Source organism: Protomyctophum parallelum, assembly GCF_964188405.1.
Source record: "Protomyctophum parallelum genome assembly, chromosome: 19".
NCBI lineage: Eukaryota > Metazoa > Chordata > Actinopteri > Myctophiformes > Myctophidae > Protomyctophum > Protomyctophum parallelum.
The window spans coordinates 11,186,275-11,421,877 of record NC_139717.1 but is presented as its reverse complement, the minus strand read 5'-3'; the positions used below and the strand labels follow the sequence as shown (position 1 = coordinate 11,421,877).

At 42.5% G+C, this 235,603-nt stretch overlaps 7 protein-coding genes and 1 pseudogene across 9 annotated transcripts; 1 reads left to right on the top strand and 7 right to left on the bottom strand.

Moving 5' to 3' along the window:
• Positions 1-4,504: 4,504 nt before the first annotated feature.
• On the bottom strand, positions 4,505-18,155 carry rsph3 (radial spoke head 3). Its single transcript, XM_083790221.1, has 8 exons — positions 17,900-18,155; positions 16,936-17,023; positions 15,742-15,886; positions 14,376-14,521; positions 11,744-11,947; positions 6,943-7,105; positions 5,784-5,870; positions 4,505-4,965 (listed from the first exon to the last, which is right to left on the bottom strand). Exons 1-8 carry the CDS (start codon positions 18,019-18,021, stop codon positions 4,895-4,897), a joined length of 1,026 nt encoding a protein of 341 aa, XP_083646347.1. The 5' UTR covers positions 18,022-18,155; the 3' UTR covers positions 4,505-4,894.
• Positions 18,156-26,726: 8,571 nt separating this feature from the next.
• tagapb (T cell activation RhoGTPase activating protein b) lies at positions 26,727-34,944 on the bottom strand. The gene is made up of 9 exons (XM_083790264.1): positions 34,813-34,944; positions 34,269-34,350; positions 33,939-33,992; positions 33,421-33,493; positions 33,090-33,226; positions 30,870-31,031; positions 30,203-30,312; positions 29,315-29,504; positions 26,727-28,396 (listed from the first exon to the last, which is right to left on the bottom strand). Exons 2-9 carry the CDS (start codon positions 34,293-34,295, stop codon positions 27,149-27,151), a joined length of 2,001 nt encoding a protein of 666 aa, XP_083646390.1. The 5' UTR covers positions 34,296-34,350; positions 34,813-34,944; the 3' UTR covers positions 26,727-27,148.
• Positions 34,945-64,883: 29,939 nt separating this feature from the next.
• Positions 64,884-76,126, bottom strand: opn8c (opsin 8, group member c; the record flags this gene model as incomplete). The annotated part of the gene is made up of 4 exons (XM_083790432.1): positions 64,884-65,396; positions 66,572-66,903; positions 74,057-74,350; positions 75,991-76,126. 4 exons carry the CDS (start codon positions 76,124-76,126, stop codon positions 64,884-64,886), a joined length of 1,275 nt encoding a protein of 424 aa, XP_083646558.1.
• Positions 76,127-77,206: 1,080 nt separating this feature from the next.
• Positions 77,207-162,277, bottom strand: ppp2r5a (protein phosphatase 2, regulatory subunit B', alpha isoform). Its single transcript, XM_083790159.1, has 14 exons — positions 161,305-162,277; positions 124,392-124,588; positions 102,068-102,169; positions 101,617-101,709; positions 92,083-92,213; positions 89,410-89,469; positions 86,983-87,091; positions 86,319-86,372; positions 85,943-85,993; positions 85,050-85,169; positions 83,083-83,210; positions 81,550-81,651; positions 78,628-80,646; positions 77,207-78,567 (listed from the first exon to the last, which is right to left on the bottom strand). Exons 1-13 carry the CDS (start codon positions 161,450-161,452, stop codon positions 80,343-80,345), a joined length of 1,599 nt encoding a protein of 532 aa, XP_083646285.1. The 5' UTR covers positions 161,453-162,277; the 3' UTR covers positions 77,207-78,567; positions 78,628-80,342.
• A 1,193-nt stretch (positions 162,278-163,470) lies between these two features.
• On the bottom strand, positions 163,471-173,173 carry dtl (denticleless E3 ubiquitin protein ligase homolog). Of its 2 annotated transcripts, none has more exons than XM_083790231.1 (15): positions 173,024-173,173; positions 171,769-171,897; positions 171,523-171,615; positions 171,004-171,065; positions 170,284-170,404; positions 170,004-170,069; positions 169,072-169,190; positions 168,908-168,981; positions 168,506-168,609; positions 167,957-168,061; positions 166,735-166,847; positions 166,339-166,428; positions 165,527-165,656; positions 164,608-165,338; positions 163,471-164,037 (listed from the first exon to the last, which is right to left on the bottom strand). In XM_083790231.1, exons 1-15 carry the CDS (start codon positions 173,073-173,075, stop codon positions 163,972-163,974), a joined length of 2,055 nt encoding a protein of 684 aa, XP_083646357.1. In that variant the 5' UTR covers positions 173,076-173,173; the 3' UTR covers positions 163,471-163,971. The 2 variants fall into 2 exon arrangements, with proteins under 2 accessions (XP_083646357.1, XP_083646358.1); XM_083790232.1 differs by having other exon boundaries at positions 171,769-171,894.
• A 10,312-nt stretch (positions 173,174-183,485) lies between these two features.
• On the bottom strand, positions 183,486-184,666 carry LOC310876777 (peptide chain release factor 1-like, mitochondrial; annotated as a pseudogene). The gene has a single exon. The product of its transcript is annotated as a peptide chain release factor 1-like, mitochondrial (transcript).
• A 408-nt stretch (positions 184,667-185,074) lies between these two features.
• On the bottom strand, positions 185,075-185,275 carry LOC310876572 (cytochrome c oxidase copper chaperone-like; the record flags this gene model as incomplete). The annotated part of the gene is made up of 1 exon (XM_083790140.1): positions 185,075-185,275. The coding sequence occupies one exon, from the start codon at positions 185,273-185,275 to the stop codon at positions 185,075-185,077; it is 201 nt and encodes a 66-aa protein (XP_083646266.1).
• Positions 185,276-213,549: 28,274 nt separating this feature from the next.
• dusp10 (dual specificity phosphatase 10) lies at positions 213,550-234,263 on the top strand. Its single transcript, XM_083790881.1, has 4 exons — positions 213,550-213,693; positions 215,197-216,136; positions 230,327-230,701; positions 233,509-234,263. The coding sequence occupies exons 2-4, from the start codon at positions 215,245-215,247 to the stop codon at positions 233,772-233,774; spliced, it is 1,533 nt and encodes a 510-aa protein (XP_083647007.1). The 5' UTR covers positions 213,550-213,693; positions 215,197-215,244; the 3' UTR covers positions 233,775-234,263.
• Positions 234,264-235,603: the final 1,340 nt, after the last annotated feature.

Here is a 235,603-nt window from a genome sequence, read left to right as displayed (position 1 = left end):
AACTTATTTCTAACCTTATTCTCAGTAAAACAAAATAAATAGGCTACAAGAAGAACCGCCGCACCGAGCTGTCATCATTCAAGCCATTAGTTAATAAGCAATCACACCACACAGCCTCTACTCTGAGGCTTTGATTTAAAGCAAAAGTATTCTCTTAATAAGAGAATACGTTTTAGGGGGAGAGAAAAAGGTTAGGCTTTCATTAAAAAAAACCTTATTACCTTCCAGTCTCCCTTCAGAGTTAATTAGTCTGCAAGCTTTCATTTTAATATGTCTGGCAAATTGGGTGTGATCAATTGGGACCGTAAAATCCTCAGTGTTCATTTATCCATGTCTGGGAGACAGTGGAGGGTAGGATACAATATGCAACAAATTGACACAGGAACACCACGATTTCACTGGGTTCACACTTTTCCATAGCATTGCCCTGTGTGTAATGCTATGTAAAAGTGTGAACACTGTCTGTAAATACACAGCCAGTAAGTGATTACATTTACAGTTTTGCACCATCATCTCTCGCTGTCGTTTATTTCCATCTCAGTCGGGGAAGTTACACTCGTGCACACGCCCACAGCGCACACGCCCACTGAGTGTGTGCACGTACACGCCCCCTGACTGTGGAGTTCCAACGTAGAGCTGCGAAACCCAGTGGGGAGGTGTCATAAGTACCGCTGGCCAATAGTTTGACAGGACTAAAATAGAGTCATATATATCGGAGGTAGGACGTGCAGTTTACCTTCAGTGCTCGCTCGCTGTCTCTGTAGTAGTGTAGTCTGCATGTGTGCAGTGTACACACTACAGTCAAGTGAGTCAGCCTCAGCCTGGCCCTGGACACACCTAGCAACCACTTCCTCACCCTGCCCTACAAGTCTATAGACTATAGCTTACCTCTCTAAGCATTAGTCCACAAACCTTTCAGCCTAAAGACCCCTTAAGCTGATAGAGAAATGAAGCCCCCCCCCATATACTGTATGAAGATTTATGTATGCATCTCTATGTGTCACTTTATTCCTATATATGGAGTTCTGTGTCAGGCATGCCCAAATATGAGTGTTGTGATGTCAGAACAGGCCAGCTCCATATTGGACCATGGGCAGGGGCCCTGTCCAGAGCCCGGGCCTTTTTGGGGTGGTTCTGGACAACTGGGGCTGTGGGTCCGACCGACTCGACACCGGGCACTGCACCCACTGCGGGGGTGTGAAACGTGTGTGTCGAATTTGAAGTTGGTGGGGGGCGAAAAGTTCCAGAGTTACGTGGATTACACACGGACAGACGTACAGACAGAGACTTTGGTGCATTTAGTAAAAGTATCAATACTGCAATGTAGAAATACTCTGTTACAAGTAGAAGTCCAGAATTCAAAATGTACTTGAGTAAAAGTACAAATGGCCAAAGGACTGAAGTGGTTAATGTATGAATTGTTAATAGTCAACATCTAAAAAGTAACTAGTAACTAAAGCTTTCAAATAAATTAAGTGAAGTAAAAGTACAATATTTGGATCCAAGATGTAGAAGTAAAAGTATTGGAAGTGAAGAGGGGTCCCATCGGGAAGGCACACCATCGAGCAAGCATAGATTAAAAAGCCTTTATTAACTAGACAGGGCTATACATAAACAAACAAATGTGAAAAAATATTAAAAGTATTGGAAATTGGCTAAATGAAATTAGAGCAGTGATCACACTGAATAACCTGCAAGACACGTTGCTTTGAATTTGCTTACTAGGGCAACCAGATAAACAGCTCCCAAACAATAAACAGTAAAAAGAAAAAAGAAAAAAACTGTTGAGCAATTTGAATACAACCAAGACACATCAGAAATGCTGCATAATAACCGAGAATATTCCTATGTCTACTAATTTCGAATACATATTATTTTCAATGGGGTGGCTACTGGCTGCTACCATTTAGTAGCGAATTAAATGTACAGATGGGCAGGAAAATGTAGTCAAACACTAACTAGAGTGACCCAGAATAGGGATGCTATAGGCCCGGGTTCATTTGGTTAAGACAGACCTCTTTAAGACTGTTTTCGAGAACTATCTCAAAGCTCACCTGAGATTAGTGGAAGGCAGCGCCGGAAGTTCTGTCTTGTAGCATTTGGATGATGCACACCTTTATAGGTTGTTGACAACGCTGAGGAAGGCCCATCAGTCCGAAACGCGTCCGTTGTCCATCAGAGGTAAATAAACCATGTGAAAAGGACATTTCTTGTGTGTTGGCTATTTATTCATTCCTTCAAACGTTGTTGCCTTGTTTATTTTGCTCTCATAGGGAGATACTGTAGTTATTAAAGTTAATTTTCTTCTGATTTACACTGACCAGTTGCATTCTATGATTCTTTATTTTAGATATGAAATATTAAATATTGTCTGGCTCTGGTTAATTTAAGGGACTACTTACCACAACAGAAGATAACTAGAACTGCACTCTGTCGAGTGCCTACTTGCTTGTTGCACATGTGCGCAAGCAGAGCGCGCTAGTACTGTCGACCGCTACAAACTGTCAAATCTCAGCTTCTCTGTGAAGGAACGTTTGAAATGTTGAATTATTAGGTTTAGCTATTTGCTACCTACCTACTTTATGCATGTAAAAAAGTAGTATTATGAAGTATGGTACAAGTTTCCATCTATAAAAGAAATACAGTTTTATCGATTCAGAATTATTCTGGATCCCTTTTTAGTTTCTCAAAGAAAAGTAAATCATCTATCTGATGAAAAAAAAAGGTAAAAAATATGTTATCACGTATACAGTATAATTATTTATTTTAAATTTGTCAATTGCTTTAAATTTACTTAATCTTGGACTATAGTGATATTAATACTAAATGCCTCTGTGTATATGTAATTTGTAAGTTGATTAGCGGTATACTGTGGTTACTTTACGCCACTTTTTATGCGTATGCACCATCCCAGCATATGACGTCAGGGTATAACTGGTATAACTAGCTCTCAATGATGACGTAATAAAGATGTGGATTAAAGGACCCCATTACCATCACAATAATAGTACGACAGTGGTGGGAAAATTGCTCAATTGTTTTACTTAAGTAAAAGTACCAATACTGCATATACATTGATGCATGCTAGATGTAAGCAAGATAAGTGTCATGGCCGCCCCAATGCATTTCCAATGGAAGTCACATGGTTTGATACAACATTTTGGACTACAAGCTGTTGTATGGCTTTCGGCTGTGTTTTCGACTGCCCCCCTCCCCCTCATACAACACAAATGTTGTGTCAAGTGACTCTCATTGGAAATGCATTGGGGCAAGATGTATCACACTCTTTGTATACAACAAGCATACATCAGTCTGTTGCGAAGGTGTGAGTGAGGCCTTACAAGTAAAAGTACGGAATTGAAAATGTATAAAAGTATCGGCATCAAAATGTACTTAAAGTACTAAAAGCAGAAGTACTCATATTGCAGAATGTCATATTGCAGAATGTCCCAAGTTCAAACTGTGTACTAGATTTAAATGACTATGTAAAAATGGAGATATGTTTTGCCAAAGGGACTTTTGTTGTGGCAGATTTTAATTCTCAAGCTTGAGAAAGAAAACAGAGTACTCTGTATAAATCTGAGTTGTAATATAATTAATTATGTAATGTAAACATGCTGTAAATGCATGAATTATGTAATGTAAACATGCTGTAAATGCAATTGTGAAATGGTGTCTTATAAACCCATGAGGGTTGGGCACATTGTGTGCAGGACACGAAAATAAATAAACAATCAATCAAAATCAAATATTTTGAAAATAGCAGTTCTACAAGCTCAAAATGCGTCACGTTGCTATGCATTGTGAGCTTGTAGATCGGCTATTTTCAAATGGCCGAAATGTATAGGGTTGAAGTGGTTAATGTATGTTTTCTAATCCAAATTAAAATCGCCAAAGTAACTAAAGTTTTCAAATAGTTGTAAAAGTAAAAAACTTGGCTGTGAGATGTAGACGTAAAAGTACTGGAAATTGGAAATACTCAAGTAAAGTACAAATACATCAAAATTGTACTTAAGTACAGAACTTAAGTAAAAATACTTTGTTACTTTCCACCACTGGTTATAACTATACATAAAATAATAATGACAACAACAACAACAACGGTCACTTACAGCAGTGGTTCTCAAACCTTTTCATGCCAAGGACCCTCCAATTAATGTATGCATTATAACAACTCAGTCTTCATATTAAGTGATTTCCTCCTGTTGTTATCGTTAAATAAGTGTTCAAACGATACACACTTTAATACACATAGATTGTGATTTATTGAATAGCAACTGTAAAACAGACCACATTTTGTCATTAGGATTTTTCATTATGTTGGCAAGGCTCCAACAATGAAACACCCTCCCAACACATGTATCTATATCTACGTAAGTCTGTGTTATTTTACCAAATGAACAACACGAGGGAGTTTATGCAACTAAGAACCGTTCATTTATTGTTCATACTATTTCCGTGGCCTTGACGTTTCTCTTTTTTTTATGGAGGCCAGGGACAGACAGTAGGCAGACAGGACACGGGGAGAGAGATGGGGTGATGACATGCAGTGAGGGGGCCGTCGGGATCGGGAGTCGAGCCCGCAGCACGCTGCCAGACTGGATTACCAGCCAAGGTGCCTGGACCGCTAAGCCACGGCCCAGGCCAACTTGTAAAGTCTTTTCATAAATTAATGTTGACAAATGTAGCAAAAAATAGCCAGCCAATCTATTGAACATTTGTGAAATTGGTTAAATGTATCTGTTAAGTGCTGTTGTAACTTAATAACTACATTGAACACTTTGGAACACAGGTTAAATTGTTTTGCCATCTCCTGAAAAGTAGTGGTTTTGGGACTTACTAGGTTTCCTCCCGACAGTGACGAAATTATCACTAATATTATTATACCCCACAGTCATTTGGGTGGGTTTGGCTCCAGCTGCCAGTAGGCCTCCAGCTGCCTCTGTGTGACATCAAGGATAAGCACTGTAACAGAGGAGAGCAGTATCATTGAAGTGTCAATCTGAGAACCCATCATAAAAAAATAAAGGAAAAACAGCGCCCTCTTCTCCTTAGTCAACAATCTGTCTTGAGACTACTGAAGTGTAGACAGAATGTGCTTGATGTGAGATTTAACCCATTGAGACCTGAGACCAGCTTCTACAAACGTCTTCTAAATCATGACAGTTTTCTGAAAATGTTAAGTTTCTCTATGTCAGTGATGCTCAAACATTTTCATGTCAAGGACCCCCAAAATGATATGTATTTGGCCATAGACCCCATCTCATAATATTTTCCCAGGCAAATTTCTCGTTTGGGTTTGGGAACCACTGGACTACAGCAATCTGTAATGCTAAAACATGAACACTAGATGGAGATGTAATAACATTATAAATTGTCATCCCTAGAGGCACGCCACCAGTAAAGTGTGCTTAAAGTTTAAGGCAGCTAAATTGATACATCATCATACAACAAAGTCACACACTGATCTAGCTTTGTTCGCTTGTAGATCTGCTGGTTTCATTTAGCAACCAGGGGTTAGGCTAAAATGTGTATGCCTATTTGTCTCACCCTGCTTGTTGAAAAAGATGTGTACAAATTGGTGGATAGAAAACTATCTACAAACTACTATATTTGCTTCAGTAGAACTGTAGAAATGTACTGAAAGTATATTTTGATGCCAATACCTGAAAGTTTGAATTCAGCACATTCAGACAGGATACTTTAAGGAGTATTCCTACTTTGTTGTGTATTATTACTACATTTACTTATGCAAGAAAATCTGTGTGCGTGTATTCTCTTACAGTCCAATTGTTGTCTAGCGATGCATCTCTTCTCCAGATTGTTGCCAACTTCAGTCATCAGCCACGGGAAGAAATCACTCTCGATGTCTAGAGGTCAAAACAACAGACACACATAAGTGTTCTGTTTGTTGATTCAATGATGACCAAGTACTTTGACTCCAAGGCTTCTTTATTCAATCAAACAGGTATACAAATGTTTGTCCTTGACATGAACTCTATCTCCTCTGACTTCCTGTCTCTATGTGCCCTTATATGGATTTCACTACTGACACAGACACTACAGACACTGACACCTTGTGGTTAAAGATAATAGATAATGATCATGATCATCACAATAAGGTTATGTAGCCCTACAGTATCTATAGGCCATATATCAGTGATGTCAAACCTTTTCAAGGACCCCCAAAGTGATATGTATTTTGGCTGCAGACACCCATCTCAAAGATATTTTTTGCCAAGGACCCCTGGGCGTCTGAGGACCCCCAGGGGTCCTTGTGGGCGTTCCAGGGGGGTCCCCAGCTAAATTGTCTAATACAGCATCAAAATCTGTTTAACCACTTAGTCTTCAACCCTATTTCATACATAAGCAGCTATTGGACAATAGCTGATCTACAAGCTCACAACATGTGTTGTGAGCTTTAAATGAGAATAATGTGGAATGTTTTAGAAATATTTTAACAACACAAATCCTGTATACTAGCGTTCCTTCCTGGTGTTATAACCAAGTTATGACTCTGAGGTGAATGCCATAAGAATGCGTTGCGTTGCCTTGCCTTGCTTTGACCTGCTTTGCGCTGCGTTGCCTATTTTATGGTTGGAGGTCGTTGACCTTCTTGTGTCAGGGACTACGTTGACTGAGGTTATATGAAATAATCGATTTAACCGACAATTACGGTAATTAATCGAAAATGAAACCAACAGAATAAAATTAATTTATATAGTAAGTTGGTAACAAATAAATGTGCAAATGTTCCCAAATGGAAACCAAAGGCAGAAACCTTATGGCAGTGGTACTCGTATTCAAACTTTATTTTTTATCAAACTCAGATTTTAAATCTGAGTGTACATAATATGGAACCAGACCATTTAGAATCCCCTCAGAGGGTCCCCCTGGACCTCACTTTAAGAACCACTGGCTCAATGGTAAAGAAGGGCAGACCTTTCTCCACGGGGTCATAGAAGTAGCCCTGGTTCCTCAGGGTGTTGTAGACCGATGGCAGGAGTTCAGACAGGTAGTGTTGGGCAAACGCCCGCGCAGCGATCTTCTCCGCAGTCTCCATGTCCTTCTGCAGCATCCTTTGCTCCTCTGCAAGTCTAGCATCCTGGGCTCAGAGAGAGAGAGAGAGAGAGAGAGAGAGAACACAGTTCTAACATTTTCATGTCAAGGACTCCAAAAGATTGACATAAGATTGACATTGAAATAAAATCTAAATTCCACTTTTTCGTATTTCAATTTTTCAATATTTACTTTCTCTACAAGCTTGCAAACAGCCAAAGTATAAAATAGTATTTCCCAAACTTTATACTGTAGGCTTTCTACGGACTCCCAATCCTTAAATAAAGGCAAGGCAAGCACATTTCAGAAACAAGGCTAATGTTCAATGTGAACCGAGTGCCTCGCTATGAAGGTCTTCTATTTTTGAAAAATCGTAAAAATGTGGCGCAAATCTTTGAATATATTTTCTTTCAGAGTGAACGTTTTTAACTAAAGTCTTTGCTTCTGGGGGCATCCCTGGAACGACATATTTTCAGATGGGGATCGGCGGCCAAATAAATATAATTTCTGGGGTTCTTGACATGTAGAGAAAAAGAATCCCGCACACTGTCTTCACTTTGTTAGATGTATTGAGCAACGTTTCGGTCGTCAGACCTTCATCAGGCATAATCATCAGGCTGCTGATGCGTGAGCAGCACACCACTCAGTGTCTCTATTCTATACGATTACTTTCATTAGGTTGAAGATGCATTGTCAGTAGCCTATCTACCACCACAATGGTGATCTGAAGAAAAGATAATAGGCAGCATTTTACTGTGTTCACTCCCATGAAATTCCTCATGAAATGCCTGGAGAAATTGGTTATCTCTTATATCAAGAGCATCATTCCTGCTAGTATTGATCCTTTACAGTTTGCTTAATGTTCAAATAGATCTGTGGACGACGCAATCTCTCTTGCTTTACACACTGCCCTGGTACATCTTGAAAAGAAAAGCTCTTATGTCAGACTACTGTTCATAGACTATAGTTCCGCATTCAACACTATTGTACCATCTAAATTAGTGTTGAAACTCAGTGGCCTTGGTGTGGGCAGCTCCATCTGTAATTGGCTATTTGGTTTTCTGACAGGCAGGCCCCAGTGTGTACGCATAGGAGAGAGATGCTCATCCACAATTCTCACCAGAACCGGTGCGCCCCAAGGCTGCTGGCTCAGTCCTCTGTTGTACAGTTTGTTTACGTTTGATTGTGTCGCCAGATATGGGAATAACAGCATAATTAAATTTGCGGATGATACCACAGTGATCGGAATAATAACCAACGGTGATGAGAGGGCCTATAGGAGGGAGATAGAAGATCTAACTCTATGGTGCGATAACAACAACCTCTCACTTAACACCAATAAGACCAAAGAAATCATTGTAGACTTTAGGAAGTCCAAAGGTATCCACACCCCCATTTCCATCAAAGGGTCATCTGTCGACATAGTTGATAACTTTAAATTCCTGGGCATACACATCACAGACACATTCAAGTACAAAAGTGAACTTTTATCGCGGTATAATTGAAAGTGTCTTAACTGGCTGCATCACAGTGTGGTACGGTAACACGACCGCTCAGGACTGCAACAGGTTGCAAAGGACCGTTAAAACAGCAGCTAAAATCATCGGCAGCACAGAATTACCCAGTCTCCATAACATCTACACCACTCGTTGTATGAAAAAAGCCCACAACATCATGGAAGACATCAGCCATCCCGCAAATACCCACTCCCTTCCAAAAAACGCTACCAGAGCATCAAATCTCGCACCACCCGTCTCAGTAACAGTTTCTACCTCCAGGCAGTCAGGCTGCTAAACAGCTGACCTTGAACTGTATTGCACTGTTTTGTCACTTCACTTTTTTCTTGCACTATAGATGTTTGTTTATGTCCTGTGTATGTAAGACTGAGAGTGCTCTGAGCTAAATAATTTTCATTGTATTTATACACTGTATCTATACACATGACAAATAAACCTGAACCTGAATGTAATGTATGGGCTGTGCATGGGACACATTCTGCCAGTTGCGTTGTGACAAGAAAGAGTCTATCCCCTTTTCAATGCGCAAGTGTAATAATGCCCGAGATTCGAACCCGCGTGGAAAGCTAACATCTTATCCACTAGCCTAAAAGGGGATTCCACTTTGGCAAGGGGAGATATTAGCAGGGTTCGTACACATTTTTACCAATACATTTTCATAACTTTTTCAAAACATTTCTTTAACCCCAAATATTTAACCCCAGTTCCAGGCCTATAGCAATCATATTGTGCAATATAGAGGGTATGCGCATGCATAGACGTTCCTGCACAACTTCCGGGTAAAATAACAGATCTATACAACATATCACGGTGCAACATGTTGTTTGTTTCTGCCGGGTTTCAGTGTGTGTTGCTGTTGTGTATGTTCTCAGTGTATGCTTGTGTTAACCTTGTTTAAGTTCAGTACAGTCTGTGTAAACTGTCCTCCTAGGTTTCCTGTGTGTACTCTGAATTTTGAGATTCTGCATATGGGTCCAAACACACCCGGGGTCCTGACAGTGTTTATGTCCTTTCAGACGGGGAGCAGGGGCCTGTTTCACGAAACTTGGATTCGAGATTAAGCCGGGATTTAACACATATCCTGGTTTAATATATCCTGGATCAGCGATTAACCGGTTTCGTGAAAGCTGGTTAATCTTGCCAGATTAATTTAACCAGTTAACCTGGATATGTTGAGGCTTGATTCGGTTTCATGAAAGTGATGCTACATTAGCTACCATGGAAACGAATGCTTTGGACTTAGCCTGCTCCGGACCAGGCTAACAGCCAGGTTTAACCTAATCCTGATGTCTTTACTGTTCATTAAGCAGTCAAACTGATCACAAACCAATGATGTTTTTCAGACTTATTCAATTATTATGGGTTTATGTTGCCTTATTTGTATCGGTCTGCATTAAAGGACTAATTTAACTAAATTTCACTATATAAAATCAAATAACCAAAATATATAGGCTGCACAACATCGTGACAGCTTATGAGCTTATAGATCATCTTTTGGTGAATGTTCCCCAGAATAGGTTTGCTGTCGTGCAAGTGCTTTCGTGGAACGGAATAAACCAGGCTGTAAAGACCAGGATTGAAAAAGCCTGGTTTTGGCCTAAATCCTGGATTAGTTAATCCAAGTTTCGTGAAACAGGCCCCAGGTGACGCTGGCGTTGTTGCCTGGATCAATGACAGGTCTCCAGATCTGCTCATGAGGGACACGTAGTGTTAAAAATAGCTAAACATATAAAATAAAAAATAAAAATAGCTGTGAAACGTTACAATGGTAATATGTTGTAAAACAATGATTAATGGTAATATTTAGTGGTTTTCACTTTTACAAAACAATATATATAATATAATATAATATAATATAATATAATATAATATAATATAATATAATATAATATAATATAATATAATATAATACTTCTTCTTAACCGTGCACTTGCACGTCATCAAACCTATTCTGGGGAACATTCACCAAAAGCAGCTGATCTACAAGCTCACAAGCTGTCATGATGTTGTGCAGCCTATATATTTTGGTTATTTGATTTTATATAGTGCTTAAATTAGTCCTTTAATGCCAACCGATACAAATAAGGCAACATAAACCCATAATAATTGAATAAGTCTGGAAAACATCATTGGTTTGTGATCAGTTTGACTGCTTAAGTTAAATAACTCAGAAACTACAAAACATTTCAAAGTAAAAAGTTCCAGCATCTGTCTCCACAGTAAACTGAATTTTACAAAGTGTGAATGGAGTTTCTAGGTGAAAGTAATTTTTCGACATGCCACTATCTGCCTATAAATGTCTCAAATTTGAAAGCACTATATTTCTAAAACTATGAAACATTTCAAAGATTCCTTTTCAGGCAAACATGTCCACCGTAAGATGAACCTAAATACGTTTGAATGGGGTTTCTAGGTGTAAGTATGTAGGACTAGTAGCATGCCAAATTTGTGCTATTGCCATTGAGAATGCATTGGGCATTTAATGAACAGTAAAGACATCAGGATTAGTTTAAACCTGGCTGTTAGCCTGGTCCGGAGCAGGCTAAATCCAAAGCATTAGTTTCCATGGTAACTAATGTAGCATCACTTTCATGAAACCGAATCAAGCCTCAAGTCAACATATCTAGGTTAACTGGTTAAATTAATCTGGCAAGATTAACCAGTTTTCATGAAACCTGTTAATCGCTGATTCAGGATATATTAAGCCAGGATATGTGTTAAATCCCGGCTTAATCTCTAATCCAAGTTTCGTGAAACAGGCCCTGGTCTAGTCAGCCGCGGGCGCGTGCACGAGTGCGTGCGTGAGTGACAATTTCATGGGGCCGCGCCCACCAAAAAACGCTTGCATTGTCGCCCCTCAACTTCTCTGCGTGTCCAAAATGAACGCATGCCTCTCATTGAAAATTAATTACTAGGCGTGTCAGGTCACTGTCCATCTGAAAGGACCTCTAGATGTATGTTTTGGGCATGTTTTTTTTTTCTTTTTTGGGGGCAGGCTTTATTACTCCCTTTCAAAACACAAATGTCCAAAGAAAATCCACTTCTCGAGTATTCAATTTATCCGCAAATCTGAAAGATGATGGATAGAATAATCACCAAGACCAAGCAATAATAATGGATAGTTGCAACTGATCTGTTTTGTGCGTATATAGTATTATGTAGGCTACCTTCTCCTGGCGCTTGCGTCTCTCCTGCTCCTCCAGACGCTGCACCTCCACCAGCTCTCCGTTCCTCAGCTCCTCGAAGGCCCTCTGCTGGGCACGCAGCACCGCCAGCTCCTCCTCCTCCATCACCTCCAGCAGAGACTGCTCCACCGTCTTCCCCACCAGAACCTCCAGTGTGGCCTGCACCTCCCGGTCAAAGTCAAACAGCTGCCGTGGGGTGTTGGGGACGGGGAAAAACACAGGACAGAAGGGTTCTGAGCTGAACACAAGACAGAGACAGGACAGACCAGAACCCTACTGCCTGGCCTACACAGGACAGAAGGGTTCTGAGCTGAACACAGGACAGAGACAGGACAGACCAGAACCTTACTCTCCTGGGTCACTGGCTTAGCGGTCCAGCCACCTTGGCTGACAGTGCGCTGCGGGTTTTTGAGTCGTGATCCCGACGACCTTCGCTGCGTGTTACACTCACTCCCGTGAAGTTTTCAAATAAATGCAGTGAAGTACAAAATTTGGATCCGACATATAAGCAGAAGTAAAAGAACTGAAAATTGGAAATACTCCAGTGAAGTAAATGTACCACAAAATGTTACTTAAGTACATTTAAGTAAATTTACTTTTTGGACGGTTTTGGAGATTACCTTCCACCCGACATGCACATGCACACTATTTGATTGTAAGGTTAAATGTGTTTTAAGGCACATGTGTTTGGGTTCACATACCGTAGCTACACCATAGATCTTTTAACTCCATAAGAGACACTGCTGCAGGCTTTGGACTGACCAAGAAAAGGTCAGGCTAGCTTCTGAGTCACTCATGAAAAGCCCTTTGAATAGATTTGCGATGTACAGGCTTATGTAAGCTCAGTGCTGTATAGCAGGGGTTTTCAACAGGTGGTCCGTGGACCACTGGTGATCCGTGGAGGTATTGCATGTGGTCCCTGAACATGCATTTAGCAATGTAGCAAAGTGAAGATTTTGTATTTTCGTGCACTGTTCCGTGGAAGTGCGTCAATGTTATCAGAATTACTGGGAAGTCTGAGATTAATAAATTCCACAGAAAAGGCAGTTAGAATCTGAAGTAGGGTGAAGTGTACCAGCTTGCCTGATTGAGTCATCATTATTAGGAAATGTTAATGTGCCCATATAATCACGTGCTATATCTTGCACGTATTTGCCATTTTTACTATATATTATATATAATTACTATTACTATTATTACTATTATTACTATTATTAAAATAGTTCAAATAGCCGATAATAGCCATAATGTATGGATGTAGATCTGCTAGTTGAACTATTTTAAAATATTTTTCAAGATACTGTAGTAAAATATGGAAAAAAAAAAGTTTAGGGATAAATGTTAAGGCATGCCCAAGATAGGGCCACATGTGTCCGTACTGTATATCAGTTAAGTCCGTGGACCATCGTTTGAGAAACAGTATAAGACATGCATGCAAGATGCATTCCATAGCAAGTGTTACGAAAGCACTAATCTTATCCCATATCCCATTACAACACTACATTCTTGATTCTTAGTCAAGGTGGTGGTCCCTGGTTCACAATCAGTTGAAAACCCCTGCTGTATAGTGGTGAAAACATTTTTGCATGAAAAGCCCTTTGAATAGATTTGCGATGTACAGGCTTATGTAAACTCAGTGCTGTATAGTGCTGAAAACATGTTGGTAATACCAATAGGTGACCTATATACTGATGCATAGTCCTAGGTGCAGAAGGCCAGGTTAGATCTCAAGTCATCTTTAGTGGGTTGCTGTCAGCTGAAAACCTTTCATGTCCCAAACAGCTCCTTTTTTATTATTTGAAAAACATATATAGCCAATTTACGAGTATATCTGCTTTTTCACAATATTCGTGCGCCATTCTTTTAGTAGTAAAAAACATTACAAAATATCTATTATTATGGAGAGACAAGGGGCCGTACCCCTAATCCTAATTTTTTTAACAAGCTCACAACGTGTCGATGTAGATCGGCTACTTTAGCTCATTTTGAATTTGAATCCAAAGAAGTTTTGAACAGATGATGTTTACATACTCAACACATGCTCCATATTATGGCCAGTACAGAATTCATTCCATATGTTGATCTGACCCCCCCCCCCCCCCCCCCCCCCCCCCATGCCACAACACCAGCGCTCACCCAGCAGCCTGCCGCCTGCCGTCACCCAGGCGGATGCGTGCATGCAACTGCCCTCAGGGCGTCTTACTGGTTTTAACACTTTCTGTACACTCTTTAAAAAAAATCTTCCTCCTAGTATAATAGTACCTGATGATCATGTGTTTGGTAGCCATAAACGTCTAGACGTCTAATTGCCAATTAAGTACCGGATGCCACGGACGACAAGACGTCTTCCCTTGGGATTTTCTTTTATTTCTTTTTTTAATATTCTTAAATCTTTTTTTTTCTTTTTTTTTATCCATATTTTGAAAATCCCTTTAATCTGGTGTACAGGTGATGACATGCACATTACATGCATAATAGAATTACAAATTCTTTCTTTCTTTATAATGGGAGAATTGGCACTCAAAGCCTAAACTGGTGACCACCAGGTGGCGCTGAAAGTTAAGGGGAGGGGGAAATCACAGTACTGTGCCTTGACCCACAGTGGACCACCTACCTCGCCATGCTCTATCTGCGTGGCCACGTCTCTGCCAGATTTGGCCGGGATGAAGAGCGGAGTCGCTGGTTTGTCCAGAAAAGCGTCCGTCTGGCACTGGACATCAGTCACCTCAATGCGATCGCTCAGTTCCTCAAGATAGAGCTCTGAGAAGAAAGGGCGTTACTGTTTGAGTCAAAATGCAGACATTTTATCAAGCACGTATAGCCATATATACTTTGAGGTACGATAAACAACAGCCAATCTTTTTGTGACACATTTAAAGTGACAGGTGGTTCACATACAATTAACCCATTTAGACCTGAGGCCGATTCTAAAAACGCCTTCTAAATCCTGACCTAAGTTTTCTGAAAACCTTCAAATTCGTATTCAAAAAGTCTAACTAATGTTGATTATGTGATATAAAACAAACGGTGCCAACACAAACATTAAATGCCATTAACAATAAAGAGACAATATGACGTAATGAGGTAGCCTGGTTAATAAACCAGACCGAATCAGCCGTTGGCAAAAATAATATTTGCCTGCCGGCGGATTACGGTCTGGAGAGGCTCAATTGTACGCCCATTTCCTACACCAGAGAAATGGGGCGGCCAATCGGGACACGATATGCAATATGGGCGGGCTTTGGTACAGTGACTTTCAATGCTTGAGACCTTTGACTGACAGTAGCTCTGACCAATTGCGTCAAAGAGAAAATGTTTCAACCCGCCCCCCCTGGAAATGAAATCCAAGCTGAGCCTCCCAAGACTAATATCCCGCGGTCCGTGCGATATTAGTCTGGTTTATTAACCAGGCTAGTAATGAGGGTCAATATGACATATATTTTCCCTTCATTGTCAATGGCGTTTTTAAAACAAACATTGAACTAAAAACAAACATTAAACCTGTATATAGGAGGGCCCCTCAAAAGTTTAAAGAAATGAGACAGAGGTAGCTCCCGGATTGAAACGTATAGGGTATACTTACAACTACAACAAAAACTGGTTAATAAAAACAAACAAATACAACCACAGTCAGAGTATGGTGGCAACCTCAGGAACTGTCTATAACAGGGGTAAGGCAACCTTAGTGCTCCAATGTCCTCTCCTTCTCAGAGGTTTGATTATTATTATTTTTTTTAATGGACCATTATGTTTCCATGGAGACTGCCACATGCAGAACAGTACAGAGATCAAACATATCTCCACCGGTCATACAAATGAAAGACCAGAGAGGGGGATAACAAAAGCAGGTTTCAGTCAGACATTTTCAGCAAGCTATCTGCTATCTTTCAATGGCTAAAGTTTAAAATAATGGTTAATTAACGTGGTTAAAAGCTAAGGTGACACAGACACGTTCCAGGTCTTAATGGGTGATGATGTACCCGTTTGTACGTCGATGTGCTGTCTGCCCTGCAGGGCCTCGGGGGTCCTGGGTCTGTACTGCTCTCTGGTGCGTTTACGAGCCAGCACTCTCCTTCTGGTCTCCGTCTGTTTCTGGATCTCTGCTGCTGGCTCTAGCTGAGCTGTCTGTCACACACAAACATACATACTGTAGATTATATTGTACATGCACGTTTTTAAGATTCAGCCTCTTGGCGTTCGGGGTAGCGCAGTGGTAAAGTGTGCAGAGGTTGTGGGTTCTAATCCACCGCCGTGCATCCGACTTTGTCGAGTGTCTATGCAATTGGTCCCATTGAACACGGGACCAATTGTGTTTGGGGAGTGAAGCCGGGTGGGGAGGGTGATATTTGTCACTGCATGTATTCCTACGAGCCTGGGGCGGCAGCTGTCAGCGGGGAATGTCTGACAAAGGCTCTACAACATCATCCCAGTGGTGGCTCCTCACTGGCAGGTAAGTCGGTAAGATACGACAGCAGTGACAACAACACAAACATTTATGTGGGGAGGAAATAATTGCCATTAATAGTGACTCATAGGAATAGACTACATGACAACCAGGAATAGTCTGGTGACCACCGGAGAGATGGATGACAGCCGGAATGTAGACGGCACCCGGGAGCAGTTTGGGTTGGCGCCCCAGGCTGTCTCTTCCGTGATGAGGAAGCCCAACAAACCCACGGTGAGGCCTTTATGAGGCAAGCTTAGCCTGCAGCACCACCATGCAGAGCCATTGCGGCTCGAGAATCCACCACTACTGAATGACGTGCCTGGTGCAACGCACAGGTCCTGGACCTGGTGAGAGCAGGAATGGACCTGGTGAGACGTAGGAGGGGCCCGGACAGTAGGCAACCCACAGAGCCTAGTCCGTCCACGTGCCAGTTCCTCTCACTCCCAGTTCCGGCAGAGTAGTTCCGGAGCATCGGATTGTGTGGCCCTGTCTTTCCCTAATGGGACTGATCGAGGGTAGCTACTCGTACGTCGGGACTTGATCACCCCCGGCTGGGTCACCTGAGTGAGGGGTATGATGATGAGAGACCCGAAACCCCGAAATCACAGGCAGCCATCTTTGAATATATATATATATATATATATTATTTATTTAAAGCAAGGCTTCTGGAACACAATATTTGTGGCTCAGGTCTTAATGGGTCAAAGCAAGGCATTGTTATACTCACAAGTGGCATGATGTGCTGGGCATAAGTGTTTCCTCTGACAACACGGCGGTCATACATAATGTTTCCATATTGACTGGCTGTGTCATCCCTGTGATGTCAGGGAAAAGAGAAATTGTGCAATTATCAACACTTTCAAAGCGCAATTCACAATAACTTGTGTGAATTATTCTATAGCATAAACATATACTGTAGGACATTCTGTCAATATGCTTAAATAAACAGACTCAATGTTTGCTGAACAAAAACTCATTACAGCAGCCATAGTCCTAAAGTTTAGGTGTGTGTGTGTGCGTGTGCGTGTGTGTGTGTGTGTGTGTGTGTGTGTGTGTGTGTGTGTGTGTGTGTGTGTGTGTGTGTGTGTGTGTGTGTGTGTGTGTGTGAGTGATGCCCCTCAAGCATTAGAAGGACATTTTAATGTGTGAGGAGGCCGTGAAAACTCCACATTTCTATGTGATTGTTATTGTAATAATATAATATTTAAGGTTATTTGTTTGAAAGTGAAATATACCTTTAAGGTATACTCTATATGCCTGTCTCTATTCATGCTACATAGGCTATGTTATATCATTTTACCACTTTGGATTCTTGGTGGATGGTGTGGAGACAGCAATGTCAATCTATAGATCTAGTAATTAAGTGCAACTTCCAATCATCATATTCCTGGATATGGAATGGAGTGGTTTTATAAGAACTGAGAAGGCAAGCCACCGTACCGTGACCCTGGGCCTTTGATCACAATTAAAATGACACTTCAACAATGACACTTACGGTAAGTGCACCTTCCGACTCCCGAGTGATGAGATCAATGCTTTGTGAGCGAGCGAGCGCGCACTCGCGCGCACACGTTTATTTGAATAGCCCACGCCTACCGTGTCCGTGATATATATATGCTGTCTGTGCATGAGGGTTTATGTCAGTGAACTTGAAGTAAACTGCTTTAATGACTTAATGTTCTCAAACTCACTGTTGTTCGGAGACAGGTTCCCTGTATTTGGAGCGGTTCTGTGCGGGTCTGGGTCGACTTGAGAACGTGTAGGTGCTGTTGGTGGACTCCTTCTGAGTTTGAGGCTTCAGAACCGACGTCATTGTCTTCTCATGGAAATTATAAAACGATCAGTTGTAGTTATATCACTGACAACTTTGACTAGCAACGCTTGGAGGTTTACTACCCCGTTGGATCAAATAGATTGGCCTGTTAATGCCAACTAAGCTGCTGGATGTTTGAGCGAGACAGAGGGGTTGAAACGGTGTTGATGTTTATCAAGGCAACGCAACGGTATCCAGGAAACGCGTCGTTCATTACATCACTTCCTCTTTCAGAAATGTGAAGTGTAATTTGAAGATGTTCAATAAAGTTTAATTTCATGTAAACTTTTTATGTGACTGTGACCTTAATTTTGATTCGAATTACATGGAAACAAAATCTATACTCCATACTCCTGGGATCTTTGATCAAAACTCACAAAAATGTCTAGACATTGATTGATTGATTGATTGATTAACAGTTTGCAGAATTACAGTACATTGATTGATTGATTGAAATCTTTATTAACAGTTTGTAGAATTTACAGTACATTTTAAGCACAAACTCAATACAAAGACTGTTAACTGTGTGGGGGTCCCCGGGGGGTCCTCAGAAGTTCCAGAAACATAGGAACGCGGCCAGCGTGCCGGCCCAGTTTCGGCGAGCCACCCCGCGTCTGAAACGGTCGAGAAAGGACAGAGAACATCCAGACCCCCAGGAACGCGCCCATGGGGCCGGCCTGGGTCCTGGTTCCGGCTGAGCTACCCCGCATCCGAAATGGTTGAGAAATGACAGAGTTACCGTGGGGTCCCCAGGGGCCCCTCTACTGTACTGTAGCCCCCTACTCTGTGTGTGTGTGTGTGTGTGTGTGTGTGTGTGTGTGTGTGTGTGTGTGTGTGTGTGCGCGTGTGCGTGTGCGTGCGCGGGCTGACGGCATTGTGTCCTCTCTCCACTGTCTTTCTGTGAGTCCCCGATGCACTATATAATTTGAAAATGATCAGTGATCATGATCAACTCGGGACGGTTGGATCTTTGAACACTCACAGGGGGATCATCAATCATCACTGCATGCTGCAGCCTGCTCCACGTTTTTTGGGGGGGATTTCGGAGCTGCAAAATGCAAGAAATAACGCACTCTATGTGCAAACTCCTCGGTGCGCCTTGGATATGAGCGCCTTGGAGTTGGAGCGCAATGGAAATGAGCATGCTCAGAAAGACCAGAATGAACTTACATCCGAAGCAGCGTATACATGAGTCCAATTTTCTTTCAATCGCAATGAACATCGGAGTAATCCGGCCAGTGACATCGGAATGGTTTTTAGATCGCATCGAGCGTTTTCATTCGGATGTAAGTTTCTGTAGGTGTTTACATAACAACGTTTAATAGGATTGAACTTCTATTCGGAATGAAAAGGGGATTTAACTGCTCATGTAAACGTAGCCATTCACACACACATTCATACACCGATGGCAGCGGAAACCATGCAAGGCACCAACTAGCACATCGGGAGCAATTAGGGGTTCAGTGTCTTGCTCAAGAACACTTCGACAGTAACTCTGGGGGAGCCCGGGTTCGAACTGGCAACCTTACGGTTACCATCCAGGCACTCTACCCCTGAGCCACCGCCGCCCCGCCGCACTCATGACCTTGTGGTTCAAAGGTGAGAGCTCTACTGACTGAGCCCCTATAGAAAAGTAAAGCAAAGCAAAGTTACCATGTTTACCCAGGGTAACTGGACTGGACTAAGCTCAAGAACTTGTTTACAGCCAGGCCCTGCTCATAGAACATTTCATGGTAGGGGTTCAATGCCTTGCTCAAGGGCACTTCAGCGGTGGTAATTTTAATGTGCCCGTCCGGGGATACGAATTAGCGACCTTCGGGCGGACAGACAGACAGACAGACAGACAGAAATAAGTAGGTTAAAGCACAATCTATCACCAGTTAATACAATGCATGATGAATGTACAGTAGGCCTACATCTGTTGCCAATGGATATAAGATATATAATTATACAAGTGAACAGTGAATTTGACCAATACGAGAATTAGGCCAATACGAGACGGCTCGTCCCTTTGCCAACTCGCCCCAAGCGGCGAAGATCGGTCGCCCCAACGGGAAGACCGATCTTCCCGTTGGGGAGTGCAACTCGATCATGAACCACAACTCCACAAGGTCATGAGTTGCACTCTTTATTCTATTCTATCCCTTTGTTTGCTGTGTTTTGCTGTTATCTATGCTGTTGCATTGTCTGAAGGAAGCCAAACAACTTTAACCTGCTGGCCTATACACAAGATGTAACAATAAAGTAGGCTACAACCTTGGCGAGTTGGCAAAGGGGCGAGATGACCTGTTACCGTTGGCTACGGTGTCATTATATGGATCATTGGGTAACACTTGCTCATAATGAGCAGGTGTATAACCAGACATTATATAAGGCTACTGCTGTGATTCTTGGAAATGATAATATAAATATTTATATTATGTCTCAATTGTTGTGTTGTTGTCACGTCATTGGGATCCAGCTCTATTTCCTGTGTGTGTAATAAACTTTGTGAACCTTTAGCGTGATACTGTCTTGTGTCCCGTTATTTATTCTCCCGGGCCCACCGCCGCAGTCGTCGTACCAAAGGAATAATTCAACTGGATTGTCACACACCACTCATTCTTGAGATGAGGGACAAAAGTGGAAAAAACATGTCCCACACATAAGAGCCTTATTATTGTTAAAAATAAATTAATTTAATAAAAATAAAAGCACTTGCAAAGTTACATGTAATACAGTTGTGCATTATTATGCCATTCATTTCATTATAATTGTTTTCATATGCCATCTGAATTAGTTAAAAGCAGGCACTGTACCCAAAAACGCCTGTATTTAGCCTGTCCCCAGCAAGTGGTCATAATTTCAAACTGCTAAAAAAGTGTCTAATACTGTCACAATCACATAAATATACATACTAAATTAAAGTAGATTGTCAACAACATAGCAAACAATATACACAATAATTTTAATTTATTTTTTCCATTAGTTATCTCATATCAAATGTGTGTCCCACGTCTCCCGTCAACTCCGTCAGGTTTTTTAAAAGTCTTAAATTAATCAGAAAATATTGTCGACAGATTTAGCCTGAAGACTCCTTTTCCAAGTCCCGTTTGTATTTGTTGCAACAGTGGAGCACCTGGTCTGACAAGCATTCAATTGTTTGATATTTTAAACAAACAATGTTGATATCAGGGTGGTCACAGCTTTTACATGTCAACTCCGTCAGGACATTATTATGATCTTTGTTAAGAATTCCAAAATAATGTTTATTATTTTAGTTTAGGGTTAGGTTTAGCTAACAAATGAAGCAAAAACAAAATGGCTACATTGTACTACAGAGGGTTAAGATGAAAACAAATGACATTTTGTCAACTCCGGCAGACGTCAACTCCGTCAGGTTTTGTGTCTGACGGAGTTGACATGTATCTGACGGAGTTGACAAAAGTGTTCCTAAAACAATAAAGTTATAGTTTTTGAATAATGGGACGTATTCTAATTTGGCACACAGTTAGAGCATGCCTTAAGGAACATTTTTGGCTATAGGGCCATCGCAGATTTGTCTCGTGGTGACCATGGCAGCCATTTTCCAAAATTGCCGCCACCTGATGTTATTTTACAATAACTCAAGTTCTACACCACCTAGGATCTTGATTCTGGTGACTAAGACTACATTTTCAAGGATGAGGGATACAGTGGTACAATTTAGATTTTCCCTGTGACCATGGCAGCCATTTTTCAAAATGGCCGCCACCTGCTGTTATTTTACAATAACTCAAGTTCTACACCATCTAGGATCTTGATTCTGGTGACTAATCATACATTTTCAAGGATGTGGGATACATTGGTACTATTTAGATTTGTCCTGTGACCATGGCAGCCATTGTTTTTCAAAATGGCCGCCACCTGCTGTTATTTTACAATAACTCAAGTTTTAGACCACCTAGGATGTTGATTCTGGCGACTAATAATACATTTTTAAAAGATGAGGAATACAGTGGTACTATTTAGATTTGTCCTGTGACCATGGAGGCCATTGTTTTTCAAAATGACCACCAACCTGCTGTTATTTTACCAATAACTCAAGTTTTAGACCACCAAGGATCTTGATTCTGGTGACTAATCATTACATTTTCAAGGATGAACTTTCTCTGGGAGGGGTCAGGGCTTATTTCAGCTGCAGGTTGAGTTGCTACTGACAGGACATTAAAAGGAGGTGGGCTTTCTGGCCTTTGACTTGTCCCTTTCAGGTACACAAGACGCACAGTTTGACTTCACTGGCCACTGCAGTGTGGCGTTGTATCTTGGTGGCCTCCTGCCAGTGTTTCTCCATCCTTCTCATGAGCTCTGTGTTCTGGGGCTCTGTTATAGTCAACTTACATTGTCTTGGCTGGAGATTGCTTTCCTGCAGGGTCTAGCAGTCTTGTGCAGATGGCTGCTGGCCCACCTGGAGGCCCCAACCTCACTTGTTCGGTTGGTGTGATTAGGTGGGGTGGTCTTCCCCAATCAGGATGAAGGGTTTGACCCTTTCAAACGGCAGTCTGGCCAAGTGTCTGTATTTAGTTGTGAGGCTAGATACAGGATACGATTGCTCACCCAGCCCCAGGTGACTTGACGTGAAGGCTCCTTTGATTTGGTAACATTGCTTTGGTTGACATGCTGGGGACACAGAACGACACTGATGCCTTCAGTGTCTGCACATCCTGCCTGATAGTCCTGAAGGCAGATCTTCTGTCTTCAGTCTTTCGCTCACTGTTCACTGCTCACTGTTCACCTCAAGCAGGTCTTCAAGGTGTTTGCCTTTGCACAGGCTATATGGCTAGGACTCGTGCTTCAACCACTCAGAGAACTCCAACATGGTGTTGGTTGCTCCTGGGCCGCAGAGCATTGTGCGGCAGAATTCAGCTCTCATCTCTGGTGGCAGCTTTTTGAGGAGTCGTGCAACATTTGAGCCGCATCAAAGTTCTGTGTCTCCCTCTGGGCCTAGGGTAGACACTTGCTATTTTCCGTAACACTAATTGGTGGGGCTGTCCAAACTTGTTGTTTAGGTGTCAATCGGGTCTCTGTTGGTGAAGTCGGATCTAGGTGGTCTAGAAGATGAGTTAGTCAGGGGATTATTAATACAATCTGGTAATAAATTCCTTATCAAGAATTTTCTTCACCAATGTGTTTGGAAGGGTGTCTACTAACATATCCGCTGAAAGTTGGGGTACCATCAACAACCTATATAAGGCAAAATGTTCATTATGCTTTAAGTAGCATGTGACATGTCAAACTAGGGAGTTTGCATGATTCTGAATGCATTCCAAGCATTAGCTATGCACGAAGAACACTCCTTGGGCTGAAAACGGCCATAGCCGTCATCACAAAATGAGGTCAGCACATTTGGGCCAGTGGATATATGGCCGAATTTAGCCGAAGGGGTTTGACCCCTAGTTTGGCCATAGACTCCCTAGTTTGGCCATAGCCACTTGGTATGGTACCCAACTTTCAGCAGCTGTCAAAAATGCCCCTAGGGTGGTTCAATAGAAACCAATGTGGGATATGTTAGTAGACACCTTTACAAACACATTGGTGAAAAAATTCTTGGTAAGAAATGTAATCACAGATTTGACATTATTCTGATAATATTCCCTGACTAAATTGGTAAAATAATAGCAGGTCCACCATTTTTGAAAATGGCTGCAATTGTCACAGGATAAATCTAAATAGTACAACTGTATTCCTCCTCCTTGAAAATGTAGCATTAGTCACCAGAATCAAGATCCTAGGTGGTGTAGAACTTGAGTTATTGGGAAATAACAAAAAGTTGGCGGCCATTTTTAAAAATGTCTACCATGGTCACAGGACAAATCTAAATAGTACCAATGTATCCCACATCCTTGAAAATGTATGATTAGTCACCAGCATCAAGATCCTAGGTGGTGTAGAACTTGAGTTATTGTAAAATAACAGCAGGTGGCGGCCATTTTGAAAATGGCTGCCATGGTCACAGGGCCAATATAAATAGTACCACTGTATTCCTCATCCTTGAAAATGTGGGATTAGTCACCAGAATCAAGATCCTAGGTGGTCTAGAACCTAAATCAGTTAAACTTGTCAACTCCGTCAGATGTTCGTCAACTCCGTCAGACGTTCGTCCCGTGATGTTTTTGTTAATTTCCAAAGAAATAGAAAATTCGATGTTAAATATTTTGTGCATATGTATTGAAACACCAACTGAAATGATACGTAATGATGATTTTTTTTTTTTTTTACATGGTTTTCATGTTATAATATTGAAAATAGAGGTTGAAATGACGGATTTGAGAAATTGGATATTTCATAATAGTGTGATATTGGAAAAAAACAATATTAAAATAATTGTATTACTTAACTTGATTACTGAAAGCCAGTATAAGATAACTGAGGACTTTATATTATTGTTGAAATTATCAAATTCAATTAAAAAATATTTTAGTGTGTCTGACGGAGTTGACATGAATCAGGTATTAAGTGCATAAATGTCCCATTTTAGAAAGAAATGTTACGCGAAAAACCTGTTCCTTCTCAATATTGGTAGTTGAGACCTGTGTCTACAAATACATCCATTTGATTTGAATGTATCTTAAAAAAAAAAAAAATCCAGTTTGAAAAAAGTTTTGTCCCTTATCTCAAGAATGGGTGACCAGCCAGCCTGCACACACTACCGGTCTGCCAGAACCAGACGAGGGTCCAATTAGAGTTTACAACAGTCATCCAAATTATAAACGTTACAATCTATTTTCATATTGCCTATACTGTCGGTTAAGCCGGTGGATGGTTCCCAGACTTTTTAGGTCAAGGCCCAAAATATAAATTAGACGTTTGGCCAGTTTGACGTTTTGCCATCCCTGCTTTAAGTGGCCATGTCAAAGATCTACTTCTTCCATCACTTGTGAAGTCTCATCGGTTTCCTGCTGGGGGCGCTGTCCACATGCTAGCGTCCAAGAGAGGTGCGTTACATTCTGTGTTATTTTAATTGGCTGTGTTTGGCACTGCAACAATGTGCTAGCTGTTCTATCCCCATGGTGTATTCAGTACAAAGTAAGCACAATTTTGAAGCTCTTGTTGTGCAGAACAGAACAGTTATGTCTGTTGTAGCCTGCTCTGTATGTGCACTCAATGCAATTGTTTTGTAATAATTGTTCAAATTAATAAGTGGGCACAGAGTGCCACAGACCCGCCAATCTGAAAATATTTGTGTCACAGACCCCCCCATACAATATTTATGTTATTACATTGTCTTTTTTACTCAAATGTTTGAACCTGGCGTATATATATTTTACACCTTTGACATTATTTACACATTATTATTAATATTATTATTTTTAAATATATGTTTTGGCCTATTTGCCTTTATTGACAGATTCACAGCGGTTTGACAGGAAAGGGGGGAGAGAGATGTGGGGGAAGACATGCAGCAGCGACATACCAAGCCTACACGGGCTGTGTCGACGCGCTGTGATTGGCCAGTCGCTGTGATTGACAGCCTAAACCTAACCATATAACCCTAACCTCAGTAAAACTATACCTAACCCTAACCTTAACCTCAAGAAAACTATACCTAAACCTAACCCTAACCTTAACCTCAGTAAACTTAACTTGGTTATAAACACAACCCGTGTAGGAATTAGTATGTAGCGACGCAGCAAAGGTCGTCGGGATAGGGACTCAAACCCGCAACACACTGTCAGGCTGGATTACCTGGAACGCTCGCCCAAACCCATCAGACACATTCTTAAACATTTGACAGTGTGTACTGTGTATACAGAATAGTAACTGCTCATAGCAGTTCCGTTTGAACCAGCACTATTAATGCATTTTGGGTTATACAATTGAGGAAGGAAAAGTGTGAAACCAAAATGCTCAGAGAGGAAGAGGAAGAAGACCTGCCATCAGCTCATCAAGCAGCCAAAGATGGCAGGCAAGACAATTCAGAGAAAAACCAAATCCGTTCATGTGACATGTCTGGTTTCCCGCCTAGCTCATCGATAAGTGTGCCAGAAAGAACATGTTGTTCTTTAAGATCTGTTACTCAACACCATGCTAAAGGAGAAGTGAGGCCAATTAAGCTTTCTGTGCACTCTGTTTAACCAGGCTGATTGAATGAATGGTCCATATGTTCTCACCAGGGGATGGCCTATACTGTACATGGTTATCCCTAACAGAATAATATCAATATTGAGATTTTTGTTGCATTGTCATCCTCCTCACATTGTTTCAATCAAATCTTTTGATCAAAATTCTACAAGTCACAAGCGTGTGGATCGGTTATTTTTGGTTCGGCAACATAAGGAAAAAAGGAGCAGCCCAAGTATAGTTTTGGGTGGACCAACATGGTCAACTATAGAATTTGAACTTACAGGTATATGGCTAAAATTATGTTGCATTGCAGTGCATTGGCACTGCTTACGATTACTACTTATGATTCACCAGGTAGTGATTCGATTTGATTCTACAATGCATCGTGTTGCATCACTTTTCTATATTACTGCACAACTTGGCACAGATATACTGAACAACAAATTCTAATTTGAATTATATTATACAGTAGCCTATTATATTTACATATAATTTTTTTAGGCTTCGATTATGTCATGATGCTGCATCGATGCAGAATCATGCATGGCTGAATCGCGGTGCATTGCTGAATCGATTATTTTTTACACCACCAGATAAAATGAGGACAAAGTATGACTTATCATCACAAAGGTGCTTTAATGTAGTGAAAGTAACCAGGTTAGTATTTACAAAAGATTATAAAATGTGCGCTCAGATACTAGTTCATACAGTGGGACTATACAAAACAAAACAAAACACAAACTTGAACACAGATACAGATACATTTTTAAGTTCAGCATACTTTTCTCCATGATATTCTGTATTTATTTACATAGCTTTTTTGCCATCGACTAGATATCTACCCTACACCATAAATATCCACGAAATGATGTACTCTAAACGGTACTACTGAAAACGCCTCATTTACTTTGTCATACGCTGGTGTCGCGTGCCAAAAGCCAGCAGTTTCAGGCATGCAACACCGACATATGATAGCATAAATTAAGCATAATGGTTGCGCACAGTCAACATACTGTACATTCAAAGTGAAAGAGTGAAAGTCCATTCAAACGTAAGACTCCTTGGCGTAAGAGAAGTCTTCAAATGGCAGCTGCTGGCCGCAGCACAGCGACACAGACTCGGACATGGCCCTCGGGCGGCGGTACGGCGGTATGACTCCCACCGCTGTGGCCGCTGGCGTTAGCGTGAGGCAGTCCGCAGCGGCGTACCGGATCGCGGGACAGCTCGCAGTGAAATCGCCATGCACGGAGGAGGGGCGGGACCTCCTGCCCAGCTCTCGGGCGACCTGCACGGTCATCATGGTCCGGTACTGCGGAGGAGGCGCTGGCAGGGCGGTGCTGAGCACGGCGTGCGCGTAGGGCGGAGGCCTGCAGGGCAGCTTGGCGTCCACATGCCGGAACACCTCGATGGCCGACAGGGGCCGGCGCTGTTTGATCAGCTTGTCCGCCGCTGGCGTTTCAGGCCCCCCCTCGCTCTGGGAGTCCTCCTGGAGGGTCCCGCAGGTGGTGAAGGGCCTCTCTCTCTGGTGGTGCCCGCCTTTCTTCAGACTGCCCCTGGAGAAGGAGAAGCCGCCCAGGCTCTTGGTCCTGAGAGGGACCTTGGCGCCGTCGAGCCTCATGGAATGGGAGCGTCTCTTCACCTCCACCACGTCCTTTCCTTCCTTCATGCCGCCAGAGGACGTGGCCGGCTGGCGGGTGGAGTTGGCCCTGCGGACGCAGACGGGAGACCCCGGAGGAGGAGAGCTGGCGAAAACGGAGCCCTCCGACTGGTTGCTCTCCAGGGAGCAGGACGAGGAGCGCGAGCCCTCCTTGGACAGGTTGCAGGCGACATACAGCAGCGCCGGTTCCACGTTCCACGGCGCCAGCGCCTCCGCGGCCCAGGCTCCTCCCCCCCGCCCTCTGAGCAAGAAGGAATCGTCCGAGACGGGTTTCTTCAGGGGCTGCTCTCTCTCGCGGGTGCAGTCCTCCTGGCTCCTGGAGCCCACGCCACGCAGGCTCCTCACCGCAGACATGTGCGAGATGAAGGGTTCGGAGCGGCGTCGGTTGGAGGCGGCGGGCCTGGTTGTCGCTGGGAAGAAGACAGCGTCATCGTGCGGACAGTTGGACGAACCGCCCGCCGCCTCTCCCTGGACGGAGCCCGCCTCTCCGTCGGGGCCGGGGCTGTCGTATGCCGAGTCGTGCTGCTGGGAGGACAGGGAGTCCTCGTCGAAGTCTCCCAGGAGGTCCGAGACGTTTCCCCCCAGGATGTCGCAGGCGCAGCAGTTCTCCATGAGGAACCGCGTCAGCTCCGTCACCTGCAAGGGAACCAGGACAGGAGAGCTGGATGAGCCAACATGATTCGCCATCCAAAGTGACTGAACATCGCTCAACATACCTTACATATTATGAAAGGACATTTTATATCAACTGTCAATGTCACTGGCAGGTTTCTGAACTGTCCACACGACTCCACAGCCAGGAGGACCAATTATTCAACATAAGGTTGAAAATGGACGAAGTTCTCCTTTAATGTTTCATAATTCAGCTTTTTATTCTAACTATTTTGTGATGTGCATTTCTCCTTTTACTTTTTTAAGTGTATCCTCACATGCATGAATGGAGATGTTTATGAACAATATATTAAGTAGATGTAAATGCGAGTAGGCTAGTCTGTACGATTTTAAGTACGATTGTTTGCTTGACTAAACAAAAGTTGTAAACATTTGACATTCTGTTGCGTTGTACAGCTGCCAATTCTCAACTATTGTTGACATCAATACAGGACTGCGCTTTATTTGTCTGAACATCAACAGTTCCTTCAGTACTGCTCTGTGAAACGAAACCCATGGAGTTGCTTCAGAACACCACGGCTGCTTCAGAACACCACGGCTGCTTCAGAACACCACGGCTGCTTCAGAACAGCACGGCTGCTGCTGCAGCCTAAACTCTTGTGAAACTCGTTTGTGGTTTTCACCGCAGAGCTTCAAAGAGCCCTGCAGGGAGGCGAGTGGCATCTAGAACTTTCACCTTATTAGTGTTGATTTTGACAGAGCAAATTTTGACATAGTTTTAGTCATTTTGTCTTTTGAATAAAAACCCATTCAGTTTTAGACACATTTTAGTCATCTGAAATGTTTTAGTTTTAGTTTATATCTAGTTTTCGTCGGTTTAAGAAAAACGTGGTCGACGGTCATTTCTCGTCATAGTTTAGGTCGACAGCATCAACACTGCACCTTGTTCAGCTTGGCCATCTGCTCCGCCATGGGCGTGGCGGCCTCCAGCTGCAGCAGCGTGGGCGCGATGCACACCGCCAGATTGGCGGCGTCCATCTTGTTGGTGTTGGCGCTCTCGAGGACGCGGCAGAGCACGCACAGGAGGTACCGCAGGAGCAACCTGTTGGGCCCCGGAAGCATGTCTACCACCCTGAAAGAGGAAGAGGATGTATGTCAGTTGAGCGCGCCCCCTTTCTTTATGTAATATACTTCTCTTTTTTCAAAACTGACATGTAGGCCAAGTGAGGAAAAGGGGAAGTGTTTAACTTTTATGTAATGTGTGAAAAACTAAAAACACACGTTACATAAAACGACCTCAGCTCACACTCTGAAAGTCTGTATTCAGAAAACTTGGACCAAACAACTACTTTCAATGAATAAAACATTACTTTTAACCAATCTGTATGTATACGTTATACAATATATAATATATACAATATAACTATAGCTCAGTATAGTAATACACAATAAATCAGACACGTCTGAAGCTGAACTGAGCGGTGCAGGCAGTGTGTGTGTGTGTGTGTGTGTTAGGCTACTCAACAGTGCCACTTTAGGTCACCCAGCGGTATTGCCATACTCAAGCGGACATACATGGAGACATACATACATACGGACACACATAGCCGTTCATTGGAGCGGTTAGGCACCGCTCAATAACTATCACATGTGCAGTCGGTGGTCTCCCTACTCTAGGCATCTAGACCCTGCGGTGTCGTTAGGACACCTGCTGACAATATCACTAAAGGTATTTGAAGCAGCGCATGAGGGAGTGAGCCACAGAATGTTGCGCGGATCGTGGCTTTAAAATAGATCAAAGCTAGGTGGCTCTAAAGCCGGGGAACTGACCTCTTGACCCGTGCAGCTCTCTGCTGTACGTCCTCTGTGTCCAGAGCCTCCATCCACACGTCGTACAGGTCAGACACCAGCAGGCTGCCGGGCAGCTCCTTCAGAAAGCTCTGCATGTGGTCAACAGGAGACACACCGTATCACACCACCATCCCTCCTGCAATCAACCATCTTAAGCCCTATATACTTCATTAGATGACGAATAGCTCACTAGAATAGCTCACTTTTAATAATGTATTTTTTACTGTGATCTTTGCATTAGGTAGCGGTCCTCAGTCTCTGTATCTGTCACTATTAGGGATGGGAAATATATACATTACCAGTATACTGATATCCTAATATGTGGCTATAGATATGGTCTGGGATAATGGATATCACGATAGGGTCCTAATTGTTGGCATCATAATGGCGCGTCAAAAGAAAATCTAAACGTTTGCCACGGATGAGACCAAAGCCTTTGCCACGGACACGTTGATGAGCCCCGCTGCGACGCACCTTGAGGAGGCCCACCAGGTTGATGAGCCCTAATGCGACGCACCTTGAGGAGGCCCACCAGGTTGATGAGCCCTAATGCGACGCACCTTGAGGAGGCCCACCAGGTTGATGAGCCCTAATGCGACGCACCTTGAGGAGGCCCACCAGGTTGATGAGCCCTAATGCGACGCACCTTGAGGAGGCCCACCAGGTTGGCCACGTTCATGTCTCCCATGTCCACGTGGTGTCCTCCGTCCAGCTGCTCCCGGGCCAGCCTCATGGCCTTGTTGTTGCACGGCTTCCTGAAGACGCCCTCCGTGGACGGAGCCTTCTTCCACAGCAACGCCAGCAGGACCTGGTGGGAGGGAGGGAGGGAGGGAGCGAGGGACAGAGGGAGGGAGGGAGCGAGGGAGGGAGCGAGGGACAGAGGGAGGGAGGGGACGGATCAGATTACCAGTGGTGGAAAGTAACTGTTTTGAGGTATTTTCTACTTTACATGAGTATGTCCGATTTCCAATGCTTTTACTTCTACGCCACTACATCTCAGATCCAAATATTGTACACTTTACTTACCAGTGGTGGCAAGTACTATACTTAAATACAAGTTTTAGGTGTTTCTTCTATACTTGAGTATTTAATTTGCAATACTTTTACTTCTACTACACTAGGGATTCGAAACCGGTATTGTACTTTTTACTCCACGATTTGAAAACATTTGTTACTAGTTTCTTTGTCGTTTAGTATTACAAAACATACATTAACCACTTAGCTTGCCCTATACATTTCGGCCATTTGAAAATAGTCGATCTACAAGCTCACAATGCGTCGCATTGTAGATCTGCCATTTTCAAAAGGTTTCTGATGCATTTGAAAACTTGAAATGGGACATTCTGCGTCACGAGCAATTTTACGTTTGGTTCTTTAACCTTCTAAATCCTTCTAAAGTCTAAAGTCAAATATTTATACAAAAATGTTACATTGTAACCGTACAGCAACAAGAACCCACACATGGGTTCCCGTCTTGGAAGGGTAAAAACCCCAAAGGGGGTTCGCATCCTAAATGGGTTAAGTATACAAGCCAATACTTCTGTACTTCTACTTAGAAAAAATAAGAGTACTTTTGTCCACCACTTCAGATTACGGTCGGTGGCACAACAGTATAGTCATGCGTGTGTGCATGAATAAGTCAGCGGTCCATGGGGGATCATTACGTGGAAGTGTGTGCATGTTTAAGTGGAGGCTGAGAGTGTTACATGGCCACCGCCTGCCACAGTATAGACACATTCAGAGACGGGTCCCCTGGTCGCAGGGGACCCGGATTTCCTGTAGGCGGAGACAAGATATCTATTCTGCGGGGTACATATGTATGGGCAGCTCTTCTACTACATTGAATGGGAAAGTGACTGTTAGTATGCTCAAACGTTGCTCTTTTACCTGCTTTTTACTAACTACTACCTTTACAAAGATGCCCAGAACATCGGGATGAACCTGTGTAGTTTATGGCTGCTCCAACACTAGTAGCAAAATTCAACTTTGTGTCACTGTCAAGTAGTGTAACTAATTACGGCAGCGCTCAGCCACCGCGGGCCGTTGAACCGTCTCTGAATGCGTCTATAGGTACCAGGGATGGACAGCCAACCTATACAGCAGTCATTTTATTCTCCACCTTTTGACTTTCAAGGTGATAAGCGCTAGGCCATGGACGCCCCCATTTGGACCCCAATCCTGCCTTCATTTATTATGTTCGGCGAAGAGATTTGCCATAGAGGGAGAAAAGGAGGGGACCACATACAGAGCCCTGGATTAAGAAAGGTACAGTAAAGTAATAATTCACTCTGACACCTGCAGCTGATTCACAAGAGACGGATCAATGATGGTGGATCGTTCGTGCGAGACGAGTCAGACGACCACAGGGGTCCTGTTCACATTGTTCGTGGTGTCACCTCAGAATGATGCCGCCACACCACACTATGCAGCGTGCACGCTTCAAGGTACACCTCGCACACTTGCAATATGATATCTATAATTGGGCCACCTCACTAGTAACAGCCATTATAAGATGACACCCTTTCTTGCTGACACTCTTCAGTCAGAAAGCATGCCTATACTGTACCAATGACAGGGTGATCGTGGCCAAAAATAGCCGATCGACAGGCTCCACGGCACATTGCATTGTGCAGCTTGTAGATACTGTTATGTTCCAACAAGGTTTTGAGCATTAAGACCTGAGGCCGATTTATCAGGTGGAAACCTCCAAAACTGTTACTTTTCAGGATTAAAATCCAAAAACAGCAAAAGCTGCAGATCTATAAGCTCAATCCGTTATTAGAGTAATTAACTCCATAGACACATACAAAACAGAAAAAGTACAAAAAGCACGGCACGGCACTTTAAAACAAGAGGAACAACATACTGCGATTGGTTTGGGCAGAAGGCCGTCATCGGGGCAGATGCTCGTCAGCGGCTGTCCAAACAGCTGCGTTCTGGACTCGGACTGATGGGCCTTCCTCCCAAGAACGCTCTTCAGGATGTTCCACTTGCTGCCGTTCTCTGATGGGAGTGGGACGGAGGAGGACAAAATACTAAGCGTTTGGATCAGTCACCATTATGATGACAGGCAGCAGTGCAAAACAACCAGGAGGAGTGTAGAGGTGCTCTCATTCACTTGTACATTTGAGTACTTTCACCAGTGCTGCGGCCCCATGCAAGCTGACATCTGGGGTTGTGGTTTCATTCAAACTCACCAATAGGCTGCTGAGCCAGCCTGTCGTCTTGGCTATGTGAGGCCTTGGGCAGGGCGGAGATCTTTGCATCGCCCTGACAACGAAACAAACATGAGTAAAGACATGACGAGGATGAGGGAAGGTGTGTCATTGGCAGAGGGGAGGGGGCTGTCTTTAACAGTCCTAAAACACGCTATTATACACACACACCTCCACAGCCACAAGCACATGCGATCCGTGACACACACACACACACACACACACACACACACACACACACACACACACACACACACACACACACACACACACACACACACACACACACACACACACACACACACACACACACACACACACACACACACACTCTTCATGACTACTTCCGTCTGAATGACACAGAGTGAAACAAGACCCACGAGATCAACCCGACCTCAACACCGTCCCACTCCAAAATTGCCCATATTTTCAACAAACATGAACATGTCTTAATATCACACTGTAATTCACTCTTCAAAGCAGAATGGGAATTGGCTCACCTCAAGTGGAAACCCAATGCAAGGCTCCATTCCACCTCCGGTTAGACTTTTAGTCTAGAAAGCAGAGAGACGGAGAGTGAGGCACACAGTGGATGTATGTGTAATAGGCCTACACATAATTATACCATATTTTAATCATATTTGAACTGGGGACCACCCAAAAGAATATTTGAACTTGGGACCCCCCACCCTGACAAGCACTTGGAATGTAGGAGTTCATTGAGGCATATTATATTCAGTTTGACTCGGTTCCACTGTCAAATATTGTGAAAATAGCGATGTGTGCTATATTATGTGTGGCCAACTGTGTTGCATCAGGGGGTAACTTACAGCGACACTGCCACTCAACACCTTCATGAGTAGGCTTGGAGGAGAAGTACAACCGTTCCTCTCTTTTGCTTCCTTAATCTTCCTGTGATGAGGAAACGCGTAAAAGAGAAATAATGTTGACTTTGTTTCGATTTTATGGTTTGCATTTGGTCAGTCTGTGCAGCGCTGATTATCACACAGACTGGCGATTTGCTCCTCACGCTGCAAGTCACATATCATCTAAATCTAAAGTCCATACATATATTATGAGCCTCTTAAAAGGAGAGATTCATATATAAAAATAATTCATATAATAAACACATAAAACAATACAAAATAAATATAATAATAATAATATAATATAATAATATTTTAAATGTGTTATCATTAGTCATCAAAGTTATTCATTATTGGTAATAAAAACTCCCAAACTGTGCAAATGGACCCAAACTCTTAGAGATGCAACACCTATACAATCACAAATGAAGTAATTGTCTTTTAATCTCAAGTGCTCATTTGCCTCACGTGATTAACAATGTAGTGTGAGAAAGTCATGGATGCGTACCTGTGCAGAGTACCCAACCAGCGGTCTTTGAGCTCAGGCGAGCTGGAGGCAGATTATAACAGCATGGCACGAGTTACCAATGACAATGACCAATCCACACAGACAGAGAGAGAGAGACACAGACACACACACACACACACACACACGAGAGTGAGAGTCAGTGGGGGGACTGAAAACAACAGCGGCTACGCCTGCCTCTTTTAACCCATTCTGACCCGAGATCAGATTCTAAAAATGTCAACATCCTGACAGTTTTCTGAAAAAGCTATGTTTCAATGTCAGTCAAAAATAGCAGACCTACAAGCTCGTAGCGTGCCACTCGGTGGCGCGCTATGAGCTTGTAGATCTGCTATTTTTCAATAGCTAAAGCATAGCATAATGCCAACACCAAAAGGGGTTCCCGCCCAAAACGGCTTAATGTGTCTGGTGGAAAGACCATAGTCTTTTGGAAACTCTAACTCAGTCATGGGGACAGGAAGTATAGCGTCACGGCGGCCTGACACCACCTTCTTCTTCCACTTCCTGATGTGCTGCCGCTGTGCCTTGATGTCGTCCACCATTGGATACACACTGCAGTGTGACGGAGAGACTGTCACTGTCACACAGTCCATTTGTACGGACAACTCCCATTCCCTCAGCTCTGAGTTCAAGCTGCTTCCCTCTGGCATTCGCCTAAAAGTTCCAGGGGCCAAAAGCAACAGGTATAAGTTCTCCTTCGGGCCTGTAGCTATCCAGGCTCTAAATGCCGATAGGAGGAGGTAACTTGTCACCTGACTCACTTGTATTAATTATTTATACAACTGTTCTGAAAATGTTATGAATTATAATGTTACACTGATACCTTGAACTGCCATCCTGTTTTATTGTTCTATGTGTACTATGTGCCTTTTTCTTTTTTTTTTTAAGATATTTTTTTGCGGCTTACGCCTTTTATTGATTTTTTAAGGGACAGATAGTAGGCTGACAGGAAACGGGAGAGAAATGGGGGGATGACATGCGGTAAAGGCCGTGTCGGGTTCGGGAGTCGAACCCGCGGCACACCGCGACTGGATCACCAGTCCGGTGCCCAGACCGTTACGCTACGGCATGGGCCTACTATGTGCCTTTTTACTGTGTTTTTGTGTTTCATGTTACCTGCCTGTGTTATGCCTTGCTGTAAACCAAATCGCCCCACGGGGACAAACAAATAAATGAACCTGAACCTGAACACCTGACAAGCACCACTGGGGGGTGGGGGGGTCGCCCTAGACTTTAGGTTTATTCATACTGCAGTTTTAGGTGGTGATATTGATTAAGATTAAGATTGTTATGGATGTGGTTGCCTGGCATCTCCGGACGCAAATATTTGAGTACAATGTTCAATTTAAAAATATATTTGCACAAATGTTCACCATGTTTGAATTAAGTATAAAATATGTTTAACGTGGTTAAAATGATTGTGATGCTATTAACTAATTTCGCTAGGGACACCCTGGTACAACCCTGTATACTTATATAACGGACCCAAGTTAACTGTAGGCCTACTTTTTATCCCTCTTTACAACAACTCTCTACGCCAAAAATAGCCAATCTGCAAGCTCACAAGTTCTGCTATTTTTGGCAAACGTTTCCCTCAGAATAGGGATGCTGGGGTTCAAGTGTTTAACGGTTGCAAAACACTGTGCATTTCTCAAAAACAATTTCTGCAAACACAACACCACACAATGTATAACCTGCAAAGTGAATGCTCTATATAACCTGCAAAGGCCCATCGCTGATCTCTCCGAAGTAAATAGGTCAGTGCCATCAGAATGACACATCATTCTTTACAGACCAGACAGTCAGAAAACGGTATATGTTCTCATGAAAATGTCAATTATTGATTAATGCTCAGAGCTGTACCTTTTCTGTATATGATAAAGCAATTTCAAACAGAACAAAATAACACATTAGTGACATTACAGTTCTGTTCTGTTCTGTGATTGATTGAGACGATTCCCTTTAATGCTTGTATGGTATTTAAATGTCATTGCGATACAGAGAAGAAAAAGGCAAGACTGCTTTACAGTACTGCATAGCACAAAAAAAAACTAAAACTAAAAACATGTCATCTCTGTCGGGTGGAAACCTCAATGTCCAAAACGTAGGCTATACTTTTCACGATTCAAATTCCAAAATAGCAAAAGTAGGCTTAGGCAGAACTGTACTGTATGTGGAAGTACAGTGCTGTCTATCTGTCTCCTGACGGCCAGGACAACAGATACTCATCCATATCACGATTGACTGACTGATTGATTGATTGATTGATTGATTGATTGATTGATTGATTGATTGATTGATTGATTCACTGCACCATCAGAGTACTGAGAATATTATTATTGTTATTTATTGTTATTGTTATTATTATTATTGATGTGCACAAGTGACTATATGTCATTGGAACTTAAGTGGAACAAGTAATTTAGAGAATTTCAATTCTGAACTTCAGACATGTACCAAAGCGACAGAGGAAAAACTGCAACAACATTTCGACCTTTTTTGTTTTGGAATGCATGGATGGCCTCGTGTCATCACATGATCACACACACACGTGGCCTCGTCGTCATTGCCATCATCGATTCGTCATCAATCTCCACCCACGGAAAAAGAGCAAACCACAACCATGTTCTGTTAACAGTAAAAGACGTTGTTTCAGATGTTTCAGGACTATAGCAGGAGGACCTGTTGACTCCCAGCTTATTGGAATGATAGCTAAACAGTTTAAACTCTTATGTTAGTTCAAAACAGATGCACAAAAGGTGCAGGAACCCGGTTACACAAAAAGTGCAGGAACCCGGTTACACAAAAAGTGCAGGTACCCGGATACATGTAACCTTGACCTTCAGGTCAACATTTTCGTCAAAGCATTGAGAGGATCGTGTCAAAATGTCATGTCTCACCTAGACAGGATGGAAAAATCTCAATAGAAGAGCAACGAGAAAAATACGACCACCCCAATTATATTTAGGTATTATAGTGTATTAACATGCTCTGTCTACCGTACAGATTGGACACATTTTGTTAACCCATTTTGGGCGGGAACCCCTTTTGGTGTTTTAAACATTATGTTATAATTTAGCTGTTGGAAAATAGCAGACCTACATGTTCATAGCGCGCCACTCGGTGGCGCGCTATGAACATGTAGGTCTGCTACATTTCATTAAAATGTGCCTCAAATCTTTCAGAAAATTGTCATGATTTCGATTATTTTATTTATTTATTTCGACGTCAGAATCAGGCCTAAAAAAACGTTACACAGTGCCGCTTTAAATGATCCATTTCATAACTACAGTCAGTGTTACAGAAACGTCTCCGTGGCCACAGTCTATTAGTCAACTCAATATCTGATGTTCTCTTTTGTTTTTATTGTAAAGGCCTGCGTTTCCAAACGATGAGGTCCTCTGGTACAGAAATCCCCAGAGTCATGTGATCGATCTGTCAGATGACCCCAACTTCCTATTAGAATAAACCGAATAAACCGAGAATAAACTCTCTACTTCCCTTTATTTTTTCAATGAATTGAAACGGGCTATGTTCACGGAGTTAGTGGGGCATTCCAGGACACCATTACTACGTGTCACTGGTCACTGGTCACATAAACACACTAGATTAGAGAAACAGAAAGAGAGGGACAGAAACAGAAACTTTTTCTGCCTCACAAGTTACAACAACAAGACAATCGCCCTATCTTGCACGGAGCCTATAAGCCCTTATCCCTATAATTGACCTAAACGTATTAGTCTTTTTGCTTTGTTTTTACTATTTAAAACATTTTAAAATAGTTATCGTGCCCATGCCATGTAGCACATGCAACACACTGCAGGGGGCATTACGTAGGCATGAAAGAATGTGGATATGATACATCACATCCACTTTCATGTCTTCACGGCTTTCATCTATTGTGAAATGTCACGCCATGTTTTGCTAATCTTTTAATACATATATATATATATATATATATATATATATTAAAAGCGAACTCAAATCTTTGCTTGAAAACTCAGAAAACTGGTAGGATTTAGAAGACATTAAAGAATCGGCCTCAGGTCCTAATAGGCTAGACGTTAGAATGATTGTTAAGGTACACAGGGTCTGCTGTTGCAGATGTTATGTACCTTGCGCGCGCACGTGTGTGTGTGTGTGTGTGTGTGTGTGTGTGTGTGTCTCACCGGAACGACACCAGGGAGAAACTGAGAGCCCAGGCCAACATGAATGTAATCCTGAGATCAATATCTCCCCTTTGATCTTCCTCATCCTCTGGGTCTTCTTCATCATCAAAGCTGTACAGCCACACGTCCTGTAGACTCACCCTGTGCTTCAGACGATAGCTGGCACTGGATCTGCACACACACACACACACACACACACACACACACACACACACACACACACACACACAGTCTCAAGGTCATGCTCCCACCGAATGACACTGTTAAGCTGTAGTTAAGCTACAAAGCTTCATTGGTCCATACTGAGCCCCACTGTTCTAGAGTCTGATACTGAATTTCGGAAGCTTTTTATAACGTTTGAATAATATTATGCAAGTGTAATTATCGTATTGTGAGGTATGTAATACCGCAATGTTGTAAAAATACAGGGGTACATTTTATGAGCAGGCAACTTCGTAGATAATTAAGTAGCCTATACCTGGTGATCACAGCAATCCGAGGAGGGTTCATTCAACTCCATTTGTATACACTCTCAGAGTTACAGCCCTGAAATGTCCATTTGGTTCCTAACTATCAGTCATTAACTGGGGACTCCCTGCAAACCCCTCAAGGACCCATCGCGGTCCCCCGCACCCCATTTTGAGAAGCACTGCTGCAGTAGAACACCTACTTGTTGCTGATGGCACATGGCTGGTCACTAACGAGCTCAGACTTGCATTGCAGTGTGTGCAGTGCAGATGCTGCAGATTAATCAAGAACCCTTCCACACGTCCCATGTTTCTGGGAAGCTCTTCCAACGACGCCAATCATATATTATTGACCGCTTGGGAACCAGTTCGATGCCGGGCTCCCCCAGGGTTAGTGTTGAATAGAGCCAGACTCTGAACCCCTAATTGCATCCGATGAGCCTTGCGTGTTTACCTCCACCATCGGTGTATGAATGTGTGTGTGAATGGGTGAATGTCATGCACAGTCTAAGTAAAGCACCTTAGCATAAAGGCGCTATATAAATGCACCCTTGACCATATAATGCCCAATTTATATTCCGTTGTATGACGTCATAGCTTCTAAAGGTCGCTGTTCCATCTGTCCATGCTTGTAAGCATAAGACGTTTTGTTTTGGTATGCAACAGGAGACAATGAAATCGCATAATGTGTCTGTCGGGTGTGATGATTGCTACGCTGGGCTCCTTGGAGCAACCAGGTCTATGAAAACAATCTACCAGCTCACAACACGTTGCGATGCTTGATGCACCTGTATATCTGCAACCAGCATCACACAAAAGCAGCAGATCTACAATAGAGATCTTTGCTATTTTTGAATTTGAATCCTGAAAAGTAAAATAATGAGGTTTGCAGCCAACAGAGACAATATATTATAGACTGCACACCACAGCATTGTTTTATAACTTTATTTATAAGATTTTCAATTTTGTAGACAAACAACCCCACATATACCCCACCCTCCCCGGTTCCATCACAAAACAAGACAACAAGAACAACAACAAAAAACTAAAACTAAACTAAAATAAAATAAACAGGTAGTAAAGGATATAAATAATAAATGAAATAAATAAATACAATAAAATAAAATTAGCCTTTTACTAGATTAAGGGGCTACACAGTGAACCAAATTACATGTAGGAAAAACACTTAGGACACATCATCAAAAGACAGTGAGTCGGAAGACAGTGAAAGGGTGAATTCAAGGAAAGGGGACCAAGCCTTTACAAATTTCTGGCGAGATTTGAACCTGTTGTATCTGAGCTTCTCCAATGGTATAAAGGATAGAACATCCTTGACCCAACTTGTAAATGTTGGAGGTTTATCAGATTTCCAATTGCGGAGAATAAGTCTCCTCGCTATGAGTGAAGCAAAAGCTATGAAATTGGCTTGGGGAGAGGTAATTGGTGCATCGTCGTTGGGAACTCCAAATATAGCAGTTATCGGGTTGGGCGCAATTGGCATATGACAGATGGTTGAGAAAGCATCAAAAATACTATTCCAAAATGGGTTCAAGGAAGTGCATCCCCAGAACATATGTCCAATAGAGGCTGGCTCCAGATGACATCTTATACAAGTAGAGTCAATGTCAGGATAAACTTTAGATAGTTTTTCTCTCGAGAAATGCAAACGATGTACTATTTTGAATTGAATTAGGCAATGTCTAAGACATAAAGAGGTAGTATGAATACGCCTCAAAGAGAGTTCCCACGTCTCTTCCTCCAGCTCTAAATTCAGGTCCTGTTCCCAGGCTGATTTTGTTTTATCCAAGAGAGGAGGGCCAATCTCCTGTAAAGCCTTATATATATTAGATATGCTACCTTTGGTGTATGGGTCCCAGTCTAGTATGGTGTCTACTATACTCTTATCTGGCATAGCTGGAAATGGAAAGTGTTCCTTAGCAAAACTTCGAACTTGGAGGTATCTGAAAAAGTGAGAATTTGGTAGCTCATGGTCATCTTGGAGGTTTTTAAAGGATGCAAATGTGCCATCTATGAATAAGTCGCTAAAGAAAATCAAGCCATTGACGTGCCATGTTTTAAAAGCTGAGTCCTCTCGCGAGGGAGGAAAAAGATGATTGTTGGTCAAGGGCATATGGCCACACGTATTATTAAAATCAAAGTGTTTTCTGAATTGGCGCCAGATTCTGAGAGAGCTATTTATTACTGGATTGCTAGAGCGTATGGAATTATCATTTGGCAGTGAGGAGCACAACATGGCCACTAGAGAGATCCCAGGATCAGTTGAGTTTCCATACTGGCCCAAATTGGACCATGTTTGTATTCATGGACTGCAACCCAATAACTCACCTTTTTAATATTTGCCGACCAGTAATAAAACATAAAATTAGGCAACCCCAGGCCTCCTGATGGTCTTGGTAATTCCAAAAGAGCTTTTTTGGCACACGGACTGGCTTTATTCCAAATAAAAGTAGAAATACAACTATTAAGATCCCGGAAGAAGGTTTTAGTTAAGAACAAAGGAATCATTTGGAATAGATACAAAAAACGGGGCAAGACAGTCATTTTAATTGTGTTAACTCTGCCTGCTAACGAAACGGGCAACGAAGCCCATCTCACGAGATCCAATTTTGTGCGGTCTAGAAGCTTTTTAAAGTTGTGTTCATACAGATCCTTATAGGAACGAGTACACTACAGCATTGTTGATAGTTGGATTTGTTTTCTCTTTTTTCATTCCCACTATATACAGTTAATTGTTTGAAGAGTGAAGAGTCTGTGCGCTGTGTGTTCCTACAAACACACATACACACCCATACACGCAACAGACAGTCTGCAGTATGTGGCGTTTTTGTCGGTTCGACTCATTCCATCCAAAGTCAATAAAACGACTGATACTAATAATAAAAATATCTGGGATTTGTCTTGATAAGGCTTGGGATTTGTATTGATAAGGCTTGGGATTTGTCTTGATAAGGCTCATCTTCAATGCAGGCAAAAGAACTACGTACTTGAAAATGTAGCTTGCATGTTTACTTTACAGCTTCTTCTCATAGCTTCTGGTAAACCAGCCATGTCCACTCAGGTGCATGCATTTTCCAATTAACCAGGCCTACATATGCCCTGGAGAGGAGTGCCCACAAATAATAATTTAATAAACCAATAATCCATCAAACACAACTTATTAACAAGGCCAAACAATAACAACAATCATGATAAATGATTTAAAAAATAAAAACAAACAAACAGTGAAATAGCTTCTACACAGTCAAAATAAGAAACTATTTGACTAAAAACAAACATGCTGCTTTACGGTATTGAAGCCCCCACACACTGAAATGAGTCACAGCACACTGAATGGAACCAAACAGAGACTAATACACTAATACATAAATGCATACTGTCCACATGTCGAAGTGTCCTTGGGCGAGACACTGAACCTTACATTGCCTCCAATGAGTCAGTCGGTGAGGCGCACGTCACGACAACTCGCCAAACGTCATGGCCACCCGTCGAGGTCGAAAATGGATCTCGCTGTCTCTCAGCTCGCCACCATTGGTGTGTGAATGTGGGAAGTGAGGACGCTGGCGTCGACTGTTCGCCGCTTCACCTCCCAATGTATGAATGAATGAACCATTGTAAGCGCTTTGAGTAGGCACGTACAGTAGTGCATAGAAAAGCGCCGTAAAAATGCAATTCATTATTAATACACTCAATACTCTACATGTGACTGTAATAAGCTCAAGGACATTTTCTTTTGTGGCTTTCGCCTTTATATAGACAGTAGACTGACAGGAAATGGGGGGTGACAGCAGTAAAGGGATCAGGAGTCGAACCCGCGGCACTGCCAGACTGGATTACCAGTCAAGGACTTTCAATCCTCCGACATTCAATTTCTATTTACCCTTGACAGAATAGCTGCAGATCACTGATAGGCTCTTTGAATGTTATTCTCAAAGGTTTTTCTTCAAAGCCTGTATCAGCCTAAGCTTAATAATAATATTAATTAATAGAACAAAACATGAATGTATCATTCATTCTTCTATACAGTCTGCGGCAGCTACTGGAAAAGTGGGCAGTTGGTCTACAACGACAGTGAAAGGAAAGATGTTTGTGGTAAAGTGAGTGGGACAGACGACCTACTCTTCAGCTAAAAGCTATAAACAGTTTGAGCCTCTGCTTAGTAACACATTGTTACGCCTGTAATTTACACTGCTGGATGACAGTGTTGCTCGCAGATAATAGAGCTCAATGAGCTGTAGATATTATGTGCTATTTTGGCAAGTGACACGAGGCGTTGTGAGCTTGTGGTTAGGCTATTTTCACAACGTTTGCCCCTCTCTTACGTAATATCTTACAATTTGGTATTAAAAATAGTCTTAAGTTGTGCCGCGGGTACAACAGAGTAGTACTTGCCATGTATATCTTACTGCTTTTTACAGGATCAAGAAGATTCAATTTCTCCATCCTTGTGGCTATTTTTTTTTACATTTTTGAAATGTTTGAAATGTTTGAGGAAAAAGTTTGAGAAGGTTTAGAAGGCATTTGTAGAACCGACCTAAAGGTCAATAATGGAGATTTTGGGCCTTCCTGATCCTCCGTTAAAATTATTCAACCAAGATATACCAAATTCTGTACACATTTCGATCACTGGAGTTATGACAAGTTAATAATTTGTAAATAGTTAAATCTTATATTCAGTCTAAAGATATTTCTGAAAATAATTCAAGCTGATCGCGAAACCTTCATCTGATGGAATCTAAAGTATGCTTAAGTGGGAATCCCCATGTTTTCTACTATGTATGTGGAGACACTCTCTACACAAACAGATGCCAGGAGAATCCCTGACAGTCATTGTGTTCAGCAACACGTTTTTTTCTCACTTCCCCCATTGCACTGATTGGTAGATGTTATATCACATGTAGATGTGTCAGGGCTTGTAGCACATGTAGTACATGTAACATTATACATATTTGACATGTTTTTATCAAAGTTCCTCCTGGTGGATTAAATAGCTTTTTTTATGTCATGTTATGTTAAAGAGTGGCTATTACTGTGTGTGGTTTATACACAGAGAGAGTCCATTGAGAAATTCCCTTTGATTTGTGTGTTGACTCTTGAAATCCTCATTGTGTCAACACTACAGAGTGCAGCAAATGTGGAACGTGGTTTGGTTTGCTTGCTCTGTTGCACTTCAACTTTAAACCGATCAGCACCAAAACTTGTTGTGCACAGAGTGCCGTTATTAAAGTCACATATCAATGATATGCCAGAGATGACTGACATCATAGAGGACTGGAATCAAAGGTTGGATACATGACGTCTGAGATCAACATTGGCCCCACAATGTGCCCATGTGTATCCCTATCCCAAGATTCAAGATTAATCATGATTCCATTTGTATCATAATATCTTATACGAGCACATGAGAGTATAAAGGTATTTGGTTTTGGTTCCCAAACATTGTAGGTTGTGACGGTTCAGTTTCGCAAATAGTGATAAGAATAGAGAATGGAGAAAGGGAAACAGTTAATTGTCATGTCTCGTTTAATCTGTAGCTACACACACCGCTTCATCGTTTGTGTCCATCGTCTTACTTGAGCTTGGCGAAGATGATGACGTCACTGAAGAGGAAGAGGTGTCTGTCCCTGGTCTTTGTGCCCTCGGTCACCTGGACGCACTCGTCCAATAGGAGCTCTCCGTTCTCGCTGCATAGACCGAGGACAAAGGGACACTGGTCCAAGGTGACCCAGCATGAAGACTCCTCCCTAGACCGGTGACAACAACACACAACAGCCATTTAAACTCTTAAATTAGTAGTTCCTGAGACACTCATTTGATGACGGGTCATCGATCAACCTGGAGACTCCGCCAGTCATCAAGTTATTGGCTTAGGAATGTGACAAAAACTAAACAAAAATCGCCATGAATTCAAGGCTCCATGGGGTGTGTGATAGATAGCGCTACTGAATACTGAGTACAACACATATGGAAAATACAGTCTGTGGACCTGCTATTATCTTAGCGATCTGCTAAAAAGAAACATTTTTGAAACCCATCGTGACTTGCCCAAAATAAGAGGTGCGGCAGGTTGAAAGTAAGGGTCAATCAATGCACCTGGTAGATCAAAAAGAAGTGATTGAGAGGTTATACAGTAGTAGTATGCAACTTATAGTGTAGAACTGATGGTCAAACTGGGGACCCAAAAACTAAAAGAAAGTAAGTGCAATTGTAACAAGCAATTGTAAAAAGACTGATATGTGTTCATATCAGTCTTTATCCACTTCTTAAACCCTATCACCTACTGTACATTTTGCTGACGAGGGTCCCTCAGAGGCCCTTTCTGCCCGTCTCGTCTATAACAAATTTCATGGGCTGAAAATAACAGATCTACAAACAAGCTCACAATACGTTGCATTACAACAGATTGCAAGCTTATAAGATGTCCACTTTTCACAGAATGTCCACCACAGTAGATATAATAACTGGAACCGGAATTAATATGGTATTAATGGTATGGTATGGTATTTCTGAAGAAATCTAGGCTACAGGCAGCACTGCAAATAGTTAGTATACTACAACAGCACAGCAGTGTATGTTTACCATAAGTATGTTCGCATTTCCTGACATGTTCAGAATCTGAATGGAATGCTATAGGGTTCGTGTGGTAAAAATAGTAATAAACCATCTTATTCATAGACACACTTCAGGACAAAGCTGAGCCCAGCCTTTGCCTGGAAAAGCAGCCCATATTGGTTGTTAGCAATCAATAGCATGCAGTCCTGAAATCCCCAATCAAATGTCATTCAATGACACCATTGATTACCTGTTCTTCCCACAATGACAGTCATTGTGCGAAAGTAATATTCACAGTTTTGAGAATAAATGTCAGAGCCACCAGCGGCCTGCAATAATCAGATCAATAGAAGCTGCAGTAGGCCTACCTGGAGAATAATTATCAGACCACATAGGAGACCATGCAGTAGGATGTGTGTACCATTCACCGGATGGCATATCTTTAATAATAACAGAATGTCTTTGACTGACTTTATTGGTACACCGCGGTGTTATAGCAGCAACACAGCTGCGCAGTTAATCAAATTAATAACGTGTGTTACTTAGATTTATAGGTGTGTCAATGTGCAATTATTAATTGTGCATTAGCCTCAGAGACCGCAGGCGTTTTGTAATTGATTGACAATACTGTTGACTACTGTATGCTTGCACACCCGGCTCGGGACACACCTGAATCCAACACATATAGGCCCATTTATTTGATTAGCTGCAGCTACATTGTTTACTGTAGTTTTAATCTGTAGTTTTTAACCTGAACTAAAAAACAAACAAACAAACAAAAACTATAGGCTACATTTAAATTAACTTTAAATGAACGCTGAATTGTGCAGCTGAGTATAGTAGTAATAGTAATAGTAATAATAAATAATAATAAAACATTGAAAGTTGAAGCGGGGGTGTGTGGGGGGTTTTCGGTTGGGTGTAGCCTATTTAATATTCAAATGACATCAACACAATACTTTCCCTTCTAAACCACAGCTACTGGGTATGAATTGGATAAACCAAAAGGTTAGCTCTGAAATCCAATAGGTGTGAGAACATAAATCATTGGATAATTGGAGCCCAGCTAGCAGCCCGACAGCGGCAAGGTGCAGCAGGTGATAACCATTATAGCAGCATTGCCTATAGGAACAGAAAATGTAATCTATTTCACGGTTACTGTACAAACTATACAAAGGTGCTTTGTCCTCTGCTACTTTAGATGCAAGATAAATATCTCCAGTGCACAGTATTGTATGTGCATGGCACAACGAAAGGCCATCGCGATATGTAGATAGCTTTGTTTATATGAATGCTTTGATTATTCTTTTTCTCGATATGCTTTTGTGTGACGCTGTAGTATGATCGGTTACTAGAACGCTCGCCCCAAAACACCGTCACCCTGAGGGGCGACGTGAGGTCAGTGGAAAAAAGTGGAAAAAAAACTCAAACATTAAAAATATGGAGTAGCAACACTACTGTAGGCTACTTTAGTTGACTGAACGCATATATGCGTTGTGAGCTTGTCGATGGTTCATGTGGTTAGATCATAGATGCCTGTCGTGATCTAGACTAGATCAAAGAGACATGGTCGCCCACCGCTGGTCTCGATAGCAGCTTCTACATGTCATTGACGCCCACACGGAATATTGTGTGGAATGTATGCAGCATTGAAGGGTGAATATGATAAATCCCCCTGTCTGCAGCTCTGGCGGTCTGCGAGGACGGTGTTTTAATGAGTCAAGTGGGATAGTAGAGAGTGACTCATAATATAATATAGTAGGCTATGGTATGGTGGGTTTCAACGTGGGCTATAGAGGCCACCATGGGGGGGCAATAGGAAATAAATTAATTTAATTCTCAAGATTGTTGACATCTATCCAATCCTCCATCCATCCATCCATCATTCAGATTTTGAATGGACTATTGTCACAATGACAACATTCTCGGACTAAACATGTCCAATGTTTACGAAACAGAACTCAACTAGATAAAGTGCCAATCGGCACAGGTCTCCACCAGGATTCTTCCTCAGCCTAGTGGGAATATGCGTGCACAGTTTCATCGCAATCGGACGCTGCGTTGACTCGTGAGGAGTTGTGGCCATTTGCTACTCCTGAAAACTGTAGGAGCCAATCGTGGCCAATCAGGATGGAATATGAGAAATCAAACAAACCTGTGTTGATCACATGACTATGGAGATCATGTGTACCGATGTGCGTGAAATTTGGATAAAATCTGAAGGAGTAATAATAGAAAATGTGTTTTACATATGTGGGCCTCCTGGTGGCGCTATAAAGAGCAGATGTTAAAAATTCCAGACAAAGGTTTTTCCTTGACCTCTAGGGAGTTGGCATACAAAGTGATCCACAGATTCGTGCAGTTAGAGGTAAAAACACTTTTCGGCCAGTTATAGCGCCACCTTGAGGCTGAGTTGAAATTGTTCATGTGGCATTTCGTCCTCGGCCTAGTGGGAATGTGGGTGCACAATTTCAAGGAAATCATGCGATGTGTTCATGATTTGCAGCATTTTGTTTGAAACTGAGCACTCCTGTGAACTTTGGAAGCCAATCTTAACCAATCAGGATGGAGTCTGAGAAATCTGAAAGACCCGTTTCGTTGAATGGCTCTAGAGAGACTGTGTACCAATTTGCGTGATATTTGGACAAAATCTGTAGGTGTACTGTGCAAAAACTTGTTTTGCACAAAGCGGCCTCCTGGTGGCGCTATAACAGGCCGTTCTGGAAAGTTTGGGGCAGAGGTTCATCGTTGGCATCCAGGGAGTGTGTGTGCAAAATTTGGCATCGACCGGGTTAACGGTGGCTGAGATTAGCTGCTAACGGACGGACGGACACACGGACACACGGACGGACACACGGACGGACGGAGTGCAAAACATACTCTCCCCACATGCCTTCGGCCTGGTGGAGACAATTAGAGAGAAAGGAAAATGAAACAGTGATGAATTATATATAAACATTTTAATTTAAATTCCAATAAAAGTCATAACATTGTTGGCGCGTGCACACACACACACACACACGCACGCACACACACGCACGCACACACGCACGGTAATTCCAGTTTTAAAAGGACCGTTTTGTCCAATGTTTACAAAGCAGAAATCAATATCAAAACAGTGACCTGAGTGCTACTGTATGCCTGAGAGTCACGCGATGGGTAGGCTATGAGTATGGAGGCGGTTGCACTCTGTTCATTTATCTACAAGCTATCGGAAACCCCCATACACACGTCACACACACACACACACACACACACACACACACACACACACACACACACACACACACACAGCTGGGCGCTGAACAGAGTGAGGGACTAAAGCTCACATGGTGACATAGAGAAACCAACACAACGCTATTAAACAGGTGCTGAATTGACATTTAAAGTGTGTGACATTGGGTGAGGGGACATGTTTTTTCAATTACTTTTTATTCCTACAGTAGACCTAGGCCTATATGTTTATTTTATTTGAAAGTGGAATATTGCTATAACTCTGTGGGTGTACAATTGTAAAAATGGACCATTGTATTTGTACACCCAAAGAGTTACAGACCCATAAGGTACCATTTGTTTCAAATTGTACCCTCTCAAGAGTTAGAAATGGATACATTTACATAGTATTTTACTGTGTAGACTCATACTCTGCCATGTTTCCAGCTCCCCCTGTAGGCTTTGAAGTGCAGTGAGGAGTGAGAATGAAGTTAGATGAATTAACAAAGATACAGTAGGTGACATCCTATAAAACAAGATCCATCCTAACAACGGGGCTCCACCGGGCGCGTCAGCGTCGCGTCTCTGTCACCGCCAGGGAATGTTCCCTTTTTAATCAATGAAGGGTGGCTCCACTGCCCGCGTTGCGTTGCGTGACTGCATTGAAATTGCCCTGGTTCGTTTTTTGACGCACACGACGAAGACGCAACGCGCCCGGTGGAGCCCCGCCGTAATTAAAGAATACCAACTGGGAAATTAGAAGCAAGAACAGAACAGTGTTGCTCGCTGTACTGGGCTTTTCCCAGCTGTGAGGGAGTGTGCAGAATGATTATGCTTGCTCTTCAATCATTCTGTTGAAGTGTTACAGGGACACTTCACCCCTTTTACAACCAGATCTTATTTGAATGATGTTTGGGAGACAAGAAACACTTTCCTGGGGGTTTTATGTGGGTACTGTGTTTTTAGATATTTCAGTATCTCAAAGTGTCCATGGACTCCATGATGTCATGGATACGGGGCTCACTTCCTTCCTGGACTACAATTCCCATAATGCTTTGGTCCACTGCTCCTCCTTGTGGATAGGGGGAGGGCTGTCTTACTGAGACAACATGTAGTCCAGGAAGTAAGTGAGCCCAGTGTCCATGACATCATGGAGCCCATAGACACTTTGAAATACTGAAGTACCTAAAAACACACTTTACCTACATGAGAACCCCAAGAAAGTGTTTGTCTCCCAAACATAATTAAAATAAGATCTGGTTGCAAAAGGGGTGAAGTGGCCCTTTAAGAGAGGACAAAAAAGAGGTTCCACACACCTGATGGGAGAGCAAGGAATCCCCAACGCCTTCCCGAAAGCCAGCGACGGAGCCGAGCGTCGCCTCTGAGCCAAGCTACGGAGCTGCCGCTGGAAGACACCAGAAAGGTTTGAAGATGGTAAATTACGGGTTCCATTTTAAAAACTAAACATGGTGTGAGCTTGTAGATCTGCAATTTCGTTGACGAAGTTTGACACATTAAGATTTTCCCAAAGTACAGACTAGACGCTATAGGCGACTAGATCGCTTGACTCAAGCGATTTAGTTATTATAATAATGTAATTATAGACCGATTCTGAACATTAAAATGACCAGCAGAAAGGATTCAGAGACCAGGAGAAATGCAAGGCTTTTGTCGAATGTTATGCCATATTATGGCTCTGAAATAGGCTAGCTGTCTATGAGAGTGCGTGTGTAGCCTACAGTGTGTGTGCGCACGTGCACGACTGCACGTGTGCGTACGTACGTACGTGCGTGCGTGTGTGTGTGCGTGTGTGTGTGTCCGGAGCTAATCTCGTAAACTGCTGGACCAATTATTGCCAAACTTTGTATGCACACTGCCAGTAGGCCACAGAAGTAGCTTCACACAAATAGATTTTTCCTCATATATTTATACTTTTGAATTACTTGCATTTTTTCATGAAAGTCAATAAAGAGCTTGGATCTGGCTGAAACCTTGTCAAAATGTGGAGTCAGTGGTGGAAAAAGTGCTCACATTTTACTTAATAAAAGTATCAATGCTGCAATATAGAAATACTCTGTATTTCTGTAACTTTGTTACGAGTAAAAGTCCAGTGCTTCTTGATTACTGGATGAATCCATAGTTGCAAGCAGCCCTGGGCAATAAGCATTCCACTGTCCAGCACTGTATGATGAGTTACTGACTGGAAGTAAACTTCTTATTCACCAAACAACACAAAGCATCTCTTTCTGGTCTGTGTCATATCCTGTCACCCAAACGGTGCCCCATTTAAACGGCTGAGGCAGATGGTACAGGACAGACTGCCTGGCACACAGCAGGACAGACAGACTGGGGGGGGGGGGGGGGGGGGGGGGGCATGGTGGTGCACTCTGTACCGATGTGGGCACTGGGCGTGTGTTCTCTCCCCGTACCCTATAGGTGGGGTTGGCGAAAGGGCCTTTCTGTGTGGAGTTTGCATGTTCTCCCCATGTCCCCTATAGGGTAGGTATACCATAGAGTTATACAGGGGCGCAATAGCCACAGGGACGCAGGGGACGAATCCCCTGCCAGCCTCACATTGGTCCCCCCCAGATGAGTTAGGGGGTCCCCCCTGGCTGGGGGGGTCCCCCCCTGGCTCCAAAGTTATCTTAGGAGTAATACTTTTGAAATCCTGCGTTCATAAACGCGATATATTTTGAAGCATATATTTGATCCACCCCTGTTTAAATCCCAAAATGGTTTGGCCCGTTCTCTCAACTTTCGGAAGTTGGGAGTTGTTACACCGCAATCAGTGACCCAATGTGCTTTGCACTCTGTAATGATTCTAATAATACAGGAACAGAATTCAATAGGACACCACTTTTGGTGTCACGCACCACTTTGGCACCGTCAGACGATAATTAAAACTGAATGGATTTACTTTATCCTTTTCATGTCAAGGACCCCCAAATGGACACGTATTAGCCTGCGGACCCCCCCATTTGAAGAGAAGAGAAGGACCCCCATAAGAAAAGATTTATACAGCTCGGACGGACCCTATTTTAACCATTTCTAGCGGTGGGACTCCAATTGATAATCAATGTTAATTAAAAAAACTGAGAGCGTCCACATGACATGCCACAAACTATCATGTAGTTGTACCTCTGGGGGTCCCCGGACCCCACTTTGGGAATTATATTATTATTTTGGGGGATTTGGGGAAAGGAGGAGATCGACGCTGCTATTAACTGTCAAGACCAGGTAAGGCGCTGCAGGTTTTTCTTTCCTCTCGAGTTGCATGGGTTTAACACTAACTACATTAAAACATCCTCTCCTGAAAACCTCCCAGGTGTTGTACATTTTATAGGATAGGCTAACTTACAGATCAGATGGTCAGTGAGTTTTGACCTGTTCGAGGCGCTGCTGATAATGTGGTTAAACTTTTACGTTTTGAGACAAATGGGGAGGAGGAGGAATCACAGCCAGGTAATTCATAATAATAATAATAACTGTGCCAAAACGCAGTTTTGTATGTACATTGAGTCACTGGAACAACCTCTCTGTAGTTCGACCCCAAACCCTAACCATAACCCCACGTTTTTGTGGAGGAGGAGGAGGAATCACAGCCAGGTAATTCATAATAATAATAATAACTGTGCCAAAACTCAGTTTTGTATGTACATTGAGTCACTGAAACAACCTCTCTGTAGTCCGACTCCAAACCCTAACCATAACCCCACGTTTGTGGTTAGACCCCCCCATCCCCCCCTCTCCTAGGGTGGTGGGGGGGGACGGGGGGGACGGATTTTTCGGCGCCGCCGCTTTGCGGCGCCGCTATATGTCCCCCCCTAGCGTTCGGTCCGTGTTGCGCCGCTGGAGTTATATATAAAATAGAGGGCGGACCCCCACTATTCATTTCAAAGGAAGTTGCTCAGTGGTCCCAAGAACGCACTACTTCAGTATTTTCTCGACTTCTGCATAAATGCGGAAGCACTAACGCGAGCGATCCATTAAACCCCAGCTGCAAAAAACCATCCGCGTGCAGTTCCAACTTTGGCCAGTAGAGTGGAGCGGCTTCAACGTTGGCCAGCTGCTCTGGGGGCGGCTTGTACTCTCACAAAAAACATGCAGTAATCCTGGTCTCTATACTGCCTCTCCCTGGTCAGCCTGATGGGGAAACTCCCTGTGAGGGCCACATAATGATGGCCACACAAAGTTGGTAAAACACAACTTATTTTTTGTTATTTTATATTTATTTTCAGCACTACTACATCTACATGCATAAAGGACTACACACAACACAACCGGTTGAATGACACACAGTTTATTACAATTGTGGTGATAAAGTTACAGACTGGAGTGCGCATCCATATGTTATATTTTGTCAAATGCAAAGTTGTTTTATCAGGAGTTATTTAATGTTTTTGTTATGAGTACTGGAGTTTAAATGGCTGGTCACAGAAAGAAGGGCCAGCTGCTTCAGATTGGCTTATAAGGAGCTGGGTCTTTGGACTGCACCATGTCCCCTTTGCATTGGGGTTGGGCAGGGATTTATGTTTGAATTTATAATGATTTTGAAGAAATGCATTTGATTGCATTTGATATTTCAGTTTAATTATGTTTCTTTTGTTTATGATTTAGTGACGTGTTGTAGTGGATTATGTTGACTTGATTATGACTCAGGGGAATCCATATCACAGTACAGTACAACAACACAATAGATAAAAAGAATAATAAAAAATAGAAAGAAATATACAATAAAAAGAGTTCAATCATATTCAGTTTCGAACATACAGACAAGTTCGCCAATGGTTCCATAGTCTGGAGGAGAACCTGACAGAACTACGTATAGTGTTAGTCATGACATTAATGATGTCATTTACTGACTCAGATACCCTACACATGAATTTGTACATAAGATTTCGTAGCACAGCAGAGCAGGTGGGAACCCCAACACTGACAAACATTTGGCTTGCACTGGAGCTTCTTGGAGCTCTCAGAAGCAGCCTCATACAGTCATTGTATGCCACTGTCAATCGTCTTATACTGGCCTGCTTGTAGCGGCACCACAGGTGGGCGGTGTACAGGGGTGTACAGAAGGATTTAAAAAGTGAGGTCTTCACTGGTACTGAGCACATGCTAAATTTTCTACACAGCATGTTTCCTTGCGCATACAACATCCGCTGTCTAAATATATCCTTGTCATCAGAGAGGTCATCCGAGATGATGTGGCCCAAATATTTAATCTCACTGCAGACACTAAGGATAGAGCCAGAGAGATAGAAGTCAGGAAAGGTTAAATGTCTGTCTTCCCTGCTACGGACAATCATAATATTGCTCTTTTTTGCATTATATTTGATATCAAAGTCAGCACCGTATTGTGAGCATGCACTCAGCAGCTGTTGAAGGCCAGCACTATAAGGACTAAAGATGACCAAATCATCAGCGTACATGAGGTGATTAATTAGCAGGTTTCCAACCCTACACCCTGTACCACAGGCATTTAATTCCGTGGATAAATCATCCATAAAGACATTGAAGAGAAAAGGAGATAAAATCCCGCCCTGCCTGACGCCATTGTTTACCCCAAAAGGAGCAGAGGTTGACCTCCCCCATTTAACCCTCATCGTCTGGTGAGCATACCAGAATACTAGGATTCTGACTAGGAAGTTAGGGACCCCTCTTTGCGATAATTTATAAAAAAGTTTCTCATGATTAATGCGATCAAAAGCTCTCGATGCATCAATAAAACACATAAACATAGTGGAATTGTGTCCATTATATTTATCTAAAATTTCTTTAAGTGCAAAAATACACATGTCTGTGCCATGCTTACATTTAAATCCAAATTGGTTATCTGTAGACACAATGTATTTCTCAAGTCTACTAAGAATAACTGTTTCCAAAACTTTGGACAAGACGCTGGCCAGGGCAATGGGCCTATAGTTATCTGAGCTGTTCAGCTTGCCTACTTTGTCTTTGATGACTGGCACTAACACCACAGAAAGCATAGATTTAGGTAAAATCCTGTGAACAAAGAAGCCTGTAAAGCACATTGCAATTATAGGACACAGTTTCTCACTGGCACATTTAAGATGTTCAGCTGTTAGATTGTCAGGGCCACAGGCCTTGTTGTCACCTAGCTTCAGAACAGTTTCATAAATCTCCCCAGGAGTGACAATGACATCATCATTCAACTCTGCATTATCCACTACAAACTGATTACTTTTCACACAGTTGAACAGTTCTGAATATTGTTTGCTGGTAACAGTATCTTACTAGATAAAATCAAACCACTGTCTGAACAGAAGTCCATTAAATGATTGCCAAATAAAGATTTTGCATCAGTTACGTCAGCATTCAGGTCACCAACCACGTAGATGGAGGTGGAAGGATTATCCTGAATAAAAGACATAATGAAGAATGCCATTCTACCGAGATACTCATCCTCATTTTGATTGCACTCATACGGAGTGTAGACATTCACAATAATCAGCTTTTTACCATTACAGCACAGCTCTATCCCAACAGCCCAGTCCACTCCCAGCCTAATGACATTAACCAACTGGTCATATTTTTTATTCCACAGAGTTGCAACAATATGTTCCCCTCATGTCGCAGTTTGGTTAGCTCAGTCTTGATGTAAATTCAGTTTGTCTTTATTTTGGGCCTAGAATTAATGACACTCCCCCCGTCAGGTGACAGGAAGCGGCCTGCTCATTCCTTATGCATTGAAGGAAGCATGAGCTCAGTTCGGGGATCTCCCCAGGTTGGCAGTGGGAGTATAGCGCCCGGGATTACGGTTTACTGATCTTAGGCAATTGGCACCGCGTGAAAAATGGGTTACAAAATCGTGGGATAGGAATTTAGGTTTAAGGACAGAGTACAGACTGGCACACAGGATGGTACAGGACAGACTGGCTGGCTGGCTGGCATTACTGTACAAAAGAGAGATTTCACTCGTGAAAACAGCAGATCTACAAGCTCACAACGTGTCGCTTCACCACTTCATAAACTTGTTACACATGTATTCATAGAAATGATTAGATTTTATTTATGAAATACTTTTGAAAAATGTTGGAGTTGTTTTTAATTGAACAACACACACACACACACACACACACACACACACACACACACACACACACACACACACACACACACACACACACACACACACACACACACACACACACACACACACACCCCATCGATGATGTCACTGGTACCATGAGCATTAGTGAGGAGGACCAATTATATAAAACTAGGTTGATTATGGGTGAAGTGGTCCTTTAGGTCCCCTATGCACAAATAAAACATTGTCAGGTTACGTAATGGCTCTCGAGTCTTCCTCCGTAATCGTTTGTTGTGATGTTGCTGCAGGGACACACAGGGTTCCTTGAGCGTATTCCAGGCAGTCCACGGCTAAATTAATTAATATAGCAACTATCCTGTTTTTAATTCCTTATACTTCGGCTAATTGAAAATAGCCAATGTACGAAAAAAATCTAAAACAACTATTTCAGAACCATTTTACACATATTTTTCCGTCAAATGGGGGTCCACGGCCAAGTACGTCAATGTGGTGGTCGTTGACATGGAGATGTTTGAGAACCACTGCTCTAGAATTAAGGTCATCACCTCATCAACAGTGTCTTCAACATCTTTGCAGTGGGTGTTGTGTATGTATATGGATGGATGGATGGATGGATGGATGCTCACCGTGCATAGTGAGGCCGCGGCCTCATCGTAGCTTCCCCTCCTTATCGCTGCCGCTCCGTCACGTCGCTTGCAGCCACTTTCGGTCGCATCCATGCCTGTGTGTAGCGTCTCAAAGACGTGTCTCTGGTTCTTCTCCGGAGCTTTCCGCACGTCTGTGTGAGATTGTTCCGCAGTCACAGTCACAGAGTGGGCTGCTGGGTCCTCGTTCAGCTGGTCCTAATGAGGGTTACAACAATGAAGGGCCGGCAGACAATAGAGGAGATGGGGTCGCGCTTGACCCTGGCTGTGGCCTCCCACAGAACCCCACCTCTCCATCCCACAGCCTGTTCCGTTAATGAGATCAACAGGCATGGCTACAGAGGCCCCGCCGCCCCGCCCCCGCTATCCAGGCTAACGAGGTTGAGATGCCATGCCGTACGTGCAACAGTCCAGGAAACATAACCACCCTGAATCCAACACACACACACACACACACACACACACACACACACACACACACACACCCTCTTCATGTCTACTTCCGTCTGAATGACACAGAGTGAAACAAGACCAACGAGATCAACCTGACCTCAACACCGTCCTTAATAGGCCAGTTTGTTGAGTGTGGTGGGAGGTGACATCACAGAGTGTGTTCAGTGTGCCATATTTACGAACGACCACAGCTGTGACGCATTCACACCGGACGACCCCAGCTTCAGGGTAGGGTCGCTCAGTGCACACCCGGTGCGCAGCGCACTGGATTTCAGTGTTGGGCAGTAGCTAGCTACAAGTAGCGAAGCTACATAGCTTAACTACATTTATCAGTAGCTTGATGGTAGCTTCACTCCTTTTGAACCAAGTAGCGTTTTTTGTAGTGTAGCTATTTTTAGACCCAAGTAGTGACGTAGCTTTCAACAAAAGCTATACGTTACAAATTGACTGTTAAATAAAGTTTTGTGGGGGATTTTTTTTTTAATTCCAGCGTGTGTAACCTACATTATTGTCTAAGTGAAAGTTTTCATATTGAAAAATGTGATCGCTAACGTGGTTTAGCGACTATAGTACTTTGACAGCTCATTCATCGTAGCTTGTTTACGTCTTGTTTACGTTACGAAGTCAAACGGACTTCTTGTGCAGAAACTGCCCCATCAAAATAAGAGCCACTTGTATTGATTAGTCAACACTAGTTTTATTTCTAAGTCTACCTACAGGACATTAACATCTCATTTAAGTGCCTGTCAGCATTCTCTCAATCTGAGTATCCCATCCTCAAATATTCGGTAAAACAGTGCCTATCGAGGCAACAGTCTGTCTTGAGAGACTAGCATTCTCTAGTCTAAATTATGTCTCTCAGCTGGTGTGCAAATGGCTAGGCTGTGGCAATAATAATAATTTAAAAATAAATAACAAAAAATAACTAAAATCGTTCCTTTTTTGGAACCATGAACTTTTGTTCAAAATGTTGAATTATGAACTGAATTAGTTCCTTTAAAACATTTTAACTGTGAACTGAACTATAGTTAATAAAAAAAAGAACTTTCCCAACACTGAACACATGAATCAGCCGGCTCCTGACACCGCAAGGTACATTAATACAAGTAAATGTGAAAAAGTTGACACCAAAAGCCAGACAGAGGGCTTGTTTCCTGTTTGTTTTTTAATAAACAATCAAACTCAGCATTTTTGCCTGCCTATAGGCTATTTGTTCGGTGGAAACTTGATCATTAAGTTGATAAAAAAAAAAAAAAATTAAAGTAGTGTCCATGTAGCTAGCTACTTTTGCCATGTAGCTTATAGTGTAGCTTGCTACAATTATCTGGGGATAGCTTCGTTGTAGTTGAGCTATATTTAATAGAGAGTAACTGGTAGTGTAGCTTACTACATTTTCCAAGTAGCTTGCCCATCACTGCTGGATTTTCGAACGACATCGCACCGAGTGCACTGAATAAACAAACGACAAGAGAGCACACCAGTGCGTTCAGGGCGTATTTCCGAACGCACCCCTAGTGTGAGGAAGTGCAGAACAAACAGGCAGAGTCCAGGATTGAAAAGAAACAACAATATTTAATATTCCCACAGATAGTCAACTCAGGATAGGCCAACATGAGGGCAATTCACATAACATCTTTAAAAGGGTCTAAATAATGTCCCAATGTTTCTACTTCCATTTCTATGTCCATCTCCGTCCAGTCATCCTCTCTGACCACCTGGCTTTGTTTGTTCTGCCTCAATTATGCCTCAAGTACCTACACCTGTCTGTGTGTCGAGGAGTTGTAGTTGTCGCCATTTTGTGTGTGGGAATGTAGCACCCATCTAGCACCTTTTTTGATGAAAAGCTAGTAAATACCACTGCATCTCAAGCTAATTTAAAGCCTCTGCATTCAGATTTTCAACCCTTACACAGAAATGAACAGATTAAGGAATCCAATAACTTCCTCGAAAATCAAACAAACCACAATACCGTTGTTGTTGCCTATTGGGCAGAAAAAACCTGCATCTCTATATTTGGTAAATGTATGCCCTGCTTCATCATACAAGAGTGTCGCACACAAGTTTTGAATATAAGACACATTATCAATTGTGACACATTTAGAAAATTCACACAAAATAGGGCTGCCACATTAATTCTATTAACATGCTTTTTTTTATTGGATCGTTAAATGATATTAACAAACACATATGTCAAAACATATCAGACAGTCTTCAAAAGGAAATGCATGTATTTAATTTAGTCCAGTGTTGATTTTGACAGCCAATTTCTTTCTGGTTTTATAGTCATGTCTTTTGAATAAAACTCAATTTAGTTTTGTCATTGGAAAGGTTTTAGTTATAGTCTAGTTTTAGTCAACTAAATACCATATGATCTTCGTCGACTAAATCTACAGTTGATTTTGTTGACCGAAATGTATGTTGGCAGGCCTTGATGGTGTCGTAATGCCAGATTTTACACTTGGTTTCATGCTGAGAATAGCCAATCTACAAGCTCACGTGTCGCAAGACTCACAACCAAAAATAAAAATGACTTTTCTTTTAGTTCTACTGGATCTCTCCTCCATTAGTCACTCCCTTACATATAGGCATGAACTTTTTCCACTACAGGAAAAAGTTAGGTTTTATTTTGTAAATGAATGCCCTACTACTGCTACTACTTGATCATAAATATGTCGCCACACAAAGCATCAAAAGTTGCTGATCTACAAGCTCGACACGTAGTGCTATACTTTTGCTATTCTTGAATTTGGACATATGAGGTTTCCACCCCACAGAGATGATATACATGTTGTCCTGTTTCTTTGTGTACTGTATATAGACTAGGTTGACCTAGGTGCACCCAATGTACCTACTGTAATATCTCCCCAGGGAACATTGATAATTAATGTGCCCACTGCATGGGCCTTCAATTATGAGAAGATGGGAACTAAAGCAGGGAAATGGAAGCAATGGAGACACATTACCGCAATTACCGCATCGGCATTTACCATTCCCGCAAAACCTTGAACTTGAATGTGTGCCAGGATAAAAATCACGTCAGATCGGGAGCTGTCGTAGGCTTTGTCCTTGTTGTTTTCTGTCGTACACAAGCGGAGCAGCATTGTCTGAACTTCTGTCATGCTGTCACAGGCATCTAAACATTCTTTTTTGTAAAGGCATGTAATATGAAATTAATTGTGCAAGCAATTAAAATCACGCAATTAAAAACAATGTTGCAAGTTAGATGCTTAAGCCAAATAAACAGTGTTTTGCATGAGCGCATACCGGTAGCCCCCCCTCCTGGAATAGTTAACTTCCATGACATGGATCGAGAGGCATTTGCAGTGCTGCAGCTATAGTCAAGTCTACCAACCAACATGTTACGTGTAGGCTACTGTAATCTACAGCCATGTCTCCTCCTTTTAATTAAGGATAAACCCGACGCGCTCGAATGCCAATAAATGTGACTGCCGAGCCAGCGCAAGTGGCTTTTTCCATCATGTAACCATGGTTTCCATACGTTGTGTGGTCGTATTGCAGTGCTGACCTTATCATAAACACAGCTGTGAGAAATGAGGATGACATGTACAGTACGTATGCTTGGTTGGTATCAAGGTCCTGTATATATACCTATAGCAAAGATAATAGAGCATGCACCTCTTCAGGAATCATTCCTGAAGAAGATCCCAGTGATCGAAACGTTGAATCAATAAACCAGTGGAGCTGAGTTTTTCATACCAGTGTTGCGGACTAAATTTTTTCCCCCAGTAAGTAATATATATATATATAGAGGTATATATAATGTATATATACCTCCAAAGCTCACGTGTATACGCCCCAAAACGACCACAATACTTGCGCGCTCTGCTTGCTGCTACATACTTTCAAATCTCAGCCTCTCTGTAAAACATTGGAATTAAATACTAAAGTAGGGTTATAACTGGCCGTCAATGGTGACGCAATTACGATACGTTTAAATATTGGTTAGCTAACGTAGGTAGGTAACGTATACATGTATTATGTAAGTTGTAAGTTGAAAAGTAGTATATTGTGGTCACTTGGGTTGTTTTATGCATATGTGTGGTATATATACTGATTTTGAGTGTGACATAATGAAGATATGTATCAATGACGGGATATAACCGGCTTTCGATGGTGACGTAATAAAGGTAGGTTTCAGATTACATACATGTATACATAGAGGCATTACCTTTAATCCACCCAACGCTGAAACATATCTTTATTACGTCACCATGGAGAGCCAGTTATACCCCCGGCATGATACATTATGTACCACGGCATACGCATCAAAGTGCCAGATAAACCACCTTACTTGCACGCTCTGCTTGCGCAAGGAAATATGGCCATAATAATATAGCCAAGGCTATGGTGACATTCTTTCCCCATTAAAACTGGGAAAGAATCTGTGTCATTGTAGATTTGTGCTACCGGTATATAGTAGGCTACGGTTGGTTATTAAAAATATATAGTTTGTAGATCTGCTATTTTTGAAAAATCTTGAAGATTTGTACAAATCTTTAAATATGTAGATCTTTTAGTCAGAATTTTGCTCCTGGGGGTCCGTGGAAGAAAATATTTTTAGATGGGGGTCGACGGCCAAATACATAATGATTTTGGGGGTCCTTGACTTGAAAAGGTTTGAGCACCACTGATATACTGTAGCAGTTTTTCAGAAAACTGTTGACATTTTTAGAATCGGCCTCAGGTCTTAAATTAGTTTGGTTATCAAACAGGTTTTATGAATTGTGATTTCATGTATTTAATTCAGTCTGACCAGGACCACAGATAAAACATGTATCGCCATACAAATAAATTGCCAGAGGGGGATATCAAAAGCAGAGGTATGGATTTACCCCCCTCCCCCTCAGCAAATCCAACCCTAATCAATGGAGTGTACCGTGGATCTTTAAGCTCCATGGGACATGATGATGAATTCATGCCACTGATTCAGACGTATAATGCCTATTAAGAAGACGTGCTGAACATCTGACGCAGCATGAGAACAGCAGGGAGATATTCATCTCGTTCATCTCTCCATCACATCCTCTGATGAGACCATCAAGATCGTCAGGAATAATCATTATGTCAAGAGCCCAGCGTGGAGTACATTTGGAATGTGCCATGTCTTGACTTGCAGTAGGCCTATTATCACAGTAGCCTAATGTATGAAGGAGCACATTCCAGCAAATGGACTTGGATCAATAACATAATAGCTAGTTGCTTATACTGTGCACATAATGTCTTCATTTAGGATGGCCCTACTGTGTGGCCGTAGTGGTGTCAAAAATAATTGATTCTGCAATCGCGATTCGGCCGTGCAGCAATGTCACATAATCGATGAATTATAAAATATAATTATAATACGGTATATTATATCCATAATTCTAAATAAAATGTGTAGTTCAGTATATGTGACTGCTTGTATTGACTGATGAAAGTTTTGCCATGTTGTGCAGTGATATAGAAAAGTGTGACTGTGAGGCATTGCAATGCATCGTAGAATCGAATCTTTACCTGGTGAATCGTAATATAGTTGAATCGTGAGGGCAGTGCCAATCCACACCTCTGTGGGCACGGTGGCGTTGCCACCTAGTCGGTAGCGCTGTCGCCTCACAGCTAGTGGGTCCATGGTTCGATTCCCACTGGGGACGCTGTGGGCGTGTTCTCTCCTCCTCCAACTGCCACTGCTTGTCCGGAGTAGCACAGTTCCAGGAAGGGCTACTCCATTACACTCTGACCTGTCTTCATATAGATCAGTTTGCATGTCAGAGGCCGGAATAGGGTCTAAGCCTTGGAAATGTGTTCTGAACTTGACATAAACATTTCACAAAACATTGTGACAAAGTCCCATGTACTGAATAAAAATCATCTAAATCTGCTCTGGGTCAGGGTCAATTATGAAAGTGTATGACTAATAGGAAATGAATTCAGAAGATGTAAGGGTGAAAATCTGCTGTCTTAACCCAACGCTGGTTTGACGTCAACCTCTGATTGTTGATTGACAGTTGACTGATGGAATTGTGCATTTCCCGTCAGTGTATCACTCAAATCCCCATAATGGGGGAAGCCCCATATATGGTGCCCACATCTCGTGACATCATCAGGAATGGAGATCCCTGATGTCATAGTAAATGTGACCTGATGTTGCAATTAAGCCCATATACTTTATAGAGATCCCAGATGTCATCAATATATGGATATATGTCAGAACCTGTTCTGACATTCCATGTGTTGATCCTTCCACTTCGATGTCTCCCTCTTGACTGATACCTGTCCATTTAAACTCTAGACGGGCCTGCCCCAAAGTTATTTTTGCAGCCGCACCTGGCAGCTGGCGAAATCTAGAGTTCTCAACAGGCCCGAAAATGAAGGCCCGACCCTACCTGGGCCCTCATCAAACCCTGATGTACACTCAAGACACTGCCCCCGCTGCCACCGTTAGATCTCCATATATGGAGTTGACCTGTTCTGACATTTCTGACATCAAACCCTGTACACTCAAGAATCGTAAGAGATACACTCCATACATGGACATATATGGCCAAAAAAGTCAAAAAGACTGAATGAGAAACAACACTGAGAAACCTTATTTAACAAAATGTAGATACAATCAGTTAAAATTAAAATGTAATTATAGACTTGATCAATCAAACGTACTATAAAAGAACAATTGACGAAGATCTCCAGCAATGGCGCTAAGCGCAGTATTTATTAATTGCCAAAGATCTCCAGCAATGGTGTTAAATGTGATATAGGGTAATCTATTTTTTTGTGATTTTTCTATTAAAATCATTTCATTTTACTCTCCTTTCCAATTTTGCCTCTCTGGTCGCCCCCTAGCCGGTCATCACCCACACTTTGAAAAGTAGGGGCGGACTTAGGAATCTGGAGGCCCGTTTCAAGACCAAATATGAGGACCCCATATATACTTATGACATACCGTAATGATTCTGTTGATACAGGTGTATTGATACAAATAGTTTTTTGAATGTTCAATATAGAGCGCAGACGTCACTCTCAATAATCACGCAGCAACACCACCACCTCTCCTCATCCTGTCGTCCCTTCACAATAAAGTGTCTCCCCTTTACCTCCAAATGCCCACATTTTACCCAGGTTATTAACAGGAAATAGGTGTAACCTATTTTGGTGGGTTGACTGACGCCTGGCGGTCAGTCGTAGCTCGGAGCCCCCCCCCCCCCCCCCCCCCCGAGGGTGGAGGCCCATTTCAATTGAAACTGGTGAAACATAGAAAGGCCTCCTATGTTGAAAAGCACTATGCTGTGGTACAGCTCTGCACCGGCTGTATCCAGTTCAGCAGTCTGCAGAAACCCAGCTTAGACCCATGATGCACAGGGGCAGTGACCGCCTCAGTAAGGGCATAGCTCCAAACTTCATTCTTTACCCGGAAAATTAATTCAGCAGACGCGACAAGAAGGTATAGATTGCTCCTATTTGTCACATGTCACATAGAGACGGGCAGGAACTCTCTGACAGCTTGGTGGCTCACGGAGGACGGCATGACCTTCAGCTTGGAGCCCCAGCACTGGTAGACGACGGCACCGCCGGAGACGTAACTGCCCGCCAGACGCTTGGCCCTGCTGCTGCTGCTGCTCCGGCTCTTATTATTCTGTGGCGGGTCGGCGCCACGGCCGGAGGGAGGACGCTCCTGGAGCTCAATCTGGATGGGGTGGGGGGCCTGGTGGAGCGCGGTGGAGCGGGCGCCCACACGGTTGCCCAGCGCGCCGGGACACAGCGAGCGGAGAATGCAGCGCACCTCCTGCTGGAAGGTCCTGTTGAAGTAGAAGTAGATGAGCGGGTTGTAGACGTGGGAGCTCTTGGCAAAGAGCGCCGGGAGGACGAAGACCCCGGGGCTCATGCTCCCGTCATTGTCGTCCTCCTGGAAGATGGACAGCAAGGAGACCACGGTGTAGGGCGCCCACGCCACCACGAAGCCCAGGCTGATGAAGAAGAACATCTGGAGAAGCAGAGAAACAACACGGACGCAGTATTCTTTTACACTTTTGTCGTAGGGTACAACCAGAGGTTGAATGTAGCTACGTATAGTATATTTAGTATTAAGTGCCGTACTTCTATGGAGTTAACATTACTCTAAATAGCCCCCTCAGGTGTGGTTAGAATATTGAAATATGTCTTCCCTGTGTATTTTTGGTATTTTTTGCAAGCCTTTGAGTCAAAAGGCCCAATTGAAATACACCACATTTTGTGACATCATAACCCTAATCCCTCCCCTTATCATACACAAAAACAGCTGTGGGCGAGGCTTCAGTTCAGCTAAGGTGAAAACCAGGTATACTTAAGGAACTGGTGGGTATCGCCACATAAACACTAACCACAAAAAATATCTTCCTCCAATAATCATAGTACCTGATCATAATCATATTTTAGGGGGGGAATCACGCAAGCACTTTTTACTGCACTAAAATGATTTGATATGATTTGTTCATTTTAGTTTCAAGTTATATCACGTGGCATGTAACTGTCAAGCTACTTCCTAAACGTCAACGTCGTCCACAATCAAATCACTTGCAGCGCAGATTCGGCTCAAACAAGGAGTTAAATTCATTTACGATCCTAGGCCACAAAAATGTGGAAAGTCCTGGCAACAGCCGTTACAGCTGTAAAGTAATGTGAATCCCTATTCTCCTTCAAAACCGCTGCAATTCGAAAGTAAAAAAAAAAAGAAAAGTCAATGTGCTGAGAGAAGAGGGTTCACCTGGTTCATTCAGAGAGGCTAACATATAGGCTAAGACATGATAATTATAGTCGCTGTCAAACAGTCGACGCCAGCGCCCTCACTTCCCACATTCACACACCAATGGTGGCGAGCTACCATGTGAGGCACCGACTGACTCATTGGAGGCAATGTGGGGTTCAGTGTCTTGCCCAAAGACACTTCGACATGTAGACAGGAGAGCCGGAGGTTTCGAACGGCCGACCCACAGATCATTGGACGACCTGCTCTACCTTCTGAACCACAGCCGCCCGATAATAAAAACAATCATTTACAAAAAGGACACGCAAGAAGATCTAATCTAATCTAATCAAAATGACAGTTCAACATTTTAAAATGTCTAAAACTAAATAAAGAATTCCTGTAAAATAATCAACACTGCTCAGCTTTCCGCTCACCATGGAGAGGCGTTTCTCGGCGTGCCGCAGGTTGTTGTGGATGCCGCGGGCGGAGAGAGCGTGGGAGAAGCGGTAGATGGTGCGCAGGATGTGCCACTGGGACGCGACGATGAGGAGCATGGGCACCGCTGTGAAGCAGGCGAACGAGCACACCACGTACACCGCGTCCTTCACAGAGGCGTGGTAGGCGCGCCAGGCCACGGTGCACGACAGGCCGTACGGCTCAGGGACGTACGCGCCCCAGCCCAGCAGCGGGAAGCACGACCACGTGGCCGCCACCGCCCAGGTGCCGGCGCACACCAGCCCGAAGTTGGTGCCCTCCAGCCGCACGGCTGCAAAGCAGAGGGTATACGGATAAACAATGTACACAATTGTTTTACTGAAGTAAAAGTATATTAATACTGCAAACGCAGAGGCACTCCATCTGTTACGAGGAAAAGTCCGGAATTCAAAATGTGCTTGAGTAAAACTGCCCAAAGTATTGGCATCAAAAGTGTAGGTATGTCCGTATTATGACAATGGATATGCTCTAAAATGTGAAAAACATATTTTCCACTTCACCACGCTCCTACACTTAACTCCTTTGTCTTCCCCTTTAATAAACACGCCTACAGGCTTTCCCCCCCCTCTCTCCTGTGTATCTCAGTCGCATTGTGGCCTCTCTAATCTCAACACACTGAATACAGTAACTGCTGTTGAAAAGAACACATCATAAAAAGCCTGTAGGCGTGTTTATTAAAGGAGAAGACAAAGGGGTTAAGTGTAGGAGCGTGGTGAAGTGGCTCAGTCAGGGCGGCTTGTGCATGTTGCTCCATGGTAGGGTTAGCTAGCTATGGTAGCTGGGGTATAACAGGCAGCCAGAGGTGGGTGTTAATTAGCACAGGGGTGGACAACTTTGACGATGGAGAGGGCCATGGTGTTATTACTGTTGTCGCAAAAATAGACGATTTACATATATATTTTTGCTATATTTGAATTGAAATCGCACCTGCGCACACACACACACACACACACACGCGCGGATGATACGACAATTCTGATAGGGGCACATTATGTGCAGAAAGAATAACATAGAATCAAAACACGTTTACAGTTCAGATTAAAAGCAGTGTTACGGGGGTTAGGGTGCCATTCAGAGCAGTGGTTCCCAACCTTTTTAGCCCGTGACCCGAAAGAGGAATTAGATATCTCCCCGGGACCCCAAAAATAGCTCATCTACAAGCTCAAAACCTGTCGCTTTGCCCCATGTTGTGAGCTTGTCGATCTGCTATTTTCACGAATCCTACATTCTTTTTTCATGAAACGCAGAAAGAGGAGAGCCGCTGGTGCAGAGGAACGGCGAGGGATGTCACAGCCCAGCGGGTCATAAAAGCCACAGGTCAAACCAACAGCTACTGATGATTATGGAGAGCCCGGCAGACCTGGTTTCCGACACAGGCAGGCCCGGTGGAGCTAATCATTGGAGCCAGTGCATGTGCAGTGCTCTTCGCAGAGGGTACAAGAGATGTGGAGACCAGCAGAGGTGGCCAATTGGGTGGCAGCTAGCTAGTCACAGCCGGGCTCGCAGTGGACGCAGCGGGAGTGGAGCCTTGGACGGATAGGATGTTAGGTTCTTAGCTTGCTTATGATCCTTGATGACTATTTCTATGTATTTGATGTATTACCATGTGTTGTTCTTGCTTACTGTAAATCGCTCTGGATTAAGAGCGTCTGCTAAATGCCTAAATTGTAAATTGTAACTCTTGAGAGCGTGCACATTTTGTCCACTCTCAAGAGTTACAGGCCTGTATGACCTGTATGTCCCCTGCTTAATAATAAGGCACACAGGCCTGTAAGTCTGAGAGCTTAAGGTATCCATTTGGACCCCTGGTGGTCCCTGGAGGCTGGACCCCATGTTGAGAACCACTGGTTGTCTCCACCAGCCGAAGGCATGGGGAGAGTATGTTTTGCACTCCGTCCGTCCGTCCGTGTGTCCGTGTGTCCGTGTGTCCGTGTGTCCGTCCGTCCGTCCGTGACCAGCTAATCTCAGCCACCGTTAACCCGGTCGATGCCAAATTTTGCACACACACTCCCTGGATGCCAACCATGAACCTCTGCCCCAAACTTTCCAGAACGGCCTGTTATAGCGCCACCAGGAGGCCGCTTTGTGCAAAACAGGTTTTTGCACAGCACACCTACAGATTTTGTCCAAACATCACGCAAATTGGTACACAGTCTCTCTAGAGCCATTCAACCAAACCGGTCTTTCATATTTCTCACACTCCATCCTGATTGGTTAAGATTGGCTTCCAAAGTTCACAGGAGTGCTCAGTTTCAAACAAAATGCTGCAAATCATGAACACATCGCGTGATTTCCGTGAAATTGTGCACCCACATTCCCACTAGGCCGAGGACAAAATGCCACATGAACAATTTCAACTCAGCCTCAAGGTGGCGCTGTAACTGGCCGAAAAGTGTTTTTACCTCTAACTGCACGGATCTGTGGATAACCTGGTGGAGACCTGTGCCCAGAAGGGCACTTTTTCTAGTCTGACTCTGAAGTCTGAGGGCACGAATAACCTTTCACCCGCCTCCTCCTGCTGTGCACAAAGCCTCTCACATAGGGGGTTATGTAAAGATGACATCATCTCCTTTGCCAGTTTTCTTCCTGTGTTTGAACCAGGACCATCACAGGGGATGACGATGCGCATATATAGCATGCATATAGCGAGTGGCAAAGTGAGTTTAACGCTGTTTAATCAAAGTCGTACGATTAGTCACACAGACATTTGTTCTCCGCATTTGACCCATCTCTTGGAGCGGTGAGCCGCAGCGTGCGCCACGCTCGGGAATCATTCGTTGATTTGACCCCCAATTCAACCCATTGATGCTGAGTGCCAAGCAGGGAGGCAGGTAGGGTCTTTGGTAAGACCTGGCCGGGGATCGAACCCCCGACCTCCCAGTTTCAGGGCGGACACTCTAACCACAAGGCCACTGTCTGTTTGGAAACAGGGCTGTCAAGGGCAGAAAGTACTGTTTTTGCCACTCAGTAGGCGTTCCTGCATACAGTAACTTCCAGGTATGATGATGATGTCACGTGCATAGCCTCCATTTCTGAAATAGGGCTTATGCGGCTACACCTAATATAGTATTTTTGGTTATTATTTATTTTGCCCTAAAGATAATTTGCCTTGAACTTGGTTTGCCCATGAACTTGAGGTACCGGAAGTGCCAATTTGGTCATTCTTGCCGGAACGCCATATGGCGAGGTGACAGTGGGACAGAGCAAGTGTGTGTCGAACTTCCGCTCACTGACCAAGCGTTTGTTAGCGTGACGGGGACGTGACAAGATACTTTCTTTGCTATTCTAAAATGTGAATATTTATGCTACTATCATGTCTTCTTTATACGTTGATTGATGTATTGCAAGTTGTATGTTGCTGTCTGTAGACAGTCTGTTCCTGGGCGGACTCCCTCATCCTCATTCCCTTTGGGTTATACATGTGCAGCCAGCGAAGTCGGTTTATATTTTCTTTTGTTGTACAAAGTTTATGTTTTATGTTCTATTATGTTTTATGTGCCATTATTTATGTCTGTGTTCATTTATGCTTTAAGCATACGAAAAAGGCTGATGCACACCTTGAAAGGTTGCATAAAACCAAAAGGGGAACTCTGAATGACAAGGAATAGGACCCGCACACTGGCAGGAACAAACAAATGTTACTCTTTATTCAGCGTTTCGGTCGTTAGACCTTCATTCTTTGTCATTCAGAGATCGTTGTTTTGTTGTCTATGTTGTCTAATAAATCCACCAGTATGAGAAAGAACAAGCTGTCTGCGTTATTTGGACCACTCTCATTCTGTCTATTTCTGTTCTGAAACGAATTGTGATTTGAGCACAGATTGTCCATTCTTGTGCAGTCAGTGGGGGGCTGTAGCGCTAGGTGCTTTTTCCATCACAATTTTTTTTAAATAGAAAGCGAGTATGTAAGTAAGTAATTTGAAAAAAGAAAAGCTTATTGTTCCTGTTCCCAACCACTGATAAAATGCGCTTCTTCAAGATTCAAGGTTAGCTTTATTGTCCCTTGCGGGGAAATGATTTGCAGCCAGATAATAGTAAAAGAATAAACACAACAAACAACATTCAAAACAAGACTAAGTTCTAAGAACAGGGCACTAGAGACTTGCAGGTCGATTATCCAGTTCCAATAATATTACATATCATATTACAGTTTTTAGAGCTGGGGGCGTGTAGAATGTCATATTGCAATTTTGGGCATGTTAAGAAGCGCTTTCGACACCCCGTGTATTGCGCAAAACGGCCTTGAATTAGTCATGGGAGTGTTTAAGGAGTGTTTGAGACGTACCCAATCAACATGTCCGTACTATTCTCTTTACCAGTCAGCTGATGTCACATACGGAATGCGCACTTTGGGGATCGTGGTATTACATTTCTTCATGCTGGCACCATAGAAGACATGACATGACTTTGTCACATTTGGGTTAATTATTCCTATTGCACTGCATGCTGTCACCTTTATGCCTAAATATAATTTGTTTCTATTGAAAAACACCAGTAAAATAACGTTTATTATATTTTATTTCATTCAAGTCACGATGAAGGAATGAGTTGAATGGGTGCTGCTTAATGCTGTGCCTGTGGCCCCGATGGTATATGGTCTTCGCTCGTAGCATTTTATTGAAGAAGACTTGAATTGGGTGTGATACAGCGTATGAAAGCAAACTTCCCAAGGATTATGGAGATGTTTTTATTTTTTTTAAAGGTTGAGAAATGAAAGAATTATGGCCGTTTCTAATCTCAACATTTTACAAATAAAAGACGCAAAAAGAGCGCTGTTGCCATGTCTCATAGAAACAAGTAAATAGGTCTATAAAAATAATCCCAAAAGAAGCGCATATAACAGGGGTCTGTATATTTTAAATGAAGTGCCATGTTTTTATTTTCTAGATAGTGAGTCTGCCATATATCCAGATACATTTTAATGACACCACATTAAAATAAAACATATTTTGATTGTCCACAAATATAAAGTTCTTCCTTCTTTTTAAATATGTTCTTGCACATTGTTATAATGATCATTATATATCCCCCTGCAGTCAGAGTACATAGTTTTAATGAATGAATGTGATGCATTGTGAGCTGGTAGATCTGCTATTTTCAAAAGTAATCTTGGAAATTTTTAATTTTATTTTTGGATTAGCCGTCCTTAGTTGGGCAAATGCATTCATCTGGGGATCCTTGACATGGGAATGTGCTGTGTGAGGATCACTGGTTTAAACAACATTAGGAGAAAAGCCCAAATAACCACTTTAGAAACAAGAAAAGCAACCACAACTAGTACTACCAATATTTATACAAGCAACTTTACAGAAAAAGAAGCCGCTTATAATAAACAGACATGGCAACACTCCAGCAGAGTTCAGAGCCGCTCAAGTGTAAAATCAAACAGTGCTTTTTGCATTTATGAGGTGGTCAGACCCACGTCTAGTCGTTATGCGCTGAGTGTTTTTAGGTCAAGGGGCTTAATAGCAAATTGCGCAAAGCGAAAATAATTAACATATGGACACTCCCACAATGCTAAAATATTCAGGAATGCCGTATGCCATATGTGTGTGTGTGTGTTCAACACGGGCCGATATGCCTTTCATAATACGATTGTACGCAGAGCGAGGGCAATTTATGTATTAACCCATTGTAAAACGGACCTTTAAAATCCAGCCCAGAGAGTTCATGACATTCAATCAATAGTAGCAAAGTCAGCAATTAGTTGGCAATATGTGCAAAGAGGCAAGAATAAAGTGCTATCTGCTGTTCAGCAGCTGAATAGCAGCCGGGACAAAGGATAGTTTGAACCGATTAGTCTTTGTAGTCACTGCTGGTGGTGACAGTTCAAACTCAGACCTAAGTGGGTGATCCGAGACCTCCAGGAGGGAGGAGGCTCTCTTAAGCATCAGCCTCTTGTACAGGTCTTGGAGGATACAACATTAAATAAGTTCATGAAATAAGCAGTAGCACACACACACACACACACACACACACACACACACACACACACACACACACACACACACACACACACACTTCTTACCACTGTACATTGTGTCAGAAGTTCAGAACTGATCTATAAGCTGACAACATGTCTCATCGGGCACTTGGTCTTGTACGTCGTATGTTATCTGCACGACACCATCATGCGACAAAAAGTAATGCTTATACAGGCTTGAACTTGCATTAATATTCTGGACGCATGTACAGTAGGCTACCGGGGGGTAAATTGGTTGTTTATATTGATTGCACAGTGCACTATCATTGCAGCTGGTACAGTGTACGTCTCTCATCAATGCAAACGGCAAAGCCGTTCGTTGTTTCATCACAGTTGCTTGCAATGCAAGGAATAGCCTAGATATGGAATGGCCAGGTAACTTATCTCTACGTCGTCCTCAGAGTGGGCGGCGGTGGCTCAGGGGTAGAGTGCCTGGATGGTAACCGTAAGGTTGCCAGTTCGAACCTGGGCTCCCCCAGAGTTACTGTCGAAGTGTCCTTGAGCAAGACACTGAACCCCTAATTGCTCCCGATGTGCTAGTTGGTGCCTTGCATGGTTTCTGCTGCCATCGGTGTATGAATGGGTGAATGTAATGCACAATCTCTGTAAAGCGCCTTGGATAAAGGCGCTATATAAATGCACCATTTATATAAATGCACCATTTACCTCCATCGGCGTCTCCAGTCATCTCGGTTCTCCATACATCTTGCCAGCTCCTTATACCACTAACCACTTATACCAGCTTAAAATTGGCGGTGATACATTCAATATGGACATTATAGCAATAATAGCGTATTCCTTTTCCAACTGTAGAAAAGCGATATAATGCGAGTTCAATGCGTTATAATTAGAAATCCTTTCCAAGTGTTTCCATAGCCCCTTTGTGCATCTCGTAACCAGCTTTTAGCTATTTAACCGGATGCAGCCTAGAGGGGACATTTGCATTGAATTGAGATGTACCCGAGAATGGTGGTGAAAAAGTCATTCTATTTTTTCTCTCTGTAACATCTTTCAACCATTTTAGCTCGAGCCCCAAAAGAGAAATTAGATGTTTGCCCGGGATAGTGAAAATAGCTAATCTTCTCTGTTAAGGGTTCCTGGCACAAAACATTTTCAGATGGGGGTCCACGGCCAAATACATAATTAATCTGCGGGTCCTTGACATGAAAAAGTTTGAGAACCACTGCGGTAGACCCCCCTCCCGTGACCAGAAAACTGTTCTGGTATAAAGCCCCCTTCACCATACACATGTTCCGGTAAAAAAAAAACACCCCTCACCATAGAAGCCCCTCCCCTCACCATAGACTATATTCACACGGTGGCCATGTTGGCATTTTGCATTGAAAAAGCAGGGCGGCATTTCATCAACGTACCGGCAAGATGGCCGCCGTGTGAATATGGTCCATATATACTCTAGAAGAAGCCCCCTGGGACGCCTCACCGTAGAGCAGGCTGTAGCAGGTCTTCAGGTAGCGGGTGACGCTGATGGCGGCGACGGTGAACATGCCGCACAGGCCGAAGATGAAGCAGCCCAGGCCGTAGTAGACGCAGGTGGGGCCGTGGCCCAGCCAGGCGTGGTTGAAGGACGACAGGATGGACAGCGGGTAGAAGAACACGCAGCTGAGGAAGTCCACCACTGCCAGGTTGACGCACAGCAGCTCTGAGCCCACCATCTTCTTCCTCCTGCGGTAGGAGATGAGCAGCACCAGGCCGTTGCCCGTGAGGGAGAGGACAACTGAGGACGGGGGAAGGAAGCCAAGTACTCATTATGCAGAATGTCCTGTTTCAAGCTTTTCAAATGTATAAAAGTATTTTTTGGAAATAGCAGATCTACAAGCTCACTAGCTCTGGTCCATAGCTAGCCTTCTACTGCTTCTACGATTCTGCCCTGCAGTATGAGGTTATGGGACTTCTAGCCTCGGTACCAGGCTTTCATTTTTGTTGGTGCAAAAATTGAAAGCCTGGAGGAACGCATTGGCCACTCTGGTCTAAAAGTGGGAGTCAACCCTTCCGGGTGGGCGTCGCTGCAAATGATGTGACGTAGCGCTGCACTAGGGGGGAGAGGAGGGGCCGGGGGTGACGGACAGATCGATGAGATCCAATCAGGGCGTGCGCAAATCTCAGCCGTGACCCGCCCCTCTAGACCAGAAACCTAACACGTTAGCTCAGGCTATGGGACTTCAGACCAGCCTCTCCTCTTTAGCGTAAATAAAAATTAAGTTTTTGCTACTCACCAATTTCACTGATTCGATGGAATGTCAGAACAGGTGAGCTCCATACAGTAAATATAGATCTAAGGGTGGTAGTGGCGTGGGGCCATTATCTTGAGTGTACAAGGTTTGACGAGGGCCCAGGTAGGGCCAGGCCTTAATTTGCTGTAGGCCTACTAATAACTTTGGGTCAGGCACGTGACACGTCTAGAGTTTGAAATTTGAATGGACAGGTATATTAAAGTCAAAAGGGAGACATCAGAAGAGGTTCTGACATCTATCCCTCCTCTTACGAAACAAAACACCTATCAGCTATCAGAGCTATTAAAGCTTATTTTAACCAAATGAAATCACTTACGCTACCCATGGTGTGGAAACAAAACATTTTAATTAGGCTACGATTCTGCCATCTAGTGGCTGTTTTGTTAACTGCAGCGTACACGCTTCACGTCAAACAACTAACAACGTGTGACATTCCAACCCTTTCTTTCTTTCTTTCTTTCTTTCTTTCCATTGATTTATATGTGACACTGGTCACTGTCACACTGCTTCTAAGCTCAACGGCTACATTAGCCTACGCAAATAATGTTTAGCCGCAAGATAGGTCTATATGGCTCCATGGATCAGTGTAAAAGGTTTATTTCGGTCATGATTTAACAATAGCCTAACAGTTCAATACAAACTGAACAATAAATATGGCGCAAGATAACTAATGTAGGATATATGGTTATCCAGTCTCTAAAAAGAACCAAGATATAGAGCTATTCTATAGTGCACTGCTACTGCTAGTCTATAAAACTAGAAAGATGCACGCGGGAGAAACACATAAAACAGACCTAACTTTTTCTTCAATAAGGTAGGCCTATATTATTTTCTAAAAATTATAGTAGCCCAAAATAGCCTATACTACTCAGTAGTAGGCTTGGCTATTTGGAAATATACTTTATTTCTGTCTAGTTACTCTAGTATGGCTTAATAGCTACTAGACAGTAAAACAAAAGTATATTTCCAAGTTAAAATAAATAAATTAAACGGCTATTAAAGATAAATATATATGCATATAGTGTAACAAAAATACATAGGTATTCATCAACACACAAGCATATTAATAGCCTAATATATTCACAAACAAAGACAGACATGAAGTTGTTGTTTTTTTACTCACCAACAGAAAGGATGGCTAGTCCTACGCATATATCAGCACCAGGTGCGAGTTTGGACTCGTAGACAGAGAGGGTTTGGTTGTGATGATTATGATGCTGATCAGAGTCCTCGTGTGGAGCGGACCGGTTGAGAGGCATAATCACAGCCTAAAATGCATCATGATGCATGCAGACTCCTTCATCCTTGACCTTCTACCTCTATACCAGACTGTACTACACACAGTAGCCTGCACACACCACCAGCAGCGAATCACATCTGCTCTCCTCTTCAATTAACTTACATAATCATTTAGGCTATGTAGTCCGCCGTATGATGGTGTCGCTTGACGAAAACAGATATTCATTCAAGCCCAATGCCCATGTCATAAAGAACTTGTGCGAATCCCTACTACCATTATTTGAAGCCGTTCTAAAAGAGCACTTCTAGGTTATTGCTTCATTCCCGTTCCAAAGCCTCCAGCTGTGATTTCCTGTTTTTGGCTATAGCCTATAGAAGAGTATATTTGTACGTCTCGAAATGTTGGTGGACGGTGGACCCCATTGTAAACAAGTTTAATACTTTATGGTGTCGTCCACAGTTAACAGTTTTGTATTGTAGTGCTTGAAATGTAGCCTACTGTAATTATCCAATTTGTTTATACATCTTTCAATCAATCAATCAATCGGAACTGGCCTCTGTAAAAAAGTCCAGTCTATCACTAGTATAAATGATAACAATAAAGTTAGACAAATATAGAAAACGTTTACACAAATCTGTAATCATTTAGAAAAAAATGTAATCCTCTTAGCAGACCTTGTATTGAACTGTACTTTCCTGTGCTTTTTTCTGCAAACTATAAAGTAATCAATCAAAAAACAAACACGTTTTCATATGGGCGTCTATGCACAACATCATTACAGTTTCAGATGGGGATACTGTATCAATGAGGGCCCAGGGGCCCTTCACATGCCAATGTTTGCGCACCACTGGGACCACAATGGAAACAAGTCCCCTGGACCTTTGTTTTATCCTTTTAGCGGCAGCCCAATGTCTGACTGTACCTCGCGTGCCGTTTACTTTTCTGTGTAATGAAGTATTCAATCAATTATCACTCAATCATGCTGTAGCAGGTGGCAGGAAAGTTGAAGCACGTTCATCTGGCGCCATCTGTTGACACCCAAAGCACACTACAAGTCCACACGCAGCCATACTGTACATAAAAGACATTGGATGTTACGTTTGGAGTAGAAAGGTAAGGTAGACTTTATTTGATGGCGTTTCAGAGCCTACACATAAAGGTCTGCCGTTACAAAACACAGGTTCCCCACACAGTCATATATGTCACAGAGATTGGAATGGTGTGTAGCGTACTGACAGAAAGACATCAGCATCATCATCATCACACAGCAGACCTAAAGTACAGGGGGGGGGGGGGGGCAGTCCAGTTTAACCACTTGAAGCCTGGCCTTCCCTATGTTAGGCAAAAGGTTTTTGTCTTGGGGGGAGGTTATCAAAACCTTTCAAAAGAATTCCAATCACAATGTCAACAATAGCTGATCTACAAACTCACAATGTGTTGCTGCATCACATGCTATGAGATTGTAGATTGGCTGTTTTTGCTATAAGTCATACAGCAAAATATATAGGCCATAAGTTGTTAAAACCCATATACTATGTCGGCCGGGGGTTCCCCAGGTGTCTATATGGTACAGACCCCCTGCCCCCACCCCCCCCACACCCCCCCCAAAAATAGCATATCTATTCTTATATACATACTCCCGTTTCTCCCTCTACACCACATCGCTAGGCTGAAAATACAGCATACAATCTACAATACAATCTGGCAAAGTAAGCTTGTAGGTCAGGGTCTTCATGTGGTTAAAGAGGGAACACGGCTCAATTAAAGACTTCCTGTGGGGCCAGTCCAATCAATATGACGTTGTCGTCAGGTGGAAACCTTGTCATGTCCAAAAACTTTTACTTTTCAGGAAATGAAAAAACAAAAAACAAAACAAAACCTGTGTTCCCATGGAATGCAGTAATTATTCAGTTAAGCTCTTGTTAATACTTGGTAATATTTATAAAACCCACAGACCACAGGGAGGGACCACTTTCAATTTAACTAAAAAGAAATGGCAATAATAGCTTACTAGTCATTATTTTTTTTACAACTTTTGCCAGGGCATTAATTTACGGAAAATAAACCTCAAAAGCCGAAATACGGAGATACAAGGTTTCTGCCCGACAGCGACAACTTGTGGACATGGACGAGTCAAATATCCGCTCAGCTCTATGACGTCCTCGGACAAAGACCTGGAGGTCTGTCAGCTCTATGACGTCCTCGGACAAAGACCTGGAGGTCTGTCAGCTCTATGACGTCCTCAGAACAAAGACCTGGAGGTCTGTCAGCTCTATGACGTCCTGGGACAAAGACCTGGAGGTCTGTCAGCTCTATGACGTCCTCAGACAAAGACCTGGAGGTCTGAACGCACAAGTAAAGACAAAGGCCATTGTTATCTTTGCTTGACGACATCACAAACGTCATCCACTACAGGAATAACATTCATGCTTACATTGACTGATGGTTGCCTTCAAGATGCTATAGACACACACACAGTCACACACACACACACACACACACACAGTCACACACAGTCACACACACACACACACACACACACACACACACAGTCACACACACACAATTAACCAACACACCACACCCAGCCATATTTAAATTTCACACCTGCACCGTTATTGTCGCTTAAAAAATGTTTGCCATGACAATACTCTTGGGGTGGGGGCCGGGGGAAAAAAATATATGGCTCATTTCTTTGTGTCTGCTTTTATTAATTCTATTCAGCCTGGAAAAATACAATGTATAATATATTTATATAATATATCTGTGCCCATCTCGTCATTAATTTCTCTCTAAACTAAGATAATTTCAATACCTTACTGTAAATAAGTCTTATGGCTGCAAGGTCATGGTTTGTGTTAAAACTAGTCAAGCTTTGTGTCCATCCAGATAAAAAAAAAGAAAGAAAGAAGAAATCGAATAAACCTAAACACCCGAAAGGCTGAAAAATATGTCATGAATATTGACATTCTCTAAAGGAGACTTCCAACCGAGTTTAACCTGCGTCAGAGTCACTAATAAGAATTAAGCCTTATTAATGCTTCATTGCACAGTGGCGTCACACGTAAAAAATAGCCGACATACAGGCTTGTAGGTCGGCTATTTTTAACGTACGATACCGTCAATCCCGCTTTGTCCGTCCATGATTCAGAGCTTCCAATGTCCCGTTCAAGGGGAGAGGGCTGTCAAGCTGAATTTATGCTTTATCGGATGTACGACAGCGTTCGCTCGCCGGAAACAGCCAATCTCACAAGCCTCACAAGTGATGGATGTTTGGCAACAGACAAATTATGAATCAGCCTTTATATACCTCACACCCCCTGCCTATATACAGTACATCATCAATAGACGCGTGTCTATCAAAACGGTCTGGTCCCAGCCACCCGCCCTGTCCTCCAAAAGCTTGCAACCCCCCGCCCCTCTCCCCAAAAAGGTTTGCTTGCACCCGTGTGTTGGCAGCAGTGAGGAGAAAAAAAAAACACATACAAAATAGACATCTTTAAAATAGCAATATAGGTTTCTCTAAGTGCAGCGACAATCAGAAACATAAATTTCAAGTCATTATACCCCCCTCCCCTCGTCTCATATATCACAAAATGAATCAATTCTCAGTTAAGAAACTAAATGTGAAAGGATAAACTTTGATCAGACAAAAACAAAACAAAAAAAGATCAATACACTGCAGCCAGGCTGTACGGTAACATCCAAAAATATATACTTACGTTGAAATATGCTTTCTGCCAAAGAACTGCCGGCATTTTAGTCACTCTAAATAGGTTTATTCTTTTTTTAATATACTGATGAGGTTTAACTTGTGTATTTAACCACCTCCTTAAAGCTACAGTCCGGGACTTATTTTAATGAATGAAACGGTTGATTTTAAACGATCTGTATGGTAGAGTATGTTAACACAATAGAACTAGCACATCTGCAGTGGGTGGAGGTGGTCTCCCTACTCTTCCATTGAGACATGAATAACCCTTGTGTCGGGGTTAGGAACACCGACTGGTCGACAACGTCAATAAAGTTATTTCGAAGCAGACGCCACAAACCGGATTGGACACTAGTTCGGACATCGTTTACAATTACAGTACCTCTCTCTGTCGGGAGAGGTAAAACAGAAAAACCTTGCGGATTGTAGCTCTAAAACGTTGTCCGCTTACGGACAGTTCTTTTTTTGTTTTTGTTTTTTTTCTACTGCGGTGTTTAGGGAATAGAAAAATTCAAGTCCTGTGTCATTTGGCACACGGAGGTTCGCTCTCGCCGGAAGGCGCGGCGGTGGCGTCGGCCTCTGGGTTGTCGTGTTCCACTGCGGCCTCAGGGATGTTGTCGCGGTCCGCGGTGGCCTCACCACCGTCCTGGTCGTGGCTGTGATTGTTGCTACTGGCGGCGGTGGTGGTGTTGTTGTTGTTGTTGTTGTTGTTCTGGGCGTTCTGTAGCAGCCCGTGGCTGTTGTTCTGGATCAGCTCAGCGCTGCCCAGTCGCAGCTCCTCCAGCTTTCTCCACAGCTCCTCCCTCTCCTGCTCCTTCTTCTTCTCCCTAACCAGGAAAAACACACACACACACACGCGCAAAGTTGTGAGCTTGTAGATCAGCAATTTGTTTTGCGGGTCCATTTATTACGCTCTCAGAGTTATGTGGAGTCCTTAGTATTGAACGGTTTAATAGGGGATTCACACTATGGTCCCGGGTGCGCACTCGGGACCACTTGGCAGATGTTGTGGTAGTGTGAATGATGCGTACCGTTCCCGGGAGCGGATCGCCCAACCGTCCCCGGGACCGCATGGGGGGAGGGTCTCTGGACCGTTGAAGTGTATTCAGATACGGATCGTTCCAATGTGAATGCATGCAGTCGACGAGCCAAGCGTCAACAAAAAAAAACACAGCCTCTGCACGATGCGTAACACCAGCGCATTTCTCAACGCCGCCCTTCTCCTGTTGAATCTGCTTATACGCGCAGCACCGCGCTGATCTTATTCTGCGGACTACACGTGGCTCTTGGGCTTTGCTTGGCACAGTTTCCAAAGTAAAACAAAATAATAATAATGCTAAAGTAGAATCCATAGCAAACTAATACACTGGAGCACAGAACTGACTGACACAGTGAATAGCAGGCAGGCTGACAGTGAAGTAGTATAACGGCAAAAAAGCCAAAGAGGCAATGCAATGCAGTGTGTCTGGATTTATTTGAGACAATGTCGCACAGTTGATGGTCAGTGTCCGTGCGCGCTAGCCATCAAGCACACCGTCATCAGGAGGATTAAAGTGTGTTATGCAAGTGTACCCGTGCGCTGTTGAATCTCGGGCAATGTGAATCATGGCCATCGGGGACCAGGCAACCGTATTCGGAAACGGTTCCAATGAAACGGATTCAGTCCGTCTCAGTGTGAATCCCCTATTAGAAGCACTGCTCTAGTGCACGACTGGTCGACATGGACTCACCGTTGCCTGTCTGCTTTGTAAGAGGCGGTGAGCTCGTCAAATAGAGTGCTGTTCATCTCCATCAGTGTCTTCAGCACATTGTAGACCAGTGCGACGATGGTCCTGCAACAACACCACAGACAACATACTTCGACAAACTCAAGGGACCCTTTTTAAACCATTTAGACCTGAGGCCCATTTTGAAAAGGCCTTCTAAAACCTGAGGCAGTTTTAAATGAAAGACACCCTAAAACCCGAAGTCTTTCTGACAAACTTCACAATCGAATTGAATTCAGAATAGTACCGAAAAAGACTACATGGAGACGTGCTTCAGAGATAAAGTCATGCTGCCGCAGCCGTCGGTCTAACCTCTTTCCCTCCCAAACACGAGTTATGTTTTCTATATTTAATTCACCGTATTTGATCACTTTTAAGACAAGGTTTTCCTCAGACACTCTAGGATACGTCACATGTTTGGTTCACGTGACCGGAAAAAATATATCACTGAGGCTGGCTTCTCAGGGCTTCTGGGTAATTGAGGGGCAATGCAAAGTCTATGGAGCGTAATGGCGGCATCCATGTCGCTCTGTTCCCCGTTGTTGTTGTTTTGGACTGTGGAATATTTTTGGACAAACTTTTATGAAAAACCATCACACTATTTTAAGGGGGATTTTCGTGAAATGGAACTACGTTCGCGGCCGGGTGATTCTTCAAAGGTTAGTAAAAAAACTCCAGCAGTGGGCCACCACAATGCTTTTCCAATGGGAGTCACATGGTTTGATCAGACATTTGTGTTTGATTGCTGATTGCTGATGGTGTTCTGCCCCTCCCCCCTCATCAAACAAAAATGATTGGTCAAACCATGCGACTCCCATTGAAAATGAGAGCAGCAATCAAACAGCAATCAGAAATCGCACACGGACTGAACATTTGTACGAAGCCACAGAATGAAAGGTTTTAACAAACTAAAAATCAATGCTGCTGCCAGGAAAGTCCATGATTCACAAGTCAAATCAATGGTTTGCCAGGAAGATCGACTGACAACCACATAATGGTCCACAGTAGCTCTCAAGCTATGATTGCCCGTGTAACTGTCATTGAGACTGCACAACCTAAACACCATTCACTTTCCTTTGCTGTCGGGCTGAAACCTTGTATCTCTCGATGTTTCTTTTTTTCTTAAAAAAAAAAAAGAAGGTAAATTAATGCTATACTTCGTTATACTAACTACAGCTCCCTCCAAGGAACAGCAATGTCTGTGTTCACCTATTAACCTATGTATCTATGTGTCCGCCTATGTGTTAATGAGCACGAGTATGACTATTAGTTTCTCCCAACCTGCACCACATCTATTCACTGAAAATAGCCGATCTCCAACGTTAAGCTGGTAAGAACGACCTACTGTAGGTTTGCGGAATCTTTACCTATGAAGGCAAACCCAGAATAGTTAAGTTGCGCCAGGAGCTTCATGTGATTAAGAATTATCAGCTCAGTTGTGAGTTGTGACACATCATTGTGGCTTGAACTGAAAAGCACCCGGAACGGAATACATACGGATTCCAGTGTTCTTTGGAGATCCTGTAGAGGCTGCCAAACATGATTGGTAGGACCTTGTCGATGTTCTCCTCGATCAGGCTGAGAATATACTCGTTGTTCCAGAAATACAGCGCTCGCTCAGCCACCTGCAGGGTAGGAGAGGTAACAGAATCTTTCTTTATTTCTTTTTCCTTTATTTATTCAGGGAAGACCATTGAGAGCAAGCTCTCACGCTCTGATCGCAGCGTATAAAACACAATGCCGATAATGAAAAACAATAACAAACATTTGAACTACCGGTACAAATGCAAATAAATAAAGTGTTACATGAAACACTATTGTGTCCTCAAGATCAAGAAGCACCGGGGCCTCATTTATCAATGTGATTTACACCCAAACATGGGGGTACGGCGAGATCACAGCAATCTTCGGCATTTATCATTCCAGCGTGACTTTGAACTTTGACGTACGCCACGCCAAAACTCACGTCTGGTCGGTAGCTGTCGTAGGCTTTGTCTGCACCCGTGGCTACACGTCGTAGACACATTGTCTGACCAGTGACGGGCATCTAAACATAATGTATTCACTCCTAAAATGTACTATAAAAACTATAAAACTAAATACATGTGAAAAATATATATGTTGGTAGAGGCATGTCATTTTAAATTGGTAGGATATCTCCAAGTGTACAAGCAATTAAAATTGTGCAATTAAAAACAATATTTACAATGTTACAAGTTAGATGCTTAAGCCATTTAAACAGTGCTTTGCATGAGCGCATAGGAGAGGATTTGGCGAGCGCTGCCTGTGCTGGAATATCTTCATATTCGGAGATCGGTAACACAACCAGCCCACCACACACCATGCCTCCATCATTGTTTAGGCTACGCATATAATCAGTCACTCCATAAACGTTCATATAATTGACAGCCCCAGTCACTGCAGCCATGGCTATCTATCGTGATGTGCACGGACATGACAGGCAACGATGCGAGCGGAGGAAACTCTTGTTTATTGGCTTTCCATCATATAACTCTAAGCTTTCCATACGTTGTTTGGTCGTATTGCGTTTATTCGTGTCGTAAAATCAGGGCATTTTGAGGAGTATTTAAGGCCGTGTTATTTAAATAACGGTCGGTCGCTCAGACCTAATTCACGCTAGGATTGGCATTATAGGATCACTTGATAAATGCCATGTTGAGTTTGTTGACGTGGGCATACGCCAAAACCCACGCTCGAATTTAAGGCAGAGTATACACTATATGTCTCTATGGAGACCAATCACAAAGTCCTGAAGTTTGTACCATTTTGTGTGGAGAAAAATGAATGAAAGCAGTCTTTCCTTTTTCACTGTTCTCACGTGGTATGGTATATCTAATGCGAGTCTGTGAATGTGTTCTATGTCCAGTAACCGTTGGTTCTAAAAGCGACTAAGCCAGGATAGGTACAAAGGAAGCTTACCAAACAAGGCCTTATGAAGAAATAAAATAAACGTTGCTCTCTACGAACTGCGAGAGATTTTTATTTATTTATTTATTTGACAGGGACAGCACTCATTAATCAACATGTCAGTTTTCACATCAATGTAAATGGGCCAGAGTTAGCCAAAGCTAAATTTCATCTGTAGTCCCTGGGCAGGCTCTTAAAAAGTAAAGATAAATGGCCAAAATGGATAGATGGCCAACCCACTTGTCATATGACATATAATACAATGATGGGTGCGATAACGACCATCCCCAGTATACAAGTCTATATAGTCTGCTATTTTCTTTTATGACATGCTAAGAATAGGGACAATTTAGGGTTCATATGGTTAATATGAGTACACATCAGATCAACCCAGCTGAAAACTGAGATTCATTCATAATTTCACCACGTAAATATACAATGACAAAATAGTTGTACTCTTACAGTACACAAGATGCAAGTGTGTGTGTGTCTGTGTGTGTGTGTGTGTGTGTGATGTGTGCAAGCTCCAAGCATACCTGGAAGTGGGGATTGGCCACGCATCTAGAGATTTGCTTGAACAACGGCTCCTCAATTTTCTTGAACTGTGTGGGCTCAATGACGTCCAAAATCTCCTCTATTTCCCCCAGATACATCACCTGGACAAGAGACCGACCGTGTGAAAACCAGTGGTTCTCAAACCCGTTTCATTTCAAGGTCCCCCTCATTACCCAGAGAGTGGAACAAAAGGATTGGTTGGTCCATTTGTTCCACTCTCAAGAGTTGCAGACCCTTAAGGGTCCATTTGGAACCCCGTCAACGAACCCTGAGGGTCCCTGGACCCCACTTTGAAAACTAAAAATAACAACAGAGCGATGACAGTAATCATTCTAATTACATTCTATTGGAAAAGGGCAGGCATTGGTAGGGATATCCCTCACATAGCATTTGTTCAGGTGTTCTTATCGATTATGAGAAGAATAACATCTGTTAATGCTACAATCTATCTGTTTTTATCTCCTCTCCCGACAGAGAGAGGTAACAGCTACAATGACCGAACAACAACAAAGATGGCGGCGCGTCTAGTGTCGAATTGGATACGCCATGTACTTCAAATAACATTATTGATATTGTCAACCAGTAGGTGCACTACGTGATACCAGTGTCTAGATGTCTCAATGGAAGGGTAGAGAGACCACCTCTACGCACTTCAGATGTGCTAGTTGTATTGAATTAACATACCATACAGATGTATTTTATATTGTATTAACATACTCTACTATACAGATGAACTTTATATTGTATCAACATACTCTACCATACAAATTAACTTCCTATTGTACTAACTACTCAACCATAGAGACAATAATAACATTTGATTCATTTAAAATGACCAGATTGTAGATTTCATATCATAGTGACAATACTGTACCTCCTTCTGGCTGCAGGTTTTAGGCCAAAACTTCAACAGTCCACGGATTACCTGCAGATAACAGAGAGGAACATAATAAATATAATAAATAACAATCATCATATTATGGCTTTTTTTTGGTCTTCTTTTGAAACCAAAACGCCTGGGTCCACGAGGCTACTTCTCCACTAGTGTAGTGTAGTTTTTTTTTTTTTTTGACGGAATTGTCAATATATTTATTCTTAGTTTTAGTCATCAAAGCTTAGTTTTTGTCAGTGAAAAGAAAGGTAGTAAGCGAACATTTTTCATCACAGTTTTTAGTCTATGAAATCAACACTGTATCGCATGCATTCCATCACCAATAATAGGCATTCTAAGAAGAACAAACAAGACGAACCGGTTCAGTGAGTGTGGGGTCCTTCTCCAGGAACTGGACAACACAGTAGGCCAGCTGAACAACAGAAAACAAAGTTAGAACCTGTATGAACAGTATGAAGGTCGTTTCACTTCACCGCCACTAGATGTCACTGTAGCAGTATAGTACAAAACATGGCTTATTATGTTATGTGCTTAAATCAGAAAAATCGATTCTGTCAATTATAAAGATTCAACTATAACCTTTTCACATCAATTTGTTAATTTCCCGAAAAAAACATACTTCTTATTTATTCGATTAATCTGTAGCAAGTAAAGTAATCGACAGAATAAATGCGATTAACAATTGAATGTTTTCTTTTCCAGTTGACTTTTAGACCTACAGACAAACAGAAACTGCACGGGATAGATATTAGATACACGCCAAATAACTTCAATATACAAATAAATGTATTCCAATAATCAAAACAAATAATGTACTATGGCCAAAATAGGCCATATTTAATCATTTTACAGTATATTCACAATTTGCTCAAAACAAAAATGACAAACTAGAGGAAACAAAAAAAGAGTGAATGAACATTTTTCAACACGGAAACAACTGTGTCAATTATGCAACACAATGAGTGATTATCTGTAATACTTGTGATTTAAGGTGATCATGTAGTGATGTTGCCAGGTCCTACCTGAGCATGGAACAGGGACAGTCCTTTAGCAGTGTGCATGGGGATGAGCACCTTCATCAGGAACTGCTTGTGCTCCGCCTTCAGGGGCAACGCGAAGCCATTGATGATACTGTGGTGCACACAGACACAATGACACCATGTTATTACATGTTATGAAGCCATTGATGATACTGTGGCGCACACAGAGACAATGACACCATGTTATTACATGTTATGAAGCCATTGATGATACTGTGGTGCACACAGACACAATGACACCATGTTATTACATGTTATGAAGCCATTGATGATACTGTGGTGCACACAGACACAATGACACCATGTTATTACATGTTATGAAGCCATTGATGATACTGTGGTGCACACAGACACAATGACACCATGTTATTACATGTTATGAAGCCATTGATGATACTGTGGTGCACACAGACACAATGACACCATGTTATTACATGTTATGAAGCCATTGATGATACTGTGGCGCACACAGACACAATGACACCATGTTATTACATGTTATGAAGCCATTGATGATACTGTGGCGCACACAGACACAATGACACCATGTTATTACATGTTATGAAGCCATTGATGATACTGTGGCGCACACAGACACAATGACACCATGTTATTACATGTTATGAAGCCATTGATGATACTGTGGCGCACACAGACACAATGACACCATGTTATTACATGTTATGAAGCCATTGATGATACTGTGGCGCACACAGACACAATGACACCATGTTATTACATGTTATGAAGCCATTGATGATACTGTGGTGCACACAGACCAGTGTTGTTTTTGGCAGCAAATTTCGATTTTAGTTTAGTCATAGTCTTTGGACTGAAACTTCATTTAGTTTTGGTCACATTTTAGTCACCTGGAAATGTCTTAGTGTTAAGTCTAGTTTTAGTCGACTAAATGTCATAAGATTTTAGTCGACTAAATCTACAGGTGATTTAGTCGACTAAAATGTGTTTTGGTGGGCCTTGATGCCGTCGTAATGAGTGTTTTGACACTTGCTGAAAATAGCTGATCTACAAGCTTGTAGATCAGCTATTTTCAGCATGCAACCAAGAGTAAAATGACTTATAGTGGATCTCTTGTCCACTAGTCCCTTCCTAACATTTTAGTCTAGTTTTTATTTGTCGACGAAATTGTCAGTATATTTAGTCTTAGTTTTAGTCATCATAGCTTAGTTTTCATTTAGTTTCCATTCGTTTTTGTCAGTGGAAAAAGGTAGTCGACGAACATTTTTCATCTTAGTTTTAGTCGACGAAAACAACACTGACAATGACACAATGACACCATGTTATTACCGTATGCAGCTTGACTTGAATTTAGATGGGACAAATTAACATTATTGAGGCCGATTCTACAAATGCCTTCAAAAATCAGTAGTCACAGATTGGAGATTTTTCCACTTAAAAAAAAGAAGAAAATAAATAGCAGATATACCAGCTCTCTTTTCCCAGATTGCCTTTTTAGCTTTATTCATTCAACGGCCCATAACTTAAGAACCGATGATTGCGGTTACAACATTTCCACGTGAAAGAAAAGACGTCCATCCGTCACAACACGCGTATTTAAAAAGAACAAACTTAAATACATCATTTAAAGTCAAAGTCCTATAGGGTCCAAATGTACCCTTACAGGTCTGTGACTCTGAAAGTGTAAAAATTGAACTAAATGGACCCTTATGGGTCCACTTGGTTCCATTAATACACATTTAAGCGTTATGGGAGTCTGTTTGAGACTTTATACCAGCGGGTATGAAAGGCTTGTGAACTAGGTTTATGCTGCGTGACTGGACGTGGTCAGGTGACCGACGTGGTTGTGCTCACGTGACCATGTTTTCCCTGCGGCTCCTCTCCACTGCTCCTACATTACATTACCACTCTGTGTAGCCTTTTTGGGACATGCTTTGTGATCGGGGTACTGATATTGATGTTTGTGTAATGGGATTATGTTGTCCATACCGTAAACACCTGATGAGAGAATGCGAATGAGTTTGACCGGTTTCAATGTTTATTCTGACACTATGGGTGACTCATTTCATTGATTGCTACTGGTTTATTGAGAATTGTTGATTTCAAATGCTTTTTTTAATTGGCTCATCATCATGCCCCAGGTGTGTTCTATGTTTGCGGTCTTTGTCAAGTATCTCACATCACCTACAATGTCGAAACGTTGTTCAATCTTTTCCTGCTGCTGAATAAAAACACTTTTCATTGTACAGTAGATGATGCGAGTCCTGCCCACTTTTTCCTATATGACATCTCCAATGATATGCCCATTTTCTTTGTACCTCGTGTAGGTGGAAACGATGCGAGTTGCGTCTAATAAGGTTTGGGAGCGGTATGAAGACGGCGTGCAGATATATATATATGTTTCTCTACTATACATGTTAGTGCACTGACCTTCCCAGGATCTCCAGCAGCTCAGCCACACCGTTGAAGTGATCCGTCTCATAGATGAACCTGCAAGACCCCACACACACACACACACACACACACACACACACACACACACACACACACACACACACACACACACACACACACACACACACACACACACACACACACACACACACACACACACACACACACACACACACACACACACACGAGATGGGGTTATGTCTTGGCATGACACAGTTTGAGAACCACTGTTCTATGAGCCACCCATGTTCAACTGGCCGGGTGGTACAGTAGGTCGGTACCCATTGGAAGCAGCAGCGCTTGGCAACTGTGGCACTATTTTTAACCCCCGACAGCAGATGGCCAAAGTGGAAACATCCGTTCGGTGCCACTTTGCCTGTTGGACGCGACGTCGAGTGCCCCCTGTTATTTGCGCCAGCCAGCGTTGAATCCTGCTGTATCACAGCAACCAGGGTGACAACGATCAAACACGTCCCCGTCGATGATGTGAGGAGGACCGGAGTGTTTGCTCTTGAGTTACGTTGCGTCTGTTGTTGCAGCTTTAGGGTCGTCTGTCTGTACAGAGAGGAATGAGTTCTCTGGCTCAACTCATCTCAGACCTCCTCCCTCCCATGGTTCATGGGAGGGAAGCAAATAAGCAATGTCTGTCACGGCACTATAGAGCAATGGTTCAATGTCTGTCACGGCACTATAGAGCAATGGTTCAATGTCTGTCACGGCACTATAGAGCAATGGTTCAATGTCTGTCACGGCACTATAGAGCAATGGTTCAATGTCTGTCACGGCACTATAGAGCAATGGTTCAATGTCTGTCACGGCACTATAGAGCAATGGTTCAATGTCTGTCACGGCACTATAGAGCAATGGTTCAATGTCTGTCACGGCACTATAGAGCAATGGTTCAATGTCTGTCACAGCACTATAGAGCAATGGTTCAATGTCTGTCACGGCACTATAGAGCAATGGTTCAATGTCTGTCACGGCACTATAGAGCAATGATTCAATGTCTGTCACGGCACTATAGAGCAATGGTTCAATGTCTGTCACGGCACTATAGAGCAATGGTTCAATGTCTGTCACGGCACTATAGAGCAATGGTTCAATGTCTGTCACGGCACTATAGAGCAATGGTTCAATGTCTGTCACGGCACTATAGAGCAATGGTTCAATGTCTGTCACGGCACTATAGAGCAATGATGCAATGTCTGTCACTGCACTATAGAGCAATGGTTCAATGTCTGTCACGGCACTATAGAGCAATGGTTCAATGTCTGTCACGGCACTATAGAGCAATGGTTCAATGTCTGTCACGGCACTATAGAGCAATGGTTCAATGTCTGTCACGGCACTATAGAGCAATGGTTCAATGTCTGTCACGGCACTATAGAGCAATGGTTCAATGTCTGTCACGGCACTATAGAGCAATGGTTCAATGTCTGTCACGGCACTATAGAGCAATGGTTCAATGTCTGTCACGGCACTATAGAGCAATGGTTCAATGTCTGTCACGGCACTATAGAGCAATGGTTCAATGTCTGTCACGGCACTATAGAGCAATGGTTCAATGTCTGTCACGGCACTATAGAGCAATGATTCAATGTCTGTCACGGCACTATAGAGCAATGGTTCAATGTCTGTCACGGCACTATAGAGCAATGGTTCAATGTCTGTCACGGCACTATAGAGCAATGGTTCAATGTCTGTCACGGCACTATAGAGCAATGATTCAATGTCTGTCACGGCACTATAGAGCAATGGTTCAATGTCTGTCACGGCTCTATAGAGCAATGGTTCAATGTCTGTCACGGCACTATAGAGCAATGGTTCAATGTCTGTCACGGCACTATAGAGCAATGATTCAATGTCTGTCACGGCACTATAGAGCAATGGTTCAATGTCTGTCACGGCACTATAGAGCAATGATTCAATGTCTGTCACGGCACTATAGAGCAATGGTTCGCAAAGCTTTTCATGTCGAGGACCCCTGAATTGATATGCATTTGGCCGCAGACCCATCTGACAAGGTTGGGCCAGGGAAACCCAGGAAGAGAAGATTTATGTAATAAGCATTATCAATATTATAAAACAATTTCCAAACATGTTTTTTATATTTTTCAAAAAGAATAATACATAAAAAATATGTTCCACCGTAGAAGTGAGCTTGTTTCACGGTGGAAGTGAGCTCGTTTCCTTCAGGGTTCCTTAAAGGGTTAGTTCAGACTTTTGGTATTAAAGCTGTAGGAAATTCTTGCCATTAATATAGTGGTTGTAAAGGTATTCATTGATTGCCTGAGTCCCGTGGTGGGAGTTCTGGTCTGGTTTTGGTGAATATTAAGTAGTTTGGTGGGGTGCACTGTGGGCCACTCGTTAAAAATAAATGAATCCACAAAACTACCGTCATTGTCTCCACCAGGCCGAAGGCATGGGGAGATAGTATGTTTTGCACTCCGTTTGTGTGTGTGGGTCCGTCCGTCCGCCCGTTGTATTGTTGACCTATTTGTACCAAATAGAGCAACTTTCGTTCAACTTTGACCCCTCTGTCACATGGAACTATGGTTTTATGGCGTAGTGATACTGGACAGGGAGGAGGACTTCTATGGAATCCAAATGACTGAAATCATGCAAACCCCATGCATTTATCTCTCTCACCGCAAGAAGATGTTGTTGATCTGCTTCCGGATGAAGGCTCGCAGACCCAGGAACTTCCCGTAGATCCGATGCAAGATGGTCTTGAGGAAGTCCCTCTCCCTGGGGTCCTCGCTGTCGAACAGCTCCAGCAGCTGAAAGACACACATCACAGAACATCCACAGACAACCATTATTACACACCCATCACAGAACATCCACAGGTCTTCAATTACATCCGCACACAGCGCGCGCAGCTATCCGATCAGACGCACCGCAAGAATCGCTCACAGTTACACAACAAATGTTTTCCACATACAAAACTAAACTACTGTCCCTACTGTCGAAAATGTGGTCCTACGTGCATTAACGTTGGTCCGGCTGGCATCGTTTTGTCCAGCGCGAAACAATGTGGCTGTGCCCGTACCAAAATAAATGTGATGCAAAATGTACTTTTGCATCGCGTATGGAAAGCGACTGAAAAAGACCACGGATATAATTAAACTAAGCCATGGTTCCCCTGTGCACAGCAGATATAACACACTTACTCCAGGTACAAACTAAAAATAGACTGAAGCTTTTCTAAACCACGCCCCGTTTTCATGGCTATGTAGGCTATTATTGCATTTTCTATGAATTAACTATATTCTACAGTTTAACCCAGTGATTCTCAACATCAAAAAATATTCCTTTTGTCAACACAGGACTCTAGCTGGACCCCAAAGTAATTCAACTACATCTCGGCCTGGGGCCCATGACCCATATTTTTGCTACCCATTTTGATGGCTCCGGGTAGAAGACAGAGTGAAGCAATTTAAATTGGTATTGACATCTAAAATTGTAAATGCAGCTTTGCCCTCTATGCCCCCTGTACCTGCATACCTAAAAAGTGACACCCACAGCCACAATACTAGAGGAAGTGAGAACAACGATCTGGTACCACCCACTTTTAAAACAAACATGGGTAGATACTGCTTCTACAGGACTGCCACCCTGACCCCTACCCTCAAAGAAATGCCTTTAAAACAGGCCTGGAAATCCACCTTTCAGCAGGCCAAAGGTCATAGTCAAGTGTGACCTCTTCATGAACCAATTCCTTTTTTCTCCGTACCTGTACCAGTCTTTTAAAGAAAAAACATTGTGATGATTCGAATTTTGTCGTAAATCTTCACGTCATGACTATGAATACCCAGGACCTGAATGGAAACAAGACCGCAAGGACTTTTTCAGTGATATCCTATTAGACTAAGTGTTTGACTGTACGGTTTACATTTCTGAATTATAAAGTATTCAGTCAATCAATCAATGCAACTGTTACTTATTCTGTAATTAGATTTGAATAAGCCATAACTTGACATAAGCGTAATGTACACAGTGCACTCATTATGCTGCTCAAGAGTTGTTCAAGTTGCGCTCGGAAGTTTGGAGTGTTTGTTCAGACCGATTAAAATGTTGAGGAAACATTGTCTGGAACAAAACAAAACAAAAAAATAGTATCTATTGGTATAAATAGACCCCCCTGAAGACAGCAACCAGCTCGCCTCGCTGCATGGTTGTCATCTGAACAAATTGGCATAAATAAATAACAGCACCACATCTTACCAGCAGCAGGCAGGCCCACGTTATGTAACTGACTCATCGCGTAAAGCCTAAAGGCAGCGTATCGTATATAGATTTATACCCGTGGCATAGGAATGGCTATTTTCAGCTGTGTGTGATGAGTCATTAGTGCATGGTTGCTTAGCGCAGCCCGAGCGGTTGAGGAAAGACTGTCACTGACACACATCTGCTATCTGTGAGGCAGCTTGGCCTTCTCCGCAGGCTTCACAGTCAGCGCACAGAGCCCTGCGGCGCCTTCAGTGGTGGATAAAGGTACTCAGAATTATTTACTTAACCCATTCTGACCTGAGATCAGATTCTAAAAATGTCTATTACATCCTGACAGTTTAATTATTAACCCATTCTGACCTGAGATCAGATTCTAAGTGTCTTCGATTTTTCAAAAATAGCAGACCTACAAGCTCGTATCGCGCCACTCGGTGGCGCGATATGAGCTTGTAGATCTGCTATTTTTCAATAGATAAAGCATAACATGATGCCGACACCAAAATGGGTGCCCGGTCAGAATGGGTTAACCCATTTTGACCTGAGATCAGATTCTAAAAATGTCTTATACATCCCGACAGTTTTCTGAAAAAGCTATGTTTCTATGTCGTTCTTCGACTTTTCAAAAATAGCAGACCTACAAGCTCGTAGCGCGCCACTCGGTGGCGCACTACGAGCTTGTAGATCTGCTATTTTTCAATAGCTAGAGCATAACATAATGCTAACACCAAAAAGGGTTCCCGCCCAGAAGTAAGAGTATCAATTCAATACTGCAATACTAGAAATATTCTGGCATACATCTGATGAAAATCTAACCATCCTACTGTATCTCAAAATATTCGAATATTTTATTAGACCACTAAAAGACATATTTATAATACAGAAATGTCAACCATCCGAAAAGTATGTTAATTTACAGTATGCACTAGATACGTGGTCTGGCCTACTATTAACCCATTCTGACCGGGCACCCATTTTGGTGTTGGCATCATGTTATGCTTTAGCTATTGAAAAATAGCAGATCTACAAGCTCATATCGCGCCACCGAGTGGCGCGATACGAGCTTGTAGGTCTGCTATTTTTGAAAAATCGAAGACACTTTTAGAATCTGATCTCAGGTCAGAATGGGTTAATAATGAAACTGTCAGGATGTAATAGACATTTTTAGAATCTGATCTCAGGTCAGAATGGGTTAATCAATGCGGCGTGGCATGGAGGTGATAAGCCTGTGGTGTTGTTGAGGTGTTATGGAAGCCCAGATTTGCTTTGATAGCAGCTTTAAACTAATTTGTATTGTTGAATCTACAGTATAGTGTCTCACACCTTCCTCTTGACAATAAAACATACATTCTCTGTAGGGTTCAGGTCAGGCCAGTTGACTGGTCTGTTACTTAAGTAATACCATGGTATTGGTCAGTACACCAATTACTAGTAGTTTTGGCACTGTGGGCAGGTGCCAACTGCTGCTAGAAAAGGAAATCAGTATATCCATAAAGCTTGTCAACATACGGAAGCACACACGACACACACCGTGCTGTAAAATATCCTAATAGATGGTTGTGTTGACTCTGCACTTGATAAATGACAGTGATGATTTGTTACTATGTTATCTGCATGGTGTTGGCCCACTGACAGTGAAAACCTCACACTGGAGTCGCCACAGTTGATATATTAGCCGTTATATGATTTAAATCTTGGTTTTGGGGGTCCACTTGAAATACTGTAAAATAGTTTAACTGAACAAGCATGCACATTAGAAACTATGTTTGATGACATAATCAGTCACACCTGGCTATGAAGAAGCACTCTGTCAGAGTTATTGAATTCGAATGCTTGAAGTAAGGATCAATATTTAATCACAGCATCCCTCTGTGCTGGGAAATTACAGACCAATTTCTGACCTTTCTGGGCACGGTCCTAGAAAAGAACATCTTTCATCAGTCGGATGCGATTCTACAGAACAATAAGGTGCATAACCAATTCCAATCTGGCTTCAAGAAAGGTCACAGCACTGAATCTGTCCGTTCTCCTAATCCTTGATTTAATGACTGCATTCGAGACAATTGATCATTCAGTACTGGATAGGTTTGTCAAGCACGGCCTTGTTTTGGTTTTCCTCCTACCTAACAGGCAGAAGCTACTTTGTCAATGTAGCACGACATCTGCTCTGGTATTCCACATGGCTCAACTCTTGGTCCTTTATTGTTCTGCCGCTGGGAGATTTCCATTTTATGTTGACAATACGTTATATCTTTCCGTAGCTCCAGACAATCCCTGTGCTCTTTACCTGTTGTTGACCCGTCTCTCCAGCATCAAATGGTGGATGAGTGAGAAGAGAACCTTCTCAAACTAGATGAGGATAAGACAGAGGTTCTCATAATTGGCTCTAGTGAACAGAGAATCAATAATAAATACTTGGTAACCTGACTCTGTAGATGGTAACACTATAGTTGGATTTCAATTGACGAGATATCTCATCAATGGCAGTGGATGCGTTAAAATGACCTGGATTACTGTACATCAACACCACAGCACTAATTGGGAGACAAGAGCTCAGTCTGAACATGGATTCTCTTCTCAAGCCAAACAGCCTGCTATTTCTAAACCCTCCCGACGCCCACTGTGACTGCGGTGTCCTGGGAAACATCAGGTTTTGTTTTTAAAGGCTCATCTTTTGCTGCAACCAAAAGACAAGCCTGGTAGTTGACCCATTTTAACTACTTAAAGCCGTTGCTGTTGGGCACGCTTATCTCCATATTCAATTTATTTTGTGTGTTATTTTGTTACAAATGAGGTTTCCACCCGACAGACAATATACTCTGTTGACTGGGGTCCCCCAGGGGTCTGTCTTTTTCCCCCTTACACACCAAAAATAGCCATGCTAACGTAGATCGTCTATTTTTGTCAAATGCGTGGCTGATGTCATGACATGCCCTGAAAAGGGATGCTAGGATTCATGGGTTGATACTAGATCAGATGAGAGCCAAGAATACATTTACATTCATTAAGATTTCCTACAAAAACACCTGACATTATGAACTATGATGACACACCTACACAACTAGAGTGATTTTACATAAGTGTGTGTGTGTGTGTGTGTTTCATTGGTCCGTCTCAATCTGTGATGTGAGAATCAAGGTGAACAGAGTCCTCCACATTTAGCACAAGATGCAGAATCATGTTTGTGTGTGTGTGTGTGTGTATGTATGTGTGTAAACGTATGTTTTCTCATGCCAATAAAGCCCTTTGAATCAAAGTGTGAGTGTGTGTGTGTGTGTGTATGACGTGCGTGCAACTGTGCATGTGTCACTGTCATATCATGTGCATTTTCTGTGTGTAGCCGACACCACTGGCTGACACATGGACCTATAATGGCGGTATGCTGATTGACAAGCCTTAGGGAGGAATGACTATACTGCACCAGCAAGGTAAACAGGCTGTGCAATGCACCAGGATGTCACTCACCACCTCTGGCACTTCCTCTAACCCCCCCCCCCCCCACCACCACACCCAGGACCCCCCACCAAGGTGCTAACAACCTCATCTATGCTCTTCCTTTCACAGTGCCGTTTATGAATAAAGCCCTGCAATAGAGAGACATCGACATTCATGTCCACAATTGTCCACTTATGACTATAAGTATATGTTCGTCGACTACCATTTTTTCTCCCTCCACTGACAAAAACCAAATTAAACTAGATGAAAACGAATGACTAAAACTATGACTAAATAAATATTGCATTTTTTTTACCACAAAAGTCTTAAAAAAGTTAATTATTTGGAATATTGTTGAAACATTTTAACAACAAAACTCTTGTATGGGGTAGGTCCCTGCCACAACATATTTTCAGATTGGTGTCTGCAAAAGTATAATAACTGCACAGGGTTAAATCTCAATAACAAAAAGGACAGTAATTAAATGATGATGAAGTAATCAAGTTATGACAGGAGATAGGAGCCGCAAACCGGTTTCAGACAAAGGATTTGCTTTATTTATTATTTCAGCTTAGCGACAATGTTTTCATCTCAACAGATCTTCATCAGGTCAGTATAGTCAGTATAAATATATCACTATACTGACCCGATTAAGATCCGTTGAGATCGAAACGTTGTCGCTAAGCTGAAATAAAGGAAATCCTTTGCCTGAAACCGGTGTGCGGGTCTCCTTTCCTATATTGCCTTATTGGCCTAGCACCCACCGTTGTATAAATAGGTATGCTCTGAAGTAATCAAGTTAACCATGTTGTTAACAATGTAGTGGTAAACTACCCAGCAGCACAACATCTGAATGAAAACGTGTCCAGCGGACATTCTGCTTGCAGAAGCCGGAGCTTGAGCGCTGTCACAATCACAGCATTTTAGTTGACGCTCAAAGCCTAAAACACACTCGTGCCATTTGCCAAACTAAAAGTGAGAGTAGAAAGCTGCAGTTCCGCTCCGTGCCTCTGTCCTGTCCTCCTCCATCGCCCCCCCCCCGTCCTCCAGGAGAGTAAATAATAAGGAGCTATGTTAAAGCTCTTCCTCCACCTGCCACCAAGACGCAATCACATCATGGAAAGTCACGCAGTGGTGGAAAAAGTACTGGCATGTTTTACTTAGGAAAAAAGTATCAATATGGGAATTAATTACTCCGTTCAGAGTAAAAGACCTGGATTAAAAATGTAAGTAAAAAAAATAATTAAATAAATATCCCACAATTTTTTGCAACCCGTTCTTTCTTTCTTTCACCCAGGGCCAATTATCTAATGTAATCCTGGGCACTACACTCCCTCACGTCATCCCATTGCCCTCCATAAGGCGCCCTGGCTGGCCAGGGGGAGTAAGTATAGAGACCAGGATTACTGCATGTTTTTTGTGAGGGTACCTACCTACCCTAGGGGACACGGGGAGAACATGCAAACTCCACACAGAAAGGCCATTTTGCCAACCTCAACTAGGGTATGGGCACTGATGACACGGAGGGAAAAAAACGATTACCGGTACATATTTACTTGAGTAAAAGTACAAAAGTGTAGTTATCAAAATCAAAAGTAAAGTACAAAAAGTAGAAAGCACTCATTATGCAGAATGTCCCATTTCACACGTTTAAAAATCTTTTGTAGCCTGAAGAACATTATGCTTTTCTGGGCATAGAGGGCGGGACAAAGCGCTGGAACAGACAACGACTTCCTATTGGTTTACCAACCTATAAGCCCGCCTCACTTTAGGTGTTGCAGCTGGCCGTGCTCAGACAGACACAGACACACATACATTACATGCATAGAGACACACATAGCTGCGTAATGGAGCGGAGGCACCGCTCGAAAACTCAAAACCGTACTCAAGTACAGTACTTGAGTAAATGTACTTAGTTCACCTCGGATGTGGGCCAGTCGGCATTCCACTGCTGCCCACACGTTACCATGTCTCTACGTTCAGTCTGTGGCTTTGACACGACCAGGTGAAAAGTCAAGCTCTCCTGTGATTCTAAAACAAGGAGAGGTGGGACGTAGCAGCTAGCATGTGGCTGGACCGCATACTGCCATACTGTATGGGGTCACGTGTGAAATTGCAGGAAACTTGCTAAAAGGGGATTGTCAGGTAGTGTTTTTATATAATGTGAAATCAGGACAGTCACAATGATAATAATAATAACTTCATTTATATAGCACCTGACATACTGTATGTGCTTGATCAAAAGTATTTGAATAATTTTGAATTTTTTTAGAATCTGATCTCAGGTCAGAATGGGTTAATCAGACCAGTGTGTGTCCAGCGGAAACCTCGTATGAATCTGATCTCGGGTCAGAATGGGTTAATAATGTTCACCGTTCAACCGCTCAGTACTTCTGGTTCCGCCCTCCTCACGTACTTTAGTCCAATGACGAAAGAGCAACGTCTCTCTTCAGCCAGTCAACATTCTGCCGCTGACTGACTGAACCTCGCGTCAGCAGGCTTTCAACACAGAGGAAACTGAACGACTCGAGGAACGCTAATAATGTCTAAGGAATTCGTTCCCGTTCGCGCAAAAGACCAAATCACTTAGAACGAATCAGTGGACACTCTGTTGGAGAACCACTGACCTACTGTAGTGTGTCCAGAAAACATTGGTGCAGTGGATCTATCGCTACCTGCTGTGATGTCCTCCACTCTAGCACTGACTGAGCTGTGCTCCCATTTCAATTCCTATTCCCTTCCCTCTACCACTCGCCCTTGCTCGGAGGCACAGAAGGCCTTTACCTTAAAACTATAGATGGCTCACGTACTGTAAAGGAAACCGGGAAGAGTACAGGAACGTGAAAGACACAAACAGACAACAGCCTAGTGCTCTGTCCGCCTGCTGTAGCAGGCGCCAGTTACAGAGGGAATGATGTATCATGTAACAAACAGGAATATTAACCACATGCACCATAGCAACAATATACCATATTCTGGGCATGATGTCACCATAATTCAGCAAAATTAGACGTTCTACAAGCTCACAAGGCACTGAAGATTGAGGTCAAGGCGACATTTCTGTTGATTTAGCAAATTTCATGAACCAACGGTTCTCAAAGTGGGGTCCCGGGGGACTCTGCTAAACTAATTACTATAACAAAAATTGTAACCACTTTTTCCGTTTATGTTCTACGGCCAGCCTTTGCTGCGTGTCACTCTCTCCCCGTTCCCTGTCTAACTTCACTTCACCATCAATAAAGGCATAAAAAGCCCCAAAAATAAATCTTCACAAAACCTTTCAGATGTCCGTGGCCAAATACATGTCAATCGGGGGTACTTGACTTGAAAAGGTTTGAGAACCACTAGGGTGAATGACTCACACCTCACAACGACACTGCAGGTTCTACAACCAATTTCTCAGCCACAGCCATTTAGGTCCAAACAATCGACCCAACGCTGTGACTTCACTCAGTCATCACAGTCAATAGTCAGTCTATAGTGCTGCTGACCTCACTGGTCTGGCCAAAAATAAAATAACTCTGCTCTCTCTCTCTCTTTCTCTCGTCCCCTGGGTGGGCTGTCGTGAAATGCCAAGCCAGGCACAGCCCCCCAGCTCCACTTAAATACGCTCATCGAATCGTGTCCGTCCGTGTTCTATTTTGTTTTTTGTTTTTCTGTCCATTGTGACTGTCACAGGACTTCAAATCTGAATAACAGCAGCCACTGAGAAACTCATTCAAGACTGCTGTTTTAATCATACAGGCGACAGGTGCATATGAGACGGTACGGTGCCCGACAATGAAAAGGGAACAAACACCCGCACATTGTCTTCAAATGCAGTGAACCAACTTTAATAGGGAAACAGCAACGTTTCGGCCATAAAGATAGCCCGATGAAGGCTGCATAGGCCGAAACATTGCTGTTTCCCTATTAAAGTTGGTTCACTGCATTTGAAGATAGTGTGTGGTTGTTTGTTCCTTAATCATAAGAACCCTATAGCATCCCTGTCATAAAATCTACAAGTCCACAATGTGTCGCAACACAACACGTTGTGAGCTTGTAGATCAGTTAGTTTCAGCAAAGAGATTTGGTGTAGAGGGGAAAAGGAGGGCACCAAGTATAGACCCCTGGGGTAGATAGCAGATCTACAAGCTCATAGTGCGCCACCGAGTGGTGCGCTACAAGCTTGTAGGTCTGCTATTTTTGAAAAATGACTGACGACTGACATGTAGAAACATAGCTTTTTCAGAAAACCGTCAGGATGTAGAAGACATTTTTAGAATCTGATCTCAGGTCAAAATGGGTTAAGTGGTTAATGTTCTGGTTTGCTTACGCATGATCAAAATTAATAATAATAATCCACTCATATTGCAAAGGTGAAGCTGAAGCCTGAAAATGGTCTGTACTGATGGAAGAGGAATGACTTGCTAATGCAAGCTATTTGGCACGACGACAACTCAACTCCAGAGTCCAGACGGCGCCATGTTAATCACTCTGGGTCAGCGGAAAAAGGCTTAATGCAATGAAGACACTTACCTGAAGCACAAACCTCTGATCAATGTAGCGCTTCGCCATGCTCGGCTGGAAATCTGGGTTCTCCAAGAAGCGCAGGAGAAATTCATAGACGAGCTGTGTGTGGATAGAAGCAGATGAAAAAGGTGGTAGGAAAAAAATACATCCTACCACAACTAAACCAGAAAGTTATGAAAGCTCATTTAGACTTTGTCGCACGGGTGATTGTGTGTAATGAATGGACCCGTGAATTTTACTTTGCGAAACCCGACTAATTCCGAGATTCTTTTCAATTGATGCACCCGGGTGGACCCGGTGAACTGGGTCTACTCTCGGTCTCTGGTCCTGTTGGGCATTTTTTCTGGATCGGGAGACGCTGTGAAGTTGAACTGTCAACTCCTTTTTCAGTGGGACATTTTTGACAAGCCTGTGTGCAACAAAGAATAAATAAGAATTAAGAGCGTTACAGTCTTACTTGTATGTGAGGCCATGAAGCCTCCAGCGTTGGCTCATCCTCCTCTGGGTCAAAATCAGGGTTGTCACTTGGTGGAAGAGTGCGGAATATATTGGTGCAGATCTGGAGACGAGAGGAAGGAGACAGAAATATGTTCATGAGACATCAGGACCAACGGGTGGTGCTGTGTAGGATTGGCTATTTTCGTGGCTGTTCTGGTTAACCCATTAAGAGTTAAGACCTGAGGCCGATTAAAAAATATGTCTTCTAAATCGTCTACGTTTTCTGAAAAGCTTATGTTGCTATATTATAGTGGTGCTCAAACCTTTCCATGTTATGGAACCCCATCTCACAATATTTTATTCCAGGGACTCCCAGAAGCAAAGATTTTTTTTTTTTTACATTAGATAGATTGTATATATCTGCTATTTTTGAATGACCAAATAAATAAATAAAATTGGGTGCAAAATTAATGAATAAAAAAAAGAGAATGAATGAAAATTTTCTGAACGATATAACCCACAGCTCTAGTTACTTCAACAGATCCTGACCATATGACTGGAACTAAATCTATGTTTCTAATACTCAATAGTGCCAGAGAGTTTACATGGACAGATATATTGCACTTGTATTCAGAATGACTGCTGATTAAGAATACAAATGCTCATGTAAACACCTCAATTGGAATAGACCATTCCATTCCGGTCTGAACCGAATTAATTTTCATTTGTATTCGGATGGGTGGTATATACTGTAGTACCGTCTGAATCGGGATATATTTAACATAAAAAACACTTTGTTCCAAACACGCCTGAGAGTTTGGAATACATGCATTATTTTGCACATGTAATGTCTGCCCTTAGTATAGTAGTAGCATTCTGAATGAATCCTTTGGTCATGTAAACAAATGAGGACAGAGGAATATGTTTATTTAGGTTCAGGTTCCAACAGTCGGATATGACTCTCTATTCTGAATGAATTCATTCTGAATGAATTCATTCTGAATGAAGACATATTGTCCATGTAAACAGTCGGATATGACTCTCTATTCAGAATGAATTCATTCTGAATGAATACATACTGTAATGTCCATGTAAACAGTAGGATATGACTATTTGGAATGAATTAATTCTGAATGAATACATATTGTCCATGTAAACAGTCAGATATGACTCTCTATTTGGAATGAATTCATTCTGAATGAATACATATTGTCCATGTAAACAGAATGAATTCATTCTGAATGAATACATATTGTCCATGTAAACGCAGTCGCTTCAACTGAATTGTGATGCCACAGCTCTCACTGAAAGCAACGTTTGTGATTATGTCAACAGGTTCCCAGAATAGTGGAACACTGTCGCTGGCGTACAGGAACATATTAATACTATTCTCCAGTGTTGTGAAGAGCTGTCAGAGCACACACCCGGCAGGGCTTGTGCACAATGTAACAAAGTGCACACTGGATGAAGTTGTTAAGCAGAGGTAACACTTTAGAATAACTATCCGTTATAACTAGTTAAAAAAATCATTCATAAACTGTTAGTTAATGAGTTATTAATGACTTGTTAAGCATTTGATAACTATGCCCTATAACTAGTTATCATTCATAAACTGTTAGTTAATTAGTTTAGCAGAATAGCAGACAGTGAGTGAATGGATATTCAGCAAGCTTCAAAACCACACATAGCTGTCTAACGTTAACATTAGCTCTAAACCAACCCTTGCTTGGCTGGAATCTCTGGGTCCAACATTGGCTTACATAACGTTAGCACCGTCTCTACAACAAAAACAACAACCACAGCTAGCTTAAAAATGACATTTGACTGATTGCTAAAACCACACATAGCTGTCTAACGTTAACCTTAGTTCTAAGCCAACCTTTGCATGGCTGGAATCTATCTATCTATACATTATATTATAATATTACTTCAAATATTATTCTAATTGTTATTATTGTAATTTACAAGCTGCGTTCGCTTAGTCTTACTCATTATTTAATGATTATGAACAACATTAGTAGATCACTTACTAATGGCTAGTTAAGCATTTGTTAATAGTTAATATATGTTACTGTTAACAAATATTTAACAAGACATTAATAACTCTTTATCTTAAAACCCATTTTGGGCGGGAACCCCTTTTGGTGTTAGCATTATGTTATGCTTTAGCTATTGAAAAATAGCAGATCTACAAGCTCATAGCGCGCCTATGAGCTTGTAGGTCTGCTATTTTTGAAAAATCGAAGAACATAGCTTTTTCAGAAAACTGTCAGGCTGTAGAATACATTTTTAGAATCTGATCTCAGGTCAAAATGGGTTAATATAATCTCTTTATAAGCAGAACACTAAATTAACTGGTGGGCCAACAGAACCAGTCCATCTTTATAGTGGTTCTCAAAGTGGGGCCCAGCACAGTTTAACTAATTTAACCTACTAGTCCTTACCCGTTCTGAATATATGAACAGCAAATTATGTTCAGTGTGGGGAATTGTTTCAGATGCCTGCCTGGGGGCGGTGTGAAAAAGGGTAGGTGCGTTGGAGCAGTGTTTCTCAACCTTTTTTGTCTCAGGGCACACTTTTCATAGCCTAAAAATCTCGGGGCACACCTAGATATACGGTGTGTGTGTATTATACTGTATATATACCGGTGTATATATATATATATATAGTAAATATATATATATTATATATAAATAATATATATATATATATAGAATATTAGTGGTCCATGACATGAAAATGTTTGAGAACCACTGCTCTAAAACAACATTGGACAAGGATGTTTGACAGTCAGCAATATTGTTTCTTATTCTAGATTGATTTATTATTGTCTCCACCAGGCCGAAGGCATGTGGGGAGAGTATGTTTTGCACTCCGTCCGTCCGTGTGTCCGTCCGTGTGTCCGTCCGTCCGTGTGTCCGTCCGTGTGTCCGTGAGCAGCTAATCTCGGCCACCGTTAACCCGGTCGATGCCACATTTTGCACACACACTCCCTGGATGCCAACGATGAACCTCTGCCCCAAACTTTCCAGAACGGCCTGTTATAGCGCCACCAGGAGGCCGCTTTGTGCAAAACAAGTTTTTGCACAGTACACCTACAGATTTTGTCCAAACATCACGCAAATTGGTACACAGTCTCTCTAGAGCCATTCAACAAAACCGCTCTTTCAGATTTCTCACACTCCATCCTGATTGGTTAAGATTGGCTTCCAAAGTTCACAGGAGTGCTCAGTTTCAAACAAAATGCTGCAAATCATGAACACATCGCGTGATTTCCGTGAAATTGTGCACCCACATTCCCACTAGGCCGAGGACAAAATGCCACATGAACAATTTCAACTCAGACTCAAGGTGGCGCTATAACTGGCCGAAAAGTGTTTTTACCTCTAACTGCACGGATCTGTGGATAACTTTGTATGCCAACTCCCTAGAGGCCAAGGAAAAACCTTTGCCTGGAATTTTTCCACATCTGCTCTTTATAGCGCCACCAGGAGGCCGACATATGTAAAACACATTTTCTATTATTACTCCTTCACATTTTATCCAAATTTCACGCAAATCGGTATACACTATCTCCATAGTCATGTGATCAACACGGAGCGCCACCATTTCCCATCTTCCATCCTGATTGGCTAAGATTGGCTTCCAAAGCTCACACGATTCGTCCATTTCGAAAAAAGGCCACAAATCACAAACACAGTGTGCAATTTCCGTTAAATTATACACGCACATTTTCACTAGGCCGAGGACGACATGCCACAATTTTTCCCTCAAAATCAGCCTCACGGTGGCGCTATAACAGGCCAATTCCTGTTTTTAGCTATAACTGCATCGATCTGTATATGTATGCACACATGGAAAAACATTGTACCTGCATCCCTCCAACACGAACCTCCGGCCCAAATCTTCCTCAACAGCCTGTTATAGCGCCACCATGAGGCCACAACCTGACCTGCCCTGGTGGAGACCTGTGCCGATTGGCACTTTGTCTAGTTATTATTATTTTCTGATTTTCTGACTTGATCTGGCCTGTTAACATTTTCATAGACCTGGTTGCTTGTTTCCCTCTCAGTCAATGTGGCAACCCTGGTCAATGCCGTGTTGACTGTTGTGGTCCTGTATGATGTGATTTATCTTAGCACACAACAGCTAGGAGGATGCAGCAGGCTGATGCCGTCATGTTTAACAGTATTTTGCGCAATTTATGTCCCCGAATTTATGGATATGGAATTATGGCTCCATCGCTGCCTCTTTCTTTAGTAGAAGTAGAAATTTAACGTGTTGCTGACTGTTTATCGTCCCTCTCACACACGTGCGCACACACACACACACACAATATCCCGGTCACTGTGAAGGCTGTAGTACTGTAAATATGACATGAATATGAATGCAAAGTAGTGGTTGATGTGTGGACAGGCAAGCTGTTGCTGCAGTGCATGGTGAGATGTGTGCAAACGGTGTAATTTGGTAGGAGAAGACGGCCAAAGGATGCAACACACACACACACAGTCAGCGGCGCCAAATTTTATAGGGCACTATTTGTTGTGTTGCGGCGGTAGCTAGAGGAAGCATGGCAGTGGGGTAACGGTGAGAACGGTGGCCTGTGATGCAGGTGTCGCCAAGGGGCGGAGGTGTGTGAGGTTGCGAGGTTAATTCACTAATAAATTCATTATTAATCATTAATGTGTCAAATCGAAAAAAGGGCTCCGTTAAGACCTCCATATTATGGTCAATGCCTGTGTGAAAAGTGGGAGCGATTGGTGCAGGCAATGAGGAGATACGCCGGTGTTTCTGACATTCATTCTTTCATTCATTGTTAGAATTATGGTATGATGTTTTAAAAACAATAGCCGATCTACAAGCTCACAGTGTGTCTCATCGCGCAATGGCACAATATAATTCCAGATGGGGGTCAGCGGCCCAACATTCATATACAAACATTCAGTATATTCATTTGGGGGTCCTCAACATGAAAAAGTGTGAGAACCAGTGGTGTAGGGAAATATAGTGGTGGGAAAAGTACTCAAGTAAAGGTATCAATACTGCAATGTAGACATTACAACTAAAAGTCCGGAATTCAAAACCAACTTGAGTAAAAGTATGTAAGTAAAAGTGTTGGTATCAAAATGTACTTGTAATGTACAGAATATCCCATTTCAAATGTATACAAATCATTTGAAAATAGCAAATCTAAAAGCTCACAATGCGTTGCATCGCGGTGCATTGTGAGCTTATAATAGATGTGCTATTTTACAATGGTCGAAATGTATACTTTAGGGCTGAAGTGGAGTGGAGTAAAAGTACAATATTTGGATCTGAGATGTAGTGGAGTAGAAGTAAAACTATTGGAAATTGGAAATACAAGCTGGTGACTAAGAATGTTCGAGCAGAGCTAGACATGGACAGACAACAACAGTAACCATACGGACGCCATTATGGATTCTGTACGAGCCACAAGTCCCCATTAAAATTCTGTGCTCAACACGATGATTGTAGACGGGTCATATCCTCCACTACTGCAGCCCGGTAGTATTTTTAGCAAGGAAGAATTGGAGAGAGTCACGCACAGCAGAAAAGTCTGCCTTCACTGTGTGTGTGTGTGTGTGTGTGTGTGTGCTAATTATCACTATACTGTACCTGCGAGGGCCAACTGTCCAGACAAATAGTAAAATGTGTTATATATTTATTATATATTTATATTTGAGGATATAGACATTGCGAGGACAATTGATTAAAAAAAACCCAGTAATTTAACTTTGAGAGTGTAACCAAATGGACCCACTCGTTCAACCAAGATGGCTCGGTTCATAATTCCTGCTACTCATGAGTAGCAAAATTAGTTCCTTTGTCTTTGCAAAGGGTTTGTATATTGTTTTTTCAACCGTTGTAGAGTCCCGGCGGTCAGTTCAGTTGGAACTGGATGAATAATATCAAACAGACAAAACATTTCCGGAGTTCTGGACAAGATCGATGCCGATTGGCTGCCAGCATGCGATGCATGGAGTTGCGGGGACGCGAAGGTTGCTTCAGATGGATTTTTCCAGCCGGGGCGAAGATACAAGGTAGCCGTTTGCTTCGTTTGCGCGACTTCTTATCTTTGCCATGACTTTGTATGTAATTACACAGCTCTAACTATTCAAGTCTGAATGCAGCTTTAGGCTTACAATTAGGAAAAAAAGTCAGGTTGGTGGTGTCGGGGGTTAGTTATTAGAGGTTAGGTTTAGGGGTTATATAGTTATTTAAACATGGTTGAAATGGTTACATGGATTTATATGGTTTATACTTTGCTCGGGCGGGAAACATTGTGAGATTACATATCTGTTGTGTGAGTGTGACACCGTCACAACTAATTGTAAGTCAGATAACAATGAAATTGCTATCCTAAAATGCTGATGTCCTTACAAGTATAGTAATACAAACATGTATGTGTGTGTGTGTGTGTGTGTGTGTGTGTGTGTGCACACGCGTGCATGTATTTGACTGACAAAGATAACATCCAATTAACGATTGACAACTGGACGATTGACAGCAAGGACAGAACATTTTAAGCTGACAGTAAGGCCCAACTTTTGACAAGCTTTCAGCAAAACTTTGGTATAGAGACAGACCATTAATTTTCCAGCCGGTGAGAAGCCATTGGTAGCTTTGTATACTGTAGGACTGCCAATGACGTCACGTCTGCTCACCTTCGCGCTTCATCATCAGATCACTGGCCTCAACAAAGGATATGATGTTATTACCCAAAGACCCATAGAGACCTGAGACCAGGTCTATCAGTATCAGTGGTTCTCAAACAATTTCATGTCAAGGATTATCTGTATTTGGCTATTAAAGAAAAGCAAACTATATAGTTGTCTAGATATATGGGCTACTATCATGTCAACATTATAAGTCATCTATTGCCCTTTAACACAGTCGTTTTAGTTTTCTGCGCTTTTTAATTCAAAATATGAATAATTAATCTGTAGTACTCTACTGAAATATAATACAAATAAAAACAACCAAGGCCGTGCTGCTACTGTGTGATCTTTCTTGGCGCTGGTGGTGTGCTGCGATCGTAGCTGGAGGCAGACAGTGACAGCATGGCACAGAACAGCTCTTCCCTCTGGTGTATTAAAATCTACATTCATTATGATCTGCTCTTTGAACAGAACACCTTTCATCCTCGCACATCAATAAACACAACGGCATCACTCAGTGAGGGAGGGACTCTATCAAAGATGTCCTTGTCTCGTCCTTGCCAGTCCAGACAAAAAAAGGACTCCAGGGGGCTGGAGTCTTATTATTATTATCTAACATCATGCAGGCATGATAATAGATCAATAGGAAAGAAGAAGTAGCCGGCACACAAGGAATGTCCTTTTCACATGATTTATTTACTGTACTGTACATTACTACCTCTGATAGACAGACAAAGGTCTGTCTATAGGTAAATAACTGTACCTTACTACCTCTGATAGACAGACAACGGTCTGTCTACTGTACCTTACTACCTCTGATAGACACACAACGGTCTGTCTACTCTAGAGGTAAATAAATCATGTGAAAAGGACATCCATTGTGTTGCCGGCTACTTCTTCATTCTTGCATTTTTGAGCCTAATAAAGGCCCAGACCACACCAGCTGCAACTCCTTGCAACAAAACAAACCACACCAATGCAACTCCTTGCAACTGCCATTGGGAATAATGGTTGCAACTTAGTTGCATGTTGCAAGGAGTTGCATAGCGACCCTCTGGTGTGGTTAGGGCCTTACACCTATACAACTATCTAATCTGTCGCACTGCAGGTTATTTCCGCTTTTGCAGAAATAAGTTATTTTCTCTTAATGATAATAGGACCATTTTTGTGTTTCTTCTAATACGTTAGATATAAGTCACCGAAGAGCCTTGGCATCAACGTAAAGCGACGTGTGCAATTAATCACGCGTCGCTGTTATGTCACCGCCTTGGCAGAAGTGCTAGCGGACATGTCACGGGTACAGGCTTTAGTTTGGGAGCTGAAGACCGGTTAAGCCTAGAGACGGGCAGAGTTGTACATTTACAACCAACCGACCTCGGCTACGTTGCTGCATGTGGAAAACAAAGGCAGAAAGAGCGTGTCCAATCAGGACAGGGGGGGGGGGGGGGGGGGGAGTCAGAGCGGACAGCGTGGAAAATGGAGAGAGTGCAGGCGAAGAGGATTTAATTTGATTTATTTATTAGATCCCCATTAGCTTACTGTGAAACACAGCAGCTATTCTTCCTGGGGTCATTTTGACCTGAGATCAGATTGTAAAAATGTCTTCTACATCCTGACAGTTTTCTGAAAAAGCTATGTTTCTATGTCAGTCGTTCTTTGATTTTTTTAAAATAGCAGATCTACAAGCTCATAGCGTGCCGCGCTATGAGCTTGTAGATCTGCTATTTTTCAATAGCTAAAGCATAACATAATGCTAAACACCAAAAGGGGTTCCCGCACAAAATGGGTTAAACATATCATCATTACAACATTTCTTCCATATTATATAGTTATATATTACTATTATATTCCATATTTACATAGAACATTCATCCAACACAACAATACAACACAAAACAACTCATGATCCATCTACTACATTTGATAGCTAGCTCCACAGTACAATTAAATAATAATTAAATCTTCAACATTGATAATAAAGTAAATATACATTATAATGGGATATATAGCTCATATGCATCTCCTTCACATCTCTTGAGTGAACAAAAACAACTTCAGCTTCTTCTTAAAACTCATATAGTTTTCCTCATAAACAAAAAACATAGGTAAAGAGTTCCATGTCACCATTGCTCTGTAATGGACTGTTCTTTGTTTAACATTTGTTCTACATGAAGGCAGCATAAAACGACCCTCTGATGACCGCCGAGTAAAATAATGATGTGTATCTGAGAACAATGATACATTATTATTACTAGTCCTTACCCGTTGTGAGATATTTGCCCCCCCCCCCTTGTGGCCGTGAAGGGTACTGCGCCCGGGTGCGTTTGTAATTGACTAATAAATAAATTAATAATCATTAATGTGTCAAATCGAAAAAAGGGCTTCGTTACGCCCTCCACATGCATATGGTCAATGCATGTGTGAAAAGTGGGAGTGATTGGTGCAGGCAGTAAGGGGTTACGGCACTGTTTCTGACACACACACACACACACACACACACACACACACACACACACACACACACACACACACACACACACACACACACACACACACACACACACACACACACACACACACACACACACACACACACACACACACAAATTGTTAGAATTATAGTATGATGATGATGATGATAGTATGATGATGATGATGATAGTATGATTATAGTATGATGATGATGATGATGATTATTATAAACTATTGCTGGGGTTTTAGTTGTGATGATGTTTTTCACAAAACACAGTAATAAATAATCCAACCTACTTTTTACACTTAGCCACACTAGATCATTGCTCATTGTACTTACGTACTCTTGTTCGATATGGGCATTGAAGCACTATACGAGCTGCTTTGTTTTGGGCCACCTGTAATCTGTTCAAGTTACTTCCTTACTGTCACCTTGATGCTGACTCAGAGTGAGTCTCTCTCTGGTGTCACACACGTGGATTGACGGCCCACCCACCCACGCCCCTGCACACTGACTGAGCAACAGACGGCCCACCCACCCACGCCCCTACACACTGACTGAGCAACAGACGGCCCACCCACCCACGCCCCTGCACACTGACTGAGCAACAGACGGCCCACCCACCCACGCCCCTGCACACTGACTGAGCAACAGACGGCCCACCCACCCACGCCCCTGCACACTGACTGAGCAACAGACAGCCCACCCACCCACGCCCCTGCACACTGACTGAGCAACAGACGGCCCACCCACCCACGCCCCTACACACTGACTGAGCAACAGACGGCCCACCCACCCACCCACGCCCCTGCACACTGACTGAGCAACAGACGGCCCACCCACCCACCCACGCCCCTGCACACTGACTGAGCAACAGACGGCCCACCCACCCACCCACGCCCCTACACACTGACTGAGCAACAGACGGCCCACCCACCCACGCCCCTGCACACTGACTGAGCAACAGAAGGAGCTAGAATGCAGTCAGGGGGATCGACGGTGCTCCCAGTCTGTCTACCGTCAGCCTTTTCACGTCTAACCGCCGTGACAGCGAAGCAGAGAGGCTCTAAAAAAAAAAAAAGAAAGAAGAACGGTTGCCAGGTGCGCCTTGCAAAGCCACACATCATCAATGCCATCTACAGTATACACAACTTCACATCATCAATGCCATCTACAGTATACACAACTTCACACAAAGTTATGATTTTCTTTTTACTAGATCTGTACTTTGTGCAAACTAATTTCCCAATGCAAGCCAATTATAGCCTCTTGAAATACAGTAGGTGAGAATTAAATTTATTCATAAGGGGGGAAAAAAAAACACATTTTTGAAAATAGAACAAATTTGTTGCAAATCAAGAGTGCAAGACTGCTTGTCAAGAATCAAGTGTAACTCCAATCCCAAAGACCTGAGAGGAAAACTATCATGATTTGGCAATATCGATGGGAAATCCAATCCTTGTATAAGTCTTTGGGATCCTCCATATTTTAACTATTTGGTATTTCTTCGTAAATGAACATCCTACTATGTGATCATATATACTGTAGTTAGTATGTAATAGCACCACACAAAAGCATCATAGGTAGGCGATCCACAAGCTCTGAACGCGCCAAAAAGCAACACGTTTTGAGCTCGTTGATCTGCTACTTTTGAATTTGAGAAGTAACAGTTTGGATATAATGAGGTTTCCACCCAACATAGTCGTCATGCAAATGCAGTGCGATGACTCAAATGATTTCAATCAGGCAATTATGGGTGCAATCAATCTGTGAATGTGAAAACGACAACCCTTTTCTCCCTGGTTTTAGCCGCTGCCAGTACCCTCACTGTCTCGTGACATTGTCCTTTGTCCCACTGTGTTTATGGCAAAACAGCCATCTTTGACTTCAGCAAATATATGAATGGAGGGTGATGACAGCCGTAGACAGGCTGACGACAGCCACAGACCGCATAGATGTACCAGGCCGCTGCGTGCATGTGTAACAGAGAGTAAACTAACTCTCACCGGCTAAATATATCCTATGGCCAGGGGGGGGGATTTTCCCAAAGAACCAGGTTCAAAATCCTGGGGTGTTACACCTGCAGGAATGCATAAATGGAATGTCATGTATGCTGAGAATGAGAGAGAACCGAATTAGAGCTGAACTGAAGAAGCTACAGTCGTGTGTGTGTGTGTGGTGGTGCTTTGGGCAGAGACTCATAACGGTAGGGCAGTGTCCCTCTAGGAACTGAAGGAGCAGTGCTACGTGTGGTCAAAGTTGATCGTATCTCAGGCACCAGCCACAAGCTGTTCACACCCCTAATACTATCAGTGGTGGACAAAGTACTCACATAAAAGTATCAATACTGTCGTGTAGAAATACTCTGTTACAAGTAAAGTCCAGAATTCTAAATGTACTTGTGTAAAAGTACTAAAGTATAAAAAACTACAAAAAGCAGATCTACAAGCTCAAAATGCAAGTAGCTATTTTAAAATGTCCGAAATGTATATAATGCTGAAGTGGTTAATGTATGTTTTGTAATTGTTAAAATCTACAAAGTACAAACCAATGCAATGATTTTTTTTTCCCCAGTAATTTCATGAGGATAATAAAAGAAAAATCAAAGAAATTCCATGCATTAGAAAACAAATGTTTAAGAAGTAGTGAAAATAGCCGACCCGCAAGCTAACAACGCAATGCGAAGTGACACATTGTGAGCTTGTAGATCTGCTAAAAAAGTACATAGATATCTAGATTTTTGTTGTAAAAGATGAGCTATAGCCTCAAATTGTATCAGCTCTTTCATTTATTTTAAATGTTTTGTTCCACAATTTCTGCTACGTTCCATAAATGGAAGAGTCATTCGTCTCATTGTTGCCGGTAAGCAGTTCCCTGTGCGTTTCATTAAGACAGTTTGGTTCAACAATACTCTCATTTGTGACACAGCAACAACAACGTAGGCTGACCATGTACAGTACAGTGATGGGAAAAGTACTCAAATGTTTTACTTTAACGGTTAACCCATTAAGACCCGAGACCAGATTCTATAGATGTCTTCTAAATCATGAAAAACCTACTGTATGTTTCTATGTCAGTGGTTCCCACACTTGTTCATGTCAAGCCTGGACCTGTACTGTATGTATTTGGCTGCCGGGAATTCAAAATGTACTAAGTACAAATGTATTATCTCCAAAATGTACTCATTATGCATTATGTCCCGTTTCACAAGTTTCCAAAACAATGACAGCACCAAAGAAGTCCTTGCGGTCTTGTTACCATTCGGGTCCTATATGTATTCAATTCATAAACGTGACAAATGACAAAACCACAAAATATAAAACACTATATATATATATTATGTACACTATGTACAGTTTGGAAGAAAAATAAATGGTACCGGTAATTCTATTGAACCAAACAGGGGAACACAAATAAACATGCCATTAAAAACAATGCACGTGGTCGACCCGTCTGCCCAGACGGGTGAGACTTTGGAGTGGGCCCTGATCCAGACAGAAGGTTGAGAAAGAACCAGTAGGCTTGTTGTTGTGGTGCGTCGTCGCTGCTGCTGTGTTGAACACAGCACAAGCCAGCCTCCCCACCGGTCCACAGTAAATTGCTTCACAGCATCCCGTTGGCAGAGGTCGAAGACAGATTCTCGGCGGCATATTGCTTCTCTTTCCCCCGGTGTGAAGCACCTCATTGGGGACAAGGGTGGAGAGGCCTGTGCTATACTCTATCTCAGGGGTTTTCAACTTATTGTGAACCAGGGACCACCACCCTGACTAAGAATCAAGCTAGGGGCCACTGTTGAGTTGGGAGGGTATGGGCTAAGCTTAGCGCATTCATAACACTTGCTAATGCTATGCAATATAACATACCACTGTTTCTTAACAGATGGTCCACAAACTACTAGTGGTCCATGGCATAATAGGCCTGCAGGTGGTTCATGGGAAAATGTTATATAAACAAAAGGTATTTGTTAGATGATGTATTAAAATATGTTTAAATAATACAGTATTTCAAAAGTCCATCAAATGTAAGAAAATGTTTTAATCGATAGCTAATAAAAGGCTTGATAGCATTCATTGCACGATACTATGTGCAACAAATTGTATCAAGCCAAGGCATTATTTAACTGAAATATACGAGTGGTCCAGAGCCAAAACATATATCTTTTGAGAACCACTGATCTATTCCTATCCCACGGTTACACTTCTCTTACTTTATCCATCCTCCCATTACACTCAGGTTAACTGATACAGTACTGATAGAGCAGACAAATGGGCACATTTCCTAATAATGATGACTCAATCAGGTAAGCTGGTAGACTGCACCCTTCTTGAGAACTCCCTTTTCTGTGGAATTTCTTAACCTCAGACTTCCCACCAAAAGTAGTGCATTGTTCCGTGGAAGAAAATACAAAATCTTCACTTTGCTACAACGCTAAATGCATGGTCAGGGACCACATGCAATACCTTCACGGACCACCAGTGGTCCACGGACCACCTGTTGAAACTCCCTGCTCTGTGTGAAGCACCTCATTGGGACAAGGGTGGGTGAGGCCTGTGCTATACTCTATGTGAAGCACCTCATTGGGACAAGGGTGGTGAGGCCTGTGCTATACTCTATGTGAAGCACCTCATTGGGACAAGGGTGGGTGAGGCCTGTGCTATACTCTATGTGAAGCACCTCATTGGGACAAGGGTGGTGAGGCCTGTGCTATACTCTATGTGAAGCACCTCATTGGGACAAGGGTGGGTGAGGCCTGTGCTATACTCTGTGTGAAGCACCTCATTGGGACAAGGGTGGGTGAGGCCTGTGCTATACTCTATGTGAAGCACCTCATTGGGACAAGGCCGGTGAGGCCTGTGCTATACTCTATGTGAAGCACCTCATTGGGACAAGGGTGGTGAGGCCTGTGCTATACTCTATGTGACGCACCTCATTGGGACAAGGGTGGGTGAGGCCTGTGCTATACTCTATGTGAAGCACCTCATTGGGACAAGGGTGGTGAGGCCTGTAATATACTCCTCGCCGCCACGGGTAGCCAAGCTGGGCATTATGCCCGTGACGATGCCTATCGTTGCCAACAGAGAGCCACTGTGACGTCTGGTGCAACCTATACGTTGTTCTACCTTTGATGCTGGCACGCTCTCTGTGTCTTTGAAGGTTTTCAGAAACCTTAGGTCAGGCCCTAGAAGGCGTTCCCCCAGATACAGCCTCAGGCATCAATGGAGGCTCACGCTCGACACACATGCTATGCATCTAGTCTGACGAACTACTTGACCTGGTCACGACCTTAATGCAGAGGGGACTCACTCCGTCCCAGAGACTTCTACATGTGCGTGGTTTTGAGGTTATTATTCTGTGAGGTTAGGGTTACATTTAGGTTTAGGGTTAGCCATAGTTTGTGAGGTTTAGGTTAGCGTTAGGCATATAACCATACCCAAAAGCTCTGGGAAAGTGGTAGTCCCTAATGCAGAGTCTTTACACCTCTGTCGTATGCATTTCCCAGATTTGTAAAGCCTCAGTGGCATTACATTTCCTTGGGCGGTACTACTCTCAAAGTCTTTTGGCTCAGGCCACCCCTGTAAAAAACCTTTCATCCATGGCACCCCTGAATTACATTGTTAATTCTTAGAACCTTCGTCATGTTACGGTACTTAAATATGTGAATTTGACATGGGACACATCCACCAAAAATAGCCGATCTACAAGCTTACAACGCGTCACGTTGTGACGCGTGGAGAGCATGTAGAAGATGGCTGTTTTTGGCAAAGAGATTTGGGGCCCGATCTTGCATGCCACCTAATGCAGATGCAGAGCTACAGTCTACCATTCATTGTCAATGGAATCCAGCGACAAAGATGCATCCTACATTTGTAGCTGCTGCAAGCTACAAATACACTGTGTAGCTTTGCATCTTTGACATCTGCCCGTGTGAATTCAGCATTACCTTTATACCTAAACGTATTAGCCATTTTCTACCATTTTTAAAAACATTTTAAAATAGTTCAACTAGCTGATCTACATCGACATGTTGTGAGCTTGTAGATCTCGGGTCTTGCCCAGCTTGCATAAAGCCTGACATTAGTAGTTGTGACAATGGATGTTTTAAAATAGTAAAGATGACATATTTTAGGACAAACCAACCTAGTCACAAAGAACTGCATCTGCCTAGAACAATGGTCAGTGTTGGTCTTCTAGGTCTCTTGACATGCATTGTCCAAAACAATGGGTTAGGTAATTCTCACACACACACACGCTGAAAGATGGACAGAACGGGGCAGAAACACAGCGCTTATTGGTTCCTTCCGACTGTCACGAACCTTTTGAGGTGTGCATCAGCCTTATCTACTGTATATCCCTATATCTGAATCCCTTCAGTCTGTAAAAGAATGCAACAAGAATTACACATGCAACTACTATGCCCTAATATAGAAGCATTAATGTGGTGTGGACATTGTGAAACTAGCCGTTGCCTTGAGACTTCATCCTATTACTGCGTGGCCCCTAGGGGGCGAGCTATCTACAGTGAGGGGGAGGGGGGGGAGGGGGAGAGAGAGAGAGAGAGAAAGGGAATAATGGATCAAGCATCCTCCAACCATTCCCCCCCTCCAGCCCTTGCACTCATGTCCCTGTCACACATGAAAGGGCCAATTAATTCAATCAAAAACGGTTTGAGAAGCCATTTCTTTTAATAGAACAGGTCACTAATAACAACAGCATGGGGGCCAATAATGGAACCGGTGGTTCCATTATAGATGAGAAACCTGTCTTGTTTATATAATCTCAACAGCCTCAGTGATCAAAGCATAGCTGGCCCAGCCAGCATCATAATGAACCGGCCATCTCTTCATTATCATTACCATGTGATGTCCACAGTGGAGAGAGAGAGAGTCTCCACCTGGCCATGTCTGTGCAGTGGTGCAAAGAATGTAGTCACATTATTTACTAAGTAAAGGTATCAATACAGCAATAGAAATAAATGCTCTGTTACAAGTACAAGTTGGGAATTCAACATTTACTTGAATATTAGTACAAAAGTATGGGCTTCAAAATGTAGAAAGTAGAAAGTGCTCATTATGCAGAATGTCCCATTTCAAGTTTTCAAATTATATATACTGTAGTCTGCTCTTTTTTCCTATCAATACCAGTTAAAAACATTCACTTTGAAAGAATATATATTCAAAGATTTGCGCCACATTTGTACGATGTACACGTAATAATAATAAAATAAAAAAGCATCTACCTGACCATCTCATTTGACTCTCAGCCAAATGTCCATTTGCAAACAGTATAGATGCTGTGAACATTGCTGTTCAATATGCAAACTACCGGCTGGTGGTTAAACTGTACAAGATCTAGAGAACCACACACAAACACACACACACACACACACACACACACACACACACACACACACACACACACACACACACACACACACACACACACACACACACACACACACACACACACACACACACACACACACACACACACACACACACACACACACACACACACACACACACACACACACACACACACACACACACACACACACACACACACGTTGCCTGTTTTCCCTACGGTAAGTCAATGATGGAAGTTATGAGGTTGCCTGTTCTCCCAAGTCAATGATGTAAGGTACGACATGGATTATTATTACGTCTGAGCCGTCGGCTAATCTGAGGTCTCGACTCAGCAGAGCACACAGACGACCAGACAGACAGAGAGAGAGAGACACACACACACACACACACACACACACACACACACACACACACACTTTTCTGTTCACCCGCATGTAATCTGCCTGACGTGCTGAATCATGGGCAGCAGTACTGTGGCTGTCACACTGCGACCCTAAACACTGCATGAGTCACCGCTGGCCTTCGAGGAACAGGCTAATCCATGCCTGCTGGCCTGCAAGGAAAGCGTGCAACAGGCCAGGGCGGTCCGCCTGGCTGTTCACCGTTCTCCTGTGCGTGTGTGCTCTGTAGGGCGAGTGGGCCATGAGTCTGTTCCGACCGCCTCCGGTGTGATGCATGGATTTGCGGGCGTGTTCACGTATACGTCTCAGAGGGACAAGTGAGGAATGAGGATTCTTAATTATACTGACTGCGTATCATTTGGTAACCGCAGTGCTTTCTGGCCTGACGCGTACTTCATGTTGGGCATCAAAAATAGCCAGTCTACAATGCATTGTGAGCTTGTAGATCCTCTGTTTTCGATGTCTGACACTGGCACTCAAATTAGTATGAATCAGGTTTAAGGTCGCAGGAGGCACGTCAACGGCACATTAAACTAGGAAATTACGTAAACGCAATCCGCGTAAACACTCAATTTGCCAACCTAAGCCCCCCCCAAACCCCCCCCCCCCCCGCCAAACACAAACACACCAAAATGCATGTCTCAACATGTCAACCGCTGTGCGAGGCTCAATGCACTTAACTTACCCTGCCAAGTAGGTTAAACCTAATTGAAGAGGGAGAGGTCACGTTTGTTTTCACTGTGACTGCGTGCGTTCCAGCAGGGTGGATGAAGTAGTATAATGTGATGAAGTACTGTATGCCATACAAACAAAAATATAAATCGTCACTGCCAGGTGGAAACCTTGTATGTAGAAAACTGTTACTTTTCAGGAAATGGATCCAATGTAGTGATTACCCAAAGACACACTTGACCACATTCAACGTGGTGTGCTAATTTGGGGCATGTCATCAAGGCAAACATGTTAGAATTTGCCCCACGCCCTAAAAGAAAAGTTGAACAATTGCAGACTTTGCATTACACGGTCATATGATGAATTATGAAATAGGGAAAACAAACAAATAAATAAATAAATATGGTGTTAGGAGGTTTACACACGCTTATACATCCTGTTAGACCCTGCAATTTCTGTTCTTTTTTTAATATAGTTCAATGTCCAAAATAGGGCCATGGGTTGGTGGTTAATCTCATGCAACAGTCACACAGCACACTCGAAATACACTCCTTAATAGAGTGATTTGCTGACAGTTCACAGTTTTGATCAACCACCCCCTCCATGCATGATGAGAGGGGGGGGGGGGAAGCCTGTTCCCAGCAGTGTTCTTCTGAGAGCCATTTGGATTCACAAAGGTTCCCCGGAGCGTGGAGCACACATGATGCAGAAATGATTGTCCGTGACAGATATGTCGGTTATAGACCATGATGCCACGCCTACCACTCTTTATCTCAAAAGGTCCTCCTGTCCCAAGTTACGTCAGAAAAATCACAGACTCGGGACAGATCGTCTAAAATAACAATAATAAAAAGGTCAACACAGCCAACAGCTATTTTCACCATTAAAAAAAAAAAACACACACTTGTCATTTAGTGCCCTAAACAAACATGACCAGCGTGATTTACTGGCAGCATGGGTTCTGCTGCTACTTAAAATATCACACTGCAATATGCATGAATCACACTTAAAGACACCAGTAGTTGATCACACGATGCACCTTCTATACATCTATAATTACCACATTTTAATTGTGTTTGTGTAGACGTGTACGGGCACATGTCATGATCCCTAGTGAACAAACAAAAGGGTAAATGATCACGTATAACCAACAAAGTGCTGCAAAGAAACTAGTCCAGAGCAGGATACCAGGTAAATAACAAAATATGTGAATTTGTGAAGTACTAACCAAACTAATATATCATCTCTATCGGGTGGAAACCGAATATGTCCAAAACTGTTACTTTTCAGGATTCAAATAAAGAAAAAAATGTAAAAAAGGAGATGAGATGTTTCTGCCTGACAGCAACGATATACGAGTAGCGTAGCACTTATGTAACAAGTGCTACGAGAGGAGAGTGACTTGAATTAAAATGTTTTCTAAAAGTTACTGCATCAAAGTTGGTGAGGGAGGTAGTGTTGGATATTGCGTGCAATCTCACGATAGATATGTATCACGATACAGAGGCCACAATACGATATATATCTCGATATATCTCGATTAAACGTTTATTCAAAATAATGACCATGTTGCACAAATACAATAAAGCACTATCAGGCCCACAGAGATCTTTAACAAAGGGTCTGGGAAGGGAGTGCATTGCAACTTGCAAGGGGGGCTTTGATAACGTTAAACAGAGGTATGTTTAGCACCCAGATAATTCATGCCGTTTATTGCTGTATCGATACAGTAGCCTCTCGATCGCTTCACCCATCGTCTGGATTGTCGATCGATATATTGCCATATCGATTAATTGAATGCACCACTAGAGGGAGGTGGGTCAGGGTGGCATTGACCGCTTCCACAGCCTGCTGACCTTAACCAGTGACAAAAAAATAGTAGTGAACAGCTGTCACTTAAAACAGATTATTATTAAAAAAGCTTTTGTGCCTTTATTGATAGTTACAGTGAAGATGGACAGGAAAGAGGGAGAGTGAGAAGGGAAGAGACATGCAGCAAAGGTCGTCATGAACGGGACTCGAACACGCGACACAGGCCAGAACCTATATGTGGCATGGGCCTGGACCACTAGGCCAGAACCTATATGTGGCATGGGTCTGGACCACTATAGGCCAGAACCTATATGTGGCATGGACCACTAGGCCAGAACCTATATGTGGCATGGGCCTGGACCACTAGGCCAGAACCTATATGTGGCATGGGCCTGGACCACTATAGGCCAGAACCTATATGTGGCATGGGTCTGGACCACTAGGCCAGAACCTATATGTGGCATGGGCCTGGACCACTATAGGCCAGAACCTATATGTGGCATGGGCCTGGACCACTATAGGCCAGAACCTATATGTGGCATGGGCCTGGACCACTAGGCCAGAACCTATATGTGGCATGGGCCTGGACCACTATAGGCCAGAACCTATATGTGGCATGGGTCTGGACCACTAGGCCAGAACCTATATGTGGCATGGGCCTGGACCACTATAGGCCAGAACCTATATGTGGCATGGGTCTGGACCACTATAGGCCAGAACCTATATGTGGCATGGGCCTGGACCACTAGGCCAGAACCTATATGTGGCATGGGTCTGGACCACTATAGGCCAGAACCTATATGTGGCATGGGCCTGGACCACTATAGGCCAGAACCTATATGTGGCATGGGCCTGGACCACTAGGCCAGAACCTATATGTGGCATGGGCCTGGACCACTATAGGCCAGAACCTATATGTGGCATGGGCCTGGACCACTAGGCCAGCAGGCGCCTCTTAACCCATTTTGACCTGAGATCAGATTCTAAAATTGTCTTCTAAATCCTGACAGTTTTCTGAAAAAGCTATGTTTCTATGGCAGTCGTTCTTCGATTTTTAGCTAAAGCATAACATAATGCTAACACCAAAAGGGGTTCCCGCCCAAAATTGGTTAAAACAGATTATTAACCTGGTATGACATCCACAGCAGGCTAAGTTCAGACGAGGGCAAAAGGATGAACGTGATTAAAAGCGGCCGTGTGCGGGAAAGCTTTATCAAGCCTTGTGTCAGCCCTTTTTCGTCTAAGTGTGTGCTTGTTTCAGATACAACGGAGCCATATACACTGTGTAGGCCGATCTTTAAACCAGCCGATGTACGTGTGTAGAGACGATTTCCTATATTGGTAGGCAGCTGTCAAAGGGCTGGTGTAAGCTTGTGGGAGGGAGTCTTGAGCCCAAGTGTATTGATTTGGGTACCTCTTTTTATTATATTATATTAATTATATTATATTATATTATTGACCTTCTTACTAAACTGGCACACTTCGTCGGTCTTCCCCTGACACTGGTACACTTAGTTAGTCTCTTAGATCTGGCGCTTCTGAGTTAATCTCTCTGGAACACTTCTGAGGAACTCGCTCTGGAACACTTCTGAGGAACTCACGCACTTAGTCTGTCTGAGCCATACTTTATAGGGTGACGTGACGTTGTGCCCTGACGTCACGCCACCGACCGTTTCCGTGGCAACAACGTGTAAACTATGTTTTTTTCCCCCTCCGTCCTATAGCCTTCTTAGTACAAGAATGGGTGGACATTTATTGCTGTGTAACTAGCTGTGAATCATGGCCGTTACTAAATCTCTCATCAAGCTGAAGCTGTTGATCTCAATCAGCAGTTTTTCACCAGCTGATTGAGATCTGATTTCAGAACTTCCGCCTGATGTCGGTAGAGCTCACAAAGCTCTGGGTTGTCTGCCTTTGGATGAACTTCCAGCTCTCACGGAATAAAGCAAAATAAAATCTCATGACTGAAAATGTTATGATTAATATATAGGTATTATCATGATGCTAAACCTATGTTGCTGCTGTTCCACATACAGCCAACCAGTTGAAGACATCACAGATTTCTGAGATCATTCATGTCTATTCTTCAGAACATTCTATTGCTAGTTTGACCACATCAAATGCTCTTTAATCTTAAAAAATAACCTATAGCCAATCTACAAGCTCACAACACGTCGCAGTGTGACGTGTTGGAACCATTGAATAACCGTTTTAGGTTTTGGAGCATCATCCATTGTGCGAATGTGTGGAGACTGCGGACCTTATCTTTCTTTTTCATTATGCTAATCTCGGCCCGGCACCTGCTTTTCACTGAGTGGATGTGCATGCTTTATTACAGTGATTCCCAAACTTTTCAGGTTGAGACCCAAAGGAGAGATTAGACGTTTGCCCGGGACCCAAACTAGTGAAAATAGCACATCTACAACTCACTTCGCGCTAAAAATAAGGGCGCCAGACAAAATGTGTCCCAACCAGTGTTTGGGGAAACAGTGCTTTATTGTGCTTCTCTGTTCACTCATCATGTTGGTGATCTCGGGGTAGGTTTAGGGTTCATACTTCCTCCCTCACTCACCATGTTGGTGATCTCGGGTAGGGTTATGGTTCATAGTTCCTCCCTCACTCACCATGTTGGTGATCTCGGGTAGGGTTATGGTTCATAGTTCCTCCCTCACTCACCATGTTGGTGATCTCGGGTAGGGTTATGGTTCATAGCTCCTCCCTCACTCACTCACCATGTTGGTGATCTCGGGTAGGGTTATGGTTCATAGTTCCTCCCTCACTCACCATGTTGGTGATCTCGGGTAGGGTTATGGTTCATAGTTCCTCCCTCACTCACCATGTTGGTGATCTCAGGTAGGGTTATGGTTCATAGTTCCTCTCTCACTCACCATGTTGGTGATCTCGGGGTAGGGTTAGGGTTCATAGTTCCTCTCTCACTCACCATGTTGGTGATCTCCGGGTAGGCGGACTCCACCAGCACGCCCCGGTTGGTGGAGACGTAGTCCACCAGCTCGTTGAGCACGGCCCTCTTGATCTCCTTGCTCTTCAGGTCGGTGACGGAGTCCATGAAGTCAAACAGCATGCAGCACTGCTGGAGCTTCTGGTTGAACAGCTCCTGCTGCTCCGTGGACGGAGCGTCTGCACGGGGAGAAGAACAGAGGAGGACACGGCCGTTATGCGTCAGTGCTACAGCTGTCGAGGTTGTGACATTTTAGCCAAAATACCATAATCATCCCACCCTGACAAGCAATTCTAGTAGTTGAGGCATTACATTTAGTTTGACACGATTCCACAGATTTTTTTTTAATAGAAAATAGCTGCAAGCGCTGCGAGAAACTATTTCGATTTTATTTCTTTTTTTGCCTCTTTCTCAGGTAATATTTCACAATTTGGCCAATGTTTGACCATTTTCTATTGTATAGCTTGTTGATTACTTTCGACGCAGTGATGGTCTTGTTCTTTTAGGTCTTCCTAAATTCCTTAAATGGTCACTTTAGAAATGAAACGTGCAGACACCCTGTATGTCTTGTCGGTTCGTTTAGAGAAAACAATGTTGCACATTAAGTTAAATCGACCCGCAGGTTGAGAAGAACCGCTGGACTAGACAGCCAGGGTTATTAGAGCTGTCAAACTTGACCTCGACTGAGTGGGTCCGTCTATAAACAGCATCTGGCAGTCGTCCAGGGTCCAGACATGCAATTGACACACACTGTGCAGCGTTGTTGTGCAGCCATGTTCTGCTGCAGAGCGTCGTGTGTGTGTGTGTGTGTGTGTGTGTGTGTGTGTGTGTGTGTGTGTGTGCGTGCGTGCGTGCGTGTGTGTGTGTGTGGTGATACAGCTTGGTGAAGCAACACAGTCTGATTTATAGCCACCGTTCAAGAACATAACACCTGGAGGTGTGCAGAGGTTATGCAAACACTGCCACCAACCACCGAAAGCCATGTTGACTCTGTGTGGCTCAATGGCTTCATGAGTCAGCACTGTGGTTGGTCCCCGAATGTTTTAAAACGTTTTTTTTTCCCCCCATCTCATTAGCAAAGTTAAGAATGTGAAATACGGCAGCTTTATCCCCTGAAATCAGCCCCCCGGAGATCTGGGGTTCAGAACCACTTAATCAATTTATACCATTTGTCCATTAAAAAGAAATAGAAGATCTACAAGCATGTAGATCTGATCTGTTATTTTTGAACATTTAAAAATACAATCTTGAAAGTATTGGGACATTTTGATCCCTGGCACAAAACATTTTCCGATGGGGGTCTGCGGGCAAATACATTGGATTGGGGGAGGGGTCCTCCTTGAGATGAAATAACGTAAGAACTACTGCTATACTACTGAACCAAAGCGTCTCTCATCAGGAGGGGACCGTGTATCCGTCAACAAAGTATTTAGGCTTAAAGCCTCACTATGTAACTTTTTTAATGAATAAAATGTAATTGTGTCCAATCTGTATGGTAGAGCATGTTAACAATATAACTGAATTGGGGTGGTAGTATTTTGTTGTTAGATCATGTCAAAGGTCATGTCTCACCTAGACACTAGACCTTTTCGGGTTTATGATCCGGTCTGTAGCAGATGATGTCGCTACGTCATGTTGTAGTCATTGTTTTGTAGTCATCAGGCAGGAACCATCAATCTGGAACTTCCTTTTTCCCTCAAACCGAATTTTCTCAATAAAAGCAGCAGGCTTTCGAGAGCTTTTATTGTTATTCTTCCGGTTTGAGGGAAAGGAAGTTCCAGATGATGGATCCTGCCTGATGACTACAAAACAATGACCACACCATGACGTAACGATATCATCCGCTCCAGACCGGTTCACATTCACACAGCAATTTTGTAACAAGGACCAGGCTTTCCTCCGGAGGTGGAAAGCCTGGTGACGTGAGGTTACCTAGACACAGGATCTGACACGGATTTTGACCTGATGGTTAAGATTTAATGTCTCTCCTGAGCAAGCAGGCAGGCTCTATTAGCTCAATGCTCAAAAATAATATTTATATTAGAGGGATGCTAATGAAGTGCTGACATTATGTTAAAACGTAAAGCTGCTTTCATAACACGACTGTACAGAGGTCAAATCAACATTTTTCAAGTGATGATGAATTTTGCATTTGTCAGGTTTGTTCTGTGGGAGTGGGTGACATTATCCATATTCCATAATGACTCAGAGAGAGCCTGAGAAGCCCTACCCTGGATTCCTGTGTAAGCCATTAGCTGCACAGGGGATAATAGACCAATCAATTCAATGTATCCGTTTGGCGGATATATCTGCCATAATTTTACTTTTTTACAGAATATCGGCAATTATGCAGCCGAGCTCTCCCGAAGCTGATAAGTTGACCGTTCTCAAATGGAACTTTAGGCAAATCTCTAAGTCCTTCCAATTGATTTCAAGATGTCGCACTGCTTTCAGTTGCACTGCATAGCGGTCAAAACATTGGTATAAATATAAATTTAAAACGAGAGATTTATTCGTCAGCCGTAAAAATAGGCTCGCAACCCAAGATTTGGTCCCAGCCCACTGTTTGGGAAACGCTGTGTCCTAGCTGAAACAGCATTGATTTACACACCCTGCGCGCACACACACACACACACACACACACACACACACACACACACACACACACACACACACACACACACACACACACACACAGAGGTGACATCAAAGGCATGGGAGTGCAGTATAGTGCAAAGTTTCATTTCGTATTGAGACGTGACAGATTTCTCCATTATGCAACCAGTCAGGCATATCCCCAGAAAAGAACATGGCACGGGGGAGACAGGCACTGCCAAAGAATCCTCACCAAGTTTCACACCTAATGAAAATGTTCCAGTGGTGCCTGAAGGCGGCAGAGAGTGCCGAGGTACTGTAACTGGATCCTAACAGGTCGGACGGCCGCTTGTTGCTCTGCCGAGGAAAATCACCCGACTGTGTAACAAGACCTTAGTCTGCCAATAAACGTATAATGCACGTTTCCTATAATGCCACCCTTCAAGGACTGAGTGCCAAAGGACTTTGTCCATAAAGCCAAATGCGAGCTGGGAAGGTAAAAAGATAAATTGACAGACACTCGGGCCACAATACCTCTCTGTCCAAGAGTGTATTGTGGGTTAGCGTCGTGACACATAGTTAACATTCCTCCCCTGTAAGCGCAGAAATAGGCATGCTGTAAGCTTGTCTAGGGCTGGAGGACTCAATAGTCGTTGCTTTGGGAAGGCGTGCTGCTGCTGGATTTGAATTTTGAATCTTAAAGAAGTGGGACGGCCGGTTTTAGTCTAGTCTAGGGTTAGACGTTGTTGTGCAACTGGTTCAGATATGGAACGTCGAGGCAAAGTATACAAGTGATTTAGAGTAACACACTGTCTGAACCCAGAGGCTGTGAAGTGTGTATAGCTGCTTTTTTAAGAGCTTATTTTCCTGTCCTGTCCTTTCATGGAAACAAAGAGAGGCTACATTTAGGCCAGGTCGAGCCCAAAAAACCCAACAACAACAATTGTTGCAAACTATTTACTTTTTAGGCAAGTGGGCATGACCTTTGGGCAAGTAGAACATGACCTGTAGTTGCCTGACGCAGTGACAGGCAAGTGTCTCCTAGACCTTAGTGTCAACCCCTCAGTGACAGTAATACATACCAGCTCACCAACAGAGTGCACACAGTATTTTTGTACAATATGTTGCAAAAGCTCCTTGCACAAATTGCAAGTTTTTGGATTGTTTTTGGATTTTCGGATTGCTCACAATTGTTAGTTCACCAAATAACACCGACTGCTATTTAAATACTCACCTGCTAATTTATTTCTTGTCCTGGTGCATGAATGAATGCATATTATGTATGTCTGTTTTTCACTACACAAATGGTTCTACCTCGGGTGGGGGTACCTCGAAAACTAAAGCACGTTTGTCACTGCCCTGTGAGGCTCCAATGTGTCCTGTGGGGAGCAGAGATGGCTCGGCCTGTGGATACAGTCGGACATGTAGATTCTTTCCCCAATGCAAAGCTATTTTTACCACTCAGAAACGGATCGTCATAGCGTACACATTCCAAAAGGGTGCTTTGGAGAGAGAATGGAAATATTTCCATGAGCAAATCTGAAAATGGTGTTCCAATGGAGATGAAGAGGGTGTTTAATGTTTACGAGCATACAAGATGATCATCACAGCTGCCCATTTCTTTCTACGATTAGATTTTTTACCTCATTTTATTTCATCATTAAATTAAGTGTTTAATCAATGTGTACCAATGTCAACCAAGTTCTGAAAGCAATTCCATTTTCATCCATAGGGGGCGCCGCAAATGCGAGAAATGTAACCGTTTGTCGCAAAACATGAATTTGGGGGGTTAAATCCCCTCCAATTAACAATTTACAATTTAGGCATTTAGCAGACGCTCTTAATCCAGAGCGACTTACAATAAGCAAGAACAAAAGCATGGGAATACATCACAAAAAAGCATTTATCATAAAACATGCGTAAGCTAAGAAAGTAACAGTGGAATATCTATATTATGAGACTATACATATAAACTATATATATATACTAGGGCTGACCCAAAAAAATCGATTAATCGATGTTCAATCGATACGCACGGGAATCGATTTTTAAATTTTGAATCGAATAGTCATTAAAAAAAAAAGCGGCCGCTTTTGGTCCGCGAGACGGCCCCGTTTGGTCCGCGAGCCATGCTCGCGCCTCGCAGCACCGCAACGCCTCCTCCCCTCTCGTCTCACTCGTGGTGGTAACAACAAGGAAGTCAACACACACACACACACACACACACAGCAGCCTGCACTCATGCCGCCACAAAAGAAATCTAAAGTGTGGTTGCATTTTAGAATATGCAAGGAGAACAAAGAACACATATGGGATGGCCCAAGTGGGGCGAAAAATCCGCGGCGAAAAATCTGCGGCGAATCACGCATGGGACAGGGGAAACACCAAAAAAAGCACCAGTCCTGGAGCTCCAGGCGCGCTAATTTGAGCCGCGGTCATCCACACTTTTCTACCCCAAGAAAGAGCCTCGTCGGAAGGGTCTGAGAGCGGCGTAGACCGCGGCGCAAATTAGCGCGCCTGGAGCTCCAGGACTGGTGCTTTTTTTGGTGTTTTCACATCTGAGTTTCAATCGGAAGAGAAGCTTTGATTATAGGCTATATATTTTTTTTTTTTGAGAGGTAATGCCTGCGTCAGGCAGTTGACTTGTTTTATTATGCCTAATTATTTGTGCGTCACTGCTTTCATGAAGGCTTATCGTTTAAAATAAATGATACCAATCCAAGCATGACTTTCTCTCCGCTATAACGTTGTTTAAACCAAAGAGTCACTGCTCGCATCGCGTCGCGCCGCGCATCGCGCACGCACGCACCCCCCCCCCCCCCCCCCACCCCCCCGTTGGGTTTCGAAGCGTCGAAGTTCGATACAAATTAATATCGATTAATCGATCATTAAAAACGTAATCGAAGGTCAGCCCTAATATATACTACTATGCTATACATATGTACTATGGCGTGCTATGACTATATACAATGCAATTATAGTGCTGTCTACATAACATGCTATAAGTCTGTATCAGATGCTATCTAAGTCTACAGAAATGCTATCTAAGGGGGTAGGGTAAGCGCTATGGGCCATGATGGAGTCTAAAAAGGTGGGTTTTCAGACTACGGCGGAAGATTGGGAGTGATGCTGCAGTTCTGACTGCAATGGGAAGTGCATTCCACAGTGCATTCCACAGTTTTGGAAAGCCCGAATTACTTACACATGATCTAAGCCTTAGATCATGTGTAAGTAATTTCAAAGTCACACCTTAGATTCTAAGGTGTGAAATTGTAATTGGCTGGCAATATTAGTGGAAAGGGCATATGTAAGCCACTGCGGCAACCACACTCAATTTTCTAGTTATTATTATATTCTGGGGGTCCCTGACACAAAACATTTTCACATGGACAGCCAAATAAATATCAACTTGTGGTTCTTTGACATGACAAAGTTTGAGAATCACTGTAGAAATTCAACAGACAGGGGTCAAAGGTCCTATACTCAAACGGACAGACAAACGGACGGACAGTCACAGACAGGCACACCGGTCCAGCTGTGTATTGGAGACGGTGTGAAATGTCATTTCATGTAGGTTGGGATTCATCTTAAATATTGGTGAATTAGGGGCACACTGCCGGTATGTTGGATAGCAGCTCAGCGACCATAACGGACGCAATGTCTCCGGATTGGCGTCGGGCCTGTGCCATGTGTCGCACATCTTTCCCTTTTTTCCTGTACACTTAAACGTCCTTCCTCTCTGCACGCTCCTGTCTAAATAAAGCAACGATTGCCCGAAACAATAAATAAATAAATTGGCAAAGATCCCCTTTGATCATATGGAGGAAACAGGAAACTCTCTCTCCCATGTGAGTTTATTTATTTATGTGGGTTCACTGCGTTGCTAACCTTCATCATGGCATGACGTATAAAAAGATGGCCCGGAATAATGACAAAGCTATTTTTTCCCACACTGAAGCTTTTGTACGGATGATGAGGTTACAAAACAAAAAAAACATTAATTTCATCCAAGCTGAACTTTTTTTTATTTAACAGCCTCGCACCTGAAAAAGCACAACAAGCATGACGTATGTGATTAAACTCTGGGGAATAGGCTCTTCGTACAGCAGCAGGAAAGAAATTGGGCCTTTTCCTTCACAGGTCTTACCAATGCTACTAATTAAGACTGTTGAATTTATTGTAGCACAGTGCTTCTCAAACTTTTACATTTCAAGGCTTCATAAACTCTGAGAGTATACACCCGTTACAGGTACATTTGGTTCCATGTGTAGTACACTCTCAAGACTTACACACCCGCAACAGGCCATGTCAGGATTAGCACGAGACCCAGAAATATGGCATTGGCCAGGCTGTAGTTACAGCAGTACTGATCTCTGAAGGAGTTTAACAAGTAGGGCACAACAAACCACATGGTATGCAACGATGCATTATTAAACCCTTGAGGTAAAGCTCTGATGTTAAACACTTACAATGAGTGACTGTGACTGCTCTGGAAAGAATTGCCGTGGCATCACAACCGCACAAGCCATACATAGCATTACAGTGGCTACTAAGTCCTTTGAAATGTATTACGTCAACGAGGCACACAGCTGGAATCGCTCTCTTGGAACACAACTGATGACAAAAGCTGAAAACACAGAACTTAATTCAATGAGCGTGAACTCAACCACTTAAACCCTACATCATTGGATCTATCAATGTTGGGCAAAAACCTCTTATATCCATATATTAACTTTTAACTAAACATTTTTCATAAATGAATGCCCTACTTGATCATACTACACTGTAGTATGAAACGCAGAATGTGACATCGTGAAAAAATAATCTTCTTCCCACTCTGCATGGAAGTGATATGTTTTAGGCTTCTTTGCCGCGCGCATCTTGCTATATGAACAATGATGGATAGATATCCTTTTAATTTGTTTGTTTAACAACAGAACAGACCCGACGTTCCCCACACTTTAAAACAAGGCACTGCATTGTGGGGGGTTTTAAAGCCGCCGCCGCCTGCCCGATGCGAGGATTTTTTTCATGGCAGGGCCAAGCGGTCTACCTGCGCAGTGCTTGTGATCGACTGGTCGACCGCGATCGACGTAATGGGCACCCCTGTACTACAGTGTCACAAAAAAGCATCATACGTAGCAGATCTACAAGCTTGAAATAAAGGTAAAAACAACAACATGCAGAACAAAGTGTGGTTACTTTAATAAACATACTTTTTTGCAGGTATGACAACTATTTTCCCCTTCCATTATGGAAGTAGTGTGCAACTGTGCAGGGCTCCAGCGTGCACATATGCGAGTAATTAAGTTAAGGTGCGACCTAAACTTTAACGAGGTCGCGGCGGTGATACTTGCAGAAGTTGCAGGAGGATGCGTGAAAAAAGAAAGAAACGATTTTTCTTTTACTCCCCGCCTCAACACTGAGGCACTGGTGGCTATGTTAGTGGAATAACAAAATATTACTTTTTGGCTCAATCGCCTAGTCCCATCTCTCCTCCTCTCTCTCTCTGCCTTCCTGAGTGCCTATCAAGAGCTAGTATCTGGCCGCAGAACACACACGCACACACACACACTTTTAGCGACTCAATAGTAAATCCATGTCGTCATCTGGTTACAATATGAATGCTTTTAGGGACCCTTAACCCATTTAGACCGTAGCATTTTCATTGATATCAAACAAGAGAAAAATATTCTGAATTTCTCTCTCTTTTTTTTTGTTGGCCTCTCCTTCGGCACCATACTCCTTGCTCTTTCCCGCATGCGCGTTGTGTCAGTTATACCCTGGCATTGGTACACATCTTCATTATTTTATTACTGATTTATTAGAAAATGCCTCAAATCATCCAATTGCCATTCAAGGCGTAAGAAGAAATGGCACCCTTTTCACATTGGCCTATAATAGCGCCACCAGGAGGCCAGATACTGACCTATGACCTATGCCCCGAGGGGCACTTTATCTAGTTATTAATTTATTTAAATCCGAAATGCACGTTCACATGTCCGCATGTGTGCAGTTTTTGGCTCAAAATGAGCCAATCTGGGATGTTTAGGACCTTAGAAAACCTTAAAACAACCTAAGCTAATGTTGCTACCACCAGAGGTTGCTAATATTGTATCCATAGGAGACCATAAGCTGCTCTTCTTCTTTGGACTTTCACAGATTTATCTGGCACTGGCGCCACCCTAGAGGCTTTGGCAGGAAAGTGTTAAAAACAGAGACCTTTAGTCTATACTACTCTCTGGTAAACCTACAACAACGATGTTGGTTAATGGCACCATATGGGCTTCGGAAGGTCGCCGGTTCGACCCTCGGCTCAGTGTCAAAGTGTCCCTGAGCAAGACGGGTAAATCTAACAGCTTCCGCCCGTGCACTACATATGTACAACAAACATATTATTATTATAATACATGATCCTGTCTACAGACAGACGGTACTGCAGAGCTGGCCAACCATCAACACGTCGGAGAACATTAGCCAAGCATAAAGACACCACAACAAGTGCAAGGTGGGTAATGCAGGTCATATGACCTCTGTCTGACGTAGGCAGTCTGTGCTACTAAGTAAGGGTGGAATCGCCCACTGGTTCCCAATGCACTCAGCATGAGAGGTTGGATTGGGGGTAAATCCCTGCCACATACTGGCCAGGGGGTGTACTTGTGCACCATGTGACATACTAGCATCATGTCCAAGTGGTGTACTTTTGTTTAGTTTTTTTAATCTGAGAATTTTAACCCAACCGGTGCCAACCTCAAGATACTATTTAATCCCTCTGTGCCAACCTCGAGATTACGATATTTGATTAAAGAGCATTAATCCAGTTCTTTTTTACCTTTCGTTTCCCGCGGCTAGACCCCAGCTCACTCTCAACAGCCTAAATCCCGATCGTCAATGCACATGCCCATGCATGCGGTCATTAGTGGTTTTTGTGCTCGGCATGCGATAAATGACCATGTTTAGAGCCTAATAAAACATTAATCCGAGGTCGCGCTAAGAATAAACACCGCCGTTTACCGTTAGTAAACAGCCTGGAGTGAGGCTAGACTACACATATGGAGGGCTATCACTTCCGGGTCAGGCGGATGTGGCTCTTTCTCTTTGCTCATTTCATGAATTTCTCTGGCACTGGCCTCACGAGCCCACCTAGAGCAGGATTGTTAATTTCCAACATAAAAGTCTACATTTTGCTGATATACAGAAATAATACAAAAGGCATATTACATTCCTTAATCAAATATGTATTTGACCATTTGAGATACAGGGCCAGGCAATGACATCTTTGTATGAGGAATGAAATGAAATGAGTGCAGTCTTGTCTGTCACATCACACGCAAAAGCAGAGACGTTTCTGTGGCTACCAAGGTGGGGGGGACTTTTTTGTTTGTTTTGTTTTTGTGGCTTTCACCTTTATTTTATATTTTTTTATGGAGAGACAGATAGTAGGCTGACAGGAAATGGGGAGAGAGATGGGGGGGGTGACATGCAGTAAAGGCCGTCGGGATCGGGAGTAGAACCTGCGGCACACTGCCAGACTGGATTACCAGCCAAGGTGCCTGGACCGCTGAGCCACGGCCCAGGCCAATTAATTGTTAACAGTTACGTTTAATTGAAGAATTTCTTAACAGTGATTCATCGATTAACAATTAACTATTAACATCCCTAGTTCGATCCCCAGGCTACTATCATTTATAAAGGGACCCCCCCTGGAACGCCCTGAAGTTCCCCTGTGGATCCATAGATCCCATGTTGTATACCAGTGGTGTAAAATGAGTAATTGCAAGTCCTTGAAAAACCCTGAAAAAGTACCAAAATCAGGGCACTGCACTCAGCTACACAGTATAATGACAGACTATAGATTTAGGATTCCACATAAAACTGATATAGCCACCCCGTCAACATTTACGCTTGAAGTGGTGCCATCTGAACGATAGCCAACTGCTATTCTCTTACCATTAAACCTAAACTTTGCATTGCACTCTAAACATTACAGCCCAGCCCCATATCCATATACGGTATTTGCCACTTGGGAATGGCTTCTTTAAGTATAAGTACATTTTGACTGGTTGTTTTGGCACAGCTCTATACTGTTCTTCCATGACTGATTCAAACTGTCCCAGTACATTTTAACATGTTTGACCACCGGGTCCACGGATGTATTCTTACAGGGGAAGACAGCCACGTCATGTAAAACTGTGAAAATGCCAGCATGGACGACAGGCTTTAGTGTAAAAGACAAACATAACGTTTTGTATATCTGTGTAAAACACAGCCAAAGGTGAAACATTAAGGTGATCAATTTAACAAGGTCTCCTCTATTCAAGCTAAGACTCTAAGGGCTGTATTTTGCGTGTCTTAAGTACCAGGTCTTATTACCTAACTTGAGTAAACTAAAGACCTGGAGGCGTGATCAATGCTCTTTCAAAGAGCATTGATCACGCCTCCAGGTCTTTAGTTTACTCAAGTTATGTAATAAGACCTGGTACTTAAGACACGCAAAATACAGCCTTATAAGTCTACGTTTGTGCTTGGTGGAACAATATCACAGCACTATGTTCCATATCACATTATTATTTTTATCTTTAATATATCATATCACAATCAAATTCATAACGTTAACTACTCTATGGAGGGAAGAGCAACATTGTCGATCAATGGAAAGGAGACAGATTTGTAATTAGCCAGAGCTTGTAGATCAGCAATTTTCAGCTATAGAGTTGGATACAGTTCCTAGTTTGACACCATGACACTTTATCCATTCAAAGTATATATTAGCTATTAAAAAATAACAGATCTACAAGCTCTGTGTACATTTGTTTTTTATTTAAATAAATCTTCTGTTCTGGGGGGGGTCCCTGACACAAAACCTTTTTCAGATCATGGGGGTCCTTGGGCGAATACATTTAAATTTGGGGGTCCATGGCATGACAAAGTTTGAGAACCACTGCGTGTCACAGAAATGTGACAGGAGTGCATCGCTGTCACTTACCGGTGACAACAACCCATCGCCTAACAGCGCATCTTGTCATGACAGGCTAGCTTGAAGATCTGTTCTCTAGAGGTTACCAAACTTTTTAGCCTGTGACCCAAAACAGAAATTAGATATTCACCCATGACCCAACTACCCAAATCAAGTCATCGCTTCGCACTGCATTGGGAAGAGTACAAAGTGAGCTTAGGCCCAGAGCTCACACGTTGCTGCCACAGCAACTGTCAAACTGGTTGGGTGAGACTGTGCTTCTCACTCTGGTCTCCAAACGTGTTTAGGGTTAACACCGTCAAATTATGCCGGCACAGTTTGTCACAACAGAAGCCCACAAGAGCTGTTTAAGCAGGGGGGGGGGGGGGGGAAACGTACTCTGATATTTTACTTTAGTAGGAGAATGAGATACTCCTATATGCTACATACATGTAAGAGAAGTCATTTGTAACTAAAGTTTTCAAATAATTGTAGTGGAGTCAAAAAGTACAATATCGTAGAAGTGGAGTAGAAGTAAAGTAAAGACAATGTCCAATGAAAAAGGTCCATGGATTAACTCCACGCCACAACGTACAAACAGATACGAGTCAGTCATAAAATAGAAAAACAGAACTGGTCGTCAAGCAACGTTCTGCTGATCTGATCATCAAACCTACAGTAATATGTCTGTGTGATTACAGTACTGTCTCTCTGCCAGCTCGTTCTGCCATGGACTAAATGCCTCTATAAACTCATATGGAGAATAGAAAGCACTAGTACACACACTGTGTCGCACGCACGTGGAAGAAGTACTCAAATGTTTTTACTCGAGTAAAAATATCAATACTGTAGTAAAAGTCTGATATTCAGAATTGACTCGATAAAACTAGTACAAAAGTACTAAAAGTACCAAAAGTAAAAGTACTCATTGTGCAAAATATCCCATTTTACAAGTTCAAAATATAAAAAAAAGATATATCAAAACGCATTGTGAGCTTCTAGATCTGCCATTTTCATGTGGCCAAAATATATATATAGGGCTGAAGCATATTGTGTTCAAAATCTACAAAGTAGTACTCTACTACATCTCCTCTGATATGGCAGATAGGCAGAGGCTCAAATCACATAGACAGACACACCATCCTGCCACACTTTTTGAGTGGTGCAACCACTCCAAGGAACAGCAATGTCTGTGTTAACCTACCGGTATGTGTTAACCTATGTGACTATGAGTACCAGTAGGGGCACTGTTGTGCCAGAAACAGAGAGATAGTGCTGCACTGTTGCCTGCTAATATGAGAGAGAGAGAGAGAGAGAGAGAGAGAGAGAGGGAGTTGCAACACTCAGTTCACACAGGGTGATTTTGTTACCCATGTTAAATGTATATAACCGCCATCTTATCTTTCCATTCCCACAACAATATACAGAAAAACATGGCATATTTTGGACATAATTCAAATGGTGATTAATCATGATTAATATTTTTTTAAGCTGTGATTAATCAGATTTAAAAAAAATAGTTTGACAGCCCTAATATATATTTGAGAAATGGTCTTTACATAATGTAAAGTATACATGATTTGACAACATCTTGTTTATGCCCAAATTGACATGGTTATAGGAATTTGTAGCAATAGAGCACCGAAGTCCGTCACCGTCAGTAGAGGGCGCCAGTCCACAGGTTTGTGTACTTTTTATTTGCATTGAATTCCCCATAGGGGGATTTTAGATATCTTCATATAAGAACTGTGTTTGAAAAATAAACCGATCATCCCAACTCAGATGGATATGAAGCATCGACTGAAGGTCTGCAGCTGCCCGTCGCACAACATAAACTTAATTACGTTATTATTATTTTTTTAAATTGATATTTAATGCTTCGTGTTCGTTAGTACGAGTAGAATCACCACCAGCTGAGCTTACGTCAACGAGGAATCTCAGGAACGCAATGTGTTGACAGCTGGGCATATTAGCAGCAACATTGCTTTCATTATGTAGCTTTTGCGGCCAAATTAATTACATTTTCTCCAGAAACTGGCTGTATCAAATATTAATGGACATCATTAACAACGCACAGCCACCCCCCTGACAAAGTCCGGGATGATCGGTTTATTTTTCAAGCGCAGTTATATGAAGCGACATAAAATTGCCCTATGGGGATTTCAATGCAACAAAAAAAAATACATGAACCTGTGTATTGGTGCCCTCTATTGAAAGTGACGCCACACTTCGGTGCTCTATTGCAGAAATATTAGACCACAATGGGCTCTATGCACACTTCCGCGTTCAGTTTGGGTTGCTTCCGGTCGGAAGCAACTCATTCACTGTGAATGTACGGTCGTGATTTTGTAGGAATAAAGTTAAGTACTTTATACAACACTATTTCATTTGATAATGTGATGGCATAGTTTTTCATAGTTTGTATTATTTGTGTTGCGACGTTGACATGATGACATGAGTTAGAAACGTCTTAAAAACGAGTGTTAAAAACGAGTGTTAAAAACGAGAGTTCTTCATGGATTTCTCCGGTGTTGCCATGTCCGCTTGTTATAAGCGACTTGGAGCTTGGCTTCTTTTCATAGACCTGATTGCTTATTTCTCTCACACAATCTGGCGACACCTACCTGTTATACACAGCAGTCAGCAGCTAACAACCAGTGTTGCCAGATTGTGTGTGAGAAATAAGCAATCAGGTCTATGAAAAGAAGCCACTCCACAAATGAGCTACTATAATACTTAATATTTATATACTAAGACTATAGGACATCAGCAGCTACTTGACAATAGCAGATCTACAAGCTCACAATGCGTCATTGTGAGCTTGTAGATCAGATATTTTTAGTAGATAGTTTGTTTTATGCAAAAAAAACAAAAAACTGGCACAAAACATTCAGATGGGGGTCCGTGTGCCACAAATACATGGGGGTCCTTGACTTTATGGTTTGAGCAGAATCACAGGTTTAAACAACAACAAGCTTAAATAAGGATACACTTTAGAAACAAGCCCCAAAAAACGCAACCTAACCTGTCAATATTTTCAAGCAACTTTACTGAAAGACAAGACCAACGTCGCTTATAACAAGCGGACATGGCAACACCGGAGAAATCCATGAAGAACTCTCGTTTTTAACAGGAGATTTAAGACGTTTCTAACTCATGTCATCATGTCAACGTCGCAACACAAATAATACAAACTATGAAAAACTATGCCATCACATTATCAAATGAAATAGTGTTGTATAAAGTACTGAACTTTATTCCTACAAAATCACGACCGTACGTTCACAGTTGGCGGCCCAAACTGAACGCGGAAGTGTTGGCTGCACAGAGCCCATTATCAAATGTTTAACATTTTGGAGGTGCACGCTGTCGCTCTCCCTGTTACACTGTTACTGTTCAGACGTCCTAGTATCATTTTGACTGGATCCCATTTGACTGGTAAAAACAGTGTCAAGCTAAAATGCCAAAATCATTTTAATCCAACACATATCCAACTCTGGGTTTCACAATTGAATTCAGCAGCTTTTGTGTATTAAATAATGAAGAATGCGGAACAGAGGACTTTTTAATGAGCAGCATCGCTGACTTGTTATTGATAATGGTGCCAAGTCCAGACCAGTGCAAACAAAGCCTTCCACTCTGCAGGGTCCCCGTAGCACGGTTTCTAATAACAAACCCACAACACAACCATAAACACTGACCAGGGTTCACCATGAAACACGCCAATGAACACAAGCAGAAAGCCAGAGAACAGAACACGGACCTCTCCTTAACCATTTTAAGACCTGGAACGCATCTGTGTCACTTTTAACCACTTTAGTCTTTAACCCATTTAGGCCCAACGTCAAAATTAAAAAAAAAAGCGTTCGCTCTGAAAGAATATATTATACATATTCAAAGAGTTGTGCCGCATTTTTACGATTTTTCAAAAATAGCAGACCTACAAGTTCATAGTGCGCCACTCGGTGGCGCTATGAACTTGTAGATCTGCTATTTTTCTATAGATAAAGTATAACAATGCTTGAAACCACAAAAGGGGTTCCCGCCCAAAATGGGCTAACCATGATTTTATACTTTAGCTATTGGGATCTAGCAGATATACAAGCTACGAGTTTGTAGATCTGCTATATCTGTCTTTTTGTTTTTTATCGTGAAAATGTGTGCAAATCTTTGAATATATATTCTTTCACGGCAAACGTTTTTAACTAAAATATTTCCTACTGGTGGGGTAGCTGGAACAAAATATTTTCAGATGGGGGTCCGCGGCCAAACACATACAATTCTGAGGGTCCTTGATATGAAAAGGTTTCAGCACCACTGATACGATTTTCTGAAAACTGTCACGACTTAGAAGACATTTTGTAGAATCTGGTAGAAGCACTAATAGCACTAATTTTCAACATTGAACTATGTCATTAAAGGGATATTTCACTTTGTCATTTTATCGTCTACTCAGGCTTATGTGACAGTTTTTAAGTTGCTCTAAAATATTCATTTTAGCTGGCCCGCCCCGTTCCCATACAAACCCGTTGTAACTTCAAACTCCAGATCTCATTCTTCGAAAACACACATACTTTTTTCTGGTGAAAGATATTGTCCTAATACGTGAGGGGGCTGTATTTTTTTGATTTTTTTTTTTATACTTTTCATTTATTTTTAATAAATGTTTTGAAAGAAATCAAAAACGGCCCTCACGTATTAGGACGACAATATCAGTCACCAGGAAAAAAAAAGCCACAATGAATATCAAATATCCAAAAATTGAATCGAGTAACTTAAAAACTCTGGGGTTATTCACATAAGCTTATTTTCAGACCGCAGCTTTTTTTCTGCAGGCTAAAGAGTACACCGACTTGATGTAACTGATCACATGACCAAGTTCTACACCTCCAGTTCTAGGCTAAACAGAAGGGTGGACCTTTGTTATTATTTCCGCACAACTCCTCTAAGGTGGGATTAATGACATAGTTCAATGTTGAAAATGAGTGGTATTCCCATTTAATGGGCTAAGCCTGTTCTGCAGTACAGCGATCGATGGCCTATTCTTTTCTAACCCCAACTCTTTTTCACTCACATATCGTTGCTGTCGGGCAGAAACCTTGCATGTCCAAGTTTCATATTTTTCATGTTTTTTCATAAATTAATGCTCTAGTCTACACATCATCATGCAAGAGTGTCGCACTAAAGTAGTGGATAAAAAAAGCAGTTCTACAAGCAGTATGCTTGCATTTTCACAATTTTTTATGTTTTTTTTTTAAAGAATAAAATCTGATTCCACCCGACAGCTACGATATAATGACATGCCAAAAATAGGTGCACTAGGTTGAAAGTGGTTGAAGAAATAATCCTACTCCATTCGTGCAGTCTGCCAAAAAGAACAGATCTAAGATCAAGTAGAACTCTTTTTGGCAAGCAACACTTGTCGCACCGCTGAGTACGAATGAGGCTAATAATACAGTCTCCGACAAGAGATCAAAACTAGAAAGGCAAATGACCTGGAATAAGGAAGTGTACTCAAAGAAAGCTACGAGCTATTTTTGGGGTTATTTAACAACTCTGTACTATGAATGTTAATCCCGGCCCGTCACTGAGAAACTACAGGACCATTTTACTCGTGTTACCTCTGTCTGTACGGGAGACGGTGAAACTTGAGAATGTAGGGATTCTGAGAAAGATGAATGTGCACCGAAAAGACAGAGACATCAGCGGTGTTACTAGAAGAAGCTGTGAAAGAGCGGAGAGCCCCGATTACTTTTTCTGACCCGGCCGACAGATTATTTGTCTTCCTAGAGTTGTGCAAAACATCTCTCTCTCTCTCTCATTGCAACAAAACACTGATTCTAACTGGAACCAGGGAACAGAAAGAATGGAAAATATTTTTTGCAGTTAAAACCCGATAGCTTTTATTATTGCCATGTGTTATTATAGTATTCTCAATGTTTGATGGCTATCATAAAACAAAAGTATTATTATTATATTTCCATTCAGAAATATAATTCTGAGTAGGACTGAGGGGACTGAATTTTGAGTGGCAGACCTGCCATCTGGTGAGAGCTGAAAAAAGGTGTCAACGTAAAAATCTTAAAACTAACCCTCGTCTGTCTGGGCCTCGGGCATGACTTGATAGTCTAACCTTGGAAAATATAACGCAGCAGCCTATACAAGTAAAACACTAAATATTTAGTGGCAGTCAGAAAAATCTACAATCCAATGTCCATGCTGTCACACGGTACGGTACCTCAAATTATCTCTTCTAATCTGAACCATCCTCTACACTATGAGTCACTCCGAAGAACATGAGTGAAGTTGTGAACATGATAATTATTTCTGCGCATGTGTGTGTGCGACTGCAGACTGTGCGTGCGCAATCGGAATGGACTATAATTATTTAATGGTGTTCAATCGAGGCTTAAAGCTAAGCGTAGCGTTACATTTACAGCACAAACACTCGATCCTGTGACAGAAACATTAGCATAAATCAAGCAGCAGTCTATCTTTGGAAGGTAAAAAAATTGCCTGACTTGCTCTCAAGGCTTCTGGCTGCCATGGCAACCGTGTTGGTCTCTCAGTGAGTCATCTTTTCAGTGTCTATCAACACTACACAGAGCCTCTCTCCACAGCAAGAAGCAAGACGCATCTTTATCTTAATGCCACTGCATGTCTACAGACTGGAGATCTACTGTATTTGACGCATCCTTAATGCCACTAATTAGATCTGACGCAAGTTTACCACCACAGTTCATGTCAAGCTAATTCTTACTCTGCCTTTATTGTTAGTACACAGTAGAGAGAGAGAGACAGGAAATGGGGAGAGAGAGACAGGGAGTGACACAGAGCAAAGGTCGGACTCGGGAATCAATCCAGCGACTCGCTGTCAGGCTGTGCCTCTAGCCAATGAAAAGATGTGCCCTCTAGCCCAGTGGTTCTCAACCTGTGGTACGCGTACCACCAGTGGTACTTGAGCCCCCCCCAGGTGGTATAAGGAAGAATCTTCCCAAAAGATCAGGGATGCCGTGATCCGATCCACGGATTGGATATCAGGTCGATATCAGCCAAAAAACGTGATCGGGATCGGATCGGACTACAGCGAAAATGACCGATCCCAAGCACTGCAAGCACTCCACTCCAGTCCTTTCCAGTACTCCACTCCAGGCCATTATTCCTCCAGCAGTGTTGCACTCATAGACACAGTCATATGGACAGTAGCAGACTGTGCAGGCTGCTAGGCTAGCCACTACTCCACTATAGCCAGCACTGCTGCTCAGAAAGCAGCACTGACAGCCGCTCGCATGGGAGTATTATATATTATAAAACGAAAAAGACAGCCGAGTGCAAAAAAATAAAGGGATGGATTTGCCACCGTGGCAACTACAGCAGCAAAGTTTCAGCCTTAGCTCCATGCAAGCTAATCTTTAGCATTGATTAGCGTCAACATCTTAGACGAGAGAGACGGAACAGCGCAACAAGCTGACAGCTGAGCATGACGACATGCTCATGTTCTTAAAATGATATCTCCCCACAGTCCAACAGTTTTGTTTGACAAATATGCCCGCTGTTTGTCAATACTTATGTGACAGACCATGCTATGATGCTAATAACTGCTTAAGTGCTAACTGCCAACCAATGCTTAAATAGAACGGACATCACTATAGTTACATTGTCACGGACAGGCACAGTGCTGTGTAGGACAGTAGGCTACACGGTTTTTAAAGTGGGATCAGGGGTCCCCACTCCCAGCCAAATGATAGGTTCCATTTGTACACTAAGAGTTAAATTGACATTGATTTTACAATATAAACAAATAGAAAATAATAATTTGGGGTCCCAGAGATACAAATGGCTGGGTCCTTAATATTAAAATGATGTGAATTGATAGATCCATAAAAACACACAGCTGCTTTATTGGGGCAAATGAGTTTCAAAACCTGTATTCAGAATTAATGTGTATAGCCTACCTATGCTATTGATAAATGTATTAACTCAAAAAACCTGGGGATGCCTGTATGGCTCCTCATTGTAAAGTAGTTAAAGTGCCTGTTTTGTACAGCATGATTTTGGCTGACGTCTGTGAAAAATAAATAAATATTCTTAATTTCTTATTAGGAATACATTTTTCTCCTGTGTGAACTGTGCATATATGTATATATTTTAACATAAGTTATAATGGTGGTCATATTGTCATTATCATTTTGATAACACCCGCCAAAAAAGCATCAATAACCACTAATAGCACGCGCGTGCACGTTTGGCGGTGGTGGTACTTGGAGTGATAGAAAAATCTGAGGTGGTACTTGGTGTAAAAAGGTTGAGAACCACTGCTCTAGCCAATGAAAAGATGTGCCCATGAAAGATGTGCCCCCCATTACCCCCCCCCCCCTCCCTCTTTGGCTGCTGTAATGTGATCTCCCCTATGGATCTCCCTCCGTCTCCGCAGAGAAACCTTACCTCACGGAAGGTCGCCTCACCATTTTGCTTATTCCTTCTAAATCTCTGTATTTAAAATATAGGTCGCTCAGCGAATGTCTTAGTTACATCAACATTGTGCTTAGAAACTACTTGGTTTGAGCCTAACTACTACGATTAAACAGATCGCGTTTGTTATTTCGCTAATGCCAGTACTTCTGATTGCACGCACACACACACACACACACACAACACTAGCCCGTGTACCACACACACACAACACTGCCGCGCGGATTTAAGCTGTCAAACCATACAGCATTGTCATATTTAAAAGGCGCTTTATAGCTTCTCTCAGCTCAAAGCGTGTATGAATAAGGAGTTAAATGAACAGCTGACGTCGGTGGGAGAGGACGTCAGTTGTGTGTGTGTGTGTGTGTGTGTGTGTGTGTGTGTGTGTGTGTGTGTGTGTGTGTGTGTGTGCGCGCTTGTGAGAGGGAGGTAAACAGTCAGCAACACGTTAAATTTCTACTTCTACTAAAGAAAGAGGCAGCGATGGAGCCATAAGTCCATATCCATAAATTCGGGGACATAAATTAAGCAAAATACTGTTAAACATGACAGCATCAGCCTGCTGCATCCTCCTAGCTGTTGTGTGCTAAGCTAAATCACATCATACAGGACCACAACAGTCAACACGGCATTGACCAGGGTTGCCACATTGACTGAGAGGGAAACAAGCAACCAGGTCTATGAAAATGTTAACAGGCCAGATCAAGTCAGAAACTGTCAAACATCATTGTCCAATGTTGTTTTAGAGCAGTGGTTCTCAAACATTTTCATGTCATGGACCACTAATATTCTATATAATATAATCAGAGCAAATACCGGACAGTGTGTATGAGCCATAACGTGTTGACTACACTACACTACACTAATAAGGACACATAATAATAACTAACTAGATAAAGTGCCAATCGGCACAGGTCTCCACCAGGATTCTTCCTCAGCCTAGTGGGAATATGCATGCACAGTTTCATTGCAATCGGACGCTGCGTTGAGGAGTTGTGGCCATTTGCTACTCCTGAAAACTGTAGGAGCCAATCGTGGCCAATCAGGATGGAATATGAGAAATCAAACAAACCTGTCTTGATCACATGACTATGGAGATCATGTGTAGCGATTTGCGTGAAATTTGGATAAAATCTGAATGAGTAATAATAGAAAATGTGTTTTACATATGTCGGCCTCCTGGTGGCGCTATAAAGAGCAGATGTGAAAAATTCCAGACAAAGGTTTTTCCTTGGCCTCTAGGGAGTTGGCATACAAAGTTATCCACAGATCCGTGCAGTTAGAGGTAAAAACACTTTTTGGCCAGTTATAGCGCCACCTTGAGGCTGAGTTGAAATTGTTCATGTGGCATTTTGTCCTCAGCCTAGTGGGAATGTGGGTGCACAATTTCACGGAAATCACGCGATGTGTTCATGATTTGCAGTATTTTGTTTGAAACTGAGCACTCCTGTGAACTTTGGAAGCCAATCTTAACCAATCAGGATGGAGTGTGAGAAATGTGAAAGACCGGTTTCGTTGAATGGCTGTAGAGAGACTGTGTACCAATTTGCGTGATGTTTGGACAAAATCTGTAGGTGTACTGTGCAAAAACTTGTTTTGCACAAAGCGGCCTCCTGGTGGCGCTATAACAGGCCGTTCTGGAAAGTTTGGGGCAGAGGTTCATCGTTGGCATCCAGGGAGTGTGTGTGCAAAATTTGGCATCGACCGGGTTAACGGTGGCCGAGATTAGCTGCTAACGGACGGACGGACGGACGGACGGACGGACGGACGGACGGACGGACGGACGGAGTGCAAAACATACTCTCCCCCTAGGCCTTCGGCCTGGTGGAGACAATAACCCATCCGTTACTACATGTGGAGTCAACTCCCACAATTTCCTTCTTCCCATAGTGCGCGGCAAAGTAACTCTGGGATGAGCGGACGCGAAATTCTAGTAGCCTATATGGCATGCACCGTAACGGTTAGGCCAGAGGCATTTCAGTCCGCAACCCCCAACATAATAATATTTTGGGGGTTGGGGTCCCCAGTTGGTGGGGTCCAACTGGGGACCCCACCCTGACTGGCCTGACAAGCACACGGAATTGTAGGCATTACATTTAGTTCCACAGATAAACATTGTGAAAATAGCCCTGTATAGGCCTACACTTATACTGTACAGTGTATGTTGGTTTGTTTACTGAAAACAATGTAATCATCTGAGGAACCCCCAAAAATCACTGGGGGTCCCCTTGGGGGTCCCGAGTCCCGACCCCAATTTTTGGAACCACTGCCATAACAGACCCTTTTGTCAAGTCCCACCCGACGTGGTCCTGACTCCTGACCCCATTTGCGGCCATTGGTTTGCCTTTTCTTGGTTGTACAAGAATCCCGTCTCTCCATCCACTACCACGTCCACAACCATTGAAATAAACGTGTTTTCCAGTTGTCTCGTATTTGATATTTAAATCGATTTAAAAAAAACTGGACACTGTTCACATATTTAGCAAACTCAGCATGAACAACCAGAGGGGAGGCGGCTCCAGGGTGTAAGTTGGAACAAGGAGGAAGGTGCCTGCTGGTTGGTCGTTCATGGACCAATCAGAAGGCTGAAAAGGGGCCCCATTAGGCTTCGGTTTAAATCACTTAATGTTTTGGGGATGAGGTTCCAACAGAACAGTGAACTGGCTCAGGACAACAGATATCCAATGTTTCGGGGATGAAGTCCCAACTTCCAACAGAACAGTGAACAACATATATCCATTGGTGTGAGGAGAGGGGAGCAGCACAGACAGCGCTGTACCCAGTTGTCATTGCAGCTATTCCAAGGATTATGATATTAACAACTCTGGCGTCTAGTCATAATCAGAGTAATCTAGTAAGCACTAAGCAGTGGTGTAATGGTGTTTTTTTCGTCACGCACACAGAGGTGCACTCGCACACACGTACGTGCACTTCGCTCGCGCACATGCCTACGTGTGTGCATGCGCACAGAACAGCTGATAGCCTAAGCCTATATTGTTTATAGTGTATGAGAGTTTCAGACACAGAAACACAAAAGTAGACTTAAAATAAATCAGATAAACTTCGTTCTGTGCTGCAGTAGCGAAACTAAAATGTTTGCTTTATACGAATCTCTTCTTTGAGGGAGGAGAACATCACAGAAGCAGTAGACTACTCTACTGGAGCCATACTGCTGTGCTGTATTGCTTACCATGTAAACAGTTAATCCTGTTATGCAAAGTAGTATAGCCATTTGATTTGGGCACGGAATTTAACGTGGTGCGAAAATAGGGGGGAGGGGGAGCGCCCATCACCAGTAAACCTAGACCACTCTGTCCTTGGTGGTGACCTGAAGTTAGGTGCGTCTTCTCTTAAATCTAGGGGGACGCGTTCTAGCGTGCACACACGTGCACCGTTCCATTCCGTGACATCACAGGCACCTGCATGTGCATGTCACAAAGTTTTTGGTACCACGGTGTGGTACTGCGTTCTACGACATGACACCACTGCTAGTAAGAGAGTGGCGACATGTTTTGCTCTCGCCGCAAAGCGGGGTGCTATGGTCTATAGTTCCAAACATTGGAATGGAACTATCCCATTGAGATAGAATGAGCACTTCCACATTCCATTGTTACAATGGGAGTCAACGCTAGTGTTGCCACTCTCTTGCTAGATTACTCTGGTCATAATAGGGCTAGAGACTCATTAATGTATGGATAGACAGAGTGGAAAGTTAAAGCCTGCACAGAGTACTGAATGCAGAAGTACTAACAACACCACTCAACGTTACGTCCACCTCAAAGAAGACACAGCTTAGTGAATGTGAACTGGCACAAAAGGCCTCTGCCCACAGACCTGACACACCACAAAGCCCCTTGGCCTGGCTGGCCAGTGGCCACCATATGCTGCGATCACACAGGCAGATACAGTACAGTCTACCATTCATTTTCACTGGAAGCAAGCGACATGAAGATACAACCCACGTTTGTTGCCACTGCAAAAGCACAGATACAAAGCTACACAAATAGTTTCTCAACTTCAGCTACAGAGCTACAATGACGCTGTGTAGCCTTGTATCTTCAAATCTTTTGCATATTTTGCCAGTGACCCCCCCAGAGTATAGAAAAAATGTGTTAAACAATTCAACATTATTAAAACATTACTTTTTACCTATAATGACATAATCACATTGACAATATAGGGAAGAACTAGCCTGGTAAACCATCCCGGTCGCGGGATGGTTTACCAGGCTAGGGAAGAACAGGATTAATGTGGTTTAGGAGGAGCGAGGCCCGTAGTGATTAGAGCAGGGTTTCTCAAAGTGGCTGCTGTCCAGGGGTTCCTCAGAACACTCTCTTCAGTTTAACCACTTGTACTACAGTACACAAAGTCTCTTCACCAAAAATAGACGATCTACAAGCTCACAACGCATCACAACGTGTCATTTTTGGCGAATACCAATAATAGGTATGCTGGGGTTCAAGTGGTTAAAAACGCCATGTAACAAAGTTCTGACCTAATGGAAATTCTCTCATGTTTTCCTCACAACGTGGACATACTGGATTTTAGAGGGACAGTTTCACACAGGGCTCCAGCATGCGACCTATTAGGTCGCATATGCGACTTAATTTCTTATGGTGATACTTAAAATTTAATGAGGTCGCACCGGTGATACTTAGAAATGTGCGAAAAAAAGAAAGAAAAACGATCCGTTTATTTATTTATTTTTACTCCGTCTCAACACTGAGGCACGGGCGCCGGGCGGCTATTAGTAGTGCGATAATAAAGTATTACTTTCTTTTGGCTCAATCGATCCCCTCTCTTTCTCTCTCTCTCTCTCTCTCTCTCTCTCTCTCTCTGCCTGCCTGCAAAGTCAATGCAAAGACGATAATTGCGTAAACAGGTGCAGCGCGACCTGCCGCGGTACAAACTGGACGAACCGAGGAGAATATATATTCAGGTCTGAACGCAGTTTATCAGACACAAATTAACTAATCTTTCTCAGCTGTACAATTTCACTGGAGCACAGCGCCCATATCTAACTGCATGATGATCAGTCATGATCTACACAGACAGCCGACTCCCGACCATAGACTGTAAGCTCCCGACCCAAACAATAAGTGAGGAGGTAAACTAAACTTGTTTGATTAAACATATAATGTGCCACGAAAAATAGCTTCCAAAGCTTGTTATGTTTGCATCGAGGAGGTATCCTGTGTCCATACATGATGATCGGCCAACAAAAGACATTAATCTCCCTCCCAGTGAGTGAAGAGCACTGATGCCTGATTTATTCTTCGTCATACAAAGTGTGTGCTGAAAATGGCTGATCTACAAGCTCACAACGCATCGCGTCCGCGACATGTTGTGACACATTGCAAAAGATTTCTTCCAAAATATAAAAATATTATAATAAGGAATTAATTTGGATAATGGTAATGGGATATTGTACAAATTGTCACTTTATTAATCCCAAAGGTTTGGACTGCATTTAATTTTCAACACAAAACCTTAAACTGACTTTCTGTGTGTGGAATATAAATATTGCCTTTATTGACTGAGTGACTTTGTGTTGGGTTCAAACCATCTACAGTGTTTTGAAGTATAACCAGGTACGTTGCTGTTTTTTACACAGTGACCTTTGTAGGGGGTTTTATGATTCAAACCTTTAATGGTGGAAACCACTACAAAATAAATGGCGCCCTATGTGGGGGCATGATAAGATCATGTAATAATACCACGCTATACAAAGAAAGAAATGGTGCTACCTAATTTCTGGTGGCGCTACCAAATGAAAAGGTAGGTGGCACCAGTGCTACCTGTGAAAAAGTTAGTCTGGAGCCCTGGTTTCACATATTACAGTGTTTCCTGCAGGAAAAAGCTTTGGCATGGTGCTGGGCGCGGGGAGACCTTCTGGCAATGTTTTTTGATTAATTAATTAATTTGATTAATTCCTTAATTAATTACATTAATAAATTAAGATTAATTTGTATTATTGCTCTTGTATTGCTATTGGAGACAATGGGGAGGCACTGGGGGGACACTGGCGGACACTGGGCAGGCACTGGGGGGACACTGGGGAGGCACTGAGGGGACACTGGGGAGGCACTGGGGAGGCACTCAGGGGGACACTGGGGAGGCACTCAGGGGGACACTGGGGAGAAACTGGGGACTGGGCACTGGGCAGACACTGGGGAGGCACTGGGGAGAAACTGCAGCCACTGGGGAGACATTGGGGAGGCACTGGGGAGACACTGGGGAGGCACTCAGGAGGACACTGGGGAGGCACTCAGGACACTGGGGAGGCACTCAGGAGGACACTGGGGAGGCACTCAGGAGGACACTGGGGAGGTGGGGTGCCACTGGGCAGACACTGGGGAGGCACTTGGCGGACACTGGGGAGGCACTGGGCAGACACTGGGTGGCACTGGGCAGACACTGGGGAGGCACTAGGAGAGGCACTGGGGAGGCACTGGGGAGGCACTGGGGAGGTACTGGACATTTCATATCACACACAAACCATGATTCACTAGCCTTACAGCTTGGCATGGCGCGATTTATTTCAAGCATGGCGCAGAACCTCTGGACTAGAGTCATGTTGGACCCATGTTTTGGGAACCACAGACGGAAACAAACGAAGACTACAGTGACCACCGTGCAGGTTACAGCAGCCCACCTGGGGCATTTCAAAACTAGCCCACAGAGTATCAGTAGAGCTGACAAATAGTGACACAAAAAGCAACCTGCGTGCGCTCTGAAGCAAGACGTTGTTGTCAACCTCATGACACATCATGACACGTTGTGAGCTTGTAGATCTGCTTTTTTCCCAAATAGCCTATTGTCATAATCTTAAAGGTCTTGGCAGACTGGGGAAAATGCTGCAAAGAAATCCGAAAACACAGCAGTGTGCAGACATCTTCATTGCCGCTTATTTTGGGCTTGTTTTCATAGAACTGGTTGCTTGTTTCTCACTGTGATTTGGAGAAAAAGGCTAATCAGAGGCATAATGGCAGGTCAGACTGCACGTTTTGTGCTGCGTAAGGTGCACAACATGTGACGTCACGGTTCTGAACTCATCATGAACCTTGTTGTGATAATCCCAATTCAGTCTCTCTCTCCGCTGTATGAAGCCAAAAAAAATACCACAGAACCTTTCAAAGGCTAATAGTGTTTTTTTTGCCTAAAAATGGGAACACAGAGAACACTGAGCAGTGGATTTCAGCTTCCAGGTCACACCCCAAGGTCAGTCGCACTACTTTGTCCCTAAGCAAGAGACCCATTTACTACTACCACACACACACACACACACACACACACACACACACACACACACATGAAAAATATGTTTTTCACACTTTAGAGCACAGTGGTCATCATATGGGCATACCCAACAATAGCTCAAAAGTCCATACAAATCCAAATTTAACACTCACAGCGCTAGCATTTATTGAAAAGTTAGGATCTAATTCACGCCAGCATTTTTTCCAGTCAAGCTCATATTTTGAAAAGCCACATTTCCAGTCTACCGGAAGTAGTATTAAGCTGAACGGAGCCTGGACAGGCCTCGTTTACAATATGAATCCAAACAGGGGCACTGGAGAGCTCCACATCGTCGGCTGTGCTGTCAAAGAAACGTTGTTTTGACCAAAATGCCATCTGGGACAAGGAATAGGATACAGGCGATTGAAAGAAACAGATAGAATGGATTATTATGGCGACGACGATCTAAGATGGGTGATCCAGTGCTGTGCTAACAACATAGCTAGCTAACCGGCTAACGTAAGTAGTAGCATTATGGCTCGATCGATCGAATGCACTATAAAAGCGCAATTGCCATAAATCAACGGCAATGGCGGTAAGCGTTGTATCAAGAAATTGGCTTCGCTGGGCAACGGTAGTACCGCAGACTCCAGGGGCTCAAATGGCCCTCCTAAAGGCCTCATCGAAGGTTTTTGGGCTTCCTCCTCACGGAGGATGCAGGCAGGGGCGATAACCCATACTGCTCCCGGGGTGCCGTCTACATTCCGTCTGTCACCAGTCTCTCCGGTGGTCACCAGACTATACCTGGTTGTCACATAGTCTATTCCTATTAAACACACTCCGTTTCTGTACGTTCAGAAACATACAGCCTTCCGTTTCAGACTGAAAATTCTAAATAAACGGAGTCAATGACTGAAAAAGCCATTTCACCCCGACTTTAACCCATTCTGACCGGGCACCCATTTTGGTGTTAGCATCATGTTATGCTTTATCTATTGAAAAATAGCAGATCTACAAGCTCATATCACGCCACCGAGTGGCGCGATACGAGCTTGTAGGTCTGCCATTTTTGAAAAATCGAAGAACGACTGACATTTTTAGAATCTGATCTCGGGTCAGAATGGGTTCATCCGACCAGTCTGTGTCCAGTGGAAAACCTCGTATGAATCTGATCTCAGGTCAGAATGGGTTAAGGACATACTGATCACTGTTGCTGCAGACTAGGCCTGTCACGGGGATTACGTACGTCGCCTGATTTCAATTATTTTGAGCTAATCACAATGATTTTGAGCTTGTACATCTGCTACATTTGGTATTTTAGAATTTGAAAAGTAAAAGTTCTGGACATCTGTGGGCAGGTTTCCACCCGACGAGATGGACGATGATAATCAAGTTATTTGTCAAATCGACCCGGTGAGATTTACAAAGGCTAAAAGTAAAACGGATTTTATTTTTCCAATGACAAATTGAACCTTGGCTACTGCTGTCCTGAGTCGTACATAACTCACTGGGATACAGCTCTGGGACAGCCTCGTCCCTGTCAGTTAAGTAAAACACAAGACAACTTGATCAGTACTAGTACATTCAGCTGACTCTCTGCCACCTGATCACCATGAGGGAGTTAATGTGAGATGTAAACAGAGGAGCTAGCTTCCCGTCCAGTTGGCCAACAAAAATGATTCGCTTGTGTCTGACGAGACACACGTGCGTGTGCGCGTCTCGTCAGACACCACACACACACACAGTGTTAACAAAAACCTAACTGAAATATAATAAATTCCACTATACTGCTGAAATTCCACCAGCTTTAGCTGCAGTGCCGTTGCTGGGTTACATAACTAACTACACAGGGTGCAACAGTTAATCGTCCACATTCACAAGCTCACAACAACGTGGCTAGTTTTGCTATTTATCACAAGACAAAGTATAAAGGGCTAAATGTGGTTACTCAGCTGTATACTTAGTACTTACTGTACCTGTTGACCAGCCTGCTGCCTTTCAAAGAATGAAGTAGATGATGACTGATGCCGCTTTCAGACTATACTATGGCAGTGACAAAGCAACAAGGCTACAAGTCATTTTCAATGGAAGGTTACGAAGCCACAAACTGATGCCTGTGTGTCACTGTCGCTGCGTGACGGGTGTGACGTGATACGATTCAAAAGTCATTGATGCAGTGAAGCATCAAACAATAATGTTTTCGCTATCGTCATTTCCGCTCCCCGTGTTAACCCATTTTGGGCGGGTGGCGAGTGGCGCGCTTACGAGCTTGTAGGTCTGCTATTTTTGAAAAATCGAAGACTGACATTCTTTTCAGAAAACTGTCATGATGTAGACGCCATTTTTAGAATCTGATCTCAGGTCAAAATTGGTTAAGTAAAAACAGTTCCCCTGTCTGTGCTGCCATTTAACCCTTTTTTTAAATGTATGAAGCTTGGTTAAGCAACACTTCCAACAGTGACTCGGCAGCAACGTAGCCGACCACACACACTGGTAATAGCTGTAGTAGTACCTGCTAGTGTGTGCATACGCAGCATTAAGTACTGTTCTTACAGCGTGTGCTTCTGGCCACACCACTGCCATGACGTGTAAAATAAACTGTCCCATGAATATTGTCCAGTTGGCCTAGTCCATATCGTATAGTCCAGTGGTTCTAAAACCAGGAGTTCTTGAGGGCGTTCCAGGGGGTCCCCACTAGCAGAATTAGTTAATTCCAACAATTTGAGAAGAATTTTGAAATGTTTTCACACAAATATTGTCTTATGTCTGCCTGTCTGCCTCTGGCACAACATTTTGCAGCTTAATACCTATTCATTTGGGGTCCTTGACCTAAAAATGTTTTGAGAACCACTGGTCTAGTCGATAAAGGAGCTAAAACGTAATGGCACTGTAACATGTTGTCTTGAATACATCCCAGTCGCTGCCAGCACAGAATACAAAACTCTGATGCTGGCATTCAAACCAACCAAAGGTATGGCTCCCCCATATCTTGCAAGTATGATCAAACCCTACAAACCCTCCCGTGCACTCCCATCAGCCAAGGCAGGGACGCTGGAAGTACCCTCAATAAAAACGCTGGGACAGCGCTCCACACGTCCCAAACTCTTCTCTCTTCTAGCTACAACTCTATGGAATGCACTTCCCATTACAATCAGAACTGCCTCACTCCCAATCTTCCACCGTAGTCTGAAAACCCACCTTTACAGACTCCACCAAGGCCCGTAGCACTTACCCTACCCCCTTAGATAGCACTTTGTATAGACTTAGATAGCATTTGATACAGACTTATAGCATGTTATGTAGACAGCACTAGAATTGCATTGTATGTAGTCATAGCATAGTATAGTATATATGTATGGTTTCATGATATTCCACTGTTACGTCTTGAGCCCCATTGCCCGGCTGTCCACCTCTGAACAGCGCTCAGCGGGTCAATGGAGACCCAATTGGTCTCCGGTTCCAACTCCGATGTTGTGGATTTTCCCCCAGGTCCCCCCTGGGCATGTTTCATGATAACTACTTTTTATGTATGTGATGTATTGCCATTATTTTTGTTCTTGCTTAATGTAAGTCGCTCTGGATTATGTGCTAAATGCCTAAATTGTATACAAGGAGTATTCATTGACTTTGCAAACCATTTAGTGCTTTTGGACGGTTAACTTGGTTTAGCGTTTCAACCACAAATATATAATAGTCCACGGACACAATCATTTTGCATGGCCATATCAGAATTCATCCGACGTTATAAACAATCAAATCCATCGAAGATATTGTTGAGAAAACAAGATAGAAGAGATAATCGTAACACATGACGCCATGTTGCGCAGCCTCAGACCAAAGACCCAATTCAGGGTCACTTATTTGAGCATCGCAGCGAAACAGTGGCCTGCCGTGACATGAGCAGACCTGCTGATTTAAAAGGTAACACTGAGTAACACATCTAACACATTCCCCGCAGACCTCCGCGAGGACCCCCACAAAACTCCACGGGGACCACCGTGCGCCAAAAAGCCCTGGGACCCATTACATTTAAAACCTATTTACATCACTGTGTGTGTGTGTGTGTGTGTGTGTGTGTGGTATTTAACCCACACAAATAATGTTAATTACTGAGCTAACACATCATAGATTCAAATAGTCAAAGAGGACCCTAGAGCATGTAGGGACTAAAGTGGATAATGTCATTGTCACCGCATGTGAACAAGGCTGCCGGATCTAATTAATTAATTTGGCCTGCACTCCTTAGGGTGTTTTTTGTCACTATATATTTTCCACATAACTACTAGAAGCAGGGAGCAGCCATCAGTGGCACTCATCGAGCAGTTAGGGGTTAAGTGTCTCAAGGACACTTCTGACACATTGCTGGGGCCTGAAATTAAACCTGAGACGTTCGGCTTCCCAGGCGGGCTCTCCAACCGCCCGTCTACAACTGGGAAGGTTTTCAAATGTAGCAGAGGACATATGACCCACCATTAACAAATACTAGAGTAGATCCTCCATAAATCATCATTTAAAATGTTCATATGTGCGCTGACTGCGCTCGCTCGGGTGCTGCAGACATAAAGTTCCCCCTGCCCTCTACCGCAGAGAATAGGGGTTCGAATACCCTGCAATGCCTCCGGATTGGCCGGGTGTTCCAACGAATACAACTGGCCGAGTTGGTGGGAGGGAAGCCATCAAGCCAGACAGGCAGGGAGGGAAATATGTGTCGCTGCACTACAGACTCGTACAGGTTGTTCAGTTGGGAGTTGGGATGGATAGCGCATTCCTACACCCTGGGGCTGTCACGATTACAACATTTAATAATGTTGAAGATTAATTGTGTGTTTTTGGCATGGGAACATATAAATTAAAAATGTGTAATTGTATTTTGTTTGCCTTTTAGGCTTCGCAATCAAAAGTGTACAGGGAAGATGTGACAATTTTTTAATTTAAAAATGGTATATATAAAAAAGAAATAGCTGATCGTTAAAGCTTACATGTTGTTACAGCATAAGCTTGTAGATTTGCCTTTTCTGCTATTTTTTGGAAAATAACAAAATGTATGAACATTTTTCGACATGAACAATTATGAGGCTCATGCAAAATAATTGTGATTATGGCCTATACATCCCCCCCTCCCCCCATAATCCCTACATGCTCCAACATGATCAACACTGTACACAGAAAATATGTTATAACAGGGGATTGTTCTGTTGTTACAATGATGAGGCTGCACAAGGTGAAAACTTACAAAACCTGATTAGATTTAAACCTTCATTTCAGTCCATAACCAGAAGTCTGCTATGTATGTTGTATGCCCTCAAACTGACATGCGCGGGTGAGTTAACTTGTCAGAGCTTGCTTTTATAAAAGGGAAGGAGTTTAAATTGCAATTATAATAACTTGACGATTGAATGACACACACACACACACACAAAATGTATCAGAATTATAGTAATAATGGCTGAATAATGTAATTATATTTTAGAAATAAAATCTTCATTCAAAAGTGTGTAATTTTCCAGAAATATGAAAAACCTTCTTGTCTGCTTCATGTTTTTGAATAAGAAATAACTCTGGCCAAATATGTTAGCACACACTTGTCCAGACAGTGGTTTTCAAAATTTTGTGCCCAAGGCACAGCAAAAGGCAAGTGAAATTCTCAAAGCACACCTGCATATCCTTGCAAAGTACCGGTAGCCTCAGTCTATAGCACGTGTTATCGCTAGTTATCACACTGAAAAATGCTGCATGCATCGCAAATCTGCCCATTTATTTTTTAATGACATGAGGGATGCCAGATTGTAAGCGGCTAACTTTAAAACAGGGAAAAAAAGAAAAACATAATTCTGACGTTTGTGTATGCTGATATATATATACTTTGTCATTATGACTAAATAAAGTCTAAAGGCACACCTGGACTTGTTTCACGGCACAGCGTTTTATAGAAACACTGCTCTAGTGGAGTAGAGGAACAAACAATCAGATAATTACATTATCCGTATAATGTAATTTGTGGTGAAAATATCAGTGTGCTAGCTCACGGCCAATTATGGAGTTTCTGTGCGTCAAAGGCATGTTCATACAAGTGAACTTAGTGTTAACATAAGTGTGAGAGTGTGCACGCTGAAATACTCAGAGTTATGTATCCACGTGTAACTCCAGAGAGTGGGGGTTGCATTTAGTCAATTAACACTCAGGATTTTTACTGTGTGTACTACTGACAGGTGGCTACCAGATTCCTCATTCAGTTCCCATGTCACTGCATGCACCCATCAAGAGGTTACTTCCCTACCCCCTTCTGAAAAGTATATCTAAATGACGGAGCGATTGCACAAAGACTCGCCCGGCAGCACTGTTTAATGCAATTTATTTGGGCAAGTTATAAGTATTTTTTGTTGAATTACTCATGACAAAGATGTAAAAGTCAACAGTATGTATGTCCATAAAATAAGCAAGCAGCACGCGCAGACAATACACTAGTTCTTTCAATTATTTTATTATTATATTTTCACAATCTGATACGCCAGCTAGCCCACTTTCTAATGTTTTGATAATTTCATTCGGCTCTAAAATAGGAGTATGAATCAGCCCTAACACGCACAAATAAATTAAATTAAAAAGTGCTACCGGGCGGGTCTTTGCGCAACGGCTCCGTAATTTAGATATGCTTTTTATCCAATCAGGCTAATCACTTCATTTGGTTTATTTAATTTTTTTGTTTAAACTTCACACACACACACACACACACACACACACACACACACACACACTGTGAAGTGAGGGGCGCTCTTATCATCATATTCCAGCCAATCTAGGCATCCTCACTTCTTAGCGGCCAATCACGATTGGCGTCCTCACTTTTTATCCAATCAGGCTAATCACTTGCAGCATCCTCAATATTCTGTCCTAACTTTTTATTCTCAATAAGTACATTGCTCAGGCAATCAAATCATCGCTATGGGGTGCTCAGCCAATCAAATCATCGCTATGGGGTACACAAACACACAAAGCTAGGCATAGGAGGGGCTATCAAAAAAGGGAGGTCCTTCACATTGCCATGGTGATATGATTGGTTTTCAAAACAGTGGGCATAGGTTTGGCAGTGGAGGACGTTCTCTCAGATGTTCTAGATCTAGAAAGTGCATTGACATTTAGATGTCACCAGATGTTTTCAGATGAGAACTCTGGCTACACCAGACTGAAAATGTTTCCTCACGAGTCACGACACACATTGTGAGATTGTCGATCAGCTATTTTGGGCCAATGTCCCCCCCCCCCCCCCCCCCCAGAATATGGATGCTGGGGTTCAAGTGGTTAACATTTACTCTACTGGCTTGGCTACCCATAAACCTCAGTACAGCCCGACTTCTTGACTCGTACGCAGCCATGAACCACGATAGTGCCACCAACTAGGGCTGGGCATTTGGGCTTTTTTTGTAAACATGTATATACTTGGGAATGCTGTTGGTTAGCCGTGGTTAACCATAGCATGACATCAATATCATGCATGGATATGACACTGCAGAGCACATCAAGTGCCTTGTACAGAACACCAAACAGCATCACTGAGTTTAACTACCGGTATGTTGCACGAGAGTGAATGCAGCGAGGAGACAAAGCCTTAGCCCTAGAATGGCCATACATTATACATACACAGTTAATATAATCTATATACACAGCCATAGAACACTCAATGAGAGGAGCATTTTGTCCATGTGTATATCATGGACAAGTGGAGATAATTTACTAAATTTCTGCCAGAAATTTCAAATGGATGCTAACCCCAAGTCACACAACAATTAATAATGATCACATACACACATAATGGCACAATTTATTATGCCACAGAGATAAATAACTTCATGGAAATACATTGTGTTCTATGGCTCTATGTAGAACACATGCATTGTAGGGAATATCAGCCATTCTATGGCTAACAAGAGCCTACAAGGTGAAAATACAGGTCAAACATAGTTAGTCATCCGTCTTTCTTAACTTTTTTTCCCCCAACCGCCCTGCGGTTTCCTAGGTGTCTCTTCATCAGCTACGGTTAACTGTGTACCCGCCCCCATCCCTAGCACTCATCCTTAACACCAACACACACCACCTCAGCAGTCCGCACTGCAGACAGCTGAGCCCACATAATGAGACCTAATCATATTGTCCTGCTCTTCAACTTGAAAAGTATAGAATGTCTACATCCAAAAGGCAAGTCTTGTTTTACTGAAAACATGACGTCTCAAGCACAGCACGTTAGGCACAGTTTGTGTCTATTCTCTTTGATATTACTTCTGCTTAGGGATACCGCAATGACCATATTGCCTAAGAGTTCGAAGAATAATTATATGTACAAGTAAGACGCGCAAACGCGGGAAGCGAACGCAGCTGTGTGTGTGTGTGTGTGTGTGTGTGTGTGTGTGTGTGTGTGTGTGTGTGTGTGTGTGTGTGTGTGTGTGCTACAGCTGCGCCCTCTGGTGGCGGGCGGGTGGTGTCACAGCGGGACAGACAGACAGACAGACAGACACACACACACAGACAGACAGACATGAGCTGCAGGGTCTCATAGTTAGTGCTCATTGCATTCGCAATCACTGCGTTTGCAACTACACTCAGTATTGACAGCCTTTATCCACTAAATAAAAGTAATATTTGATCAATATAATATAAAATATCTTTTTAGTAATAGTGACCTCACAATGAACCCTTTAATACCACGATGGTAAGCCAATCACTTTGCACAGACTAGTTCTCGTTTTCATTATTCTTTAGTGTGGCATTGTTGCGACACTCATTAATACACAGTAGTAGTCAGTCAGGAATAGTGCACCGTTGTGACAAAAAGAGGCTTAACTTTAATCCTCATGGTTTGGAAAGATCTGGGATCAACAAATAGAAGACAGCTCTCTGTTCCTCCAAACTGTCTTTGAGTTGCCCTTGATGGCTGAGTGCAGCTCTCAAGAGACCCAGTGTGGTGACGAAAAACACAAAAGGTGTTCAGAAAGAAAAGGTTTCTCTGGGTGGTAAAAGTGTCTCATGTCATGAGACACTGACTGCTGTCAGTGCACAATGCACATTCCTCACATGTCACACTTTGAACAGCACAAGCCTTATATCAGCACATGAATTTACTCACAGGAAGCCAAGCATCTTCCAGCCAGTAAGTCACATTATCAAACCCACACATCTGGCTAAAGCACATCCTGCACGCGTCAGTCAGTCAGGGCAGGCCTTCTGGAAGCTTCAACCACAACAACAGTTTGAGTTGTGTTTGGGTGTAGAACAACAACTTGATGCGTAGCCAGTTGCATTCAATCACTTCAAAACTGGTTTCATGTGAGCATTTAATTGCGTAATAAATGAGCAACAAGTTGCATTTTTTTTTTCAACGCTATTGTCGTGACTGCTGCCTGCAAGCTGAGGTACTTTGCAGCACGTACCGACGTACGCATGAAAAATATTCCCAGTGTTGATTTAACCTAGTATATTGCATACATGGAATGGGTGCTGCGAGTACATCTGGTTCCATTTGAACACTTTTCAGACTTTTACAGTGTAGGTTTAAAATAAAGAAGACTTGTATAAAATGGGTGCCAATTCCAATAAGTCATCAGATCAGAGATCTCAGGGTAAACATTGTGGTCCATTTACCTTTTAGTGGAGGCAACGGGGCCAACTCGACCAGGGCGCTCTGGGTTCGGAACTGGGAAGACCCTTGAGACTTCTTCTGTTTCTGGGCCTTCCTCATCGATTTCCTCGTAAATCCGTCCACTTTCTCGGATGCAGAGATAGCCGACATTTTGATGCATGAACCGATAAAATTTAAGAAACGAGAGAAGAAAAAAAACACACCTGGGATAAATCCCTCAGTCAAATCAAAGTTTCCCACGCGTGTTCTTCTTCCATGTGCACCAGTAAATAAAAATAAAAGGACACGGAGAAACAACAAGATGGGTCTCCTCTCCTGGTGAAGTTCTAGATCCTATGATGTGTGATCCAACATGGTCGGCAGTGACAGACCCGTTCCATCGGACAGTAGGTGGTGTTGGTTCCGGACCCGTATAGTCCACCAGATCAAAGAGCAAAATGTAAAAGAAACAGAACTTCAAGACATTTACCAGACTGGACTACATCAAAAACAAGACCCCCTGCTGCTGTGTGACCGAGGGGACGACTAAACTCTTCCCTGGGTTGGAACACAATCTACAACCTGTTGCAGAACCTATTAAAGGCATGTCACATCAAGTCAGGCCACACATACACTTCACCAGAACCGAGCTTTCTTCGTTAGAACCCCCTCGTCACCCACCACCCCCCTAAAACCCAGCCTGGATGTATGGGAGCTAACGCAACTAGCTAGCTAAAGTTAGCTTCCGTTAATGTTAGCCGCCGCCGACGACGACAGCTGTCAGTTTGACGCGATGTAATTCATACAAAAAAAAGAAGTCAAAGTTGTTCCAAGAAAGCGTCGTCTTCTTCTTCTTGCTGTTGTTCTTATTATGACATAACTGTGGCGGGTCGGGTTGCGTTGCGCGGAGGGGAGCGGCGGAGGTGCCTCTTTGCACACAGGGAGCTGCTTTTAATCCGTGTTGGTTGTTGGAGGTTGTGAACAACTGTCCTCCTCCTCCTCTCTGACGATGTGTGAACTTTCAACGGAGTCTCATTCTAGGCGGAACGTGCCAAGGCTGCGACAGCGACGTCACAACTAAGCGACGGGACGCTGTCTAGTTTGAGGTTTTGTATTGTAACCTAATCGGCACAATAAATCAGTGTTTTTAATGGCACGTATCTTTTTAAACCTGTGAGGCTGTGATCATGCTGAAAGTTGAATAAACAAACAAACATAGTAGTGGAACTTATATTACTTATATTATCATATTAAATCATATTCAATTAACAAAGTTGAGTTGTGTTTTTTGATTGAAATATTTATTAACGGTTTGCAGAATTACAGTACATGTCAAGCACAAACTCAATACAAAGACTGTTAACTGTGAGTGGACGACCCAATTAAGCATTAGACTTGTTTACAAGAGGGTCCATAATAGTAAATTGTAATTATACACAGACACAGACACACACCCAGGGGGGGATTTAAAATATCGAAACATCTAAGTAGGCCTACACTACAGTGACGTTTTAAACATCAAGTGAGCGGTTACTTTAGACAAGTGACGTGCCACTACTGACCACTCCAGATCGTTTGTGACGTGACGTCACTGACCTAACCTTGACATGTTTATTCCATGTCTCATTCATTTTACACGCACATTAAAATACGGTTACACAGAAATAAAGCAAACTCGTTTCAGAAATAAATGAAATGATAAAACATAAAACTGCTTGATGAATGATTGGTCAGTGCTCAGATCCGGTCTAGAGTACCCACTACCCCTCAATGACTGTACCCGGAAAATGTGCACATTTACCGTACAGACAGGTTCCGTATCCGCTGCAGAACGGATCTTCTGAACGGAAGTTCTGAACTGATGGCCAGTGTAGTTGAACACTATTTGATCTTTGTGGATGACGCATACTCTAAGGGATGACGCCATACACCGACTGACATTTCTACTGGCCAATCAACAACAGGAACCCAGAGTACTTGAAACTTTTCCACCAATAGAAATACCAATAAGACGGGACCAGACACATGACAACTAAAAACATCAGACTGGTAAAAAGTTGGAGATGTACTTCATTTGGTCTGTATTCACAAAAACATTAGAAACACAAGCTTTAAATCATCTATTCTGAATTTAATAGACATATAAACAGGTAAAACCCATTGGTTTATTTTGTACATATTTGAACTCAAGGAAATAATCTTTTTTGTTGATTAAACAGGAGCCATGTTTGGGGAACTGTTGAAACATCGAACAAAAAACAAAACAAAAATTGCAGCTTCTTGCTATGAGGAAACTGTAGTAGGCAATTTCCACATTTCCTCAACTGTGAAGCTCAGTTTCATTAAGGTCATGTCATTTGAAAAACAGATCAGCAATCTTAAATCAATATACTTTACTGACCGGGGTAACCCTGGGGTCTGTACTTTACTTGGTCCCCTCCCTTTTTTCTATCGACCAAATCCCTTTAACGAAAATACATTTGTGTGCTTGTAAATCAGCAAATATTTGTATATACCATTATGACATGCCCAGCATATAGGCATGTCTATATAGACCCAATGTTATGCCCAGTCTAAGGGTGCCTTGCCATAAAATGAAAATATACAATAAAATACTCAATAAAAACAAACATCAATATATATATACAGTATGTGAAGGCCAGAAATGCTAGGCTGGTCCATACAGAAGATCACTCCAGAGTTGTTCTGTGGAAATAGGAGGATATTTTCTTCATGGACTGTGGTGAGCGGATTGTCTGAAATACAAGAGGAGAGACTGGTAAGTTGCCTGTTCTTAAACTTCTAGATGCTAAAGAAGACACTCTTTACATGTGGATTTCTAGCCATGATAGGGATCAACCTATCTGCAAATTACAGAGCGTTCTTCTCGCTCAAGCCAAGGCCAGACATGTATTTATTGTGCAGGGTCAGAGCCACAGTGTCGACAAGACAACCAATTAATTCCCTGCTAGGGCTTGGTGCAATGGACATATAAAATATTTTTTATCAATTTGACCTTGTTTAGCACATAAACTTTACTGTAATCATGCAACCTTTAACCACTTTAACCCTTGAACATAAAGAAACTCTTTAAAAATGACCAAAAAGGTGTCACATGACACATTGTCTGAGCTTGTTGATCAGCAATCTTTGCTATTATGTGGTTAAAACCGGGAAAGGACAACAATGCAATATCACCATTCCAATTCCGGTATCTAGTCAATCCAAGCCCTCTTCCCTGCAATTGGCATTCAAAACGATCAAGATATAAACAAACAAGACAGATTAAATACATGTTTTGTTTTGTCAGTCTTGTGTGTGCTTACTGGTGAAGATGGCATCCTGCTGCCCTCTTGTTTCTTGGAGACACAGGGACTTCTGGAGGTGCTGGCACCTCTGGAGGATCTGGGACTTCCCTGGCCCTTCCTCAGTCTTTGCCCCAACACTGACAACCAGTCCACTGCACCAGGGGAACAGTTCTCCTTGCCGCCTTGTCTGGAAGGTGATTGCCTGGGGTCATCCATCTCTGCAGAGTCTACGTCGTGGTGCTGGTCCTGGGCCGGGCAGCACACGTCCACGAGTGGGCGACTTCTCTTGGCCGGGGGATCGAGTAGGGCGACACAATCACACCGCTCGGCTCCATCGCAGCTCACCGCGGCCCCGCCGCCGGTCTCCAGCCTGCGCTTGACCCGACGCTCGGAGGGAGGGGAGATCCTCACCGGGCTCAGCATCTCCCGCAGCAGTGGGCTGGCCGGCTCAGCGGAGGACTCAGGGGTGGTGGGGGTGAACCAGCGTTTGATCGAAGACGGAGTCCTCTGGTGATGGCTAGTGTTTGCTTTGCCACCGTGAGCATGGACGGGTGATGTGGTGCTGGATGACAGTGGCATGGCGGCCACGCTGGGGGCACAGGCTGCTGGCTGTGGTGATGCCAGGGCTGGCTGTGGTGATGCCAGGGCTGGCTGTGGTGACGCCAGGGCTGGCTGTGGTGATGCCAGGGCTCCAGCACTCTCTGTCCGTGTGCTCTTGGCTGGCGTGTTCTCAGTTTGCCTTGAAGTCTCTTAAAGACACCATGAGACAGACATTTGTAAATATTATTATACAGCCCTTTTGTATGTATATCCATACCATCTATATCTAGATATAGCTATATTGTATAGATATGCTTTGTATTAATTAATTAATGTGTAAATGGTGGTTTGGCTCAGTGTTAGTTTGGCAACAATCTGCCACGAGTTGTCTACTTACTTGAAATTAAGGGAAATCCAGGACACGCCCACCCGACAAGATTGGCCTCTCCTAGGGATGACCTGGCACCGTCCATTCCCCGATCCAACCTCCAGATCCGCACCGTGTTGTCATCAGAACAGGAAACCAACTGCCAACAAAATAGTGGACATTATACAGGGCCTAAAATCAATCTTCCTGGTATTTTAAAACATTTCACTTTCAAAGGAGTGGAAAGGCACAAACCATTATGTGTAAAATAAAGCCGATAAATAAAGTCATAAATGGCCAATCTACAAGTCCACAACATGTCGCATCCGCAATGCTTTGTGAGCTTAGGTCAGCTATTTTCGGCACGTGACACCAGCGTACGATGGAGTATAACCTATGCTTTAGTCACTAAGGACTAAGAACAGAATGTCACCTTCATGGTGTAGAACTGTACAACAATCCATAAGTATTATGGTTGTAATCTCTCTCTCCCAATGTCGAGGTCATTGTAATGTCCAAACCACAATAAAGATGGCAGTCCGTCTAGTGTCCAACCTGGTGCGCTATGTGCTTCAAATAACTTTATTGACAATCTCAACCAGTAGGTATCCTAACTTCTAAATAATAATAATTTAAAAAACAAAGAGTAGGGAGACCACACATCCAACCACTAGTACACAGATGTACTACTACTAATTATATTGCATTTACGTATTCTACCATTCAGATTTGGTTAAAATAACGTTTTACTCATTAAAATAAATTGCAGATTATATACTTTAGCTGAAACCTTAAATAAATATTTGCAAACAATAAGACTACAAGACGGTATGTCATTTCACCTTGCTGAAGTCTGTTGGACACCATGCAATAGACGTCACTTCCTGGCTGTGACCCTTGAGCAACACAGGAGGTCGTTCAGGCTCTGAAATCTGCAAAATTATCAGATTTTATTATGGTGATGTAATTTAACCACTTAAATCCTATCTACATACAACAAATAGCGAAAACAGCAGATTTAATTGCTTGTTGATCGGTTATTTGTGCTATTTAAACATTTTAAATAAGACATTGTTGGTGTCTCTCAAGACAGTTGGCTTGCACAAATTTGAAATGCTTGACAGCTTCCCATTTGTGACCTTTACAAGCCATAGCCACACACAGACTCTATGTAGCATTCGAAGATTGTGGAAGAGTTGGCTTGAGACCTCAGGGTTATAGCGGTCAAGGGGACAAACCTTCCAGATGTATGTGTGCTGGTCACTTGAGCCACTCGCTAAGAACTGGTCGTCTGGACTAATGGTGGACTTGACATAAAACGAGGCGTTCAGGTGGCCACTGAAGACGGACACTGTTGGTGGAAAGAAAACAAACGTTACGTTCTGAGAGATGAGTGCAGTGCAAACTGAGACACAAATGGCGGTATTACAGTGACACCATATTGCTGGCTGACATCATGGAAGTGATCTAACAATATATCTAGCCTGAGAGACAAAGTCCACATGACCCTGCTCTGTAAAAAATACATTGAATCATGGGAACAGTGTGCCTCCAATATGGATCTGAATATCATGTGACCAGCCTGTGACATCATCAGTCATCTAGGTCTGACATATTTGAAACATGACTTGAAATTTGGGCAAGGTTTCAGCATCAGAAGCAATTCAAAATGTGTAGATTATTATTTTAAAAAGGTATAAAAAGCATGTGAAAGCGACTTCTTAGTCGCTTCTTGGTTACAAGATCTCTGGAAACAAGACGGCCCTGCTGCATAAACCTGGAAAACTGCGACAACCTCAGAAGTCTTGACTCTCAACCTCAGAGCAAATTCATCATGTGACACTTTTCATATGCAGTCAAGGAAGCCATTATCTAGAGAAATGAATGATGCTCAGAGCAGACAGTCTATTGTGAGGTCAGGTGTAAGAGTGTTTAAAAATGGCCCTCTTGGCTTTGCGTACAGTAAGATCAGGGCTTAAAGCCAAAAATAATCCAAAGACTGAAAAAGATTTTTTGCAAATCTGCACTGATGCCATTAAATGACCCCTATGAAATCCTCAGGACTGAAATCAGTCCCCAGGACTGAGAACTTTAAGCCCTGAGTAAGATGCAGCTAAATTATTTATCTCTCTCTCTCTCCATGACCATTTATTCTGTAATTGTGTTGCTAAATGAACAAATTGCAAACAAGTCTGTACAGATTTTGTTAATGAACAAATTGCAAACCAATCTGTTCTCAACACTGACTTGCTCAATACCAAAGGTATACTCTTTTCTGTGAAAATATATCCTTTCATTCACTTCACCTCTCTATTTGATACAAAATTAATCTGCAGTGCCATTTAGTGATAAACAATGAATTACATAGGAAACATGAATAGAAAATAGCTTGCTCTGTCTGAAAAATAGAGCCATCATGATATGCAAGTTAGTTAAACATTTCAAATTAATCTGGCTTACCTGGAGTGGTTTTTAATCCAGCGACATTGAACATATAGATGTTATCATCGGTACAGTTGGACAGCAGGTTGGACCCCGTCGAGTCCAGAACAAGCCCAGAATAACCTGTAAAAGACATAATCTAGTCATTAGCTCAGACTCTTGGAATTTTCACAAGGGGCGTAAGTGCTAGGTTTATTCAAAGAAAAAGTTGTTATAAAGTTAAATTCCAGAATGTGTCATTGTAGACTGTAGAGTGGTTGTGTTCAGTAACATGGATCTCCCCAGCTCTTTGGTAAACAGAAAATATATTTTCAGATTTTCAGTTTGGAATACCAATTTTATCTAGTCAGGAGAGAGAAGCACTCAAATATTATTCATCAGCTTCAATAGTGTTCCAGTTCGCACTCGCCTATTAGTTTGCATTGCACAGTGCGCTATTTCCGAACGCGCCCATGGTGAAAACCTTGTTACTGAACAATGATGATTCAAACATGATTACTACAGTATAGCTTACACCCCTTAAACAATAACAAAAGCCTTGCCTTAGGAAAATAAATACCAACCAACCTAGTTTCCGTTTGCTAGAACCAGGGTAGGGGTACGTCTGCATGGGTACAGGATCATAATGATGTACAGTGTAGTTCTTCCTTAGATCCCAAACCTTGATTATGCTGGTTAAGATGGAAAACAAATTCACACAATTACAAAGCAAGATTATGCTCTCCTTTATTTAGATACGATTCCGTGAGACATCATCATCATACCTGGTCGTTATGCGGGAACGCCTACAGAGTGGCAAAAAACTACTTTCTGGCCTTGACAGCCCAAACAGAAAAGTCCTATCTGATCACATTAAACAACGTTAAACTCACTTTGCTACTTGTTTTGCCACTCACTTTATGCATGCGCATTACCCTCTATTCATGTTTTTTTTACAGTATAACAACTGATGATGACAGCCGTACTCACCCATCAACAGCTCCAGCAGAGATGAGGGTGTGTTCATCACGAAACAGAACCACTGTGACACTCTGTTGGGAGTCCTGTGAGGAACATACAGCAGCACATCTGTAAACAGCATCCTAATCCTAGTCATTCATCAGTCCTACAGCTCAGCGGTTGAGTGAACTCACCACAGATGGCGCGATACCATGGACGAAAGGCCGCCTCTTCTTGGTTTGTTTCTTTGGCGTGATTTTGTCGTATGTATTGTGAGCACCGCTGATCTGTTTTACCTGTCTGTAGAAACCATCTGACAGGGAAACAGCATTTCACTTGTTACTCATTTTTACAAATCAACATGAATCAAGCAGTCATTTATAAATAGTCCGGCAGCCGACAGGCTTTTTTTGTTTAAAGTGGGAAATATGGTATATAGTCCTTTTATTATTAGCCTAAAATATTGTCTATATACATACATTCATGAATCCACTAGCTGACCGGCTGTCGGCATTGAGCAATATTTTATAATAGGGGTATATATATGTGACCATACCATATATACACACACCGGTAAGGTATACTGCATATGGTATGTAAAATTTTCATTATGTTTTATGTGACATGTCGAACTGGGGTTTTTTCATGATTCTGAATCCATTTCAAGCATTAGTTTTGCACAAAAAACACGTTGGCTAAAAACAGCCACAGCCACTTGCCCAAATATGCCCAAATTCCCCAAAATGTGCTGACCTCATCACATTTGTGATGATTGCAATGGCTGTTTTTAGCCCAAGGAGTGTTTTTTGTGCAAAACCAATGCTTGGAATGGATTCAGAATCATGAAAACCCCCTAGTTTGACATGTCACATGCTACTTAAAGCATAAGGAAAGTTTGACCTTTTTGCCATATAGGATGTCAGGTACAATCAAACAGGTATGGTTGAATCAGTGGTTCTCAAACAAACTGATTAAAGCAACAAAAGAAATCTCACGACTGAAAACGTTTGTATGACCAAGTCCTAATATGCGATTTATAATTAACTAATTTACTACTAATAAATAAATGGCGTGCCTTGGTGCCCAAGGCACGCCAAAATCCTATTTTCAATCAATCTCAGCATACCTTTTTTGCTGCACCTGGTGTCCCAGACCATAATATTTCCATCTCTTCCTCCGGTACAGAACACAGCTGTTGAAGTGGACAAACATAAAACAGTAATGAATTGGAATAATTAAGATTGACAATGGTGCAATGTCATCAATAAGGGATTTGGTGCCTGCTTGTCTCTTAAGCCAACTCCACATGAATCGCAGGGTCCCCTCCCTTTTTGTGCCAAAGTTAGCCAATCTAGGTTGTAGATTGAAGAGGGAAAAAAGTAGAGAACTAAATATATGAATGGTACCTTTCTCCTCCTTGGTGAAGGCCACAGACTTGACACTACACTGGTGTCCCTTGAATGTGCCCAGAAGTTCTCCAGACTTCAGGTCCCACATTTTGGCCATCTGGTCACCTGACGCAGTCACCTGAGGAAGATGATCCATGACCATGAGTGCCATCTTTTAACAGTATATTAGTCAATGTTGTCACCTTCCTGGTGATAGGCTGGGGAACATACAGTACCTATGTACAGTATGTATTTAACTTCACAGCTGTATCTACATGCCCTTAAGGATATTTACTATTGATACCCAGTACATACATAACTGTATATAATTATTACTGTTGATACCCGGTACATAACATGTTGTATAAACATTATATGGCCTTTTACTCTGACAGACGCCTTTCGCTAGGCCTTGTGCAGGTGACTAGGTCATTCCCTAAATTGTATTTATATGATGTATGTGTAGGTGATTGAATGCAAATGTTACCTTCGGCTCCTTGTCCACCCATTGGTGGACAACACACTATGCACAGTGCACACCTGACCAGTCCAGGCCAGGTCATATCTTAAGTCATCTTTTATATAATACCGTTACCCTTTTTGTTAATAGTGTATAGTGTTACCATTTCTGTTTTGCTTTGTTTTATCCTTATAGTGGTGCTGCTATGATGACTGAATTTATCACAGTACTATCAGTAAATTAAGTCTAATAGGATTTTGTATTTATATTTTCCGTACCAAACGAGCATCTCCAGGAACCCAGGCTATATCAAACACGGCATTCTCGTGGGCCATCCATTCTGTGTGGACAAGTACACATAATCCTCATTAGACACTTCATTTATTGATGAAATGTACTCAATCAGTGACAACAAATCCAGGCAATATTATACATACCAGCGACTGTGTGCTCTTTGTGACCTGGGAGTTTCATTTTGTTTTCTATTGTCCACTATACCATGATTTAAGAAATGTTTTATTTGAAAAAAATCAGGATAAGAACCCAGATCTGTTTTGGATGTCTGAGTGTTTTATGTTAAATTGGTTGTTTAGTAATGAAGTTTTTGTTTTTGGAAAATTCATAGAGAAGGCATGCCAGTTACGTTGGAGAATCATGTATCCATGAGTAACTGTCTATTTGTGTATATGTATTATTATATATGTACAATTTTGTGAGTGTCTTGTAAGCCTGTGCGGGCTGGGCATCTTATGATGTAGGACACGTTAATAAAAACTCTATTTATCTATCTATCATACCTTTCAAAATTTGGTTCGTCCGGTTTTCTGTGTTGTACAGACGAACGATACCTTCCTCATTGGCCACGGCAAGGACATTCTGCATGCCCCTTACTAAAGACATAGGTAGATAGAACAAGACAGGGTCATTAGATGAAACATTATACAATTCTTGTTCATTTAGCTCCAATAGTATACCGTTTCATGATTGTAGGCTATTACAAATCAATTTCTATTCTGAAATGAGGCACATAGTGGATAATTTACCCGAGGAGAACTCTAGTCCAAACGGGGGTACAGCAACACCGTACTTTCCATGGGAGATGTACTCATCGTGTCGGGCACACTGGAAGCCTTCTAGCAGAGAGGTGAGAGGGTACCTGGGACACTGATCTGCTGGAACACAAGAGTTAAAGATTACAACAACCAACCAACTAAGTCCAACAATTCATATGGATCCCTCACTGGGGGAACGGTAATCTTTATTAGAAGGATAGACCCCTTAGTCGAGAATGAGATCTAACTAAGTAGGCTACATTTAATCAAGTACAAGTACTACTGTACTTTAAAGTACAGTTTGTGGTACTTTCATAAGATTCATAAAACATACAATAAGTGATAAACTGATGATGATAGAATCTATAGTACCCAGCAACACAAAGTATTAAACTCAGATCCACCTTTAAACCAACTCCAACATGCAGAACTTGTAGGCATTGTGGTAGTCATTTTCAACAAAAGTTTCAACAAAAGTTAGAATACTTCTTCCCCCACCATCTCGCTAACAAATCAAGAGATAACGTTACACCAGCCCTAGAATAGCTCATGTTCCATACCATAACTGTACATTCAAGTTGAATGTAGCTACAGTTATCTTGATGCATAAAACATAGTAGGCCTGCATGCAATGTATCCGAATGTCAGCCATTCTAGGTAGGGCTAACGTTACAGCAGCAGGATCTGGTCCATAGCGGAGAACTCGCCATCTGGAGAACTCCTAATGCTATGCCCCAGAGCTAGTCCACGTAATGGACGCTTAAAGTATGCATTAAATAAGCACTAAGGCATGTCATGATGCGTTTGGTTAGTCATGGGTGAACAAAACAGTATCAAAACCCGAAACAGATTAACAGCACTGCAGTGCACGATAACGTTAGCATGCGGCTAGGGACGTCCACATTCACTCGGGCCACATTAGCCCCAGTATGTTCCCGTCTTCCCGAGCGTAGAGAGAGGGCACATATGGGGCTAGCGGCTAGGGCCACATAGTAGACGTTATTGACCGGGGATCTAATGATCGCACCATGTCATTCATTATATTATTCGAAAATGCCCAATCTTTCCAAAATGATTGCCTGTTTAGTTCCACATCTTTTCAGATTTGCAAAAACAAAAATAGCTGATCTACGAGCTCACAAGGAGTCGCATCAACACCCTAGTGAGCTTGCAGATCAGCTATGTTTTCGGCAGCCCGAATAAAAAATAAATAGGGTTGAGTGAAAAAAGGTGATGCTTTTCTCACCGTTGAGCTTCCGTCTGCCGATTCCTCTGTCAACGATGGATCTAAACAACATCTCTGCTCTGAGACAGCAGATGATCTGCAGTACACTAGTGAGAATGTTTTATTTACGGTGAATGTATATTTCTCCTCCTAGATCAGCCTGGGTTTCTCTTGAATCTATTCTCTAGTCTAGTTCTACAGAATCTACACGTATGCGCGCCGCGAGCCCTAGTCCTGAAGTCCTCTATTTCTTTCCCGCGAACACCGACGGATCGAATCCCCCCGCGAAACTTGCGTCGGGCTCACCCATTGGTTGCAAGCATAGTGACGTCGGACGTACGGACCCCAGTGGCTAATGCGGCGACTACGTCTGCTACGTACGAGACAAGGAGAGCGATTGGTTTAATTCCCTTCCGGCTTCGGCGGTATTGTTGAAAACAAGAACAGAAAAAACTCTATAAACCCCGGCTTGATCACAGTCGTCACTCGTGACTATTAGTTATTGGTTACTGGTTAGTTTTAGTTATTTGTTCAACATAGACCGGTATGCTTTTGCTTGAGGGAGAGGGGAGACACACAACCACCAGATTTGGAGATCAGTTGGAACTTGGAAATATTATTTTACGCTGTGTTCCCACCGTCCCACGTAACACGTTTGTGAAAATACTTTAGTCCAGCTTTAGACAAAAACATTGATAGTGACATGTGAAATCCTCTGCTCTACTGGATGAATGAGGACGCCTGGTGGTTGTTTCTAGTTACTGCATCACAAAATGATGGTTGATTCCTGATACAGGCTATGACGATAGTAACACTTTACTGACATCAGGGCAGGGCATAACACCTGTCATAAACATGGCATGGCATGGCAGGCGGACAAGTTGTCATAACAAAGACTCAACTTTGCTTTTAAAATTACATAAATGACTGAATGAAACGTAATAATTACTCTTAAATTCATAAACCTTCCTTCACTGTCAGTAAAGTAAGTTTGTAACTCAAAACTTCAAAAGGCTACATTTGTATTTCAGAGTTGAGCCACTGGACAATATTACCCATTATTTCTTAGATTGTGTGGGCCTGATTTGAGTAGCTTTAAGTCCAATGGGAAAAGTTAACATGAGCAAACATGACTGGATTGCTGTAACACATGATTGATTGATTGATTGAAATATTTATTAACAGTTTGTAGAATTTACAGTACATTTTAAGCACAAACTCAATACAAAGACTGTCAACTGTGAGTGGACGACCCAATTAAGCATTACACTTGTTTACAATAGGGTCCACATTGTTCAATTCATCAAAACATTTAAAGACATACAAACATTTAGAGACATACAAATAGACATTTCTATGTAGCTAAAGAACAGAACAGTAATTCATCATAATGGGAAGCAAAAAAGGGAAAAGATACAATATACAGTGAGGGAAAATGGGGCTGGGGGGTGGGGGGGATTCAGATTTTACAGAGGCCAGTTTCGAATTGCAGCCATCCGTAGGTGCCCTTTGAGAGCGGTTTTGAAGGAGTCAAGGGATTCACATGTCTTAATGACTGTTGGTAGGGCGTTCCACATTTTGGTGGCATAGGAGCGAAAAGAATTTAGTCCCTTGTTTGTGCCGAATCTGGGTTGTACATGGTTTGTTGCACTCCCTCTGGTGTTGTGGGTGTGGACTTTGTTTACATTAAGGAAGTATTTAGACAGGTACATGGGTATCTTGGTGGTGTATCGAATCTTGTGGACCAGACCCATTGCAAGATGCTGTACTCTGTCGACGACCCTAAGCCATCCCAGCCTGTCAAAGTGGGCAGGGGTGAGGTGGGTTCGGGGGGTGAGGTCAAGTAGGAGCCTGACCAGTTTGTTTTGGGAGGTCTGGAGCCTTGTTTTAAGGGCCTTTGAGGTGCTGTGGTACCAAGAGGTGGATGCATAGTCAAAGAAACCTTGTACGAGGGCTCCTGTTAAGGTCTTCAAGGTGTTTTTGCTGACCAGTGAGGAGATCCTGTAAAGGAATCTTGTTCTTTGATTGACTTTTTTGACATGGGTTTTCAACAGGTGGTCCGTGGACCACTGGTGGTCCGTGAAGGTATTGCATGTGGTCCCTGACCATGCATTTAGTAATGTAGGAAAGGGAAGATTTGTATTTTAAGGAAATGTGCCCATAATTAATTGCATGCGTCTGCTCGCTCATACATACAGTAAGTTACAATGAACAGCAACATGATTTTAATATGGAAGATTAATTTTCCCCCCACACCACGCCCATATCCCCCCTCCCAACACAACAGTGGTCCCCAGGTTGATTCTCAGTCAGAGTGGTGGTCCCTGGTTCATAATCAGTTGAAAACCCCTGCTGTAACAGGACGATGTGAACAATGATCGGCCCAACGGTACCGTAGATTAGCAGACACTAACATAGTATTTGTCCAGACAGACAAAGTAGGAGGAAATTAACTTTATTTCAGACCACTGTCTCAGCAGCATATGATATCTGGCAGTCAGATCGCAGGTTGTTTGCGTGAGCTCTAACAATAAACAACAGTCATGCACAATTGCCTTTGCAATGATGTACGGGTATCTTTATCGAGCATCTGGCCTCACCTGAACCGGTCTTGTCTGCTTCAGCTTTTTCAGTTGTTTTTAAAGCTTTGGCAGAGACAGGCTTTAAGAATATCATTTGAAGAACCTATCACTGATCTGCAGCTACTCAGTCAATGAGGGTATATTTTATAAACTGAATGTTTGATGATTAAAAGTCCTTGAGGGTGAAGGGATTCAGATTTTACGGGGGTTTCGAATTGCAGCCGTCTGTAGGTGCCCTTTGAGAGCGGTTTTGAAGGAGTCAAGGGATTTGCAAGTCTTAATGACTGTTGGTAGGGCGTTACACATTTTGGTGGCATAGGAGCTAAATTAATTTAGTCCCTTGTTAGTGCCGAATCTGGGTTGCATATGGTTTGTTGAGCTCCCTCTGGTGTTGTGTGGACTTCGTTAACATTAAGGAAGTATCTAGACAGGTACATGGGTATCTTGGTAGTGTATCGAATCTTGTGGACCAGGCCCATTGCAAGATGCGGTACTCTGCCGTCAACCCTAAGCCATTCCAGCCTGTCAAAGTGGGCAGGGGTTCGGGGAGAGAGGCCAAGTAGAAGCCTTCAGTTTTTCCCAGGTGTAAGGATAGTTTGTTATCCATGAGCCAGGTGCAGATTCTACCGAGTTCAGAGCTGAGGGCCTTTTTAACCTGCAGTTTGTTCCTGTCCGAGTCATCTGCGAACAGGAACAAGTTGCATTCACAAGCTGATGCCATGTTGTTGTGACCGAGTACAGTGGTTTGATAAACAAGGGGGCCATGGTCATTTTTCAGTTTTTTACATATTATGAAACTACATAATGTAAGCTTTCATATGATGTATTGCTAAAATCTTTGGAATTACATTTCAATGAACAATACATCATATGAAAGCTTACATTATGTAGTTTCATAATATGTAAAAAACTGAAAAATGACCATGGTCCCCTTGTTTATTAAACCACTGTACTCGGTCACAAATTAGGAACAGTATTTCAACAGGCTGTTCCATGTTGTAATAGCAGATTGGAGAAAGCTCCTGTCAAGGCATTTAATTTGGTTTTTGACTTGACAGGGCGTGGCTTGGTACGGTAGTAGGCTACCCCTAGGTGATACATCCTGAGATGTGAGCTTGGGGTATAGCAGTGCTTTGAGAGCCACTGGACTGTTTCCTTGTATGATCCTGCATGTTGCTCATGTATACAGTAGTATAGGTATACTGTCTTGCTGTAGTTGACTGGACCTGGATGCATTTATATTGCAGTAAGTTATGGATATTAAGTTATAGTTAATGTTTCCTTCTTTAAGTCTCTTTTTTAGTTTTAGCTACTATAACTACTACTATAACTGCTACTATAACTAGCTATATTTTTTGGTTAAAACAAAACCTTTATTGTTCAGTAATGGGGGATATTGAAAACACAATTAAGTGCCGCCTCTCCAGCTCTTTAGAAACACCAAATACTATTTCAGGTGTTCCATGAAATAGTTCCATCCAATCAGGAGAGAGAACCCCACATAGATTTATCAGCTTGTGTTCCGGTTATAATTTTGTCTGCTCAAGTATTTGTTTCATAATTTCCAACTTAACTTAATTGTTTATCATGAATCCTGTATTTATTCTCTCTACTAAAATCAGTATCCCAAGCTGAAAATGTGTTTTCTGTACACAACCAATGTGTAAAAAGATTGACTTTGTGACTAATACAAAATGAAAAAATTCACCATTTACCATGTTCAATTTCATTACTTTGACCTTTACGCAAAAGAGTATGAGACTCCGCTTTATGATGTTTGCGTGAGAGATAAAAACCCTGATATTACTGTAACTGGAATTCTGTTGCTGCTGTTAGTAACAACTAATATTTGTGGCATGTCATATTATCCTGTTCCACCGTATACTGTAGTGTACATTACAGTGCACTACACCCATTACAGTACACTGACTACACCCATCTACATCGATTGGGTAGTTAAGTGCAGTAGCTTATATTGGGTTTAAAAGTGTTTCAACTGGTTAACCAAATGAGATATCGGCAAATAAGTGATATTGCAAATAATAAATATATGTTCTTGAGGTAATTGTTTGTCCCCCACAAACGCTAATTTCACCTTTGGGATACACAAATAAGCTGATGTGTACAAAAATGTACGTTCTTTTTAACCATTTTTAAAAACATTTAAAAATTGTTAAAATAGCCGATACATTACACGTTGTGAGCCTGTAGATTGGCTATTTGAATGTTTGTTTTTTTAGTTTTTAGTTTTTTTTAATAGTAAAAAATGCTAACACTCCTACAGATTTAATCCAAAACTCATGTGAGGGAGACAGTGATCAAGATAGCCTATATCAGACATTTTCAGCTATGATTGACTTCCCTGTTTTGCAAAACAACATGAACACAGCTTCCTATCTGCCCCAAATTTGAATCACCTCTAAACAATGCAGAGTACTGTAAGTCATGTGACAATGGCTGTCACATAGGGTTTTGATACTCCACGATCGAAGTCCTGCTGTCCGACAACCCGGCCTGGTGGCACTAAGGAGCACTCTTTATACTAGACATACCATAATTTGACACTTTATGTTACAACCAGATTTTCTTTGTATTCTTGGAATGAATGCCCAAACAAAAGCATAATACAATAATAGCATAATGTGATAGTGAATTAAGCACTGTATTACCTTGACATCTAGCCATGTTGCATATAAAATGTTTTCTTTTTTCATTCTAGAAATTCCAGCTGTGTTTTGAACAGGCTTGTGATAGCTGTTGTCATTATTGATTCTTGAAGTGGGCCTACATCTATGAAATGGAGAGAATACGTTGTCATGGTGCATTTGTCTTACTGGTAATGTTGCAGAAATGTTTTTAATTAATATGGCTATGAGACAGCTTAACACCTTATTAACTACGTTACATTATCAAATTGAACAACCAATAATGATTTATTTCATTATTTAATAGATTTGTATCATCCATATGGATGTTGGCTGTGCTGTCACTTGCTCCCGTGAAGAGTATTATATAGGGGAGCAATGCTGCCCCCTGTGTTCCTCGGGTAAGAACTACAACATCTAAATCTAGATAGGATTGATGGATGGATGGATGGATGGATGGATGGATGGATGGATGGATGGATGGATGGATTAGATGGGTGGATGTGTGGGGTGAGTGAGTGAGTGAGTGAGTGAGTGAGTGAGTGAGAGCGTGCATGCGTTTGTCTGTGCGTGTGCGCGTGCAAGTCTGTCAACTGAATTATAACAGAATACACTCATTCATGGTTCTCTGTCCCACAGGGAGTCATGTTTCTAAACATTGCACACAGGATTCCGGTACATCATGTGTTCCCTGCAGCGAGGGAACCTTCCTGGATCAACCTAATGGACGCACCAACTGTTTTACATGTAACAAATGCAGTGCAGGTATTTCCCTTGTAAGAGCTCTTTGTCCGTCCTTGTGTGTGCATCCGTCCATCTGCGAGCAGCTAATCTCCGGCACCGTTGGACCAATCGTTGTTCACATCAGCCTCTTACAAGCCCCACCAGGTTTCTTTCTTTTTTTTTGCACATATTCCCACTATAGACCAAGGAGGAAATGCCACCCTACATTAAAATAAAATGGGCCTCATGGTTGCGCTATAACAGGCAGATTCACAGGCCTAAAAATGGACTGATCAGCGTGAAACTTTGCATGAACACTCCCTAGAGGCCAAAGGACATCTGCTTCTGCTCAAACTTAGAGTGGAGCTTTAAAACTGGAAGAACACAACTTATAGTTAATGTTTACTTTTTTTAAGTAATATTATTTTTATTTAATTTTTTACTGGTTTAGTTTTTTATTTGAGTTTTAGCCATTAAAGGTGCTATAGCTGATATGCTTTTGGTTAAAATAAAACATTTATTGTTCAGTAACAGATGTACTTTATGTTAATGATGGTCATTAGACAACACAACTATAGTGTACTGTCTAAATGGTGCCAATGCACCAAATGAGTTAAGATAAACAAAAAGCTAAAACCTTTATTGATCCCCAGTGTCCAGGGATCAACAAACAAGCTAGTTTAAACAAGAATCTCAATCTCAATCTCATTAGTACACAATCTAATCATTTAACATTTGATATAAAATATTACAGCAATATAATATAATAAGTATTCAAGATAGAACAGGGTAATAGTTGAATGACTATAGCAACTAATTGATTGATTATTGATCATGAAGTCTGCATATTCTCACTCTCACATGTACGTTATGAAAGCCATCCACAGATTTATCCCATTCGGTACTGATATATCACTCTACCCCAGCTGTGATCAGATGGCATTATTTCCCATGAGAACAACACATTACTGAATGACTAAATGGAATGATGAACTATAAACACCAGAAGAGTCCATAGAGCATACATTATTTTATTTTAATCCAATGACAAAATATTGCACTGCATTTGAGCGGCTTTCTGCTCTCATCTTTAATCCACAGGTCCTGGTTTGAAAGTACAGAGTCCATGTACACCAACATCTAACACAGTGTGTGAACCGTCAGATGGATTCTACTGTGTAGTCAAAACAAAGAATGGATGTTTTCAAACACGGAAACACAGAAGCTGCATGCCTGGCCAATACATTTTGATAAGAGGTTAGTTGTTGATATTGTTAGCTTATTACTAAGTTAGTTAGTTATTAAAATTCGGGGTTCAGTGTCTTTCTCAAACACTTCGGCACTAACTCTGGGGGAGGCTGGGTTCGAATTGGCAACCTTGTGGTTACCATTCGGCCACTCTACTGAGCCACCGCCGCCCACAAGTTGCCCACTAGAAGTAACAAAAGACTACCCAGAATCACAGAAGAGAGGCCTTTGGTGTCATTTTAACCATCCTTACACTAGAACGTCCTCCACACACTGACTGCACCTTTGGTTCCCTTTCAAATATGTATGTATGTGGTCCTTGTCCCATGTGTTGTTGTGAATCTTGTGATTGTGTCTTTGTTTGGCTATACCAGGAACATCATCTACAGATACTAAGTGTGCTGACTGTACCGGTGAAACATATTCAGATGGTACATTTGGAACTTGTCAACCACGCACAGAGTAAGTGTAACTTCATAATGATAATATATAAATAAATGTAGGCCTATATACAATGTACAATTAATACTAACCAAAAATTGTCTTATGTCATTTCAGCTGTGAATCTATTGGCCTTCAGCTAATAACACCAGGAAATCATTCAAGTGATTCTGCATGTAGAGAAACTCAAACTTCAGATTCACAATTCTATCAGATTCTATTTGTTGGTGTAGTAGCTGGTGTTGTTGTCGGTGGTGTTAGTGTTGAGGTTATTTCTGCTGTTGTCAATGTTGTTCATGAAGTTGGTTTTGTTGTTGGCATTGTTGCTATTGTTGGTTTTGTTGTTGATGTTGTTCGTCTTGGTGTTTGTGTCCATGACGTTGTTAGTTCTGTTGTCAGTGGTGTTGTTGTTGGTGTCAGTGTTGGTGTTTTGGTTGGTCTTGTTGGTATAAATGACCGGTATCTTGTTCTTGTTGGAGTTGGTCTTGCGGGTATTGTTGACTTCCTTGTTGCCGTCGGTGGGTTTTCGGTTTATGCTTGTGATGTTGTTAGTGTTGTTTATGCTGTTGCTGGTTTTATTATTTCTGTTTTTGGTCGTGCTATTGGTGAGGTTGTTCATGGTGAGGTTGTTCTTGGTGAGGTTGTTCGTCGTGTTGTTGGTATTATTGTTGGTCTGGTTATATGTTTAATATTTGTTGTTTTTTGTTTTTTGTTTATGCTGCTGGTGTGCATGGTAATCTTTATGTTGTTGCACCTGGTTGTTTGTGCTGGTATTGGTAAAAGCATTGGTAAAGCATTTGTTATTGTAATTTGTGATTTGGTTGATTTGGTTGGTTTGGTTGTTTTTCTTAATGTTGGTGTTCCTGTCGTTTATGTTTATAGTGTTGTATATGGTTATGGTGGTAGTGTTTATGGTATTGTTGTTGGTGTCGGTGGTGTTGTTGGTATGGCAATTCTGTTGTTGATTAAAACATAATTTTTAGATGAATGGTGTCAAAGAGAAATTGGTAAGTTTACATAGATAACATATATAATTTTGCTCATGCTGTAAATCGTGACATTTCCATTGAATAAGCTGATGGTTCTCATTGTTATTTCACAGCAAGATGAAGATGGCTTTGATGACAGGTGTGTTTTTCCACTCTTCTATTTAACACCAAGCATTATACTTTTATCTATTCTAAATTTATGAAAAGCTGTCTGTCTGTACACTTCATTAGCACACTTCCTGCTGCTCGCTCAGGCGGCCATCTCAAAACGCCACGACACACGGACAGCCTCAAGGAACCTAACGCCAGCCTCAATGTGCCCTGCTTACAAACACCAAACATTTTAACAATCATCTTAATTTAATTCATTTTTGTCAAAAACTATTCATCTTCCCGCAGATCGCGTGTCACCAGTGAAATGCATGTTGGGAGGGACACAGATTAATGTATGGCTCAAACACACCTCCAAGTGTGTCTACAGCCGTTGTAAATGGGTTTAAATGACTTGAGCATCTGACACGTCACATTCCATTGTGTCAGGCTCTTTACTTCATATATACTGATCAAAGTTAGGTATACCATGTTAGGTGTGTCTCTCAACAATTTGTTCCACAGGTTGAAAGCATCTTCAACACCTACAAACACATGTCTTCCTAACACAGAAAATGGACTGCAGAATCCACTACTGATACCAGTTGCATGCTGGTACATTTGCTTTGTATGCAAATACACTGTAAATGTTTTAACTATGCTAAAACTATGTTTTTTTGTTTGTTTGTTTTATGTCGTTGAGTGTAACTACAGTGTAAATGAAAATTGGTCGTCTCTAGATAAATAAAGTTGGGAAATTAAATGGAAATGGAAACAAACAAACCATCACATTGTTTTATTTGTTGATGAAATTGCCACTATATTTACTCTTAGTTTTAGTCACCATAGCTTCATAGTTTCATCATAGTTTTTGTTTCGTTCTTTGAGGGGCGATATCCCCTCCAACGTCTGGCTTTCAGACATGACGTCATGTGGCAGCCAAGTCTATGGAATTTTAATGTTTGTCTTATTCATGCTCTGCCAAAAATCAGCAAGCCCCCAAAATCGACAAAATCAACACTGTCTGATAGCCTACTGAATAAATCGTAATTAATTCCTATTCCTGGTTGTCTCACAAGTCAACTGCCAAATCAGTGGAGGCTTATATGCCTTAATTACAGAAACATTGTCCAGTCACTGACTCAGCATATAAAGTGAGGACAATGCCCAAAACCCTTCAGTGCGTAGCAAGGCGTCAACACTGATATAATGAAGTGATGCATTGGAATTTGTATGCACATGTTGGAGTTGGCAGAGCAGTTTACAAAATGAAAGTACTGTATGCAAGTTGACTTCTCAGCTTAAAAAGAACTTCTTTGTGACAAAATTGATAGATTGTATTCCTAGATTGACTATTGACAAATCTCTTACTAAAGCTGGTATGACCAGACATGGTTATTGTTGGATTTGCATATATTAATGTATTCAGTTTTTGTCTCGTTGAGATAAAGACCAACACAGTTGGAGGCCTGCTCAAGAGAGTGAGCCAAGGATTTACTGATAAGCGCGATGTCAACAGCAAAATCAGTGTCAGTTAGGTATTTAGCAGGATGACGAGAGCTTCTTTTAGGGTTTAGTTGTAGTTGCAGGGACACTTCGACACATTGCTGAGGTCTGGAATCAAACCCGGGACCTCATGGACCTCCGGCTTCCCAGGCGGGCTCTCAGCCATTCAGCTATGGCCACCCTGGTTAATTTGACACCAAATTGCTATACAATATTCAGGCGAGTTGCTAGTAATTTTCAATGAGCATCTCCTGATTGGTCAGATCCTCCAGAGAGGAGTTAATTTCCTCTCCAACGTTATGGACAGTCTTCCCCAGACCCGGTCCTGGGCAAAGTTGTAGGTGCGTAACCTCTCTGACCGGGCTTTGGTGCAAGTCTGTGCTTTGCGTGCATTGCAGCGTTTGGCGGCCTCCTCCTCCAGTCTCATGGAGTAGAGTTTGGCACTTAGCACCTTCATGCCTTTCTCCCTGTTCTTCAGCTGGGATCGCTCTTGTTGACACTCTGACGCCACGCCGGTGGGTTGATGCACGATTCTTACCGCGCTGTCCGTGGTGTTGACATGCCCCCAGCTCCACTCGCCCTCTTGGTCTCCACCCTCAGGTCCTTGGGGTTTATAGTAAAAGAGATCTCCGTTGGTTGTGGCAGGATGAAGACAGTAACGGTGCTGGTGTGCATGATGCGCCCCTGTCTCTCTGTTTTGGGCACCCTCTGGACACGATGGACCTCGGCTTCAAACTGCATACTCTTGGAGCACTGATGCTGGCCGACGCGTGCCGCAGCCCAGTGAGCCCACCCATCTCACTGGTCACATATACTCCAGGATTTCAAAGGCCCATCCTTGGTGCCGAGCGAAGCCTCGGTACATATCAAACACCTCCGCGTGAACAGCATCGCCTCCTGGCCTCCGACCCCAGCTGTGACTTCTAGGACGAGGTCGCCCGGCTCCAATTCCTCCCCGGGGATCAACAGACCCAGGATCCTCTGCCTGATGTCCTGGATGTCTTTGAGACAAGCTTTTATCCCCAGGTCTGCCAGCTCATGTAGGTCTGAATCCGTTTTCAGCACCCACTCCGTCTCCGCAATCTCCTTTTGTTTGGTTTCCAGGTCTTTGATGCACTGGATGAGCAGAGCCAACAGTGATACTTCAGTCCTCTTTGCCCTGACCTCCGGTTCATGCCACGGCTTTGTAATATTGTTGTTGTTAACGAGTTTCCAACATTCACCATAATCACTCTCCATCTTCTTCAAATAGCTCTGCAGAGATCTCATAGCAAAGATCTCATCGACAGTCAGCAATTTATCCACCATCAAAGGTATACCAGTATGCAGAGTTCTAGTAGCTTTGTAATTATTGGACAGTTTATGAAATCCAACTAAGTGATTAGGAATACACTTGCTTCTGTGAAATGAGATAGTTGGGGGTTTTGGAAGACAAGGCATCAACAGAGACAACAAACGATTGTTCCCTTTGGGAACCTATGTTTATTTTTCTATAATTTTTATCCCACGATTTTGCAACCCAGTTTTTTCACCCAGTGCCAATTATCTAATGTAATCCTGGGCGCTACACTTCCTCTGCCAACCTGGGGGGGTAGTGGACTGACCTCATGCCTCCTTCTATGCATGAGGAGTCCAAGCTGCTTCTTTTCACCTGACAGGGGGGAATTTACCTGGCCGGACATAGGAACACGTTATTCCGACCAGTTCCTTTCCCCTCCATCAGTTGGAACATTATACATGCTTTGTTTGAATAAGCAGGCGATTCTGGTGTAGCCTACGATGAATATCCAAGGTCCCCTAGTCTGCCAGCAACTCACAAATAACATCCACACGTACAAAATGGAGAATCTAAATCTTAAATCCAAGTTCCCTCATGCATTTTTTATGTGCATCTATCAAGTCTGTGCAATTCTCCTCGCCCTTTTCAATGATGCAAGCATCCCTAACTTTCTTGGTCTCAGGACAGGCACAACATGGTTTCAGTGGCTTGTCCTTGGTTCCTTCAATTGCTGGAACCGACTGGACATTGGTAGCAGATTGACAAGACATGCAGTGGTATGAGCAGATAACAATAGCTGAAATTTTGCTGCGTTCAAGATCAATTCTGTAATCGAGTCGAGACTGCTTGTTCCATATTGTCTTAAAAACACAATGTCACACTTTCTAGATTTCCATATTTGGGCATTGGTGCTGATGTCACTGTGATGCAGAACTGATCACCTTCAAACTGGATGGCTGAAAAGGCTCAGGAAGCTAACAAACTGAACACTGACAATGAGAATGACAGCATACACAGACAAGACAAACTCAAGAAGGACCTTGCTTCGGTTTCCCTGAATCTCCAACCATCCATAAGACTGGAAAGGTCTCGACCAGCTCTATCTCCAACATGTTTGACCATAATTGTAAAGGTCTAGAAGCTAGACCGGCCTTGGGCGGTCTCGCTCTAGCGCCACACTAAAAAACTAAAAACTAAAAAAACAACATAATAAAAAGAAAAGGGGGGGGGGGGGGGTGCTCTAGTGGTGACGCATTTGACATCACAATAAACAGGGCAGTAGTTATTGCGCAAGAATGTTTTTCAGAAAAGTATGACGTGTACAATATGTTTGTAAATACACTGTAAGCAGCTATGCAACAGTTCTTCATTTAGAACGCTGTGCCCATTTCACATCATATTAACAGAAAAGCATTAACAGAAAAGCATTACGGTAGAGTGTCTTCCAACACAGGTGTTTAATTCAGTTAATTTTGAATATTCACATAAAAGCAATTTAGCAATAAATTGAGTAATATGGCTTGTACAATTAAACTATAAATAAATTGAATAATGGTTGTACAATTAAACAATACATTTAATCAATGGATAAACAATTAACAAAAAGCCCATAATAATTATGTTAATACTGGATGTAATAGATTTGATATTCATCTCTGGTACTTTCATATTTACACTATAAAATCAGTGTCTGACATACTTTAAAAATATGTTATTTATAGAGCCACCCAGCAGTTACCCATCTATATATAAAAGCATCAAGTCTCTCTGTGTGTGTAATCCACGTAACTCGAGAAATACTCCATATTTGGGCATGCTTTACAAAGAACTCCATATATGGGCATAAAAGCGAGACAGACATAATATCTGGGTGGGGCATGGATTTCCAACTTGCATTGTTCCAAGTAGGCCAGTGCCCAACGGGCACAGCTGTAGAGGCCCCACCACGGGCACCGCTCTAGTTATCTTTAAATATCAAATACTTAAAAAAATCACACCCGTGTGAAGTGAGGGGCGCTCTTATCATCTTACAACATGATGACGTAAAACAAACATTGAGACAAAACAAACAATAAATTATCTTTATTGTCAATAGCGTTTTTAAAACAAACATTAAACATAAAATAAACGTATATAGCCCCTTAATAAATAATAAAAAATAAATTATTAATAATAATAATAATAATAATACTGTTCATTCATTCATGAGAAAGACCGCACAATTGGTCAATGTGTTTTTGTACCTTTTTGTATTTTCCTATATTATCTATACATAATTGGCATTTTAATAGTGTAATTTAGATTTAGACTGTTGTTGTTATCATCATGTCTGAGGTCCAGATAGTGATTTACTTGTATAATTCTACTTTTCCCCACCAGGGGGCACTCGTGTTATGGCTGTGGCTATTTGCAATTGAAATGCTTCTGTATCACTTTTACAGAAAGTTGACAATAATATCCTAAAGTGATAATGTATCCATCAAATTCTGATAATGTACAAGATCTCTTAAATTATCTATGGGTTGTACTGTAATATAAGTTGCACACACAACCATTATAGGGCTGTGAAAGGCTATATAATGTATACCTTTAAATATAAATGTATTTTTATTGCACAAATCGCCTATTTTCATTATTTTTCATATGAAACATACTCATACCATTCTTAAGTGAATAAAAATATATGAAATTTATGAAAAAAGAAATGTCATTCAAACTTTGAGAAATATTGCTTATATATAGCAGCTATAATTAAGTGAGACACTGAAGCCATATAAATGAAGCTTTAAGTTGCCTGTAGTGATTGTGTCTGAGCCGTCACAGAATCACTAATATAGTCAGACCTCTGAATGTACAGTATCTCCATCTGCTGTCGAGGATGCTCGACACAGATGGACGAGTTGTTGTTAGGTCCAGAATCATCACGTCTTCTGATTCTGAACAGACTTATTCGAGCAGTGGTTCCCAAAGTGGGGTCCCAGGGACCCCCAGGGGTCCTTGAGGGAGTTCCAGGGGGTCCCCAGGACCCCAGCTAAATGATAGTTTGGAACCAAATGTACCATTATTGGTCTGTAACTCTGAGAGTGTACAAATGGAACCAAATGGACCCATTTGGTTCCATTTGTACACTCTGAGTTAAACTAACAGTGATCTAAATTGGGTTTCCCAGAGATAGAAATTCCATTAAATGGGGGATCGTAGACTAATGCATGTCAAACTGGGGGTCCTTGAAATGAAACAGGTTGAGAATCACTGCTAGAGCTGCAGTACAAATCTTCTCTTATAGGGGTCCCTGGCATATCTTTTCAAATGGGGGTCCGCGGGCTAATTAGTGTCAATTTGGGGGTCCTTGACATGATAAAGTTTGGGAACCACTGTATTAGAGAACAACTGGTCACTCACTACACGCTCAAATCCTCAGCGTTCATTTAACTCTGTATCCCAATTGGACTCAGTTACAAATGGATACATTGACCTCACTGTGTGTTCCCTATCGTCACTGTCAGCCGTCGGATGGAAAGAGACCTTGTATGTTAGTTTGTTTATTCAGCTTTCAGCATGGTGCCATTAAGAACAACACATTATTTTGCTGATTACGATATAAAACTTCAAAACTAAAACGCAATTTCCTACTGTATCTAAAAAAATCCAACAACCTAAAACACAAATCCACTATCATGTAAGAGTCTGCACATGTATGGGATTTGTGATTTCTTGTATATATTTGCATGTCCAAAACTGTCACTTATCCGGAAATGTGTGTGTGTGTGTGTGTGTGTGTGTGTGTGTGTGTGTGTGTGGGGGGGAGGGGGGGGGGGGGGGAGCATGCATTTCAATGAATGGATGAAATGTAGTTATTATTTAGTCACACACAAACTCTTGTTAATACTTTTCATTGTAAAAGTCGTCCCAACCTCACTGTCAGCCATCGCCGCCCTGCCTGAACCCTCGTCGGCTGTCATCGCTGACCCGCCTGAACTCCTGTGAGCTCACCCATCTGACGCCCCATCTGAACCGTAAAGTCAACCAAGCCCTCCAGAGGTCTGTCTCTGTCCCTGACTCGAATGACTAGTCCCTGACTCCCCCTACACCTTCTGTGTCTGTCCCTGACTCCAATGACTAGTCCCTGACTCCCCCTACACCTTCTGTGTCTGTCCCTGACTCCAATGACTAGTCCCTGACTCCCCCTACTCCTTCTGTTTCTGTCTCTGTCCCTGACTCCAATGACTAGTCCCTGACTCCCCCTACTCCTTCTGTTTCTGTCTCTGTCCCTGACTCCAATGACTAGTCCCTGACTCCCCCTACTCCTTCTGTCTCTGTCCCTGACTCCAATGACTAGTCCCTGACTCCCCCTACACCTTCTGTCTGTCTCTGTCCCTGACTCCAATGACTAGTCCCTGACTCCCCCTACTCCTTCTGTCTCTGTCCCTGACTCCAATGACTAGTCCCTGACTCCCCCTACTCCTTCTGTTTCTGTCTCTGTCCCTGACTCCAATGACTAGTCCCTGACTCCCCCTACTCCTTCTGTTTCTGTCTCTGTCCATGACTCCAATGACTAGTCCCTGACTCCCCCTACACCTTCTGTCCCTGACTCCCCCTATACTCCTGTTTAACAGACTGCTCCTCCTACCACTGTTCTGCCGTCCGTCATCCCTTGGCTATTGTTCACCCGGGTCTCTCTGGCCCTCGACTTCCCCAGACTGGTATCTCTCCACGGGCCAATCTGTTCAGCTCCAGGGCATCCTATACCCTTCTGCCATCTAGCCCGCTGTCTGTCTGTTAGTCTGTCTGCTAGTCTCTTTGTCTGTCTGTCTACTCCTCTGTCCTCCAGTCCTCCCTTTTGACCCGTTTTCCCGCCTTTTGTTTTCTCTATCTTTCTGTGTGATTCCTTGATTAATGGTCTGTTGGTCTGTGCGTGCGTGCGTGTGCATGCATGTGTGTGTTTGTTTGTGTGTGTGTGTGTGTGTGTGTGTGTGTGTGTGTGTGTGCACATGCATGTAACGTGTTTTTCTTACCCAGTATTCTCAAGTCCTGTTCCCTGTCTTGGACAAACGTTTCGGCTATCCAGGCCTTCGACACACACTGAAGGCTGATTAGCCGAAATGTTTGTCCTTTCTTGTAAAGACATGGAGAAACAAAATAAACTAACCCGCTCCGAGTGTGACCTGTCACTTATCTAAGAGGATAGCGCACTACAGGAGTCAGAGTGTGGTGGTAACAAAACGTTTATCTAACTTTAATGGGCTTCCACACATTTAATTTGTTGTGGAGTTCCCCAGATAATATTACTGTGTTGACAAAGTGTCCACATGACCTGTAAGTATATTTTAAAAGTGCCAGAGAACACTCTAAATGTCCTGCCTATGCACTAACCTATGACACCCTTTAATAACATTAGTCATTAAAGGTAAAAGCCTCTACCCAGGCAGTAACATCATCAGCATCATTTAACCGTGGGAGTGTACAAATGTAACCAAATGGACCTGTGCATCTATAGTATAAATTGGTTACATTACCTCAGCATTCATTTAATCATTTGTAACTTTGAGTGTATACATTTTATACGTGGTCCGTAACAGTTACAACTTATTAAATGAATGCTGAGGACTTTCCTATGTAGACATCTAATTTCACATCTTGATCTAATTTCGGCATACAATTTTAAAGTGTAATAGAGAAACCAGCGTATTTGCGTAACAAACAGCGTTTTGAGAACTGTTTTAGAGGTCAATGCAACAGCCGGAGACGAATGAGCGTCCGGTCTCATCATAACTAGCTGACCTCGCTCACGGCAGACAGTCAGACAGGAGTGGACACAGCAGGCCGCCCTGCCGCCTGGTCAAAATGGCTGGTGCTGTACCGTACCCAAAATGACACAGGACTGACCCCTTCTTCAGCCACATGCAGGGCACACATCGGCCTGTTAGGAGCTTGTAGATCGGCTATTTTCGGCCAAGATATCTGGAGATGGGACCAAGTATATTGGGCAGTGGTTCTCAAAGTGTGTTAATATGGCATCACGATCATTTTAACCACATTATCCATGTACTGTATATGTTCAAAAATAGCTGATCTACCAGCTCTACATCTGCTTTTCAGAAAAATTGCGAAGAGAGATTAGCAAGATTATCATTTTCTTTTACACAACTCTTCTCTTCTGGGGGTACCTGATACAATTTAAGATGGGGGTCCGCACCCAAATACATATCCTTGATACAAAAGGATTTGAGAACCACTGATATAGGGTTTAAGTGGTTAGGTAGACAGTGAATGAACAATGTCAGCTTGAACTGACATTAAGCTTGAGATAAGATAAGATAAATCTTTAAGAAAATAGAAAAATTATCGCAGTGCCCTACAGGATTGGATCTTCTTCTCAACATCATTTGTTTTTTTGTTTGTGTTTTTGCAAGATCTTGAGGTCATGCCTGCTATAAAACAAAATTAAATGGATGAAATAAACTGTCATGTAGGGTCAAATATTCACCCAACCCTATTAAACCTATTGTATAGCTACTGGGAGCGCCTGGCTTTCACTGAAGGCCCCCTGAATGGACAGGTACATTAAGTTTGTCACTAATGAATCCCAGGTGCAGGTTTACTGTCCAAATGTTCTTGCTGCTGCGAGAATAAAATGACACAACTAATGCAAAGAGAGAGTTAGTTTAATTTTATGCCTGACATGGCAGAGCTGAGCTGCCTGCATGGCCTTAACTAACCCCCCCTCCCTCCCCTCTTCTTCTTGTCTCTCTCTCCCTCTCTATCACACACACACACACACACACACACACACACACACACACACACACACACACACACACACACACACACACACACGTACGCACGTACGCACAGTACACTGCAGTTTGTGACTCAGGGTCTTGCATGACTTGGTTTGCAAGGATTTGCAACTTACAATCCGGACTCCACACAGTGACATGGTGACATCTTGGCACACTGTCAATATCTGGAGTTATAATTTAATGGAACAACGCATGGTTCCATGTGTGTACCCTAGTGGGGTTACAAATAGCTAAATGACTAAATGTAGCATTTTACTGAGTAGCCTGTCTCTCTGCAATGCATTTTAAGTCCGCTATACAATACGTATGAGAGTGATGTTTTTGACACGCAAGTTGGACTCCACCACGGATACAACAAGCACTATGTGTGGTTAAGGACACAATCAAAGCAAACAATGGAAACAAACTAACAAAAGACTGAACACATGCATTAACATCTTCTGAAATATGTTTTTTTCTTTTACCAAATACAGTAGGTTCCCAGATTGGTTGGTCAGTCGGTCAGTCAGTCAGTCAGTCAGTCAGTCAGTCAGTCAGTCAGTCAGTCAGTCAGTCTGCACCTTTTTAAAATGCCACCACACAAGACATGAACCGTGAGTCGAGTCTAAAAAAAAAGGAAAAGAAATCCCCAAATACCCTACCTCCCTTTCTCTCTGTGAAGGTGAAAGTAAGTAACGAGTGCAACACCTTTTGTTCTCCGAGTGTGGCGGCAGAAATAGCTCTCAATAATGTATTAGGAGAATAAAGAGTGTGAGCTCATTTGTATGGAGATGAGGCTTTAGGTTAGACTCCATGTTCCAAGACCAGCTGTTTTCTGTGCTAGGTCTCAGTGGTGAGAAAGCATCATGTACTGCCCAGGTTCCCAAACACTGGGCCGGGACCCATTTGTGGGTCGCGGAGACATTTTTACAATTTATAATTTAGGCATTTAGCAGAGGCTCTTAATCCAGAGCGATTTACATTAAGCAAGAACAACACATGGTAATGGTAAGGTACATCAAATACATTACATTTGATCAACGATCATAAGCAAGCTAAGAACCTAACATCCGTCTAACAGTAGAATATCTGTACATTGAAACTATGAGTATAGTAGAGTACTATGTCTACATGACATAAGTTTAGCCTTTACATTGGAGAAGATTTTAACCTCTGGCCTTTCACTTTTAACCTCCAAGGAGGTACAGACAGAAAACCAGATATCAATACCAATACGCGTTCGTTTTGCATGATTATGTCCATAAACTTGTGCCATATACCTCTGGAATGAATACACAACAAATAGTTATAATTATCTATACGTTTTAATAATCAAAGCCCTATTAACTAATGTCCCTATGTCTACAACAATATAAATTGAGCCTATTACAATCATAATGAATCAAATATGGTTATACAATCAATGTTACCGACAGAAGTCACCGATTAAACCACCAGTAGACCTCTGGACTCCCTCTCTACGGTCTGAGGGAGTGAAGATTCCATGTGATCCAGAGATATTTAGTATTTCCAAGTTTGTGAATATCGTCCAATCATAATAGAGAGTTCATTTCTTCAGGGGGTGCTCTTGGCCTTCCCCCCTCTTTGAAGTGTCGCGTTGGTCCTCTCTTCCGGACTCTGCCCCCTGGGTGTGTGGGTGTATGTGTCGATGTGTTCAATTAAATGTGCCAATCATTATGAGATCATCTTTTTTATACAGTATGTGTGTATGCTTTATTAAATGAGCCAGTCAGTATGTACTCTTACTTAGATCAACTAGTGTGTGTGTGTGTGTGTGTGTGTGTGTGTGTGTGTGTGTGTGTGTGTGTGTGTGTGGTGTGAACCCTGTACCCTGAGTACCACCCCCCTTATGTGTGTGTACGTAACCATCCTGCCATCTCATTGTTTGCACAGTCGAGTCGAGCTGACCTGCTTTGGGGACCTGAGAGAGAGAGAGAGAGTGTGTGTGCATGCACGAGCGTGCACGCATGTGGAATACTGGGAGAAAGATGTGTCTGTGTATTTTATACTCTCTACTTTAATAAATATTTACTAATTCCATGATTTTAGCTTTTAGTGAGGCCTGTTAATATTTAGTCGCACATTATATGATTACATATCCTTTTTCCCCTTATGATTACCTGTTTTATTCCCTATATATAAGGTAAATACTTTAATAATAATTTGATTGGTAAATATACTTTGGTACTATTTTAATAATTCCCTCCAACATGCACCTGTAAGGTCGTCGAGGCTAGTGCAAGTGCTACAGCAGGTGCTGCGGGCTAAGATGTCTAAGTCTGAAGAGGTGGGTTTTCAGACTACGCAGGAAGATTGGGAGTGAGTCTGCAGTTCTGATTGCAATGGCAAGTTCATTCCATAGTTTTGGAGCTAGAAGGGAGAAGAGTTTGTTTGGTTGGTGGGTTTTTAAAACATTGGAGTGTTTTTATGGGTCCCTTTGTTTTTTTGTTTCCTACATTTAGTTTTCAATTATTATTTCAAAACATTTTCTAAAAAACATGAAGAAATAAAAGAAAAATCAAAGAAATTCCATAAATTGCGAAAATAGGCGATCTACAAGCTACGCATTGTGAGCTTGTAGATAATTTCACTGTTTTGGTCCCAGGGAGACATCAAATGTATCTTTTGGATGAATTAGGTCATGGCCTAAAAGGTTTGGGAACCAGTTTAATGTATTGTATCCTTGTTGTCGGGCATATTCTAACTTTTTGTGAATGAACGCCCTACTTGAACTTGATCATACTACAGCGTCACACTTTGAATTTGAATCCTGAAAAGCAACAGTTGTGGGACGTATGAGGTTTCCACCCGACAGAGACGATATCCATCATGGGAAGCCACTATTGGGGTCTTGGAATAAGACGTGTTATACTGATGTCAAGGACTGAAGGACATAACTGTGTGTTACGTCATCTTTTGTAGCGCTCAAACCATTTGCAGCGGCCACTGAGGCCTGACTTAGTCCAGTGGAGGTGACAGTAATAATAAGGAAACGTTTACTGGAGTCTGGACTCGTTATGTTTTATCAGACCAGCTGTGGACAGTAGGCTATATTGAAGGTCCAGGGACCACCAGGTTAACCAAATCTCTCAAGGCTCTCTCACGATGCTAGCTCGTGTTTCCATTGTTGTGAGATTTTTGAGATTTGTTTTTGTACTGTGGGAGGAGGATGACCTTTTGCTGAAGAATAAAATGACTCTGTTTCACGTTAACAAATTAACGTACCGGTAGTCAAATGACAATATGGCAGTCTGTGCGAATTGTAGTTTAGTTCAAAGGGTTTCTACTCTGTGTCTGTCTGCTACATGTGTGACACTGGTTCCTTTGAAACATTCCTTGAAAACAGGGTTGGATTTCATTGTCCTCGGGCAGAAAACTCAAATTATTGCTCTAGTTGAGCACACTACAGCGTCACATAAAGCATCAAAAGTATAGCAGATCCACAAGCGATGCGTTTCAAGCTTGTAGGCCTACATCTGCTACTTTGGCTATTTCTTTATTTGAATCCTGAAAAACAACCGTTTTGGACAGAAAATAATTGTGACATAAAAAGTATTTTGTAAAAAAAAGAAAAAAAAAGAAAAGGTTTTCTGAGCTTTTAACATTCAGTAGATTTTCTGTGGTCTGGGGTTTTCTGGCTCAAACAAGTGCTCTGATTTGCCTGTGAGTGTGAGGTAAGACTCCACGAATCCTATATGACATAGGGATTTGCCAGCAGATGTCACTGTTTGGGTTCAGAACACAGAGAAAACCACAGACCACCGAAAATCCACTGAATGTTCAAAGTTCAGGTTGTTTGGGTGTAATTGAGGTCATAAAACATAAAAACAAAACAAAAAATTAAAATTAATGAAAATTAATGTCATAAAACCTATAGGAGATTTCAACACGGCAGAGACAATTTGTAAACATAAAAATCTGAAAAAAGACCTACAGTACAAAATCTACTAGCTCACAACAACGCACCACATTATTGCAACACGTTGTAGATCTACGTATATATATATATATATATCCTAATATAGCCTTTTATTGCAATTAATGATTTCAAATGAAATGACAGAAACAGTTAGTTCAAGTTGTGTGGAATCTGTTCAATCTATTGAATGTGTATCCCATGTCTGACCTAATTGAAAACATATATTTTTGTGATCGTGTATTACAGTCTCTCTCTCTTGTTGCTGTTTGTGTGTGGACTTTGTTCTGTCGTGTTAAACAGTGTTGTTAGGTCAGATTAACAAATGGTTTGGGCCGGTGGCGTGGCTGAATAACAGCATTAACCAGAGGACAATGGAGGCGTGGGACTCTGACAGGCCGTGCGGTTGATGTCATCTCTCTGACTCAGGCGGTTGAAACACGCTTTACCGGCCGTCAGCCTGCATGGACGCCACAGCCCAGTGACATCAGCAACTAAAACACTGACACATATCACTCTCTCTCCACACACACAGGTCCCCTATACCTTCTTTCATTGGAGCCCATGGGCATCGGCTTTTTTTGTCTTTTTCCGTAAATGAACACCTTACATGATGATATAGTAATTAGCTAGGAAGCTCGAAATGTGGCGTGAAGCGACACATTTCAAGCATGCAGATCTGCTACTTGTCTGCTACTTGTCTGCTACTTGCGGATCTGTTTAGAAACTTTAGAGCTTCTGGATCATCTGCTGCTTTTGCTGTTTTTTCCACCCGATGATATAACAAACATGTCCGTGTACGCACACATGCACACATTTTAGTTTTTCCACACGTTAGGCACTTGAGCCTTACACAACTCTCATACGACATATCAAATCTAGATCACTAGATCATCTCTGTTGGCTATATATTCTTCTAAGTTTTGAAAAATATAGCAAGTTGGACTGATAGACAGACCGTGGTGGATAACAGCAAGTTACGATTTTGTGTTTAAAAGTTTGGACTAACTTCAAACAGCTATAGGCCTCGCTGTGAACGGGGTCGCCACATTCTGCAAGAGAAATCTGTAATTTCGACAACCTACCTCAAACCCTAACCTAACCCTAACCGCAAGCACGGGATGTTCGACCGCATGTCCGACCGCATGTCCGACCGTTGTTTCTGCATGTCGGTCCGTTGGTGTGTCGGAAAAGTGTGCGTACCCCAAAAAAGCAACTAGGTCTATGAAAACAAGCCCAAAAGAAGCGACTATTAGGCCACATGGAACACTTTGAACCTACACAGCAGCTATTTGAAAATAACCTATCTACAAGCTCAGAACGGGTCATGAATCGATGTGTGACATGTTTCGAGCTTGTAGATCTGCGGAACATCTTGAAGAATTCTTTGAGACACACATACAGGTATTTCGGGGCTCGGCGTGGCCAAATCCGCCATTATTGTTTAGGGCTAAAGACCATTGGAATTGCATTACGGAACCTACATTTTATGTTTTTCTTCGTCCTACAGCAACACTATATAGGGGTATTTTGGGGTGCTAACTTTGTTTATAAAAAGTCGTTAAAACAACAGTTTAATGAAACTAATGACAAAACTATGAATTGTCACCAAAAACCCAGACTTTTGATGACTTCTGCACCGGTTCTCATAGGTTTCAACTGACTGTTCAGCCCTATTTCAAAATGGCGCAGACCACGTCCTGAAAGAAATGTCTTGACATGAAAAGGTTTGAGAACCACTGATTTAAACAACATTTAGGAAAGTAGATAAAAGCCCCAAGAACCTCAACCCGCAACTACCAATATTTACTGGGAACCCTGTGAACTATATTAGCTAGGCTACCCTCTGTGGCGTACTCCCTCAGGTGGCCCCGGGCCCCAGGTATGATTGACTCTCTTCTCTCACACAGAATGCAGATATGGGGGCAACATTACTGCAACGTGATGTGGCAAGAAATTAAGTAAGTGGCTATATAGCAAGCTAGCGCTGCCTGGCTGTTATAAGGTACCAGTGCAGTAGTGCTTGTTTGTTATAATCCTGGTAATCCCAAATTAAATGGATGTTTTGGTCTGTGAATTTCAATTCAGTAATCAGGGTTGTCCTGAGTGGGTTTAGTCGGTTTGGTTGGTTGGCTGCACTGTACAGCACACGCATTCTGTGTTTTGAAAGGTCGACAGCAGGAGGGTGTCAAAGTTGAATTGGGTTGATCTTTGTGCGGAGCAGCAGAGATTGGACGCCGCTTGCGTTCACCACAACACCTGATCTGATATGTGCCACATCCAGATTGGAATCTGATTTGTTTAAATAAGTCTAAACGCAGACAGGTCACATACAAGTCACATGGAATCAGATTGTTTTCCAATGTGACATGAGCCACATTCAGAGGTGGTTTCAAATATGATTCAAATATGATTTCAGGAGATCTGTCTCAGTCTGAATGCAACATCCTGATCAAAAATCAAATTCCATGTGACTTGTTTGCTTGGCTGCCATTTGAGAAAAAAACATCTGATTTGAATCAGATTTGACTGGATGTGACTGCAGTCTAAATGGGGCACACGCAGCCACGCACCACTGTCGACTTGCGTGTGAACTAAGTGGACAACGCTTATAGCGGACATGTGAGTCTGTAACACGGCCATTTTCGGCGAGCAGCATGTACTGTTGTATGATGAAGTATGAGACAGGCTTAACTCTTCTGATTTATCTCTCTTTACTGTGTGTGTGTCTCCCTCTCCCTTTCGCTTTCCATTTCAAGCAACCCTTGTTCAATCTCTAACCCAGTGATGAAAATAGGTTTTCAATGTAATGGGTCCCAGTGACATTCAACAACGTTAGAGTACAGTACTGAGTATACTATTGCATCCCAGGACCCCCGGAGGGTGACATGATTGCATCCTTTCTCAATTAATTTAGTGAATCTAAGGATGCAGGATGCAGGCTATTTGCATTGCTATAACCTCACTCTCACTCTTTGTTTGCAGCATTTCTTGCATACTCATCAGTTTCGCTACACAGTAGAACTAGTTAGTTCTTGAAAAGGGGAGAAAAATTGTCGGAGAAGGACTTGACATTGTGTCATTTTCCGAGGCTTTCTGTCTCAGCCACAACGTGCTAAACTAAAGAACACGTGTGCTGAAGAAGTTGATGAGAATGGAAATCTTTCTTGGCAATGTGATTAGCATTTCTCCTTGACACTGTGAACTGTAAATGGTAGTGACAGTGAACCCCGGCTGCAACCTGCAGATTGTCACCAAGGTTGACAGCTTAGTGCCTTAGTTGAGATACAATATAGGAACATTTACTACAGCCATCTTGATCCTCAAAATATAACAATAAATATTATTAACATGTAGCATATAACATCAGGCATTCCTCTCAAATACAGTGTTCATGCTACGTGTAACTTAATTGCCCATTTGCCTCATTACGTGCTATCACTAGTACTTACAGTGCATGTTCACACCTGTGTTGTGTGTGTGTGTGTGTGTGTGTGTGTGTGTGTGTGTGTGTGTGTGTGTGCGTACGTGTGTGCGTGCGTGCGTGCGTGCGTCAGATACACAGAGGCAAAGATACTGGAGTGAATGACAACTGGCACATCAGTCTGTTGTCAACGTTATTTTTGAACGGAGAAATTCCTACCAGACACGTTTCTCATCAATAACATATAATAGGCCTATGCATCATAGAGAACAAGACCTGCTTGTACTTCTGGTAATTTCGGCAGAAGGTTTGTGCCGCTATGTGGCCCTCACACCTGCGTCTCACTGCCGATCCGACCGATATGTCTGAGTCATAGTGTTGAGGGCTTGGTCAGGGTATTCTTTGCACCCGTCTGTCTGTCAGAGCTGCCCCCACCCTCGAAATGTTCAAAAGCACACTCAAAACCCACCTTTTCAAACTGGCTTTCCCTACATAACCCCCCCCCCCCACACACACACACACACACCCTTCTTGTTTGCCCCTCTTTTGATTTTTATTCCTAGTTTTTAACCTTTTAATTTGTTTTCTAATAAATATGTCTGTATTTCTTTCTGTAAAGCGACTTTGGGTACCTAGAAAAGCGCTATATAAATCGTATATATTATTATTATTATTCTGTGTCCCCTTTGTGCCCATATATGGAGATCTCTGTATATCTGTCTGTCAACCTGTGTCCTTATTTTATCCTTGACTATTCTGCGAGCTTGTAGGCTACATCTGCTATTTAAAATAGCCAATTATATAAATATAATTATGTTTTTATTTGTTTTTATTTTTTGAGGGGCACTAGACCCTCCTATATACAGTGTAGATTTTCACACAAACATTAAATTCCCATTGACAATGAATGGAGAATTTATGTCATATGTAGACGAGCAAATCGGCTATTTTTGTCCTACACAAAGACTAAATTCCCATTGACAATGAATGGATGATGTACGATAATAAGAGCGCCCCTCACCACTCAGTTCACACAGGTGTGATTTTTTTTAACACAAAGCCTCTCTTCTGGGGGTCCCTCCCTGGCCCACATACAATTTGGGGGCCCTGGGACGACATGAAAATATTTGAGAACTAACTACTGCATTTACAGCATGAGCATTATGGCCACTTTACGGTTGAGGCCTTTGGCAGAGATGGGGCTCTTATCCCGTCGCTGTGGTGGTCCCCATGCAGGCAGACAGCTGCTATAGCGGAGGACTAAACCTTGGCCTCCTCTGGGGAGAGAGAGAGAAGCCACACCGTGCTAAAAGGCTTCTGGCTCCCACCCAGCCATTCAGCAAGCTATACAGTAGGTGACCCCCCTGTCCTAGAAACAGTTGCTGTTTAGATGTGGACTAGCAACGGGGTGCAGACAGAGTCATTGTTATTTATACTGAGGCCAATAAGCACTGTTTGTATCAGTCAGTCTCTCCACCGAGGAGGAGCATTTCTCAATCTTTGTTCCAGAAGGGGGTCAATGCTGCCTGCAAACCTGTAAGCTGAAGCTCAGGTTATGACCAGTGGCGGTTGTGGGAAGTAACTATAAGTACATGTAGGCCTACTCAAATACTTAAGTACAAGTTTGAGGTATTTGTACTTTATTTGAGTAGTTCCAATTTCCAATACTTTTACTTCTACTAACTCCACCAATCAGGCAAATATTATACTTTTACTCCAATACAATTATTTGAAAACTTTAGTTACTAGTTTCTTTGTCGATTTGGATTATTATTACAAAACATACATTAACCACTTCAGCTCTATATACGTACATTTCAGTCATTTGAAAATAGCCAGCTAGAGCTTGTAGATCTGCTATTTTCAAACGATTTTCATCATTTGAAAACTTGAAATGGGACATTCTGTATGAGTACTTTTACTTCTGTTCCTTTAAGTACATTTTGATGGCAATACTTTTGTACTTTTATGCAACAGAGTATTTCTATATTGCAGCATTGATACATTTGAGTGTACTTTTACTTTACTTGAGAAATTCCATCCACAAATGTAGCTTATACGTTTTACTCTTCTGCAATTACGTGACGCATTAGTTACTTATAGTTACACATTATTACAAAACATGCATTAACCACGTAAGCCCTGTTTTCGTCTTGGGGGGGAGGGGGTACTTTTGCAGTGCAACTTGTGCAAGCATTTAGATGGCAATACTTTTGTACTGGCAAGTACACTTTTGAACACTGGCGTTTTACTTATATAACAGAGTTATTGTGCTATCGCTACTTCTATCCGAGTAGTTCTTCCACCACACTGGTTATAATAACCTCAGAGGAGATGTAAACAGTTTACTAAACACAGAGTCATTGTGGGTAACGGGGTATAAATAACAGGGACATCACCTAATACTCGCACAGTCACGTAATAAGCTATCCAACACGTACGTACGCAGACATGCTTCCATTTTGGGAGAAGGTCAGAATTAAATTAGGCCTTCCCACTTGCAGGCAGAATGACAATATTTGCTATTCCTGAGACCGTTATCTCACATTTCATTGAGGCATGAGTTACAGCAAAAGTTGCAAGCGCACACAGGCTGTCTGTCATTGTGCATATCAGTTACTATATCATGATGATGATGGGGGGGGCGTCTGTGTCATCGACTCTGTGCATTTAAGTGTATTATCCAAGAGTGATTGACGAGGGAGCGTCTAGTGTCTTTTGATTGTTAACTAAACAATATTTGTCAGTTGCTAAGTGACTGTGAGGATGATTCAGCCCCTCTCCGGGCTAAAGGACATGCCAACTTGAATGAAAAATACCATAGCGGACCGGCCCAAGTCAGGGAAAATGGGGTTGTTATATGAGTACAGAGATAGAACAGGCTGCAGTTAGATATAAACCATGCTTTCTCCTGGGAATCTGTCACAGAGAACTGCTGGGCTGCTCTGCTCACAGACAAACACAATTGCAATGTCTTAAAGGAGACATTTTGTCCTTTAAGTGAAGACAAAAAAATAAAAGGATATTGCACAGTTTTGTGAAAACAGATGGTGGTATATAACTCATCCAGCTGCATTTCCATATCTGGCTTCTGGAGCACTTAATCTGAGTTGTATTTTGTTGTTCTTGAAGAGTTCAATGTTTAGATGGCTTATACAGGCTTCGTTAAGGACATAAACATAGATTTATACAGTTATTCTCTATACACCAGATTCCCATTTCTCAGTTGTTTTAATCCCTGGGACCCACATCTACATGGTAAAATCCTCAGCAACTCTAAGACTGTACAAATTGGAAGGGAATTTGACCTGTAAGGGTCCATTTAGTTCCTAACTATTAATCATTTGAGAACTAGTGGCTTGTACAAAAATAATACTAATAACGCAAGAGAGAATATTCACATGGCATGTCACATGCTGTCTTGTGTCAAAAGAGCTTTCCAGTGATACGAATGTATATATGTTTAATAAGCATAAAGTATTTCAACAGGGTGTTGGTTGCTGCACTGCCACTATAACGGGGGCCTAAACAAAGACATTTATTGGGTGTGAAAAGGACAGAGTACACACTGCAAAAATGCTGAGTGATCATTGAATTCAGAGAGTATACAAATGGATGTTTGTGCGCGCTCAGAGTTAAAGGAACACTCAGGTTTTGACGGTGTATTTGTGCTTTGCATCCCAGTTCATAATATATACCGTTTCTGGCGGGTGGAAACCTCACATGTCCAGGCAAAACAGTTACTATTTAGGATCCAACCGAACTCTGGATAAGCGGTTGAAGATGGATGGATGGAGATAAGAGGTTTCTGTCCGACGGTGACGATACAGTGAAGGTCACTCACGTCCATGATGAATGGAGTGTTATTTTGGGAAGGCTTTGTTGGTCTTTAGCAATGAGACGAAAAAGAAAGAATGATTTAATTAGAATCACAATGATCAATGAACTCGGTTGTTAGGGATTTGAGGCAATTATAGGACATTGAAATAGCAAAATTAATCACCTTGATGCATGATCTCTCTATTATGTAACGTGCTGCATGAAATAGACGGTGAAAATGCATAATGAGTAGTGACTCACTGACTCATGCTGTTGGGAAGAAACCTTACGTACCTGTATCTTTTGTATGGGGTTTTTTCATGAATGAGATGAAGAGGATGACGATGGCGGATAGCCGGGGAGCCACAGGCCCAAAATTGTGATGTCATGCCGTACTTTTTATTAAAATAAATTATATTAATTTGGTCATTAAGGTCCACAGAATGAGTGGCCTGCTCTGGCCATTTTTGTATACCACACCAGGCAAAGACAACCAATATAAGGCAACATTTCCCAAATGTCATCATGCTTTAAGTAGCATGTGACAATTGTGACATTAGTAGCATTGGTTTTGCACGAAAAACACTCCTTGGCCTAAATTCAGCCTTAGCCATTTGTGATGACAGAAATGGCCGTTTTTAGGCCAAAGAGTGTTTTTTCGTGCAAAACAAATGCTTGGCATGGATTCAGAATCATGAAAACCCACCAGATTGACATGTCACAATTGTCACATGCTACTTAAAGCATGATGAAATTTGGGAAATGTTGCCTTATTTTGGTTGTCTATGGTGTGGTATACAAAAATGGCCATAACCTTTTTTTCCGATGTTTTCGGCAGAGCAGGCCTCTCATTCTGTGGACCTTAATGACCAAGTGAATAGAGAAAACACAAATAAAAAGTACAGCATGACATCACAGGTTAATCCTTAACCGTTGAGCTTTTGGGCCTGTGGCTCCCCGGCTAGGAGGAAGGTGAGGAGGAGGATCTGCAGAAACTGGAGAAGATGATGATCAACAATTAATAACAGATGCTTTAGGTCTTGGTTCAAATTTAGTTTGCGCATCTGAAGCGGTCGAGAAATGACTGAGTTACCGTACAGTTACCGTACAGTACAGGGTCCCCAGGGGGTCCCTGTACTGTACTGTACTGTACTGTACTGTACTGTACTGTACTGTACTGTACTGACACACGCAAAATCGCGTAGTGGCTGCTGGGGTGAATGGTGCTCATGCTCTGCTTGCACACACACACACACACACACACACACACACACACACACACACACACACACACACACACACACACACACACACACACACAACACACACAAGAAACTACCTAAGTCCATTTTTGGAGGTTTAGATTTTTTGTCATAAATCAATGCTATTGATTTATTGAACTAAATACAACAAGTATTAAAAAGCACTTCAACAAATACCTTAACTCCACTAGACGCATTTCCAGACAACGTCACACTGATAAGAACCTGTATGCGTGCGCAGGTAGGGGACAAAAGAAACCGATCAATTTCAGATTCCCATGTGGAAGAAGAAGGTTACTGTGATCTCTCGCTCTTACAATATATACCGTGGTTTATGTTGGTCCAACTTGCGTGTAAACAATAATAGTGATTCTCAAAAGCATTTGTCCCCCAAAACCCCACCTCCAGTCGCAGAGGGAGCGCTCCCTATTATGATCACGGCTGCTTGATCGCGCAGCTGAATCCCTTCAAACCTATAATTTATACTCACTTTCCTGCACTGCGAGCTTGTACACATGCTAGTTTTTAACACGTATTATGTAATCTTGAGAGTGTTTGGAAAATGTTGAATAATTTGGAGTTGAATAAAAATACCCACAAAAAACACATATCTTTTCTTCTGGGGTTCCTTAAATGGCACAAAATCTTTTCAGATTAATTTCGTGTTCTTGGAAATTGAGAACTACTGCGGAACAGTAGTGTACTCTACAGTAGTGTACTCTACTGTACCGTGCTGTGCTTTACTGTACTAACCTAGATACTAATACATATGCAGCAAATGAAGGGCCATAGGTCGCCAGACCGTTGAATCCTTGGCAACCCTGGCTGTCATCAGTGGACATGTTGCTTTTCAAGCTGTTGTGTTTGTGCAGTACGCTCATCTGTGCCAAGCCTCTCTCAAAGCAACACTCGCTCGGCACGTCTTCTCTGCTTCAGCATCGCGTGCAAAACACAGCAAGTTGCTGCTGTTTATAAAGAGGCAAGATAAGAGCAGAAAACAACTGGGTTTTTTTCATGTTGAATTTGCATTTATTAGCTTCCATTTGTTAAAAACTGTGGTGAATATAATTAAGTACATTTAATTTTTATAAAAAGAATTATATGTAGACTACTTTAGGCTGAGTATTTCCTATTTCCAATACCTTTACTTATACTCCAGTACATCTCGGATCCAAATATTGTACTTTACTCCACTACATATCTTAACTTAACCACTTAACATAAATTAATTTCAGTGCCTGAAAATGTGCTATAGAATATCAGTGTTTCTCAACCTGTGGGTTGGGACCCCCAGAGGAGCTTGTAGATCAGCTATTTTCACAATATTTATCTGTGGATCCCTTGTCAAACATAATTGAATGTCTCAAATCCTACAATTACAATTACAAGTGCTTGTCAGGGTGTGGGATCCCCAGTTCAAATATGATTATTTTGGGGGGGTTGCGGCCTGAAAAGGTTGAGAACCACACTGCTATAGATGAATGACTTGATTCGCCTCTTACTTGTATTTCTTTCATTATACACTACAGTCTCTGGGGTCGGCACGTATATGAACGTATATAATGCATGACAGCTGGCTTTCAAGTTTACCTGAGGTTAAGTCCTTCCTGTACCTCGGTGGTGAAGACAGGAAGTGGCTCGCGGGTCTTTCTTCTGGGGCCAGTAGATACCACACTGAGCTGTCACACTTTCCACACACACACGCACGCACACGCACGCACGCACACGCACACACACACACACACACACACACACACACACACACACACACACACACACACACACACACACACACACACACACACACACACACACACACACACACACACACAGGAGTGAGGAGAAAACTATTCTTCACCAGGTTTAACATCAGAGTTTGACATTATCGTGCATCAAATGTGTGAAAACGGAAATGTGAAACCTCGTCACGCTTTCCAGGGGCTGACATTAAGAAGAGTGGTTGGAACTCACTCAACCCTTGCATCATTTTGAAATATATGGTTGACTGGTTGACTTTTTCTCTTTCTTTTTTGTTCATGTGAAATTGGTCTTACTCTTCAAAACGAGTCAAAAGTTATTCCTGGTACATTACATTACTTATGTAACTGTAAAAGCACAACAGAGTCCTGTCTGTTTATCCACTCTTAAGTAAATGTAAAAACCAGTAGGCCTACCTTTCCGTCTCTTATTAATAGTCTCTCGAGACAGACTGTTGACAAATTCAAAGAAAAAAAGAGAGCACTGTTTTTCCTTTCTTTTTTGCCGATGGGTTCTCAAAATAATTTGTCTGATGCTGCTGCTAAAAGGGTTTGGTGCACATTTTGTCTGTGATACAAAATACAGTTCAGTCAAACAACTCACGAATTGATTTAACCAATATTTATTATAGAATGAGAATACAAGTGTGCATATTGTATATTGTATATATTTGACTTGGCGTTCGGCTCTGCTGCATTTTCTCCCTGCTCGCGATTAAACACCATCATAAAACATTAAGAGCAGGGAGATAGATATACAATAAAACTCCCATGGGGAGCATAAATAACAGAGCCCACCGGTGGTGCTGGGGTGGTGGTGGGAGCAAACATCACATAACAACCAGGAACCATATGCAGAGGAAGGCAGGAAGAGCATGCAGTCTAGTGAGCTTAAGTAGCCCGCCCAATTGGTCAGCTGACTGCCAGATCTACATACAACAGCGAATGACGTGTGGGACTTGCACACACTTATACACCCACATAGAAATACAGCATGTTAACCCCTTGAGTATAGTATGCGCCTTTGAGCACGGCATGAACTCCCTCGAGTATGTCTGACTGAACTAACTCCGCAGGCTACGTCTCATTTAGTTTTTCAGTTACAATGATCTTAAAAGTTACAGGAAGACTTGTGTTTAAGTTGCTGCATGCCTTAATGTACATCCGAGGCAAACCACCATATAGGCTGATTTTGTTTTCCAGTTCAGGTGTGTATAGATGGGTGTGTTAGATTCAGGTGTGTATAGATGGGTGTGTTAGATTCAGGTGTGTGCAGAATATTACAGAGGTACAATAATACAATAAATCTACGAGGATGCTACAAGGATAACACAAATAGTCCTAAGGGCTTGTTTGCACTGTTGTCCTATATTTAACACTAACAGTATTGTCAATGCACATGGTCAATGACACACCTAATATCCAACACACCCATAATTTATTTGATTAACTGCAGCTGTGTTGCTTATGCCTGCATTGATTCCTGAACTGAGAAACAAAACAAAAAATCAGCCTATAGAGTTTCATCCCCCTTTAAAAAACTAAACAACAAGACATTTTTAATATAAAACATTACAGTTATAGCTCTCGTTACAAAACACAAACATAAACAGACACAGAAACAACACAAACATAACAGACACACAGACACAATGGTTATGTCTTGGCTAATGTTCTAGATTGCAACAGTGAAAGAGCCATTACCAATTGACATGATCAGTTAAGCATTCTTACTACTTGAGCACAATGTCTAGTGAAATGTTTGTCCCACAGGCATGGTGCTGAATAAACATGGAACTACAATGTGATAATGCACTGCACAGGTTGAAGAAGAACATTGCCATGCACCATTAGCCACCGATGCTTGGCTTCCCCATTTATTTGGATGTGGTCCATTTCTATATAAGAAATGGATGGACGTAAGGGGTGGTTAATGCTATAGTACTTTCGTGTTAAATGTCCCATTGACCTCTACCACTGATCCCAGTAATGGACTTTATGCAATTAAGTAACCTGGTGTCATAAATCTCATGTATCTCCACAGTACCTACTGTATAAGTCAGGCAGAATTTAGTTTTGTCATTTTTTTTTTACATTTCAAGCATGACTAGTGCCTGACAACATGAAACCTGTTCCACGGGATGAGCCGGTTCACAGAGACACAGTCCATGCTGCTGTCATTGTTATCCTGAATATCTTGAACTGATGACCTAAATGTAGCTTTATGCTACATGACAGCTATTCTACAGTCCTCCAATGCCACAGCCCACAGAGAGTCGGTAGCATCTTCAACACTTTTCAGCATAGAACTAAACAAAAGTTTTTGCAATTGTATTTTTTGGTTCATTGTATACACAACTATTCTTGACTGTTGTTGATAGGCTTATCTTGCAACTCTTTTTCAAGTTCTGCATCGGGCAAGAGGATTGTATAGAGCAGTGGTTCTCAAAGTGGATTCTATGAACTCTGTCATGGGTTCCTTTGGGGCAGCGGTTCTCAACCTTTTTGGCTGGCGACCCCCCAAAAAGACTCACAACCCCCCCCCCCCCCCCCCCCCTGCAGCTCAAGGGAGATTTACCCCTCCCTGCCTCATAAACGTAACTTTCTCCATGAAAGTAAAAAAAAAAAAAAAGAACAGCCAAAAGTTCATTGATTTAAGGAAACTGTCGCAATACTGTATATGTGGCTGTGGCTCTCAACAGCCTGTGGACACTGGACAGTGGGTGGAACGGTGTGGTGGATGCATCTTGCTGTTGGTAAAATAGTAAGATCCATAAACAGATATCACACACCTAACACCAGATGTGTTAACATACACCCAACAGGCCCACAAGTATATCGTCAACTTCGACCCGCAACTGAGAAACTCGCAGTGGGCAAGTTAAGGCTGTGCATTGATCAGCCCTGCTATGTGTCTGAGGTTCTGATGCACGATGCTTAACGTCAGTGAAAACAAAGATTTGGTTTTTATCGATGTGATGATTTGGGTAATCATCACATTGATAAATCGTGTGCATCCGAAAACGTTTACCTACTAATTATTATTGTTAGTCAGAGTTAAGGAGAGACCTTGACATCTATCTATCTATCTATCTATCTATCTATCTATACACAGTATCTCTATAGTTGTGTGATCAAGACGGTGATTTTTTTCATATTTCATTCTGATTGGCTAAGACTGGCCTCTAAAGTTTGCAGGAGTGGCTAGTTTTGAACAAAATACCTCAAATGATGAATTCTGCATACAATTAACACGCACATTCTCAATATTAAGAAGAAGAAATGCCACTTTTCACATATTGGCCTATTATAGCACCACCACAGCAGGCAGATTTAGCAAAACACCTTTATTTGATATTACTCCGGTCTACATATTTTGTCCAAACATCGCTCAAATCGGTACAGACTATCTCTATATTAATTTCATCAAGACGGACAAGTCCATATTTCCTTCTGATTGGCTATTGACTTCTACTACCTGGCCTGGTGGAGACATGTGCTCAGTTTTTCTAGTTGATGGTGTTTTAGTGATGGTATTCATGCCCTGGTCCACTGTGTACTGTACTTTTCTCACTCAATAAAGATCTACAGTATGTGTAGTGTTCCAGACAAGACCCGGCCACAGCACACATCTGCTATTGGCACGGTGGGTTGCGTCGGTTTGCCGACTGTGAGACTTGGGTTTGATTTCAGCTCGGTGTGAATCGCTACATCTCTATTATTTTATCGCTATTCCTTTGCTATTTTCTCATGTTGGTGCTCCACTGTCGAGAGTGAAAACTCAATAATTGTCTTATACTTCTATAGACGGACATGATGTAAATAAAAAGGTGTCTTGTATAATATGTTACAGTTTGTATTTATGGTGCACCTAAAAATGAAGATCAACACCTCAGCCCTGCGATCAGCTGTGTGAGTGTCCATTTATACTCCTCTGTACTGGGCTGCTAAGAATAGCAGCGATCATACATGTGCTGCATTGTTTGAGCGTGCCAACGAGGCTAAATGCAGAGCAGCTTAGATGATATTATTATGGACAGTGGTTGCCAAGGTACTCAACCCCACCCCAGGCAGTACTTAAAAAAATACTCAAGTATTTTCAAGTACATTCTTTAAAAAGAAAAATACAAAAGTACAGATTGCAAAGTATATTTGCTAGACATGCAGATTTTCCAGGTAGTTAATAATAATAATTAAAAAAAAATCATTAAAATAGCAGAGCTTCTTGTAGATCTGCATTTTTTTAAGTGGTTAATTCAAAATGTACATTTTCCCTTCCTAGAAATGTAGTAGAGTAAAAAAAATTGGTCTTTGAAATGTAGTGGCGTGAAAGTCCTATATCAAAACAAATACAAATAGTCAAGTAGAGGACAGGTACTCAAAATATTTAGTTACCACTGCCACTGAGCTGGATAAATGGAGAGTAGTTTGAACAGTGGTTCTCAACGTGGCGTCCGGGGACCCTCAGGGGTCCTTCAGGGCCAAATATATTGCAATTTGGCACGAAAATGTTTGAGAACTACTGGCTTAGAAGCTACTATTAAGGGTTTTGAAGCCAATTTCACATGTGACATGTGTGCTGCCTGGCTTTATGGGAACGGCACAGTCAGCCAGCTTGGCACTCAGTCACCGGCCATCTTCCTGCCAGAGACACCCTACTGACGTTCACTAATAATGTCACCTACGTGTTTCACATAGAACCATGGGTGACTTATGTTGTTACGTGAACAAAGACAACCACAGCGCGTCATGCTCGCCACTGTCTTTTGAATGTCAATTTTATACTTTCGCAAAAAGGCAGACTGACTTGGCATGCCTGCCTCAAGACCAGACATGTTATATTGTCGGGATGAAACCTGTTGTTGTTTCATAAATTGATTCCATATTTTATACTTTGATGTAGGACAGTGACGCACAAAGGTTGTGACAATAGAGATCTTTTCCTATCATGACCCATTTGTACCCATTTGCCTATGATGGCATGCACAAAATACAGTACTGAGGACATGGACATGGTTGAAAGTGTTTCCAGGACACCCAGGTTTGACATGCATTAGAAGTCTACGGACCCCCATTTAATGACATTTCTATCTCTGGGACTCCCAATTTGTATTGTAAAATCAATGTCAATTTATCTCCGAGAGTGTACAAATGGAACCAAATGATTTTTTTTGGTTTGTACACGCTGAGTTATAGATATAAGGGTCAATTTGGTTCCAAACTATCATTTAGCTGGGTCCCCGGACCCCACTTTGGGAACCACTGCACTACAATGAGTGACATTATCACAAGCTGTTGTTGTATAGAGCTCAGAGGTACATCACTATGTCCGTACACAGACAACATGTGTCCGTGGCAAGACTTGGTCTTGTCCGTGCCAGATTTTAGATTTACTTTTTTACACACCATTATGTTGTTCTTATTTTGATCACAATTACTGGATGTCAAGTCTCCAGGTTTTCTTCAGAATATTATGACACTTGGCATATTAGGAGTATATATAGTACTAGTAGTACTAGTGCTTCTCAAGTGTTTTATTTGCAAGGACCCCCTTAACTTTGAGAGTGTTCAAATGGTACTTTTGGGGCAGGCTAGCTCTTTATGTGTTTCTGTACTTTCTGGTAATATTGTCATTTGATATGTCTGTGGCAAAACATTTGACAAGAATCTCCACCACAAGCCAGCGTGGCGATGGCCCCTAGCAGCTGGCCCTGATAGTGCTGTTCACTGTTTGAAACGGTCAGTACTTTCAAAGTAAACTTTACAAGAATTTCTCTAAGGAGAGAGTACCAGGACTCACAGACATGTAATTTGGTTTTAAGACACTTTTTATTCTTTTATAATTCGCACAGTATGCTGTAGAGCAGACAGCACAACGTACGCGTTTTGGCATATAGCCTTCGTCAGCGTTGTATACTGTCAACAGAAGTGTCACATTTTATATTAGTGTCCGTAGGGTGCGACACCTTCCCCTGTCCTTGTTAATGCAAACAACATTTAGCCAACAAGAACCCAAAATAGTCATAGTACAGACAAATCAATAGTGCACTAAATGGCAATCTCTGAGTCCTTTAGACAATGTAAGAGTATAAATACTAAAAGATTAAATGTGCAAAAGGGCAACAGGTAGCCAAGTCCTTAAAGGATGGATTTATAATTGCAAGTAGTAGAGAATGTAATGTGCAAAAGTAGCTACAAAATCATGTTCTTTCCTTGAAGAGAAGAGGTTGAGCAAACCAAAACTAGCAAAACACTAGTTAACTTTCAAAGTAGCCATGCTAAATCAGCAACAGACAGACAGACAGACAGATCGACACACACCCTCTCATGCACGCATGCACACAGACAGGCACAATAGATAGATAAAGTCTGCATGATAATCTATTGATAAATATTATATAAGCATACATATAATGTACAATCTATAACCAGTAGGCCTACATCTTTCGTCAATGATGGGGGTGCAAATGTAGCCTATATCGACAACAGTGGACGAGGCTTGTAGCCACGTACAGTGACTACAAGCCTCGTCATAGCATTTTATCAAAAGTGAAACATTTATAACAGAGACACGAGAAATTGCCAGCTTTTTAGAACCACTGTTCTCTTTGTGATGACGACAACAACAGAGCAGGTGTTCTTTGAAGTTTGTGAATCAGCAGGTGGATGCAGGAAGCACCGGCTTTTTAGGGATTACCCCTTTTGCTTTGGAATGTAGCCTAGAATACCCAGAGAAATCCTGAGTGTGAATTGTACCATTTGGACCCATAAGGGGTCCGCTCATGGTTGCATGTGGTAGCTACAAGTATAGGCCTAGCCTACATTTGAGAGTGAGAGTGCACATGATTCCATTTGTATACGCTCAGATTTAAAGGTGCAGTAGGATGTGTTTTTATTTTTTATTTTAATACCCGTAAGTGTTAAATAGCTCTATATTCTATTCATTGCGGTAGTGTTTGTTCAGTAACAGGGGTCTCCCTGTCTCTCCAGCTCTTTAATAAACAGAACCTTAATGTTCAGGTCGGGATGTGCATACAGGGTAAACTTAAAGGATAAGTGATTTTGGAAGTGATCGGTGTCACAAAGAAATGAACAGAAAGCTATACATTTTGGTCGTCTATTTTCTTCTGATTGGCTGGAATTAGCAATCCACTTTATTTTTGAGTGGTGCAACCACTCCAAGGAACAGCAATGTTCGTGTTAACCTGTGACTTGTCCGTGTACTGTTAACCTATGTGACTATGAGTAGCAGTAGGGGCAAAAGTGGCACTGTTGTGCCAGAAACAGAGAGAGAGAGATAGTGCTGCACTGTTGCCTGCTAATGAGAGAGAGAGAGGGGGGGGGGGGGGTTGGGGAGTTGCACCACTCAGTTCACACGGGTGTGATTTTTTGTAAATAATTAACAAAAAATAAAACTCTTTAAAGAGTTAGAGACAGGAGGAGACCTGTTACCGAACAAATACTTTTGGTTTTAAGCACATACACACTGTGACACGCACGCACGCACGCACGCGCACACACACACACACACACACACACGACACACACACACACACACACACACACACACACACACACACACACACACACACACACACACACACACACACACACACACACACACACACACACACACACACACACTTTGTTACAATAATACATTTACATAATTAAACACTCAGGGTTTTGACAGTGCGCGGTAAAGCGGTTCGGTTCTTGGCACAAAATTGGCATGTAGGGACTTTTGATTGGTTTCCAATGACATCATCACCACCATGGCCGCTCGTGCACACTCGGGACGGGACTGTGTGTTCACTCGGCAATCTCCGTCACGGCCAGCCAAAAGAGGCGGCTGCTGCCTGTGCTTCACAGTTCACAATAGACCCCTCCCCGTTGCGGGGCGTTTGTTTGCGGGGCCGGGCTTAGCTGTAACGCAACGAATCCCCAACGCAGCCACGCATTGGTTCCATTCCCCGTCAATCGCACCCCCCACCCCCCGCCCCCCCCCCAAGCAGCTTCTGTAGGTTGGCTGACTTCCTTCAGTGTTGTTTCTGTGGGGTTCAAGTCCGCCACCACACCGGGCCGCTGCTGAATGGAGGCGCCCCTGTCAGCCAGCCTTAGAAGAATAATAATATTCATATTATTATTATCAGCCTTCTACACCCACCCCACCTCCCGCAAGGCGAAACATACTGATACAAATACATGTAAGTAGCCTGCAACTTTTTTGGGGGGTGATAGTTTTGGACTAATATTGAATCAATCTGCACTGTCTCTCACTGAAGTTATAGCTGTCGGGATGAACTGTACTGTACAGCCACACATATCGCATATTCTTTATGATAAATAAATGAGTATAATATAAGATGATGATTTTCTCGTGATTACATTAAAACACAAACCAAAAAGATCCGATTTATTGGTTTCGCGTTTAATCTAGATTTGGCCTTATAGCCTCTGTCTCTCGCAATGTTTTGCATTCGGTTTAAATGTTTATTAATTCTAAGCCGTAGCTAAGTTATTGGACGTAAATGTCTTCCAAATGAAATCCAGGCATGACATTTTTTTGTGTTGTTTTTCCCTCTCATTGATTCATTTGCAGTCGGAATGGAGATTGCGTTTTGTGTGTAATTCAAGATGATCCGATCAATTCGCTCCGAGCCGAACGCTATATCATATTCTCAGCACGTTCTCATGCCGGTTTCTTCAATGAATTTGCCATGAATGATTTCTCCCTGGACTGAACGTGTGCCGCCGCGGCTACACGACCAACACAGGACAACGCACACACACACACACACACACACACACACACACACACACCACACACACACACACACACACACACACGCACAGACGCGCACACAGGGACAGACGTGGCTCGGCGGGGGACTTTTTATTATTATTATTATTTTACACACAATAATGCGAGGATGACATGGCTTTTAAATGATTGTGCTTTTTGGGAGAGCGATTGTACCCTTTTTTCTTTTTTGCACCCTGACTTCCCATTCTGTGGGAGAGACCAAACTGCGGTGTAGCGTTGATGCAGCATTTTATCTTTTCTGTCACTGATGTGTAGAAAGCTGTGCCTGTAGCCCAGTGAGAGGCTCCAGCTAGAATAGACAGAAGCTGTGGCTTGGACATACACACACACACACACACACACACACACACACACACACACACACACACACACACACACACACACACACACACACATTAGAGCAGGCGTATACATGCATGGCGATGGATGGAAGCATATCGTTTCAGTGCACACGTGCATTTGCAGGGATTTATATCCATTTCATTCAAAAGTCATTCAGTTTCATGAAACTGCTGGCTTTATTTTCTTTCTTTTTTATTACCCAGCTGGCACCCACCCTGCATGCAGGTGTTGACATGACTATTATTTGGTTACATTAACCCCTTTTCCGGTTTGCGTGCTGATCATGCGGACGGACACGAGGGCGGCCGAACTCTTCCCTCGCCGTTCGTAGCCTTTGCCAGGTGTGGTGGGCGAATCCTTGAGGTTCTTTTTTAAACAAACTTGTTATTTTATGTTACATTTATCCATTTGTAAACCCACAAATGCATGTGCAAATGGTCCCGTGAGGGAAAGCGAAGGATCACCATGAGGAGATTTTACAGTTGACTGAATGAAACCCCACAAGGCCTTGACTCTTTTGCTCCTCCCCTCCTCCCCGCAGAGCCACTCGCCGAGTTCTCCGTAAGACGTCACCGCCCGCGGCCTCCCCATGCCTCCGTCTCCTCTCGACGACAGAATTGTGGTGGCGCTGCCAAGGCCAATCCGACCTCAGGAACTCCAACTGCGCCTGGACACCACCGCCAGCTTCCTGGACTCCTTCACCACCAGCGGCGGTAGCGGTAGCGGCGGCGGAGGGGACCACCACCATCATCATCGCAGCAGCGTGGGCAGCAAGACCGTCATCAACACGACCACCGTGGTGAAGATCCAGTCCACTACCACCAATCTCATAACGTATATGCCCTCATCCAACGGCTCCACGCGCTCCCTGTCGTGTGGATGCAGCAGTGCCAGCTGCTGCTCGGTCAGCACCTATGAGAAGGACGCCGCCCCCCAGAGCCACGCCCAGGTGAGCGCCAGCAGCCCCAACCTCAGCAGCTATGCGGGCGGGCCCTGCTCCAGCAACCACGAGGCGCTGAGCGGCGGCGGGGGCACGCCGCCGGCCCTTACCTCCTCCGGCCCCCCGCCGACGGCCAAGGCCCTCCTCTCGTCCGTGCGGGTCATCCACCCCAATGAGCTGGCCAAGCGGGTGACCTGCTGCCCGATGGGGCACCCCGTGACGGGGACGCCCGTGCCGGTCATCATCGACTGCCGGCCCTTCACGGAGTACAACAAGAGCCACGTCCGCGGTGCCGTGCACGTCAACTGCTCGGACAAGATCAGCCGGCGGCGGCTGCAGCAGGGCAAGATCACCGTGCTGGACCTCATCTCCTGCCGCGAGGACCCGCGCGGCAAGGAGCCCTTCAGGGGCATCTTCTCCAAAGACATCGTGGTGTACGACGAGGGCACCGCCGAGCCCTGCAGGCTGACGTCCTCGCAGCCGCTGCACGTGGTGCTGGAGTCACTGAGGAGGGAGGGCAAGGACCCCATCGTCCTCAAAGGTAGGAGTCCCCAAACCACTTTGCATTCTGCACTTCCTCTCTCAAAGTCTGCTCTTGTTTGTTTGCTTGTTTGTTTTCCCTGGTTTTTGGTTAAATGCCTAAATGCCCATTTAGACCTGAGGACATTTCTTCTAAACCCTGACAGTATTCTGAAAAGCCCAGGTTTCTATGTCAGTCGTTCTCAAACATTTTCATGTCAAATGTCATGATTTGAGTCAGACCCCCAAAAATATATGTAATTGGCCGCCGACCCCTATCGGAAAATATGTTGAACCCCCCCCCCCCCCCCCCCCCCCCGCCGAAGCAAAGATTTGAGTTAAAAATGTCACTCTGAAAGAATATATATTCAAAGATTTGCGCCACATTTTCACGATTTTTCAAAAATAGCAAATCTAGAAGCTCGTAGCGCGGCACTCGGTGCTGCACTATGAGCTTGTAGATCTGCTGTTTTTCAATAACATATAATGCTTAAAACACCAAAAGGAGTTCCCGTCCTGAATGGGTTAAATAAGACATGATACGTATCTTGCGGAGTTAATTCAGTCATATCACATACGGAAGCGTATTACAATGGTACTACACATGATTCCTACGTCACACGCTGACGTGGCAGTCAGCTGACTAATTGCCGGGTTATTTAAGCTCACCTCAGTCTCTGTTCTTCCTGCTGTCATTTTGTTCCTGGACTGTTGGTATGTGCCTGTTTGCTCCCACCGGTCTCTCCCCAGCACCAGGGACTCTGCTATTAGTTCCTTCCCCATGGGGGTGTTATTGTATCTATCTATCTCTCTGCTCTTAATGTTTAATGATGGTTGTTTAATTGTGCAGAGCAGGGAGAAAATGTAGCAGAGCCTAATGCCAAGATAACATATTATATGCATACGTATTCTCATTCTATAATAAATATTGGTGAAATCTATTTGTCAGTTATTGGTGAATTGATTTCCGTCAACCCTTGAACACCCTATTAAATGTGAAGCTGTTAAAATGTATGGGTTTAAACTCGGAATTACATTTACACAGAGGATTTAGGTGAGAGTGAGCTTATTGTTTGACATCGCTGTTAAAGGACCACTTCACCACTTTTCTTCATATAATTGGTCCTCACTATGTACCCCCCCCCAAAAAAACTACTCAGTCTGTGTCTCATAGGAGGGCTGTGGGCAGTTCAGAAATCCTTCCACCAGTGACATCATCGCAGATTATATTTTAAACAATATTAAAAATATATAGATTTAGATTTGTATTATCGTGAGAACGATGGTTTCCATTATCGCAATGCAACTTCTCAGGAATAGAAAGTTTCTGACCAATTAGCCTGCAGAGGACCAATTCTATGAAGGTAGGTTGAATAGTGGTGAAGTGGTCCTTTAACTTACACCACTGCAACTCAGGGAGCTTATAGTGAAAATAAAAATAAAATAAACTAGAATGTCACCTCTGTGGAAATGGAATTTGTAGCCTTCCACGGGATCTTGCGAGAACTCTAGTGCATGTGAACTTTGACCCTTGCTCTTAGTGAAAATTGCAAGCTCACTTGTAGAGTTTGTAAATTTTTCACTTTTGTGCAAGCCATTGTCCAAACAAGTATGATGTAGTTTAATACCTTATTCGTTTTAACCATTGGTTTCGATAGATTCTCAATATATAATATTTCAATATGTCCTGTAACATTACAGGAGTTGGAAATACAGGGTAGATAACCTTCTGACCTCTGTTAATGAGGCATAATCACCAGCGTAGCATGTTGTAATGCATGCACACACGCACGCGCACACACACGCACGCACACACACACACAGCTCTAGCTGAGTAAGTAAATATAACATGCTTTGAGTGTTTAGGAATTTGTATCAGCTGTTAGTAAATAGGGAGTACTGTTGAGTTAGACGTCCCTGGGCTGGAGCCATGACTTCTATCTTTGGTGTGTGTGTGTGTGTGTGTGTGTGTGTGTGTGTGTGTGTGTGTGTGTGTGTGGTTCAAGCATGCCGTTTGGGGTCTGGGTGGTGAGTGCCTGTCATATGCCTTCTAGACACCGCCTTGCAGTGAGATCACAGCACCTCCATATCTCTCATCTCCCCGCCCCGCCCCTCCCCTCATCTCCTCTCCCCTCCTTGTTTGATGGAGGAGGCTCCTATCGTGTGTGTGTGTGTGTGTGTGTGTGTGTGTGTGTGTGTGTGTGTGTGTGTGTGTGTGTGTGTGTGTGAGCGCCTCAGTCCATTTGAAGGAGCAGACAGCACAGAGTCTCCAGCAGGCAGATTGAATTGTCATGGCATGCAGGCGGTGTTGTGCTGCTGAGGGAATCCAGTGTGTTCTGCCTCATTCTCATCAGCCCAGCAAGTGTCTGTCCATATCTCTCAACCCTGAGTCAACCATGTCATAAAAGTATATCGTTTGGCCACTTAACCTATATTAAGGCCGATTCCACTCCACAAATGCCTTTATAAATCAGTAGTTCTCACACTTTCAAGATAAAACTAAATTATAAAAAATAGCAGATGTACAAGCTTGGAGCACGACACGAAGTGACGCGCTGTGAGCTTGTATATCTGTTTGAATAGTCAATGCTAAAATTAAAAAATCACCCCCTTGTGAAGTGAGGGACGCTCTTATCATTCAGTGATGCGATTAGCCTGCATTCTGTATCCTTACACTCACTAAATTGAGAAAGGACGCAATCATGTCACCCTCCGGGGGTCCTGGGATGCAATACTGTAGTACTCTAACCTTGAAGTAGGACCCTACCGTCTAAAAGACCACCCCTGGGTCCCGGCCCGGGAACCATTACATGGAAAACCTATGTACACCACTGTATAATCATCATACACCATCACATTCTGCTGCCAATCAAATCACAGCCAATCAAATAATCACAAATGTGGTATACACACTGGGGCGGTGGTGGCTCAGGGGTAGAGTGCCTGGATGGTAACCGTAAGGTTGCCAGTTCGAACCTGGGCTCCCCCAGAGTTACTGTCGAAGTGTCCTTGAGCAAGACACTGAACCCCTAATTGCTCCCGATGTGCTAGTTGGTGCCTTGCATGGTTTCCGCTGCCATCGGTGTATGAATGTGTGTGTGAATGGGTGAATGTAATGCACAATCTCTGTAAAGCGCCTTGGATAAAGGCGCTATATAAATGCACCATTTACCATTTACCACACAGACACACAAAGCTGGGCATAGGATGTGCTAGCCCCCCTCAAAAATGACAAAGATGCTTTCCTGGTTTTAATGACTTAAGCAAGCCCATATATACGTTAGTGCACCGGGGGGCGGGGGACACTACTCTGTACCCTCCTTTCTCCCATATATACGTTAGTGGACCGGGGGACGAGGGACACTACTTTGTCCCCTCCTTTCTTCCATATATACGCTAGTGCACCGGGGGACGAGGGACACTACTTTGTCCCCTCCTTTCCTCCATATATACGTTAGTGCCCCGGGGGACGGGGGACACTACTCTGTCCCCTCCTTTCCTCCATATATACGTTAGTGCACCGGGGGACGAGGGACACTACTTTGTCCCCTCCTTTCTTCCATATATACGTTAGTGGACCAGGGGACAGGGTACACTACTCTGTCCCCTCCTTTCCTCCATACTGGGGACACTACTCTGTCCCCTCCTTTTCTCCATACTGGGGACACTACTCTGTCCCCTCCTTTCCTCCACGTTAGTGCACCGGGGGACGGGGGACACTACTCTGTCCCCTCCTTTCTCCCATATATACGTTAGTGGATTTTGAGTGGCAAACATTGAGCAGCATGGAGTGTTGGAGTTTGGAAGCGCTCGTTAGAAATCACTCAGATTTGAGAAGAGCCCTTCTAAACTCTAAACTCTAAACTCTGACACATGACGATAATCCCCTGCAGAGACATTCTTGACAGAAAGTATAGCTCATAACATGTGTATGCATGGATGATTTTTATAAAACAAAAACTTTGCAGATAGAGGATAATTGAGTGAGTTTAAGTTTGTTTAATAAAATCAGATTTTTGCATTGATTGATTCTGTTTGGATGTCCAGTAGCCTCAGCAGGCGTTCCCGCATAACTTCTGGGTATGATGATGTCACGCGCAAAATCTCTAGCTGGTAGCAGAGCCATAGAGTAAGGCGACGACTCCGTTCACTTCATGGGGCCAGTCCAATGGCAGCTCTTATACATAGATCTGTTGCCGAAGAGCACAGCGAACAGTGACAAAGTCCTGGACAGGAAGTTGGCAGAATGCACTGGACTCGGGAAACAGCCCAGCTTTAATTATCTTAAATCCCTTTATTTTAGATCGTTTTTTTAGTAATAGTACAATAAACATTACAGAGACTTTAGTTGTCACTGTACAATACTTTAAAACAGTTGTCATGTTGCACACATGCCTAAAATAGCTCTTATTTGCGCCGCCCTCGTTGAAAACAATGTATTTCAAACTCCAGGTTGCATGAACAGCGCTCGAGCACTCAGTTTTCTGCCCCCTCAATGTCATAACTCTTTGGCTCTGGCTAGTATGTCACACACATACCATGCCCTCATTGTAGGGCTGCTTGTCGTCTGAGTTCTATCACAGCTTCTATAGAGTGTGTACATTATTACACTTATTCGCCTTATTATTATTATTACCCTTGTTATTATTATTATTATTATCAGTTGCAGTAGTAGTAGGCTATTTGTAGTATTAGTAGCAGCAGCAGTAATAGTATGTTTGCCCATGGCAGGCAACAGAAGTGAATTATAATGTATGAAGATATGATGTCTTCAGTCTTCACCTTGCCCTATGATTGTCTTCTCTTTGTGTTCTCATAAACAGTTTGTTGGTTTTCCAATAAGGACTCGTAAAAATAATAATAATAATAAAACTGTCCTGCACAGTGCACACTGAACAAGAAGACTGAATAGATCAAGATCAAATCATTTGCATCTAATATTTACTTGTGGACATGTTTGGCCACAAGCCTTTGCAGGTAATGATGATTTGATGGGCTTCAGAGTGTGGGCCTCTGTTAAACCATTTAATATGATTGACTCATAATTTATGCTAATAATAACAGCTTGAAGATATTCTGCACTATCCTCTTGAGACCCTGCAATCATTTGTGTGCACTTTAGTGCAGTGGTTCTCAAAGCGGGCTCTGGGGACCTCCAGATGTCCTCGGGGGGATCCAGGGGGTCCCCAGCTAAATGTGCCAATACAGCATCACAATCATTGAACCCCTTTATCCATATTTTATACGTTGGCTAAATGGCTATTAAAAAATAGCATGATATGCTCCACCCCCTCTGGTGGAGTTAGCTGGTTTAGCAGACAGTTTGAGGATCCAATGGAGTTATCTAATTTTCTCATAAGCGCTTTTAAATACTTTACATTGGTTCAATATATTTTTAACCAACATACAGACGTCAAGGGTGTTCAATAGATTTATGAAAATAAATAAATAATAATAAATAAAAATTGAGTTACCTGGCTTCTGCCAGATACTGATGACATAAAACAATCAGACACACCAGATTAGTTTTAACCCGCCGCGCATGTCGGGAGTCACGGGTGATTTTTAACCCGCAGCACAGGTGATTTTTAACCCGCAGCATGCAGGCTGATGTTTAACGGGTTTGTCTAACTAATGACTGTAGGACTGTTGGTATGTCTAACCAAAGTATGCACCCCGAATTTTCTAACACACATCTCTTCTAGGGGCACCTGGCACAATTATTTAGTTGGGGGTTCGCAGCCAAATACATATCAAGTTGGGGGACCTTGACACGAAAACGATTGAGAATCACTGTTGTTTTGCTTAATCCCTCTAATACTATATGATGTGAGTTGTGACTCTAATGATAAGTAAGACGCGCAAACGCGGGAAGCGAACGCAGCTCGTAAATTGCAATAACAACAATTAGAATAAATTACGTACTTTTTTTTTCTTTTTAGTTAGTAATTTTTAAAAGTTTTCTACTGTGTGTGTGTGTGTGTGTTTGTGTGTGCTACAGCTGCGCCCTCTGGTGGCGGGCGGGTGGTGTCACAGCGGGACAGACACACACAGACAGACAGACATGATCTGCAGGGTCTCATAGTTAGTGCTCATTGCATTCGCAATTAGTATCAATGATGCAGTATCTATCTATCTATCTATCTATCTATCTATCTATCTATCTATCTATCTATATCACATTGTAGTATGACGAAGTAGGGGCCATTAATTTACAAAAAGAAATCATGAAAAGGAAAAATATGGAGATAAGGCATCTGTAATAAACAAATGTCTGTTTGTTTATGGTTAGCAGTGGAAAGAATTGGTACATGGTATGAAAAGCTAAGAGTGGTGGGGAGGAGAGAGAGAGAGAGAGAGAGAGAGAGAGAGAGAGAGAGAGAGAGAGAGAGAGAGAGAGGTCATTTCTAAGCGGGAACTGAGCCATTGGGTTGTGAAAGTGAGAGAGAGAGACATTGTATGGTCTTCTTCTGTATGAGTTTAGTCAGAGATAATGACAGACGGTCACAGTCCACAGACCTCATCTCTACACAATGTGTTGCTTTTTGGACAGTCAGTCTGTTATTCTCACACTGCTGGGACTATTTGTCAACTGAGTGCATTCTAAACACAAAGATGCTGGCTCAGGGCAAGTCAAAATAAGGCATTATTTTTCTTTATTTATCCCCCACCCCCCAAAAAGTTCAATGGTGAGTAGTTTTACAGCCATGTTATGCACAGCCTTTACTAAACAACTACCTCTGAACCTGTTTACTAGCCACTTTAACATGGCCCGTAGCCTACACTACAGTGGATCAAGTCACAGTACAGTACAGTACAGTACAGTACAGTACAGTACAGTACAGCACAGTACAGTACAGTACAGTACAGTACAGTACAGTACAGTACAGTACAGCCACACCCATAGTCAGTAGTATCTTGGCTAACAAACATTGCATATGTCTTGTCTTGGTGGATGACTAATATATCGTTTCCGTTTAGTTGGGTGGAAACTTTGTATGTCCATAGCCACTAATTTTTTGTGTTATTGAAAAATAAAACATTTTAAAGCAGCTAGTGACACTATTGTGTGATTAACTAGAGCATTCAATTATGAAAAACAAAACACAAAGAAATGCGATTTCTACCTGACAGCAACGATGTGAAGAATCATTTAAAACAAAATCTGAAATTCCAATGAATATGACCTTTCTTATTGATTCTCTATGAGCTCTCACAATTGATCGAAAGGCAAATTTAATTGTGTGTGTGTGTGTGTTATTCAAGACTAAGGCGAATGGTAAATTGGACATTAAAGCCGCTGGATTCGGTGTGCGGTCCGACTGGATGGATCTTAATGATCTATGCCAGCGATCAGGATTACAGTTAAAGTGGGTGGCGCCTGATACAACAACTGCTGCGCTGAACAACAGCATCATCATAGATCCGCGTGTCCGTGCATGTGCGACCTACGAGCAGGACGGTGCGCACCATGAACTGTCAATCAAATCCGCGACCGCAAGAGCCACCATTCTAGGAATGAAGCGATCAGAAAGTGCACAACACTGGACCAGTCTGAGGCTGCAGGGAAAACTGGCTCTCCTTCCCTTTGCAAACCACTCATTATCACACTCTATACTGTCAAATAACACCATAGGTGAGGACATTCTCATTTTCACTATTAAAGCCCGTTTACAGGTGTTGCCGACCAAGTTTAACTTGGCAACCTGGTACCCATCAGCACATGACCCACACTGCATCCTACATCCAGTACCACATGACAAAGAAACAGTCGCACACATATTAAATGGTTGCAGCCACTATAAAGGACTGTACATTGCCAGACATGACCGTCTGGTGGACCTTGTCTCAGACAAGATCAGAGGAGTACAGGACAGGACAACAAGAATGTATAAACACAGCACTGTAAAAATAGACTGGTTTGATCACAATGACACGCATGCCAATTCACTACAAAATATTCCAAATACCCCAGATATTGTGTTCATCAATGAAATTAGAAAAACTGTTACTATATTTGAAATAGGCTGCCCATTTGATTTGTATATGGACACTTGCTTTACATCCAAACTTATGAAATATCAGCTTCTGGTGGAACGTATTATGGCCTTGGGATATAACTGTCAACTTATTGTCCTTGTATTTGGAAGTCTGGGCCATGTTCATAAACTTGTGCTCAGGGGTCTGCAATTGGGTGGATTGTTAAAAACAAATGCAAAAAAGCTGGCTAAATACTGTTCTGTCTCAGCTACTATGGGCAGTCTGTCTGTCTGGAGAAGGCGTTGTTTCATTTATCCCTAGGTGGCTTAAAAAACAAAACAAAAAAAAACAAAAACATCCTGTCTAGTAGTGTCAAGTAATAGTATGTAAACAATGTGCTATATATATTTTTCTTTCTCTCTTCTTTTCCCTCTGTGTGTTAAGCATGTGCAGCAGCTATATCTGGTTGGACCATATAATGTATAACCTAATTCTGATCATTGTTTGGGTCTATTGTATTACGCCTCTTGTGCAGATCCAAATAAAAGAATTCAAATGTGTGTGTGTGTGTGTGTGTGTGTGTGTGTGTGTGTGTGTGTGTGTGCGTGCTTGCGTGGATTGCATGCGTGCATGCATGCAAGCTAATCCAAACTTTGTAATGTACGCTGCAAGTAGGCCACAGAATGTTCTTTTCACATAATGTTAAATGTTTAAATATTGAAATGTCAACCATTGTAGTTGTTTAGTAAAGGTAGTGCATAACATGGCTGTACATAATCATCAGAGCTCGCACTCTCTCTCATAAACCCACATAAAATAAATGTTTAGGACATTTTTTACTTAAATGGGTACATACATGTACCGTTTAGAACATATATGTCAAACTCAAGGCCCGGGGGCCAAATCAGGCCCGTGAATGAATTATCTTTGGCCCGCGGGATGATATTTAATTAGTATTAGAACTGGCCCTCTGGTATATTGCACGGACCACCACAATACTACAAGTCCCACAATGCACTGCGAGTGCATTGTCACGTATCGAGGGTGCGTCTTCTCTTCACTATTGATCAGCAGTGAAAGTATATCACTTGTGGTCGACTTTCAGCTACCCCTCTACACAAAAATGGCCCGTGTGTTGAAACACAGTCCGGCCCTCGACTTGTACCAATTTCTTTATTTTGGCCCACTGTGTATTTGAGTTTGACATCCCTGGTTTAGAATAACAACCTTAAAGTCAACTAGACTACAATTCCCCTGTGTGTCACCCAACGTCCAGCCCAGCAGCGCCTGTCCTGTCACTGTGTTGTTATGAGCTGTTGCCAGCTTCTGTGAGTTAACTAAGCATCTAGTTGTATGAAAACAAGTGCAAAATAAGTGACTATAGGCTAGGCTACATGAGCACTGTAAACGTATTACATCGGCTATATTTACAAGCAATTATTAAAATATAAAAAGCCAAAAGTTACCCCAATACATCTCAGGGATAAAATTTTACTTTTTTTTCTTCTTTTCCTCAATTATTTGAAGACTTTACACGTTACTTTGTAGATTTCGATTATTATTACATACATTAACCAATGAAGCTCTATTTTGTAGTTAGTCTACAGTACAAGCTCTCGTCTACAGATAAAGTTTTTGTAAACATTTCAGTACTTTTACTTATTGTAAATATATTCTGATGCCATTGCCAATACATTTGTTCTTTTACTCAAGTACACAGGCCCTTTTCCACGCACGCACGCACGCACGCACACGCACGCAGACCACAGTTGACAGGAGATCACCCACCTGCCCAGCAGTTACCATGGAGACGCATACAATGACCTCACTGGGCATGATGTCAACACTTGTAATATGAACAATACATGTCATGAACTGATACTCTGTGTGGTCGGACCCCAACGCCCCCACCCACCCACCCACCCGGCTAGCACTGAAAGACAACAGGTGCAACACCAGTGGTGGAAAAAGTACTCAAATGTTTTACTTAAGTAAAAGTATCAATACTTCAATGTAGATGTTACAAGTAAAAGTCCAGAATTAAAAAAAAAAAAAAAGTACTTTTAGTAAAAAAGTAAAAAAGTACATTTTATACAAATGTATAAAATAGCAGAGCTCACAATGCGTCACATCACAACGCATTACCGGTAGCCTATATACAGTAGGGCTGAAGTGGTTACTGTATGTTTGTACATTATTGTAATAATAATCTAAATCTACAAAGTAACTAGTAGTTTTCAAATAATTGTAGTGAAGTAAAAGTACAATATTTGCCTCTGAGATGTAGTGGAGTAGAAGTAAAAGTACTGAAAATAGCAAATACTCCAGTAAAAGTAAAAATACCTCAAACATCCAACCACCCGATACCGATTCCGAATATTGATCTGATACCAGTGTGTAGTTCTCAGTGAGTGGTTCTCAAAGTGGGGTCCAGGACTCACAGGGTTCATTGAGGGGGTTCCAAATGGACCCTTAAAGGTCTGTACTCTGTACTGTGAGAGTGTACAATTTTCTTTTGTTGGCGTTTTCGGAGCGGGTAGGGCGTAACATGTGTGTTAATTAGTAAGGTCACCTTACTAGTTTTCACCGGGCGCGGCTGCACTAATAACTTTGGGGTCTAGAGTTTGAATGGACAGGTATCAGTCAAAAGGGAGACGTCGAAGAGGAAGGACATATAGAGATCTAAGGTTTTGAGGTTTGAGGTCAGATGTACTGTAGAGTTGCTGGCCCGGTTCCATATGATCTAGGTGATGATCCAGTCTTCTGCATGTATGGCTATCCAGGGTTTGATGAGGTCAGTGTTGTGATCTTCATATATGGAGATGGCCATATATGGAGTGTGTCACGAGGTGTGACGGACTGACGGTCATGTATGGTGGCGTGACGTGTCATGAGGCATGGTGGACTGATGGCCATATATGGTGGCGTGACGGACGGTCCGACTGACGGACTGACTGAGGTTTTGCACTGCGACGCTTCATTGGGCTGGTAGATTGGCAGATCTGTTGCCAAACGACACCACGGCACGATTACGTACAAATCTGGCTGCCCAAGTCCAAGACAAGTGTCCAGACAGAGACACATACGGTATTGGTATTTAGAAACCTTAATCACATTTCAAATCACCTTGAAATGTGGTTGAATCAGATGAATCTGATTCACAAAAATCAGTTTCATTGTGGGGTTTTTTAAACTGTTCAGACTTCAGATCAAATCAATCTGTTTCCAATCTAGATGGGCCAAACATTTGTGCTGCCAGTCTGAGCATAGCCTAAGTATACCGGTACCATCATTCTTAACTAATCATGTGTTCCACGCAGCCAACATTATGTCAATATTACAGGATGATATGTGAAGAAGTGCAGATGTCTTAGCAAAGTGAGACAGGCTTAAATAGTGATTTACCTTGAGAGTTTGACGCTGAGGAACATAATGGAAGCTATTTGTCTAGTGCTGAGGGCATCACAGGAGTGCTGGAGGCCATCTCAGCCATTTCTCATTCTTAACTGGGGATGCAACTGGTCGTCAGTGGTGGAAAGTATAAGTACATTTACTTATTAAGTAGTGTACTTATTTTTTATTTTTTACTATACTGGAGTATTTCCAATTGTCAGTACTTTTACTTCAACTCCACTACATCTCAGGGACATCCTGCATAATGAGTGCTTTCTACTTTTGGTACATTTTGATACCAATACTTTTATACTGTTACCAAACGTAAATGTTGAATTCCGGACTTTCACTTGTAACAAAGTATTTATACATTGCAGTATTGATACTTTTACTCAAGTAACTATTTTTAGTACTATTTCCACCATTGATTCTTAAGATGATGAATGGAGACGCGACTGGTCGTTAGGTGATCGACCACTGTGGCCAACATATATTTATGAGTCAAAACAGAATTGAAATAGAAAGGACAGCAAATCCTTCCACGTACTGACCTATTCTAAAGCCATTCAATTGACATATGGTACCTATAAATCCATTGCTGCACGGGGGCTTTCAAGGACCACCAGTTTGTGTCACGGTTTGAGACAGGGAGGTGTATAGGACAGATGCAGCCGCAGGACAGATTAGCGGAGGGACTACAATGCAAGGTGTTTTATTGTACAAAACCACACAATAAGGGAACAAGGAGCTAAAAACGCCACGAAGTAGTAACGAGGAATTAGGAAAACACTAGAAAACTACCTTCTGTTAAAAAATGTCTTCTAAATTCTGACAGTTTTCTGAAAGATGTTTCTGTGTCAGTGGTGCTCAATGTTTCATTTCAAGAACCCCAAAAATGATATGCAATTGGCCTCCGACCCCCATCTGAAAATATGTCGTTCCAGGAACCCCTCAGAAGCGAAGATTTGAGTTAAAAACGTTGGCTTTGAAAGAATATATATTCAAAGATTTATGCCACATTTTCACGATAAAAAAAAAAAGGCAGACCTACAAGCTTGTAGCGCGCCTCTCGGTGGCGCGCTATGAGCTTGTAGATCTGCTATTTTTCAATAGCTAAATGATAACATAATGTTTAAAACACAAAATGGGGTGCCCGCCCAAAATGGGTTAAGGCCCCTTGGAGGTCACCGGGCCCCGCGTTGAGAACCAGTGTTCTTAGAACTCGTTTTGAACACCCTCTGTTATTTTTAATGGAACCAGAATGAAAAAAAGCTCAGTTGTTGTTGTCATAGTGCTGTCATAACATGGTGGCCTACAGTAGCATGATGAGGGCATACATAGAGTTTTAGCATGGATGGAAAGCCCCCAGTGGGTTGTGGCAGCTAGCGCTGCCCACGGGGCGACACGGGAAAGCTTTTATCCAGGGTTTGGCCCGTTCATCTCGTTCTAAATGAACAAATGTTACTTCCTGCGGCCTCACAATGATTTTCTCGATTGATTGATTGACAAGAATTACCGTACATGAACATTTGTACCTAAAAATCTTGATATCAGGATTCATCCAATGTGTTTAATTAATGCAGAAATACTGTACTGTCATTTTATCATTTTACACATTATTCCACTAGTACATATTTAATCTGTGATTCTGGTGACATTATTATTATTATTATTTTTTTAAAGATATTTTTTTGCGGCTTACGCCTTTTTATTGATTTTTGAAGGGACAGACAGTAGGCTGACAGGAAACGGGAGAGAGATGGGGGGATGACATGCAGTAAAGGCCGTGTCGGGTCCGGGAGTCGAACCCGCGGCACACTGCGACTGGATTACCAGTCCGGTGCCCAGACCGTTACGCCACGGCCTGGGCCCTGGTGACATTATTGACCGCTTATTTTGTGTATGTCTGTGGTGAAAATAAAGTTTGATAAAAATGTAAATCACAAGCCAGCATGGACGTGGTGATGACCCCTGCCCCAGAGTGTATATATCCATTGTGGTCCTTTGAGTGTTAAGTGCGTGTATGCATGTGTGCATTTAACCAAATTATTGTTTTACTTTTAGTCTTTCAGTCGACTAAATCTACAGTTGATTTGGTCGACTGAAGTTTATGTTGGTAGGACGTGACATAACAATCGGAACCATATAATTGTATGTCTGAGTTATATTAAAGAACTAAAAGAAATAAAGAAACAGTACCCTGCATCAGTAAGTATTTGAAGTTAAATTGCAAAAGGGGAAAAAAGTGAGGTCAGCTGGTTCCCCTTAGCTTTAGCCGTCATAGTTTATTTATTTTATTTTATTTTCATTCATAATTTTGACAGTGAAAAAAAAGGTAAGTTGACGATTATTTTTCATCATTGTTTCAAGACCTGTTCATAGTACAGTTTTGGGTGATGAGGTGACCACCGAAATGGTGGTTAGTAAAAACAGAGAGATGTGTTGTGTGAGCGGTGACCACCGCTGCGTGACATAGTTTTCGGCGGTCACCTCATCACTATGAATAGGCATTTAGTGGACAGAATGAACACTGATTCTGACTGTGCTCCCTCTTCCTCTCGCTCTCCGGTTCCACACAGGTGGACAGAATGAACACTGATTCTGACTGTGCTCCCTCTTCCTCTCGCTTTCCGGGTCCACACAGGTGGACAGAATGAACACTGATTCTGACTGTGCTCCCTCTTCCTCTCGCTTTCCGGTTCCACACAGGTGGACAGAATGAACACTGATTCTGACTGTGCTCCCTCTTCCTCTCGCTTTCCGGGTCCACACAGGTGGACAGAATGAACACTGATTCTGACTGTGCTCCTTCTTCCTCTCGCTCTCCGGTTCCACACAGGGGGCCTCAGCAGCTTCAGGCAGAGCCACGAGAACCTGTGTGACCACTCGCTGCACCTCCACGAGGGCCAGGACGCCGGCGGGGCGGCCGGCCTCACGGGGGCGCTACCGCTACCTCACTCGCTGCCCTCCACGCCGGACATTGAGAACGCCGTGCTGACGCCCATCCTGCCTTTCCTGTTCCTGGGGAACGAGCGCGACGCGCAGGACCTGGGCCTGCTGCAGCGCACCAACATCGGCTTCGTCCTCAACGTCACCACGCACCTGCCGCTCTACCACTACGACACGGGCCTGTTCAGCTACAAGAGGCTGCCGGCCACCGACAGCAACAAGCAGAACCTGCGGCAGTACTTTGAGGAGGCGTTCGAGTTCATCGGTAGGGGAAAAAAGATGGATCGATGATTGATCAAAAATGCAAAAAAACAAATCTACAAGATCGTGCGGCTTGTGAGCTTGTAGATTGTCAGTTTCTTTAGACCGTTGTACGACAAAGACAAAAGGTAGCCAATGGTACCTAATCGTACCAAAACACAGAAGATGATTGGCAGTCAAAGACTGGCTGCTATTTATATATTATTATATCACTACGTATAATGTTGTATCATTGACAGGATAGGATGATTTAAAAAAAGGTTATGTCTGTATCAGAAATGGAAAGCTAGATCTAGATCTGCTATTTTCACAATCTTTGCACGACACCGTTGTGCACTGAAGCATAAAATATAGTGGTTGCCAGTTTGTATTAATATATATATATTTTTTTTTAAATCGAATGTATAATTTATTTGACAAATCAAAAAAAAAAATCATCGATAGAATGACTGCTAATAATTGCTAATAAAATGATCAATAGTTTCAGCCCTAACACAGTGTCGGAAAATCATGGGAAATGCAGTTCCAAACGGATGTCCTTTGTGCAGGAGATGCAGAGCCAAAGCATCTGCAGCGACTCAAACTGACGCCAAGAACAGATGATGTAGAATTATCTTGGGAGGAAATACCAGATGCACTTAATAAGAGTCTGGCACTGGTCCGCTGAGAAGTGTTCCTCAGCGTTAAGCTCACTTCATACTGTAGTTACGTAAGCACTTCAACCCTATATACTTTGTTGACCGGGCTCAATACTTATATCCCCCGATCTACACCAAATCTTTGTGAAATTAGATGATGCACAAGCTTTGTCGCCAAAATTGATGCCTTGATACTTAGACGATCTACAAGCACACACGTGTAGATCTGCTATTTTCAGAGTGCAACACCCGAGCGCAAACAAGATGACTTGTCTTTTAGTTCTACTGGATCTCTTCTCCACTAGTCCCTCCCTAACATTTTAGTCTACTTTTTATTTGTTGATGAAGTTTTCTATATTTTGTCTTAGTTTAAGTCATCATAGCTTAGGGGTTTATTTTACATTCAATATTAATATTAAATTATTGTGACTTACGTTTGCCTTTTAGGCTTTGTAAAGAAAGAATTGCACACGGCAGATATGAAACGATTCTCACGATTATGCTATAATAATTGCGCGTATGTCAAATAATTGCGATTATGTAATGATTGTGCCAGGCCTATCCGTGTGTCACTATACTATACTGCTTTGTTCCATACAAACATTGAAACTAGTATCTGGGTTAAAATGCATAAACATCATGTTATGTTTCCATTCCAAAAAAAAGGAGACAAGTCAATCATACAGTTCGGGTAGAAACCTCATATGTCCAATACTTTTCAGGATTCAAATACAAAAGCAGCAACAAGCTAAATGCGTCACCTTGCGCTGTAGTATATGAACTATTAGGGTAGTACGGAAAACACCAAAAGCTAGAATATGGAGATAAAAGGTTTGTGCCAGTACCGGCAGAGCACTGCCCCTCCCCCCTGCACCTCTTCTCCCACACCGACATGAGACAGACTCCCTAAAATACCAAATACACGCAGGCGGGGTGAGAAATCACCTCCAGAAAATGGTCAATTTTGTCAATTTGCCTTCTGGCTGCAATCCACCTGTCCCCAAATAGGGCCCATAGAGGTGGAACACACTCGCATTGGAGTTATTGTATGCCGAACACGCTGCCGTGACAGATTTGTTGTTGTTTTCTTTCTCTTCTGTTATTTGGCTCATATGCTCCAGTTCGGGTGAATGTATTTTGAGCTTTTGCACAAAGCAGATGTTCCTTTTATCTCATACTAACTAGGTACCGAGTGTGACTCCCCAAGGGCGGGGTGGGGGTGGGGGGGTTGGAGAATCAGTAGGCTGCTTTCTCACATTCTGGATCGGAATTGTTGTTTCTCAACCAGTGGTTCACGGAATAATAGTGGTACATTGTATAATTTTAGGTGATCCATGTTCTCTCTTTTCAATTGTTTTAAGCACTTAAATGTGTCTTTAAAGGACCACTTCACCATTTGTCAACCTACCTTCATATAATTGGTCCTCATTAATGCCACAATTTCTTTCTACTCAGTCTGTGTCTCATATAGGAGGCCTGTGGGCAGTTCAGTTAACCCGTCCACCAGTGACATCATTAATTGGGAATCCAAGCTAATAGAAACTGCAGGCTTTCTATTCCTGAAAAAGTTGCAATGAGATAATGGAAGCCATCGTTCTCACGATAATACAAATCTAAATATATATATATTTTAATCTCACAATGATGTCACTGGTGGACGGGTTTCTGAACTGCCCTCAGCCTTCCTATGAGACACAGACTGAGTAGGGAAAAAAAACATGGTATTTTATCATGAACATTAATTAGGACCAATTATATGAAGAGAAGTTGAAAAGTGGTGAAGTGGTCCTTTATGATTGGTTTATTAAGTTGACAAAAACATATTTTGTCAGGTCGTGATGATGGTATTGTAATGCCCGATTTACACTGTGCCGTGTGCTGAAAATAGACAATCTGTTGTGAGCTTGTATATTGGCTCATTTCTGAGCTCGAGACCCGTGAGCAGCCAAGCATGAAATGAATTCTCCAAGTTCTACTGGATCTCTGCTCCACTAGTCCTAACATTTTAGTGTAGTTTTTAATTGTTAACAAAATTGTCAATATATTTAGTTGTAGTCATCATAGCGTAGTTTTTATTACGTTTTCGTCAGTGACAAGTGGAAAGTCTGCCACCGCTTTAGGCGACCAAATGAACACTGTCCTGCATGACTCTGTGTCTTCTTCCCGTTTCCAGAGGAAGCCCATCGAGCAGGCATGGGCCTCCTGATCCACTGCCAGGCGGGGGTCTCGCGCTCGGCCACCATCGTCATCGCCTACCTGATGAAGCACACCTGGATGACCATGACCGACGCCTACAAGTTTGTCAAGACCCGGCGGCCCGTCATCTCGCCCAACCTCAACTTCATGGGCCAGCTGCTGGAGTTCGAGGAGGACCTCAACAACGGCATCACGCCGCGCATCCTCACGCCAAAGCTCATCGGGGTGGAGACCATTGTCTAGGAAAACCACGTTGCTCCACACGCGCATGCACGTGCGTGCAGAGGCAAAGGCAGCACTCGCACTCCTTTATCCCCGTTTCTCAGAGGGGGACCGTGGGCTATACTCTATTCGGGAGTGTGAGAGAGAGGACTTTTATTTGAGGATATCCTCCTCGCGCTCGTGTCGGACTTTTCTCTGGGCGTGCCAAAGCACTGGGTTCACTGGTGATGAGAAATGCCAAAAATCCCTTCGTCGTTTGGACCCTGGCTGATGTCCCAGAGGAGAAGACAAGTCGAGAAAGAGAGATAGAGAGAGAGAGAGAAGGGGGGAGGGGGGGGGATTCCTAATTTATGCTCCATCGTAACGGTGTCATGTGCTGGAAATCGCAGATTTGCAAGCTCAAAACACACCGCATTTGCGGCACGTTTGAACTTTGTATTTCAGCTTTCTCCAGCCGGCGACAGCATTGTATGACTAAGTATAAATCAGGTGAGGGAGAGAGATGGGATGGGGGGGGGGGGGGGGGCAGGGCCGAAGGGGCCGAAGCTGTCCATGTGTGACCGTCGAGGAAAAAGGAAAATAGATGAACTGTTTTGAGGAATAACAAGGCATTGTACCTTTAGGCGTGGAGCACTTCATGGTTTTTACACTGTGGCACACAGTTGATGTTTGCTGACTCAGGCTGGGCTGGCCACAGCAGTGCCTGTCAAAAAAAGGACAAAAAAGTATGGGGGGAGGGGGGGGGGGGGCAATCCAATGAAGACTTATTTGGTGTGTTAATGTTGTTGTTCTATTTTTATACCGGGGTTTATGTGGGTGACCATGACAAGCCCGCAGTGGCTTACTGTGCAATAATTTACGAGTGGAATGCAAACCGAAAGCTTGATCTTATATGTATATATTGATAATGATTAATATGAAAACATTTCCAGCTCTTTGCTGACGTACCATTTTGATGTTACTGTAATAGCTGTTGGTCAGTTTACATAAGTTCACGTTAACAGTACATACAGTTATGCTGTATTCATATTTGGCGCAGAGAGGTGTAAGGAGGGGGCGGGCGGGGGGGGGGGGGGGGGGGAGAACTATTTTTTGAGCACTGCTTCGGGTTGTCTGTGTCAGTCATCTGTTGGTTTCATTTTTGTTTATTCTTCAAGAAAAAGAAATACACAGAATCATGGATTCACATACATTTCTTTTGGTCTATCTTCTTCATTGTCTTTGTTTTGCATTATTTCATCCCTTCATGATACAATATATTTTAGCAATACATTTTACATACAGTTTGGAAATGATCAGTTGATATTCTGCAATTTACTGTATACAGTATATACAGTATATACGGCTATTGTTGGCACATCTTGCAGTCTGGAGCACTGTTTCCAAAACCGTGGGTTGGGACCTATATTTGTGGGCCGTGAATCCATTTCATGGGTCGCAAGTGAATATCCCTTTATTTTTTGTTTCCTGAAAAATGTAAAAAAGATTTTCTAAAGATTTCCACAAACATTCACAGATGTTCATGAGTTGAAATCCCCCTAAATTAGAAAACAAATATTTAAGTAGTGAAAATAGCATTATCTGCAAAGTTTGGGCGCCGGATCCGATTTCTCTTTTGGGTCTTGAGCTAAAATAAATTGGGGACCACTCTGGCTCTGGAGGGTTTTGAAATGCCCGCCCACTGTTCATCGCCTCGCTCCCATCTTGTTTGGTTGTCCATGTCATTCTTCCATAACACTCCAGTGCTTGTAATACTGTAATGTGTTTTGCTGTGGTGGTCCCTATATTGCCATGCATGCATGGCGTTGAGTACATTCACGGTGTCCAGGAGTGCTGAGCTATGATCACAC

Excerpts from the sequence above, each read along its gene's own strand:
- rsph3 (XM_083790221.1), bottom strand. The coding sequence starts at position 18,021 with ATGACGTCGGTTCTGAAGCCTCAAACTCAGAAGGAGTCCACCAACAGC. Across the intron at positions 14,522-15,741 it reads GCACATCGACGTACAAACGG|AGCTCTATCTTGAGGAACTG; the intron begins GTACATCATCAC and ends CTTTCTTCTCAG. Across the intron at positions 4,966-5,783 it reads CGCTAGACAACAATTGGACT|TGCTTATCCTTGATGTCACA; the intron begins GTAAGAGAATAC and ends CCTCTGTTACAG.
- tagapb (XM_083790264.1), bottom strand. The coding sequence starts at position 34,295 with ATGAAGGTGTTGAGTGGCAGTGTCGCT. Across the intron at positions 33,494-33,938 it reads GCATTGGGTTTCCACTTGAG|GGCGATGCAAAGATCTCCGC; the intron begins GTGAGCCAATTC and ends TTTCGTTGTCAG. Across the intron at positions 33,227-33,420 it reads GCTGGCTCAGCAGCCTATTG|AGAACGGCAGCAAGTGGAAC; the intron begins GTGAGTTTGAAT and ends CACTCCCATCAG.
- ppp2r5a (XM_083790159.1), bottom strand. The coding sequence starts at position 161,452 with ATGTCGGCTATCTCTGCATCCGAGAAAGTGGACGGATTTACGAGGAAA. Across the intron at positions 92,214-101,616 it reads ATCAGAGGTTTGTGCTTCAG|CTGCTGGAGCTGTTCGACAG; the intron begins GTAAGTGTCTTC and ends TGTGTCTTTCAG. Across the intron at positions 83,211-85,049 it reads TGGCCAATCCCCACTTCCAG|GTGGCTGAGCGAGCGCTGTA; the intron begins GTATGCTTGGAG and ends CCTACCCTGCAG.
- dtl (XM_083790231.1), bottom strand. The coding sequence starts at position 173,075 with ATGTTGTTTAGATCCATCGTTGACAGAGGAATCGGCAGACGGAAGCTC. Across the intron at positions 170,405-171,003 it reads TTCCTGGAGATGCTCGTTTG|GTGACTGCGTCAGGTGACCA; the intron begins GTACGGAAAATA and ends CATCTTCCTCAG. Across the intron at positions 164,038-164,607 it reads GCAGGATGCCATCTTCACCA|ACAATCCGCTCACCACAGTC; the intron begins GTAAGCACACAC and ends CTTGTATTTCAG.
- dusp10 (XM_083790881.1), top strand. The coding sequence starts at position 215,245 with ATGCCTCCGTCTCCTCTCGACGACAGAATTGTGGTGGCGCTGCCAAGG. Across the intron at positions 216,137-230,326 it reads GGACCCCATCGTCCTCAAAG|GGGGCCTCAGCAGCTTCAGG; the intron begins GTAGGAGTCCCC and ends GGTTCCACACAG. Across the intron at positions 230,702-233,508 it reads GGAGGCGTTCGAGTTCATCG|AGGAAGCCCATCGAGCAGGC; the intron begins GTAGGGGAAAAA and ends TCCCGTTTCCAG.